Source organism: the organism of the source record quoted next, unplaced genomic scaffold (assembly GCF_019419815.1).
Source record: "Pyrus x bretschneideri cultivar Hongxiangsu unplaced genomic scaffold, Pyrus_bretschneideri_v1 Contig33, whole genome shotgun sequence".
NCBI classification, from domain to species: Eukaryota; Viridiplantae; Streptophyta; class Magnoliopsida; order Rosales; family Rosaceae; genus Pyrus; species Pyrus x bretschneideri.
Window position 1 is genome coordinate 4,935,873 of NW_025999646.1, and position 211,208 is coordinate 5,147,080.

At 37.2% G+C, this 211,208-nt stretch overlaps 23 protein-coding genes, 4 long non-coding RNA genes, 1 other non-coding gene and 7 pseudogenes across 82 annotated transcripts; 13 read left to right on the forward strand and 22 right to left on the reverse strand.

Moving 5' to 3' along the window:
* The first annotated feature begins 5,514 nt into the window (after positions 1 to 5,514).
* On the forward strand, positions 5,515 to 7,550 carry LOC103936815 (annotated as a pseudogene).
* Positions 7,551 to 7,642: 92 nt separating this feature from the next.
* On the reverse strand, positions 7,643 to 10,878 carry LOC125480474 (annotated as a pseudogene).
* A 738-nt stretch (positions 10,879 to 11,616) lies between these two features.
* Positions 11,617 to 14,672, reverse strand: LOC103936814 (inositol transporter 4). Its single transcript, XM_009346688.3, has 7 exons — positions 14,399 to 14,672; positions 14,041 to 14,209; positions 13,847 to 13,917; positions 13,394 to 13,729; positions 13,178 to 13,285; positions 12,412 to 13,014; positions 11,617 to 12,198 (listed from the first exon to the last, which is right to left on the reverse strand). The coding sequence occupies exons 2-7, from the start codon at positions 14,174 to 14,176 to the stop codon at positions 11,716 to 11,718; spliced, it is 1,737 nt and encodes a 578-aa protein (XP_009344963.1). The 5' UTR covers positions 14,177 to 14,209; positions 14,399 to 14,672; the 3' UTR covers positions 11,617 to 11,715.
* A 2,065-nt stretch (positions 14,673 to 16,737) lies between these two features.
* Positions 16,738 to 19,895, forward strand: LOC103963753 (ras-related protein RABA5a). Its single transcript, XM_009376603.3, has 6 exons — positions 16,738 to 16,927; positions 17,118 to 17,164; positions 17,871 to 17,930; positions 18,105 to 18,234; positions 18,337 to 18,795; positions 19,331 to 19,895. The coding sequence occupies exons 5-6, from the start codon at positions 18,456 to 18,458 to the stop codon at positions 19,666 to 19,668; spliced, it is 678 nt and encodes a 225-aa protein (XP_009374878.1). The 5' UTR covers positions 16,738 to 16,927; positions 17,118 to 17,164; positions 17,871 to 17,930; positions 18,105 to 18,234; positions 18,337 to 18,455; the 3' UTR covers positions 19,669 to 19,895.
* A 573-nt stretch (positions 19,896 to 20,468) lies between these two features.
* On the forward strand, positions 20,469 to 22,440 carry LOC103936812 (putative yippee-like protein Os10g0369500). The gene is made up of 3 exons (XM_009346684.3): positions 20,469 to 20,906; positions 21,235 to 21,343; positions 22,091 to 22,440. Exons 1-3 carry the CDS (start codon positions 20,764 to 20,766, stop codon positions 22,172 to 22,174), a joined length of 336 nt encoding a protein of 111 aa, XP_009344959.1. The 5' UTR covers positions 20,469 to 20,763; the 3' UTR covers positions 22,175 to 22,440.
* A 2,071-nt stretch (positions 22,441 to 24,511) lies between these two features.
* Positions 24,512 to 28,029, forward strand: LOC103936811 (pentatricopeptide repeat-containing protein At4g16470). Of its 6 annotated transcripts, XM_048590941.1 has the most exons (7): positions 24,512 to 24,968; positions 25,207 to 26,854; positions 26,980 to 27,065; positions 27,144 to 27,250; positions 27,345 to 27,536; positions 27,628 to 27,719; positions 27,832 to 27,875. In XM_048590941.1, the coding sequence occupies exons 1-2, from the start codon at positions 24,637 to 24,639 to the stop codon at positions 26,495 to 26,497; spliced, it is 1,623 nt and encodes a 540-aa protein (XP_048446898.1). In that variant the 5' UTR covers positions 24,512 to 24,636; the 3' UTR covers positions 26,498 to 26,854; positions 26,980 to 27,065; positions 27,144 to 27,250; positions 27,345 to 27,536; positions 27,628 to 27,719; positions 27,832 to 27,875. The 6 variants fall into 6 exon arrangements, with proteins under 6 accessions (XP_048446898.1, XP_048446897.1, XP_048446895.1 ...); XM_048590940.1 differs by having other exon boundaries at positions 25,207 to 27,065; positions 27,345 to 27,489; positions 27,832 to 27,880; XM_048590938.1 differs by having other exon boundaries at positions 25,207 to 27,065.
* Positions 28,030 to 28,731: 702 nt separating this feature from the next.
* Positions 28,732 to 28,821, reverse strand: LOC125480505. The gene has a single exon (XR_007260864.1). It is a non-coding gene; the product is annotated as a small nucleolar RNA SNORD96 family (small nucleolar RNA).
* Positions 28,822 to 30,027: 1,206 nt separating this feature from the next.
* LOC103936810 lies at positions 30,028 to 32,256 on the reverse strand. 2 transcript variants are annotated; one of them, XM_048591167.1, is made up of 6 exons: positions 31,982 to 32,256; positions 31,717 to 31,878; positions 31,501 to 31,623; positions 31,241 to 31,372; positions 31,011 to 31,112; positions 30,028 to 30,307 (listed from the first exon to the last, which is right to left on the reverse strand). In XM_048591167.1, coding segments are annotated over exons 1-5 (690 nt in total). In that variant the 5' UTR covers positions 32,253 to 32,256; the 3' UTR covers positions 30,028 to 30,307; positions 31,011 to 31,110. The 2 variants fall into 2 exon arrangements, with proteins under 2 accessions (XP_048447124.1, XP_048447123.1); XM_048591166.1 differs by having other exon boundaries at positions 31,222 to 31,372.
* Positions 32,257 to 33,243: 987 nt separating this feature from the next.
* Positions 33,244 to 36,424, reverse strand: LOC103936807 (scarecrow-like protein 13). Of its 2 annotated transcripts, none has more exons than XM_009346678.3 (2): positions 36,237 to 36,424; positions 33,244 to 35,236 (listed from the first exon to the last, which is right to left on the reverse strand). In XM_009346678.3, exon 2 carries the CDS (start codon positions 35,115 to 35,117, stop codon positions 33,489 to 33,491), a length of 1,629 nt encoding a protein of 542 aa, XP_009344953.2. In that variant the 5' UTR covers positions 35,118 to 35,236; positions 36,237 to 36,424; the 3' UTR covers positions 33,244 to 33,488. The 2 variants fall into 2 exon arrangements, with proteins under 2 accessions (XP_009344953.2, XP_009344952.2); XM_009346677.3 differs by lacking the exon at positions 36,237 to 36,424 and adding an exon at positions 35,485 to 36,173.
* A 3,757-nt stretch (positions 36,425 to 40,181) lies between these two features.
* On the reverse strand, positions 40,182 to 42,468 carry LOC103936806. 5 transcript variants are annotated; one of them, XM_048591439.1, is made up of 3 exons: positions 42,184 to 42,466; positions 41,965 to 42,092; positions 40,182 to 40,707 (listed from the first exon to the last, which is right to left on the reverse strand). In XM_048591439.1, the coding sequence occupies exons 1-3, from the start codon at positions 42,335 to 42,337 to the stop codon at positions 40,645 to 40,647; spliced, it is 345 nt and encodes a 114-aa protein (XP_048447396.1). In that variant the 5' UTR covers positions 42,338 to 42,466; the 3' UTR covers positions 40,182 to 40,644. The 5 variants fall into 5 exon arrangements, with proteins under 5 accessions (XP_048447396.1, XP_009344951.2, XP_048447397.1 ...); XM_009346676.3 differs by having other exon boundaries at positions 40,182 to 40,703; positions 42,184 to 42,465; XM_048591440.1 differs by having other exon boundaries at positions 40,182 to 40,783; positions 42,184 to 42,465.
* A 5,059-nt stretch (positions 42,469 to 47,527) lies between these two features.
* Positions 47,528 to 66,730, reverse strand: LOC103963746. Of its 2 annotated transcripts, XR_669766.2 has the most exons (6): positions 66,026 to 66,730; positions 65,448 to 65,666; positions 64,985 to 65,083; positions 64,661 to 64,762; positions 64,241 to 64,525; positions 47,528 to 47,540 (listed from the first exon to the last, which is right to left on the reverse strand). XR_669766.2 is itself a non-coding variant. In XM_009376596.3 (5 exons), the coding sequence occupies exons 1-5, from the start codon at positions 66,518 to 66,520 to the stop codon at positions 64,307 to 64,309; spliced, it is 1,134 nt and encodes a 377-aa protein (XP_009374871.1). In that variant the 5' UTR covers positions 66,521 to 66,730; the 3' UTR covers positions 64,136 to 64,306. The 2 variants fall into 2 exon arrangements, 1 of the variants encoding a protein (XP_009374871.1); XM_009376596.3 differs by lacking the exon at positions 47,528 to 47,540 and having other exon boundaries at positions 64,136 to 64,525.
* On the forward strand, positions 48,520 to 51,736 carry LOC103963779 (annotated as a pseudogene).
* LOC125480475 lies at positions 52,369 to 52,800 on the reverse strand. Its single transcript, XM_048591365.1, has one exon. It carries the CDS (start codon positions 52,798 to 52,800, stop codon positions 52,369 to 52,371), a length of 432 nt encoding a protein of 143 aa, XP_048447322.1.
* LOC103936805 lies at positions 57,110 to 59,030 on the reverse strand (annotated as a pseudogene).
* On the reverse strand, positions 60,974 to 62,494 carry LOC103963777 (PLASMODESMATA CALLOSE-BINDING PROTEIN 5). The gene is made up of 3 exons (XM_009376630.3): positions 62,337 to 62,494; positions 61,634 to 61,888; positions 60,974 to 61,361 (listed from the first exon to the last, which is right to left on the reverse strand). Exons 1-3 carry the CDS (start codon positions 62,401 to 62,403, stop codon positions 61,327 to 61,329), a joined length of 357 nt encoding a protein of 118 aa, XP_009374905.2. The 5' UTR covers positions 62,404 to 62,494; the 3' UTR covers positions 60,974 to 61,326.
* A 227-nt stretch (positions 66,731 to 66,957) lies between the features above and the next one.
* LOC103963745 (transcriptional adapter ADA2b) lies at positions 66,958 to 72,095 on the forward strand. The gene is given in 14 exon segments (XM_009376595.3): positions 66,958 to 67,387; positions 67,883 to 67,938; positions 68,191 to 68,366; positions 68,818 to 68,883; positions 68,988 to 69,113; positions 69,201 to 69,276; positions 69,646 to 69,709; positions 69,790 to 69,848; positions 69,948 to 70,061; positions 70,382 to 70,598; positions 70,951 to 71,161; positions 71,373 to 71,384; positions 71,386 to 71,646; positions 71,801 to 72,095. Coding segments are annotated over 14 exon segments (1,680 nt in total). The 5' UTR covers positions 66,958 to 67,337; the 3' UTR covers positions 71,993 to 72,095.
* A 269-nt stretch (positions 72,096 to 72,364) lies between these two features.
* On the reverse strand, positions 72,365 to 79,353 carry LOC103963744. Its single transcript, XM_009376593.3, has 7 exons — positions 78,798 to 79,353; positions 78,281 to 78,631; positions 75,096 to 75,175; positions 74,899 to 75,015; positions 73,942 to 74,757; positions 73,349 to 73,565; positions 72,365 to 73,182 (listed from the first exon to the last, which is right to left on the reverse strand). Exons 2-7 carry the CDS (start codon positions 78,570 to 78,572, stop codon positions 72,908 to 72,910), a joined length of 1,797 nt encoding a protein of 598 aa, XP_009374868.1. The 5' UTR covers positions 78,573 to 78,631; positions 78,798 to 79,353; the 3' UTR covers positions 72,365 to 72,907.
* Positions 79,354 to 84,183: 4,830 nt separating this feature from the next.
* Positions 84,184 to 87,237, reverse strand: LOC103963743 (putative protein FAR1-RELATED SEQUENCE 10). Its single transcript, XM_009376590.3, is given in 5 exon segments — positions 84,184 to 85,149; positions 85,233 to 85,676; positions 85,767 to 86,035; positions 86,038 to 86,896; positions 87,128 to 87,237. Coding segments are annotated over 4 exon segments (2,076 nt in total). The 5' UTR covers positions 86,789 to 86,896; positions 87,128 to 87,237; the 3' UTR covers positions 84,184 to 84,537.
* Positions 87,238 to 88,647: 1,410 nt separating this feature from the next.
* LOC103963776 (two-pore potassium channel 1-like) lies at positions 88,648 to 89,925 on the forward strand. The gene is made up of 2 exons (XM_009376629.3): positions 88,648 to 89,573; positions 89,683 to 89,925. The coding sequence occupies exons 1-2, from the start codon at positions 88,648 to 88,650 to the stop codon at positions 89,852 to 89,854; spliced, it is 1,098 nt and encodes a 365-aa protein (XP_009374904.1). The 3' UTR covers positions 89,855 to 89,925.
* Positions 89,926 to 92,122: 2,197 nt separating this feature from the next.
* On the reverse strand, positions 92,123 to 94,658 carry LOC103963742 (annotated as a pseudogene).
* Positions 94,659 to 97,654: 2,996 nt separating this feature from the next.
* LOC103963735 (protein PYRICULARIA ORYZAE RESISTANCE 21-like) lies at positions 97,655 to 99,157 on the reverse strand. Its single transcript, XM_009376587.3, has 3 exons — positions 98,959 to 99,157; positions 98,455 to 98,536; positions 97,655 to 98,317 (listed from the first exon to the last, which is right to left on the reverse strand). Exons 1-3 carry the CDS (start codon positions 98,974 to 98,976, stop codon positions 97,797 to 97,799), a joined length of 621 nt encoding a protein of 206 aa, XP_009374862.1. The 5' UTR covers positions 98,977 to 99,157; the 3' UTR covers positions 97,655 to 97,796.
* Positions 99,158 to 108,457: 9,300 nt separating this feature from the next.
* On the reverse strand, positions 108,458 to 109,961 carry LOC125480498. The gene is made up of 2 exons (XR_007260856.1): positions 109,136 to 109,961; positions 108,458 to 108,692 (listed from the first exon to the last, which is right to left on the reverse strand). It is a non-coding gene; the product is annotated as an uncharacterized LOC125480498 (long non-coding RNA).
* Positions 109,962 to 113,116: 3,155 nt separating this feature from the next.
* LOC103963775 lies at positions 113,117 to 115,609 on the reverse strand (annotated as a pseudogene).
* Positions 115,610 to 115,852: 243 nt separating this feature from the next.
* On the forward strand, positions 115,853 to 118,729 carry LOC103963736. The gene is made up of 3 exons (XR_007260859.1): positions 115,853 to 116,515; positions 118,053 to 118,333; positions 118,422 to 118,729. It is a non-coding gene; the product is annotated as an uncharacterized LOC103963736 (long non-coding RNA).
* A 3,037-nt stretch (positions 118,730 to 121,766) lies between these two features.
* LOC103963738 (heavy metal-associated isoprenylated plant protein 6-like) lies at positions 121,767 to 123,347 on the reverse strand. Its single transcript, XM_018651501.2, has 3 exons — positions 123,196 to 123,347; positions 122,695 to 122,776; positions 121,767 to 122,557 (listed from the first exon to the last, which is right to left on the reverse strand). Exons 1-3 carry the CDS (start codon positions 123,211 to 123,213, stop codon positions 122,043 to 122,045), a joined length of 615 nt encoding a protein of 204 aa, XP_018507017.2. The 5' UTR covers positions 123,214 to 123,347; the 3' UTR covers positions 121,767 to 122,042.
* Positions 123,348 to 124,960: 1,613 nt separating this feature from the next.
* LOC103963737 lies at positions 124,961 to 133,949 on the reverse strand. Of its 39 annotated transcripts, none has more exons than XR_007260676.1 (15): positions 133,810 to 133,949; positions 133,560 to 133,619; positions 133,283 to 133,344; positions 132,865 to 132,947; positions 132,060 to 132,498; positions 131,276 to 131,459; positions 131,089 to 131,164; positions 130,926 to 131,002; positions 130,250 to 130,338; positions 129,676 to 129,721; positions 128,284 to 128,338; positions 127,440 to 127,722; positions 125,909 to 126,005; positions 125,395 to 125,797; positions 124,961 to 125,260 (listed from the first exon to the last, which is right to left on the reverse strand). XR_007260676.1 is itself a non-coding variant. In XM_048590980.1 (5 exons), the coding sequence occupies exons 1-4, from the start codon at positions 127,583 to 127,585 to the stop codon at positions 125,786 to 125,788; spliced, it is 279 nt and encodes a 92-aa protein (XP_048446937.1). In that variant the 5' UTR covers positions 127,586 to 127,652; the 3' UTR covers positions 124,961 to 125,260; positions 125,395 to 125,785. The 39 variants fall into 39 exon arrangements, 3 of the variants coding, with proteins under 3 accessions (XP_048446937.1, XP_048446936.1, XP_048446935.1); XR_007260674.1 differs by having other exon boundaries at positions 133,805 to 133,938; XR_007260692.1 differs by lacking the exons at positions 133,283 to 133,344; positions 133,810 to 133,949 and having other exon boundaries at positions 132,060 to 132,110; positions 132,244 to 132,323; positions 132,397 to 132,498; positions 133,560 to 133,703.
* Positions 133,950 to 135,198: 1,249 nt separating this feature from the next.
* Positions 135,199 to 136,148, reverse strand: LOC125480476 (annotated as a pseudogene).
* A 7,696-nt stretch (positions 136,149 to 143,844) lies between these two features.
* On the reverse strand, positions 143,845 to 145,515 carry LOC108868407 (protein PYRICULARIA ORYZAE RESISTANCE 21-like). Its single transcript, XM_018651503.2, has 3 exons — positions 145,386 to 145,515; positions 144,909 to 144,990; positions 143,845 to 144,771 (listed from the first exon to the last, which is right to left on the reverse strand). Exons 1-3 carry the CDS (start codon positions 145,401 to 145,403, stop codon positions 144,038 to 144,040), a joined length of 834 nt encoding a protein of 277 aa, XP_018507019.2. The 5' UTR covers positions 145,404 to 145,515; the 3' UTR covers positions 143,845 to 144,037.
* Positions 145,516 to 148,362: 2,847 nt separating this feature from the next.
* Positions 148,363 to 150,953, forward strand: LOC108868409 (probable envelope ADP,ATP carrier protein, chloroplastic). Of its 2 annotated transcripts, none has more exons than XM_048590983.1 (4): positions 148,363 to 148,616; positions 149,791 to 149,960; positions 150,196 to 150,274; positions 150,445 to 150,953. In XM_048590983.1, the coding sequence occupies exons 2-4, from the start codon at positions 149,912 to 149,914 to the stop codon at positions 150,542 to 150,544; spliced, it is 228 nt and encodes a 75-aa protein (XP_048446940.1). In that variant the 5' UTR covers positions 148,363 to 148,616; positions 149,791 to 149,911; the 3' UTR covers positions 150,545 to 150,953. The 2 variants fall into 2 exon arrangements, with proteins under 2 accessions (XP_048446940.1, XP_048446939.1); XM_048590982.1 differs by lacking the exon at positions 148,363 to 148,616 and adding an exon at positions 149,654 to 149,702.
* A 10,779-nt stretch (positions 150,954 to 161,732) lies between these two features.
* LOC125480477 lies at positions 161,733 to 162,620 on the reverse strand (the record flags this gene model as incomplete). The annotated part of the gene is made up of 1 exon (XM_048591366.1): positions 161,733 to 162,620. A coding segment is annotated over one exon (654 nt), but the record flags the coding sequence as incomplete, so codon positions are not given.
* On the reverse strand, positions 162,616 to 163,422 carry LOC125480316 (protein PYRICULARIA ORYZAE RESISTANCE 21-like). Its single transcript, XM_048590981.1, has 3 exons — positions 163,273 to 163,422; positions 162,975 to 163,056; positions 162,616 to 162,838 (listed from the first exon to the last, which is right to left on the reverse strand). Exons 1-3 carry the CDS (start codon positions 163,288 to 163,290, stop codon positions 162,633 to 162,635), a joined length of 306 nt encoding a protein of 101 aa, XP_048446938.1. The 5' UTR covers positions 163,291 to 163,422; the 3' UTR covers positions 162,616 to 162,632.
* An 8,407-nt stretch (positions 163,423 to 171,829) lies between these two features.
* Positions 171,830 to 177,272, forward strand: LOC103963734 (heavy metal-associated isoprenylated plant protein 7-like). Its single transcript, XM_009376585.3, has 5 exons — positions 171,830 to 172,061; positions 172,323 to 172,470; positions 172,813 to 173,012; positions 176,099 to 176,189; positions 176,600 to 177,272. Exons 1-5 carry the CDS (start codon positions 172,053 to 172,055, stop codon positions 176,929 to 176,931), a joined length of 780 nt encoding a protein of 259 aa, XP_009374860.2. The 5' UTR covers positions 171,830 to 172,052; the 3' UTR covers positions 176,932 to 177,272.
* Positions 177,273 to 185,269: 7,997 nt separating this feature from the next.
* LOC125480502 lies at positions 185,270 to 187,146 on the forward strand. 2 transcript variants are annotated; one of them, XR_007260861.1, is made up of 3 exons: positions 185,270 to 185,603; positions 186,095 to 186,155; positions 186,949 to 187,146. It is a non-coding gene; the product is annotated as an uncharacterized LOC125480502 (long non-coding RNA). The 2 variants fall into 2 exon arrangements; XR_007260860.1 differs by lacking the exon at positions 186,949 to 187,146 and adding an exon at positions 186,455 to 186,849.
* A 6,675-nt stretch (positions 187,147 to 193,821) lies between these two features.
* LOC103963732 (oligopeptide transporter 3-like) lies at positions 193,822 to 197,888 on the forward strand. Its single transcript, XM_009376584.3, has 6 exons — positions 193,822 to 194,522; positions 195,171 to 195,268; positions 195,651 to 196,220; positions 196,345 to 196,600; positions 196,708 to 196,890; positions 197,011 to 197,888. Exons 1-6 carry the CDS (start codon positions 193,836 to 193,838, stop codon positions 197,623 to 197,625), a joined length of 2,409 nt encoding a protein of 802 aa, XP_009374859.2. The 5' UTR covers positions 193,822 to 193,835; the 3' UTR covers positions 197,626 to 197,888.
* Positions 197,889 to 201,742: 3,854 nt separating this feature from the next.
* On the forward strand, positions 201,743 to 203,545 carry LOC103963731. Of its 3 annotated transcripts, none has more exons than XR_669763.3 (4): positions 201,743 to 202,316; positions 202,508 to 202,534; positions 202,676 to 202,800; positions 203,064 to 203,545. It is a non-coding gene; the product is annotated as an uncharacterized LOC103963731 (long non-coding RNA). The 3 variants fall into 3 exon arrangements; XR_669762.3 differs by having other exon boundaries at positions 203,077 to 203,545; XR_007260847.1 differs by having other exon boundaries at positions 202,676 to 203,545.
* Positions 203,546 to 211,208: the final 7,663 nt, after the last annotated feature.

The following is a 211,208-nucleotide window of genomic DNA, read 5'->3' on the forward strand; positions in this document are numbered from 1 at the left end:
AGTATTTACTAAAGATCGATCGTATTCAAAACGTCTTCGTCTATATGCACACACAGACTAGACTTTTAATCGATTTTCATTTATGTTGAAGGGGAAATTAAGTATAATATACATATATATATATGTATAATATTTGTAGAAAATTATATATTCTTTTTAATTTCAAATCTGGTGTGCTGTTTTGAGATAATATATATATATATATATATATATATATATGTGTGTGTGTGTGTGTGTATTATACAGATATAAAACAGCTCGAAAACTCGCCGATCCGATGTGCATACCGTATATGCAAAATATTTTTATTTTGGTCAATCGTTTTATGCAAAATATAACCTCCTAATTACAGGCATATATATAGATATACATAAATACATATGTATGTACATATATAGGATCTGGTGTGAAATCGTACGCAAACAGTACAGACAAACACAAACCATAGTTTCGCATGCATGTAGACTGACTTGTCAGCTTCAAATGGATGAGGATGAAGCCTAGTTAACAGCCACATACAGTTTATTCATCACGGTTGACAACTTTGCATTTTAATTAATAATTTTGTGTGGACAAGATGAACAGAAAAACAATTGGCACACCAATGCACATTGCGTGGAATTGGACCCCATACCAATCAGCCATGCATGTCACAACCAGCTAGCTAGAGCTTTCAATTTGATGTTTGCCATCAAAATTCTATAAAATCCGAGAGTTAACTTCGAGGCCCAAATTTGTAAATATAAAATCTTAACCCTACAAAACTAATGCATGTTCAACTTGTCAAGTCTTTTATATCTATTAATTTTGCATCGGGGAATTAGAAACCTTGCTATGCGTTGAGTCATGCTTCCTATGACTGATTGATATAGATGGATTCTCGTAACTTTTTTTTGTAGTATCGGAACAAGTTTTTCACTGATTGAGTTTAAAGATTCACTTGCCTCACGTTAATCAATATGCGTAATTCACATATTAAGCTTAAACGACATCATGCGTAAAAAATGTGTTTAGAGTCTAAACATCTAATGAAACAATTCAAAAACATTATAATAATTCATATGGAGTTGAGTCACTCTTTATATAACAATTTAATTTCGTGTAGAACCTCGACTGCATTATTTACACCACTTTATTCTGTTCTAATTTCGATTCCACGTGCTTCTAGCTTGTGAGGAGTTTTCTTAATGCAGTATGACACCATGATCGCATCGTCGTTTCTATACTAGTTTTGTGGCAAAGTTTACTTATCTTTAACACATGTTTGCACAATAAAAGTGTTTACTTAATCAGGATTATTATTACGTCAATCGACCTGGCTTCCAATTCATGTGTTGTCGCTCTGAGTGCCGAGTATGATGAACCACAAACATCAAAATTCATTCGCGAAAAAGCGCATAAATTTGTTGCAAGTCTGCGCAGCCATCATTAGCCTCTTTAATCTTTAAACCCTGAAATTCTAATTAACTTAACAAAAATGCTATTCTTGTCACATTTTTATATCATATTTATACAATATATTTGTATAGAAATATAATATGAAAAATAAAATAAATATAACATTACCATTAGCTTGATTATAATTTTGAATAATCGTGCGTTATAAGTAATGTAAAGTAATGAAAATGATGATGGATTTTCAGTTTAATCTCCAAGTTACAAACATTTACAATATTACATAAAATTACTGGAAGTTCGTCATCATTCTAAAAGTTTTAGTCAAATGCGCGTTATCATGTAAAAGATACTGTGTAGTGAAGTGAGTTGCTCAACTAATTAAAACTTTTTACTTGATAACCTAGGATGGATAATCATCAAAACATTGTTTCTGTAAAAATACAGCATATTACAAAGTCCTAGACCAAAATGAATAAACAAATAAATACATCAAATTGTTGAGAAATTTTCAGGTGTGATCAAAATGCGGAGTAATACATCATATTTCACTATATAACTATAGATAAATTTTATGTTTCAAGAGTTCATCTAGTTTTATAATGAAATGCAGTATATAAGTACTTGTTTTAGGCACATAGAAAAATCTCTCTAGATTATTAGAATTCAATTAAACATTATTGTAACGTGGCAAGATTTGGTTGATCCACCCCAATAAGTTTGTGTAATATAATCTCTGAATATTTGTTCACCAAGAACAAACACCAGCTTTTGCAGATTTTCAAAAGGGCAGTTAGGGTGCTGAACAACTCACCATGTTGGATTAACATGAGTTTATAATGAATATTAATGAAACAAATAATATCTTATTATATTATTGTTCATAAAACATCTATATATATGCATTAACATGCATACATATGTTTGAGTAACGATTATAAAGTAAATTGTAGTAATGATCCCTTAACTTTAACTCAATCGGAGTAATGGTCCCTCAACTAAAAATCTATTATCATTGGTCGCCCAACTCATCAAAACGTGCAGCTATGGTCACTTAACTTTAACTCAATTGGAGCAAGTGTCCCGCACCTTTAACCCAATCATAGCAATGATCATTCCAACATAACTCATTTTGACAAAATTCTGACAAAACTGACGAAAATGATCATAGCTACACGTTTTGATGAGTTGAGGGATCTCAAATGTAGCAATGGTCCTTCCAACGTAACTTATTTTGACAAAGTTGACGAAAAGGACCGTAACTACATATTTTGTTAAATTAAGGGACCAATGGTAATGAATTTTTAGTTGAAGGACTATTGTTTCAATTTGATTAAAGTTGAAATACCATTATTACAATTTACTCTAGATTATAATATAGAGTACTTTTTGTTGAACGGCGTGGCTGCTGAAATATCAATGAAATTTATAAAAATAAATTGATTGGAGACATAGGAGATGGACAGTAGACCAGATCAGACATAAAGAAAAGTTTATTAGGTGCTGAAAAATACAAGACAATTAAGCTATATTTATATTAGTTTAGATTGATAATTAGGTGAACCAATTCTTTGTATCTGCGCATAGAAGATCGTAATCAGTAATATTATAAGTTTATATTGGTGAGCAATGTTTTCAATTTGGAATAGGATAGGCAATATTTGGCTCTAGTATCAGCTATTTCTCTTTATCAAATAATATTATTTTTCCTTTAGAAATCATCTCTTTTAGAATTTTAATTATTATATTTGTATACACATAAATGTTAACGCTTAAAATTGATGATGTCAACAAATATCAGAATTATAGTGTCCCGACCTTTAACGGGCTCGAGGTTTAAATATTAATTTTTTTACTTTTGGGTACATTAGCATGGTTAGCAGATAAGAGGAAGCTCACAAGATGGAGGAGGTGGAAAGGATCTCATAATCGTACATTGTGTGATCAGAAATCATTTAAAATTTAAATTTTAAAATTTAAATATAAAAAGTACCTAACGAAAACTAACTGCATGATGTACAATAAACATACATGATTACGAAATTTCTAAGATTCTTAAAAAAATGATCCGAGATCATCCTTTTCAGGAGGCGGTAGGCACCTTTTGAATAACGAATCCATTAGACTTTGTCTGGTGGACTACTAATTAGTAATTAGGACTTCACCAGTGATCAGCATAAATAAGTGGGCACTTTTGCCCATTTTCTTGGATAAACCAAACCCTAAACGTGGTTAATCCACTGATGGAGTCATGATTAGAGTACTAGGTCTTTCATCTCTGGCTCTGTGTTGGCCAGGCACGTGTGGCTGACGTGGTGGATTTTAGACACAATACCCTATGTAGTTGACTTTGGCCCACTTCTCTAGACCCTCCCATCTCCAACACCAAATAGCAAATACCACCGTCCTCGCACCTATACTACTCATCGTCCGGAGACTCGGACGGCTAGATCAGAACCATTACAGGATGATGCAGCTGGCAACACGTGCCCTTCCCTATTCCAACTGACTCTTGTCGTAGACTCCATCTTAGAATGTTTATACACATTACGGTGAGAGAAATTTACATGAAACTGAATAGTCAAAATAAGAATTCCTAAAATATGTTGTGCTTACCGTGTGCTCAATCCTTACAAAATACATAATCCTGCTATATGGTATTACAAGATTAATCGGAATACAATTATCTTAGCGTACTCGTTTTACATAACTCTTTCTCTTAATTTTCAGCAATTAAAAGGACGTGCGTGAAAAATTACTTCCATTTGTTCTGTTTTTTTCAACTGGACTCACAGATCTATGTGCCAATTCAAGTTTTGACCAAAAGGTTGAGGTTTCGAAAGTTGGCAAAAGGACGGCGTGGCACCTTTCAAAGGTCCCACCTAAGATGCACCCATCGCATCAAAAGGAGCCAACTGGATTTGTGCCCCTGCCCACGGTCACATCAGCCCCTCCCCTAATTCTAAATTTTTAGTTTCATGCCGTTGTTTGTGTCACGAAACGGTGTCGTTACCCTCTGACAAAATATGTGGTCTGCGACCATTTTGCATAGTAGGCTTTGCTTGTGACTCCGTCTCCCTTTAAACTCACACCAACCATATAAACAAAAGAAAAGTAATTAGAGAGTTATTGTCACATACATCAACAATATAAAAAAAAAATGCTTACGAATTATAAAAGGAATTGAAAATGCTTTGTTCAATGATTTTTTTTCTTCATGAGTCACTTAATTTGTATTAAAATTTGGAGTGCTTTTAATAGAAGTTCTTATGAGCATGAAGACTTACTCATTTTTAGACAGATTAAAATATGAGAAGTAATTTTCACACACAAAAATACAGATACGATGAATAAAAAAGTATCAAAGTTAGTTTTCAATCATTGCTCGCTCTGTAATTTCGCTCGATACATCTTATTTTATACATAATATTTTATTTTATCCAAATACAACTAGCATCAAGCTCAACAAAAATATTAAATCGTAGTTGTTATTTATGCAAATCAAACCTAAAGCCTTCATTTACAACTCAAAATGAATCACATTATACTGCTCCATACGTCTCTGACAAAATAGAAAAAAGGGCAATAGGCATGAATAATTAATTTTGGAGATTTAGTTGTAGAAATAATCAGTTTTTTATAACGACGAGATCTTGATCGTATATTAATGATTCAATGGTAACATAACAAATACGTAATGATAATATAATAACGACATAATAAATTATGATTATTAATGCAACCAAATATAAAATAAATAAATAAAATCATCCAGAAGAAAAAATGGCTCCACAAAACACATAGAGATATACCAGTGCTTTGAACATTGGTATATGTCATTTTATAAGTAGAAGAATATTTAGAAAGAAAAAAAAAATTCAAAAGTATATATATATAACGTAGCACTCTGTGTTCGACCAGTTATAAATCTCTCCATACGTACAAACATACAGTCGTATAAAGATGACATGTGACAGAGACACTTTAGAAATAAATAAATAAATCCCACCGCCCCTCAGCTTCAACCTTTTCTCTCCACTCTCTCCCCCTCCCTCCCTCTCTCCCTCCCAATTCCACACTTCACAACGCCATGAATTCCTTCTCTACTCCACACGAGCTCTAATACAAAACCCCAATTCAAAATTCCCCAAAAACTCAAATCACATCTGCAAATTTCTGAAATTTGTTGTAAAGCTCCGAGCTTTGAGAATGGTTTCTCTTGAAGATTCCCATTCGGTCTCCAACCACCACTTCCCGCCGCACACCCGCAACTTCTATTCTCCCTCCTCCACCAAAATCCACCTCCAAACTGGCCGCTCCATGCGCACCATCCGCTCGAGCATCTACCAAGAAGACCACTCCCGAACCTCCTTCGCCGCCGAAAGATCGCCTTTTGTCTCCGAGAACCTAACTGATTCGGTCGTCGACATGCGTCTCGGCGAGCTCGCCTTACGCACCCACAGCTCCGCCGCCAAGTCCGCCTCCTCCGACGAGGAGTACCTCCAGCTCTCCCAAGCCTTTAGCGATTTCTCTGCCTGCAGCAGTGACATCTCGGGAGAATTGCAACGACTCGCGAGCTTGCCGTCGCCGGAAAACGGGCCGACCTCCGAATCAGCCGAGGCTGCGCCGGAACCGGAGCCATGTCAGGGGTTTTTGCAGAGGGAGAACTTCTCGACCGAGATCATCGAAAACATTTCGCCGGAGGATCTTCAGCCGACAGTCAAGATCTGCGTCGACGGCCTCCAATCGCCGTCGCTTGCCGTGAAGCAATCTGCTGCGGCCAAGCTCAGGCTTTTAGCGAAGAACCGGGCCGACAATCGCGCCTTGATTGGCGAGTCCGGCGCCGTCCCTGCTCTAATTCCTCTGCTGCGGTGCAGCGATCCGTGGACGCAGGAGCACGCCTGTCACAGCGCTATTTAACCTCTCACTGCACGAATCGAACAAGGCAATAATCACCAATGCCGGAGCTATAAAGTCGTTAGTGTACGTCCTCAAGACCGGGACGGAGACCTCGAAGCAAAACGCCGCCTGTGCGCTGCTGAGCTTGGCGCTAATTGAAGAGAATAAAAGCTCAATCGGAGCATGCGGCGCGATTCCTCCCCTGGTTTCCCTGTTAATAAGTGGATCCATGAGGGGCAAAAAGGACGCCTTGACGACTCTGTACAAGCTCTGCTCGATAAAGCCCAACAAAGAGAGGGCGGTGAGCGCCGGAGCTGTGAAGCCGCTAGTGGCGCTGGTGGCGGAGCAGGGGACGGGCCTGGCGGAGAAGGCGATGGTGGTGCTAAGTAGCTTAGCAGGAGTTGAGGAGGGAAAGGAGGCTATTGTGGAGGAAGGCGGGCTGGCAGCGCTTGTGGAGGCGATTGAGGATGGGTCGGTGAAAGGAAAGGAGTTTGCGGTGTTGACACTGTTGCATCTGTGCACTGAGAGTGTGAGGAACAGAGGGTTGCTTGTGAGGGAAGGAGGGATTCCGCCGTTGGTTGCGCTTTCGCAGACGGGGACTGTTAAAGCTAAGCACAAGGTATCTTGATTATTTCATTAGTTGGATATTGGTGCGACAATCTTTACTTAAATTGGATTACATATGCATGTTTAAGTGTTAAATTGTTTATAATCGTATCGACGAAATGGTGCTAATATTGTTCAAATTGAAGATGGTTGATTTTGTAGACATTAGCCTATACCGAAACCCCATCAATTTTCATGCATTTGGTAATTCCAAGTCTGCATTTGGACGTTGCATGATGTTGATGTTCGATCATATTCTTAGTGGAGCTCGCTTGGTTGGTTTATAATGGGGGTTTGGTTGTTTTTGCAGGCTGAAACGCTTCTTGGGTACTTGAGAGAACCGAGACAAGAAGCGTCCTCTTCGGCTCTTTAGAGGAGCGAAGGGAGGTACTTTCACTACTTAGAGAAGAAGCTATACTATGTGTCTGTCTCATGTGGTTTGAGTAGCGTTCGGTTGCACTTGTATATAGGAAGTGTTGGTGTTTTCATGGTTTGTTGTAACTTTGTACAGTGTGGCTGAGAACTGGGAAGAAGAATATGATATTGTTGTAGGAAGAAGGGAGAGAGATTAGAGGAAGCTAGTATGCAAGAGACTACTGACTTCTTAGTAGTTTAGATGTATGAATTTAACTAGGTTTTTTGGTTGGGTATTTTCTTTCCTTCTTTTCCCTCCATTTTTCTACTATTGACTTGGTTTTTTGTAGGGGTGGAATACTTGTTTGCTTGTGGTGGTTTTGGGTCATTTGGATCCTTCTGTTTTGTTTGCGTAAACCCGAATTTTGCTAAAAGGGGTTTGACCGATTGTCTGGTTTTAGTATGAACTGTTTGCAAAAGTATCATCTCTGTTCTTTCCTTAATTGATTGTGTTCTGAGTTCTGTATGATGGAAATTCATACGTTGAACATGTTGGAGATTGTGGGAGGGTGGTACCTACATTAACTCCGACGCTAAAGGTGGCAGTTTCCAAACCAATCATGCGGCGCCATGTGGGAAAGTTAAAGCAGCACGAAGTGATGCGTAGGTTTGGGATACCGTTACCTTAGGCGTCTTTATTTCATACAAGTCTCTCTCCAACTTGTGGTGGTGTGATCTGGACCCTTTATCCGTTGTCCGGTGGATGATGATGATCGATGATCTTTATTCGTTGCGTAGTAGATAATGCAACTTTAATCCTTTATTCTCCACACCTTTGGTCAATTATCTCGGCTACCAAACAGCAAGCGATACAACGCCGTTTGGGAGCAGTATTTTAGTGGGAAATGCAATCTATTATAAAGTAGCAGGTGAGCTGCTGCGTGCTGCACCATCACCTCTCTCTCTGCCTCACCACCTCCTGTCCCAGTCCCACTGCATGCAATTCATCCAAGCCAAGGCCAAAATTGTGCTGCTGGTGCAGTGCACCGCAGCGTATATGTGTGGAATATACTCTTTTTTCTTTCTTTCAAAGAATGAGATTCTCTCCGGATCCTCTTTGTGAGGATCTAAAGATTCTCAAATCGTGTCCGTTCGGTTAGTTTTTGTTAGGTATTATTTATATTTAATTTTAAATAAAAATATTTAAAATGATTTCTAATCGTACGATGTACGATGAACAGACATAATTTAAGAATCTTTGGATCCGGAGATGATCCTCATTCTTTTTCAAATTGATGATATTATGTGGTTTGTCGATACGTAGTAAATAAATGATGCATTAGCTGGCGTAGGAGGAGCAGGTATTGTTTTTTGTCCCGCTGTTTGTTTGGATTGGATGGTTGCAATTTGCATTTCTTACTCGATTGCAAGGTCTGTCGGTGCGCACTTTCTGACAACCCTTTTTATGCGTCACAAGTTTTTACGGGTAGAAAAAGTGTTTGCTGTTATTTCTCAACCAGTATGCATCTAATATGGGAGGGCATAACTTATTCCTCAACCAGTATGCATCAAGGATGGGAGAAAATAACTTAGTTGCAATCGAGTTGTCATTGTGGTAGTTTCAAGTCATGCATTGTCGTGTATTTTAACTTTATTCTGCAACCGTGCTTGATTTGTATGTAATATTGCTACCTTAGGTCATGGTTTCACCCTTTGCAAAAAAAAAAAAAAAAAAAAACAAGGGATTTTAGTCGGTAGTGGGAGAATAAGAGCATTGGATGTGTGGACATACGAAAAATGATAAGATTAAGAACAAAGATATCCAATGTAAAGTAAGAGTGATCACAATGAAGATAAGATGAGAGAAGCTCGATTAAAGTGGTTTAGATACAACTCAAGATCTACATATGCTCCAGTTAAAAAATGTGACTATAGAACGAAGGGTCAGGGTAAAAAGGGTAAATGAAGACCTATGAATACTTAGAAAGACACTTTAAGAGAAGATATGAAGTACTTGAGCTAATGGAAAACTTGGCGTAAAATCGAGTACAGTGACATTCTATGATTTATATAGTTAAATTCACTTAGTGGGATAAGGCTTGGTTGTGTATGATGAAAGGAGAGGATGGGAATGCTTCTATAGAAAGTCCTTGTGCTTATAATTGTGATTATTAGAAGGACGTTGAAATTTTAATAAATACTTGAAAGGCTTAATGGAAAAGCATATATTGGTATTTTAGAAAGCAGTTCCAGGTGCTTTTTCAATCTGTAAATACTAACAAATGGAAACTACAGGAAACTAAAACATGATGGGACATATTATTAAGTAGATGACGTGACATCTACGTATCAATTATCACACACTGCGTTATCAAAATATAAGGTTCTGAAATATGGTCATTCCAAAGTAATTCCTCAGCAAATGTCTTAAACTTAACACGATCTAGACATATTATTCCTCAAGTTTAGCTTTGCCTTGGTGTCCTTGGGAACAAATAGCTTGGGTCTGAAGCCTTTCTGCAGCAACTTCTCAACCTCTTCAACCTGCATTCCTTTGGTTTCAGGGACTAGGAAGTAAATGAATATGAGTCCAATGAGAGAAAATCCGGCAAAGAGGAGAAATGTTCCGGCCGAACCCAGCGCTTTTGTGGGTGTCAAGTATGTTTCACTAACTATGAGATTGGACAGTTTGAAACTGCAGCGACACCTCCGCCAGTCCCTCTGTATCTCAGCGGGTATATCTCCAAGCTCATGATCCATGGTACGGTTCCCATTCCGGGTGCATACATTATAATGTACAATCCCAATAGAATCACTGCAAATATTCCAATTTTACTAGGGCAACCTTTGCTGTACCATGTCCTGTGTTCTCCACGACATGTTCTCTTTAACATAAGCAACATCAATACCAAGTTATATGCGACACTTTCCGTCGTAAAATCTTATGTTAGACTTTGAATTTGAACATTTGATTGGCGTTGTCTGTAATTGAGTCGGTGCATCTGTAGATTCACAATCTGACAACATAAGCATTTACGTCACTAATAGCGATCGTGTGACATATAAGCTAGCTATTATGATAATATCACCTCTATGTAGAGCCATCTTAGAGACTCTGGAAGTGAAAACATCAATATGAACTGAACAAGGGCTGGAACTCTGGCGACTCCAAGCATCCAACGCCAGGTTCCTTGAGCTTGGTGAAGGTGACATTGATAAGGTCTGACAAGAATTGTCCTCCCGCACATAACATTCCATTGCAGCTAACAAGAGCTCCTCTGATTTTCTGAGGAGAAGCCTCTGACTCTGATATGTAGAGGGGTGCCATCATAGAAGCCATTCCAACTCCCAAACCAACCATAACCATAGTTCTCCCAATTACGATCATCCACGGAGCTGGAGCCGTGCCCATAACTATTGCCCCAACGAAGAACACCACGTCCCCCGCCAAGTGTGTCATTCATCCATTCACCAACAGCAGCTTCAATGATGGCGCAGCAACTACCATGCTCACTATGGTCTCCTGCAGCCATGTTTTCTTGCCAACTTCGCGAAAGTCCTCCAAATGTATGGCAATGCGCCGGAGATCACACATGCAGCACCACACCACCACCAACAAAACATACAATTAATTAGCACAAAGAAAATTAGTCCCTTGAACAAAATTAATTGTTCGTGAGATACTATTAGTTACCTGTATCATATCCAAAAAGGAGGCCTCCGACGACAGCAGAGAGCGCGAGGTGCATAATGTACGGTGTCCTCCTTGTTGTCCTCCAACACTCTGTGAACTCGGTTTTACTAGAAGGCGGGGCTCCCCCGTTATCATTTTCTTCTTTTTTATCTCCACTGCATCACTATACCTACTGCATTTACTGGTTTATATGTTTCATTTCTATATGCATTCCAAGTGTTAATTATATAAGATGGCCATGTAGTTTTGGTAAATAATATGCAGACGCATGCAGCAAACCTATATCAGACAAACATGTATTTTTTTGGCAGTAAGATGCTCCTGATGTACAAACTAAGAACAAATACAAACTCGAGTAGGAATTTGCAAAACTAAGCGAACAAAACTGATGTACAAACTCCAGCGGGAATTTGCAGAAATAGGCTCGAAGAATAGCAGCTTTATAAAATGAGGGAAAAGAATGGGATTCGAACCCATGCCCTTTCGGACCAGTACCTGAAACTGGCGCCTTAGACCAACTCGGCCATCTTGACCCTGGTGTTTGAGTCTCAAGCAGCATAGTTTAATATACTCTGCGTCAAGTGCAAATTTTCCTTTTGTAAATATGTTTATTGTCTAATCATGAATTATATGAATTACTTGGAGCTGATCAGAACAAAAATAAAAAATAAGAAAACCAAAAATTTCCAAAGACTTGTACAGACTGACTTGCAACTAAAATATGTCTCTTTAGAACACCCACTAGTTTCAGAATTCATATAAGAAACTCAAGAAAGTTCAACATTTTTGCCAACTTCCTTGCTCTTTGGAGCAAATGGCTTGGGCCTAAACCCTTTCTGAAGCAACTTCTCAACCTCCTCAAACTGCATTCCTTTCGTTTCAGGAACCAGCATGTAAATCGCTACGAGTCCAATGACAGAAAACCCAGCAAAGAGGAGGAACGTGCCGGCAGAACCTAGAGCATGAGTCAAGGTCAGAAATGTCTCACTCACAATGAGATTGGCACTCCAATTCGCAACTGCAGCAATTCCTCCACATGTCCCTCTGTATTTCAGAGGGTATATCTCCGAGTTTACGATCCACGGCACGGTTCCCATTCCAGGTGCATAGACAATGATGTACAATCCCAACAGGATCACCGCAAAGAATCCGACTTTGCTTGGACAACCTTTGGTGTACCACACACGATGTTCTCCCCGACATGAGCTCCTGATTTCGTCATTGGAAGCCAAACAAGCGCCCGGGGCAAACTGACAATTGCAACAATAGGAAAACAAGTAAATTTATAAGGTCACTCTTACAATTATATGACAATGAAATCGGGAAGGGAAGAGAGGGAAGTGAATTCCGCACATCCCCTTCTTCCCCTGCAATTCTGACAGACATAAATAAATATGTGTGCACAAACGGGAAAAAAAGTGTGTGTGGATATCATTTCCCCAAAGTAAATGAGGTGTACTTACATTAACTTTATTAGCACAGAATCCACACTCTGCTTTCAAACATGTCATGCAGTTCCATGATCCAGGATTAGGAGCAGAAACATAAGCTGAACATGTAGAATTGCCACCAAAATGTGTGGATTCCAAGTTACTAATGCGTGGAGCATGAGATGCTGCCTGGAAAAACACCCCGGATAACACCACCAGGCAAGTGATGATCCCAATCATGGAGATAATCATCAGCCTTCTCCTTCCATATCTATCTATGAAGCACATGCTGATGACAGTGCCAACCACGTTGAGTCCTGAAGTGATCAGAGAGAGTGCCAACGCAGTCTGGTTGGATGCAAACCCAGCAAACTGAACAATAGTTGGGCTGTAGTACATGACAGTGTTGATACCGACAAACTGTTGAGCCACTTGGACAGTGATGCCTGCATAGAGTCCTCTTCGGACAACGGGGTTGTTGAGGGCACCCTTTAACCTTGCTAGCACACCTTCTCCAGCAGCTCCGTCCTCGGCCTTTTCAGCTTGGACGGATTCATGCAAGGCTTGCATTTCACGCTCAACTTCTTCGGCAGGATAAATTTTCTCTAAGATGGCCCTAGCCTCATCTGCCTTATTCTGGTTAGCAGAAAAATTAAATGCTTAGTATGGTATTATATATGTCACGGAAATTGAATGATCTTACCAAAAACTAATGGATGTAAAAATTTCAACATGTTGGAATAACTATGACCATGATCTACAAAAAACACAAGGACGCAAGACTTTGATTATAGATAACCTCTCTGTAGAGCCACCTGGGAGACTCTGGGAGTGACAACATCAATACAAATTGTACCAAAGCCGGAACTCCTGCTACGCCGAGCATCCAACGCCAGGTTCCTGGAGCCTGAAGCAAGTCAATGTACAACAACTCATTACGCCGAAATTTGGAGATAAGGTAATTGAAACCTTGAAAATGCTATTGAACTAAAGCCTCAAATGTATTAGTTGGTACCTTAGTGAAGGCAAGATTGATAAGGTATGACAAGAACTGTCCTCCAGTGATAAGAAAACCATTTGTACTGACAAGGGCTCCTCGGATTCTAGCAGGAGAGGCTTCTGAGATGTAGAGCGGCGAGGTCATGGAAGCCATTCCAACTCCCAAACCGACCAGAATTCTCCCAATTATGATCACCCACGGAGCTGGTGCAACAGCCATTACTATTGCTCCAATGAAGAACACAAAATCTGCTGCTAGGATTGATTTTTTCCGGCCTAGGGCATCGTTCATCCATCCGCCAATTGCAGCACCAATGATTGCCCCTGCAACTGCCATACTCACTATGGTTTCCTGCATATCAATGTCAATGAAACATAACAAAAATTTAGCTGACATATATATAAATATGAGCTTAATTAACCAGACTAATAGTAATTAACATGAGGAAAGAAATGTTGATTAACTCACTTGCAGCCATGTTTTCTTGTCGACTTCGTGAAAGTCCTCGCGAATGTACAGTAATGCACCAGAAATCACACCTAAAATACTCCAACAACAGATACTAGAAAATTAACAAATTGAATCGTGCATATGAATTTTTCCTTGGAATTAATTTAAAGTAATTTCTGGTTTTTAACTGTGATATGTATGATTTAATGTACCTGTATCGTATCCGAAAAGGAGGCCTCCAATGCCAGCAGAGAGAGCAAGACGCATAATGTACGGCGTCTTCCATGTTGTCCTCCAACACTCTGTGAACTCTGTCTTGCTAGCAGGCGGGTGTCCTCCTCCCTCCATATCATTCACTCCTTCTTCCTTGTGATCCTAACCCTGAAACGCATACGCCAGTTAACATAGCTGAATTACGCTTTCAATCACTGGCCAATCCTTTGAATTTTCTTGCAGCGAATTAATACCATAAAACAAACCAAGGAAACAGAACATATTCAATCCAAATACAAACTCTTTGGTGGTTCTTCAACACACAATCAAATAACAACAGAAGAAGGAAACCCTTACCGTATTAGTATCAGTATGCCTTACGGTGGAGCTCTTCCAGTTTGTTCTTCCTTCTGCCGGCTACTTTTGAATTTTGATGACTAAATTTTAATCTAACGGTCCACCACCGCTAGATTGACCTGTAGTTTGTTTGACAATGCAAATTTAAGAATTTGGTTTTGTTCTAAATGAAATAAATTCGTCCAAACACGTAACTGAAATAAATTAATTTTGTAAACTATTCCTTTATTTGTTTCGATTGAGAGTTTCTATGCAAATAGAACATAAGACATTTAAGGAAGAGTGAGAGTGTGGAGATTGGTGAGAGTAACTACTAGGAAAGGATTCCAAATGGATAAGGGAAAAAGAGCATGATAACGATAAGGATTAAATTTATAGATAAAATTTTGTAAATTAAATAATATATAAGTTAATGATTGAATTATTACTTAATCGTTAATAAACGTGTTTATTTTTTTAATATAAATTTTATCTAAAAGTTTAGTCTCTCTAATACATTTCCAGCACAAAGTTGTCAACATAATTCCAGCACAAAAATGGTGAGTCAAATTTTAAGGCGCGATTTAATTCGAGACAAAGAAAGAATGAAAGAATTTTTTTTTTTTTTTTCAATACAAACAAGGACTCAAAACACGACATCAGGTGTAAAGGTTATTAAGATAAAAATGCATATGGTTGGATTTTTAAAATAGATCACAAATTAGACTTCACAAAAACTGTATGTCAAAAACGTGTATTGAATCGTCACGTATACAAAGTAAATCAATTATTACTTATCTGTCGCAAATAAAGAAAAGGAAGGCACTATCGTATATTTGGACATTAGCATAAAGCATTAAAGTTAGGATAAAGACTTACTCCCAACTGATTATTGATTATAGAAATGTTAAATGTTATGTTATAATGTGAACATAAAAAAGGGGTTCATCTAACTAGGCATGAACTATCCTGACTTAGTAGAGAATGAATTTCTTACTCATATTTCATGTGGTATGCTCTGGGTTCGATTTTTCGATGTTGGTGTGGCTAGGAGGAGTTGAAATGACTTGTGAACCATTTCGAACCTCAAAACAATGAACTTTTGTGACAAAGACACTAGATAGTCTTCTTTTAGAATTTTTTTTTAAACTTTTATAAAAAAAAAAATATATATATATATCTAACCATGCATGCAGAACCAAGAACTACCGCAAGAACCATCACGGAAAGGCTCAATACTTGAGGAGCGAATTTCATGCCAATATTTTACATAGTATGTTCTAGGTTCAATTGCTTGTGTTGGTAAATCACTTGATAATAACTAAAAATAAGTTGAAATTTCCGTACGAGTCTTCCCAAACCTTAAAAAGATAAACTGTGCTGGCCTACCTTTAGGAAAAAAAATAATTTAATCCTACATTCAGTACCAAGAACTTCCAACAATACCCGCACGTAAACGTTGCCCAATCCTCATAGAATATATCATTACGATCGTGCGGTACGCGCAAGATTTGCAAAAAGAAGTTGCCAAGAACCAAAAAAAAGAGGGCAGGAGTACCTAGCTAGCTCTCAAGAGTCAAGACCCACCATATCGAATCGATAGTCTGGTTTGGTTGACATTCCATATATTTGTCAAGTTTACATGGCAAATCCATTTTAACAAGAAGCTACGTTTGCTACATTTGATGCGGTATAGTTTGTACCACTTATACATTTCAATAAATTACAACTACAACACTCGTAAAATTGAGTGCTACGTAGAATTGGATTCATAACCGCAAATATGACCAAAGAAAATTTCTTTCCTAGAGGTGGAGAGTCAGGCTAGCCCACCTTTAGGACACAGTCTGTTTAAATTCGATCTGACGTTAACATGGTTTAATACAAATTTTATATCAATTTAATATATGCATCTTTAATGTAGCGACAAGCCGCAACGAATTTTGATGTGCTTGAGGTGGAGATATTTTTCTATTTATCAGAAACATGAGTCAGTAAACCATCACGAGCTAGTCTAGTAGTTGGAGACGAATTATAGACTCGTACTTCACACAACATGTCTTAGGTTCGATCCCTGACTCTTTGTGAATCACATGATGATGGCCAAAAGAAGCTGAAATGTCTCTATAAATCTTCTCGACTTTGAAAGAGTAGATTGTCGTGGCAAAACCTCTTACCCAACATCCCCTCACTGTAGACGCTCTGTAGTTCAGTCTGCAGATTGGGCCTCAATCCAAAATAAACGTCATCCAAAAGATCTTTTTATCTTGGCCCAGCATTGAACTATTTAACTGTTTTACCGTTTCTGTTTTCAACTTTTCACGTTGGACTCCAACGCTTAGACGAAAGGCCTCATGTTTTTATTCATATTGCGAAATTACCTTAGATATCGTCGTCCTCGTCCCCCCTCTTATTTGTCCGATGTGTGCTTCTGACGCTCTCTCTGTGCCCTTTCGTCCTCTCACCTCTCTCCGCTGGCCGTCCCCCCTCCTATCACCGTCGTTCACCGCCGATATCCACCACTTATTGCCTTCCATTACACCATCCACGGTCACTCCCCCTCTCTCTCGCTCTCACAACCTTGTACATTTTGGATTTGTATTCCTTACGCGTTACAGCTCGTTTGGATCTCCAACTTTCGATTTCGTGCATTTTTGAAATTTTCGATTCATTGATTTATCATTTGGATTGTTTTGCGTATTGGGTTGATAGTGAAAAGTATTTTTATGGATTGTTGCAGTTCTGGATACGTCCAAGCTATTGATCCATTGCTGACCCCGCAATCTGGTAATGTCTGGATTTAAATTCAAATTTTCTCTGTTTCGTGCATATTATTACCGATAAATGTAATAATGTACTGTACAAGTTATTAGTTTTCAATTGAATTTTGGACCTGCTTGGTGTATATGACAAGTGATTGTTACTGGGTTTCCACAGTATGATATTCAATTGGGTAAATTTTTAATAGAGATTCAATCAGTCAAAGCTATGATTTTTTTTACCTCCCTTGACTTTTCACCTGTATTCGAATATTGGGTCTGAGTTATACAGTGATCGTGCTGTTTTTTAAATTGTGAAACTTTATTCTTACCCCAAAAGGAAAAAATCATGTAAAATTGCCCCTCTGAACTTAGGATTGTTTTCGAGCGAACAGGGATCAGATCATTCGATTTAGCTTGCTCAGAAAGTAGTTGATTAATGTGGTTTTAATTGGAGTCCCCATTTTGTATAATTGACTTTGAAGATTAACGTGATGGTACTAAGTAATTTACTTCATGGGTTGGGTCTTTTAGTGTTTAATGGCAATTATAAAGTTGATATTCTCAATCGTGCCGTTATGTGGACCTTTATGTTTGATCACACGATAATGTTTTGCATTGGGGGCTTCTTGAAATGTCAAATTTCATGTTGTTTCATCATCATTGCCTTGCTTCATGGTGCATTCTTTTATAAGAATAACTGAATAAGGTAAACCATTGACATTGATTTCTAGGCTTCAGAGGGAAAGCTGGAGTGGGAGGAGGCCAAAATTAATGTCAAAGAAGACATTGAGGTATTACTTTTAGCCTGTGTGAGGGTAAAATTCTTTGGAGAATGCGTACATATGTAGATTGCAGTCTCAAACACATTTCTAATAATCGTTACAGTGGAATAACTTGCCTCTAACATTTCAAATCCAGTTCATCGTTAGAAGTCTGTAATTCCTGATGCTTTCTTGATGCCGCAGGATTTGGCACTTTTTTTGTGCGGCTAGATTGTAATTTGAAAAGGAGAAAGCTTTCCAGATAGATTTACGCATGTAGAAAGCATCTAAGAGGAGGCATAGAGGCCACTATCTGTAATCCTACCTTAGCTTTGTAAGGAAGTCTCAGATTCTGTATTGCTGAAAAGCCTTTTTCCATTATATACCTTCCCTGCCTTACACATTTCACCCGCCAACTGTTTTTCTTTTTGTACAGAGGATCGTTTGAACAGGGAAAAGTAGATATTTTGTAGGTTATTAGTCCCTTAAAGATCGACCCTGGCTATTCATTATTAGAATGGTTCATTAGCGTAACAAATCTGTGGAGTTTGGGCAATGGCTTTTCATTCGGAAGAGGAAAAGACCGAGGATTATCTATTCAAGATTGTTTTAATTGGTGATTCAGCCGTTGGAAAATCCAATTTGCTTGCAAGATTTGCTAGAGATGAGTTCTACCCTAATTCGAAGTCAACTATAGGAGTAGAGTTCCAAACCCAAAAGATAGATATCAATGGTAAGGAGGTCAAAGCACAGATATGGGACACAGCTGGTCAAGAGCGGTTCAGGGCTGTCACATCTGCATATTACAGAGGTGCTGTTGGTGCTCTTCTGGTATATGATATCAGTAGACGCCAGACATTTGATAGTATTGGCAGATGGCTTAACGAACTCCACAGTAAGTTCTTTGACGGTATCTGTAGAATTTTTACTTATAATTTTTCTTTTCAAATATGTTTTTCTTCTGGGGCTGTTTTCTTGGTCAAGTGGAGACTTTTTGTCAACATTATGCAATATTTGGCTTGCCTTCTAAATAATCTCAATTAAGAATCGCACATGCTAATGTATGGTATGTATGAATTGTTAGCCTTTAAAATGTTTAAATTTTTAGAGGAAATGATGGTGATGCTTTATGCTGTAGGGATTTGGTTAGAGAAGTAATGACTTTCTTTACAAAAATAGGATGATGAATGTTTCATCCTCACCATTTATGGGCATCTGCTGAGAATATCCTTTTTATGCGTTCAAACTATATTTTACACTGTTACATTCTTTGTCAAATGCTCCATTTTAAATGATGTAGTGGCTTTTAATATTGATTCAATAGTCAATCTGTTCTTCCTGTACCCCTGTGGATTCAAAAGATTTCTTGCATTTGTACTTAATTAATGTGATGAACCGAGGATTGATCAGGTGGATATACTGTTGAACAGCTCACTCTGACATGAACGTAGTTACGATACTTGTTGGCAACAAGTCCGATCTCAAGGATGCCAGGGAGGTACCCACTTCTGAGGGTAAAGCCTTGGCAGAAGCACAGGGTTTGTTTTTCATGGAAACATCTGCTCTAGATTCGTCCAATGTCTCTGCCGCTTTTCAGATGGTCGTGAAAGAGATCTATAACATACTAAGCCGCAAAGTTATGATATCTCAGGAGCTCAAGAAACAGGACCCCAGTTGGGTAGGGAATGGGAAGACGGTGGTTTTACAAGACGGGAGCCAAGAAGCAGCTGCAGCAGAGCCTAAAAAAGGTGGGTGCTGTTCATCATAGGGATACACAACACATGAGGTGTGGATGGATCTTTTTGGCAGGTCCCGACAAGCCTCTTCTCTCTCTCTCTCTCTCTCTTTTTATTTTGTTCCCACTAACGTTCCTTGCGTTCACTCAATCGGTTGAAGATAAGAAATTGAGGTAGAAGATGTAAATCACCTGAAAGTTGGATTAGAAAGGCTTATACATTGTTCAAAATTCAGTATTCGATGCACTGCACTTAACCAGTTTCTTTGTTTTTTTTCATTTATTGGTTCCTTATTTTCAAGATAAGATGTTGTTCCTCTCCATCTGGCTTGCCTAGGTTTGTTTTCTTGTCCTAAAAGGCTCTTTTGGTGCCTAGAATTGAATTGGGTTGGATAATTCACCGTCCACAAGGTATGGAGTTCCCCTCAAAATAAAAAATCAGTAACTTCTTTCAACATACCCCGACTGTTATGAGTTATCCAATCTGATCCAAGACACCTTTTGACCCCTAAATTTTAATGTCCGTTTTTTCTTGTGACTCAATATTATAATAAGAGCAACCATTGATATACTTCTTTTTCATATTTTGGAAATATTGCAGTCAAATAAGGCCGTTGGCATAGTATGCTTGGGCGTAATTTAAACATGAAAATTTTGACCGTCATATCACGATCATTAAATTCGCAACAAACGATCTGATGGTCGAAATCCCGCATGGCGAATTTGGTGGTGTTATGTCAAATCTATTATACAGTTAATTAGGAAGACTACCGCCATGGTCCGTCCAAATTTGAGGCAAAAATCGTATTGTCCTAACTACCAGTCGATGATCTCAATCGACATGATGTTTTTGGGTGGACTCAAAAAAAAAATCGGATTGAAGGGAACCATCCCATCCCATGACACAGCCACTCATGAAAAATGTCCGATGACATAAATGCCCCTATATTACGACGTTCCCGGTCCATCTAATTTTTCACTTCCGAATCCCCACAAACACCAATTTACTCATTTTCTCCGACGGAAACGGATCAAATATATTTTGTTTGTGCGTTTCGATTGTGCAATCAATTTGGAAATTAGGGTTCACTCCGTAATATCAGAAGAGAAAAATTCATTCAAATAAGCATGGGGCGGCTGTTCATAGAGACGCTGAGTGGGCCCAGGATCTTCAGGTGCAGGTGTTGCAAGGTGGACTTTGCGTCCCACGACGACATCGTTTCCAAGGATTTTCAGGGCCGCCATGGCAGAGCCTATCTCTTCAGAAATGTGTAAGCCCCGAAATTCAAACCCTCATTTCCTGTAATATCACTCTAGGGTTTTTTATTTCGTTTCAAATTCTTGTTTCTTGAATTAAAGCATTCACAATTGACGATTATCACGGTATTAATTTTTGTGGAACCAATTGCGTAAATGTTATTTCATAATTTGAGTAATTTGGTAGTTAAAATCGTGTGCGTGAAAATGTCGAATTGATGTGCTCTTTCTTACCAAAGTGGTTAAGCTTGTGGTATGATATGATTTGGGCTTAATGCTTTTGATATGAACAAAGGAAAATTTCTTAGTTTTCTTGTGGTCGTTGATCATTTGCTTTTTCAGGGTAAATATAGCTCTTGGGCCTATTGAAGAGCGGCAACTCACGAGCGGATTGCATACGGTGAATGACATACATTGTAGCTCTTGTCTACAAATTCTGGGTTGGAAATATGTAAGTTTAATAAACTTCTCGCGCTTTTTAAGTTTCGTTACATGATAATGCATGAATAGTAGAACTTCATAGAAGGATAGAATCACAAGCATGATACATACCCATGTCTACTTATATTCATTGTAATTGAAAATGGTAGTACTATCCACACACCCTTTTTTCCCTCTCACACGCCTTTGTTAATTCTTGGCCGTTGATCTTCTTCAATTCATTCGATCCATCAGCCGAAAATTGAGAGGGGTGTGTGAGAGGTAAAAATGGGTGTGTGGATAGCACACCCATTTGAGAAATGCTATTCTTTTCAACACTCTCACAAGAAGTCAAGTGAGTATGGCTGATGCCTCAGAGTTGGAAAATATGTTGGGGGTTAATATCGTTTTCCAATGTAATATACTCCTATTAAATTAGCATCTTTGGCTTAGTGATGCTGCGGTTGGGACTTATTCATGCGTCCTCCCTCTCCATGAATTTTAAAGTGATCGGTTGCTGTTAGATTTGTAGGATCCGTGATTTACTTAATGAAACTGCCCCCATTTATTCAAAACTTTAGATTTCAGTTTGGTTCCTGGTGAGGCCCTCACCGTGGGGGTGGTCAGGTCTTTGAAGTATTGTCTAAATAATCAAGTTGTACTTTCTGATCATGTGGCCCAATCTTTATGTTTAGCAATCTCTTATGAAGTTAATGCTCTGGTTTAAACTAACTGCTTTTCATTTTCCACCCCCATGTATTGATGGTCATACTCGCAGGAGAAGGCTTATGAACCTAGTGAAAAGTATAAAGAAGGAATGTTCATCCTAGAGAAGGAACGAATGTTGAAGGAGGGCTGGTGATACTTGAACAGGGAACGTTTGCGATAAAAATACATCTCTTTGCAATACTAGACACTTTGAAGATTTTGTAACTAGAGATTGGTGATGCAGATTGCCTCTGGTGCAAATTTAGGATTAGACCTTTTTGATTCGAAGCACCGAACAACAATTATAGCGTTCTATTGGTGGGATCCCTTGCCTTATTCCAATAATCTCTTGGAATTATGTCATGATTTGGAGCATACTGCGGGTTTCATATGCTAATGATATTCAAGGATTTCATATTAGTTTCTTATGTGAAGGCATGATGTACTTACCGTATCAAGTCCATGAATTATGCTCTTCAAGGTGTTTTCAGTGCAGTCCAGGTCTTCTGCAACTATAGACCTAGAACCTCGGACAAATTTTACTAAATACTAGACTCGTTTATACCGGGTCTAGGAAATTGGAAAGGGATCTCTCCGGATCCCTTCCTCCTAATCCACGAAGTCCGAGGATCCGAAGCATTGAAATTTGATCCAACTGGTTAAAGTTATTATAACTTTTAAAGTGAGTCCCTATTTGTAGCTATTGGATCAAATTTCAATAGCCTAGATCTCCGAACTTGGTAGATTAGGAGGAAGGGATCCAGAGAGGATACCTTTCATAGGAAACTAGCCAATAAAAAACTTACGTTTTCAACTACATGATTGTTATGTACTCATGAAAACATGAAGGGGGCTATCCGTTTCCTGACCAACTGTTAGATCTCCAAAATGATTGAAGTTCCGTAGAACTCCCCTATCCTAAAGAAAGGGATAGGGGAGTAAAAGAGGTCAAAGAGGAAGTGCAAGGAAGAGCTCATGCTATGCATCACCTAAAAGAAAATGTGCCTTCAGCTATTGGATTTACTAATCTTTTATTTTCATTCTATGTTTCTATTAAACCGAGTCAAAACTCATCTCTGAATATCTAATCCAAATGTTTCTAGGAAGGATATAACTTCTAATGAACCCAATCAACCTAAATCTCTAATCCAAAATTTGGTTTGGGTATCTAGAGTTTGTGTTTGTATGGAGAAAGCTTTGAATGCAAATTTAGCTCTACAATTAACAAAATTAGTCATCAACCAAAGAGGTAAAGAGAATCAGGCTAAGTTTGTCCCCTAAGAAAGCTAGCATGTAGCCCCAAATAGTAATAAAGTATGAAGGGAAATAAAATATAGCGCTTGATTGAGATGAAAAAATTTTAGCCCTAAAATAGTTCTTAAAATATTAATGCTACGTTTGGAGGACTAAACGTAGTCATAGTAGTCCAACATTTAAAGTAGTAATGGTAGGGAGATCGACTATTTAGACCAAATTATATAAACTATATGAGGTGGTTCTTAATGATTGGAATGGTACTTCAGTCTTGAAGGACTAAATGTAGTCCTAGTAGTCCAACACTTACAAGTAGTAATGATAGGGAGATCGACTATTCAGACCAAATTCTGTAAACTATATGAGATGGTTCTTAATAGCATCGGATTATATATAAGAATGAGATTCTCTCATTTTCAAATTCCCTTATTTCCTCTCACTTTTCTCTTTTTCTTCTCATTATAAAAAAATTTAACACCTGATGTTGACATGATTTAATCGTAATTGTTTAAATAAAAGAGAATTGGAGGAGAGGAAATTTTAGGACGGAGAAAATGCTACCCCATACATATACGATTATACGTGAACGGAAACTTCGGTCGTTAAATAGTGCGCCAAAACGATGATATGACAAATTTGCTAAGAGCACTTCCATCGGAACACCATTAGGCCGGCACCCAGTCAAAAAAAGGGGCCGGAATTCAGTCAATCCGCTCCAGCTTGTTCAATTGTCTGGCACCCAGCCCAAGCTGGTTTCCAGGCCAGCCCAGAATTGACAGAGCTAGGGACCGGCCTATTAGCGTGCATTTTGTGGGAATGGTGCCGAGAAAACGCAAGACGACTGAGCAAGAAGAAAAGCAGTTGGTGGCGCCGACGAAATCAAGCTGGTGACCCGTAGCGCCAGCGAGGAAGAAGGTCAAGGGAGCTCAGAAGAAGAAAGGGCAGGCGAAGAAGGAAGAGGTGGAGGCGGAAGAAGCAGAAGGGGAAGCTGTGAAGGAAGAGGAGGACCATTGTAATAAAAAATAAAAAATAAGAGGACCATTTTAATAAAAAATAATAAAATTTTAATGAAATTGACTAGTCTATTTTTTGTTAGGGGTGGAGATGCTTTGGTCTATTACTGTTCATTAGGGTTTATTACTGTTCATTGAAGTGGATAAATAAGCTGAAACTTGCGCAAAGTCTTTAGGGGTGGAGTTGCTCTAAGGGTCCACGCACTTTATTGGTTCCCTGCCCTCCAAATAAGTCTTCCGGCAGTCCCAGTGCCGCGGTTTCTTTTTTTTCTCGAAGAAAATTGAAATAAGCAAAACCCTTAAACCCTCTCTCTCTCCCCGCAAAGACAAAGACCAAAGAGCAAAGTAGATGTTAGGTATTTCAGGATCAAGAATGAAGGCCCTCCTCATCTCCTCCGTCCCTCACATCTCAAAGACCATACCTTTATCTTTAGCCTCCTCCTCCAAGTCCTTCTCCTTCAGCCCTCCTACTCTTTTCCAGAACCCCAATATTCTCCTCCCAAAACCCAATATTTTTCTCCCCAAAAGCTCCATTTCTTCAGCTCAGAACATCCGATGTGTGCAAATGGATGCAGAATCTCACCAGCGCTTCGGTGAGATTCACGTCATCGTCGGCCCCATGTTCGCCGGAAAGACCACCACGCTTCTTCGTAAAGTTCAGTCCGAGAGAGGCGATGGCAGGTTTGACTCCCCCACTTATTCTGTTGCATCTTCTAGTTTCGAAGTTTGAAATTTTATGTTTAATATAAATAAAGATACGAAATTTCATTTGTGCTGCTGATGAGACTATTTGAGTGGGTGTTAAGATTTTGAATGTTTGGGTGGTCATGTAACGGGGTGAACATTCAGTTTCTGCGTCTTGTACTGTTGTCTCGGGTCTATTCATTGGAGTACATATATCACCAATAAGATATTCCAGCTTTCAGGTCAAGCCTCAAAAGCACATCCAACTGGATAAAACACTAAGGGGACTCTGCTATTCAGGAAGATTGGCAGAAGCCGTTGCGCTATTGTGCCGCACAGGGTTAGAGTTCAACCCCGCCACCTATGCTCTTCTATTGCAAGAATGCATATTTAGGAAAGAGTATAAGAAGGGGAAAAGAATCCATGCACATATGATTGTTGTGGGATTTGTTCTCAATGAATATTTGAAGACCAAGTTGTTGATTTTGTATGCAAAATCAGGGGATTTAAGGACTGCCCATATTCTGCTTGATATGTTGCTTGAGAAAAGCTTGGTTTCATGGAACTCAATAATTGCAGGGTATGTGCAAAAGGGGCTTGAAGATGTGGGGTTGAGTCTTTATAACAAGATGAGACAGAGGGGTTTGATCCCAGACCAGTATACCTTTGCATCGGTCTTCAGAGCGTGTGCATCTTTAGCAACACTGGAGCATGGGAAGCAAGCTCATGGTGTCATGATAAAGTGCCAAATTGGACAAAATGTTGTAGTCAGTAGTGCCCTAATGGATATGTACTTTAAATGTAGTGATATATCTGACGGGCATAGGGTATTTGATACATCTCAAAACAGGAATGCCATTACCTGGACTGCTTTGATATCTGGGTATGGTCAGCATGGAAGAGTTGTAGAGGTCTTGCATCTTTTTCATAGGATGAAGAGTGAAGGTTTCAGGCCAAACTATGTTACTTTTATCTCAGTTCTTTCTGCTTGCGGTCATGGAGCTTTAGTTGACGAGGCTTGGGAATACTTTTCTTCCATGACAAGAGATTATGGAATTCGGCCAAGAGCACAACATTATGCAGCCTTGGTAGACGTTTTAGGACGTGTTGGGCGGTTAGAAGAAGCCTATGAGTTTGTTTCAAACTCACCTTATAAGGAGCACTCAGTGATATGGGGTGCTTTTCTTTGGGCTTGTAGAATTCATGGAGATAGGGACTTGTTAAAGCTTGCAGCAAAGAAGTACTTCGCATTGGAACCAGAGAATGCTGGGAAGTATGTGGTCTTGTCAAATGCTTATGCCACTTTTGGGTTGTGGGATAATGTTGCTAAGGTTAGGGATATGATGAAGGAATCAGGGATAGTAAAGGAGCCCGCTTATAGCAAAATAGAGGTTCAAAAGGAGGTCCATTTCTTTCTTATGGGTGATACATATCACAAACAATCCAAACAGATTTATGAAATGGCTAAATTGGTTGATTTTTCTCTAAAGGGTTCAGCCTTATGCTTCTCAGTAAGGGGAAGCTAATTCATGTTAAGGAAAAGTGCTCGTTTCCTAGGAATCTCTCATTTTCTTGTCGTATGAAGAACTTGATATAAAAGAGCTTCATGAATCAATGATTGAGATGTATTCTCGGTCTTGTCTGAAAGATCAATTGAATATGCAGTGATGTACTCGCACAAAGTTATTTGAACAGTGTCAAAAGTTATAGAAATTGCACTTCATAGGAAGTTGAAAAGCATGTAAGAGAGACAACATTGTTTATATTCAGATTTCAGTACATGAACCCCATGCATGACACTGATACATGAAACTTGCGAGTGTCTTCTGGCTCTTGTCCTTTAGGTTCTCAGTGAGAAGAAGGAAACTGCACAGACGTCGATGGTATGACACATAATGTATCTGCCAAGTTTGTAGTAAATAGTTTCATAAATCTTCAGCTTAATGACTAGAAGCTGAGAGTTGATGTTATATACGGTGGTGATGAGTTGATCTTTGCAATCTTGTAGCTGTGTGAAATTTTGGTGGAATTTCATGACTGTTGGTATGCACAGCACATCCTAAGGGGAGAATCTATGGGCCAAGTATTATCACGGTCAGCTTCCCAATAAGTCTTTAATCACAAGATGTAAGCAAAAGAGGTAGAGATATTCACCCTATTGATGTTTTGCAGTGCTGGACTGAATGATATTGTACATTATCTATCTACTTGCAAGTTCCAAGTGTCCTGCTCGGATTTTCTTGAGATGTAATTGTTTCTCATTTTTTTGTAACCAGAGGGTGATCATTCCAAACCTTTGCTTGAAAAATATTACATATCATTGATTAATTTCTGTGTATCAGTCATTAATTCCTTTGTTTAACCTTTTGCCAGAAATGTTGCTATAATCAAATCGATCAAGGATACAAGATATGGATTGGATTCAATTGTGACGCATGATGGGGTCAAGTTCCCATGCTGGCCTTTAAAAGATCTGTCGTCGTTCAAACAAAAGTTTAGCCCTGAGGCATATGATCAGGTATCTTAGCGCCGGCATTTGATTGATAAGCAATTCATGTCATCTAGGTAACATCTTTTTGCCATGTATCATTCATATTATCTACTCATAAAGAATACACGGTGACAGCTAGATGTGATTGGTATCGATGAAGCTCAGTTCTTTGAAGACCTCTATGATTTCTGCTCTGAAGCTGCTGACCGTGATGGTAAAAAAGTAATCGTCGCCGGACTAGATGGTGACTATTTAAGGTAATTATTCGAATTGTCCACCAATTGAGGCTCTGTTGCGACTTTGCAAAGACCAGTTTTCGTTTGTCAATCGGAGAATGTTGTTCCCTTATAACTCTAAATTTGATGGCAGGAGGAAATTTGGTCCTGTGCTAGATATAATTCCCCTTGCTGATTCTGTAACCAAGTAACTGCTCGATGCGAACTTTGTGGGAAACGTGCTTTCTTTACACTAAGAAAGACGGAGGAGATGCAAACTGAACTGATTGGCGGGGCTGAAGTCTACATGCCTGTCTGCCGGCAACACTACGTTGGTGGACAGGTAGCCATAGAAGCTGCGAGAGCTGTGCTGGAGTCTCAAGTTCAGTGCGGGTCATATGCATAGTAACCTTTTCCAGTTAGTAGGAAGTAGATGATGTGTTTTAGGACCTCCTTACATGTCTTATTGGAAAGTTTACACTCTGATGACACACTGATCACAAATGTTGGTAGGATAACATGGTGTCGATTGAGAACGTATATATGTTCCTTGTGTGGCTGCTGAACTTCATCTCCTGCAGATGAAGCTCTGATGAAATTTAAGCTCAGACAATTTGATTCTTTCTTTTCTCATTTTTCACGTTTTTATGGGTTTCCCTTTTTTGTTTGATCCTTCAAGCTTGAGGAAATTTAGCTTGAGGAAATTTAAGCGAATGTCTGGTTCTCTGGTGCTTTTTTCAAAAATCCAAGGTACCCTTTTAGCGTAATGTCTTAAAACGCCAAATATTTCGACATCTAACAATAAAGTTGCAATCTTTGTTAAAACCCAACTACTCTGCAATTTTGTCAGTGATGAAGGGTCAGAGCCAGAGAATGGTTGGGAGAAGATTCTAAAGCCCTTCGACCTCAATGAACTTAGGAAGTCACTTGTTCAAATCACTCCAAAGAACTTAGGAAGTCACTTGTTCAAATCACTCCTTCGCAGGCAGGCAAAAGTGAACAAAAATTGACGATAGAAAAACGTAGAAATATGAAACTTTGAGAAAGAAGAAAATTGCCTCAGAATTGCAGATAGTCAGCAAGGCATAAAAGCCATTCAGTCCCGAAAGATGGTGTGTTTTATAACTGATTTCATCACCGGCAATTTTATTTTAAAAACAAATCAAAATAAAAATCACATATAAATTGGAAAAATGTAGGTCTCATGGCCAGTCCCAAATGGTAAAGACGGTGACACCGCTCCACAAGGCGATAGGATATGACACCACCGTCGACGGAGGAGCTCCCAGCCGAAACCGTGAGGACCGTCAACGTCGACGAACAATCGATATGCGACGTTAACTTTTGGAATGTACAGGCATCATCGGCTGCCTGCTCCGTTCAGTTAGGGACGGATCAATGTCCCCCGTCGCATCAAAATTCACAACAACAGCATCCAAATTTTGTAGAAAAATGGAAAAAAAAATGGATAAAAAAAATGGGACTAAACGAAATCAAGCAAGCTTTTGCTGATAAACCCTAGGACCTGCAAGCAAGAGAGGCGGAGACTAAAACCCTAGAAGAGCAGAAAATTAGAGAACTGATGATTTCTCTACATGGGGGGAAGAGTATTTATAGCGTCAGCACATGACATCACCACCGTCCGATGTGATCGCGCGGCTAAGAACGAGTGATACTAAATACGGCCGCCGACAAACGAAATTAGGGTTTTATCCTTTGTTTGGGCCGAGGTTTTTGGCACGTAGGCCCGGAGATTGAACATATTTGAGACTTGCCCCTAACGATACGAAGCCCAGTGCGTAACTGCATATGTTAATCAAGCCCAAGAGGAACGAACTCAACCAAAATTCGAAAGGATGTGATTTTGCGCACTGTTTTTCCTTTACACACTTTTAAACAGAATAACAAACAAAATGTATGCAAATTTTTCAACAACAGCATCGTCAACCGGCTATTAGATCAACCATGCACAGTAACTAGTCTATGGGGATCCCTTTGGCCTTCAACGCTGTTTGGGTCAAATTGAGCTCTGTTTTTAAAGAAAAACTTTCCCGCACATGGAATGATATTATGCAGTATCTGAAGCAATCATGTAGTGCAATATGGGAAAATTAATCCGATGTAGTATGTGATCGACTTCCAATTCCGGAACATGCAGTGCAAGATGAGAAATCCTTGTTCATACTTTGACCCAACGAGAAAACGTGACAAGGTGGCAATATATACGAAGGCAGAGAACAAATAGTTGTGTGCAACCTTAAAAAGCAAGGCTGAGAAAACAAATAGGGTTTGTAACCTGAAAAAACACATACTGAACAGTAAAACTTGATCAAAATATCAACAAGAAACCTGAATAAAAACCCCCGAAAGAACTTCTTATGAGTAAATCAGTATAAATTAATTCATTGACAATGCAGTCTACAAGTATCGTCCTATTTCAAGACCCTCATGAAATATGTTATCTTCCTTCTCTGATCAAAATCTGCCAGCAGCAGCGCAGCAAAACATAACTCTAGCTCGTGGATTTTCCGACTACGAGGAATTGTTTGAAGAGATCGGCGAGCCTTGCCAGCAAGTTTTCTGAATCCAACAAGCTTTCCTCATCCTGTTAGCTTTCTCTGTCGTACAATCTTGAAATATAAACGAAAAGTTAAAACAAACGATCAGTCCTGCATATTTTTCCTGACACTACTTTTTCTTGTTTCCTTAAAAGCATGTTAGACGAAACAAAAGACATAAAACTATAAGCTGGGAAGCCTGAAAAATAATGTAGCTTCAAAACTCTCTGAAGTTCGTTGCCATGGGCATGGATCTCCTAAACAACTCTAAATAGTTATACCATGCCGTGGGTGGCAAAGGCATTAGAATGGGATGATAAGGGTGAAAACTTGAATCGAGTTGCATGGCAAACGACAATCAACCATTACTATAAGCCATCAATCAACTAAAATCAAGGCTTAATTTCTATCGACTCCACTATTTACTGTGTGCTGATCATCAATGGCTTCCGGCATCTTCAAGTCCACTGCCTAGTTATCTCATGCTGACTGAGACAAATGTGTGTATTCGACTAAAGAAGGGGTAATCAATCTTAATGTCACGCTTAACTGACCCTTTCATTTTAAGTAATGAGAGGAGATAATAACAACTTGACGATGAAGTAACATAGCCTGTATATGTAGACCAATGATAACAGACACAGAATACATATTCCCGTGTTCTGTTGTGGAGAATTAAAGTCCATTTTATCTTCTAAACTTAAAAAGTTAATCTTTTATAGAGTACCAATAGACATGAATGCAAGAAAAAACAGATGAATAGTTTCCAACTTACTAGTCTTCACTAAAAATCTGTAGAGAAGAGCTGCGTAAAGTCCATTTATTGTGTGTGATTAAAGTTCACGTCCTGACATTAGTACGCAAGGGGGAGTTTATCCTGAAATGGGACAACAAAATCTCATTGACCACACCAATGAGGAATTCTCTGGTACAAAATCAACAACAACAACAACAACAACAGCAAAAAAGCGTACAAAAATACCAACCATTGCTTTATTTACGCACATTGAAAATGCAGCTGAGAATTACCATCCATGTTAGGTCCTTCTACGTCTCCTCTAACATCAATACTATGTCCAAATTTAGGCTTATCATCACCAATTGCTCTAATCTCTTCTGCAGACGGAATCTGTTCAACTGGACCAGAGGTGCAAGACTCAGTAACAATTACATGGACAAGGTAAACATTTAGTGTGTTCCTAACATGCATTAGGCTACTGAAAAATGAATGACTAACAGACTTTCATCTACTTTCTGTTTAGTACCTTTTGGGCCATTAACAGAAGCCTCATTCATAGAAGAATTTATTGATCGTGCAAGACGTTTAACTCGATTGAAACGCAGTCCATTTGGAAGCCTCCCGGAATCAAAATCGCCAATTCGGAAACCTATTTGATATTAAAAATTAAAGATCATAAACAATTAAGTTACTGCTTAACTAAAATTCTACATTGCAGTTAACATAACACTATCAAACTTACAAGAAGCATTACTATCACCCTTTCGAATCACGTCCGCTACAATTTGGTGATTACCAATAACCTCGCCGCCTAAATGATTCAACGACCGCGCAAGCCGCCTTATATGACTCAAACGCAACCGTTTTGAGAAATTAGACGATCTAGAAGCTGCAGCCTCCAAACCTGTTACCACATTTTAAATGCGACAAATTTTTTAGTATGGCTGTCGCACGGCCAGTAACTTTGAATATGCAAAATGGCAACGCAGTTACAAAAACACACTTACATTGGGAGTACTGCAGACGTTCCGTGGTCGGGTTTTCGAGCCGAGTAACTTCCCGGACGTAACTGTTCCCTTCTGATAATGCTGCATCATGTTCATTGCTTATTTGCTGTGATGGGAAATCCCCTGCTTTAGCATTTTCAGCTCTCAGTCGTCTAAGTTGATAGTTCCTACGACGACGAGCCAGATGTCGTTCTCTCTGTTCAATGGTCATAGACTGCCTCCTCTCCCTGTCCCTTACGCGACGTCGTTCCCGCTCTTGCTCTCTCTGCATTCTGCGCAACTCCGATCTATCCAACGACAACTCCTCCATTGCTGTTCAAAAGCCGTTGGTAACGGACTCCCCAATTCTTCAAGCAAGTTTTGCTACTTTATCTGAAATCCATACGACAACCAAATTTTCAGATTAATTTTTTACCCCTCAATTTTGTTTCCATAATTTTTCTTGGATCAATACAGAAAAACGAATAATATTATATAATATATGAATGAAAATTAAATTATAAACCTAAAATTAACATGCGATTAAACAAATTAAAATTTACCTTCAGTGAAATTAATATGCGTGCGAGGAAAGCATTGTGATTGATCACCTGGACTTTCATCGTGATCACAATTCAGTACGCAGCAACTTCTGCATCTGATTTATCATGGAATCGAATCGCAGTGCGGGTGTTTTTCTTTTCTTTTTATTTTTTTGACAAAATGTTTTTGGTTATTGCGGGGTTAATAACCGTATTTTCCGGCCGGGGAGTTACCAAGTGGTCGCTTTTACCGTGTAATCGGTATGATTAATTCATGTTTTGTTTAATTTAATTTCGTCTTTTACAAGTAAAATAAATTTATTGGCAAATGTGGTTTTAGTCAAATTAATTAAAACTATTTCATCTCTATACCCAAATTTGAATCACATTTCTCGTAGCACGGATCAGATAAGTTACGCCGTTACTCATTTTCACAAAATTTAGTGCTCGAAATCCCTTAAGCCTAATACAATCTCACGCATGGTGAGACTCGAGCCAAACACATTGGGTAACATAAATTTAGCCTAACTCCTAATACACACAAGCAGCCTCATCCTTTTGAAGAGTAAAAGCTTTGCTGGGAATTGCCTACCATCTCACTTGAGCTCGCACGGCTCCCGAGTTTACATACTGATGTTTAACTAGAAGCCTAGTAGATAAAAATTAAAAAGGCAATCTTCAAATAGTTTACACAAATGATGGCACTTTCTGTATGGTGAAAAGCCAAAAAAGATAACGCAATGCAACAAGCATGAGAAAGGTAAAATTACAGTAAAAGTGAGAGCTATTCGCTTTCTTTGCAAGGCCAACATTTTTACAACACCAAAGTTCGAGATTCACGTTTGTGCCTAAAACTAGGAACTCTTGCAAGAAAGCTCAAAAATCTAGATCCTACAAAAACTTACACAATCAGTCCTTGATGCTCTAAGCGTCATAAAACAATACGAGCACAGAAGTTTTACAGTGTTTTGCGGTCACCTTCCGGTTCACCTCCATGCGGAAGATGTTACCATAGCTCTTTGCTTCCAACCGAGGTAGAGAGCCCCGTCTGCTTCTTGAATTCTGAAGTTCTCGTTATATTCCTTCAACAGAATCCTGATAGCTGCCGTCACTTTAGGACTCAGAGGGTATTGAGTAAATCCATCCATCATTAGCCTTGATCTCCACTTCCCGAAAAGTTCATGGCGTTCCACCCTCTCGGCCCCTTCACAAGCAACCATGTTCACGATGTCTCTAGCCACACAGTGCGCCTCTGCGTTGATCCTCTGTTTGTCGTCTCTTGGCCGAGCCACATCAATTGATTCAAACATTGCTGTATAATAATCTACCATTTCACTAAACCTTGAGAAGAATGGGGAAGTGTTGGTGATGGATTCTTGTTCCACAAGTGTCATAACTTTGGGCGATAAACTCTTAACCAGCCTTAACAAACGATCTCTGTGATTCTCAGTGCTCACACTCTCATCGGGCATGTGGTGCAACACGTATGGAAAATTAACCGCTATAGCTTCCCCTGGTTGAATCCTGAGATTATGAAGTTCAACCTGAGAACCACACCTGGCTGCGGCATTAAACTCAAATGGCACATTGCATGACGCCGCAAGCTTTGAAAGCCTCTCCCCCACAATATGAAGTCCCCCGCCACGAGCATGGGCTGATTGAGTATCATCAACACCTGTGATCCGGATACATGGGGGGCCACCGGGCCGGCGAGCTAGATCTTGGATGAGGGGAACCCACTGACTGCCCTGTGCAATCTGAAAATCAATTATGTGGATTATTGGCTCATTCTCCAACGCTTCCCGAATGACTACATTTGCAGACACGTAAGCAAACTTCCAATATGGGCAGATATCATAGAGGACAGACATGTATGACATAAGTTGCGAGCTTGTAGGAACTTCACATTTTAGGGCTTTGTAGATTAAACTCCCCGATCTTTCCAACTTTGCTCTAAGACCTTCCAACATGTAAGCCCCCAATCTCTGCATTGGCTCCCCAGAGACTGACACCATTTGCCCCAAAACTTCCATCCAGCTTGTTGCAGTGTATAAATCGTCTTCGGATATCGCGTGTGCACAGTACAAGAGAACATCTTTTAGGTTTAACTTAGGTATCATTGTGGCTATTTGACTCTGGCTCCACCTTGCCATACCACTCTTGTGACAACAAAAGTGGCTATCAACAATATCCGAGTCGGGCCCTAGCAATGAAACTTCCACTTCCCTGAGCCTGTACTTGAACTCGTTGTCATCCTCAACTACGGAGCACCCACTTGTTGGTGATCCATAATTGTTGCCGGACGAATGGTGCTGATCAGACAAGCACGAGTGAGAACCTTGCGGTGAAAATGGACTCTTGTTAGACAAGCTACTAACAGCAGAAGGGGAATCACAGGTTACAAAGGCAGTGGCCGGAGATGATTCCAGGGTAAAAAACTGCTCCTCGCCATCCTTGCAGGTTTGAAAGGAAACATTGTTTCCTTGGCTACCAGTATCCGGAAACACACTGTTTTCCAAAATCTGGTACCCGTAGGCATCTATCTGCTGCACAGGCGGGTGGTACAGCTTGTGATGGATACTAGCCACACCTCGGTGTTGCTGAGATGTTTTCATCTAACGAAATGAAATGATTGACCCAACCCAGAGAATAATTCTCACCTTATGTTCCTAAAACTTGACTTGATCGCCCCTCTGTTAGATCTTTGGAAGAAAAGTCACCAGAACCGCCAAGTCTGCACATAGGAGATAAGTTTATGTTAACTAAACACCAAGAAAAGCAGAAGCTTGGTCACAAACAAAATATGTTCTTAAACGAAAGATTATGGGCAAGAGATGCGAGATTGATCACCAATCAGCACCTGACAACAACAAAATTGAATACCATAGAAGCAAAATATGATCCTTAAAACCACTACAACAACAAAACTCGCCCTTTTATTTAGATACTCGGAAGGTCGGAAGGTCGGAACTGAAAACTCACCTACCAAACACGTAACTCCGCCATAGATAAATCAGGCTTCTACATCTTTTCTCTACCCGAAAACAAAAAGCACTCAGCAGGTGAAACCTAACCAGCACAGCCCCACTATTCTAATTACCTACTAATTTCTCCTCCAACATCCCCAGACCAACAAACAGTAAAACGCGTAATTTCTGAGCACACGGTCGTCGAACCGCGTTTTTCAATTTAGTTAAAATTCATTTTTGCAATTATCTAATTCAACTTTTCCTTATTATCTTATAATTTGAAGTAAAATTAACTAATTAATTACTACAAAAAAGAAAGGTATTTTTTTTTTTTTTTTGGAGAACAAGATAATATATTATCCGGGCAGAGAGGAAAGGTACTTTAACAGCTAAAAAGTTATTAAATTCCCAAATCGTTTGATTTCTTCAAATGAATTGATCTCGGAACAACAAAAATGGCACTCAAATAAAATAATTTCACAAATTATTGAACATAAAACAATTCAGGCAGATAATAGCGACAAAAAACATGGTAAATTTTTTTAATTCCCATTTGCAGACGCCAAATTAGAATTCAATCAGTGAAACAAATCCACCTCTAAAAAATTCCAACAGAAACTCATGTTCTCATGAAGTAATCCAACAAAAGTTTAAATCTAGACCTTAAAATCCTCAGAAGAACAAACACCCAAGTCATAACAAACGTTCTTAATCCGAACCCATGATTCATAAACAAGAAATTTGTCGAAATTAATGAAAGCTTACCTTAATCACAAAGAAGACAAGTCTCAGCTGGATTAGTCAGCTCAGGTCAGCTGGGATTGGTGGGTCGGCAAAACCTTAACGAAAGGCCTTCAGATTCCTCTTGTTCAGGCGGCAGGCAGAGAGGAATCCTTCTGTCATGCTAGAACCATGTGCTGCGACTCTGTAGATTTTTTATAGTTGTGTCTGAGAAACAAAGGCCACTGCGTTTAGAGTTAATTACAAGATCACCCCTTTAAGTAGAACTTTTGGACGACCGTGTACATGTTTTGAGTTGTGGTACGAAATGACGAAATTAACCTTCTTCGCATGAACAACGTCGTCGCGACGTGTGGTCAGGGGTTGGGATGCCCGAGTGCAGGCAAGCGGAGTAGAAAACTAAGAAAGAGAGAACTATTGATGAACGGAGAATGGACTACCGTACTTTGTAGACTTTTAATTACAGTCAAAGCGTATTTAAGACAGGATTTAGGGCCTATATACACACACACATATCATGAACTTGGATTACTCTAATCTCATCTTATTAAGTTTTCATTTGATAAACTTAAATCATTGATCCAACGTGCGGTTTAATCGTCTTAAAATGAGCTAAGGAAATAATCATATATACTTGAGTCTTCTTCGTTTGGTCTTGTTAATTATGGGTTAACTATTCACGATTGGAAAACATCTCAAAGACTCAAACTTGACTGCTAATATCATTGTACATATTTAATACGAAACAAGATAAATAATTTGCAAGGATTTTCATCCATCATGAAAGTTGGAAGAAGACGAGAGAGAAAACTTTGAATTTTTCTACCATGCACTGGAGCATGGTATGCATAAGAGTTTTGAACCGTTAATTCTTTAAATTTTTTAACCAAATAAAAGAACAAATATTGATTCTCTATTGTTTATATATAGGGTCACTACTCGGCTTTTTGGTTCTATATATGTTATGATGATTAAGAAACAATCTAGTTGGAGACAATTTTCGGATGAAATAAATAAACAACTCTCTTATTAATTGAGACAAGTGGGCTTTACTATATATATTATCCAAAGGAGTCAAATGTATTAGGTTATTTGAGTCCAAATACTTGTCTAATATTTGTTATTTTGTTTATGTGTGTAAGAGGTTTGTGCAAGCTATATAAGCTTAATTGAAATAACATGTATTGTTGTAAAATAAATTAACTTTTAACATGTACACTTCGTAAAAATAGACTAATTAACTGCTATCTCGTAAATCAAAATACAAATTAAGCAACAAGTATATTCATTCTCTGAATGCTAATAATAATATACATGACTAATTTTATACAACGTAAAATGTTTATGAAAAATTACCGTACTGTATAAGAATATAATATATTGATGTGATATTTTGTAGAATCTTATGCAATTAAAGAAGCAAAGGCTAACAGTATTAACTAAAAACGGTAAGCCGCTCATCGATGAGAGTTAAGTGAGACAAAAACCATGGGCGGTTTCAGTCGATTCGCGTCCACTTGGAAGTTGCATGGTATGGTTTGGAGACTTTCGGGGTTGGGACCCTCGGGACAGAACGGTCAAATGTCATTCTCGTAAATATAGTGGGAGAAGAAGGGCCATGTTATAAGCAGGGCTTTTGCCTGGAAGGTTGCCACGCCCCACATTCTTCGAACTTTCCCATTTGGTGCCCTTTGCTCAGTATTTTGTTTCTGTTTAAAGCTTTCAACCAACGTTTTTTAACTGCAAATTAAAAAATGATTAAAATGTATCAGCGTCTTGAACTCCACTCCAACGAACAAAAGATCTGCTGTTATTCGGAGCCCGGTGCTGAACATGTTAGCCTCCAAAACCCTAATTATAATTTATCAAGAAAAGATTAAAAACATAATTAGGTTTGGATTTTCTTAATGCGTGCAGGTGGTACTGAAACTAGCCAATCAGACAGATAAACCATTTTTAAAGTTAAGTCTAATTAATTAAGAAAAAAAGACAAAAGCGAGTACTCGTCAAGATAATGGTTTTTATTGATCCCAATTGATGAAACCAATATGATTAGGATTAGGAATCTCTTTAAGACTACGTACCTTATGGGAGTTGCATAAAATATTCAGAGTCCACATTTTTCGCGAAATACTCTGAGGATATGTCGGTGTACGAGTCCACATATTATACGTTATAAATATAACATTATTATCTCCTTACATATTATAGTATATAAGCCTCACGTAATCACATCTAAACAAATGGAAAGATAATGTCCATGAGGATAAACCTTGCATCTCTTTATGATGAAATGGCAAGGGACGATGCACTGTCGACAAAGAAGCCTTGCTATGGGAATAGATGTACTCATAGTCTTTTGTCAGGCGAACAAATAACAAAACCACAATCAAAACAAAACAAATTCCTTGGATGTATGATTCTTCAACCACAAGAGACTACACCTAACTAGCAAGAAAGATAAGCTCATAAGGCCTAAACCTTACAAGCCAGACCTACACCGTCAAGACACACAAGGTAAACACGTACCATTACCTGAAAACTTTGCAACGACACAAAAACATGACTGTGAATCAATCAAACCATTGGAACGACCTCATATATAAGAGAAAGATCGCAAACCCCTTTGATGGTCTTGTAATTGTGGGAAAAAACTCTGCTTAAGTCACCTCCAACAAACGTTGAGCTTCTTCTGCATAATCCTTACCAAGTGCACAAGCCACAAAATCATCACCTCATATTTGAAGAACAATTATCGTTCTAAGATTCGAGGTTAAGCTATAAGTCATAATTGCTACAAAAGCTCTCCTTCTTACAATGAGAGAGTGACCCACAACCACAAACACAAAGACTCTCATTGACAAAGCGAGTGAGTGACCACTACTAAAAACAAACAAAAAAAGAAAGAGAAGGAAGGAATTAAGAAGGATGGCCATTGACCCCAACATCAAGGGCTGGAGTCGGCGGGGGTAGGTTTTTTCCTCTCTCGCTGCTAGGGTTTTCTTTTATGACATTTCATTTCTTGTTTCAGCCTAATACTGGTACATAATTCCAATGGTAATGAAATGAAATCCATCTTAACGTATCGGATAGCAACACTGAAATTTTTTTGCTCGGGTATAAATTAATGAATGAGTTGATGGGGGGACCAGTCATTGCATGGCACGTGAAGATTTGGACTTTGCGTTGTAAGATTAGGATGGATTGTCCTTCCTAATTGCCATGGCCTTTCTTTAACACGCCTTAAGATATGTCCTTTTTTTTTTGTCTAAACCACGTGGAAAAATGTTGGTGTATATTCTTTCTCCTTTTGCATGTTGTTGTTTATTTATGTCTATTAATTTTTTTTTTTTTCCGGTTGATTCAATTTAAAGATTAAAAATAAGCAACACCATATGCATGTATGATTAAAAAAAAAAAAAAAAAAAAAAAAGCATCGGTGTATAAAATGTGTCAGTTAACACGAGTGATGAGATTCACTTTTAACTGCTATAAATCATAAGAAGGGGATAAACTTACTAGGAACAGTATGCCAAACATTTGTAAGGTCCTCTAATATTTCTCTTATCTCTCTTAGCTAGCTAGCTTGCTCATGCCTTCACTAATATTATAAGAGTTGTGCTAACATTAATCGTCACATAAAATGTAAATGCGAGTAATACATATTCATGGAAGCCACTGTTAAGAGACGTTAAATATGACATACATGATATGAGTGTCGATTAAGATTTTGTCCTAATCTCAAAGTGATCGTAACACATAAAAGGAAGCTTCCAAAAAGATAGAAGGAAAATGTAAATATTTGATATTTAATTAGGAAATACCTTTTGTAATTTGTATGGAAGTGGGTGGAGGAGTTTCTGTTTACCTACTCCGACCATGACTTTGCTTGGTGCGGGTGCTCGTGGGAAGTGGGATGAGATCAACATTCTTCTTTAATCACAATTTTATAAAAATAAGACAGCGACATATAAAATGAAATAATGATTAATTAATTAACACTTGCATAATTTACAGCATTTATGCTTGAAGCCTTGAAGGTAGTTGAATGAAGAATCGGTAAGTGCCGCCCACCGGATCCAACGTGTTACGCGGGTCCACACTCCAACCGCGTTTCAAAACACTATTGAATTGAGATATTGGCGTTCCAACGTGGGTCCTTTATTATTTACTCAATGGAAAACGATCAACCGTCCGATAGTAACATTGAAGTCGCTCAGTCTTTGTTCCAACTGTTCATGGATCCCTCCAGACTTTGATGACTCCTGCGGCTGCTGCTGCTGGTGAGATTAGTGGATATGGAAAAGAAAAATTGGATATGGAGATGGAGACGGGGGACGAAGGACGACGGGAGACCACGACAAACACTCTTGTAACGGAGGTTAGGTTTCTCCGAGACCATTAAAGAGAAAGGTTGCCAGAGAACTCAAAATCACGGCATCTTCAGGTTATCAACTTGATGACTCGGAACCCTAAGGTGCTGCTGCAGACCTAGCTGAATGCAACCAAGGTGCATCAACATTTGCATGGAGCAGTTCGGGTCCAAATCATATCAGAGCCAAGATTAAAACCTACACACATTTCTACTTAAATTTACAAAGCCAATGGTGGATATAAATATTTGTGCTTTTAACTTTACAATTACAAAGCCTAATCTCCACCATGGATATGGACTTTGTATAAAGTCAGCCATACATAATCACTTTGCATACATCCAAACCAAATAACTACAGGTGAATAATCAAAGAGAGAAGACATGTTAGTATGGGCTTGTGCATGCTACAAGTTATACAAACAGAACACATACAAGCCTAGGTTAAAAAAATAACAATCGAATAGCAATATCTGCATTAGAAACGACGCCTTAACTGGTTATCATCTTCAAGCACTTCACATGACATTTCCTTATACCAAACATCAGCCTCCCAAATTAAAGCTCATTATCTATTCTCTGTCCAGATCAGGAAATCATGCAGCAAACGTGTGAAGGGAACAATCAGTCTGTAACGCTCCCAGCCTAGTGCTTAGCTTCTTTTCCTACCCTTACGTGCACCTTCTGCTCCTACTCTATAACCCTCAGCTGTTTTGCAAAACCATCCTCCACCTGTTTCCGTCTCCTCTTGAACTAGACATAGGCTCAAAAGTTTCAAAAACTCAATAAGCAAAATCACGTAACTAGCACTGTCAAAGTCTGACTGATCTCCAGTGAATATGATGTTTTCCTTAATGGAAGTTTTGTCCTTCTCACATGCCAATCACAAAAGCATATCAAGAAACAGACTTTCTTACTATAAGACCTTTAAAGGTTCTATTCTAGCTTGACAATCATCACCAATTCAAGGATATCATCAATGGAAAAAAGCGTAAATGATCATTCTCCCGAACTGGAAGCTATTCTTCTTAATCAACAATTACATAAAAGCAAAACATAGCTCTGGAAACAACATGTTAAGCGTGATCCAATACGATAAAATTCCGCATACTTCCAACTCAGAGAGCTAACATCCAATTAATTGGACTACATTGTGTAGCATCATATCAACAACAGCAGCATTTTATTATCAGTTGTATGACATTTCAAAACACACTTAAACGACAGCATTGGCACCAGATTCAAAAAACCGCAACTTTTAATTTCCGATTAAGCAGCACATGAATGAATTCAGCACAAAAAGGAACAGTCTGATTATTAGAGAGAAACCCTAGAAATGTGAACACTGAATGTGCATTTTCATTTCTTGTAACGAGCTACCTCATCGTCGTTGGGGAAAAAGCCCATGAGGCGTCCCGCCGAGTTCTGGTAAGCGTACATGAATCCGCCCATTACCCCAATCAAACCTCCTGTAACCATTGACGGCCCTCTAATCCCGGGCTTAATCCCTATCAAATTCACACAAATTAAAATTCAATTAATCAAGATTACTGCTTTAATTGAAGAAAGCGAGAAAATCGGAAAGGGATATAGGGTTACCGGAGAGGTAGCCGACCGTAACGGAGACGCCGGTGATGGTGGCGAAACGGAAGTAATCGAGGGTGCTGAAGTTGCCGACGACTGTGGTGAACGGAGGGTTCCGATCTATGACCGGGTACTCGGGTTTCGTTGACGCTGTGATGTCTGTGTTCATCTTCTTTTCTCCAACTTCTACTTCGGAAGCAACGCTGTAGCACTCTTCAGAATCGGGTTATGTTGAGCTCGGTAGCTCAGGTCTCGCTCGCCCACTAACACTCGGTGCGACGCAGACGATGACGACTATCTGTGTGGATATTTGAAGTGTGGGTGGGGTGGGCCTTTTCATTATTTTGGGCTATCATTTATAAATACTTTTTGAGCCCAAATCTGTAAACCCATCGCCATGAATTTTTTTTTTTTTTTTGTACAAGAACTATTGTCACATGATGCTATTTTTTTCCTTCATGTATTATACTAGAAATTATATGTCTCGCTTTTTGGGTATTATTAATAAAATATAAAAACAAATCCATATTTTATAACTTGAGTTGAGTATGTAACATTAGTTTGTGTACCTCTACGAATTACTCGCCTATGAACAAGTGACATGAAAATCACAATTGGAACCAAACCAAGTTTACATTATAGTACGTTATAAATTGGTTGCGCCCGAAGGTCCACGTAAAACCTTTTGAGTATAAAAGCGATGATACTGAACGGAAAATTTCAAGTACAACTCAAATCGTCAAAGATGACATGTTAAATAATGTTAAGAGGAATTCTATTTGACCATACTGCATATGTATTTCACTAAGCATTGTTGAGATTAAGAGCTAGTGAGGCACACTTCAACTTGTTCATTCTAGCTTTTTAGAAGACATGAAAATAAATTCGTGAACATATACTAAAATAATCGCTTGAAAAATATGACGTGATTGAAATTTTTAATCAAGATTACTCTGTAAGAAACCCTTGAGAAAGGCTTAGGTTCAGAAGACGAATCACTTTATTCGTCCGACCTAGATCTGGAAAATATCCATGACCGACTACTCCTGATTTGAGACCACCACTACCCATGTTTTGACCCCCTACCTCCTCTCATACCTTCTGAATTGGAGGTGGTGTACCAAGGACCTATCCTAACATAACATGATATGAAGGAATTAACAGATTATTTAAAGAAAAAAAGTAAAGCAGATTAATTGAATTACTACTCATAACTAATTTAATCATACTTGTTTTTAAAAACTAATTTATTAGACTAATCAAACAGTAACAAAATTCAATTGTACTTTTTCAAAGAAAAAAAAACTAGTTTAGACTAATAAGATAGTAACATAACCAAATCATCACTAATATTACAGTTTAGTACTATTCTTTCCCTATTGGTGAAGAATTCTTATTTACCTCTAACAGAAATATAAAATAAGAAATAAAATTGTAAATATAGTTTATGCATCTGAAGCTTGTATTTCCCCATCCAAGATGTCCGGATATTTTTTCTGCACAAAAAATTCCAAACATTGATAACAAAAAAATCAGTATATATATATATTAAAGACTTGTAATTGTTTATGTTAAAATAAATGTAATACACTTTATTAACATATATTTAACATCGAGTAATTATAGGTAAATATACCAACTTTTGAGATTAAATTTGCAAGTTATATGACGTGTTAGCAATAGGAAATAAACGTTTCAATCAACACTTACATAACAATTCAATTATCAACAACCAAGTTGTTGATTTACAAAATTAAAAAATTTGGTTCAAAAAGTTAATATCCCTAACATTATCCTTACTTTTGCATGTCCACGCCTTGAAATATGACACAGACGCTCACAATAATGTCAAGTGTATATTCCTTATGTATAACCTAATTTATATAGATTTTATATGTGTAACGTACCTGGAACTGGAGCAGACATCCTTCTATCATCTCCAAGTATCCATTGAGGACTTCAGATTCATCTTCTTCTGCAATCTTGATCATGACTTTCGCGCAAACCAAGGCAGTAACGATTTCCTGTATTTCTGGGTTTATCTTTTCCAATTCTTTCAGGATCCCTTTAAGGATCCCTTTAATTTTGTCAAGTGCACGAACCCTATCGAGTATGGTGGTGAGAATGATTCTAAGAATGGCGGCTGTCACCGAAACGAGAATATCGGCTGTCGCGGACACTATTGTGTCTGCTGTTAAACCAAGCCAATATCTAACCGGCCGTGTCACGGAACTAAACTTTGTTGTTGGTGGCATGGCCGATGATATGGAAGAGTCTCTTTCAAACTCATCAGCAACGGGATGGATAACGTGAACCCAGTTACTGAATGAATCCTCCGTGTCCAATAATGCTTCTTTGCCGTCACCACTCACATGATCTGCATGGCCGTGGCGCTCCTTCAAGTCCAGTTTTCCAAGAATTCCAGTAGAAGCAGCCAAATGCTTCAAGTCCAGTTTTCCAAGAATTCCAGTAGAAGCAGCCAAATGCTTCAAATAAGATGCATAAGTTTCCTCAGGACTCAAATTATTTATCAGAGCCACCTCTTCCTTTATAGATTCTGCAATCTCTTCGAATAGATATTCTAATTTTTGGAGCGTACTTTTATTTCTTTCCATCCTGCGCGCTTCGTTCCGTGCGACAGGCAAATTAAGGAGAGAGAGAGAGGAAGAAAAAAGATAGACGAGAGATGAGAAGAGGATCGATATTATATAAGAAGATTAATTCAAAGGAAGTGAACAAGTTGAATCCACGTAGAGTTTGGTTTTTGATCGAGTACTTGGGTTAGTGTGGGATTAAGACACCTAATGGCAATATATTTCTTGTTTAAATGGATTGGGTTGAGTTGATTTGGGTTAGTTAGAATGTGGGCAGGCAAAGCCTCAACCCAGATAGATTTAGTTTTGTTTTATAAAGTCGAACTAAATGTCGGTGGGCTTGGGCCAACCCAATTAAACGTCAGTGGGTTTGGACAAACTCAAACCCAATTAGAAAATTGCATTAAATTTCACGTATTAAAATACAAGTCATGCCAACGCAGCTTTAAAGTTTTAAGTTTAAGAAACCATTGTCCGGGGCGCCAAAGCAAGTTTTAGGGAAAAAACTTAAAAGCAACGCTAATACACATAATAATGATGATGATAATAATAATAATTGAACAAGACTTGCTTGGCTCTGGCGAGAGTGTGAAGGTGCAACATTTAGCTTTACTTCTCTGCGCGATTTAGAATTAAGGATTTGAGGGAAGAAGTGGTGATGGCGTCGTGGATGATCCATCAGTATCAGCAGGCTGCAAGCTGACTAAACATGAGTGCTAACTAAAGTTGGGGAATGATAACATGAAATAACTTTCCAGACTGTATTTTATTGCATGATCAAATACTGGTACGTGCAGTTTAGTGACTCTGATTCATAACTCAATTGAGCAAAACGAAGACATACCATTGCTATTACAAGACTGATTCATCATAACCCCAATATATATGCTTGCAAGATTTATCTATTGCTATTACAAGACCAAGTTCTTCATAATGCTGGACACTGACAGCACTATAACGTTCCTTTTGTAAATAATAAATAATTGATCTTTAAGGACCGTGAACCTTTATTTGTGACTTACCCACATAATACTAAATAATAAATAACAAAAGTAATAACATTCCTTTTGTAAATAATAAATAATTGATCTTGGTCTAAAGCCATTGAGAATTACTTTTGTTATATTAGTATTATGCGTATCATGTATAAGTCATTGATAATCACTTTTGTTATTGACTACTTATTATGTGAAAAATATTGACGATTACTATATTGTTTTTGTGATAGTGTTGAAAAATGTTGAACAATTTAGCATAGGGCTCTTCAAAAAAGCCCATTTTGAACAAAAGCACTTTTGATGGCCCAAAAGAAATAGAAAAAGATAGAAATACGACACACCATACCAAATAAAGATTTACGATCCTTCAAAAGCTATTATAAGTACGCTACACCATACCAAATATTTAGAAATATGCCGGGCAGCTAAGTCACTTATAATAGCTCTTGAAGGACTGTGAATCTTTATTTGGTATGATGTGATGTACTTACGTCTTTCTTCATTTTTTTTGGGCCATCAAAAGTGCTTTTGTTCAAATGGACTTTTTGAAGGATCCTAAGTTAAGTTATTCAATATTTTTCAACACTATCATGAAAACAAAATGGTAACAGTCAATATTTTTCACATAATAAGTAGTCAATAACAAAAGTATGATAAGTAGTCAATAATATTGTCAATGACTTTTACATGATAAAGATACGCATAATACTCACACTTGCTTTTAAAGCTTGTGAATGTTAAATATAAATAAGAAAATAAATGAAACTACAACTACAGTAGGGATTTACCAAAAACACTGTGATTCCCTTTGAAAACGAGTTATAAACAATCACTGTATTAAAGAACATCAGTTGGTCTCTTCAAACTCTCTCTGTTTCTTTACGTCGGAAATGGAAAACAAGGAAGAATGGGAAATCATATCAAAAATTTGAAGTCATGTTTCAAGAATTGGAAGAAAAAGTCCTTCAAGTAGGTCAACTACTTGAAGAAAATGAAGAAGACGATCAGGGATGGATAGTTGCAGATAACCAGGTAGCAAATCAACATTTCTGTCGGTTTGTCGGAACAATTTTACATAAGATGGACGAAAAAGATGTGGTGAACTCATCAAGAGCATGATTGCTGAATTCAAGATTTTTAACCCAGAAGCAGGAAGGAAGCTTCATGAAGTTACGTTACGGACCTATATGCATAAAATGGGATTCAAGGATATCGCTCGGCCACTCACCCTTCTTGTTGTGACGAGGTTTTTTTTACCTCTGTTCAGCGGTTCCTAACGTAACTTCAAGAAGCTTCTTGCTTGCTTCTGGGTTAAAAATTTAGAATTAACAATCATGCTGTTGATAAGTTCGCCGCATCTTTTTCGTCTATTTTCTATAATATTGTTCTGACGACTGACCAGAAATGTTGATGAAATCTGAATCAGTGGAGGTAGCTTCGGAATTTCTTGGTACCCTATTCATGCAATTTGCTGGTTCCAAATCAGATGACGAGTGAGGAGAGATGAAGAAGATGAAGGATGATGACAATAAGTCCCAATAACATGCCGTGATAGGTAGTTTTAAGTGGGTGGATTTGGCATGGTGGGCTGGAAAATAAATTATTGGGCCTAACCCAATATATAATAGCTTTCGACTTTACCTAATAACTTTCCACGAATTGAATTATATCTAATTATCCCTAAACAGAAATATAAAAATTAAATGAAATGTTCGGTATGTGTTAAAATATTATTGAAAAAAAATCAAAAGGATGATCCGCTTATCGCAATACTTCCCAGCTTTGGGTAAAAGAAAGCACCGCCTTTGACGGTCTGACCTATTCACCATTTTTCCCTTCTCTGCTATTTCAAAATAAACTTCCAAAACCGCTGATTAAATTGTCTCCTCGACCAAGTCCTTCGTCAAGCCAGAGGTAAATTCCTCTTTTTTTTTTTTTTTTTTTTTCTTTCTTTTTTCGGTAAATAAAGAAGTAAAAATTGAAATTTTTTTAAAAAATAACTAAAATTGAGATCCTATATATAAACTCTTTTAAGGTTACGATAATTACAATTAAAAGTAAAGCTAAAAGTACTAATATACCCTTGATAAAAGATTTTTAAGAAAAACCAAAAAGCAAACGGGCGCTTCAAATTCAAAACCAAGTTTACACTAGTCTCCAAGTTCCAACCTCTTCAAACCTAACAAAAACCCATAGAAATTAAAAACAGTATAGGAGTTGGAAATTTTTCAAAATTTACAAACCTTTGGTGTGAATTATCCTCGAGCACGAATAAGTCTTTGGATCATAACCCAACTACCATTCCAATCCCAAAACACCATTAATTAAACAAAATGCACTCAGATTTTTGGGAAAATTCAAGAGATAGGGTACCTGCTGTGGTTTGGGGATGAAATGGCGTCGTTGTTGGCTGAAGAGGAAATTCTGGGCAGGAAGGTGCTACTGTTGTTATTGCAACTTGTCCTTGTGTTTGATGAATGAATAACAAGAAAGGAGCTTATGCCTCCTTTGCAGTGTGAGTACAAAGCAACACAGCAACAACATTTGATATGAAAGAAAAGCCCGAGACTCTGTAGAGTATATTAGTACTTTCACATCAACTTTTGGTTAATAATTATCATAAATTTAAAAAGGTGACTATAATTCTATATGGGGTTCAAACTTTGGTTATTTATCCAAATTTCCCTAAAAATTGCTGCTTTTACTGATTGTTTTATCTGGTTCAGCTCCTCCATTTTTTACCTGTGCATTTACGCTTTATTGGAGCTGAATTAGTAATGTTTAAGCGTTTTGGTAATTTTTTTGGTGTGAAGGTTTCAACTTCTAGCAAGCAAGTGAAAACAGAACCAGTTAAAATTTCACCCAAAGATTGCTAGGCATGCAGGTAAATCATCTTTCATACACATGCTTATTAGGTTTCTTATTTTGTGATGCTACGAAGTTCAAGTTTTAATCTTTTATTTAAATTTCATTTTTCTTTCGAATTGGTGTGTCGACTTGCTGTTTTGCCCACGTTTTACTATCAATATATGCGTGCAACGATATTACCCTCTCAAATTTCCACAGAAAATTAATTGCGGGCATATAATTGGTATATTGATCTGTTGTGCAAAGCTGGGTACTGTAAAGATAGAATAGCCGGCTTAAACTTTCTGAACTACCAGCTAGATAACCGAGTTAGGATTCATATGACCCCATGCAGAAGGGATAATATCTATGCTTTTGGGTTCTTTGCAGTGGTTGTGTAACATCAGCGGAGACAGTTATGCTGGAGAAGCAAAGTTTGGATGAGTTTCTTCGTAATCTTGACAAAGGAAAAGCTGTCATTGTCTCCCTATCTCCCCAATCAAGAGCGTCCCTTGCCGTTAATTTGGAATTTCACCACTTCAGGTGAGCTAGATTATTTCAACTTGTTTCTAATAGAATCCCAGTAACTTTTCAGTATTGATGTATTCAATAAGATAGTCGAGCACACCTTTTGTCATTGGATTTTAACGTCGGAAGTTAATTTCAATTTTCCAGGTCTGTAGGAAGCTCACAACTTTTTTTAAGTCCTTGGGTGTAAAGGCTGTATTGGACACAAGTTGCAGTCGAGATTTAACAATTGTTGAATCTTGTAACGAGTTCATCACAAGGTACAAACAAAGCCGGTCATCTGATGGTGGAAGGTGTCAATCTTCGTTGCCCATGATTTCATCAGCATGTCCAGGTGTATATATCTTAGCCTATAATAGTTTGGTACTAATTTGCAGCAGGGTTTTTATTTGGTTAAATATAATAGTTTGGTACTTATTTGCAGCAGGGTTTAACATTTTGGTTTTTTTTTATTAAAGAAATTTGGCAAATTGTTTTTACGATGCACTATAAAATAGCTACGTTTATTGCAGGTTGGATATGCTATGCTGAAAAACAACTTGGATCCTATGTTCTGCCTTATATTTCATCAATGAAGAGTCCCCAGCAAACAATTGGAGTTATTGTTTAAAAAAACTCATGTATGCCAAAAAATGGGTCTAAGGTATGTTTTGTGTCCCTTGTTTCTTTTTCTGGCCGATAATTGTGATGTGAATAATTTCTGCTGTGCACTTGTCAATTGATAATTCATAACAGTTTTAATCATTGCTGTTCGATAATGTGTATGTATGATTTATGAAATTTCGGTTGTTGACATAGCGTGCTTTGTAGGACCATTCTATATCAGTGATGAAATTCTTGTGTGTAATTACTTGTTATGCATGTCAAAATATTTTTGTTCCTCCCTCTTTTTTTTCCCCAAGATTATTGTATACCATTTGATAGCACATCTATTGGAAGACGTAGATCCTATTTTTCTTAGAAACTTATCGAGTACAATGGAAATTAACAAATTTCTGCAAGATCCTAGCTTATGTTAGCACCATTTTCTGTTAACGTTTATGACATACCCAATGTTCTTGGATCATAGGCAGACTTGTTCAGTCCATCTCTGATTATTGTTCTGCCTTGGGCTTATTTAGTGTTGAAAATTTTAGGTATATAACTTTCTGTGGGTGAACTTGAACGATTATACTGTTTACATATCCCTGAATGATTTCACTTGACAGGACAGCTGATGTTTACCATGTAACTGTGATGCCTTGTTATGATATAAAGCTTGAGGCTCCACGTGATGACTTCGTTTTTGAAGTTGATCAATCTGAAAATAATGAGAATGAAGGTCTAAGGGTTACAGAGGTAGACTCGGTGTTGACATCCGGGGAAGTTTTCGAACTGATACAGGTGAGAAATACTAATTACCATCTCTGCTTTAGTGGTTACAACTTGAGATTTCCAAATAGTGCTAACTTGATATCCACTCTTTGCTTTCTTTCTTTGTTTTGGTGGTTGCAGTTGAAAGGAGTAGATTTCAAAGGCTTAGAAGAGTCCCCTCTAGATAACATGTAAGAGCTGTAAAAGTTTCAATAAGGGCTCCTTCTATCTGCTTTGATTATTCTAAGAAATACGTTGTTCTGCCAGGTTGACAAATTTTAATGAAGGGAGTCTTTTTGGTGTCCATGGAAGCTCAGGGGGTTATGCGGAGACAATATTCAGCTATGCTGCTGAAGTGCTCTTTGGAAGAGAAGTCAAGGGCCCTATTGATTTCAAAACAGTTAAAAATTCAGCCTTCCAGGAAGTGACTTTGGAAGTAAATCACGTTTTTCTTTTAGTTCTGCTCACACATTTGTAGCGTAGCTTTTTTGTAATTGTAACTCAAGCTTCGTCAATTTTGCATCCGTATTGTACTTGTAGTGCGTATCGTTGGAAAATCTTGGGGCTAATTCCTTGTATTAGCATTTTCTGTTCATTTTTATGTAGAGTATTGATGGCCTCTCGTTTAGGTGGATGGGAAGACTATATTGAAATTTTCACTGTGTTGGCTTCCGGAACCTGCAAAACGTTGTCAGGAAAATCAAAATTGGAAATTTCGATTATCCTTTTCTAGAGATCATGGCATGCCCTTCCAGTATTTTTGGTGGTTGGAAAATTTTCTACTTTTTAATCCTTCAAATAGATATGTGTTTTAATACGTTGACTATCCATTACGTGGATTTGGGATTTTGGAAGTAATACTAACTGGAACTAAACAGGTTGCTTAAATGGTGGAGGACAGATTAAGCCACAGCCTGAACAATCCGGAAAGGAGTTGATTCAGTTATTACTAGCAGCTTATATGGAAAACGTAAGAGTTGGACTTATCGTCAGTTATTTTGTTATTTATCGTTGGCCTGGGGAATAGTGATGTTTTTTTTTTGGCTTGGAATGCTAATCCTTTAATATTATACAGGTCTTGGTAGCTGATCCCCTTGGAAATCCTTTGGTGCAAAACTTATACGACGAGTGGCTCGAGCATCCTGGCTCAGAGAAAGCTAAGCTACTCTTTCATAGAGAGTACCACCGTTTCGTGAAAAGCCTAACTTCTCAATTGCACAATTGGTAAATGCCACCTTCCGAACGCCAGTTTCCTCCACAACATGCGAACATCCCGTGACGGTCCATTTGAGTACAGTTGCTCGTCATCTTCTGGGAGTCGTCAAATTTTTTATGTAGAGAACTAATATTTTGTTCCAGTTTTTCCCTAACTAATGTGTATAGGAAACATACCTTAATAGAAAAAATCAATTACATGCGGTTGTAAGAAACCATATAATTTTTTCATATTGATTTAAGTACACATATATCTTGCTTCCCATTGTGTATCCATTTTTTATCCGCGCTCACTTTGTTTGGGAAATAATTTCTGCAATTCTTGTCTTTTTGGACACCTGTTCTTTTTCTCTTTCTGCACATGCTTCTTTTTTATTTAGTTTGTTCAATTCAAAGGTTTAAATAAACACGAGTATGCAAAACAGAAAATTGATGTGTGGAATCACTTTCGTGAATTTCTTCCCCCATTTTGATATCATGTAATCATTAGTATGTACGAGCATGTGAAATACATCAAAATCCAAGTTCAAAGAATGTTGATATATGGTGCATGAAGAAAATACGCACTATGCAACCGTAGAAGCGTAGTTAGCAGTATTCCTAATACAGTAAGTCATCTAATAGTAATACTACGGTTACTAATACTGGAGGAAGTATAAGTTGGTTTACAGATGAAGAGAAGTATCTACATCAGAGCCAGAATTAGGAATCGAGTCTTCAAATTTGTTTGAACAGATTTTTAACGAGGTGTCGTCTGTAAAAGTTGGCCATAAGTTGATCAAAAGCAGCGTCTCAGTTTTCCTTTGCGGACAGTCCACATGCTTGCTCTGCAATGTCGGCCACAGGGACAGAGAACCTCCGGATGCTGACGTCCTGCGACCATGGACAATATGATCAAAGTGGAAAAGATTTAGCATGGTGGGATTTCTATCCATCGCCGTGAACTGCTTTGGTTCGGAGTCAGTGGAGAGAGCTAGCATTCTCGAAATCTCTCTCTCCTCTCTCATGGCCTTCACTTTCTGCAGCTCTCTAAACCTTTCTTGCAGTAGAGCTATGGAGGAATGAACGACAGTCGTTTCGTGGCTTTCCCTATCCATTTGATCAGAAAAGAGGTATACTTTAGGTTCAGAATTAGGGTTGTGGGAAGTGGCCTCTAAGCTTTTATGTGTGTGTGTGTGTGTAGGATTTGAGGATCGTTACAGGCATGATGCATGCATGTTTTATAAGATTGCGTGCTTCAGTTAAGTAATCTAATAAGTGGATTAAGTTGATGGGGTGAAATTTTAAAGTGATTTGAGTAATTTAGGAATGAGATTAGGCAGCCAAGCAGCAAAGTCCAAAAAGAAAAGGAATTTCGTTTGTTTACTTTAACTAGTGTATGTCGGGGGAGAGGAAAAGGCATTGCTAAAGGAGAAAAGGGTATGGAGAAAATTCCAATGAGAGTGACATAGAAACAAACAAGCACATGGAAGGGAGGTGTTTGGAGGAATAATAGGTTGGATGATAGCCTGTCAACTGAAAGCCCTTTTTAGGTTTAGCCCTTGAAGATGATGGAACTTTTTTATTGTTTTGGTGGCTCTTTGTTCCTTCTTTACATTATCAAATTCCTTGTCCTATATATGTTAGGTGGGACTTGAGTCCTTCCTTATAGATAACTCACAGTTTAATATGTACACATAAATTATTTTTTTTGGTTTTAACAACTTACGTTATATTATGTGAAACTTTAATTTGCAGTTGAAGAGAAATCACCATGTTCATATGAAAAATCACACAGTATATATATATATATATGTATGTATATTTCATTTATATAGAGACAAACGTACCAACATTCTTCTCTCGATATATGTTCTGTGTTGGAGTATTTGGAATGGAATGGCATGCAGAAACGAAAGCTGCGGCTGCTAAAGGAGGTGGACTGGATTGGATGGTTCTTTTATGCAGCACAAAGGGTCCCCTAGCTGGCTCGCTCTATTGTTTATTTCCAAATTTCGAAGCCCCAAACTCCAAGTCTCCAAAGATCGAAAGATGATGAAAAATAAACATTAATTAATCTAGACAAGGCGTGCAATTAAAGTTTCTATACTCTATACTTATCCATTTGCATTGTGTTTGGGTAAATGGCATGCACATGCAAATAAGAAGGGTTGCAAGCAAATGTGTGACTCGGAATAAACTTAAATAAGAACCCAACTGAGGATCATAATTTTTTTCTGTTCAAAAACAAATATAATGATCATAACTAAGGGTGTCAATTTGATTCTCGTTTAGAGGGCTGCAATTGTTATTGTTGGTGTAAAGGTTTACTCGATCCAAGCCAAGTAGGATGTAAAGAGAATCTCATATTAGAGAAATACAATAATTTAATATTTAAATATAAGTGGTTCACTCTTAATTGCACCGAAATTTTTTAAGATGAAACTGTACACCTAAAGTTCATTTTGCTTTGATGCCACCTCCACCCAACCTGAGGTATTGGGTCTTTGGCATTTTAGTTATTGAAGAAAATTTGGCAATTGCAATTGAAACAAAAAGTTCAAAAGAAAAAAAAAAAAAAACAAAGGGGGTATTATTTTCTTTCTGATGACAGATAGCCTTTGATATATAACTAGATCGAATGATCTCAAGTAGAAACTTCCTTATGTGTTTCGGGTTTGAAACTTTTTTTTATTTTATTTTATAATTTTGTAATAAGTTTTGAATCCTTTTTCTCTTCACTTAATAATAATAACTTTTTTTAAGTATAGTTGGATCGAATGTGTTCATATATGCCATTACCAAGTGCTATAGGCATGCCAAGTGCATATATATGCAGTCACATTAGTCTTGTGATGGACAGGCTAGCTTCACTTCCATTCCATGGGTGATGTTAAATTTGGTATTACACCGAATAATGAACAAAATTTACCGTGCATGAATGCATTGTTAACACACTTGACACCAAGATAATTGTTATATTCTAATCCGTATCAGGCCATGCTATTGGGATTTATTGTGATTATCTTTCATCTTCTTCATCTCTTTTGCTGTGATCCTCCATTGGGGTTCGTCTTGAGTAAGAAAATGGTCTATTGAAACACCCTTCTCTCCCCAGTCACATTGGTACGTTGTTCACAACTTCTTTTTACCTAAAGCTTAGGTTTATTAGAGCTAATGAACCTACATCATATGTATATACTATAGTGTTATAGCCCCAGGTTTATTGAACATATGACACATGTTGATTAGCAGAGACTTACACCAGATATTGCTTATACCAGCAAGATGGGTTTACTAAACCAATGGACCTACAACGCAGGTTTATTAAAACCAATGAAGCCTTGGATAATATCGTCCCAATGGCATGATTACATCAGAACAAGTATGAGCCCGTTTACTACAGATGAAGGGAAGTATCCACATCACTGACATCAGAGTTACAATCGGAATCTTCGAATTGATTCGAACAACTAGTAGTAGTACTGTCTAACGAATTAGGGTTTTCTGCTGTGACTGAGGGCAATAAGTTGATCAACAGCGGGGTCTCATTGATGCTCCTACATATGTAGTAGTCCTCCTCATGCTTGCTCATTAATAGTGGCCACAAGAACGGAGAAACTCTGCCGGATGGTGATGATGACCGATGATCGTCATGTGGAAGGGCAAGATGATGATGATCTGGGTGGTGGTGGTGGAAGAACAACCTTGCCCTTGCCTGCTAGTAATGCATGCTGGTGGGATTGCTATCGACCATCATCAACTGCTTATTATGCTTTGGTTCAGCTAGCATTCTCAATCTATCTCTCTCCTCCCTCATTGCCTTCACTCTCTGCAGCTCTCTAAACCTTTTCTGCAATAGAGCAACCGAGGAGGAATGAATGGTGCCTTTGGCATCATGGCTTTCTCTCTCCATTATTTTCACTGTTAGACAGTATATAGGAGCTAGGCTTCGTGTTCGTCTATACATAGGACAGTGACAACATATATGTATCTATAAATCTGCTTCATATAAGTTATAAGCAGTTTTTTTTATTAATAAGTGGAGTGATGATTGGGATCGAGTCGTTCGATGAAATTCTGAGTGATTTGAAAAGAAATGAGGATCGGCAGAGAAGCAACAAAGTCCAGAAGGAAAATGGTCGTGTGATCAAATCTAAGGGAGTTAGTTGGTCTGTGGGTTTATTTTATTAGTGTATGAGGAAAGAGACAGATAGGCATCTGCATTGCTAAAGAAGAAAAGGGGGTTTGGAGAAAAGTCCATGGGAAAATGTTAAAACTAGCAAATGGAAGGGTGTGTTTGGAGGAATAAATTGCTTTTCCTTTGCTCTTTTGTTCAATGATTCACTCCTGGCCTCTGTTGGGAAGAATGTAGGGGCGGTGTGAACAATAATGCATGACAGAGACAAATACACCAACGTGTATAACATTTCTCTCTCTATATATGAGGATGTATATATGTTTTGTTTTGGAGCCTTTGGAATGGAATGGCATGCAGAAAAGAGAAGGCTGCGGATACAAGAGGAAGTAGTGGATTATTGGACGCTTCTTTATATTTTGCAGCAGCACAACTGCATAAGAAGAAATTGATCATTAATCAGAATTGAAATTACTTCGATTCATGACTTCCTCTCACATTATTTGAAATTGATTAAAGCATGGGAAATCATAAATCATAAATCATAACAAGTCTAATACCGTTTGAAGGGCCAAGTGTTTTTCCCAAATAAGCAACTTCTTGTGTATCAATAATTTAATTGAAAATTCTAAATTAACTAGTTAGTTCTATGAAGTCGAGAATAATATTAGTGATGTTAATTGTGGATCATGGTGTGCCTAAAAATTGTTTACCACCCGTCTCCGTTGCTTCTTGACCTTTTCATTTGTTCACCAAAAATTGAAAAAGAAAAATATATCAAACAATTCCTTTGCTTTGGGCTTTTTATGACGAGGGGAGAGCAAATGATAGCAGCAGCAGCTCCAATATAAGAAAAGTCCATCATTAATCATAACTTCTTCTTGTTTTTGGTTCCTTGTAGATTAGTGAATTTTAATTTTTGTAATTTTATAGGAATTGGGGAGCTGTCTCTAATCTCTATGGTGACATCACTCCGTGGTTGGGGACAAATTCAAGATCTGTATTTCACATGATACATCTTGTGTTCGATTCCTGACGCTAGTGAAACGCATAATGGTGTCCAAATTGAGGCTGAAATTCCTCTATGAATCTTCCCGGCTCACGGAAGGTGGAATGCGGTGGTGAAGCAACCAGCTAGTTCCTTTTTAAAAAATAAAAATAAAAATCTCTACGGTGACTGAAGAAGGTCTAGGTCTCTAGGGGTTAACTTGGGAATTAGAGGTCTAAGGAATCTGTAACCTCTCAGTTACAAGATCAAAGGATGAAAAGGAAGGGTGCTTCGTTTTCAATATTTTAAACCTTGCAAATACTAATAAGCCTCCAAAACCGGAGTATAATTCAATTTCATCAACAAAAACAATTGCATGTACAAGAGCCTGGCTAGCTCTCAATTTTATTGCAAAATTCAAAGGAGACTAGTTCTTTTAGTTACATGCAACTGGTTGGTTTCGGACTCTTGGTGGTTCCTACTCACAGAGCTGCCCGGCCTACCAACTGCTGGCAGAGGCGGTCTTGTTTTTGTTGCCACCGTACAAGCGGAAGAGATTGAAAGCAGACACACAAGAGAGCAGCACTGTGCTTAGACTGACTAATAGAGCGCTGGCAATTCCTCCCCAACTTGGTTGCAGAACTCGTCATACATGTTGCATATCTTCATCCATTGCAGCTCTGGCTGCCCCAACTTGGCCAACACCGCCGACTGTGCGGCAGCACCTACTGCTGCCACACACACACATACCATCACCTACGTACACAAAAAAAATCTTGACACATTTTTTTACACATTAATTTAGTACAAAATTCTGATTAATTAAGAGGAGGTGAGGATTTTTACTGATTCTGACTGTCTATTATAATTGCAAGGTTAATGCACAATCACAAACTAGGTATAGTATAGCACATATATCTTTGTCGGAAATGGAACTAATGAAGGTGTCCCAAATCAATCACGAGAGGATATTGTCTTGAAATACTGCCATAAGAGCATCTGGCCATTGAAGAGAAGTTCTTCACCTTCCACAAGAGTGGGTATAAATTACTCCTCCAAGTCAATAGCTAACTGAATGCACTTAAAGATGCGAAAACTACCAATAAATAATAATAATAATCAGTAGTACTAAATAAAGGGAGCTACTTAATAGATACCACCAGTGACATATCAGCTTAAGTGAGCTGATGTGTTGTCTTAAGATAGTTTAAAGCTGATGTGTTGTCTTAAGATAGTTTAAGTGGTGTAAATATAAGTTTGCTTTATGTAATGAGCTATATATACTATCCTGAAGGGATAAGGTCTGTAATGTTCGTTCTTCACATAAATAAGAAAATCAGTCTTCCTCTCTTAGCTTTTATCTTCAAGCTTTCTCTGTTACATTCATGGTGGTTTATGGTTTCGATCACTACTTATTTGTATATAAAAAAAAGGAGCTACTTACTAATTAGGAATTTAATTGATGCAATTAATCAATTATGTTTACCTGATCCCCAGAGAAAATGATCCAAGCACATTGCCCCTAACCATGCTCACAACACAACGAATCACTTGCACCAAAGAGCAGGCAGCAACCATCCCATTCGCCACCACCAAAAACCTACATTACAAAACGATTTAGGTAAAATTAAATCGACTCAAATGGCTAGGAAAAGGAAGAAAATTGTCAAATAGGGTAGTGATTTTCGCACGCCACTGCTTAGTTCTGGTGATCAAGTTGAATAAATCAAAGAAAATCAAAAAACAAAAATAAGAGGTGGGCGGAAATTATTTTCCTCTCCAACATAATATGACCATTTGCGATAAAGAGAATAGGAGGAAGGTTTGAGATGTACGTACACAAGAGCCTTCATGTCTATAAATTTAGCTTTTTCTGGACGGTGAAGATCTCTTTGACCTCAGTATCAGTTCCCACAAGAGCAGCAGCAACAACTCCTAGACCGCAGATCAAGCACCTCAAAACCAACTCTGCCACCCTCACCTTCCGATCATTCACTTTTAAATTGGTGCTGTGATACACCGGAACATTTCCAGGACTCGCACCAACAGCTAAGTAGCTCATTCTTCTTCCCCAAAAATTTGCACTGCTAACAGCCTAAAAGTGCTTTGGGAAGAATCACTTAAAACAGAGCAAGAAGAAGAAAGACTCAAACCCACATAACACCTCACTCGGACCCAGAAAATATGAACTATCATATCATCACTCACCCACCTAACATGAACTTCCCACTACTGTGGTGATATATAGGAAGGCTTCTATTTTTGTATTAATATTATTTATGTGCAGCCTTTTTCTTTTATAAATTCCAAATATTTTGTGATTGGGGGTCTTTGCTGCCAGCATGCAAAGGCCCGCCAATTGGTGAAAGGGGCCTGCCAAGTGGTGAAAGACTAGTAGACCTAGGAATAAAGGGCACCTCACCATCCACTTAGTTACGGACATAATGGAGCCTTAGTTTTAATTGTGTAACGTGTTATTAAATTCACGTGAGACGGTGAGTATAATATATCCCCAAAGACTCGTCTAATTCGTAAGAAAGATTACACAAAGACCTTTAGTTGTGTTATTAAGCAATAAACGAGGTGGATTATGGATTAATCTATGTTTCTTTCTTGAAATGTGGCCTGTGATATGGATTTTGTGATGATACTGGAATGGAGAAGGCTTGAGAGTTGGAGAGATCAGGGATGGAGTGGTTGTTGACATGACCTTCTAGGGCTCTGGCAAAAGCCAGCCACACATATATGTCTGAAAGTGACGATGCACCCCATCTTCTTTTAATGCCACGCTAATTAAGATGAAAAAGAAGACTAGAAGAGGCTAAGATGATCATGTTGTTTCATTGTTCAACGTGTTCAATCGGCTAGCTAGCTTTCACGCATATAGATGACAGAAATATTTTATGGTCCTATGGACGCGACTAACTTCATGTGAATTGGCACCAGCTACCCATCACTGTGTCAGTTTTAAGAACGTTGCTCTGCCTATAAACATGACTCACAACCCATGTATCTGGGTCCCCAACTTGATACTAATGAGTTATACTGCTCCAAGATCAAGCAACGCAACACGGGAGGGAGGAGAAAAACTTATCTTCAATACCAGTGGGGAGCCAGAATCTTAGCCTAGGAGGAGCCAAATTGTCTCAATCTGAAACGCTTTCTTGATCTTACAAAAATTACTTTGTCGTGTGGTGTGCAATTGACTGACTTCGTTTGGGCCTGGTATGGTGTCGTCCTCATCATCATCTTCCTTAAACTTAAATCCCAAGCCTCCTTGAATTTCTTATTCACTCCCTCCACTAATCCCCGAACCAAAGTCCTCCACAAAGTTCACGAGCAACAGATTGTCTGAACTCCATAGGAGTCGCCAACCTTAATTAAATCAAACCCGACGAAAGAAATTAAAGTAAAATCGTCGGATTGGGGTCCTGAGCCTACAAAAAACCTTGAAAATCAAAAGCATAATACAACATATTTTTTTTCGTGAAAAAAATGTCAAAATGGACCTAAGACCATCCTAATCACTTCATAGCTCCGCCGTGTTCAATAGGCAATATCCAAATCTAAAGAGAAACACGTGGGGTTACTGGTAGGAGGGAGAAAGACAATAGGAGGGAGGGAGAAGGGATTTTCGTAGAGCAAAAAATAATCAATAAAATTAAGGTTGAAAAGGAAAAATTTACCCTTGAGGCACAACGGGATTTCCACGCACATGCAACGGACAATAACGGCTCAATTAAGGAAGAGTCAAATGTGATCAAAATGGTATTTATTCAAATCTCTCTCATCACTCCTCATCAAATCCTTATTCAAAATGTAACTCCCAATTTTCCTATTTAATTTAGGATTAATTGCCATGTTAATTGCAAAATATTATTAATAAGCTAAGCCATTATAAATAGCTCTATTCTCCCACTAAAAAGCTAAGTCATTTGGTACCCACAAACTCCTAAACACATTATTCTCATAATTCTAATTTTGTTAACGGAGATTCTTTGGCCAAAGCTCCCCTATTCATCGTGGGAGCATGAGCCTTTTGACCTTAATCTTAGATATTATTATTTTACAGATACATTTTCATCAAAGAAGAAGACGATGGAAATTTGCATTCACAATCTTTACGTGGTTTGACATACAAGACCTAGAATTTACCACATTGGAAGGCCACAAACAGGTTGACCTTTATTTATTTATTTATAATCTTTTTGTGAAGAAATGGTTATAGGTCACTTTGCTAAAACCGGCCCAAATATTTGTTTTCATTCGAAAACCAGATACTGGGGCCTGTATACCTAAGACTTGGGCCTACTCTCTGAATCCAAAGCCTACTAACTAGTTTAAGCATAGCCCATTCAAAATTTGCTAAGAGTCAATGCATCGATCACAACACTGTTTGGAAAAATAATCTAAGACACCTCTCATTGAACAGAAACTAAAATTTTCATTGGATCTGTCTGTATGTGATACCACTTGCAAATCTTAACAACTTTTACCCCAAATCTTCACACGCTTTCCTCAAGGAAGATACTCAAACTTGCACAAATTATGACCTGCAATCAAAGGAGAAAAAAGAAAGAATTATGGTATCTGTTAAATATCAAACAAACTAATGAATAATGACTCGTCAAAAGATCGATCCGAGCATAAGATTAGGCCAATTGCTCAGAGCAATGTGTTTGTCCTATTGTACTTTAATTCGAATGTTCCTCCCCATAAATTAGAATAGTTTGAAATAAAATATTGTCGATATAAGCGACAGAAACGAGTGCATGCTAATTAAGAGAGTTTGGAGCTCAAAGATGAAATTAGGTATGATTATTACTTGGATCAAGGGCCGTGACCAATGCAGCAGAATTGAAGTAGCAAGTTCCTCCTTGCTTCTTAAATCTTTGGTAGTAATAGTTGAAGACATAAGAGGCGTGGTCCTGCATGGTATTAGGTAAGTAGCAGTCTTGGTTTTCTTGTATCTTGCTGCAGTCGGCTCCTCCCACTTCACAAGCCCACTTCATCGCCATTTGCAGATCCTCATCGGGTGTCTGCTCATCTGCTATGCACCATTCCGGATCTAGCTGCCCATCTAATTTCATTTCACAATAAACCAATTTGACTACTACTTAATTGGCAATTATTACTAGTAAACAACAAGAATTATGACAGATGACATGTTCATCTTAAATACCAATGATATTTTCTCAACCCGTCTTGTCTTTCTTAAAGAAAAAGTTTCTCCAATATATATCAAACTACTTCTTAAGGGAATCGCATTCGACTGTTCACGTAACATTACTGAACCAGATTGACAACGTGTAGCTAGAACATTTCGACATTCATATAGACATCGATATTACATATCAACACAATATCGATAATAATTAAAGTTTATAATATGAATGACATATCGAGTATCTCACTGTATGAACAGCGAAACAAGATCTACCTTACGAAATTTCTCATAAACACACATTCATGCAAGGCCAACATAAGAAAAACTTTAACAGATAATGATGAGGTTAACTGAATATTACCAGATCTTTGTGGAGTTAGAGACAAAAATAACAGAGCTAGCAGAATGCTAAGGAAAATAGAAGACATGATTATTCAACGGAAGCTGTTCTGTTCCAAGAGCTTTTAAGTCCACACTTGTAACTGGGATTTCAAAGATCTCCACCGACAACCAGACAGCCCAGCACTACCTATATTTATGGAGAAACTTTGACAAAACAATATTCTCATCTTTTAAAAAAGTTGAAGTAACATGCTATATACGTTCCTTCTCCTCCACGAAATAAGGGATCAATCTAAGCTAAGCATTACTTTCTCTACAATGCGTAATAAGCCCTCATCTTTTAGTTTTGAGTCGTATGCTAATTTAATCTAAACTACGACACGAACAATTTTAACATACGTGCAGTGCAGAAGGGGCCATATTAATTTGACAAACCTGCTCAAGTCTTTAATTCTGAGAAATTTAAGTAACAAAAAACAAAAACTGAAAAAGAAGAAAATAATTGAAGGTGGGATCGATATGAAACTAGCGACTTGGTCTTATTACAGCAGCTATCTTAGTAGCGACAGCCTGCCGAGAGGATTGGAAGAGGGGTACCGATTGTATCATTTTCTATTTGTTTATTTTCTTTTATTTTCTTTTCTCATTGATTTTTTTTCTCTTCCTGCGTTACTTTATTTAGATTCTAATACCTAAACATTTAGATTTATATCCTTCGTCCATTGGCCCGCCTCATTTTTTGTGCCTCGCTTCCGAGTGCTGCCCGCCTTGTTTTGCATGCCGTATTTTCCGTGTGCCAAGCCAGCCTTTGTATGAGTGACATATCCCCCTCGTTTTGCATACCTCATTTTTTGTGACTAGAGCCCGTCTTGCTTTGTGCGCCAGAAGCCAGCCACATTTTATGTGAGTGAAGCCTACCTCGTTCTGCATGTGCGAAGTCCGCCACGTTTTCCATGCGTGGAGATCACCTCTGTTTGCATCCACCAACCAGGACTTTAGTGAGATTTTGTACGTGAAAGTTAAGAAAAATGCTAAAAGACATTTGAATGTGATCCTAATGTTTATTAGGTCTCGAAACTTTTTTTTTTTTTTTTTTTTTTTAAGTTGAAAAATAGAAAAATCAATATAAACTAGTAGTCCCCCCCCAAAAAAACAAAAAAAAAAAAGGAAAAAAAAAGAGATTTGTAGGTGTCGAACATCCTGGGAATTTCCTAAATTAAGTTTATTAAACATGTGGTGCGACTAGAATGACTCAAAATTTAGGTTATATTGAATCTTGTTAAAATCCCCAAATTTCATTAGAAAACTATGGGTTATAACTCACAATTTTTGTGAGAAAATTGAAATTTTTAGTTTTAAAAAATATTTTGCGTCAGAGTTGAAAAAAACATTATAAATCCTTTAGATGTGATCCCACCGTTTTGTGAACGAATGTACTCCTATTGTTGGTTATTGTTCATTCACTAAGGTACCGTTTGGTACGTGGGACGGGACGGAACAAAGTGGGACAAGGCGTTCCGTCCCACGTTTGGTGTGCCTAAAACGGGTGGAACGAGCTATTCCACGAGACGAGTTTTGGGTGAAATTTCGTTCCACCTCACCCCCCCTAGAACGACTCGTTCCACATCCGTGGAACACAAAATTATAATCTCTCCGTCTCCTTCTTCTTCCTCCTTGTTTCCATCCGAGGGCATCTTTGCTCCCGCTCCGTTCCGTTCCGTCTTGTCCTGTCCCGTCCCATCCCATTCCGTTCCGTCCCATCCCGTCTGCATACCAAACGATACCTAAGGCATGCTAAAGAAATCATAATTTAATCGATTGAAAGAATGGACAGCTTATTATATAACAGAAAAAGGGATCCACAAAGCATTCAGTTCTTCATTATTCATGCTCTTCAAGTGCAGCATGTGCAAACTTTTCTACAGCAACAAAAGATGGAAAAATAACAGAAGGAAACAGATGACTTATAGAAACCATATGACCTTTGATCTAGATAAATTTACGATGAATTTGTTTTCCACAAGTTCGTTTGGCATCACCCGATCTCCGATTTCCTTGAGCTAATCTGCTTTCTGTTTCGGACTTCTGGCAACAATCAGAACTTTTGGACAACTTCCTGGAACAAGAGTTAAATCCAAACTCCATATTGTTTTCGGATAAGCTTTCATCATGTCGATATGGAGAGTCATAGCCCATCTCGTCAAATTCCTGCAAAAGATCAACCCTAATTCAAACATTTATGATTTGCAACCAACCTTGAAAAGCATGTAGGGTTTCTGAGTCATTCAAGAAAGGACTAGAACCAAAGGAACACGTGATATGTAAACTGAAATATAACGTCACCTTGGACTTTGTTTTTGCATATGGGGTCAAGCAAGGATTTAAATCCTTCAGGAAAAGGTCATCTGGACTACCAGGGCTGGCCAGATCACCAGAGATGAGCTCCTATTTGAATGAACAGATTATTATTGGAGAGCGAATAGGAAATGAAATCTAAGATCAAGTCGTGATTGACAACAATGACAGGAGCCATTTGTAAAATGACTTGGAACCATCAAAAAGTTGCTACTGATTTCTGTTACTTAAAACCAAATGCAAATGAAATTGCTACTTTATCGACTGCAGTAAACAAAAGAAAGACTACTAGCATATGGTGTGCGGTCTTACAAGAGAATTAGAGAATTCTTTGTCATCATATGTTGGGGTTCTTGGAGAAGTGTCACCGCGTTGAAAACACGCCCTAACTGAACCCTTGTCAGCCTTCACCTGCTCAATCAAATTAATCAATATATAACATTTGTAAGACACCAGCATTTATTTCCTTTGAATTCAATATGCATAATATTCCACATAGAATAGAACATGATGTTCCTTCTAACAGACGAACATGCACCACTTACACAAGCAACTATTCAGCACCCAGAAAAGGTGAAAAAGGCCAGGAAGTTATTAACCAACTCCAAGTGAATAACCCAACCACGATTATCAAACCAACTACCTATGAACTAAACAACAGCCGAACAAGACAGAATCCAAGACAATTTAGCCAAACTGAATCCTACCAGTAGAATTGCATTATACGCATGAAAAGACTAATTAAAAACTGGAAAGGGTGATTGGAAATAAATACCTCAGCAAGATCCTCCGCAAGGCACTGAAGCTGACCAGTAAGAGAAGTGACCTGCCTTTGAAGATTTGGGATTACTTGTTTTGCTTGCTTCAGCTCTGACCCCTGCTTCTCCAACAGCTCTTGAAGCTGAGAATTCATAACATCCGGGAACAAAATCGCGCTCTTCAACGATTTGATTTCTTCCCTTTGCTTCAAACACAAATCCTTCAGTTTATCCACCTGCACTTTCCAAACAACCTCACTGCCTCATTATCGAAAAATCGCACCAAAATACACTAATTTATCACAATAAATCAGAACATTACTGCTGAATTGTTCAAAAAGTTTCGAAATTTGCCATCCTAATTAGTTAATTCCTAAATTTCCAAATATCGCACTCCAATCTTATAGCTGTAAAGTGAAAACCTGTCAAATTTTCAGAATATCTTAATTTACTGACAAATGATATCAAGGAATTAAGCTTTAAACATTTGAACTTGGAGAGACTAATTTCTACTTCATAAAAACATAGATTGAACTCAGAAAAACTGCAAAACTTTTTGAAATTTGGAACGGAATTAGTGGGTGAAAAAACTCACTTCTCTGTTCTTTTCTTGAATCATTAATTTAAGCTCGGTAATCTCAACTTCTTGCTCCTTATTCGAATTCAAGAGCTCTCTCTCACTCCTCAACACCATAGCCAGCGTTCTGGTGTTCCCTTTGACCTCAGTCAAGGCCTTCACCTCCTTCTTCTTATCCGACGACGCCGTACCCGCTTCTTTCCCAAACAGCTTCCTACCAAGCGCCGCGAAATTCGAACCCGACCCGTTTTTAGCCGGCTTTTTCAACCCGCCGGCGATCAGATCCGACGGAATAACCAATCCCGTCGGGTTAATCGGCTTGGGCTTGGACGTCGACCGCTTTTCCATGAACTTTTTCACCATCGTGGAGATGTTGGGATCCGAGGGCTTGGATTTGACGACGGCGCGTGAGGAAGCGGGGTGCTTGAGCTCTCTGGAAGACGAGGGGTCGGAGAAGTGCGAGGAGGTTGAGGAGCGGGCATCGTACGAGCTGTACCGCGACGAGGGCTTCATTGTGAGCTAAAAACTTACTCAGCTCTTCTGCTCTGGTAGGGTTTATGAGGAAGGTGGAGGGACCGAGCAACTGCTACTGCTGCCGTTTGGATGAGTTTATGAAAGAAGATGATGAAAGAAGCGGAGTGACACGTGGTGCTGTCAGCATCGGGTGTTTTACCGCTGTCTAAATTCAAATTTTTTTGCGGTACCCGCGCCGTCCGGCTTCGTTTTGTTTATTGTGTAAAGCCCCTCGATCCGTGTCTGTATTACGGAAATGCCACTACATGCCTACAAGACGATGGCGAAATGGGCAAGCTCAGCAAACCTAACTCCTCACAGACCCAGTTACAACGTACGAAAGCTCGGCCCAAATCAAGTCCATTTCAATATCCACTGGTTTTTCCTTTCAGACCAAAATAAAAACTCATTCTTTTCTTGTCTGGCGAACACCATTTTCTCGCCAACCAAACACAAACCAAGCGAATAACCCAAATAAAAATCCCAAAATCGGATTTTACCTATAAACTACTGCACTACACTCATAGTCAAAACCAGGCATTGTTTGCAGCCTCTGAAAGCTTTGAGCTTTTTGTGACACACAAAAACCTGAAAACCCAAATCTTCACAGAGGAGGGAATATCTCACGAGTGTCTGAATTTCTGAATTGACCCATTGATCCTAGTTCGGAAAACTAGCAGACCCAGTTTACAGCTTCGAATTTTGGGGCTTGAAGAAGGCTTCTTGGATATATACGTGCGTTTGAAGTTTGAACAGGGACAGTTAAAGCAGGTGGTGGTGCTACTCGCGAGCTCTCGCAGCTTCAGGAATCAACGATATGGGTCGTTCTCGTGGAAACTTTCACTCTGATGAGGACCCCACTCAAAGGTTTTAGTTGGTTTTGAGTTGGTTTTGAATTAAAGTTTTATTATTTTTTGTTGTACATTATTAGTTGAAGTTGCATTTGACCTTTACGTGGTTAGGGATTTTGACTGGTGTTTGGGAAAATTTGGCATTTGGAGTACGTTTTGGAGCTTGGTTTTGTTAAAAACATCTAAAAGTTGTTAAATTGTTATACAAGAGAACGACTGACTGTTTGGTCAACTGGAAAATTTGTGAACTTGCCTGGAATTTTAGTCAATCCCAGATGACTTGTAGGGTTTGTATTTTCCCGGAAAATGTAGGGAAGCCCAAGTAGCAAGTTATAATTTTGCAAATGTTTTGATTTTATTTTTCGCATTGTTTCTGCTCATCAGGCTGCCTGTGCCCTATGACAGAATTCTTTACTCAATATCCGGTTTGCTACTTGGATTCTACTCATGTTTCATTATCTTTTCAAGACGTTTATTAAGTTTCTCTGCTTACCAACTTTTGATCAAGCAGATCAAGGAGAAAAAAGAATGCATCCAGTGGAGAAAATTTGGAGTCTTCAGCTGCAGGTACTTTCCCCACTATTGTGTAGTTATAAATTGAATCCGTTTAAAAGTGAGATGTTACAAATGGTTTGTAATTTGCTGTTTCAACTTCTTGTTATAGTGGTATTAAGATGTTATAATCAGCCAACAGAGAATCACTGTCTCCTCTTTGTCAAATGACATTCTTTATTTCATTTGTTATAATCATCCAAAAATAGTTTTCTTTTCTTTGTTCATTCGTTATTTCATTTCAAATTTTTGAAATTTTGGGTGCAGGTCAGGGAACAAGTGAAGGAAAAAGGGCTTACCACTGCAATTATTGCAATAAAGACATCACAGGGAAGGTCCGAATCAAGTGTTGTATGTGCCCTGATTTTGACCTATGTATAGAGTGTTTTTCTGTTGGAGCGGAGGTGACATCCCATAAAAGCAACCACTCTTACAGGGTTATGGTTAGTATTAAGATTTCAGTATCTTTTTTCTTGTATCTTGTTAAGTAGAGTTCTCCGTGGTTTTTAATTATTTGATGAGCAATGTGAATGAAGTGTCTTGTAAATTAGAAATGAGTGTATCCCTGTTTAAGAAACTAACAGCTAGAGAGTTAGACTTCCTTTTCTACGAAGTTGAGAACTTGAGAGGAATATTGTCATCTAAGACTTTATCTTTTGACTTACTCTTTATGTTCTTATATGTAACTGAAACTCTGTTTGTAAAATGCTTTTCTAATGGTAAAAACAATGTCCAGTCGGGCGTTTATTTTTTAACTTATTTCATTATATATTTAATTTTTCTCACAACAGGGTTGTTAGTCTAGTTTTTATCCAGTTATGATGCAAATAATAGTGACAAAGAAATGCATCCCTCACTGCACTTACGCTTACTTTTGCATTTCCCTTTCAACAGGATAATTTATCTTTCCCACTTATTTGTCCAGACTGGAATGCAGATGATGAAATACTGCTTCTGGAGGTATTTTGATTTGTTTTTAATCCTTCAAATGAAGTTGCTAGAGATCCTTTTCTATTTGACTTGTATCTAATTTCAGTCTTTGTTGTTTACATTCCTTATTGTAGGCAACTGAAATGTATGGATTGGGGAACTGGGCTGAAGTTGCGGAGCATGTTGGGACGAAGAGTAAAGAGCAATGTATAGAACACTACACAAATGTTTATTTGAACTCGCCGTACTTTCCTCTTCCGGTATAATGAAATTTTAAACAAGTCGGCTCTCTTTTGAGTTTTAACTTTTCACAAAAGTAATCAAGTTGTGGAATATATTTGTTCAAGGACATGTCTCATGTAGTTGGAAAAAATAGAAAGGAGCTTCTTGCTATGGCTAAAGGGCATGGCGAGGACAAGAAAGGTTAGTGATGATTACTTCTTCTCTATGTTTTGGTATTTTTGTTTCCTTCCATTCTGAACCAGTAGCATGTTCGTTAAAAAATTGTTTTCGTATTGCTGGATTTATGCATATAGGGTGGCTGATGTTACGCAAATGGTTCTCACATTTAATGATAAATCTCATGGAAGACACAGATTAGTTGAATTTCCCGCATTCGGCTTTTATATATTTCTCTTCTACTAAAATAGGAAAAAACATTTAAATTCTGGTGAATTAGGAGGTACATACTTGAAGTTTATGTGTGCCTTCTGGTTGTTTTGGTCTTATATTTTTTTCATTTTATAGTTGGTGTTAGTTTTTCTTATTATCAAATACTTGTGACTGTTATAGGATTTCCTACGCTGGGGGATCATAGTGTGAAGGAGGAATCTCCATTTTCTCCTTCAAGAATCAAGTATGGTCATCATCCCAATAGATTTTAGACTATTAGTACACATGATACATTTTTAATGGGAATTTTCTTAATTTATTCAGAGTGGAAGACACGCACAAGGGTGGCTCTTCTGGCCATTTAATGTCTAGCATCAACTCTGGTCAGATAAGATCTATCCTTGACTCCCTGTTAACGATTTATCAAATGAAGATGACCTTGGACGAATCTCAGGTTTATTCCTTGCTTTCCTGTTATTCAGATGTAGAATCTGGACTTCGCTCTAGTGGTGCAAATGTTGCAGCAGCGGCTGGTAACAAGAAACCATCCAACATGGCCCAGGTTAAAGATGGTCCCAGTGTCATTAAACTGGAAGGTGATACAAAGTTTCCACCAATAAATTGGTTTTATGCCCTAACATAATTTGAAACAAGTTTAAACACTAAGGCTAAGAAATGATGGTTGTACTCTGTCTGTTTGCATGTGTGCTCAGTTTATTCTCAGGTAAATCACATGACTGATGTTCTCTAAGATGGAATCATGTGACACAAGAATAATTTTTCTTCTGTATCGCTAACGTCTACTCATCTTCTATCTGTATATGATTATTAAGTTAAAAGTATTGGTGCGGGGTCCATAATTCTATATGGTAGAGATGAATTTCTGAATCTTACTTGTTTCTATTGTTTCTGGCAGATCCTCAAGCAGAAAGGAAAGGAAAGAACCCAAGTACTTTGGGGAGTAAGGATCCTTCTTTAGTTGAGATGAGTGGCTATAATGCCAAAAGGCAGGAGTTCGATACTGAATACGATAACGATTCTGAGCAGCTATTGGCTGACATGGAGTTTAAGGATACTGACACTAATGATGAGCGTGAGCTGAAGTTAAAAGTGTTGCGAATCTATGCAAAGAGGTAGTCACTTGCTAAGTTGATTTTGGTGCATATTTATATTTTATACTCAGATTAGTATATCATATCCATTTATTTCATAGAACTTGACGTAGCATAACGCAGAACAATTTTTATCAATGTGAAAAAAAGAATATGAAATTTAATCATTAATGCAATCGATGAAGATTTCTGTTTTGTGTGTTATTTTTGGCTCAACTGCTTTTTGCTTTTTGTATTTTTGATGTACATTGAGTAGAAGTTGAGTTTACTCAGCAATATAACACGACCCATTGCCTGAAGTTGAGATTTGACGCAGGAATTATTACGTAAAGCTGTTGATGTTTTTACCTTCACGGGGATAATTTGTTTGCAGACTTGATGAGAGGAAGCGTAGAAAGGATTTCATACTAGAAAGAAATTTATTATATCCTAATCCTTTTGAGAAGGACCTATCGCCTGAAGAAAAGGCAATATGTCGACGCTATGATGTCTTCATGGGTTTCCATTCCAAGGAAGAGCATGACGAATTACTTCAGACAGTTATTTCGGAGCATCGCACTTTGAAAAGAATTCAAGAACTTAAGGTATGATACTTGGCAGAGAACAAACTGCTCTTGGATATTAATCCATTTTCAGTTACCAATTAGAATGTATTGTCCATTTTCATGGACAAGAGCCATATCTTTCCTTTCACCATTAAATCTATAAACACTTGTTTTGTAGAAGACGCTCAAAAACACATGGGTACGGCTTTATTAAGTCCTTTCTCACGAATCTTGTAATACAATCTTGCAGGAAGCCAGAGCATGCTGGTTGCCGTACATCGGTGGAGGCAGATAGATATCTTTTACAGAAACGAAGAAGGGAAGCTGAAGAAAATGCTCGCAGAGCAAAGGAAAGTGGGCAAGTTGGTCCAAGCAGTCAGGGAGGTCCAAATTTGTTCATGTCCTTGGAGTCTGTTGGCATTGGCAAGGACTCAAATTCGAGGCCAGCTGGACAGGCCACTTCAGGCTCTGCCAGCGATTTGGATACATTGGGATTTTATGGATCAGATCTACTGTCTGAAGCTGTAAGTATTTATTTACCAACTCATTAGTTTGTCAATAAGCAAGCACAATTAACTGCTGCGCGCTCCTAATACTGATGGGGTGTGTTCTTTTGTACTCGTTATGTTTGTTCAAAGCCTTTTTCTGAAACAATCTACATTTTTTGTCCCATGGCAGGAGAAACGTCTCTGCAGCGAGATTAGATTGCCACCACCCGTTTTCCTTAAGATGCAAGAAGTTATATCAATTGAAATCTTCAGTGGCAGAGTCAGTAAAAGATCAGATGTCCATCACATGTTCAAGATTGAACCTAATAAGATCGACAGGGTTTATGACATGCTTGTGAAAAAGGGCGTTGCTCAGCCTTGATAGTCGACGCTGTTGCAGGCTTGGTGTTGTTTTTGTTGTAAATTATTTTCATATGCATCAATTTTGTTCCAGAGAAATAACAAATTTGCAAATGCTTCTGCTATACCTCTTTTCTAAATCTCCCGATTTTCTTAACTACCCTCTTTTCTTAATAACAAATTTACAAATCTGCAAATGCTTCTGCTTTCCTTCTTTTACTTACTGGTCACGTGATCTTTCACTGGCCTGCTATGTTCGTAATCATGTCACAAGGGTTACAATCATAGAACATAGCGGTCGCGTGAAAGATCAAATGATTAACAGCTATGTTTGTTATCATGTTACGAAAGGTTACAAAAATAGAACATAGTGGTTGTGCAAAAGATCAAACGATTAACAGTTAAGTGCGTCTACCTAAGTTAAAGAAGTCTTAATCTTTATAATCTTTACAATTAGTTCCGAAGACAGAAAACTATGACTCAAAAGATACTATTAAGATACATATATAGGGAATTTTTCAGAAGTTGCTACACAAGGCATGTGTGCAAAAAGTACTCACCAATTACTCCTGCGAGTTAATAGCCCAACACCTGATCGCCATTGGATCACATTTACTTGGAGCACTTGTTCATATCCAAAAAAAAACTAAAAATCTATCAGATATAAAGCTGTACAGCTTGCAATTCTCATGACGTTAGAAACTTAATAGTTCTTTTCCCTTTTTCCCCTGTGCCGACGGTTCGTCTTATCTACAAGAACCATGTACCTAAACCTTCCAAGATCCTATCAGCAAGGTCAAAATTCTCGACCTCAGCCACGTGCAGCCACTTCTGTGGCTTCTAGTGCTTCACATTTCTCAGTTTTGTTGCAAGCACATTCATCACCGCCATTGCCATCGCTTGAATTGTTAATCTCGTCTTCATTACTGGTACAAGGTCACTTCCGCATATTCATTCTCGTCACCTTTCCCAACTCCTCATGCAGTGGGGCTAAATCTGGTGATTCCTGTTTCTCTTCAACAGCTTCAAGTTTAGAAGAAGCTTTTGCCATAGAGCTTGAAGAGACTGATAAGAGCTTCATGCTAGAACTGATATTTTCAGATACGTATGAGAATACATCAGGCTTTGCCTTCACATCAACCCATCTGTTCTCAACCCAGTCTCTGGAAGCCCTCACATCCTTTCTCTGGAAACTCATAAGCTTCTTCTCACCTAGGATACATTGAAAGAAACATCACTCACCCCAATACCTCATCGGAAAACCAGATAAAACATTTTACCAGTTTCGATAAGTTCAAGTCAACCAAACAAAGCACTCTGTGAAAGGTGAAAACATAATTTGAATCAAATAAAAGCAGCTTTCCATCTGAGAGCATACCAGGGAAGTAGACTTGTATACTATCAGTCCCAGAAATGTTAACTCCAGTAACAACACCTTCCCACCAGCCATCACACCACCACGCATCAACTGCTACTCCAACCTCAAAACAACCCTCTGTAGAATCATTGAGACGACAGGGTCGGATTGTCAGGCGGCCTGAGCATCGCATGCCTAGTTTATCAGGAGCAGCAACTTTGAAGGCAGGGACCCATTCCTACACATTAAAAAACATGTGAAGAACTAAGATTCTAAATTCATTCAGCGATTAGTTTACACAAACAAGCCAATTACCAAAATGATTTAAAAAAAAAAAAAAAAAAAAACATTTCTTGCAAATGTGCACACTAGAACACAATGTTGACTTATAGGCAATCTGTTTTATATTAATTCGACTCATGGAGATCATGCACTCAAATCACGAATAGATGAATAGCAACCAAGCTATACAGTAATATTTACAACAAAGCCTTATCCCACTAAGTGGGTCGGCTGCTATATAGTAATACTAAAACAATGTTTTCCCATGCTCCCTTCGTTCTAATATGAGCCAGAAAAGAATTCAAAACAAAGATCTCTAGAAGACTGCTTACCTCCAGATTGCCAGATCCATCCACATCTTGCAAATCATCATATTGAACTTTGAGAATCTTTTGAGATGTTTGCAAGACCTGACACCTAAACCAACATCCTCGTATGCCACTATCCTGACAGAGCAACTCTATCTTTTCATCAACTTTAAAAGAAACTGGGCGTACGGGCTCCGATCCAGCAATCTTAACTCCCATGGTTTTCCTTGATAATTTTAGTTTCAACTTTGGATATGTTGGAACGCAATTTGGTAAATGATTCCCAGTGACCAAATTTTTAACACCAGAATGTCCCTGATTCCCCTTGCGGGTTCTGTTTCTCTTAAGGCTCACCCTCAGAGGATCATCAGGTGCTAACTCTACCTCATCTTCATCACATAATTTATGGTACTTGGCTTTGGCTTTTTGCTTGGAGATGTGGACATCTAGAGAAGACAGAATTGCTTGATTAGAATATCCGCGCAATTTAGCAAGACTGAAGGGCTTAACCTTGTAGTCCCCAAGTTGCCGACAGCACATAAGGATTCCAGAGGAAGATTTATGAGCTACAACAGCCAAGCATTTTTCGTAGTGCTTAGGAGTCAGAACAGTTGCAGGACCACCAACACACTCAACATTGATCACCTGAACATAAGGTGTGATAAAAACTTCTTTGGGGTGTGGATTCAGATCAGGGATTACACCCGTGACTTCCCAAGTGTGGTGAAACCAACGCACTTTAAGCTTTTTCTGCCCTTTCTTGTCTTCATACATGTCTTCCACGTAACCTAGGTAGTGGCTTTCTTCTTCCAAAGCCAATATAAAGACAAAGGAATGGACCTGAAAATCAGGGTCACAATAATAAACATTACACAGCTTATCAATGCAAATTAAGAAGATGCTACTTAAGGAAAGAAAGAGTACCACTAATGTAGAAATTATAAGTTGTACAACAAAAGAAGTAAATCATTTGATGCTTACAGAAATGGTAGCTCCATTCCTGTGAAATGCAGGGAAATGCTTGAGCTGTTTGGCACAAATCCAGGCAATACCAGACCATTCAATGTCTGAATTGTGAACTTTCAATTTCCTTGGAACCTTGAAAAGAAAGAGAGAACTTAGTAAAATATATCTATGAACCCAAAATACAGAATTAGCAAATAACTCTATGTGAATACCATCTGATCAGGCATATAAGTTTGGCGAGCACCGAGTCCAGTAATTGGCAATGGTTGTGTTGTTTCATCTGTTGGTGAATCTGTTATAGGATGAGTAGGTTTGCTTTAAATTATACTTCAAGTCAAATGAGCATTAGTAGAGTAAAAAGTGACAAAAGACCATACATGAATATAGAGGCATGATGCAAGAACTGATTTTGGGGATTTGAAAACTCAACAGTTAAAAAAATGCTTATCAACAAGTGACAAAATAGCACCATGGTATGCCTTCCAATCTTGACTAGTCAGCATAAAAATGGATGAGAAAGAAAGGTACACAAGCAGCCAGCCTTCTGAACTTTATTTAATGATTCAATGAACAAGGTGAACAAAATGTTGATTTGACAATATTGATTGATTAAACCTTACAAAACCCTGTAACCACAAAAAAGCCTTAGAAAACCCAAAATGTGATAAATCATTATTCAAATCTATTAATGTCCAAATAACTTAATGCTTCCAATTAACGTTATGGCTTTAGATGAAAACTTTCTTACAATAACAGAGGTTGAATGGAATGGAAAGGTGTGCCATTTCTCAAATCAACAATTTCAGATGTTACTCAAAACAGGAAAAGTTCAAATTAAATATGCATGTCTATTGCTACCCACTTACCATGCTGTATGATACATTACACTCGGTACATAGTCTACGTTGAACAGAAGCAAGGACTCCATAGCCAGATTCTGAATTCCTAGGGGTGTAAACAAATAGACTACTTACAGGAACTAAAATCTTCCCAAATTTCACAGGTGAGAAAGCAAAGCTCACGAAATTAGGATTTTAAGATTCACCATCCATGCCCCTTCCCCCCCAACAAAAAAACCCACGAAACAAAAAAAGAAAGAGAAAGTAAATAATTCGCATCAGGCTATAATTCCAAATTGTTCAGCAAGCACTCAAATCGTGGTTCCAAAAGGTACACGGAAGATAGTGCAAAACACTAAGAAAAAGAAATTAATAGGCATAATTTAAGGTCGGATACCCATTCTATCATTTGAGGTTGAAAATCCAGTTGACGAACTCATACTAGCTCTCTCTCTCTCTCTCTCTCTCTCTCTCTCCCCCTCGCTTCCTTAGGTGCAGCGAATTTGTGAAGATTGAAGAAGTAGAAGGCAAGGATGTTTAATGTGACATGAGAACAAGCTGGCAGAGAGAGCTTATAAAGAATGACGATAGTGAGACACGTATAGCCAACCTCGCCTTTTTGGAAAGATGCTGAAGTATAATTGGCTTTACATATTTCTTTACAAAAAATTGGATTTTGGTTTATGAAAGGAAACCAAATTAATGTAGGCAATCTCCTCTAACAATAAATCACTAACGTATAGACTTAAGTTACTGACTTTTTTTTCGGATTCCAAATCCAAAATAATTTTCATTTTTAAAAGAAAGGTGAGAGGAATACTCCCTCCATTCTCATGACAGAAAATATTTAAAGGTAAAAGAAGGTAAAATTTCTCTAATGCAAATAATTGTCAACTAATAGAAAGGAATTAAGTATCAGCCCAGATATCTTCTGATTACATTACATTCCTAATGAAAAACTTACTTTGATTTGATTAAGAATGGTTTACTTGGTTCCAGAACTATCAACTATACCATGTGGAGAAGCATGAGCTTAGAATGACATTCCTAAAGAAAACCTTATCAGTGACAAAACACAATACTGTGGTATTCTAGAACAGGTCATAGTAAGAAATTCAAGGGCACGTTCAAGCATGCCTCCTGACCCCTAAATAGATAAATAATGTAAAAGAAATTACCTCGCCAGAGCCAAGACAAAATATATGCTATATATAAAATTGGAAATGTCTTTTGCCATATATAAAGTCGTCATGTTATAAAACATCTGTTGGGGACAGAAATACCGTACATATTATCACTGTTATGTGTTATCTCAAAGAATAAGTTTCTTTCCTTCTTTCTTCCGATACTCTAGCTATCCGTTCTATGGAAAGAACATGAGCATAGAACTACATACTAAGGAAAAACTGCACAGGCAAAATACAATGCTTTGGTACACTAAAATAGGTTACTAACAAAATTCAAAGGCAGGTTCAAGTAAGTCCCCCACTCGGCCACACCCAATTAGAAAATGAAATGCCCCTCTAAGGCAAAGGCAATATAACTCTTTATCATACATAAAAGTACAAATTCCGTGCAACTGTAGTTGGACAAACATATCCTCATTAAGACTAAATTTGTTTTGGGAAAACAAAATATCTTTATTTGTCCTTTTTTGCCTCCTTTCTGTACTCTTGCCTTCTGTAATACGTATATTTTATTTTCTCTCGAAATATAAGTAACACCATGCCATTAACATAATTAAAGCCGACTACCACAGCAATTTACTTAAGACCATATATCCGTAATTCATAAATTATTTATTCATTAAAACAACTCCATAGATTTAAACAGTTGGAAAACCTCACATACCATTAACATAAGAATTCACCGTCTACATGTTTAAATGTTCTGAAATAAAATCATTCTACTCTATATTTCACATACAAAGCACATATACGCACACTCATGCACATGCATGCTCACTTACACTACAGAATCCAACGTACAAATTAAAGAACATGGTTTCATTACTTTCAAAACCTCCTATACTAGTATAAATGGAACTGTGTCTTCTTTCAAAAGTGCAATTCTAGGGGAGGACCTTAGACAAATATCATCTCAATTTGCGGTCCCAAATATTATGATAATCAGTTTACAAAATTGAAAACTCAAGATTCTAAATGAGAAGATAAAAGATGCAATGTTGGAGAGACCTACTACTGCTTGCCCTGAGAAATTTACAGCAATGCAACAAAAAGATGACACAATTCAACCTCACAAATATCTCCAATTTGACCTTTTCATAAGGTATCACTACCCCTTAGTAATGTATAAGTATAACCATGTATATGAAATTTGTTATTCTAAACATGGTATGTCAAGGGCTACTCTTCTTTCGTATTGAAATTCTAATCTAAACAGTATATTGAGGCAATGCTTATGACAACCTGTATTCAAAAGTTTAATTCGACTCACAGATCACAACAGAGGACGATATTATTCATCATACTCAGTCAATGCCACTCAAAAAGTTCTATAAAAGGAACCTGAAAAGTGCAATGGATAACATAACATACCTGAAACCTCCGACCAGCAACGCCTCGAGACCAAGGAAGTAAGCCATTCTACAACTTCTCTTCTTGCTCTCCATTTGGTACATACATTAATGAATCCCTTGGACTCGTAAGTCTTCACAAACTCATCCGAAAGAACATACAGCATGTGCCTTATACTCCTCTCAGTCCCTATAACAGCGAGCACTAATTCCCCGGATGCCTCCTTCAAGTAGTAATGGACCACACGGCTACCGCGCTCTTGACACAGAGTGTGCTCCTCCCACGACACAAAACTATGAGTATTCATCATCATCTCTATTATCTAGAGAGCCCCAAATTCACAGAACAAGAAGCCCCCTTTTATCACATTTCCTGAAAAATCAAAACTTAACAAGAAATAAGCGTTTTGGTACTCAAATAACCAACCCAATGGCCACAAAACTCTGACTTAGAACCTGGGTTTCATAGAAACTCGATCCCATTGAAGAAAATCCACATTAAATTTCATAAAAATGTTAAATAAATAAAATAAACCTACCGTTGCTAGTATACTCATGGGGCGGAAGTTCCAGGAGCCAAACAGCCTCCAAAAGAAAGAAAAAAAAAACTGCCCAAAACTGGAAATGAAGAGAGAGAGCTAGGGTTGCTGTAAAACCTAGACCAAATTCAAAAAGAGGAACTGGGTCTGTCACTCTCAGCTGGTTTCAGTGGCGGCGGCTTTCGACACAGGAGATTGAAATGCCATTGACGGCGAGGACGACGAAGAAACCCAAAAAACTGAAAAGCGAGAAGCAAACAAAAGGTGGGGTTTTTCAGTGGGCTGAAACTTGAAAGCAGAGCAGAAAAGGAGTGAGCTTTGGTGAAAAGGGCACGGAGGAGAGATAGAGAGGGAAGGAGGAAGGAGAGATTGGGAAAGAAGGCTATGGAGGTTGAGAGGAGGAAGTGAGTGACCTAATGTTTAGAGAGGGAGAGAAAGGGGGACAGCAGCCGCAGGGCATGAGTCAGGGGTTTGCAGAGCTTGGAGACCAAGGCAGCCCATGACATCCGGTGAGGGGGAAATGGGAGGAGCCAAACAGGGAGAGAGGGGTACGGTGGGAATTGTGGGATTTGCGTGAGGTTATTCTTGTACGTTTAACCTGCGGTCTTCTTTCGACACGTGGTAGCTAGTACGCTCCACGTCATCTACGACTACCATTGACTTGGGTAAGTGGCTTAAGCTGACGAAGAAAACTTTTAATTTTCGTAAAATATTTAGGATTCATCCAAGAAATGCAATTAAGGTTATAATTCAGGTATTGTTCTAACGTAGCCCAAGAGTTCTCTTGATTGGAATACGGGTACGAATTAAGGGTAACAATAATGTATACACAAGTCTAGGGTTTGGGGTTTAGGATTTAAATAAAGGAATAATGTATATACAAGTTAAAAAATAACGAATTTGCAATTATTGTTATCATTGAAATACGATTGAAATACTCAAGAAAAAAATGAACATGTCTACACTCAACTCCCAATTCCGCCTCCTAAAACACCCCACCAAGTATCTGCATATCCATCCTCAAACCCTAATTCATTTCTCATCCCCATCTCCCTACCAAAACACCCTCAACCTCCAACCATATTATCATCTCTCCCTTCCGAAGCCACAAACAATATTCCTCTACCAACGCGAGAAGCCGCTACAAAATCCAAGTTATGTAGTGTAACGCTCGTCCGGCAAGAGTCCGTCAACGATACTGCCACCCCAAGAAACTCCACCGGAAACAACTTGTCAAGGTTTTGGGTAATGGGAGCTGTTTCCGTGGGAGTTGCGGCGTGAAGGCCAGATAGCGAGTCTATAATTAAAAATCAAGTCATATGTTTGATCATGTTTGAACAGTGAAAGGACGAAATTCCTAAGCACATCAAAAGGAGAGCGGCAACCCAAGATACAACGGGAGACCTCTACAAGCTTGGACCCCAAAGCTGCAAAAAAAAAAAAACAATAAAAAACTCTAATCTCTAACAGCAAAGGCCACACTGTAGATGTCGTCACATCCTTGGAGGAAGCCAAACTCTGAACTGAGAAAGTAGACATCAGATGCAAGTCCCCTTCACAAACCCCTACAAATATATATACAAACAAAGTAATATATTGGTAGAGAGTGAGGCTAAGGGCTATGTAAAATACCAACACTTGGCCTCGATGGGATCCATCATGCCAATTTGGGAGGGAAAGTGAGGGGGGGAAGTGGATCTGATATCCAATTTCTGATCGGATCCTGCCAATCCAAGCACATTGTGGGATGGGGATGAAGTATAACAGCTAGGGAGGAAGGAGAAAGGAAAATTAAAAGACATAAAACAGTAAAAGCAAGCAAAAAACGCCGGATAAGGGGCATGAAGCCCAAATCTGAGACAAGCTTAGGGGATACTTGAGACCTGTTTCAAGAAAAACTGAGATAAAACTCAAGGGCGAATAGAGAATGAAAACGAAAGAAGGAGACTAGAAAGGGGGAAGGAATATGATAACCTGTGATATTCTCCTTAATTGTCAATCCTAAACTTAAAATTCGAAACCATCAGCGTACTGAAATTTGATAAGGTAAACTGATAAGACAAAACACCCTTGAGTCATTTTTCAAATTTAAACCATTTGGTATAGCTTGCTTTTCTTAAATCATCAACTTATCACACAAAATCGTGATGATCCCCTCAAATTATAGCTTGTTTTTGTTGTCCTTGGTTTTCTTTTGAGAGCAGATAACAGAAGGAGTAGGATCACAGTTTATGAAAATAATGGTTTTATTTATTTTTTGCTTAAAAACGTACATCTCTTATATGTACTGGTGACCTTGTACAGTGCTGCTGCTACTGTTCTTAATTATACGATCTCTCCTAATTTTATTAAATGTTCTACAATAATAAGCATTTCTTTACCCTCATGCATCATATGCACCATGCATAAGGATATGGTCACGTTATATCATGGCAGTCAGTCTTACATGATATATATACACCTGCGTAAAATGTTAGTGGTTATCAATTTTTTAGCTTTTATTTGGGTCCTGTATAGGAGTAATATTGGTGGCAGCTAGAAACTTCAGAGAACTACTTTTTTATTTAAGGTGAATATCTTCCTTCTTTAACTTTGATGTTTTCACTTTTCAGAAGGGTTTCCTGCAGCTGCAGGGCAAAGGGAATTTTGATTTTGATTGATTTGGGTTCCCCATTTTCCCCCATGCATGTATTTTAACCAAGGCCATTTTTGTAAATTAACTCGGAGCCGATGAACTGTAGCAAGTTTTAGGACTACTACTATAAGTAGCAAATAGAGAGGGCGATACTTGATATTCGCTCAGCAAAGCAGCTCAAATTACTTGGAACAGCCTAATTCTGAAACACACAAAAACCAAGGCCATTCATTCCCTTGTAACCCTAGCTTCGTCACTCACAATATTTGTAAGCAATCACACATACATATGGATCATCAAAGTAGTGAGGATCAGAAGCGCCAAGCTTTTGACAAATTCATCGACAATAAGTACTACGCCAAGTTGTTTATGACGAGGAATTTGAAGTTTGTAGTCTCAGTGTCTTTGTTGTCCTTGTTTCTTTTTGTAACATCATCAGGTTCTTGTGTACTTCCCGATCCCTTCAATCAGTTCAACGCCTATTTCTCCACATTGCTTTTGTCAATCTTTACCCACACCCTTGAGAGGAAGTACATATTTCTTATTTGTAATGGAATCCTTGCTTTTCTTGCAAAAACTTCGACTAATTCTTGCTGTTGCAGTTGCAATGATGAATCCGATGAGCTTATGTCCGACCTTGGTGGAAAGTCTTCAACATCATCATCAGTTAATTCTAACTTATCTGAGATTGGGTCGTCTCTCGGCCAGGATGGCATCGCTTATGTGGCTGACAAAGGAGAAGAAGAACCAACGTTGACTTCAGAAGAAGAAGAAGAAGAAGAGGTTGGACAACTACAAGATCTAGAAAAACAACAAAATGGTTCTTTATATACAGAGAACCATGAAGAAATGCAGCCTGAAGCTTTCGTTGAAGAAGAAGAAGAAGAAGAAGTGAGTGAGTCTTTGATGAAGCAAGGAGAAGAAGAAAAGGAAACACAAGAGCTAGCAACATATTCTGACGTTGGAGACGATCAGTACGGCTTAACGAGCAGTACAGATGAATTGAACAAGAAAATCGAAGAGTTCATAAGAAAAATGAAGGAGGAAATCAGGATTGAAGCCCAACGCCAACCCATTATTGCCACTTAATTAAGGGGATCTTAGATTTTTGTCCAAAAGCTTAAGCTGCATCTGTGAGGCATGTTTTCTCTAGTTTGTAAACTGATTGTATCATCATCATCATCAGTATGTCTCCTCTTCAATCATCATCATCACTATGTCTCCTCTACAATTGTAGCTAGACTAGATAGCACTAGAACCTCCCTTTTATGTTGTTATTTCCATCATATATATTATTTTCTTGTTAATTAATTATGATCATATATATTATTTTCTTGTTAATTAATTACGAGTCTTATAAGCCTGTACCAAGTTAACTTAGTTTTTAAGTTCAAATCTCTTTCCTCGTATTTATGTATGATGAGTAATATGATATATAAGAGTATGTTAGGCTCAAGTTTTTATACCCTAAACCTAAAGTAGCAAAAAAATTCGAGACTAACGACGTTCCTAGTACATCAAATGCAATTCGTGCTATCACCGCTCAATTTCAAAAGGATTTAATTAAGTTGCTGACAATGAAGCACCAGAATATTCCACTATAAACTAAAACTACATTAAATAATAGTTTGACTGCATTGTTTAAACAAGTTAATCCACTCTAAACACCAGCGCTACCCACGTACACGGAAAGAATTCACTAAAGGACTAATTAATTAAGCTTACCTACTCCTCTATCACTACTAACAGTGAAATGAAAATCAGTATCAAGTGGAAAAACAGTGAAATGACAATTAGGCAAATTATTAGGATACTAATCAATGGATTGGAGGACCATCACATCACTGTTTTTCCATTTCATGTCAAATTGGTTTTGGCCTTTTTGTCATCTACTAGTTTTGTGGAGCGCGAGGACCGACCATTCGATGCGCTTCTTCAACTTTTGTGGCTACAAATAATCAAATATGCAACTTTCACTTTCATTCTTGATTTCTATATACACTGTTAAGATTACTAATATCACCGACGCTTTGGACTCTCTCGATCTCTCTTCTTTCCCTTGTCTTTCCCTGTAGGGTAGTCTGCTGTACTAGGGCCCCCTGTCCAAATGTTGATCGATGAAATTGGTTGGCGTCATCGTGCCAATTCAATGAATTATTACCTAATTACCTTCATAAAAAAAAATATGCTTTTTTGGAGAGAGATACTATTTCCCCAATTGAGGAATATGAGTCGAAACAATAACAAGAATATTTCTAGTAGAACATCTTTCATAATTTCTGGAGAGAGAGTTTACCAATAGACCAAGGGATAAGTAATTCCCAACGATTACTGTCTTATTTGTCAAAGAAAAATAGAATATGTCTACCAAATTTACAATCATCACTTATGAATGAAGGGAAAGATCTAGAACTAGATGGGGCAAGTAATGGATAAGAATGTCCGTCCACATCACTCGTGCAATCTCTCACAAGAAAGGGATTCCCTGTATTGGAGGTGTGATCAGTGTGGAGCTGGTCGGTAACCAAATACGGGGGATCTCCTTTACTGCGAGACGAGGACAAGATGTGAGTGGCAATTACCAAACATATGTGGCCTGCCATCAGTTCCAGTACTATCTACCGCAAAATATTAGTACAAGCAAATAGCTTGGTCGCACACTTTAGGCACCCACCATAAGCAGATTCAAATGCGCATTGTAAACCTAAGGCTTGCTAAGTCATCCAAAAAGAAGGGGCAAGAGCACACAAATTAAGAGGAAGAAACCATGCTTCCCTATTCAGATCTTGCTAAAGTAATACAGAGAGTACATCACCTTAGGTAAGATCCTCTCTCCACATCCTGTGTGTGTTGTGAATCTTGTCATATTATACATCAGCAAGTTACAAAGTTTATTTTCAAGGTACTTCTGAATTCTGATTATCCCTTCTCAACACGTTAACAGTTTCCCGCTTGAAACAAGAAAAACCGAATGCAAAGTAATATTGTACCATCGCCTTACCTTGGGATCATAGCTTTTTTAACTCTGAATGTACTCTCAATTCCACAAAGTATGTTGCAGTTGCATTTGTTACCAATACAATACACATGATCAACTGCTTTAAATTAGCCAGTAGGGGAAAATGTCAGATCCATAGCTACTCCTCCACATTCTGGCATATTTCTAACCTCATTGAGAATCCTTGTGAGTTGGGTTGTCAATTCCCTGCGAACATAATCAGAACGCTCCTTTGTAATTGATGACTCTGTAAACAGGGTTTCAGTAAGGCATTGATAATCTTGAATCCATTCGTCATCACTAGTCCGGGCAATGTGGTCATTGTAAAAATCAAGAGAGCCTTCTTTCCGCCATCTGTTTAAACAGTATTTGTCAGGAAGCTGAAAGTAGTTCTTTACTACATATATACGCAGAGAATGTCTGCATAACAATCCTGAAGATTCAAACTCCTTACAGGAACAGTGAATCTGTTCCTCTTCTGGTATCCATATCACAAGACGCTCTCCATCAATCTTCTTAAAGTGCTGCACAAGATATGACCCATTGGCCATTTCAGACACTGCATATTGCATGGCGAGTACAAGTTCCTGCTGCAAAGCATTGAAGGCAAATGGCGTCAAAATACTCCTCGCATGCTCCTCCATGGGAATGGTTGTTTTAATATGCATATACTGCATATCTCGATGGGCCTGACTTTGAAAATTGGCAGAAATACCAACCTGCAAGCGTTCAAGCATAAGAAACCATATCAATTTAAGAACTATAAGCATATACCAAAGGCAAAAGTTACCAACCAATATACCTGCTCAAAAAAGCTACGCAAACATGTTTGTGCACTGAAAACTCCTTTCAAAAATGCATCTACAGACTTTGAATATGTTGTCGTTGCCATACAAGCAAGAAAGTAACCCCTAATATAGGATTGAGCCCAGGAATCCCGGACTGAATAAAGTAAAGCAATATGTTTATCAGTAGTAAGCCCAAACATTGAAATCATTTGATTCCACTGAAGCTCAAAATCCTCTGTACTCTCCAGCCGATATAACACATCAAACTCAGATTTAAATTCTACATAGCGTGGTCCAAGTGAAACAGAGAACCAGCTAGATACCTTGGGAAGAATATTCCAAAGGGAAATGACATGCTTAGTGCCTGGTAATTCACTTCTTATTGCATCTCTAAGCCCAGGATCAAGATCAGTTAGAATTGTTTGTGGGAATCTCCCTCTCATGAAACGAACAAAAGTCTATATGAAAGAAGAAAAAATCATTGTAAGTGGACAGATACAAAGACACAGCTAATAAAAATGAATAAAGTAGGTGTATTGGATGGTAACCTGTAAAGCCCACGAGAAGGAACGAGGTGTTTCATCTTGTAAAAGAACACAACCAAAGAAAATAGTCCTTCCATGATTATCAATGCCAAGCCATGCTCCAAAAAGCATGCCATATGTGATTGATTGATATGAAGTGTCAAAATAAACTGCATCACCAAACATAGTGTATGCATGGACTGAATCACCATACGACCATGCAATGTGTTCAACCTTATCATTCTCATCAACTGTAAAATCATAAACGAAATCTTCGTCTGCTTCTTTTGTTCCTTGCATGCCTCAAGAAGTTCCAATGTATCGTTCTCCCGTTTTTCAGTGAGCAAAGCATCATTTTCTTGAACAACCTTCTTACGGTTTTGGACAAAATTTCTAACATCCCGCTCTAAGAAGGGTAACTGTCCACCTTGAATCCCCTTTTCCAACTCCAACACCTTCACTATACGATGTATGGGGAACCCAGCTTTAGAAAGTAACAGTATCCGCTCTTGATCCGCCTCATGGATTTTACGATAGGCAGGAAGAAGCCGCACTTGGTCATCTTCCAAAAGCTCATGGTTATGGACATTACTGAATTGCACGACAAACCATTGAGAAAACCCATCAACAACCTCCTTGGACAAATACATTTTTGCATCGCATCCACACCGAACTGACTTCCTATCCCTGTGGTGTTCCCCTGTAGGCTTCTTCTTCATGGGTGCAAACCCCGAACGATAACAAACGAAGTCACGCTTATAAATACCCAACTGTGGGCTAAGTCGGGAGCGCTCTTTCCTAATTGAGAAACCGTTTTTCCTAGCGAAATTGCCATAATACTCAAACGCATCATCGTCACTCTTAAACACCATTCCAACATAGGGGGAAACCATAGCCTCTGATGTCGTACTATCATTCTTAACCAATTGGGATGCTATGGATGATGCCTCTTCAGAGTCTCCCTCATATGTCACATAGCATTTCCAATCCCCACAGGGGCATTGCTGCCGCCGAATCCATATGTTTTTCGATGGGATAGACGTCATTGATTAGTATTACACTTCAAAATCAACTCCCACTCCAAGACTCGACCTTTAGCTACTCTAATAATCTTTCTTGACCAAGAAAGATAGCTCGCAGTATAAACACAAATCCTTTAACAAAATAAAAAATTGAAAGAAATAAGAAATGGGTTGCTAATTGTTCAGAATGCAAAGAAAAACAATCTATGCAACAAAATGGCAGAGAGAGCGGAAAGGGGGTTTAACATAACAGATTGGAGAAAGAAAATCAGACCCGGAAAACAAAAAAGATAACATTTTTGAGAAATATATCGAATAGAATAAAAGAGCAAGGACGGAAGGGGACGATGAAGAAGGACGCACCAGTGAAAGAATGACTACGAGTGAGGGAGGATGTGCTTAAACCCTTGTTCCGTCTTCAGCTTCTTCCCCCTCCGCATCCGACTGGACTGACCGAGTGTCCCTGTCCTTTTACCTTTTATCTCTTTCCCCTCTGATACAAGTAAAATTAAATGGGTCGGGCCTGTTAATGGGTAGTGTTATGTTAGCCCACACTGTTGGGCATACTCTGAATTCGACAGCATTTGTTTTCTAATGGAATGAGATTCTCTTCCCTCTTTTTTTTCCTTCCCTTTCCTCCACTCCTATTTGAACGGTCACGGTTAAATCACGTTAATTTTTTATAGCAATAGAAAGACAAAATAAGAGAATATGAGAAGAGGGGATGGAAGGAGATGGAAAGAGAAGGGGAGAGAATCCTAGCCCTTTTTTGACAACTTCTGTAACAGTTAAAATGCATTTTTTTGAGCGTTAATATTATTTTGTAAAAAATATTTAGAAAAAAGTGCTCTATGACGTTTTTGTAGTGTCAATAATAACCTCTCTTTACCTTTTTAGCTTTGCATAACCATCATCTTTCTTTGTGCTAGAGATCCCACAATTAGGAGTCCTAGTTAAATGTGGAAAAGGCGACATGCTCAACGTAACCTTCGGAAATTGAGTGATGAGAATTATGCTTACAAGAGTTTATAAGAACAGAGAATCGCTCTTTGGAAATCTCATTGCTTACGAAAAGTTTGAACCAACTAGTGCAAGTAAATTGACATCTTCTTATGGTATACATCACCTTGTTAAATCATATTTTCCCACAAGGTTGCATAAGAAGGAGCATGTATTAAGGCCATGCTTGGGCTTAAAGCAAGGTTAAGATTGACCGACCTTAAGCGCATGAAATAGGAAGGTTGGGAGGAACATATACTTTTGCACTTGATGAGATGTGAAAAGGTGAGAGTCAAACATGCGGTGCGTCCAAGTGGATTTCAAATGCCACAAATAAGTTGCTTAGCGGTGTAAATCTACCCAGTTGGAAGCACCAGAGTGATTTTTGGTTGCTTCTTTATCACTCCCCAGCCAAAATAGAAAATAATAGTAATGTTCCTTGCATTTCCCTTTGCTTGGTAATTGATAATTGGTAATTGGTAATTTGGTATGATATGCAGAGCATCAGCATGCATTTATTTTCTCAGTTTCTACTTTCTGCAGGGTATCCCATCGGTCCGCTTGTCTTTGATTGAGGAAACTACTGGATTAAGATCTTGAGGTTGCCAAGATACTTTTAATCCCTTTTTTCTTCTGTTCAGTGTTATTTAGGTAAGGTAGCAAGTCATTGAATTTTTTTCCTTTTTAATGCAGAAAGTCATTTGATTTTAACAACCATGAGAATTTCATTGAATTTTGAAATGGACATTTTGTTTGATCACTGTCCTTCTGTGTTTCAATTCTCATTAAATAATTTGGTTTGGAAAAAAATTATGTCGTTTTCAATCCCGTACTGCAGGTCCTTTGCTTTAGCAGATGAATCTTAACGTAATGCTTTAAATCTGATGGCTACCGATTTTAGCGACGATGTTAAAGAAGCCTTACTTTCTGAAAAGAAAGATCATTCTCAACTCAATAATGAAACAAATGTCGTCCACAGAAGAAGAAATCGCCTTTATAGCATTAGCACTACCCCATGTCCATCATTCAAGAACCGCCTACAACAAAATGAAGCGGAATCTCAATGTCCTGTAGATTCTGATCCGCTCTATGTAAAACCACAATTCAGTCTAACGCAAGTACTTTTGTTGTTGATTGCGTACATTGGTGGAGGCACATTTTGCTTTTTCCTGATGAGGCATCAGATAAAGGGTAAGAAAACAAATGCGATTCTGGACTCCATGTACTTGTGTATAGTCACAATGAGCACTGTTGGTTACGGGGACCTTGTGCCAAATAGCATGTTGGCAAAGCTAGTTGCATGCGTTTATGTGTTCATTGGCATGGCCCTTGTTGGCATAATTCTTGGCAAGGCAGCAGATTACCTTGTAGAGAAGCAGGAAATCCTTTTGGTTAGAGCTATACATTTTCGCGAAAAATTTGGGCCACAGGAGCTTCTTAAGGAGGTTGAGACCGAAAAAGTCAAGTTCAAATGTATTACTGTCGGAATCCTTCTTTTGATTCTTATTATAGTAGGTACTGTCTTCTTATGTCTAGTTGAGAATCTGGAAGTTACAGATGCTCTCTATTGCGTTTGTTCCACTATAACTACACTAGGCTATGGGGACGAGAGTTTCTCAACGGGAGCTGGTCGTATTTTCGCTGTTTTTTGGATACTGAGCAGCACCATTTGTTTAGCACAGTTCTTTCTCTACCTTGCTGAACTATACACTGAAAGAAGGCAAAGATCACTTGTGAAGTGGGTTCTTACGAGGAGATTAACACCCTCGGATCTTGAGGAAGCAGATCTTGATCATGATAAAGTCGTTAGGTATGAATATAAATTACAATCCTCGTGCATGCTTTGTCTTATTGTTTGTAAATAATTAAGATATATCAGTTCTCATGCGTCTGGCTTGTTGGATTCATTTATGTATCAGTGCGGCAGAGTTTATCGTATATAAGCTAAAGGAGATGGGGAAGATCAACCAGGAAGATATTGCACTGGTGATGGAAACGTTCAACAAACTTGACATTGATCATTCAGGAACTTTGACGGCATCTGATTTAATATCAATACCATCTCAACAAACAACTTTAAGTTTAAGTTGATACGTCTGACATTGGCAAGAACTATATGACAACTCCGAAATTCACATGCCTATAGACGACATTGGAGTCGGAAGGAGCCTTTCCTTCTTTCATTCATTATTTTGATTTCTATGTAATTTCTACTTATCTCTCAATTGCACTAGGGTTTCATCATTTTTCAAATAACTCATCCGAGCTGCAAGACAACATTAAACATCACGAGGAAAAAGTAAATCTCAACGGAACATACCAGTCGTACTACTAAAATCGAAGTCGAGGGAAAAGTTGTGCACACATCCTCCCCCTCCACCCTATTCTCTGAATCAAAAATGAAGAATGGATTCTATCCCATTTTTAACAGACAATTCCACGCTAGTTGTATAACTTAATTACGCAGGACCGATTTCGACGCGGTTTAACATAAACATCCAATGAAACAAAGATATACAAAGAAAGTCAAGGTTACCATGTCTCCATTCAAATTTGTTTGCTCACACAACTAATCATAAATCGTAGCCTAGTATTAGATAAATTCCGTAACATACGCATTATCATGTCTAGATAATTTAAGCATCGAATTCACTTCTACAAGCATACAAATTCAATCCTAAATAAAACACCAGCCCAAGCTAGCATTTGAACTCTTTTATTCATTGCAAAATGAGAGTCCGTACAAAGCAAGCTCGGAATCGTTGGATGACATATCTTCATTTTTTTCAAGCATTCTACAGTAGTTTAGGTTTGATCCGTATATATACTCTTGGTACCCTTCATTTTTTTCAGGCATTCTACAGTAGTTTAGGTTTGATCCGTATATATACTCTTGGTACCCTTACTTATCGGTTGTACGAGTCTTACGTCCGCACAAACGTATATGACCAAAAACACAAATTTTGGGTCTGTGGGACTGAGTGTATTGTACGTGCCATGCACCAGTTTCAAGAGACAAGATGGGACTGGGCATCTTGGCATTTGTAACATCGGCACATATGAAACAACATAAATACAACAGACACATACAAGAAACTAGTTTTCCCGATCACATTTACCTGGAAAATCTGTTATACTATTCTTTAAACAGTACAAATACCATGACGCCAGAGGGAAGATAAAAACCCAAAATCGTATCATTCAAAAATGGTGCACCTCTGGAATGATGGCCAAACAAGGCTGCCATTTTGGAGGCTCTAACCCAAACCTCCCTGACAATCGAACACCATTTTCTTTTGACCGGGGCTTGTTCGCACTCTTCAACAACAACTCCAACTCTTCCCTAGTCACCACGATCTTAATCTTTTTTCTTTTGTATCCTTCTTGGCGGACTAGTTTTGAAGGAACCAGGGGCTTTCCGAGGAGAATTGCAAGGTCTGGCACGACATGGTAAACCTTAACGGGGTCTAGCTTGGGGTTGGGTGCCAATGGCATATGCGATTGCTTGGACTGGTGTTGAGGCTTTGAATTTGCGTTGTCCACCCTTACGGATTACTACTTTAATCTTCCCGTGGGGCGGGTGGGACATAAAATTTATGCAGTTTCCCATTGTTTGGTTTGACTTTGCACAGAGAAATGCAAATGATGGATTAGGAATTTCGGGCTCTCGTCGAATTTATAGTGTGTGGCTTTGATCAATTTCACGTGGGAGGAAGTTTGACGTGCAAGCCATGACACTGCTTCTTTAGTCATGATATATTATCTAAGTACCTCCAAATCAATGGTCTGCGGAGATTGTTCATTGCACCACAGTCACAACATGAAGTTTATGTAGTATCCAATGTCAACTCCAAAAAAAATATTGAACTTAACTATATGTTTTTTGTCTTCGTTAAATAAATGTCAATGAGGCCTCAAATCGAATTACACAGGAAGCCTGAGTCACTAGCCACAATATAATAGCTTCGGCTCTCAATTTCAACCAAAAGAGATGAAGAAGACTAAATGTCTACATGATTCTATCACAAGCAAATAACATCCCCCGTATCTCGAGAATTATAATAGCGGAAATAAACCTCAGAAAGTAAGCACCTAAGGTCGCTTCAGTCTGTGACGGCGCCAATTGGCCTTTCCTATAGCTTGGATGGAAACAGAAGTTACAACAATACACTTGTTTTGTAACTCCTGTCATTCTCATGTTGCAATAAGGAATTTTCAAAACTTTCGTAGCATACAAAAGGAAACTGGACTTTTTCACTAATTCGATTTCTTAAAACTCATTCAGCTATGATCTAACCGATGATGTTACTCAAATCACATCACACATATAGACGCATTACTACCGAGTACGATGCAAGATTTCTAAGAACTTCACTAACTTTATAAGACCAATGAAAGAAGATTTCACAGTTGAATTCTAATTGTACAAAACTGTTCTCTACGCCTAGAGAGAATTCCAAAAACATATAAATAGAGAACTGAGAAGCAGCAAATACCAGTTTCACATTACATTTTCAGCGTGATGAGCTTTTTCAGTAAACTAAACAGCCCAACATCTAAGCAGTAACTAACTCAGATGAAATTCTAGATTCTAACCATGACTTGACTGCAACCTTTGTTGTCAAAAACCAGCCAGCCTTGTCTGAGGCCTCATGGAAGGGAGCATTCAATTCATTCAAATGCGACTCAAATACACTCGCCAGACCTTTCTCTGAATACTTATGTTTCCCATGTCCAGTATTAATTCCAAGCAACGGCTGAAGCTCCTCACCAGATTCCAATACCCGAGACAGGTCATTGATCCAAATATGTAATGCAGTCAGAGCTGCCCCAAGAGAGAGGCCCTTGAGATACAGAGACCACTGGGTCTGAGACCTTGACTGTAAGCCTATGTATATCTGAAGTGTGATCCCCAAGTCTAGTAGCTCGCAGGCTCTCTCCAAGAGATTGAGGTTCACACAAAGATTAATCAGGCAATTGCAGTAAGCCTTCTTTACATCCGAACCAATCTGAGTTAAAAAGTTGTGATGCTTCGTTCTTGAACTTTTCACTACTGTCTTGCTTTTCCACCAAAAGTCTTACCACATACCCTAGTTTTTCATCAGCCCTCTCAATGCAGTTCGCAAGCTTGCAAAGTTCTTCCTTTGGTGTTTGAGTCATCACATTCAGGAGACAACCACAGAAACGCTCATCTGGTGTTATACCCAATTCTAGGAGTTGATTGAATATCCTGACAACGTCATCAGTGCGTTTTGCCTTACCGTAGCATTGGATGAATGATGTCAAAATAAAGATATTTGGCTCAAAACCAGCTTTCAAAGTCTCATTCAATGTTGCTTCTGCTTCTGTGACTTTCCCGCTACAGGAATATATGGTAATCATGGATGAAAAGGTCCAACTGTCAGGCTTCAGTGTTTCAGAACTCTTCATTTCTTCAAAAATCTCAACAGCTTCATCGGTGTAACCAACATCAGCACACGTAGCTAAAAGGGTGTTATAGAGAATTACATTTAACTCCAGTCCCTTTTCCTTCATCTCTTTATAAACATTAAGAGCATCATCACTGTAGCGAGCTCTACCATAGGCCCTTAAAAGAGTTGCATAGGTTACCCAATTTGGTGAAAGCTCCTTGCTGATCATCTCTCGGTAAATTTTCTTGGCCTGCCAAGGCCTCCTAGCTCTTCCCATAGCATCCAACAAAGTGTTATAAATAACCAAGTTTGGCTTAGCCCCTATAGCTTTCATTTCCTCATAAACATTCAAGCACCCATCAAAATTCCCCGATTGCCCGTGAATTTTGATCAATGTAGAAAACGCCACTGGATCAATGCGCCACTTCTCAGTCCTGGCCCGGTCATACAAACTGAAAGCAATTTCAACCTTACCAGCACGTCCATAGGCGTCAATCATAGCCGAATAGGTAACATCATCCGGATTACACCCAAAACCGGGCATCTTCTCAAACCACTCCACAGCCTTATCAGGCAAAGAACACATCCTAGAGCAACTAATCATAGTCGAAAAGGTAACATTATCGGGTTTAACACCTCTCTGGAGTATTTCGTCGAACAGCTTCTCTGCTCTGTCCATATCCTTACCCTTCCTGCACACTTTCAAAGTCACATTATACAAAATCACCTCCCGCTTCGGTTTCAACCTGTGCTGAAAGTAGTTAAGCGCAAGCAAAGCATTTTCCGGATTGTCCATGTTAGTCAGAACCACCACAGCGTCTTGTTCCAAAATATTATCCCCTAAACCTCTTATAGCTTCGAAAACATCACTTTCAATCGGGGTGCAAGAGTTCAAATACTCAGCTACTTTCACCAAAGAAGGGTACCTGGAATTGTAGGACTTGTGCCGCAGCTGTGAAGCTCTGGGGCTGCTGGGATTGACCCAGATATAGCTTTTCGACAAAGACCCGGAATTTCCATCTGGGCTCTGAATATTTCCAATTTCTGGAGCTTGGGAGTTCTGGGCTTCTTCTGCAACTGCGTCTTGCAAAGAAACATGGTGTATTTGCAGAGAGGTTCTTGACTGAAATTGCAGTGAAGGAAAACTGAGTCTGTGGGTGTTAATTGCAGAGCTTCGGAGTCGGAAATCAATCGGGGAAGAAGAAGAAGAAGAAGGGAGAGAGCGGGAGGGAGTTTGGGGGTTGCGGAAGAGAAAAGAGGGTGAAGAGCACAAGTGAGGAGCCATTTTCCTAACCCTGTGGGGGATTATGAAAGGTGCTTTTCTTTTGCTTTGCATTCACAGAGGCAAATTTGTCAGCCTGCAGCGTGGACAAATATCTTTTTGAACTTGTATCAGGCCTGGAGGTGATTTTACGGGTTCGGAAGATGTTCGAAGCCCAACTTGAATTTCCAAGAGCTTTACGATTAGATAAAAAGTTGAATAAAATAGGCATTGTTTTGTATTAAGGAAAGTGTTATGATTAAGCTTTTTCATAGCAGTTTTATCATCGTTTTGTAGATCCAAATGTTCAAAAGCTTACGTGTAGGAAAGATGATTTTAATATAAAGAAATCACAAACGAAAACAAAATTGTGAGTGTTAACACTCACAAAATTTGTAGAAAATGCAACAATTTATGTTATATAAGGTGTTCAAAAGCATTCTTATCGTAATAGAAAAGCAAGAATAAAATCAACTGCACCGTCCAAATCTTCATAATGTCCCATAAGAATTTTAAGATTCGTACAGTTTGGAAAATTTGACACGAATATAGGTTATATGTAGTTCTTAAAAAAAATCTCAAAATCGACAAAAAAATTGTAAATATTAGCTCACAAGTTTTGAGAAAAAAAAAATTAAATTAATTATTGAGCATAAGAATATCTTGTAGAGACAGAAAAATGTTACGAGCCGTTAGGAAATGGTGGGTTTTGTAGAAACGGTATCAGCCGGAATACAAACATGGTGTTGGATTAGAGACGTGGGGTTTTGGCTTTTGCTTATTTTTGTATAAACATGTCAATCAATTCTTGAACAAATAAAAGGAGAATAGAATGAAAAGCAGGCCTAGGAGTAGTTCTTCATTATGGAAACACATTATTGCACACGTATCTAGGTTGTTGCTGCTCTCTCTCTCTCTCTCTCTCTCTCTCTCTCTCTCTCTCTCGTTGACATTTGGAGGGACCAAGGGGTCAAGGATTTGTTTAGTTTAAAGTAATGTTAGAGAAACTAAATTTGTAAACAAAATTTGCAAATTAAATGATGTATCACTAATAAGAAATTAGCACATTTATAAATGCTTAATAATCCAAGCATCAATTTTGATGTCATTTAGTTTACAAAATTTTGTTTACAAATTTAGTTTCCATAGCATTGCTCTTTAGTTTATGGTAGAATCTAACGATGTGGGGACTGAAAATAAGGATAAAGTTAAGCATTGTTAAACGAGGAATGGTAGCTAAATTTCATTCTTTAGTTTACTCATATGAGACCTAGGAGGCCAAGGGTTTGCTTCTGGGTGGGAAATTTACATGAATTGGAACACACTATCCTAACCAACTGGTGTAACTCATATAAATCCCGGGAAGCCAATAGATTGCTTCTGGGTGGGTTTTTATTTTGGAAAATTAATGAAAAGGGTTTCAAAACTTTGAGTTTTAACCAAAAGCCACCTATTAAATTTATTTAATGATAAGGACAGAAGAGAGAGAGAAAAAAAAAATAAATAAAAAAACCTAACACTGATCGGCGGGTTGGAAGTTGAGAAATGGAGAAAGCATTGAAAATCTACACGGAAGTTATGAGATTGGTGAAGAGGTTGAAGAAAATCCCTCTTGGCAGATCGAAAAAGTAATAGGGAAAGAGGGGTGCTAAATCCAGAAGATTCGCGAAGAGACCAATGCCAATATCAAAATCGCCAATGCCATTGCTGTGTGTAGCACTCTCTTGGTTTTGTTTCATTAGGGTTTTGTCGGTTGGGTTTTTCAATCGATTTTGTTGCTTTTTTTTTGTAGAGACACAAGGAACGTGTGATTATAATAAGCTCAAAGGATAGTGATGATTCGAGTAGTGATGCTGAGAAAGCAATGCAATAGATAGCTGGGTTGATTTTGAAGGTGATCAATGGATGTTACTTTGTGTTTTATGGGTTGGCATGGTGAAGTTTGAATTGTCAAGTCGTTGGGTTCGAATGCTTTTTCATGTTAGTGAATTTGTAACGAAAAATGAATAATTATGTCAATTTACAGTCACTGTAGTATTTACTTTAATTTGATAGTGCATTTAGTGTTGTGTTTGTAGGGCACAACATTTGCATTTGGTGGAGGAGAAAAGGAAGCTGCTGATGGGTGAACAATAGAAGAAAATTAAGTAATTGGTGTAGAAAGTTAAAAAATTGAAGAGATATAGAGAAAATTTGATGAGTATCAAAGAAAATTAGAAGAAGAAAATGTGTTTGGAATGTGAGAATGTGCCAAGAAAATTCAAGAAGAGGAGAGAGAATAATGTAGTACCGTTAAGTTTCATAAACAGTGTAGTAAGTTTCATAAACAGTGTCGTAAGTTTTCATAAACAATGTAGTAAGTTTCATGAACAGTGTCGTAAGTTTCATAAAAACAATGTAACAGTTTCATAAACAGTGTACTAGTGTAGTGTAGTAGTTCTATAAATAGTGTAGTACCGTTAAGTTTCATAAACAGTGTAGAAAGTTTCATAAACAGTTTGTGTGAGGATGCGTGGGTCCGCGTGTCAGCTTTTTTATAATTTTTTTTTATATTAAAATTATGTCATTTTCATTAAAATTTAAATTCTTTTGTCTTTTTATTAAAATTTAAGGGTTTTCATTAAAATTTAAGTCTTTTTAATTAAATAAAATTATAAAATAGTTTTTTTATTAAAATAAACATAATACAAGCTCTTTGCATGAAAAGTTCCCTTTTTGTTTTTGGTAAAGAAAGAAAAAAAACGTAGTTTAGATTAGAGCATGCGAGTTGAATCTGGTAGGAGAGAAAAAAGGTTAGCTTTTGGAAAGGTAAATATAGAAAAATAATAATGAGTTTTTTTAAAGGAAATAATTTTTATTTTTTTTTTGTTAATAGAATTCATGTTACACTTAATAAATGAGAAAGATAAGTGAAAAATGCAAATGAGGAAGGTAGCTAGATTCTTCTGTTCACACCTCCTCAATTCCACTCTTGACCAATCTCTTATTGGTAGTTGATGAAAATCAACTTGCAAAATAGGAAATAACTAATAAAAACGAATGTGCACTGCGCAGGACAAAGAAGGGAATGTGGAAGGGAAACTTTAATTGCATTCAAAATTGTAGCAGGCACCAACTTCTTCATCTTCATCTTCACGATGGGATGTATCTATTTCTCTCTGTAGTCTATATTAACGATATAATGAACAGATTAACGTGATAGTGACTTGACAACTACCAAGATCAACAACCAACTTTATTATTCACTTAACAATATATGCCATATGGCACTCCTATAATATTAATATCAAACAACAAACACTGCTCAAATATTATCCCGAGATTGAAGAAGGTTTCACGATCCAATAAGATGATCGATGATTTACATGACTGTGCAAACTGAGGGATTTTCTTCACAATACCCCCTGCTGCAACCGCCGTAACTGTCATACACAGGCCTCCCATAGTAACCATCATACTGGATGCACGGGGGTGGCCCTCGGCCATAACCACTGTAACACGGCCCACCTGCATGCCCATGGTAACAATCCGTACAACACGTTCGGACAGGCGGTGGGTACCATGGCACACAAGGAACCAGATGCACAGGAGGAGGACAAGGCTTAGGTTTTTCAGGCTCTTTGGGTTTCTCAGCCGGTTTAGGTTTTTCAGGCTCTTTGGGTTTTTCAGGCTCTTTGGGTTTCTCATCCGGTTTAGGTTTTTCGGGCTCTTTGGGTTTCTCAACTTGCGGTGGCTTGGGCTTCTCTGGCTCTTTGATCTCGATGCTTTTTATGGCACATCCACCTTTGCAGCAAATCTTGTCCCTTATCTTTTCTGGACTACAGCATACCACTTTGATCACCACTTGGTTTTGCTTCTCGTAGTATATCTGGTCTCGTATTTCTCTTGTTCACAAACACACATTAATGTACTCAGTTGACATTTAATCTAAATTGATCTTAATTTCCCAGAAAGGAAGAACTTTAACTTTGATTTTTCATCAAATAATTATAGACGAATCAAGGAGAAGAGAGACTCACGAGGGAATTTACAAAGAACTTTTTTGACCTTCTTGTAGCATTTGTGACACTGAAGATCCACCTTCAGCACCATAATCGTAACCTGAATTGCCCATATTAATATTAATAGAAAAAATATGTACATTAACCAAATATTGAGAATAATGAATCTTCAGAAAATATATAAATGATACAGAAGATTGTTGTGCAAAAGTGTAGACAAAAAGAAGTGGAACAGTGCTGCTGGACAATCAGGGTTCTGACTGACTGACAGGGAAGAATCATCGTGAAGGTATGTGGCAAAATCAGTAACAGAGAGAGAAAGAGAGGCAAAAAACAAAATAGCACAGAGGAGGGGACTTGGATTCTTATTAGGATATAAATAAAAGAATAGGAACAACAAAACTTAAACAAGAGCTTAAAGCCTTCTAGTTTTAGCCGTACGAAATCATCATTTTGGTTATCTGCTTATCCTCGGAAGAAGAAAAAATGAAGAGAACACAAACTATACCAAATATTGCGTACCTTTTCCTTTTCCCCCATTGTAGTGAGTAGTGGATGCTCTCAGGCTCAGATCTAAATGATAACTTCTCAACTAAAATGATTGAATGGGACGACTGCTCTCACGAAACGGACTCATATATATATATATACACAAAAATATATTAAAATAGGAATACAATTCGGTGGAACAAAGCAAAGAGAAAGAGAAGGAAAGCAATATTTGATTGAAGTGGTTTATTAAAAAAAAATCATGACAAAGTGCTTGCTAAGAAAGGAAAAGGAGATTCTTTTCTTGGGGATCTCATGATTGTGACCATTCATTGTATATCATACGATCAGTTTTCGTTAGATATTATTTATATTTAATTTTAATTTTTAAATTTAAAATAATTTCTGACCACACGATGTACGATAAACTGTCACGATTACGGGATCCCTAGAATCCCCAAGCGATGATCCTTTTCCGTTAAGAAAGAGTGAAAAAAAAAGAGAGCGCACAATAGTTCGTACATAGGGCCAATGGGATGTGAAGACGTTGATATTGGAAGGTTGATTTCATGATATGGTGGACAACCACATGCAAGTGATGAGAAATTTTATTTTTTTAAATTATTAATTTTTTTTAACACAAGTAACTCATATTTTTATAATAATACATATTGTACCACTCTATATTTTAGACATATTAAAAAATCTCACGCTATAATGATTGAGGATTGTCGTTATACGAAGTGACTTTCTGATGACCCCTAAAGTTGCAATTTCTTGCATATGCTGTGCTGGATTTGATTCACCCACCTCACCTTCCTTACTTTCCAACTTCCTGCTAATATTATTATAAGTAAATGATTAATTATCAAAATAAAATTACATCCGAAGTTAATTATAATTATTAAAGTTCACATAAAGTTTGGTGGAGTGGAGAGCTGCCAATATTATTTCAAGATGGTCAAATTAATGGAGAAAAAAACTATATTGTAAGGTCGATAGTTTGGTCAAGTGCAATTATGGATCATGCACCCCCACGCTGCACATGGAAACTCTTCCAGTTGTCCCTACATCTTAAGTAACAACAGGTGCCAACCAACTTTGACTAGCTACTTGAAGTTTGGTTTGTTAATCCAAACCGATGAAGAAACGTCTAGTAATTACGGCAACGACTTCGATGCAATGGATACGTCATCATTTTAGAACCACACGTACATACATGATGCAATCATATATATGTGGAATTTGGCGTAGAAAAAAAGAATTTGATAAACCCTATTATCAAAATTCATAAAGCGTGGGCTCCATATGACAAATGTGTGGCTACTGCCTCGAAAGCCGTTCCAACTTCCAAGTGTCCCAATTTCATAAAGGTGGGTTGGCTCTCACGATCAATCCGACTTGATCTTTTCTTCTTGGTTAAGGTTTTAGTGGTCCATTTACTAAGTGCATCACAGATCATTCACTTAATCATCTTTTTGGCTCGCACGATATGTTTCGTTTTGATACAACCGACATGGGAAATGAGGATGAGATTAGTGGACATTAGGTGCAACGATATTTAAATTAATTAGTCCTTCACTTAATCATCTTTTTGGCTCGCACGATATGTTTCGTTTTGATACAACCGACATGGGAAATGAGGATGAGATTAGTGGACATTAGGTGCAACGATATTTAAATTAATTAGTCCTTCACTTAATCATCTTTTTGGGGCAATGAGGTTTCAAGACTTGAAAGTAGTACACCACACACCCTAACAATGGTCAAAAGTAGTGTGCTGGTGTATCATGTTGCCTAGCTAGCTACTTATTCATATTTTGTGGTTGCGAACTGGCTTCTGGGATTGTGACAACACAAAAAATGATGAATTCTCAGGCAACACGCATGTGTGCCGATCAACTTAAGGTTCAAAATCGTGAAAATATGATATACGTATTATGTATACCGGTTCAATTAATCGTTTTTACTTTATACAAGACCAACGTGCGTTGTCTTGTTATTTGATCGACTAAAAATTGTTATGCTAATATATATTTGTGACCTCAGCTTATCAAGAAATATGATTTAATAATAATAGTTTTGTTCTCCTTTGGCTCTCTTGATTTGATTCTATACATTAAAAATTGATTTCACTTTCCTGCCTGCTTCCTGCTTCTGCATGCATACAATATTGCTAAGCTTTGCATTTTGTGTTGAAAAGTCTAGTGGGTATTGAATGCCCACATAGAAACTGCAGACTTTGGGTGGGTTTTCAATGCCCGTGCAGTTAATCTTGACTTGGGAGATAAAGGAAGTTATATTGTCAAAGATGTGTGCTTGGAGTTGCTCTATAAATAGAGCACTCCGTATGCTTTGAATATTGAGCAGAAAAAGAAAGAGAGGAAGAGGAGAAAAGAGAATACATAGAGTTATCTTTGTACTCCTATTATTCCAAATTATAATGAAAGCATCACTGCTGCCCGAGGACGTACTCCAGTCACACTGACTGTAGAGGAACCTCGTAAATTTTGTGTCTTTTTATTTATTCCACTGTACACACATAATCGATTTTACAACACGTTATCAGCACGAGAAGCTCTTATGTCAGTGGAAAGCACAACGCCATAAATCCGATGAAGCACTATCCACCTCTCACCTCCATCATCTAAAATCTCACAGAATAAAAGGTATGTCCATTTTTCGTCTTTCCCACTGCGCCAGAAGCGCCCCACTGAATTCCGATGAGAATTGAAATTTACGACCTGAAGTCGTCACGAGATGAGAAAACTCGTACTTGACAACTGGTTTCCAGAGATCCAGAAGAATCTCATCAGACTTGGAAACCCAGATCACGTTGTTTTCAACGAATCTTGAGAACTCCCATGAATACTTGGTTGTTTGAGATGGTGATGGCAAGAATGAATCCACACAGGCCTCCCTCTCTTGTGCCTCCGTCAACCCCACTGTCATCTATGTCTCTGTAGGGAAGTTCTTGCTTAACGATGACATGTTCCCTGGGTCATGCAAGAACAACGCCAGTCTCTAGTAGTTTTTTTTGGATTGAATTGAATTTGGGCAACCTCCATAACTACCCAGCTGGCCCTGCGTTTCGAGACTGGCAGAGACAGAGAAGGAAGGATAGAAAATGGGGATTGATAGAATGACAAGGCACATGTGAAGAAGAAAAAAAAAAGATGTTGACTGCAACATAAGAAAAATATATATATATAAAATGATTTGAATAGTGCATGACACCATTTAGTCAAAATGATATAAATGGTTTCTGTTGGTGCATAGCACCATGCTACAGAAATAAGAAAAGTAAAGTTTGAATAAGTGCTGACAAAAGAAAGAAAAACAATAAATAAAATGAGGTATGATACTTCTTGTTATTTATGTGAATTGGTGTTGGTTTAAAACTCTTTCACAAGTTCTATTTACTTTAAAGTAATTTATTTATCATGGACGGTTTTACCACCTACTGCTTTAAGTTTTGATTTATGTGAATGGTGCTGAATTAAAGCCCCTGTCACAAGCTTTATTTACTTAAATGCAATTTATTCATTATGGCTGGAATTACCGCCTATTGCTTTAATTTATTTATTGTACTTCTTTTTGTTACTATGAGTACATACTGGACCCGAAGTTCCTTGATCAGATCAGAACCTGCAGTTTCTTGATCCTCATCATATAAAAATGATTGGACCTGAAGTTCCATCAAACAAAAAGATCGGGCATAAAGTCCCTTGATCCTCAAGATTAGGACATAAAGTTCCTTAATAAGTATCTTAAGTTTGAAGTGCCGCAGTGCCTCAACTTAATTGCAATAAAAGTCATAAGAGTCTCGGTCTGTAAGACTATTAAATAAGGACCAGAAGTTCCTTATGTCCATACTCAAAAATGGTTTAGCAGAAGCATTTATTAAGCGGATGAAATAGATTACCCGCGCTCTGCTCACGAAAATAAAATTGCCCGTTTTTACATGGGTACATGTCATTTTACATGATGCATTATTGATTTGGTTGAGACCTGTTGACAACCATCAATACTTCTCAGTACAACTCGTGTTTGGGAACCAGCCAAACATTATATATTTACGAGTTTTTGGTTGTGTTATCTATGTGCCTATTGCACTGCCACAACATACTGAAATGAAGCATCATTGCGGATTAGGCATTGATGTTAAACATCATCTATCATTCAATATTTAAAACCCTTGATTGGGGATACATTTACCGCGTGGTTTGCGGACTGTCATTTTGATAAGACAGTTTTCCTGCCGTTAGGGGGAGAAAATAACTTTGTTTCAGAAGAACGATGAGCAAATATCATTCCAGAAGAATGATGAGAAAAAACCGTTCCAGAAAAACGAAGAGAATTTGTCGTATTTTGATTCATGAAGCAATCAATATACAAGCAAAGTGAGAATAATTGAATGATGCAACGATATGCAAATCAAATGCCAGATGCATTTAATGATGCAACGAAAATGATAAAATCACATATACTTGCTGCAAGTGTGCCTACAAGAATTAATGTCCCTATTGGACAAAATAATAGGGCAGCAAATGATTTATCTGTTACACGCTTGAAGCGTGGCAGATCCTCAGACTCAGAAGGTTCAGTCCTTCGAAAGAAGAAGAATATGGCACTACTGAACTATTGCATAACTGTCACATGCCAAATGCATAACAGTTGCCGCAAGGATACTTGTCCCGAAAAGGTTAATCCGCGGATATGGGAATATTGATGTCTCATGCATGAAGCATGATAGACGTATAAGTTCCAATGACTCAACTCCCGAAGTGGAGATTAAAATCCAAGCTCTATAACGCTCAAAAGGAGGTTATGATCCGTATTCTCTAAATTATAACTATCCTGGAAGAGATAGTGTAATGCCCTTGAAGAGGCAATGGATATCCCAAAAGAAATGAAAAGCTTTTATGCATGCGCATGTACATGAGAATATGGGATCACAAATTGATGATAACCAATGGTAATTTTGGTTCTTACAAGTAGCTACTAAATTCATCAATGAGCTGTGGTGATATTGAGTCCCGTTCTTTTTCCATCAACGAAATTATGGGCCAAAATGGAAATAGGCAATTCCATTACAATTTTGTAAGAACGTGGAAAAATAGACTTATATACTTGGATACAATACAAATAGCCAAAAGATGTTGAACCTAGAAGGTTACATATGGGCATTTGTAATACTGTGAAATACACTCACATGATATGACACAAGGTTGTAAAGGAGTTCATATGAATGGAGAATTATATACAAAGGGTTATGAGTCGCCCACATCATATCTCCATGAGTAAATCCCTCAAATATACATGGAAGCGAATTGCTCTGTATAAATTCTAAAGGAAAATGTGTCATGAAATGTAGAAAATCCCTGAAGGATTCAAATTGCTTGAAGAAAACCCTATAAGGGTAAAGCATAAAATATGTACTCAATACCAATGGATGGTATAAATTGCCTTAGTGAGTATTTTCATTATGGTATTGTTGCAACATACTAAAATCTCTTGCAAGAGTTGATGATATTAAATTGGGACTCCTGAAGAGTCAAGAAAGATTATAAAGTGTTGAGAGAAATATTGTCTCGAACTGCAGAATCGAACAATATGCCAACACGAATCTTATCCATGATATTTATGACATTAAAGAATCGTATGGATTGAAGATTATGAGTTGAATACTCAAATGATTTAGACACTAAGAATAATCATTTATCTTCGCAAGAGTAAAGATAAATTGATATTTGGTCCAGAAGTACCACATCTTAGTGAAATATATGCTTTATTGTATTTAACACAATACACTGAATGAAATAAAGCTTATATATTAATATCTCCGAGAAATTACATACACATGAGTTAAAACAAACAAACAGAAGGGAACCTTCACAAATGTTACTCATGTGAAGCCTCAGTACTCGGAAGTACCCTAGAAGGGGAAAACACCAGAAGTTGATTATTTGGAGTCTCAATACTTGGTGGAACTCCAGACAGCTAAGACAATGGATGTCTTTGGAATAAAGACTCGAACCCCCGATTGTCATTTTGAGTCCGACCTTCGGATTCCAGTAGCTGGTCGAGCTTTCTTTTCATGCTCGTAGAGTAATTATTTGCTAGCATGTGTAACACTCTATTCTCATGCTTGAGCCCTCTAATCTCTTGTTTAAGACTTGCCACCTCAGCCATTAATGATTCAACTTGGTGAGTTCGAGCAAGTAGGCGCTGTCCCATATTGGATACAGAACCCGCACATTGAACACTGAGAGCCAATGAGTCTTGGACGGCCGCCTCATCAGACCGGTTTGAAAGGATTCTGTTGTCCTTTGGAGTGAGAAGATTTCTGGCTACCACTGTAGCAGTTATGTTATTCTTCATCACAGAGTCCCCAACCGTAAGAGGACCATTAGAAGTTGAGAAGGACGGGCGCCATATGTTATCCTGATGCTGCTCGTCTGTATCAATCCTGAGACTCAAATCTAAACAAATGTTAGATGGGCAAGCCATTTTCAGAAATGATGAAGGAAGTCAAATAAAATCTCAGAAGTGCAAGAAAGGGAAATTTCTGCAGGCAACAATTTTTTTGAGTGTTTCTCAACAAAATTGATCTCTCTATAATAGGAGGGGCAACAGGACCACTTATTCAAAAATTGAAGAGACACCGATTTTCGAATCTCAAAAGCTGGATTTCCCTGTATGACGTCTGTCAACATTTCTCAGACGCAATCTCAGCTCTTGGATATCACGTGCAACTTTGTCAAAGATTTCTGATAAAGTTGAAAACGCGTGAATCTTACTGTTCTAATTACACCACAGTTGCTGACAAGAGTAAAGGCACAGCTTTACTACCTGCTATTGGAAAATCAATATATATGTCAACCTTTGTCCTCCACGGCAAGGCAGAACTGAAAAATATCTAACTCTTCCTCATCTCCGAGAATGCATCTTTCACAAAGTATGTCGAAATACTCAGTTTCCCCCCTCTCTGAGAATACCTCTACAAACAAGTCACACCAGAGCAAGAGTATCTCATATCATCAGGGACGAGAGCAAGAGTATCTCATATCATGCAATCTCCCTGTCCTTTCCTTTGTCCTTGTTCTTACCTGCCAAGACAAGGATAAAGAAAGCAATATGTCGGAATCTCCACTCAAACTTGCGCTGCCACCAAGAAGTGATGGTCCATTCAAATACAAGGTTTGCATTCCACTCCTGTATCAGATGACAAATACTACAAGAGAAGATGCCAAACCTGCATAAGGAAAATATCATTTCTGCAAGGAGAGCAAGTAAGGCAAGTGAAAATGATATATTGAAGCATGTGGAGACAACCACAACAAACACATGTCAGTTCATCCTCGACAAAGCCTAAGATCACTTGTCACATGAAGCTCCTCATGATCCAATTTCATTCAAGATCAAGCCTGGACGGCTTTTGAAGAAATCACAAGTCCGATTCAAGATCAAGTGTCCACCACCCTTGAATCAAATTCAGCTCCAGATAAAATAGGTAAATTCAGATCTTTGGAGGAAGTCTAGCAGAAAGGCCCTCCAACCCAGTTCAAGAACAAGTCTGTGGAAAGTTAACAACAAGTGAAACACCTCTTTCGGCAACTATCACCGCTAAAAGACTAAAGCAGCAGGATCAATGATCAGCTTAAATAATTTGAAATCAGGGGGAGATACTCATCAAGGGGGAGCATCCAAAAATAGATCAAGATCTTAACGAGACAACTCATGTTGATATGTGGGCATCCAAGGGGGAGTGTTGAAAAGTCTAGTGGGTATTGAATGCCCACATAGAAACTGCAGACTTTGGGTGGGTTTTCAATGCCCGTGCAGTTAATCTTGACTTGGGAGATAAAGGAAGTTATATTGTCAAAGATGTGTGCTTGGAGTTGCTCTATAAATAGAGCACTCCGTATGCTTTGAATATTGAGCAGAAAAAGAAAGAGAGGAAGAGGAGAAAAGAGAATACATAGAGTTATCTTTGTACTCCTATTATTCCAAATTATAATGAAAGCATCACTGCTGCCCGAGGACGTACTCCAGTCACACTGACTGTAGAGGAACCTCGTAAATTTTGTGTCTTTTTATTTATTCCACTGTACACACATAATCGATTTTACAACATTTTGGACATATTGAATGTTTTATAACTCTTTTGTCTTTGAATTACGTTGTTTTGTGGATGCGCGGGATCGGTGGTTAGATATCGCTGTCATGCAAATAGTACAAACGTAAATACAAAGATTAGGCAGAGGTAACTTGTGTACTTTCTGGTGCCGCTCTATGCTGTGCGCAGGTGTGCTCATCGCCTGCGCGTAACGTGTTGGAGATGAAATCCCAGCCTTCCACCTCGAAGGCCTTAAAACCAACGGATGTGATGAGTGTTAAATCCCTTGTAGGCAACCCGTGCGCAGGGTAGAAATTCTACCGACGAACTTATGACTGGTTTGGTATTGTTATGCTTTGAAAAAAAAGCTGTTTTTGCTGTGCTGTGAGAATAAATGGCTGTGAAATAAAGCAACAGAGTGTTTGGTAAACTTTTTTGTAAAAGTGCTTTTGGGAAAAAAAAAAAAAAAAAAACAGTATGACAATGTTTGGTAAACTTTTATGTAAAACAGCTGTGACCGTGTGAAATGACAAAAAATGGTAAAATACTAGATCTGCTATTAATTTAATTTTCTTAACAAATAAAGATGAATTACTAAATATACTTTATTTTTAAAAGAAAAATATTTATAAACTTTATCTTAAATATTAATTAGTATGACAAACTACTTCAATTGAAATATTTTAGATTGAATAGCTCGGATTCATTAGTACAATATTGTTAATGTACTTGAAAGTAGTCTAATTAGATGCATTCATCAAACTTGCCGTTATTCTATTTCTTAATGCCTCTATCTCATGTGATTCTTCAACTTCATAATTTTGGTATTATTCATCATCATCATCACTATTATTGCTCTCTTCACAAAAGTCTCTAGGGTCATCAAAATGACGATCACGTTCAGAATACCTCCGTATGTAGTTATGAAAACCATTGTAGCAAAAAATCTTCACTTGCTTATTGAACGGGTGAAGAGCCATTGTAGCAATTCACAAAACAATCAAACAATCAACAGCAACTCACAGAACAATCATAATGCTAGGAGCCTTAGGAGCTCTTTTCTCCCTCCCTAGCTTTAGGAGCTCGTTGTAGAATCTTTATTTTAGGAGGTAGATAGGGAGTGACGGGGTGAATTTTTCCAAATCGTCCCTAAATTTTAACTAGGAGCTCATTTAGGGAGCCCATTGTAGATGCTCTTAAAACTGAATCAAAAGTTCCTGGCATATTTGATGCTTATAACTGTTGCCCTTAGTTCTCTAATGTGCGTGTCTGCGACTTTGCGTGTATATATGTGCCTCTTATGATAAGTTGATGACCCATGATTACATAAATAAGCTTGACTGGTTATTTTTTTCTCTGTGAAGGGCGCTTTGGCAACAATAAAGTTGGATAAAGACACAAAGAAGGCTCTTTTCTCTGTGAAAGGCTCTTTTAAAAGGCTCTTTTAATAGGCTCTATCCTGTACAAAGTGACTACACACACAAACAGATTATTAATGCATGCAGATGATTACTTGTACAGTTACATCCCATGATATCGTTTTCCCAGATTCAATGAATCAGTCAGTAGGAGCTAAGAGGAAGTCGCGAGAGTATATTGGCAACGATATCCATTGAAAGGTCTGGCATGTCTACTTCACTTGACACTGAGTTTGTCAACAAAAATATGAGTCAACAAAATGTAAGTAACTTTAATCAGCACTGGCACAAAACAAGTAAAATATGAGTCAACAAAAATAGAAAGAATAAAAAATGGAGTCTTGAAAATCTGAAAGGGGAAATTAGGCAAATCCTAGAAATGGGCATTAAGAACTTCAAGGTCATGGCAATGAATCAGTAGGAGCAATGCAAACCCTAATTTTTTCCCCAATTTTTTTTTATCTCTCAATTTTTCTTGTTTCCTCCACAAACCCTATTTTTTCCCCGAATTTTTTCCCCAATTGTTTCCTCCATCCCCAGTTTTTTTTTCCTGACACCCATACAGTCAGCAAACACCTCTTCCCACCCCTCTTTCACTCTCACTCTCCCCATTCCCAAATTTAAAAATTTAAACAAATAAATAACGAAATTTTAGACAAGAGAAGCTTACCAGAGGAAGGAGTGAAGGCGACGGCGGTGTGTGAGAGAGTCTGAAAGGGTTTTGATAGAGAGGGCATGCGAGGGATCTGAAAGTGTGAGGAAAAACCAGGGCGAAGGCAGGAGAAAAGGGAGGGCAAGGTTGGTAAATTGAAAATTTCATTAAAAAGGTTACTGTAGCTCCGTGTTTTCAACCAGAAGTTGTTTTCTAAAGCTGCTTTTTGCAGCTTATTTATTTTAGCTTTTTTCATCTGAATTTTGAAATAAAGTTGTTTTGAAGTGTTTGCCATACATCAAAAACACCTCCAACTTATTTTGACAACTATTTTTTTAAAATCACCTCAATTCCAAGAGCAGCTTCAATATACCCACCACAGGCCTAAGTTTGTAGATAAAAATCACCAAGAAGAATTTGAGCTGATTCTGAAATATCGGAGCCCAAACTTAGAGTAGATTTTAAAATGGATTTGAGATTTTTCGTCACCAGACTTCACCCAGCAAAGTTGGCCACGAATACAGTACACCCACACACGCCCACCTAGGAAGTCCCTTGATCTTAACGCACAAAACCCTTTGGAAAATTGACCTTTTGATAAGCATCCTGGCTCAGAAAATGATAAAACCATGCGACCAATAACCATATTTTATTGTCTTAGTGCACCGTACAAGGGATTAATCAGTGGTGTCTATACATAACACATGAAAGTTAATATATTCCCGCTCATCTGTCTCATTTGTAGAAGAGATGTAAACGTTTCTATTCAACTTTTAATAAATTTCTCTTCCCATTGAGTAGAGAAATGTAAAGAGTGAGGTTCTTTACATTTTGATCCCGTTAAAATTTGAATGGTGTTGTTGTGTCCCATATATTGGTCCCATTGAGTAAAGAAATGTCTACATGATTCTATCACAAGCAAATAACATGCCCTGTGTCTCGAGAATTATGATAGCGGAAATAAGCCTTAGAAAGTAAGCATCTAAGGTCACTTCAGTCTATGACGGTCAGGACCGACCCTGAGGGTAGCCAAGTAAGGCGATCGCCTAATTCCCCCGACTTCTACGGGCCCCCAATTTTATTTTTTTTATATGTATGTATTAGTATATAAATACTTTTAAAGTAAGATGGATAACACAAAAAACTTGGTGGCGTAGTGGAAAAGAAGACATTTATTTGGTTCCCGTCTCTTGTTCGAAACATGATGAAGATTCCCCAAACAAGTATTGTTTTTCCAAATATAATTAGAAAGCCTAATCTAATAACAATTTAGATTATGTAAACTCAATTAGTACATTTGCATCTAAAAATGCAAGACATGTATTATCTAATGTTTTTATATCTTTCTTGTAGTATTAATTTTTAGGGTAAATCTCAGTTTACTACCCTCATGTTTCGTGGTTTTAAACATTTAGTACATCAAGTTTATTTTTCGTCCCAGAGTCATACCTAAAGTGTTAATTTTGGGACAGTCTCATACATCCGTTAGTCAAACTGTTAAGTCTACCGTTAACTGATGACGTGGCTTCTATGTGGACAATGACTGGTGACACACCCCGACCAAAATCAAGGTGTGCTGGCCGTCACGCCTTGATTTTGGTCGGGGTGTGTTAGTTTGGTATCAGAGACAATCCTTGGCCGGATGTGTATTGACGAGGACGTCGGGCCCCTAAGGGGGATGAATTGTGACATCCCACATTGCCCAGGGGAGTGGATCCTATAAGCCTTATATGTATATTCTCATCTCTACTTAACATGAGGCCTTTTGGGAACTCACTGGCTTCGGGTTCCATCAAAACTCTGAAGTTAAGCGAGTTTGGGTGAGAGCAATCCCAGGATGGATGACCCACTAGGAAGTTCTCGTATGAGTTCCTAGAAACAAAATCGTGAGGATGTGGTCAGGGCCCAAGGCGGACAATATCGTGCTACAATGGAGTCGAGCCCGGGATGTGACAACTGGACACCACATGTCATTAAAAATATTAAAATATTAAAATAATTAATTAAAAAAACTATATAAAAAAATAAAAATAAAAATAAACACGAAAAAAACCCAGAACCCCCTTCTCTGCAAATCAAAACAACAAAATATTCCGATCAAATCATCCCCAAAACCTAATCTTTCAATTCAATCCCCACTCTCAAACCCTAAAGTTCACTTCTTTCAGATCAAACGGAAAACCCCAATTCAATTAGTTTTCAAAGTTTCAGTAAAATTCAAACTGAAAGACGATGTTGAACTCAAACCACCACCAACCCCCATCTCCATCACTCCCCCTTCGTCTTCCCCACCCGACATCCCTCCATGCCCTCCACCCCTCCATCCCTGTGAAACCCTCATAACCACCACTGTGAACCCCTCACTTCACCATCCTCCATTTGAGAAAAATATAAAGGTTTTATCTTATTCGTGGGTTTCTTCCAGGCAATAGGTGGTATGCGGCAGTTTCAGAGAAATGCCTCCAGCCAGTTTTCAGCATCGGCGTCTCTCGGGTTAAGTGGGGATGGCAATTTGGGTCCCCCGATTCCACTAGTGGTAGCGGCGTTTCGAGTAGACGAATGGAACCCTGTCAATCGCACATGGCAGTAACTTCGACCTGGGTCAGATGACGGCAGCTCGCCTTGATTGTAGATTCGAGGGTTCGTTTGACTATATGGACCTGGAATTTAAGGAATGGACGCTCAGACGTCTCTGATTTGATAAAAAGGTAAAGACTCAAAGATGGTTATGACTTGTGAGATCCAAGATTGAGGGTTTTCGTTGGTTTTGAAGAAATCAGGGAAATCAGAGACGTTGTTTTGGTTTTCTGCAAAATGGAGGATGTAGCTGTTAGGGTTTTCTAGTAAAAGACGAATAGGGAGGTTTTGGGTTCAAGCAAGTCGCCGTCACCACTGCCCACTCCCTTTCCACTCTCGAGACCTCGTATCCGCCGTCTGCCGGTGCTTTCGGCCGAGATCTGACCGCCTGCATTACGTCGACCCTCAATTTCCACACCAAGGGTTGTTCTGTTGTTTTGATTTGCAGAGAAGAGAAGGAAGAGAGGGAATTTTGGGGGAAGGGAAGGGGATGGGTTTTTGGGGAAGGAGAAAAAGCTTGATGGTTGGGGTGGGTTTCAGGGAAGAGGAAGGGTGTCGGTGGGTGAGGGGTGGTGGGGATGGAAAGGTAGTGGGGTGGAGGGGGTTCAGGGTTTATTTTTTTTATTTTATATAATTTTTTTAATTAATTATTTTAATATTTGTAATGACACATGACGTCTGGTCATTTTCCACATAGGCCCCACGCCATCAGTTAACGACAGACTTAACAGTTTGACTAACGAATGTATGAGATTGTTCAAAATTAACATTTTAGGTATGACTCTGAGATGAAAAAAATTGATGTACTCAATGTTGAAAACCACGAAACATGAGGGTAGTAAACTGATATTTACCATTATATTAGTATTTGATGTAGAAATACATTTTTTTTTATGTATTAACGATTTATTTCTTCTACGTATCAATGTACAAAGAGTCGGAGGTTTGATGATTCTAGAACCCCACTTTTAAAGCTTGCCTAGAGCCTTCAAATTCTTAGGGCCGGCCCTGGTGATGGTGCCAATTGGCCTTTCCAATAGCTTGAATGGAAACAGAAGTTACAACAATACACTTGTTTTGTACCTCCTGTCATTCTCATGTTGGACCGACTCCCAAATGGTTTTGATCATAAGGAATTTTGCAAAACTTTCGTAGCATACGAAAGGAAACTGGACTTTTTCACTTCTTCGATTTCTTAAAACTCATTCAGCTATGATCTAACCGATGATGTTATTCAAATCACATCATCGACCTTGTTCCCATCTGATGTCCTATCCTACATGTATTGATTATAAATTTAAAAAGAGAGAGGGCGGTCCTAGAGAGAGAGAGGGGGACAACAGGAACAATGGGGAAGGGTCCCTTCTCTTTCAAGCGCATTACTACTGAGTACGATGCAATATTTCTAAGAACTTCACTAACTTCGTAAGACGAATGAAGGAAGATTTCATAGTTGAATTCTAATGGTACAAAGCTGTTCTCTACGCCCAGAGAGAATTCCAAAAACATATAAATAGAGAACTGAGAAGCAGCAAATACCAGTTTCACATTACATTTTCAGTGTGATGAGCTTTGTCGGTAAACCAAACAGCCCAACATCTAAGCAGTAACTAACTCAGATGAACTTCTAGACTCTAACCATGACTTGACTGCAACTTTTGTTGTCAAAAACCAGCCAGCCTTGTCTGAGGCCTCATGGAATGGAGCATTCAATTCCTTCACATGCGACTCAAATACACTTGCCAGCCCTTTCTCTGAATACTTATGTTTCCCATGTCCAGTATTAATTCCAAGCAACGGCAGAAGCTCCTCACCGGATTCCAATACCCGAGATAGGTCATTGATCCAAACATGTAACGCAGTCAGAGCTGCCCCAAGAAAGAGGCCCTTGAGATACAAAGACCACTAGGTCTGAGAACTTGACTGTAAGCCTATATATATCTGAAGTGTGATCCCCAAGTCTAGTAGCTCACAGGCTCTCTCCAAGAGATTGAGGTTCACACAAAGATCAATCAGGCAATTGCAGCAAGCCTTCTTTACATCCGAACCAATCGAGTTAAAAAGTTGTGATGCTTCGTTCTTGAACTTTTCACTACTTTCTTTCTTCTCCACTAAAAGTCTTACCACATACCCTAGTTTTTCATCAGCCCTCTCAATGCAATTCACAAGCTTGCAAAGTTCTTCCTTTGGTGTTTGAGTCATCACATTCAGGAGACAACCACAGAAACATTCATCTGGTGTTATACCTAATTCTAGGAGTTGATTGAATATTTTGACAACGTCATCAGTGCGTTTTGCCTTACCGTAGCATTGGATGAGTGATGTCAAAATAAAGATATTTGGCTCGAAACCAGCTTCCAACATTTCATTCAATGTTGCTTCTGCCTCTATGACTTTCCAGGCTACAGGAATATATGGTAATCATGGACGAAAAGGTCCAACTGTCAGGCTTCAGTGTTTCAGAACTCTTCATTTCTTCAAAAATCTCAACGGCTTCATCGGTGTAACCAACATCAGCACACATAGCTAAAAGGGTGTTATAGAGAATTACTTTTGACTCCAATCCCTTTTCCTTCATCTCTTTATAAACATTAAGAGCATCATCACAGTAACGAGCTCTACCATAGGCCCTTAAAAGAGTTGCATAGGTTACCCAATTTGGTGAAAGCTCCTTGCTTATCATCTCTCGGTAAATTTTCTTGGCCTGCCAAGGCCTCCTAGCTCTTCCCATAGCATCCAACAAAGTGTTATAAATCACCAAGTTTGGCTTAGCCCCTATAGCTTTCAGTTCCTCATAAACATTCAAGCACCCATCAAAATTCCCCGATTGCCCGTGAATTTGGATCAACGTAGAAAACGTCACTGGATCAATGCGCCACTTCTCAGTCCTGGCCCGGTCATACAAACTGAAAGCCATTTCAACCTCCGCACGTCCATAGGCGTCAATCATAGCCGAATAGGTAACATCATCCGGATTACACCCAAAACCGGGCATCTTCTCAAACCACTCCACAGCCTTATCAAGCAAAGAACACATCCCAGAGCAACTAATCATAGTCGAAAAGGTAACATTATCGGGGTTAACACCTCTCTGGAGTATTTCGTCGAACAGCTTCTCTGCTCTCTCCATATCCTTACCCTTCCTACACACTTTCAAAGTCACATTATACGAAATCACCTCCCGCTTCAGTTTCAACCTCTGCTGAAAGTAGTTAAGCGCAAGCAAAGCATTTTCCGGATTGTTCATGCCATTCAGAACCACCACAGCGTTTTGTTCCAAAATATTATCCCCTAGACCTTTTAAAGCTTCGAAAACATCACTTTCAATCGGAGTGCAAGAGTTCAAATACTCGGCTACTTTCACCAAAGAAGCTTACCTGGAATAGTAGGACTTGTGCCGCAGCTGTGAAAAAAGTTAACCAATGAAATTATGGAGAAACATGCACGAACCTTTGAAGTAAAAAATCAGCTATATCTGGAAAGCCTTTTTACTGAATTCTTTGACAATCTAACACAACTCAAATACTAAGCTGAAAAGAAAGAAAAAACATTCACCATGTGGACTAAGTTTTAAACACAAACCAAATACAAAGTTACATTTATGCTATTGCAACATGCTATTACGACGGAATTCTCATGTAAAACCATACGACACAGAAAATAGAATGAATGTACAGAAGTGAAACACTAATATAAACTAATAATGTCTAAATTACTTTTATAAACTCTCTATAATAGAGATATCCAGTCCAGTTTGTTAGATATTTTGGTCCCACGGTATTGCACTATCTTTCATATGACTAACAAAAAATAAGCAAAATTGAAGAGGTATGATAAGCAGAAAACAGAAGGCTGGATGGGAATAGGTACTCCTTTTACTGTTTGTTTTGTTGAAGGATTAATTACATTTACCATTTCACACATCACTCAATTTATCCATATAAAATCACTTCTTGGTATAGAAGCACCACATTGTAACTTATCCAACTCATGAAAACAACTGCGATTGCGTTTGGGACTGCTTAAATTTTTTTAAAAGCTGGGATGAAAAAAAGTTGTTGTCTGAATTGTGTTTGATAACTCAGAAAAAAAAAAAGCACTTGTTTTTAAAGTTGCTACCAGAAACAGCTGAAAAGTGGAAGCAGACTATTTGCTGCTTTCAAAAAACAGCTTTATATTATGAAAACACGGGTGAACAGTATCATTTAATGAAAATTTTCAAATGGTCATCCTACCCTCTCATGTCTCACTTCTCACTTCTCTTCCTTACTCTGGCATCTCACTTCACTCCCTCCCGTCCACTCATTCACTCCCAACTTGTCGCCCCAAAACTCAATCTCCAACCTGAAACTTCCTTCCTCCCAGTGATCTCTGTCGTTCTCCAGCTCGATCTCTCTTGTTATCTTTTCTGGGTTCTGTTGTTTTTTTATGAATTTCAGGTTTCTTTGCTTTTTTTATGGAAAATGTGTTAACTTTTCTGGGTTTTTTTTTTTTTTGGGTTAATAGCTTTTTCTGGGTTTAAAAAGCTTGTTTTAGACATTTAATTTATGGGTTTTGTTGCTTTGTTTGTTAAGCATGAAGCTTTATTCCCAGAGTCTTTCTTTTAAGTTTTTCCTGTTTCAATTTTTTCTGTAGATCTATTTGAATCTGGGGTTCATATATCTATGGGTTTCATTAATATATTGGTTCTGTAATTTACTATAATTTAAGGACACTTCTGATTGCATTTTCTTGATTGTTTGGGAATTGGTTTTAGATTCCGGAGCCACTTACAGGGAAAGTTTGGAAACTAGAAGATTTTGAATCACATCCTGCTTACTGGTGAGTTCTTGCTTTGTGTTTTTCTTCAATGATGTTTGGATGGTTATATTTTGCTGATTTTAATCTGTCATATTATATATGTCATGTATTGGATATTGGCAATTAGTTAGAGTGGATTTTTAGATTAATTAACATGAATGATGGGTTCTTAAATAACAAATCTTGAACGAATATTCAACTACAAGAGGAGTGCCTTCGTGAACATGTATGCATGTGGTGCATGATTGTCATCAGGTTGTGCTGTAAGGTGGTGTGTTAAGGGTTGCATTCTTATAATGGATTAATAAACTAACCTCTAATTAAAAAAAAAAGAAGATGAAGAAATGTTTAGGTCACATGATTGAAACTTGATACAGAGATGCTTCAACTTTTCTAATTCTAGACTTCTAATGTGAAGGCCTTCACTAGTACAATACCCAGTTAGAATAGGACGACTTTAATCTGTAAGCACAATACTCAGTTAGAATAAACATCATCTTACCATGCAAAATAAAAGCAAAAGAGTTACCATTGTAAAATCCACCAGCTGAATGTGCAGCAGAGGGATCTTCATAGACTAAACATGCGTCGCCTTTGTTTTTTCCAAACTCGTTTGTGTATATTTTGATATTATATGGCCATTGATCGTTATAGCCACGTTTCTCCTTGATTCTTCCCACCTTAACAATAACTTAGCATTAAGTAACCAAATAAATGTATACCAATTTGTGGAGCTGACAAAGCAATTTAACTTGTTCCTACAATTGCTAGAGAAATGAAAACTAAAATGTATTTTAACTGAGTCCAGTATTTTAAAATGTATCATATTTTAATATGTTTCTCCCCATATATAACTTTGTATGTTTCTGCCCAGATATAGCTTTCATAATTTGTTAATGCGAACTGACCCAAATACACATATCCTACTCTTACTCATCCCACTTCCTTCACCACGGGGCTAACCCCAGTGGCTTGTCATGAGTTCCAATTTTTGTTTTACTCTTCGTCGTTGTTTTACAAGTACAGAACAAGGCTGCTACAACTATATGTTATGTTTTTGTCTTTTACGTTCACTTGTACAACGTTTGCACTTGATATACATCGTCTTCTTATAGTAATAGAAAGGTGAGGCACAAATAGGTGTCTAAGAGAATGAAGATATGAACCCAATATTTAATCTTTTGTTTTATCAAGCAACACGATCTTAATGCTTAGAATAAAATAGAAGCGTCGTCATTCTGTATTTGCTACAACTGGTAAATGATGTGCATGGTATTACCATTGGTATGGGCTGTGGCACTCAAAGTATTGCCATTTGTAAATGATATGCATGGTATTGCCATTGCTACAGCTGGTAAATGATATGCATGGTATTGCCATTTGTAGCTAAAAATTCGTGGATTTTTAGATTAATTGACATGAATGATGCATCCAATACAACCGAGCTTTTAGTTGAATATTTGTTCAAGTGTCTTTCCTTGTCCAGTTGTTTTAGCTGTTTGATCATCTATGATTATGTTCATAAGCTGTGAAGCTGATTGCAATTGGCTTTTTGTAGATTTGGTGAACAACTTGGGTACAATTGCAAGGTCAGGAACCAAAGAGTTCATAGAAGCATTGCAAGCCGGAGATGATGTGAGCATGATTGGGCAGTTTGGTGTTGGTTTCTACTCTGCCTATCTTGCTGCCAAGAAGGTTATTGTGACCACCAAGCACAACGACGATGAGCAATACATCTGGGAGTCACAGGCTGATGGTTCCTTCACTGTCACAAGGGATGTCAGCGACGAACAGCTTGGCAGTGACACCAAGATTACCCTCTTCCCCAAGGAGGATCAGGTAAAGAACCAAGCTAATTGATTAAGTATTTCCTTTATATGATTAAAGAGAAAAATTGGGTACTAATTTTTTGTTGGGTTGTGATCAGTTGGAGTATTAGGAAGAGAGGAGGATCAAGGACCTTGTGAAGAAGCACTTTGAGTTCATCAACTATCTAATCTATCTCTGGACTGAGAAGATTACTGAGAAAGAAATCAGCGACGATGAAGAAGAGGAAACGAAGAAGGAAGAGGAAGGAGATGTTGAGGAGGTTGATAAGGACAAGGATAAGAAATCAAAGAAGAAAAATATCAAGTTGAAGGATCACATGAGATAGAGGCATTAAGAAATAGAATAGCGGCAAGTTTGATGAATGCATCTAATTAGACTACCTTCAAGTACATTAACAATATTGTACTAATGAATTCTAGCTATTCAGTCTAAAATATTTCAATTGAAGTAGTTTGTCAGTACTAATTAATATTTAAGATAAAGTTTATAAATATTTTTCTTTTAAAAATAAAGTATATTTAGTAATTCACCTTATTTGTTAAGAAAATTAAATTAATAGCACATCTAGTATTATACCATTTTTGATCATTTTACACAATCACGGATGTTTTACATAAAAGTTTACCAAACACTATCATACTGCTTTTTTTTTTCAAAAAGCACTTTTACAAAAATGTTTACCAAACACTCTGCTGCTTATTCTCACAGCACAATAGAAGCAACTTTTTTTCAAAGCCCAGCAATACCAAACCAGCCCTACGTTAGGTTAAAGAAATTCCCTCAACAACGGAAAGATTTAGAGAGCGAGAAAAGAGAGAAGCGGTGAGTATGAGGAGAGGATTTGGTTTTGGTGGGTTTAGTGGAGGATGAGAGGAGAGGATAAGGTCGTGATTCAACTTGCAAACACATAGGGAAAAGATTGAGCGAGTTTAAAAATATACAATTTCGATTTTCCCTTGAAAATTTGAACGATCTGGATTTCTAAATGATGATTGTATGCATATATGAGCCATAAGGGAACCAAATTAAAAAAATTATTTGGAGATGAAAAGCTTAATGTAAACCCTAATAAAAATAATGGGGAAGTTACTATACCAAATGGAGTGAAAAACAACAGAAACATCGGGAAGCCACTCGATGCACAAAGATAACACGGTGATCAAAGACACATGGACACAAGGGGCATAACAGTCTTTTTACTGTAGAGAAGCCGGTAGAAAATGCTAAGAAGATTTAGGGCATTTTCGTCTGCGCACTGTCTGTAAACAGTGCACGTTGGTTTGGGTTTTAACATAAGAATAAATACTTGTTAAAAAAATTCTCAAAATTGACAAAAAAACTGTAAATATTAGCTCACAAATTTTGAGAAAAAAATTAAAGTAATTATTGAGCTTAAGAATATGTTGTAGAGACAGAAAAATGTTACTAGCCGTTAGAGCATCTCCAAAGGAGATGCCAAATTGTCCACATAAGCTATAATAGTAAAAAAAAAAAAAAAAAAAGACAGTCACTAATTGTTTCCAACCGAAATGCCAAATTTTATGTGGCATGACATGGAATGGCAGCAAAGGGGCTTGCTGTCAAATTTGATAGCAGTTTCAATTTTTTTTACTAATTATTAAATGTCTTTTATTAATATTTTAATGTCATTTTAGTATTTGATATTTCAATGCAATGTTTCAATACCAATGCAATCTGTAAATAATATTATAGCCGTTAGTGCAGATTACCAATCCAATGTTTAATTTCTTTACTGTTAGTTCATTGAATTTAAAGTATAAGACAGAAATTAAGAAAAAAAAATAATGTAATAAAATAATAGTTTAATTTGACATATCGGGTGGAGAGTAAAACATGAAAATATGTCAAAATGCCTGTCACATCCCAGACCAGCTTCGCTGTAGCACAATATTATCCACTTTGGGCCCTGGCCATGCCCTTACGATTTTGTTTTTGGGAATTCACACGAGAACTTCCCAGTGGGTCACCCATCTGGGATTGTTGTGGCTCTGGCGTATCACGATATTGTCTGCTTTGGCCACGCCCTCACTGTTTTGTTTCTAGGAACTCACGCGAGAACTTCCCAGTGGGTCACCCATTCGGGGAATGCTCTCACCCGAACTCACTTAACTTCGGAGTCCTGATGGAATCCGAAGCCAGTAAGTCCCCAAAAGGCCTCAGTGCTATAGGAGGTGGGCATGTACATATAAGGCACATCACCACCTCTCTGTTGGTCGATGTGGGATGTTAGAATGCCACATAAGTTGTCAAATTTAAATTTTAAATTCAAAATTTGACATCTCTTTTGGAGATGATCTAAGGAAATTATGGGTTTTGTAGCAACGGTATCAGCCGGAATACAAACATGGTGTTGGATAGGACACGTAGGGTTTTGGCTTTTGCTTATTTTTGTACAAACATATCAATCAATTCTCGAACAAACAAAGGGAACATGGAATGAAAAGCAGGTCTAGGAGTAGTTCTTCTTTCTGGGAACACATTATTACACACGTATCTAGGTTGTTGTTGTTGCTGCTCTCTCTCTCTTGTCGACATTTGGAGGGGGCGAGGGATCAAGGATTTGTTTAGTTTAGAGTAATGTAAGGAAATTAAATTTGTAAATAAAATTTGCAAATTAAATGATGTGTCATTAACACTTAAGTAATAATCCAATCATCAACTTTCATATCGTTTAGTTTACAAAATTTTATTTACAAATTTAGTCTCCATAACTACTCTCTAGTTTATGGTAGAATCTAACGATGTGGGGACTGAAAATAATGATATAGTTGAGCATTGTTAGACGAGGAATGGTAGCTAAATTTCATTCTTTAGTTTACTTATATGAGCCCTGGGAGGGCAAGGCTTTGCTTCTGGGTTGGAAATTTACATGGATTGGAACACACTATCCCGACCAACTAGTGTAACTCATATAAGTTTCGGAAAGCCAAGAGATTGCTTCTGGGTGGGTTTTTGTTTTTGGTAATGCAAGAAGAAAAAAAATAGTTTAGATTAGAACATGTTGTGGTAGGAGAGAAAAAAGGTTAGCTTTTGGAAATAAAGGTAAATATAGAAAAATAATAATGAGTTTTTTAAAAGAAATAAAAATTTTGTTTGTGTTAATAGAATTCATGTTACACTTAATAAATGAGACTGGAAATGTATTAACCAGAGTAGCTAGATTCTTCTATTCACACCTCCTCAATTCCACTCTTGACTAATCGCTTATTAGTAGTTGATGAAAATCAGCTTGTGAAATGGGAAATAACTAAAAAGAACGCACGTGCACTGTGCAGGACAAACAACAAGGGAATGTGGAATGGAAACTTTTGAAAATTGTAGCAGGCACCAACTTCATCTTCATCTTCATCTTCATGATGGGATGTATCTCTTTCTCTCTATAGTCTATATTACTGATTTAATGAACAGATTAACGCGATTGTGACTTAACAACCACCAACTTTATTATTCACTTAACAATATATATGATCATTAACGAAACATTTCTGATACTGTTCATTTTTAACGAAAAATCATATTTTTATCTTTTTTCTAATACTATTTACTACACATTTATTTTTCATTTTTCATTAAAATTAAAGTTTTTTTTAGATTTTTCGTTAGTTTTCTTACCATATTAATAGCAGCCAACAAACACTACCAAAATATTATCCCGAGATTGAAGAAGGTGTCACTGTCCAACAAGATGATCGATGATTTACATGACTGTGCAAGCTGAGGGATTTTCTTCATTGAAATACTCAGGGCGGGTAACACAATACCCCATGCTGCCACCGCCGTAACTGTCATACACAGGCCTTCCATAATAACCATCATACTGGATATACGGGGCTGGCCCCCCGCCATAACCATTGTAGCACGGCCCACCCGCATGCCCCTGGTAACAATCCATACAACACGGTCGGACATGCAGTGAGTGCCCTGGCACAACATGATCTTTAGACTTGCTGTCATCTTTTTTATTGACTTCATCTTTTTTCTTGCCGTCATCTTTAGGGTTGCCGTCATCTTTTTTCTTGCCGTCATCTTTTTTCTTCCCGTCATCATTTTTCTTCCCGTCATCTGTTTTCTTCTCGAGCTCTTTGATCTCGATGCTTTTGATGGCACTCCCACCTTTGCAGCAAATCTTGTCCCTTATCTTTTCTGGACTGCAGCATACCACTTTGATCACCACTTGGTTTTGCTTCTCGTCGTATATCTCGTCTCGTATTTCTCTTGTTCACAAACACACATTAATTTACTCAGTTTACATTTAATCTAAATTAATCTTATTTTCTCAAAAAGTAAGAACTATAACTTTAGCTTTTTATCAAATAATTATAGACAAATCAAGGAGAAGAGAGACTCACGAGGGAATTTACAAAGAACTTTTTTGACCTTCTTGTAGCATTTGTGACACTGAAGATCCACCTTCAGCACCATAATCGTAACCTGAATTACCCATTTTTAATATTAAAAAAAATATGTACATTAACCAAAATTGACAAGAATGAATCTTCAGAAAATATATAAATAATACAGAAGATCGTTGTGCAAAAGTGTCGACAAAAAGAAGTGGAACAGTGCTGCTGGACAATCAGGGTTCTGACTGACTGACAGGGAAGAATCATGGTGAATCAGTAACAGAGAGAGAGAGAGAGAGAGAGAGAGAGAGAGAGGCAAAAAACAACAAAATAGCACAAAGGAGGGGACTTGGATTCTTATTAGGATATAAATAAAAGAATAGGAACCACAAAACACAAGAACTTAAAGCCTTTTAGTTTTAGCCATACAAATCATCATTTGGGTTATCTGCTTATCCTTGGAAAAAGAAAATGAAGAGAACACAAACTATACCAAATATTACGTACCTTTTCCTTTTCCCCCATTGCAGTGAGTAGTGGATGCTCACAGGCTCAGATCTGGACGACAACTTCTCAACTAAAATGATTGAATGGGACGACTGCTCTCACGAAACCTACTTTTATAATTATATATACATATTTATACAAAAATATATAAAAATAGGAATACAGTTCGGTGGAACAAAGCAGAGAGAGAGAGAGAGAGAGAGAGAGAGAGAGAGAGAGAGAGAGAGCAATATTTGATTAAAGTGGCTTATTCAAAAAAATTATGACAAATTGCTTGTCAAGAAAGAGTGAAAAAGAGAGAGAGAGAGAGAGAGAGCACAATTGTTCGTACATAGTGCCAATGGGCTGCGACCACGTTGATATTGGAAGGTTGATTTCATGCTACGGTGGACAAAAGTTTAATTGTAGCGGTAATACGAGTGGTACATCACGTGTAAATGGTGAGAAGTTTTATTTTTTTAAGTTATTAATTTTTTTTAACACAAGTAGCTCATCATTTTTATAATAACAACTGATATACCACTCTGTATTCTGAACACACTGAAAGATCTCGCTCTAATGATTGAGGGTTGTCGTTATACGACTTTCTTATGATAGCTAAAAGTTTCAATTTCTTGCACATGCGTGTGCTAGAGAGATTTTTCAGTGTGACCGTCATACGGGGTGGTACATCACGTGTCGCAATATAAATGGTAAGATATGTGTTAAAAAGTTAATAATTTAAAAAATAAAATTTCCCACCACTTACATAAAAACATATGGTGTACTATTTGTATTTTCGTGATAACTAAAATTTTCTCCATGTGCTGGCTTTGATTTACCCACCTCACCTTCCATACTTTCCAACTTCGTGCTAATATTATTTTAAGTAAATGATTAATTATGAGTCCATAATCAAAATAAAATTGCCTCCTAAGTTAATTATAATTATTAAAGTTCACATAGAATTTGGTGGAGAGGAGAGCTGCCAATATTATTTCAAGATGGTCAAATTAATGGAGGAAAAAACTATATTGTAAGGTCGATAGTTTGGTCAAGTTCAATTATGGATCCTGCACCCCCACATGGCACATGGAAATTCTTCCAGTTGTCCCTAAATCTTAAGTAACAGGTGCCAACCAACTTTGACTAGCTACTTGAAGTTTGGTTTGTTAATCCAAACCGGTGAAGAAACGTCTAGTAATTAGGATAACGACTTCGATGCAATTGATATGTCATCATTTTAGAACCATACGTACATACATGACGCGTCATATATACGTGGAATTTGGCGTAGAAAAAAAGAATGTGATAAACCCTAGTATCTGCAATGTACTGGAGAGAGAATGGACGATCAAATTTCAAAAAGCGTGGGCTCCAGATGACAAAGGTGTGGCTACTGCCTCAGAAAACCGTTCCAAGTGTCCCAATTTCATACAGGTGGGTTGGCTCTCACGATCAATCCGATTTGATCTTTTCTTCTTGTTTAGGGGTTTAGTAGTCCATTTTTTAAGTGCATCACAGCTCATTCATTTGTACGTAAGACTTGATATGTTTCGTGTTGATACAACCGACATGGAAATGAGGATGAGATTAGTGGATATTTGGTGCAACGATATTTAAATTAATTAGTTGTTTACTTAATTATCTTTTTGGTGCAATGAGGTTCCGGGACTAGAAAGTAGTGCACTACACACCCTAACAATGGTCAAAAGTAGTGTGCTGGTGTATCATGTTGCCCAGCTAGCTAACAATGGTCAAAAGTAATCAATAAATCTTACAGAAGTGTAATAATTCAGTCATGAGCTTCGAATCATTGACATTTCAATTGTAAGGATTCATAATTTAAATTTTAAGATAGTATTAATGGTTTACAAAATTACAAAGGTACAAAGCCATTAACAATTCTGTAACTCAAACTCTTCATACCTAGACTCTGCTCACTACAATCTCTATTTTAATCTTCGCGGCAAAGTTCTCTTCATATCTCATTACTTCACTCTTCTTTCTTCTTCCTTACCAAAATGATTTTCTTCATGTACTATCTGATCTATTCAGCTATTCTCCTCAGACAACAAATTGATATCTGGGAAGAAAGAAGAAAACATGCATCAATAAAATTTCGAATTTTTAACCACCTCTAATTCATAATTAATCTAAGTAAATACACAGCAACCACAACAATAAGAACTTTCAAATAGAAAAGTATCTATTAACTACCATGCAGAGGATCTTCCTAGATCCACCTTCCCACAGCCCTATGTCCCCCATATTGGTACCAACTGAAGCATATACAGAGAACAATCAACAGTCAATCATAAGCAGCAAGCATCTAGGGAAAAACTGTAGAGCCGAAGGTATACAAATAAATATAAGGAGCTACTTAAAAAATACAACCCAAGAAGCAGAGTCTGCTGTGAAGGATGAAAATCCATGCTCATGGGAATTGAGCCCTGATTCAAAGTCCGTGTGACATTCTTACGCAAGTCATCAGGTGCATTCAAAGCTTGCCCTGGACATGTTACTGGCCACATGTTAACAGGGAGATTAATCCAAATCCCTGATTTCCTGGTATTCCTGTACAAACTGATTATGGCCTGATTTTTTTAAATCATTCCATAAGCTGCAACCACAACACAACCACAGCTATAAGAACTTTCATGAGCTGAATCTAAGCTTGCAAAAAGCATTCCATGAGCTGCAAAACACAAATGCAACTGACTACTATGCATACCTTTGAATTTTTCAGATGTTTCTTCAGATACAGTTCATTGGAATCCAGTGTAGGTGGTGATGCTAAAAGCATACATGTTCTTTGCTTCTTCCAATTTCTACATAAACACAAATTAACAGATTAATCTCCCAATTACAATACGTAGCATGAAATAACAAAAACAGCCAATATAATCTGGTGCGTTAAATGCTTTGCCCTCCCTCATTTTATACATCGTGGGAAAATATCAAACCCAAACAGAAGTCCTCTGAAACTCTGATTTCAATATAATCAAACACAAACAAAATACCAACTCAACTCTGATTATAAAAAAACTAAGCGAAAATTAGGTTCACATCCTTTTTTTTTTTTCACTCCATTGATTAAAATCCTATTCATTTTGAATTTTTGATCAAGGTCCTTGGGTATTAATAACATCATTAATTATTTGAATAATAAAATATTTATTTTTTTAAATATATTCCTTTAGTGTTAAAAATGTTACAATTAGTATATTTATATTTATGGCTAAATTTTTTATCATATATTTTCATTTTTAGTTTGTACCTATTTTTAATTTGCAAATATTTTTTAATTTGTACCAATTTTCTTTTCATTTTTAATTTGTACCCATATATTAGTTTCTTTTTGTGCCTATATTTTTAAAGTTTTATTTGTGTTTGTACCCATGTGTATACCGTCACGTGACATTGTATATTTAATCAATGATAGAAAAATTAAATATGGTATATTTATGTTTTTATGCCTAAAATTTGTATCATATATTTATATTTTTAGTTTGTACCCACTTTTAATTTGCAACATTTTTTTTTTAATTTGTAGTATTTTCTTTTTAGTTTTATTTTGTACCCATGTATTAATTTCTTTTAGCGCCTATATTTTTAAAAATTCATTTGTACTCATAATTTTTAATCTTTTATTTGTACCCTAATTTATTTATAATGTACCCATTCTTCTTTATTAATGTACCACTTTGTTATATGTGAAATGTACCAATTGTTTTGTAACATGTACCAATTTTTTAACATTATGGATACATTCTTTTGCCATTTATTATTTCTTATTTTTACATAGTTTTTATCCATTTATTCAATCAAAATGTTTGAATTTTTTTATTGTAACCATTTCTAATAGTATTATAACGAGGGATTTTAAATTTATAGGATTATAAATCTCATAAAATATCAAACAATTAATGTCAAAACTATAAAAATATAAATATTAATAGTAATATAATGAGGTGTACAAAGTCAAGAGACCTTGATCAAACTTTGAATACTATTAAGGTTTTAATTAAAGAATGTTAAGGATTAGGGACCCCCGAATTTTAAATTACTTACCTTGAGAACAGAGGGTTTTGCAACCTACAAACAAACATCCAAATTTTGAAAAACCTACGAACCCAAAATCACAAAAACACCAAAACTAAAACACGGAATCACATTTTCTCAGCTACCGAGCAAAAAATTACGAATCCAAAACTAAAATATAAAAAAAATCCCAAAAACTTAGTGCTGCATGAAGTCCGTACCTTGGATTTTGAGGAAAGGAATATGGGTTTCGACGGATCGGCAACGTTTGAGAGCGAGAGAGACTGAACACTTGAGAGTGAGAGAGGCGAGTTTGAGAACGGCGGAAGCGGAAATTTGAGAAAGAGGGAACGGATGGAAAAGCCATGAAGATGCACTGGAAGTGGAAGGTCCAGCGATATGATGAACGGATTGCAGAGCACAGTTTTTCCTTTTTGGATTTCGTTTCTGAGGAAGGAGTCGGGAGACTTCTATTGGCAATCCAGGGTCAAAACCGTCATTTTACTGTGTAATTGACAAAAAAAGTAAGACTTAAAGAACAACTGAAGGGCAAAATTGGAACAACACTGGCGAAGGAACAGTGAAAAGGACACAAAGGGAATTAAATAGAAAGTTAGGCATTTCGTATATATATCTAATGCTCGCGCGTTGCTGCGGGATTACAAATTGCAGGAATAATTATGTTTGATCGACTACCAAAGTTTAATCTAACATAATCAGCTGATTTTTTATTTTCAGCTATATGAACACATGTTGGAAAGAAAAAATAATAATAATTAGAGTATGTATAAACATAATTACTTGGTGAATTACTAAATCATGAGAAAATGAAGGGTTTGCAATTAGATGCAACCAAACCCATTAGGCCAAAATGCTAAAACAATACTAAAAAAATACGAACCAGAGTTTTTAAATTTGATAAAATAAAAAAAACAATTAACATCAGAAACAATGAACACATTCGAGTATATTTTGTAAATATGATGTTCTCCTGAAGTCTTAACTAAGACAACATTTTCAACTGCAAACAAACTCAATCAATGAATACCAAAGGATAGAAAAAACCTTGCAATCCTTGTCTGCAACTTTGGAGGTGATGTAGTTGTGTCAGCTGCAAAAACTGGAATGCATCAAACAAAATAAATAGCAAACTTAGTTATAAGCCTTGAGCTTTATCCAAGCTAAACAACAGTCAAAATTTAGGCACTCTAAAAAATGACAGAAAAATTAATGAGAGTAACATAATTTACACCAATAAACTACCATTGAATTTTAAGTTTGGAATGACTTTTCCCCATATTCTCCAAATCATTAAAACAATCTTATTTACATCATGTGAAAATCTATTTACAACCCTAAAAAGTGTTTTAACTACAGCATAACAAAAGCGTTTTGCAAGAATCTTAGTAGGAATTAACTAATTGAACTAATAAATGTATCTCTAAGTTTCCAAAAGTGTTTAAATTGAAACTAACATATCGATGTGCACTATAAAATTGATTAATTTAACCAGAACAATCTCAGCAAAGCAAACATTTTTATATCCTCCAGAAATTTATCTGTTCTGTTACCTACCAAAGCTAATTTGTTCCAAAAGATTGAAAGCAAATGGTTTTCAACTTTGAAATCCCACAACATAAGTAGATTAAAGAAAGAGTTTCTCCAAAATCACAATAACAAAATTTGAACAGAATCTATTTATAAATCCAAATTACACTTTTAAAAACTTCGGCCGTTGCTGTTGTTTGTTTCATTTTGGTTTGGTTCGGTTTCGGTTCGGTTTCGATCCACATCGAATATTTCATTCATTTAATTGGAGGTTCGTACATAATTAGGTCAATTAATTTCATCTTATGAAGTCACTTTTGGGATTATGAATGTGAAGGTATTTTGATTAAATTTTAATTGCACTCTTGCAGTGGTTGCAAAGAGAAACAAAAGAGCTCTCTATCAAACTCTTGACAAACTGATCATATTTCTAAGACCCTGTCAAGAATCACTTAGTTGAGAACTCCATTGCTCAAATAAGAATATAAATTACGTACTTATCGGTTTCAAACAATTATAGTCATATAAATTCTTTTTCTTGCTCAATGTAGTTTTTTTTTTTTTTTTTTTTTAACTTCAAAAAACTTGAAAATGAAGGGCAATCATATTGCCTGTAAAGCAACTATCTGAATGTTCATATGATTTTCTATCTTTATGCAATAGGATGTCCACGTATTATCATGAGTGTCTTGGGTGAACCACCATTCTAGACCAACCAAAGCATCAATTTATTATATTAACGTTTCATAACCATCAATTATCATGATATTATCAAATTGACTTAACCTCCATTTGGATAATATTATCATGATTCAGCAACATCCCTAAACTTTCAAAAACCCAAATAGAAACAAAAGCATTGGTGTAAAATAACTATCTAACTGAAGAAATCAAAACAAAAGTATATACCTCAAAATGTCAAGCAGCCAAATTCTTCCTCCAACGACCCAAAATTCTGAAAATTCCATGAAAAAGGTAAACCCATTAGCAATTCATAGATTTTATAATAGCTAAAAAATGGGACAATGGTAAAGACGTGGTGAGAACCATCCCTCTTTTTGCTTATGTATTTGAAAAGATATTTTATAAGCAGTTTATAGAGTCATTTTGATCATGTTGCATGTAAATTCCTTTCCACAGAGTTTAAAAAATATGGCAGTTTATGGTATCAGTTGAATAACATGGTTGAAAAATTTAAAACGGATACATTCAATTTTTATATCAAACTATAACATATAGCTAAAGATGTCGGGTCTATATACCCATATCAATCATGTGCTAATTAAAAGTTTATCGATGTAAATAGATGATTTCAATCATGTGATAACATAGTTTGCTTCAACCTAAATGCATGTGCGTGCAGATGTTTGTTAATGCATCTCTAAGTAGATGGTTAATCAATTCAAAAGACTATTCTGTCAATTTGCTACTGAACTTTATGATCACTGTCACTGAAATTATTTTAATTAGCCAATTTACTCACTCTCCGTTAAATTTCTATACACTCCATCCATGTCAGTGTTAAAATTTTGCAGTAGCTCCAATTACTTGTGCAAAATGCCCAAAAATTTTCTGCATACAAAAGATTCAAGTGTTAGACAATTGGTATGAGATAACCACGATGAAGTGTAAAGAAGAAAGTCAATTGGCAGATCCATAAAATAGCATGGTCAAAATCAGCAAGATTGTTAAAGTTATTGGCTGAGTTGAGTGTAATTGTACATGTAAAGTGAATGATTTCATGTGCAACTGTTTTTCAGAGAGGTTTAAGTAATCAGGCTTTAGAAAAATATTATTCCAAAAATTTCAACAAACATAATCAATTTGGTGATTAGCAATAGCCTGCATTGATAGAAACAGAAACTTGAATTCCAATGTCATGATGATTCAGTTCCCATATGCAATTGTGATTCTTATATCATCTATACTGCAAAATTTGATCAAAATAAGATGATTATTAATCCAGCCAGTTTCTTCACTCCTATACCGGAAGATCAAAATACCCACATCAGCACTACATAAGTCCTCTAATTCATATGGAAAACTTGTATTTAACCAACGTACTCTTTTCAAATGGAATTTGGTGTATAAAAAAAATGAGAAAATCAAAAAACTTTGCAGCAGAAATATAAAAAATAAAAAATAAAAAAAAAACTTACCATGTATTAAGACTTTAATTCCAATTGCCAATTCAAAATCCCTAGCTTTTGATCCATCATGGTCATACTCATAAAACCTTGACCATGAAACCAAAATCATTACTTTGACAAATAAATATAACCAGCAACAAAAACAACTAAATTTTCAAATGCCAAAACTTACCAGCTGAGTTACTGAACACCACCATATCGGGTCTACCTCATCTCTCTTCCTCTTATGCTCCAACGCAGTTGAAATCCTGACCATTTCCACCCATCAAAACATAGAAATAATTAGATTTCATTTTTGGGTTTACGGAATCAATCAAACTAAAAAGGATACAACAAAGCAAAGATTCTTTGGTTCTCACACATTGTCCCTGTCGAATCTTCCCACGAAAAGCCGGCTTTTGTGGCATGGTGCTCTTTTCTTCCACACTATTGGAATATCATCTCATACTTGGCTTGCAAATTATTCTTCTCCATCTCCTTTGCATGCATCTTTTCCTCCAGTTTAGTATAGAACTGCCCAAAGTAATTGTAAACGTTACTTTGCTAACAAAGTTAGCACACAGCAAAGGAAAAAATCAGAAAGATGCAAATGCGGAAACAACCACCCAAAAATTCAATATCCAATTTCCCTTCTGATGCTATTTTTAAGAAAACTATCATCTCCCTCAACAGATTTATTCATGAGATAATTTAAAAAGTAAAATAACTTTCACCATTAACTGTGAATATCCTCATAGGGTAACGATTCTCAAAATTAATCCCTACCTACCTCCCATCCAGGATTAAACTTAGTTTTCCAAAAACAAATTATACTGATTGATTAGTATTTAGGAGCAATATGGGCATATGCAATAAAACACTCATAATTTGTGAGTTTTATGTAAATGATCCATTAATTTTCTATCTTAACAGTTAAAACATAAGAAAAGCTAAAATATATTTACTCAGATTGATCAAATTGCTTAGTCTAATTCCCAAACTATGTAATGTAGAACATGATCATCTTTATACAATTATCATGGAACAAACCACAACCAAATTGGTGGATTTTAATTTAAAAACAAAGGTCAAACATATGGTAAAAATTAAACTAGGTATGGACATTGCATTAAAAACAAAAAACAAAAAGAATGGATCACTTACCGTCCAGTTGATATTGGACTCTCTCATTACACTAATAAGGCCTTCTTCGTACTACAGAGATAATAAACAAAGCTTAAGTCAACTAAACTTGAGGCAAAATAAGAAATAAATCATAATTATAAAAATAAAAAATAAAAAAATAGTCGATAAAAATTTGATCAAAGTGAACAGAAGATGATCTTACAATGCCATACCTTATGATCAATGATAATTTGATACAGTGCTGCATGTGGAAATTCCTCAGCCATCTACTGAAGACTGAATCTGTGAAAAAATAAGCTACAAAAGAATAGTAAACCGAGCATAAGTTGAAAAAGAAAACTTGGTTGCAAATTACCAGATAGTTAAAAGTAAACTCATAACCAGGCAGTCTGCAAATGAACTGACTTTTCTCAATTGATTGAAGGCATAGTCTAGTGTCTGATTGATGATAGATAGTCTGCATTGACATCATAATCAGACTACAAATTCAAATTCAAAACACAAAAGGCAAATTAAACACAGAATTCAGAATTCACAACGCAAAATGATGCTTTGCAAAACCGATGTGTTATAACCCCACAATATTGACATATAATCTGTATTTGCGTGTAATCACAACATACCAAAAGGAGTAAATACTAAAGAAAATCTCCACAAACATATCCAAGAAAAGCTGTTTTTTTCTTTCTTTCTCAATTTCCTTCCCCAGTTATTTTTATTATCAATTCAATAGAAAACAAATCTTCTCAAAAGAAAAGAAGGTGGACAGTGCAGTGGATAAGATATCAACTCATCTAAGAAAACTATAATTGAATTCACTTACCGAGTCCATCAACTGATATCGCAAAACTACTTATCCATGAGTTCTAAAGAAATTGACACCCGTAATGATGCCCAGAAGTGTACCTGATGCAGAATAAACCAGGCTTGGAAAATAAGAAACCCAATCAGTTTCTTATGTTTTAAGATGTAAAAGAATTCACATGTTTATAACTATTGTTGTATGAAAAATAAGCATGTTCAAAATATAATTAATGGGATTACAAACTAATGAATGATACTAATATGGCAGACTCAGATATCCAAGCTTGTGATTTTAATGAAAAATTAAGCTGGTTCACTGTCTGTTTAGGGAGCAGTCCAACTCATAGAGTTTGCTAACAAACAGCGACTAACATTTTTCTAAATTATAATGCTTTTGTATTGTATAAAACTACAATTGAAGGGAGCATGACTGAGACCTGAATTGGTTCCTCTGCTTAGCCCAAATTTTTTTCAAGATTTACGGACAAAACCACAAATTCTAGCAAACCAAATAACAAACAGAGACAGAATCAGGAAGCAGCAGAGGCAGGAAACCATACCCAAAATAACTCATAATTTCCAGTGACTAAAATCCAACTGAAACAGAAGATAGCAAACTAAACATATAAAGATGCTTCCAAATTCGTTGATTAAAAATAAAGCTAACATCTCATTACAGCTTTGCAATCCACCACCTCACCAGCTAAATCTTACCCTCAAGTGCCGAGAAATGGTGCAGTGGCCAAGTTGTCCTTGTCTCTGTATAAACGAAACCTGCAAAACAAACGAATCAACCAAAAAAACCAAATCATAAATCTCAAAAAGGCCAATGAACAAAACCCATAACACAATCTAGGTTAAAAAATTCACACAAACAAAGATTTAACTTTTGATATTTTTATATGAAACAAAATCTAACCCGCAGTTTTGAACCAAAGAAAACTGAAAAGTTGAACAACCTTACACTGATTCGGTGCTTTCTGAGCAAACCAAGAGCCGAGAACGACAAAAAGCGGGATTTGAGAGCGACAGAACACAAATTCGCGACCAACGGAAGCAAGGGTTTGAAAGGGAAAGAAAGTGAGGTCTACAAGTGATAGAAATGCGGAGACTAATATGGGAAGCAAAAGTAAAAGTGGGAAGAATATAGGGGAAACGCAACAGCCTACGATGATCAACACGTGGGCTGGGCAAATGAATTGGAGTCACGCGTGGCCTAGAAGGGCAATGCAGTCATTTAACTGTGCAACAAAGAGAAAAAAGCCTGCTGGAAAACCAAACGGAGGGCATTTTTACCACTCCACGGTCCGTAAACAGTACACTGGTGTTTGAGTTTTAGTATAGAAATAATATAATTTGAGATTTTTCGTCTCCAGACGAATACAGTACACACCCACCCACGCCCACCAAGGAAATCCCTTAATCTTAACGCGCACAACACCCTTTGGGAAATTGACATTTTGAGAAAAACATTTTGAAAAGCTTCCCGGCTCAGAAAATGATAAAACCATGCAACCAATAACCATATTTTATTGTCTTAGTGCACTGTATAAGGGATTAAGCAGCGGTGTCTATACGTAACACATGAAAGTTAATATATTCCTGCTCATCTATCTCATTTGTAGAAGAGATGTAAACGTTTATATTCGACTTTTAATAGATTTCTCTTTCCATTGAGTAGAGAAACTTAAAGATGAGGTTCTTTACATTTTGATCCCGTTAAAATTTGAATGGTGTTGTTGTGTCCCATATATTGGTCCCATTGAGCAGAGAAATGTCTGCATGATTCTATCACAAGCAAATAACGTGTCATATATCTCGAAAATTATGATAACGGAAATAAGCCTCAGAAAGTAAGCATTTAAGGTCACTTCAGTCTGTGATGGTCAGGGCCGGCCCTGAGGGTAGCTGGGTAAGGTGATCACCTAATGCCCCCGACTTATAAGGGCACCCAATTTTTTTTATATGTATGTATTAGTATATAAATACTTTTAAAGTAAGATGGATAACACAAAAAACTTGGTGGCGTAGTGGAAAAGAAGGCATTTATTTGGTTACCATCTCTTGTTCGAAACATGATGAAGACTCCCCAAACAAGTATTGTTTTTCCAAATATAATTAGAAAGCCTAATCTAATAACAATTTAGATTATGTAAACTCAATTAGTACATTTGCATCTAAAAATCGAAACATGTATTATCTAATGTTTATATATCTTTCTTGTTTCAGTATTAATTTTTAAAAAGAGAGAGAGAGAGAGGGGGACAATAGGAAAAATGGGGCCGGTCCCTTCTCTTTCAAGCGCATTACTACTGACTACGATTCAAGATTTCTAAGAACTTCACTAACTTCGTAAGACTAATGAAAGAAGATTTCATAGTTGAATTCTAATGGTACAAAGCTGTTCTCTACGCCCAGAGAGAATTCCAAAAACATATAAATAGAGAACTGAGAAGCAGCAAATACCAGTTTCACATTACATTTTCAGTGTGATGAGCTTTGTCAGTAAACTAAACAGCCCAACATCTAAGCAGTAACTAACTCAGATGAACTTCTAGACTCTAACCATGACTTGACTGCAACTTTTGTTGTCAAAAACCAGCCAGCCTTGTCTGAGGCCTCATGGAATGGAGCATTCAATTCCTTCAAATGCGACTCAAATACACTCGCCAGACCTTTCTCTGAATACTTATGTTTCCCATGTCCAGTATTAATTCCAAGCAACGGCAAAAGCTCCTCACCAGATTCCAATACCCGAGATAGGTCATTGATCCAAACATGTAATGCAGTCAGAGCTGCCCCAAGAGAGAGGCCCTTGGGATACAAAGACCACTAGGTCTGAGAACTTGACTGTAAGCCTATATATATCTGAAGTGTGATCCCCAAGTCTAGTAGCTCACAGGCTCTCTCCAAGAGATTGAGGTTCACACAAAGATCAATCAGGCACTTGCAGTAAGCCTTCTTTACATCCGAACCAATCGAGTTAAAAAGTTGTGATGCTTCGTTCTTGAAGTTTTCACTACTTTCCTGCTTCTCCACTAGAAGTCTTACCACATACCCTAGTTTTTCATCAGCCCTCTCAATGCAATTCACGAGCTTGCAAAGTTCTTCCTTTGGTGTTTGAGTCATCACATTCAGGAGACAACCACAGAAACATTCATCTGGTGTTATACCCAATTCTAGGAGTTGATTGAATATCTTGACAACGTCATCAGTGCGTTTTGCCTTACCGTAGCATTGGATGAGTGATGTCAAAATAAAGATGTTTGGCTCCAAACCAGCTTCTAAAATGTGACCACACATTAGACTTCTTAATTGCATTCATCATATGTATATGGGGATGGGAAGGGAAAAAAAACCTTTGCAAATGCTACTGCACCGCCCAGCAATACTGAATATTTCAGATAGCCACATTGTCTGTTTAAAGATACCAACACGAAAAGAATGAAAAATACCTTAACAAATGCAATGCATATTCAGAAATATGTAAAGTTCCCAAAAAAACATTATATTTCAGAAAATTGTGTTCAAATTTCAAAGTTGATAACAAAGGCAGCACTAAAACATAACAATTTAGAACAGAAAAGGAAATGTAACTAAAAAAAGTTAACTGATGAAATTATGGAGAAACATGCACGAACCTTGGAAGTAAAAAAATCAAGCTGTATCTAAAAAGCCTTTTTGCTGAATTCTTTAACAATCTAACACGACTCAAAACACTAAGTTGAAAAGAAAGAGAAAACATTCACCAAGTGGACTAAGTTTTAAACACAAACCAAATACAAAGTTGCATTTACACCATTGCAACATGCTATCATTACGGAATTCTCATGTAAAACCATACAACACAGAAAATAGAGTGAATGTACAAAAGTGAAACACTAATATAAACTAATAATGTCTAAATTACTTTTACAAACTCTCTATAATAGAGATATCCAGTTCAGTTTGTTAGATATTTTGGTCCCAAGGTATTGCACAATCTTTCATATGACTAATGAAAAATGAGCAAAATTGAAAAGGTATGACAAGTAGAAAACAGAAGGCTAGATGGGAATGGGTACTCCTTTTATTGTTTGTTTTGTTGAAGGATTAATTACATTTACCATTTCACACATCACTCAATGTATCCATATAAAATCACTTCTTGATATAGAAGCACTGCATCGTAACTTATCTAACTCATGAAAACAACTACGTTCAGTTAAAGAAATTCCCTAGACTGTATCTTAAGCGACTTCTTAACTTTGTCAGCCATACCAATCTAATAAAAAATCCATATTTCATTCAATCCTTCTTAATTCTAACTCCAAGTATTTCAGCATGCAGATTATAGAAAAATCATAACATAACATATAAATGAATTAAAAAACAACGAAATTCAAACATACAAACTAAGTTTTATGCAATGATATAAAATGTGCTTATTATAGAAAAATCATAACATAACATATAAATGAATTAAAAAACAATGTTTAGAAAACTCATAACATAACATATAAATGAATTAAAAAACAATGAATTTCAAATATACAAACTAAGTTTTATGCAATGGTATAAAATGTGCTTTAGCACCACTCCTAATCCTAACCTTAATTTTCAGAACACCAAGATTCCTAACACCAATTGACAATCCAACCATGAATTTCCAAAACTTTCTCAAATCCTGATCTTGAGCATGCATTAAATCCTATCTAAAACTTGAATTCGTTTTTACACAAAAAAAAAAAAATAGAAAAAAGACACAGAAACATTGAGAAGGCCTAATTTCCTAAACTGGCTCTTGCTTTGTCGCTCTTCAGCAAAAAATAAAAATGGGAAGAAGCCGCTGACTCACCTCCCCAAAATCTTCCTAACAATATAGAAATAACACCCACTTCAACACGTGCAATGTCACCTCACAATGTGATTCTAACATCCTCTTTCGGGGATCACCATATATGAAATAAATAAAATACTTTAATAAGAGGTGTAACAATTTGAAAATTTATAGGTGCTTTATCAGCATTTGTACCTGATATTTTCAATATAAAATTCACATTTGTCTCAATTTTTTCATTGGCCACCATTTTTCCTTCCAAAGGTTGGTGCTGCAATAATGTATTCCAAAACATATTGCAATCTGACAATTAGCGTTGTGAGAATATTAAAACTCTTAGAAATTTTTGATAAATACATATTGTATATTGGTGCATATTTTTCACGGATATCTAGATTATTACCTGTGAGAATGTCGTTCTTAACTAAACGAAACCACAGTTGGGAATAATTGAGAAAACAAAAATGGTATCATGGAATGTGTGGATGAACATCTGACAAATGCTTAGAACAGTTTTTCATGCATGTTTATTAATGAAAAATTAGATTAAGTCAGCGAAAATCCCCACCATTGTTGTTGCTATGACAGCCACTATCCCGCCATTGTTGTCGTTGCCACCTCCCCTACTATGTCCTTTTTTAACTATGACTTAAACTAAGCAAAAAAATTTAAGAGTTCAATATTGCCACTTTGCCGGCATTAGGATCTTCTTTTCCCATTATACAAAATCAGAAGGTTAGGAACAAAAAAAAGAAAGGGTAAAAACATGGTGATCTTATTTTGAGGTACCTTATGAGCTTTTTTAATCATTATTTGTTGGCATTTTCGTTATGGTACTTTGCAATTTTTTATTCAATAGCAGGAACGTCTATTCCTTCGATCAATTCAAATGCTACAAAATGATTTTGCTCTTTATCAGACTAACTTTTGACAAAGAAATGAGTGTATAGGCAACAGCTAAGCTGAAAACTTACTCATGTCCTCCACTTCCTCCAAGTAATCGTTGTATTCTCTCAAGGAAGAAAAGCCCTCTTCTCATTTATTGAATCTACACAGCAAATCATCTCTGTCGAAGATGCATAATAGAATGTTATTTATGTATTGGGTAGTAGCACATATTACAGTGCTTTTAAAGTAGATTTTAAGAAATGAGCACTAACGGTCAGTTCTAATACTTAACATACCAAAAAATTCCATAATATCAAAATCTAAAAGCTTATTTCACAAAATTTATGATATCCAGATCAAGTTTCTTGATAAAACTAAGAATAACTCCACAAATTATAGAGCTGTAACAAAATTCAAAATCCTAGATCAAATTTCTTGATAAACATTATAAACCCCAATTGCGACAATATACCGAATTCCGAAAAACAGAGAGTACAAATACATCAATTTTCGCTCTTAAATTCGAGGGAGGACAAAATTAGGATTAGAGTTTCACGGTCTTTGTGATGACTCGTCCCTAATTTTCCATGTAATTTCCTTCCCGAGTATGTAAAATGACAATTATGCCTTGTTGGCAAAGTGGAACCTGACGTGGACGTTGTTATTCAGCTTTTAATTTATTTTTCTTATTATTGTAGTTAAATAGTACTCGTTGTTACGAATGCAGGAGTGCGAGTTAGACCCGAATCGGATTTGTAACGGAGAAGTTACGCTTAGTTAAAGTACGTTAGCAACAGGTAAAATTGTACACGTGTGTGTATGTGCGCCAAAATTATTTAGTGTTGGGAATGTTGTTTTAGATAGGCTGAGATAGATTTTGTGTACCTTTAAACTGTACAAAATCTGAAGCCTTCCCGTTTTAAAAACCAGTCCCATGACCTGTTCTCACCTACCAATCAATTTCTTCCCTCACTTTCCTCAGCTAATCAGACAACATCTCTCCCTCTTGTCCAATCAGAAAAACCCTATCTCTTCTTCTCATTCTTTCTCACGCCAAGCCTCTATCTTCTCTCTGCAACACAAACACTATCACTAAACATCATAGATCGGACTTCAAATCACCAACATCGTACTCCTCTCGTCCCCACAAGTCTATTCGTACGAGCCGATTAAAAAATGACCGAGTTTTGAGCTTCCAACTCGGATCCCCGACTTGAGAGTAAGTTCTCTGGCGACTTTTCGTTCGAGTTACAAGGTTTTGGAAGGTTTGGAAGCAACCACACAACTCCTTGAGGTCCCTAGCCTAAGTTTGAAGACAAGCTAACGTGTAGAAATGCAACTTTGGGACGATGGAGTTAGGGCCGAGAGTTTCGAGGCATTTTTAGTCCATTTATGTCCACTTTTTGGACTTTCAAGAGTAACAAACTTGTTATTCTCTTCCTAAGCTTCATTTTAAAATATGTCGAAAATGGTTGAGAAATGAGGAAGATATGAAGTTTTAAAGTTTTTACAAAAATCCGGCTAGCTTTTCCAGATTCCGACAAACCAGATGGTGGCGGCGAATGGCGACAACGATAATTGGAAAATTGGAGAAGAAGGAGAATATTCCGTTATTGACACCGTTTAGGTAACTCCATTAAACTTAACGAAATATTCTGTCAAATTTGACAGAATATTCCACTAGGATCTGCCACAGCATGCAGGCACATGACCTATGTGTGGTGGCGCATGAGGGCGCGTCCTGCTTTGTGGCGGCGCATGGTCGACGTGTACGGGTCTGTGACATCGCATAGAATGTTTTTGTATATTTAAACCCTCTATTTGAGCAAACTATAAGGGGTTTTCCTAGCCTTTTTGTGTATGTTTTAATTAATTAATTACTATAGTTGTTTCACATATATGAGAGAATTATCCCGAGGTTGTACGAGGTCAAGCAAAGCTAGGAGGCTATGACCGACTATGTATCAGTGAGTGGGCATTTATTTATTTATATATATATATATTATATAAAGTTTTATACCTTCCATAAATGCTTTTGGATTAATATGGCCTATCATGCCATGTTTTATATCATTTTAAAAGTGTTATTGTGTTGTTGAGATTTATAAATTGTTATGACATGTTCATATACATTTTACCTGCTCATCAAGCATCCTTGCACCGGTGTAGTGCTCGCCCAGGGTTAGGCTTAATGTGTATGTTCACATCACACTACACATTCACTTTGGATCCATTGTAGGTGCCAGTCCTGTCCTAGGTTGCAATAGGCAACTAAGACTCGTATGTGATGCGCCTAGCACCAGTCTTCATGTGATTGTAGTGTTAGAGCGTATATTATGATTACACCCAGTTTTATTCATGTCATAATTTCTCTGCATGAACTCGTGTGTTAGCATAGATTGATGAGCACTTAATTTTCTTATGCTACGATTGAGATATTATGATTTGTGTGTTTCTTGTTTTACGGCAAGGGATTAGTACGTTCAGAAAGTAAATTTGTTTCATAAACCTTTGTTTTTGCCCACTCACACCTTCTGTTTTTCGCCCCTCCAGGACTTCGCTGAATCCTCTGTGGCACACGAGGGATCTTTGGCGATTTTGACATCCTCCCAAATAAATGTAGGAACTTATTTCCAGTTGTGTAATAAATATCTTAACTAGAGTTGACTGCTCTACTTATGTAGTATTGTCACCTATGCTCTGACTACTTATGTTTTATGGGTTCTTCTTCCCACTACTGTGCACTATCATTATTAGCTTAAATAAATTCTAGCTTCGGTTTAAATTTATCCATATTTTACACATCGCTAACCTTTTGGCCACATCACTTTCGGATGTCGGTCAGCATGCCTCAACTCCGATCGCTAACCTTTTACCTAAGCTAGATATATTTTTCTTTTTCCAAAGAGGTAGCCCCTATTTTGCGATTGCTGAGCGTCCTTCACGGTAGTGATAGCAAAAAAACTCAAATAATTCCAAACCTCAACAAATCACAAAAGGACAAACACAAACACTCAAATAAAAAATTCATCAATTTGTTTATACTCAATCCGCTATTCCTATTTCATTTCGAATTCTCTGAAGAAAAAAAGTACATAAATCCATAAAAAAAATAATAATAAAAAAATTTACCCAAATGAAAAAAAAAGAGAAGAAAAAAGAAATAGAAGCTTTCAACATAGAGATTACCTCAACAACAGAAAGATTCAGAGAGCAAGACAAGAGAGAAGCGGTGAGTATGAGGGGAGGATTTGGTTTTGGTGGGTTTAGCGGAGGATGAGAGGAAAAGGTCATGATTCAACTTGCAAAACACTCAGGGAAAAAAAGGAGGGAGTTTAAAGATATACGATTTCGATTCTCCCTTTAAAATTTGAACGATCTGGATTTCCAAACGATGATTGTATGCACATCCAAGCCATAAGGGAACCAAATTAAAAAAATTATTTGGAGATGAAAAGCCTAATGTAAACCCTAATAACAATAATGGGGAAGCTACTAGACCAAATGGAGTGAAAAAAAACAGAAACATCGGGAAGCCACTTGACGCACGAAGAAAACAAGGCGATGGGAGACGCGTGGACACAAGGGGGCATAACTATCTTTTTACTGTAGAGATGCTGGTAGAAAACGCTAAGAAAGATTTTTTTTGGAGGGCATTTTCGTTTGCGCACTGTTTGTGAACAGTGCATGTTGGTTTGAGTTTTAACATAAGAACAATATACTTCTTTAAAAAATTCTCAAAATCGACAAAAAACCGTAAATATTAGCTCATTGAGAAAAAAAAAATTCAATTAATTATTAAGTATAAGAATATGTTGTAGAGACAGAAAACTGTTACAAGCTGTTAGGAAATGGTGGGTTTTGTAGAAACGGTATCATCCTGGAATACAAACACGGTGTTGGATTCACGTGGGGTTTTGGCTTTTGCTTATTTTTGTATAAACATATCAATCAATTCTCGAACAAACAAAAGGAGCATGGAATGAAAAGCAGGCATGGGAGTAGTTCTTCTTTCTGGGAACACATTATTACACACGTATCTAGGTTGTTGTTGTTGCTGCTGCTCTCTCTCTTGTCGACATTTGGAGGGGGCGAGGGATCAAGGATTTGTTTAGTTTAGAGTAATGTTAGGAAACTAAATTTGTAAATAAAATTTACAAATTAAATTATGTGTCATTAACACTTAAGTAATAATCCAATTATCAACTTTCATGTTATTTAGTTTACAAAATTTTGTTTACAAATTTAGTCTCCCTAGCTACTCTTTAGTTTATGGTAGAATTTAAATTTCATTCTTTAGTTTACTCATATGAGCCCTGGGACTCCAAGGGTTTGCTTATTGGTTGGAAATTTACGTGGATTGGAACATAATATCTTGACCAACTAGTGTAACTCATATAAGTTCCAAAAAGCCAAGAGATTGCTTCTGGGTGGGTTTTTGTTTTTGGTAATGAAAGAAGAAAAAACATAGTTTAGATTAGAACACGCAGTGGTAGGAGAGAAAAAATGTTAGCTTTTGGAAATAAAAGTAAATATAGAAAAATAATAATGAGTTTCTTAAAAGAAATGAAATTTTTGTTTGTGTTAGTAGAATTCATGTTACACTTAATAAATGAGAAAGATAAGTGAAAAATGCAAATGAGGCTCAATTCCACTCTTGACCAATCGCTTATTAATCGTTGATGAAAATCAACTTGCAAAATAGGAAATAACTAATAAGAACGCACGTGCACTGTGCAGGTCAAAGAATGGAATGTGGAATGTAAACTTTTATTGCATTGAAAATTGTAGCAGGCATCAAGTTCATCTTCATCTTCATGATGGGATGTATGTAACATTCCACATCGTTCAGGGAAGTGGATGATGTAAGCCTTATATGTATATTCCCATCCTTACCTAGCACGAGGCTTTTTAGAAGCTCACTGACTTCGGGTTTCATGGGAACTCCGAAGTTAAGCGAGTAGAGCGCGAAAGCAATCCCATGATGGGTGCACGAAAGCAATTCCATGATGGGTGACCCACTAGGAAGTTCTCGTATGAGTTCCCAAAAACATAACCGTGAGGACGTGGTCGGGGTCTAAAACGAACAATATCGTGCTGCGGTGGTAGAGCGGGCCCGAAATGTGGTGGACCCCAGGTTGGGATGTGACAATGTATCTCTTTCTCTCTATAGTCCATATTAATAATTTAATGAACAGATTGACGTGATTGTGATTTGATAATGTTTATGTGACTTGACAACCACCAACTCATTATTCACTTAACAATATATATGCCCCTCCCATAATAATATAGAGTTTAAACGAAACACTCTTAATATTGTTCATATTTAACGAAAAATTATATTTTTATATTTTCCTACACCTTTATTTATCATTTTTTATTAAAACTAAAGTTTTTTTCAACTTTAGCAACCAACATACACTGCTAAAATATTATCCCGAGATTGAAGAAGGTGTCATGGTCCAACAAGATGATCGATGATTTACATGACTGTGCAAGCTGAGGGATTTTCTTCACTGAAATAGTTAGTGTGGGTAACACAATACCCCCTGCTGTCACCACTGTAATTGTCATACACAGGCCTCCCATAGTAACCATCATACCGGATGTACAGGGCTGGCCGCTCGACATAACCACTGTAGCACGGCTGCCCACCACAACGATTGTAGCATGGCCGCCCACCACAACGACAGTAGCATTGCCGCCCACCACAACGACAGTAGCATTGCTGCCCGCCACAACCACTGTAGCATGGTCTACCTGCATGCCCCAGGTAACAATCCATACAACATGCGGGGACAAGCGGTGGGTACCCTATCACAACAGGATATTTAGGCTTGCCATTATCTTGTTCATCACCATTAACTATGTCAGGCATGCCGTTATCTTTTTTAGGCCCGTCTTGACCTTTAGGCTTGCTTTTAACTATTTTAATCTTGCCGTTATCTTTTTCATCATCTGTGGGCTTGCCGCTGACTATTTTAATCTTGCCGTTATCTTTTTCATCATCTTTGGGCTTGCCGCTAACTATTTTAATCTTGCCGTTATCTTTTTCGCTAGCTTTGGTTGGCTTGGGCTCGTGCTCTTTGAACTCGATGCATTTGATGGCACACCCACCTTTGCAACAAATCTTGTCCCTTATCTTTTCTGGACTGCAGCTTACCACTTTGATCTCCACTTGGTTTTCCTTCTCGTCATATTTCTGGTCTCGTATTTCTTTTGTTCACACACACACATTAATTTACTCAGTTTACATTTAATCTAAATTAATCTTATTTTCTCAAAAAGAAAGAACTGTAACTTTGGCTTTTCATCAAATAACTATAAACGAATCAAGAAGAAGAGAGACTCACGAGGGAATTTACAAAGAACTTTTTTGACCTTCTTGTAGCATTTGTGACACTGAAGATCTACCTTCAGGACCATAATCGTAACCTGAATTACCCATTTTTAATATTAATAGAAAAAATATGTACATTAACCAAAGATTGACAAGAATGAATCTTCAGAAAATATATAAATAATACAGAAGCTTGTTGTGCAAAAGTGTAGACAAAAAGAAGTGGAACAGTGCTAATCATGGTGAAGGTATGTGGCAAAATCAGTAACAAAAAGAGAGAGAGAGAGAGAGAGAGGCAACAAACAACAAAATTGCACAAGAGGAGGGGACTTGGATTCTCATTAGGATATAAATAAAAGATTAGGAATCACAAAACTTAAACAAGAGCTTAAAGCCTTTTAGTTTTAGCCATACCAATCATCATTTGGGTTATCTGCTTATAATTGGAAGAAAAAAATGAAGAGAACAAACTATACCAAATATTACGTACCTTTTCCATTTCCCCCATTGCAGTGAGTATATAAAAAAAGGAATACAATTCGGTGGAACAAAGTAAAGAGAAAGAGAGGAGAGAGCAATATCTATCTGTCTATCTATCTATCTATCTATTTATAAACTCAGCACAAAAGGTGAATAGTATTTTTGGTGTCATCAAGTTTCAATAAAAATGTTCTCAAAACAAAAAACTTCAAAGGCATTCCAAAATAATGCAGGGGTATTTTCGTCACTTTAACAATATTTTTTTAATAATTAATTTTTTTTGTACTTGTTTTTAATTAGTACATCACAATATGCTAACAATAATGTGATTCAATCAACTCTTCATTCAATACTATTTTCTATATTTTTAAACACATTCAAAACATCTTAAGAGGCGTGTAATACCGGTTATAAAAAAGGTCTTTTGTAAGCAGATAATAATGTGATTAAATTAGTTATCAAATGAATTTTTTTTTTTAACAAACGATATTATCTACATTAAGGGGGAGGGGGTGGGCTTAGCCCCACAATGGGCTAGTAATAATGTGATTCAATCAATTGTTTATTAAATTTTATTTTATTTATTCTTAATGTAAATTTTATAAAGACCGATTAAGTTGAATAGTGTTTTTGTGTCACCAAGCTTCAACAAAATAATTTGGAAAATGCCCCCAAGACAAAAACCTTCAAAAACATCCCAAAATAATGCAGGAGTATTTCATTTTAACAATGCTTTTTTAATAATTAATTTTTTTTTGTACTTTTTTTTAAAGGAAAACTAATAAAAATGACTTGAAAACTTTGAGTTTTAACGATAAGAACAAAATAAAGGGTAAAGTGAATAATACCAGGATTGACTTTTTAGTGTAAAAATGTGGTTTTTCATTAAAGTGAACAATATCGGAAGCTTACACGTGGTGTACCACCCGTGTTCTCGTAACAAGAAAAAATTTCTTGTATAAGTGGTGAGAAGTTTTATTTTATCAGTTATTAATTTTTTAACTCAAGTAACTCATTATTTTTACAATAACACGTATTATATTACTTTATATTCTAAATATACTGAAAAATTTCTCACTAAAATAACTGAGTGTTGTAAGACGATCGCCAAAAGTTGCAATTTCTTGCATGTGCATATGCTGGCTTTAATTCACCCACGTCACCTTCCATACTTTCCAACTTCCTGCCAATATTATTTTAAATAAATGATTAATTATGATTCCATTATTAAAATAAAATTACATCCTAAGTTAAATATAATTGTTAAAGTTCACATAGAGTTTGTTGGATGGGAGGGCTGCCAATATTATTTCAAGATCGTCAAATTAATTGAGAAAAAACTATATTGTAAAGTCAATAGTTTGGTCAAGTGCAATTATGGATCATAAGTAACACGTGGCACTCATCTTTGACTAGCTGCATGAAGTTTGGTTCCGTGAAGTCACGTCTAGTACTTAGGATAACGACTTCGATGCAATCGATACGTCATCATTTTAAAATTAGGGGTTTCGATTTATCGGCATTCGTACATACATAACGCATCACATATGTGGAATTTAGTGTGGATGATCAAAATGCAAAAAACGTGGGCTCCATATGACAAAAGTTAACATATTCCCGCTCAGACACTAATAAAATCATGCAACCAATAATCATATTTTATTGTCTTCGTGCACCGTACAAGGGATTAATCAGCTGTGTCCATACATATATAACACATGAAAGTTAACATATTTCCGCTTATCTATCTTATTTGTAGAAGAGATGTAAACGTTTCTATTCGATTTTTAATAGATTTCTCTTCCCATTGAGTAGAGAAACATAAAGAGTGAGGTTCTGTACATTTTGATCCCGTTAAAATCTGAATGGTGTTGTTGTGTCCCATATATTGGTCCCATTTGAAAAGAAGAAGTTGATATTGCAATTCAATTCGGCTAAAGGGAAAAAATTTCATAGAGAGCAAAAATATATTTCCCGACACGAGTCCAACTCAAACCCCAATGTTGCTAGTGGTGGCTAGATATATTCTTCTCTTTCCAAAGAGGTAGCGCCCATTTCGCGATTGCCGTGCATCCTTCACAGTAGTAACAGCAAAAAAACTCAAATAATTCCAAACCTCAACAAATCACAAAATGACCAACACAAACACTCAAATAAAAATTTCATCAATTTGTTTATACTCAATCCGCTATTCTTATTTCATTTCAAATTCTCTGAAGAAAAAAAAAATTAAATCCATAAAAAAAAGAAAAAGAAAAAGAAAAAAGAAACAGAAGCTTTCAACAGAGAGATTACCTCAACAACGAAAAGATTCAGAGAGCGAGAAAAAAGAGAAGCAGTGAGTCTAAGGAGAGGATTTGGTTTTGGTAGGTTTAGCGGAGGATGAAAGGAAAAGGTCGTGATTCAACTTGCAAACCACGCAGGGAAAAGATTGAGAGAGTTTAAGGGCCTGTTTGGGATTGAGGTGCTTAAAAAAAAAGCTACTATGAAAAAAAGCTATGAAAATTTTTGGTGTTTGGTAAACTTTGAAAATCAGCTTTTTTTTCAAAGTTGAGGGTGAAAAAAAGCCCAAAACCAAGAGATGACAAGAAGCTGCAATTTGCAGCTTCCAAAAGCAGCTTATTTTCACCCACACACGGGTGAACAGTGTCCAGGTTTAATGAAATATACCATAACCCAAAACTGCCCTCGGCTTTTCCTTCACCGACGCTCTCGCCTTTCTCCAAAACGCTCTCGCCTTCCCTTCACCAAAACGCTCTCGCTCTTCACCTCAGAGCTCTCTCGCATAACCCGAACCTCAGGCTCTTTCTCGTTCTCTCGTTCTCTCGTTCCGTTGTTCCAAAAACTACCGATCTCGTTGTCCAGGTTTCTCCAGGTAAGCTTCTCATTTATTTGTTTGGATTTTTCAAATTAGGGATGGGGAGATTAGGGAAAGAGGGGTGGGAAGAGCAAAGGGATGAGGGTATGGGTGTCGGGAAAAACAATTGGGGATGGAGGGTGGGGAAAAATTAATTGGGGAAGGGTGATATGGTTTGTGGAAAAAATTAATTGGGAAAAAATTAATTGGGGAAAAAATTAGGGTTTGTGGAGGAAACAAAAAAGGTCTGCTTCTGATTCTGATTTGGGTATATGTCAGGGCTAATTTGCTTTGAAGAAGGTCTGCTTCTGATTTGCTTTGAAGAAGGGCTAATTTGCTTTGAAGAAGGTCTGCTTCAGAGGGTTTATATTCTCCAAAATTCTGGTTTGTTTTCTTTGTTTCCTAATTGCTTTATATTATGGTTAAGGTTGTTTAAGGAAAATATTGAGTTGGGCAATTCCAACATCTTGTCCTAGTTTATTTTGTCAAGGGCGTGAGTTTTTTGGCTGAGGACATATGAGAGAAGGAGAGGTAGAGTGACGGCTGTGTTTTGGGTGGTTGGGTTCGGAAGAAACTGGAGGACCCTTTGACAAATTTAGGGGAGAGGGGGTGGACATTTTGTAACATAAAGTTCTCTACTGGGATATTATGGGGGATTGGAATATTTGTTTGTGTCAAAACAGAAAAAGGTTAGGATGGACTTGTTTGGAGACAATATGATCAGTTTGAATGAACTCTCATGTAGCTTTATTAAGATGGTCATTTTATTTTTATAATTTGAGAGTGAAATATTTCTGGTCCTGTTTTCTTTTGATAGTTTAGGAAAAATATGTTTTGACCCTTTTCCTCTTTGTATAGCTGTATTATGTGGTGCTTGTGAGGGAAAGGAATGCTAGAAGTTTAGAACCTTTGAGGATACTTTGCAGCAGTTTTTGGCCATTTTTGTTTTGTCTGTTTTTCAAATGGATGTCAGTACATACTTTAGAGTTGTACAGTATAAGTGCATAGACTCGTGTATAGATTTTAGATCTTACTTTGCCCCCTCTTCACCTTCTCCCTTCTTCCTTCTTAATGCGCACCTCTTTCCTATACCTTTCTTTCTCTGACCTGTTCGTCCATTTAGCCAATTACTGGATAAATTAAAAGTAGCAACTTATCTTGTTTCCTAGTCTTAAAGAGGTTTAATTAATCTCTGCCAAGTGATTGAAAAAGTCTCACATCAGAATGACAAGCTCTCCTCTCTTTTTTTTTGGGTCATGCTATTGGTTCATTGTCCAAGTTATTACACTGGCTGCTATTACTATTAATAGGTTGGCCTGGAGTAATCTCATCTTAGTCTTTTACCATGTCCGTCTCGAGCGTAGTTCTAGGAGTAACAATTGCAAGTTTCAAACTTTAGAAATAAAAAAATCCTAAAACAAGTATCATTTAAAATGAGTATATTGCTGTGAACTTTTGCATTTTTGACTTGTGAGTCCACTCGTACCTCATTCTTTGTCACAATAAGGATAATACAATAATGTATTCTATGTTAGTTATAGTTGTCTTTGGATTGCAGGGTGAAGAAGTCTCTACCGGAGGATTTTCAAAAGAAAGCTGAAGCATCTCTATTAACGGGTTTGGTATCAGCTTCCCTTGCCACACTCACATGTTATCCTTTGGACACTGTGAGAAGACAGATGCAAATGAAGGGCACACCTTACAAGTCGGTTTTGGATGCCATTCCAGGTAGTGTTAAATATTTTTACCATCTGGCACTGAGATACAAGTGACGCATGGTGTTAAATATTTTCACACATGTTCTCTCTATTAACGGGTTTGTGTGTGTGTGTGTGGGATTCAAGTTATGGTATATAAGAAAATTTTATTATCTTGTTCTTCGCTTCCGTCTCTGTTTGTAATGAAGTTACATTTTTAGGTCCATAGTCAAAGTCATTGATCTGAGTTGATGTTGCTTGTGCAGGTATTGTGGAGCGTGATGGACTTGTAGGCTTATATAGGGGTTTCTTGCCTAATGCTTTGAAAACTTTACCGAACAGCAGGTTCCATGCACATCCTGTCTATTTTTTTCCTCGTGCATTATGTTAAAAGTATGCGTCGAATGATCTCATTCCTAAGCGCAGTTTTGGTTATTGTTCCATGCTTGGGGATCTATCGATGCTTCAAGCCTTGTACTGTATTAGCTGATGAAATCTCCTTCTTTCAACTGCAGCATTAGGCTCACTACTTACGACATGGTCAAGCGTCTCATTTCAACCAGCCAAAAAGAGTTTCAGAGAATTGTGGAGGAAAATCGCAGTAAACACCGTTAAAAGGCTGTCAGTTGAACAGTCCAACATTTTGTGCTGCTGTATTGTATTTGGCTCACCAAACTACGCGAGTACTAGGAGGCTTAACCTTCACCGAATTTTGTTCCCGACATCATGTGGGACTTGTATTGTGAGGACTGAGCTGCCCAGTGAATGCTTTGTCCCGAGGTTCTATTTTTGTAGGACAATCATTAGTGAGGACTGAGCTGCCCAGTGAATGCTTTGTCCCGAGGTTCTATTTTTGTAGGACAATCATTAGTTCTAGTTCTAGTTAGGTTGCCTATTTTTTGTGGAATTTTGTATTCCACCTGGCTATGCAGTGAGTTTGAGATTATGTTAGGTAGAAATCCTTGTTGTAATGTAATCGCTACAGGTAATGGAAGCTGTTCTGATTGTAATTTTCATGTAGTAATTCTTTTATTGGCTCAGTTATATTAGAATTGAACACACGATATTATAACATGTACTAATGAATCCTAGCTATTCACTCTAAAATATTTCTATTAAAGTAGTTTGTCATACTAATTAATATTTAAGATAAAGTTTATAAATATTTTTCTTCTAAAAATAAAATATATTTAGTAATTCACTTTTATTTGTTAAGAAAATTAAATTAATAGCACATCTAGTAATATACCCTTTTTGGTCATTTCACACAGTCACAGCTGTTTTACAAAAAAGTTTACCAAACACTATGATACTGCTTTTTGTTTCCAAAAGCACTTTTACAAAAAAGTTTACCAAACACTTTGCTGGCTTTATTTCACAGCCGCTTATTCTCACAGCACAGCCACTTATTCTCACAGCAGCTTTTTTTCAAAGCACAGCAATACCAAACCAGCCCTAAAGATATACAATTTTGATTTTCCCTTGAAAATTTGAACGATATGGATTTCCAAACGATGATTGTATGCATATCCGTGAAGGAATATTTGTGAAAAACATGTTCATTTAAGCAACATCAATAGCATGCAATTAACATATTAAAGGCGGAATCATGCTTGTATGCACTTAAAACAAAACATTTACCCATGAAATTCAAAGCCTAGTAGATAGGTGAATCAAGACTCAACTCAAAACAAAGTGAGTTGAGAAATCAATACCTTTGTAGATTCCTCTTTGCATAAGCAAAGGCTAATCACCCAAAGAGAGGGCCTTCATTCCTTGCATCTTAGATCCATGGATTTGAATGGATGAAAAGGATTCTCCAAGTTCCCAAAATTGAGAACCTCTAAGTCTCCACACCAAGGTAAGATTGGAGAAGAAATGAGTGACCTTGAGGAAGTAAGATTGCTAGATGTTTTCCTCAAGGGTGGCTGAAATTTTAGAGAGAAAAGAGAGCTTGTGTTCTCATCCTTTCCCCCAAAATAACCCTTAGAAAACCCTTAGGATGAAATGGCTATAAAGATGTCTTTATACCACCTCACAATGGAGTGGCAAACTTGCAATTAAGCCAAGTTCACTACCCTCCTCTAAATGGCCGGCCTATGGGGATTATTTGGGCTATTTGGGCCTTTGTGAATCATTATTCATTAAGTTGTCATACAACTTAAGTCAATGGGCTTGACGTTCGAAGCCCATTGGGCCTTAAGGTCCAAAACTATCCCGAGGTCTTCAACGAACTTATTCGTTTGATTAATAATCATATTAATTAATCTTTGCCATAAATAATTAAACCATTTAATTATTCTTACTCATCTCCGTTGAATCTTCAAACTCTACCTTACACGGTGTACGATCCATTAGGTTCTTTTTAGCGAGGCAGTGGGCGATTCAAACTCTTTCAAATCGATTGTGAATTGAAACTTACTTTCAATTCTCCCGTTAATGATAATACACTTTTAGGGCTTCCACAAACCATGAGTGACACCTAGCAGCATATCATGGTTACCCAAGCTAATCAGAAGAGGTGGAGAACCTATTCAGTTTAGGATTACAAATGCAATACGGTCTTTCTCTAATACAATACTCTTGACCACATTGTTTGGATTGATAGTTTATTCATGTCTACTATCCAATGTGAATCTTGTGCTTATATGATTACCTTGAATGTGATCTGGAACGCATTCCAACATCTCATTCATACTCTGGCCAGAGATTCCAAATCATATCATAGAGTATTCTCCCTCAAACAGTTTGAAGGTTAGAGATCCCTTGTTGCGCATTCACTTGCCTCCATGGCTAAGTGGCTTAACCCCAACGATGCCGTGGACACCCTGATAGAGTGACGTTGACATAATCAAAGATTAAGGACCTAACCACAAGACAACTGTGATGCCTCAGGTCAAAAGACTAATTTGCATTATCCCAACCATGAGTTCTCATGTGACATGAATATGAGAACTCTTCGTTGATCGTGTTCAGTGAACTCATTCTCTATTGAGCACCTACGTACTTGTCTTGATGTCACACACACCAATGACTCGAGACTAGTCACTCTCCCTGAGAGAAGACATAGCACGTACTGATCTTAACGGACTGTCAATGCCCAATTGACAATCCTATGATCAGGAACGTTTAGGATGTGTCAACGAAAGAATGGTCTCATGAATCTAACTTCTTTAGATCGCATTCTTCCAATCACATATTCCTTGGACTTATCGTTTAAGCATATAACATTTATATTAGACGGCTCAAACAATAATGTTTGCCCTTTAAACTACATTAGTTTGAAATGTCCGTAAAGTATCATCATATGATTGGTTTTAGGGCACATTTCCAACAATCTCCCACTTGCACTAGAGCCAATCAGCTTAGTCATCATTGATGATACCTCTTCTGTAATTCATTTCATAAATGGCTGAGTAGTAGGCCTAAGCAATGGATATCTATATGTTATCCATAGAAGCAACTTTGAGAATAACGACGTCACCATTATACATGATTCTCAATCATGTGGTTCAGTCTCTCATTTGAGTTCGGACCTTGATGAGACCTTGATTCCCTGGCTTGAGCTATCGCCCCATTAGTGTCATACACTTTCTGGTTGGAACCGAATGAAGAGTTCATGAATGAACTTTCCCATCCAAACAACAATGTTGTAAGCTTCTATATGGCAATATATTTTGCATACATGATGGAACACATTAAAGTCATTTACTTTTAACGTTTCCACCCAAATATCTCTTTAGTCATAATAAAGAGATATCTCTTTATCATTTCATTCATAATGAAGGGATATTCTATGATGGATTAGATTCATAATCTAATACATTTACGCTTCCATTACGTTACTCTAATTCTTCCTCATTCTTGAGGAATCCATCCTTAATATTTCTTAAATACCTAAGGATTCACTTGACAGTTGCCATGGTTCTGATCCTGGGCTTGCACTGATATCATCTTGTACCGTTCTAGGTACGACTTATATCAATGTTTTCATACAATATGAAATACATAAATCACCTTTCTGCGTATGCATAAAGGATTCTATTTACGCATTATTTCTTTGGGAGTCAAAGGGTACATTCCCTTTGAGAAGAACAACTTCCTAGTCTCACTAGAATTGTCATTCTAATTGAAGTTTATCATCATATGAGAAACTTCCTAGCATCTCTTGTCTATTTTAGGGATTGATATAATCCAATTATATCTTGAAATCTATCATTATAGATTTCCATCCCATGTATATAGACTATGTCTCCCATATACATTCTATCATTATAGAATGTTTAAAGTCATAACTTTAACGATGAAGAATTCCTTTCATTTTCAAAATTAATATATATCATGTATATATATATTCTAATTTAGGAATATGATCAACTCCCACTAATCTTTTGTAAACCTAGTAAACAAAAGATTCATTTACATCTTTATGAGAAATCAAACAATTGATCTTTTCTCATAAGACACTTATAGCTCCCACTAGCTTGCTAAGATCCATGATGGATGGATCTTCTTACAACTAACATGTCTTAGAAGTATATCATATATATATGGGTAATTGATAATGTCCAACGAACTAAATCTTATTTATGTTCATTCTCTTCCTAATGGAGAAATTCATTATCTTATGATGCTACTTTCCTTGATATTTTTCAAGGAAATTAATCTAAAGTGTTACTTTTTCCTTGGATCAAATCTAAGGATGTAAATACTTTAGACGTCTTACTCATCTACTTACATTTCTTGAATTCTTTGAAACCTTTTGCAAAGTATTCGGACTTATGTTTATTCAAAATAAACTATAGTCCAACCGAGAGTGATCTTCGGTGAATGTCATACAACATGAGTAGTATTATGTTGTGGACAAGTGCCACTAACATCTAAGTGAATTAACCTCAACAATTTTGTGATTCTTTCTTCTTTCCAAAAGAATAAAGATTCGAACATTTCGCCTCTATGCAATTTTTAACAAGAAGGTCTTGGATCCGGATCTAACGATCCAAAGCATCCATCTATGACCAACTCGTAACTTATGTTTTAGAGGTATCACAACTCAGTTGGGATTAGTCACTACCTTGCAACCTTTTGGGTTTTAAGCATCATCGTATTCTAAACAGTTAAACTACCACATCATCTCTACTATAGAGACAACCAATTAAATTATAATAATCTAATTTATTGATTAATAAAGAACAATGTTTTTGTCAAACAAAACATTTATCCATCTCTACTATAGTGACGGATTTAAGTTCCTTAAAATTGGAATGTAAAGACAATCTTTAGTATTTTCCAATTTCTTTGGTAGTTCATATGAGGAAGTAAGTACAATCCGCTTTCGCAGAGATCTATATTTTATTCACTTTCCGAATGTGAAGTACTTTCTCTTCTCTCATTTAATCTTCTACTTCTTATTAACACACTTTTACAACAATTGTAAAACATAGTTACTAATACGGAATCATGCATTCAAGTAGAAGAACCAACTGTTGTGAACTTTTCAAGAACATTTTACAACACCTTCGAAAGGTGTGTTCTTGATACTTGCAAGACATTTCTTGCAAATACCCCTTCCAATGTCCATCCTTTCATAAAGAAAGTTTGTTCCCTTGGAGTTACTTTGCTTTCTTCATTTGACTTCCCTTTTGACTACAATAGTCATGGTCCCTAAACTCCCACTATCTCTCTTGAAACTCATTTCAAATGTGTTATACACATCAAACGATTTGGAGAGCGTGCGGTTATTGTTCATTATATAGTTTACAATAAACTTAGTGAACCATTAGGATAGGGACACAAAGGTGAAGTCCTTGCCTAGTTTCCGTCTCGTTAAGTGGTTTAACACTTCAACACTCAATGATTCAAAATCATCATAAGTCCATATAAATGGACTATTTTTGTCAACCAACCATTATGTTCTAAACATAATAACAAACTTTCAAGAGTTGTTCAAGGCAACTCTCATTTCTTCATACAACAATTTGTAAGTGAAGAATCATGGCACATAAAGTGTCCATGCCCTTGTGCTTACTTCTCAAGTTCTTTATTCGTGTAACAAAGAGACAAGCACTAAAGTTTGTGTTGATTAAGGGTTGTTCAAAGCAACTCTTATTTCTTCATACAACATTTGTATTTGAAGAATTATGACATTAAAAGTGTTGTCCTTCTCATGTTAGACTTATCTAACATATTCTTCCAATGATACATTATCAATAGGAAGATTGTGAGGATGAGACTACTTAGTTACATCTACAAGCCATTAAAGACAATCTATGGGATTGTAGAACTAAGTCCGGAAATTAAAGCGTTTGGTTTTTCTTTGTCAAGTTTTGGATAGCGTTTGCAAATATATTGGTAAACAAATACATAACGAATATAAATTGATTGATTTTAAGCTATTTGATTCGGGTCTTTAAATCAATTAGCACCACCCACTATTTTTGGCAAATTCCATATCCCTCATCGGAATTCGAGAGTTTTGGAGGAAACTCTTAGTAGGGTATGGGAGGCTCACTATTACCAAGCCCACCTCACGATTATACGATGTTGGTTAGCAAAAATAATGATGAGAGAATAACGCTTTACTCATTTACAACGTTTGTAATTACCCATCTAGTTTGGCCTCTAGAGAATGAATGCCTCAGAATTTTATCATGTTGGCACCATTGCACTTAGTTAAGTTATTCCCACCATGCTTAGTTTATGTAGAGGTTCAAGCACAACCTCAGAATTATATCATGTTGGCCATACTCGTTGTCTACACTCACCTCATCATATGCGTATAGACTCCTCCTGAATGTAAGCATGCACTTTGTACTCCCCCATTATAGGGTGAAGCCGGTGTACAAGTCACAAACGATTGGAGCCTACCACGGTGGAAGGCCACGAAGAGATATTCAAAGCATCTCTCGCTTATCAACTTAATATTGATTTGGTTGAGGGTTTTAGGTCTCATCACATATAAACATACATTTTAATCCAATTAAAACATTTTGGTCCTATTACAACTATTGGTCCATTTGATTGATTTAGTTGTATATAATACTCCCACTAAGCTTTTAAAACGGTTTTTAAAGCAAGAGTATATGATACTACTAACATAAGGTTTGCATTCATTTATGGACTATATAGTTGCCTTAGGGCCTTAGGATGACTATGAACCTTTGATTCGATTCAACACGAGCCTAGTGTTGAATCTCGGTCTAGGGATGGAGATTGATTTTAGTTACGCGTTTAATCACATTAAGGCGTGTTGTCTTATTGGGCGTTGGACCCAACTACTCCAATTTCATGCATATCGAATAAAACAAGAAATGAGTACTTCAAAGTAAATAAGAGCTTATGCTCTTTTACAACAATTGATCAAATCAAATTACAACCAAAATTTAATCTACACATTCCCATGGTTCAAACAAATTTGAAACGGCCTTTCACATAGCTCAATTATCGTAGGCTAAGGTTCATAATCACCCTTTCTTTAATTAATTAACGCTTTAACTAATTAAACTTGAATGCAACATTTTCATTTGGTTTTTGTATCCATAGAATTGATTTAAATGGAACTAAATATAATGAAAATCCAATTCTCATTAAAGAGACAAAACAATTTTTGTTCTCATTCTATTTGGGCCATTTTGCAAAAAACACAAACTTTTGGGTCAAAATACAAATACACAAAAGTATCAAAACTTTATTTAATTGCACAAAAGCACCCCACTAGAGGGGTGGCCGGCCATAGGATAGTAACATAGAGATTTTTGATAAAAAGAATTTTGTAAGTGGATTTTGGTGGGTGAGATTAAAGATGGTGGGGATGGTTTGAAAAGAAAATATACCTTTGATATAATTAAAAACATTTAATTATTTCTTACCAACAAACATCATCCATCAACTAATATTCAAAATTATATCTTTGACATAATCATCACCCATTAACTAATAATCAAAATTATATCTTTGACATAATCATCACCCATCAACTAATAATCAAAACTTTATGTAAAACATAAAACTTTTGAATCAAAACTTCAAAACTTTTTGTTCTTGATAAGAACTTCAAGAAATATGAAGAACATACATGAAAACTCATAATAGCTCCATGGATGTTTTCTTTCATCAAAAACTCAAATTTTCACAACTCAAAAGAGGGTTAATATCCTAGGGTACTTAGGGGTTCCAAAAAGCACTTTAAAACCATTTTAACAAGCCTAACATGAACCCAAAAAATCACCCTTTGGATTTGGCCGAATTTCCCAAAACACTTGGCACCAACTTTTAGTTCCATTATTCATGCTCATATGAACTACATCTACAACATTTGAGATGGCAAATTTTCTAACAAAATTTACATTCAAAGAAGCAAGAATAAAGCTTGTAACAATTACAACATTCAAATCACAAACTATGAACTACAAAACCCAAAAGGATTCACCAACTACTAGACTTAGGCTCTTGATACCACTTGAAGGAATATTTGTGAAAAACATGTTCATTTAAGCAACATCAATAGCATGCAATTAACATATTAAAGGCGGAATCATGCTTGTATGCACTTAAAACAAAACATTTACCCATGAAATTCAAAGCCTAGTAGATAGGTGAATCAAGACTCAACTCAAAACAAAGTGAGTTGAGAAATCAATACCTTTGTAGATTCCTCTTTGCATAAGCAAAGGCTAATCACCCAAAGAGAGGGCCTTCATTCCTTGCATCTTAGATCCATGGATTTGAATGGATGAAAAGGATTCTCCAAGTTCCCAAAATTGAGAACCTCTAAGTCTCCACACCAAGGTAAGATTGGAGAAGAAATGAGTGACCTTGAGGAAGTAAGATTGCTAGATGTTTTCCTCAAGGGTGGCTGAAATTTTAGAGAGAAAAGAGAGCTTGTGTTCTCATCCTTTCCCCCAAAATAACCCTTAGAAAACCCTTAGGATGAAATGGCTATAAAGATGTCTTTATACCACCTCACAATGGAGTGGCAAACTTGCAATTAAGCCAAGTTCACTACCCTCCTCTAAATGGCCGGCCTATGGGGATTATTTGGGCTATTTGGGCCTTTGTGAATCATTATTCATTAAGTTGTCATACAACTTAAGTCAATGGGCTTGACGTTCGAAGCCCATTGGGCCTTAAGGTCCAAAACTATCCCGAGGTCTTCAACGAACTTATTCGTTTGATTAATAATCATATTAATTAATCTTTGCCATAAATAATTAAACCATTTAATTATTCTTACTCATCTCCGTTGAATCTTCAAACTCTACCTTACACGGTGTACGATCCATTAGGTTCTTTTTAGCGAGGCAGTGGGCGATTCAAACTCTTTCAAATCGATTGTGAATTGAAACTTACTTTCAATTCTCCCGTTAATGATAATACACTTTTAGGGCTTCCACAAACCATGAGTGACACCTAGCAGCATATCATGGTTACCCAAGCTAATCAGAAGAGGTGGAGAACCTATTCAGTTTAGGATTACAAATGCAATACGGTCTTTCTCTAATACAATACTCTTGACCACATTGTTTGGATTGATAGTTTATTCATGTCTACTATCCAATGTGAATCTTGTGCTTATATGATTACCTTGAATGTGATCTGGAACGCATTCCAACATCTCATTCATACTCTGGCCAGAGATTCCAAATCATATCATAGAGTATTCTCCCTCAAACAGTTTGAAGGTTAGAGATCCCTTGTTGCGCATTCACTTGCCTCCATGGCTAAGTGGCTTAACCCCAACGATGCCGTGGACACCCTGATAGAGTGACGTTGACATAATCAAAGATTAAGGACCTAACCACAAGACAACTGTGATGCCTCAGGTCAAAAGACTAATTTGCATTATCCCAACCATGAGTTCTCATGTGACATGAATATGAGAACTCTTCGTTGATCGTGTTCAGTGAACTCATTCTCTATTGAGCACCTACGTACTTGTCTTGATGTCACACACACCAATGACTCGAGACTAGTCACTCTCCCTGAGAGAAGACATAGCACGTACTGATCTTAACGGACTGTCAATGCCCAATTGACAATCCTATGATCAGGAACGTTTAGGATGTGTCAACGAAAGAATGGTCTCATGAATCTAACTTCTTTAGATCGCATTCTTCCAATCACATATTCCTTGGACTTATCGTTTAAGCATATAACATTTATATTAGACGGCTCAAACAATAATGTTTGCCCTTTAAACTACATTAGTTTGAAATGTCCGTAAAGTATCATCATATGATTGGTTTTAGGGCACATTTCCAACAATCCGAGCCATAAGGGAACCAAATTTAAAAAATTATTTGGAGATGAAAAGCCGAATGTACACCCTAATAAAAATAATGGGGAAGCTACTCGACCAAATTGAGTGAAAAACAACAAAAACATCGAGAAGACACTAGATGCACGAAGAGAACACGGCGATGGGAGACATGTGGACACAAAGGGCATAACCATCTTTTTACTGTAGAGAAGCTGGTAGAAAACGCTAAGAACGAACTTTTTTGGAGGGCATTTTCGTCTGCACACTGTCCGTGAACAATGCACGTTGGATTGGATTTTAACATAAGAATAATATACTTATTATAAAAAATTCTCAAACTCAACAAAAAACCGTAAATATTAGCTCACAAATTTTGAGAAAAAAAAATTAAATTAATTATTGAGCATAAGAATTTGTTGTAGAGGCAGAAAAATGTTACGAGCCGTTAGAAAATGGAGGGTTTTGTAGAAACGGTATCAGCCAGAATACAAACATGGTGTTGGATTAGACACGTGGGGTTTTAGCTTTTGCTTATTTTTGTATAAACATATCAATTAATTCTCGAACAAACAAAAGCAGGAATGAAAAGCAGGCCTAGGAGTAGTTCTTTTTTTTGGGAACACATTATTACACACGTATCTAGGTTATTGCTGCTGCTCTCTCTCTCTCTCTCTCTTGTCGACATTTGGAGGGGGCGAGGGATCAAGGATTTGTTTAGTTTAGGGTAATGTTAGGAAACTAAATTTGTAAATAAAATTTACAAATTAAATGATGTGTTATTAACACTTAAGTAATAATCCAATCATCAACTTTCATATCATTTAGTTTACAAATTTAATCTCTCTAACTACTCTTTAGTTTATGGTAGAATCTAACAATGTGGGGACTGAAAATAATAAAATAGTTGAGCATTGTTAGACGAGCAATGGTAGCTAAATTTCATTCTTTAGTTTACTCATATAAGCCCTGGAAGGCCAAGGGTTTGCTTCTGGGTTGGAAACTTATGTGGATTGAAACACACTATCCTGATCAACTAGTGTAACTCATATAAGTTATGAGAAACCAAGAGATTGCTTTTGGGTGGGTTTTTGTTTTTGGTAATGAAAGAAGAAAAAAATAGTTTAGATTAGAACATGCTGTGGTAGGAGAGAACAAAAGGTTAGATTTTGGAATAAAGGTAAATATAGAAAAATAATAATGAGTTTTTAAAAAGAAATAAAAATTTTGTTTGTGTTAATAGAATTCATGTTACACTTAATAAATGAGAAGGATAAGTGAAAAATGCAAATGAGGAAGGTAGCTAGATTCCTTTGTTCACATATCATGATGAAAATCAACTTGCGAAATAGGAAATAACTAATAACGCACGTGCACTGTGCAGTACAAAGAAGGGAACGTGGAATGAAAACTTATATCGCATTGAAAATTATAGCAAGCACCAACTTCATCTTCATCTTCAAGATGGAATGTATCTCTTTCTCTCTATAGTCTATATTAATGATTTAAAGAACATATTAACGTGATTGTGACTTGACAATGTTCATGTGACTTGACAACCACCAACTTTATTATTCACTTAACAATATACATGGCCCTCCTATAATTATAGGAAGTTTTAATGAAAAACCACCTTTATTTGTCATTTTACATTAAAACTAAAGTTTTTTTTTTTTTTTTTTCATTCGTTTTCCTATAATATTAATATCAACCAACAAACACTGCTGAAATATTATCCCGTGATTGAAGTAGGTGTCATGGTCCAACAAGATGATCGATGATTTACATGACTGTGCAAGCTGAGGGATTTTCTTCACAATACCCCCTGCTGCCACCGCCATAACTGTCATACACAGGCCTCCCATAGTAACCAACATAATGGATGTACGGGACTGGTCCCCCGCCATAGCCATTGTAGCACAGCCGCTCGCCACAACCACTATAGCACGGCCCATCTGCATGCCCCTGGTAACAATCCATACAACATGTGCGGACATGCATTGGGTACCCTAGCACAGCAGGATCTTTAGGCTTGCAGTCATTTTTTTTCTTGCAGCCATAACCACTATAGCACAACCCACCTGCATGCCCCTGGCAACAATCCATACAACATACTCGGACTGGCGGTGGGCACCCTGGCACAACAGGATCTTTAGGCTTGCAGTCATCTTTTTTCTTGCCACCATAACCACTGCAGCACGACCCACCTGCATGCCCCTGGCAACAATCCATACAACACGCTCGGACAGGCGGTGGGCACACTGGCACAACATGATCTTTAGGTGGTGGGCACACTGGCACAACATGATCTTTAGGCTTATCGTCACATTTAGGTTTGTCGTCACATTTAGGCTTACAGTCACATTTAGGCTTGCCGTCACCTTTAAGCTTGCCGTCACATTTAGGCTTGCCGTCACATTTAGGTTTGTCGTCACATTACGCTTACAGTCACATTAAGCTCGCAGACACCTTTAGGGTTGTGCTTGTCATCTGTGGGCTTGCATCATTGGGCTTCTCGGGCTCTTTGATCTTGATGCATTTGATGGCATTCCCGCCTTTGCAGCAAATCTTGTCCCTAATCTTTTCTGGATTGCAGCATACCACTTTGATCACCACGTGGTTTTGCTTCTCGTCGTATATTTGGTCTCGTATTTCTTTTGTTCACAAACACATATTAATTTACTCAGTTTACATTTAATCTAAATTAATCTTATCTTCCCAAAAATAAAGAACTTTAACTTTTATTTTCATCAAATAACTATAGATGAATCAAGGAAAAGAGAGACTCACGAGGGAATTTACAAAGAACTTTTTTGACCTTCTTGTAGCATTTGTGACACTGAAGATCCACCTTCAGCTCCATAGTCCTAACCTGAATTATCCATTTTTAATATTAATAGAAACAATATGTACATTAACGAACGATTGACAAGAATGAATCTTTAGACAATATATTAATAATACAGAAGATTGTTGTGCAAAAGTGTAGACAAAACGAAGTGGAACAGTGCTAATCATGGTGAAGGTACGTGGCAAAATCGGTAACAAAGAGAGAGAGAGAGCGAGAGAGAGCGAGCGAGGTGCGTGCCTTTTCCTTTTCCCCCATTGCAGTAGTGGATGCTCTCAGGCTCGGATCTGAACGAGAACTTCTGAACTAAAATGATTGAATGGGACGACTGCTCTCACGAAACCGACTTTTATAATAAGAAAGTTTTATCGAAACATTCCTGATACTATTTATTTTTAACAAAAAAATCATATTTTCATATTTTTCTGATACTATTTACTACACCTTTATTTATCATTTTTTATTAAAATTATAAAAAAAATTGAACTTTTCATTAATTTTCTTTTATAATTATATATACATATTTATACCAAAATATATAAAAATAGGAATACAATTCGGTGGAACAAAGCAAAGAGAAAGAGAGAAGAGAGCAATATCTATCTATCTATCTATCTATATTGAAGCCACACAAAAGGTGAATAATGTTTTTGGGGTCATTAAGCTTCAACCAAAATATTTGGACAAAAATGCCCCCAAGATAAAAAAAACTTCAAAGGCATCCCAAAATAATACATTAAATAATGCAAGGGTATTTTCATCATTTTAACAGTAGTTTTTAATAATTAATTTTTTTTGTACTTTTTTTTTAAATTGGTACCTCCTAATAGGCTAACAATAATTTGATTCAATCAACTGTTCATTCAAGATATCTTAAAAGGCGTGTAATGCCAGTTATAAAAAAGACATTTGGCACGTAGATAATAATGTGATTAAATTAGTTATCAAATGATTTTTTTTCACCACTTATAATATGACAAATTACCTTAAAAAAAATTATGACAAATTGCTTGTTAAGGAAGAGTGAAAAAGAGACAGAGCACACAATAGTTCGTACATAGGGTGGTACACAACGTATCACTATAAAAATGGTGAGATATGTATGTTAAATAGTTAATAACTTCAAAAATACAAATTTTCACCACTTATATAGATACATGTGATGTACTATCCGTATTCTGATAACAAGAAAAAATTTCTCGTGTAAGTGGTATGAGGTTTTATTTTGTAAATTGTTAATTTTTTAACTCAAATAACTCATTATTTTTACAATAGCACGTGATATATTACTTTATATTCTAAATGTAGTGAAAATTTTCTCGCTATAATAATTGAGTGTTGTGGTTACGATGATTGTGACTTTCTAACTGTGACATCCCACATCGTCCAGGGGAGTGATCCTTATATGTATATTCCCATCCTTACCTAGCACGAGGCATTTTGGGAGCTCACTGGCTTCGGGTTCCATTGGAACTCCGAAGTTAAACGAGTAGCGCGCGAGAGCACTCCCAGGATGGATGACCCATCGGGAAGTTCTCGTGTGAGTTCCCAAAAACAAAACCGTGAGGGCGTGGTGGGGGCCCAAAGCGGACAATATCGTGCTACGGTGGTGGAGCGGGCCCGGGAAGTCGTCCCACCCGGGCCGGGATGTGACAATTTGGTATCAGAGCCTAACCTTGGTCGTGGTGTGCCGACGAGGACGTCGGGCCCCTAAGGGGGGTGGATTGTGACATCCCACATCGCCTAGGGGAGTGTTCCTTATATGTATATTCCCATCCTTACCTAGCACGAGGCATTTTGGGAGCTCACTGGCTTCAGGTTCCATTGGAACTCCGAAGTTAAGCGAGTAGCGCGCGAGAGCACTCCCAGGATGGGTGACCCATCGGGAAGTTCTCGTGTGAGTTCCCAAAAACACAACCGTGAGGGTGTGGTCGGGGCCCAAAGCGGACAATATCGTGCTACGGTGGTGGAGCGGGCCCGGGAAGTCGTCCCACCCGGGCCGGGATGTGACACTAACGATCCGCAAAAGTTGCAATTTCTTGCAGATGCATATGCTGGCTGTAATTCACCCACCTCACCTTCCATACTTTCCAACTTCCTGCCAATATTATTCTAAGTAAATGATTAATTATGATTCCATTATTAAAATAAAATTACATCCTAAGTTAAATATAATTGTTAAAGTTCACATAGAGTTTGTTGGACAGGAGGGCTGCCAATATTATTTCAAGATCGTCAAATTAATTGAGAAAAAAAACTTTATTGTAAGGTCAATAGTTTGGTCAAGTGCAATTATGGATCATAAGTAACAAGTGACACCCATCTTTGACTAGCTATATGAAGTTTGTTTGTTAATCCAAACTTATGGAGACACACCTAGTACTTAGGATAACGACTTCGATGCAATTGACAGGTCATCATTTTAGAACTAGGGGTTTCGATTTACCGGCATACGTACATACATGACGCATCACATATGTGGAATTTGGCGTGGATGATCAAAATTCAAAATGCGTGGGCTCCATATGACTAAAGTTAACATATTCCCACTCAGACACATAAAGAGTGAGGTTTTGTACATTTTGATCCCGTTAAAATCTGAATGGCGTTGTTGTGTCCCATATATTGGTCCCATTTGAAAAGAAGAAGTTGATATTGCAATTCAATTCAGCTGAAGGAAAAAGTTTCATAGAGAGCAAAAATATATTTCTCGACACGAGTCCAACTCAAACCCCAAGGTTTCTGGTGGTGGCTAAGCTAGTAAACAACTTATATGAATTTCGTTTCATTTTTACTCCGATTCTAGAACATTTAAGTAAACAACTTCAACAGGAATCCAATTCTGACTCCTCCTCAATCTAATTCCTCCTCAATTCAATTCCTCATCAATCCAATTCCTCTATTTTGATTATGATTACGTAAACGCGCCATAAGGGAAAGGAGTGGACTTAGCCTCACAATGGGCTAGCAATCAGTTGTTTATTAAATATTATTTTTCTAATCTTAATGTAAATTCAATAAAATGTAGATGGAAATTGAAATACCATTTTTAATAATGTGGATTCAGCTGCTTTGATTAGTTTATGAGGAGTTTCTTCTAGTATGGTCTTATATTATTCATTTAGTTCAAATTTTTGACATTTTTTTTTTCATAAAAAAATTATGAAAACAATTCATGTATATAAACACATTCAAAACGTGAATATTGTTTTTGGTGTCACCAAGCTTCAACAAAAAATATTGGACAAAAATGCCCCTACGACAAAAAAACTTCAAAGGTATACCAAAATAATGCATCAAATAATGCAGGGGTATTTTCGTCATTTTAGTTTTTTTTTAATAATTAAATTTTTTTTGTACTTTTTTTAATTAGTATCCTCACAATAGGCTAGCAATAATGTGATTAAAACAGTTGTTCATTCAATATTATTTTATGTATTTTTAAACAAGTTCAAAACATCTTAAGAAGCGTGTAATGCCAGTTATAAAAAAGGTCTTTTGCCCGTAAATAATAATGTGATTAAATTAGTTATCAAATGATTTTTTTTCACTACACAAATTACCTTAAAAAAATTATGACAAATTGCTTGTTAAGGAAGAGTGAAAAAGAGACAGAGCGCACAATAGTTCGTACATAGGGCCAATGGGATGCGAACACGTTGATATTGGAAGGTTGATTTCATGGGACAAGGATCCTCTCCTAATCTAAGGATGAGGATCCTCATAACCAAGGGATGTGGGCCTTTGGATGAAAATCCAACTGCTACAAATAGGGGGGTCCCTTTAAAGTTATAATAATTATAACCGTTGGATGAAAATCCAACGGCCCACATCCGTTAGTCATGAGGATCCTCATCCTTAGATTAGGAGAGTATCCTAATCCGATTTCATGCTATGGTGGACAAAAGATTGTACCCATAATACAAAGTACACCACGTGTAAGCACGAGAAATTTTTTAGTGTAATCGGAATACGAAGTGGTATACAACGTATAACTATAAAAATAGTGAGATATGTATGTTAAAAAGTTAATAACTTCAAAAGTACAATTTTTCACCACTTATATAGATACATGTGGTGTACCATCCGTATTTTGATAACAAGAAAAAATTTCTCGTGTAAGTGGTATGAGGTTTTATTTTGTAAATTGTTAATTTTTTAACTCAAATAACTCATTATTTTTACAATAGCACGTGATATATTACTTTGTATTCTAAATGTAGTGAAAATTTTCTCGCTATAATAATTGAGTGTTGTGGTTACGATGATTGTGACTTTCTAACGATCGGCAAAAGTTGCAATTTCTTGCAGATGCATATGCTGGCTGTAATTCACCCACCTCACCTTCCATACTTTCCAACTTCCTGCCAATATTATTTTAAGTAAATGATTAATTATGATTCCATTATTAAAATAAAATTACATCCTAAGTTAAATATAATTGTTAAAGTTCACATAGAGTTTGTTGGATAGGAGGGCTGCCAATATTATTTCAAGATCGTCAAATTAATTGAGAAAAAAAACTATATTGTAAGGTCAATAGTTTGGTCAAGTGCAATTATGGATCATAAGTAACAAGTGACACCCATCTTTGACTAGCTATATGAAGTTTTGTTTGTTAATCCGTACTTATGGAGACACATCTAGTACTTAGGATAACGACTTCGATTCAATTGATAGGTCATCATTTTAGAACTAGGGGTTTCGATTTACCAGCATACGTACATACATGATGCATCACATATGTGGAATTTAGCGTGGATGATCAAAGCATGGGCTCCAGATGACAAAAGTTAACATATTCCCACTCAGACACTGATTCATAAAACCATGCAACCAATAACCATATTTTATTGTCAGTGCACTGTACAAGGGATTGATCAGCTGTGTCCATACATATATAACACATGAAAGTTAACATATTTCCGCTCGTCTATCTTATTTGTAGAAGAGATGTAAATGTTTCTATTCGATGTTTAATAGATTTCTCTTTCCATTGAGTAGAGAAATATAAAGAGTGAAGTTCTTTACATTTTGATCCCTTTAAAATCTGAATGGTGTTGTTGTGTCCCATATATTGGTCCCATTTGAAAAGAAGAAGTTGCTATTGCAATTCAATTCGGCAAAGGATTGTCTATCCTCCCACTTTCGGTGCCCTCCCGTACCCTCCTGTTTGTGTGGTCACGGTTAAGCCACGTCAACATTTTATATTACTATTCATTTTTATCTTATTATTTCTATAAAAAAATAATATAAAATGTTGACGTAGCTTAATTAACCATGAGCACATAAAACAGAAGGATATCGAAAATAGAAGGGCAGACAATCCTTGTCCATTCAATTCAGCAGCTGAAGGGAAAAAGTTTCACAGAGAGCAAAAATATATATCCCTACACGAGTCCAACTCAAACCCCAAGGTTGCTAGTGGTGGCTACGCTAGGCAACTAGGCAACTGAGTGAGCCTACCAAAGTGTATAGTCTCGCCTACTATCACAGATATCATACATGAGAAGTAGAATTATCACAAGCTGCAAAGGACCACTAGGCAACTTAATGCCCTTTTAAATTTCGTTTTCTGTTGGCACATTTCATCTATCAAGTTGCGACCACTTTCACCACTTTCCAACATATGAAATGCATGTGTCGTGGAATTATCACAAGCTTTTGCTTTCAGGATTCTAATTAGATATCCGAATCACCTTTTGATCCATATAATGCTCAGCTGCTTTCGCCTTCCCTTTTTTCTTCTTCCCCTTCCTTGTGCGTGCGTGTAGCATATACCTAAACTCATTTGGGCTATATATTCGTGTGAATCACATAATGCCATAAATAGAAAATTTTAATTAGTTGGTAATTGTGTGAGTTGAGTCTTGAGTGCTTACTTTGATCAGCTGGTTAGTCTAATACCTGCTTTGGTTTTGTTTTTGGTAAATAGGCAGCTGTTAGGGTTTGCAAACAGACTTTGGCAAACAAACGATTTCCCAACTGTTAGTTTGCATGTTTAAATGGATTATATACTGAATCACTGATACAAAAGTATTCTAACGTGTATTTATTCATTTCATTCATATAGAATTGGTTAAATACAGTGAGTGCATGGGATTCTTTGATGGTTGATTGGGTGCCAAGTGCCAACTTGGTTACATGAAGACAGGCCTTCCCTCTCCAAATACCAATCTCCTTTTCTTTCTTTCTTTTCTTCTGGTTAATTTATTAATAATTACATAATTTTTTAGGAAAATTAATAAAAAAAATTCGAAAATTTTGTGTTTTAATGATAAAGATAAAATAAAAGGTAAAGTGAATAGTACCAAGATTGACTTTTTAGTGTAAAAATATGATTTTTCTTTAAAATAAACAGTACCGTGAATTTTTCGTTAAAACTCCCAATTTTTTGATCGAATACTCCTAATTTCATGATCATTTCATGGAGAAACACATGACGATAATGTTTATCATCACAATTCACAAGAGACGAGGAAAGACTTAGAAAGAGTCACACGTGCTGATGGCCTTCCATGAGATGGGTCCCGCTGGATTCCACCACCTCTTTCCGGATGCTGATGGCCTTCCCGGGTTCCCACTTCCCAGCCCGACCCTGATGTTGATCTGGGCTTTTTGTCCACATGATAATCACATGGGTGCTTGGAATCCCTGGGGACCGCTTGGGCTCCATCTTATATTTCTGGCTAGATATGCACTTAAATATACAGCACCTGCCAAGTGAGTGAGAAAGAGGAGCTGTCGGCTGTGACAGCCTTATTTTCCTCCCCCACATAGTCGTTTTTCTTATTCTTTATCTTTTTCTTGTGCTGATCGATCGAGAGAACATAATGCTTTTTTTCTTTTGTCTTTCTTCAATATAATCTAGTCATCTTTCGAAACATAATAATCAATCTCAATTATTCATCTAAAACTACTATTTTCTCGTGAAAGCAGAGAAAAACTAAGTTGATTCCTGAATAGTGAATACATTTCATATAGTGTGCTTTAAACTCCAATGAATGTGTATGTATATCATTGGTAAGTGATTTTGCACTTTCTTTTTTTTTCCTCACACTTCATTTTCTAGATTTTAGATTGAATTCAAAGGATAATAAAACAACTATACGAGAGTGTGAAAATTATCGAAGTCCAATTATTGTTGACTACGTAAAGGCAAAGAGACAAACTAAGTTGATTATTGGCTGACAATTGATTCGGAAAACTTTTTGTTTGATTGCAAAACTGAAGTTAGGAGCTTTTAGACCATCTTCAACTTTTGGGTTAAAATTTAAAATTTTTAATTTAGAAAATTTAGGTTTCAATTTAGAAAAAAGTTTTCTCCTCCAACTCTTCAGGATTAAATTTTTAACCGGAAATTATTGAAAAATAAATTTAGGATAATTTTTTTCTTAAAGTAACTTTTCCAAAAAAAAAAAAAATGTAGACTATCCTAACTTAATTTTGTAACCGACACCATTAAACTTAAAACACTCTGAAGGAATTTGAAACACATAAAAAAATTTAATTACTTTAGCTATTAGATTTAAATTTGGATCATTAATTTTTTTTTTACCATTAAATTTGATCATATTAAATCTTAACTGTTGATTTCAATGAATTTATAATTAAAAAGGTAAAACAAAAATTACATATATATGGTGGGCCAGTCCCACTAACTTAGAGGGAATCCTGGGCTAAATTTGCCCTAGAGATGAATTTTTGGTTAAAAATCATATTTGACCTAAGAGTTAAAGTAAGTTGGGATAAATTTAGAACCTAAAATTTAAGTTTTACTCTAAGAGTTAAAGATTGTCCTAGGTTGTCTAGAATAGGATCCTCTCCAGATCCTTTTTATGGGGATCTAGAGAATCAATCAATCGAGTACGTTCATTGTACATCGTGCGGTTAGAAATCATTTTAAATATAAAATAAACTATAAATAACATTTAGAGAAAACTAATTGCACGATGTATAATAAACGGATACGATTAATTGATTTTCAAATCCGTACAAAGAAGATCAGAAGACAATCTTGGTCCAGCTAATCCTTCGCCTTTAGTGACGCAAGACAACGTATGTTTATACATATAATCATTAGTCACACTGCTTTGACCCAGGAATTAATCTTGGTCGGCGAGGAGGAGGCAAGGCAAGGGACGGTGGAGTAGTCGTTAATCGATAATCGTTAATCTTGGTCCAGGTCTGCTAAAGAGGGCAATTGAATGATTGAATTTATACCAAACGAATGAATAAAAAGAGGTATATTACTACGTAAACATTTAACCAAAAGATAATCCTTCCACTCTTGCTTCGTCACCATCTTTTCACCTTTTCTCTGGGTAAAATGATTTTTGTCCCTACCCTGCCCTTAATACCAACAGTACTATGAATGACCATGCAGGTCGTTTCGAAGGAAAACGGGGGCAATTTGTGAGAAGCTGAGTCAGCATTAAACAAATCCACGTCAGACACGTAGAATTCTCACTTAACTTAAAAGGGTAATGCTATTCTTACCACAATTTTGTATCATATTTCTTTACCATCTTAGGTGACAGATGAGTTGAACAAGTTACATCATTTAATTTCAATCTTTTTATTAATTAAAACACTTAAATAATATTAGATAGCAGAAGAAGACTCTTCCTATACCACAATTATCTTTTAATTAACAATCTTTTTATTAATTATTAATTAACATTTTAAAATTAAATATTAATTAATTTAGATGATGCGACTGTTCATATCAGATGCCACCTAAAATGGTGTACAATTGCGATACAAAAATATATTAAGAATAACATTATTACTAACTTAAAATGTTCTTCTGCTTCCATCCCCACACCCCAGGAAAGGAGAGAGAGAAGAGAGTGACCAAGAGCCAGAGGAAAGGAGTGAGATTAAAAAAAATAAAAGAGAGTGAATTTATATACTCTCTCTACTCTTTCATCACTATTTGTTTCCAGATTGCACGACGTACTTACATCCATCTTCATTCAAACTTCTGAAGAAAAGTGCTTTCAGAATCAGCAAAAACAATGGGCGAAGTAAGCATTTGGGCGACACTTTGTTTTATTTACTAGCTTTCTGTATATATTTATGTTGTTTGAACAGTGCTGTGTTTTTTCAGATCTTGGTCTAGTATTTCAAACCATGTTCAATATTCTTCTTGTTGGTTTCTTGTGTATTTATACCTTAATTTGTTTGGGTAGAACAAGGATTAGCTTCATGTATATATTAAGTGGCATTTTATGAGTTTTCCTGATTGATTTTTGTATTGATATATTTTGTGTGGAAACATATTAAAGGAGAAGAAAGAGGAAGAGAAGAAGGAAGAAAGCAAAGATGAAAAGAAGGAAGAAAAGAAAGAAGAGCCTCCGGAGATTGTACTCAAGGTCGATATGCATTGTGAAGCTTGCGCAAGGAAAGTTGCTCGAGCCTTGAAGGGTTTTGAAGGTAAACTTGTTATTTTCCTTATTATTAATATTATTACTTCCGTCTTTAATTTTTGAATTCTGACCACCTCTTCCTCATCAGTTTTTTGAATTGTATACGAATAAAACAAATTGAGTTAGGAAAATACATATAATTGAGTTTAAAAGTGCTTTTTATTTAGAGTAGTTCATGTTAGTTAGCACGTTTTTCTTGAAGAAAATACTTTTAAAGTGTGTTTCTTTTCGTTCATATTTAATCACAAAGCAATTAAAAGGGTAGGAGGAGGGTTTAATTAGTGTAAGTAGTTTGAATTTTGAGCATTTGAATGTAAATAATCTGTGGTGGACGGTGGGTGCACTGCAGGAGTGGAGGATGTAACGACAGACAGCAAGGCGAGTAAGGTGGTGGTGAAAGGGAAGGCGGCAGACCCCATAAGGGTCTGCGAAAGATTACAACAGAAGAGCGGCAAAAAAGTAGAGCTCATTTCACCTTTGCCTAAACCTCCCGAGGAGAAGGAGGAAGAACAAGTTAAGGAAGCCGACAAGGAAGCGAAAACAGAGGAGGTAATTATTTCAAAACCGACTTTCACAGTTTCACTCGCCTGTTTTTTTTTTCACGCACCGGGTCTCCACTCACCATAAGATTATCATTAATATAATTACTAGTGAGACATTAACATAATCATGAAATAATCGTATATATTTTAAACTACCCTCTGCGGCTTTACTCACGCCACTCCACGACACCAGGAGGGTCTCCCCTGCCAGTCTCCACTACTTTTGAATCGTGTTCTCCTGATACTGATTACGAAGCAACTTAAGTTTAAGTTGAACTAATTAATTATTGAGAATGTTAAAGAGACCCTTCTCAAACTGCAACTTTTTATAGATTTTCTGTCATTTCATGTTTTTTGTACAATGTTTTGTATTGTTGGCATGAAAATTATGCTAAGAACATAACGTAGCGAAGAGTTGAACTTTTAAAGAATTGCATTTCTCTTCATTATTTTAGGATAAGAATCCTCTCTGAATCCTTTATTAAGGATATTAAGAATCCTCACATCTTATTAGTTTATTACACTGTGCGATAAATTTTAATTAATTACTGTTTGTGTTTAATTTTAAATAAAATAATTTTAAATAATTTATAAACGGATATAATGTATGTGAGGATTGGGATTCAAATTCATTATTTAACGGTAAGGTATGGTCCTATGCGTGGAGGGATGGGGTCGGCAAATCACAGTTCCCTAGCTAAGCTAAAATAGTGAATATCGTGTTTGAGTACTGACATGAAAGTTACTATTCAAAGTCAGGAAAATGACACCCCCACCTCCACTCCACAATCCACATGCACATATCACGAGAACACTACTCACCTTTTTTTTTTTTGGGACAAAGACCACTACTCACCGTTAGGAGAAAGATTTGCGATGCATGTAACGCTGTGACGAGATTTGCGTCAATAATTCAATTATGTTTTCCAAGTCTTTTTGAAATGGCTTTTATAGTATTTAGCACGACATTTCACGGTCATGCACGTAATATGAAAGTTGTTTTTCCATAGCTGTTGAAGGTTGGGGAAATTAAAACCAAAAAAACTATATGCTTATATCCTTAAATTGGAGCGTGTTGTTTATGTATTTAACCAAAATTCTATACGCATGTACTTTCACGTCACTAAATAGGTATTTTTTTCGTAACTTTCCTATTTTACCAAAGAAAAAATTAAAAATGGGATACAAACGCTACCAGACTCTCCGAGCTGTATGGTGCATACTTACATAGGATACAGTGCAATTGGTACGGTACATGCTGCAATCCCAATTTAATGAAATTTATTGTTAAATACATGCACAAAATTATTATATTGGATAAAGTACAAAAAAACTATTTCAACTATTGGTGTCACGATACTTGGATATATCATTTTTTAAAATTAATAATGTTATACCTTATCTTTAGAATTTGATCTAATGTTATATCTTATGTTAATTGACCGATTACTTTTCAGTTAAATGATGACGTGGCTTGATCTGATTCTTTTTTCTATTAAAAAATTAATAAATATTATTAAAAACTAAAAAAAATCATTTAATAATTTTTAAATATTAAAATAATAAAAAAAAGTTAAAAAAAAAAAAAAAAAAAAACCTTTTGTTCGTACCTTTTCCCCCCTCTTCTCTCTCTTCTCCCCCATCTTCATCTTCTTCACCCTTCCGGTCCTTTTCCCGCAACCCAGAAAAAAAGGAGGAAGAAGAACCAAAAAAAAAAAAAAAAAAAAAAAGGAAACCGAATCTGCAACCCAGAAGAAGAAGGAGGAAGAAGAAGAGGAAGAAGGAAAAAAAAAAAAAAAAACCCGAATGTGCAACCCAGAAGAAGAAGAAAAAACCTGAATCTGCAAAAGAAGGAGGAAGGAGGAGGAAAAAAAAAAAACTCAGATCCCGTTGAGGTGGAATCGGGAACCTTTGTGACCTCTTTTTTTCTCTTCCTCCTCCTTCTTCCTCTTCTTCTTCGGGAGGGGGGGGTGTACAGAGGTTTTTTTTTTTTTTTTTTTGCCCTTTTAATATTTAAAAAATATTAAATAATTTCTTTTTAGTTTTTAATAATATTTTATTAATTTTTTAATAAAAAGTGAGATCCAGATCAATCATTTAACTGAAAACTAAACAGTCAAATAACAGAAGGTATAACATTTGACTAAATTCTAAAAATGAGGTATGACATTGTCAATTTTAAAATATGAGGTATAAAAATATCGTGACATCAATAATTAATGTAGTTTTTTTGTACTTTATACTATTATATTTGGAGGCCCATTCCTGCCCTGCTATTAAGTCTTCAGGCTATGTATGATATAACAAATAAACTAAAAGAAATATGTGCTCCTCCACTCCCACAAGGGCCACACAGAATCAATACACATCTTCATACTGCATATGCAATATGTAGCATGCCATTGCCATGGTCGAGGCTGGTTGTCCTGTGTTTATACCGTGTTGCGTATTAGTATGTAATGAACCCCACTTTTTCACTTTGGGAGTTAGGTTTGTTGGCATCCCATGTCCACCTTTACTCTTGTCCCGGATTGACATTGGAACCTTGGACCTTGGACTCTAGTAGATCAACTTTACCAATGAAATAAACAAATCTACGTACGGCTACAGAAGTAAACGTAGTTAGGGCATCTCCGATGCGTGGACTCAAATTTTAAATCTATATTATCTATATATTTGGGCGCCTTAAATTGAGGGATATACGTATTTTGATTTTCTACTTCAATGGAATGTGTGCATTACAGCATTAGAGATGCTTGGAGTCAAAACTCAAATCCTATTTTCTTAGTTGAATACAATTTTTCCTTTTAAAATAGGCTCCACCAAGGACCCAAATCTCATATTGAAACCCAAATTTGAGTCTCACTTTCCTCAAAACCTAAATATGAGTTCATGTTCGTTGGAGATGTTTTTGCCTTACATCTCAAATATGAGATTTGAGTTCTTGCATCGGAGATAATGCTTAACCATTTAGTATAACCCAATCTTCTGCTAAAGAATCAATTATTTGATGCAGATATATATTCATATTATTCACAATTGTATCTCTGACAAGTGACATATTATTTATACAATTCAACGATCTTTTGTCAGCCTCCTGCTGTTGTTTCAGTGGTATTGCAAGTTCGGATGCACTGCGATGTATGCGCCCAAGGTCTACAGAAGCGAATTCGAAAGATCCAAGGTACTTGTATCATCATACATCACTCATTATAATCTTTCATTTTCCAAGCTCATGATATTTGCTTTAGTTCAATATATAAGTCTTCTTTACCGCAGGCATTACGGATAGGATATATATGTTGAGATTGAAACCCATATTGATGAGAGAAGGGACCATCTATAGACTTATAAGAGTTTGGGTTACTTCTCATGTTTCCAATTGGTTTTATGGTGGAACCTCAACTTTCTTCGTGTATAACAAATAGTTGTATTCAAATGAAAAAACGGATCACTCATTGTGTTCCTTACATGTTAAGGATTTAATCTGGGGTATGCATGGATTTTAAGGGCCGTCTAAATTGTTGAATCGTATTTTCTATTTGTGCCCGATCAACATGAAAGATTTTTTAGGGTGCTTTTTAAACATTGTAGGTGTGGAGTCAGTGGAAACAGACGTAGGCAACAACAAGGTTGTAGTAAAAGGCGTGATGGACCCGGCGAAGCTTGCGGAGGATGTGTATAAAAAAACCAGGAAGCACGTTTCTGTTGTGAAGGAGGATGAGAAAAAAGAAGAAAAGAAAGAAGACGAGAACAAGAAGGAAGGAGAAAAGAAAGAAGGGGAGGAAGACAAGCAGGGAGAGGACAATAAGGTCGATATAAAGCGAAGCGATTATTGGCCAACAAAGTACTACTCAGAATATTCATCGTATCCCCACCATCAGATTTTCAGCGATGAAAACCCTAATGCATGCTCTGTTATGTGACTGTTATATGTGCAGGCGGTAAGACGCCTTCATGCATGCCTATATATATATATATATATATATATGCAACTTAAGAAATGTTACTCTTACCACATTTTTCATATCATATTTGTATCATTGTTCTAATAAAGATGTGACCCATATATCTTTGTGACTTTATCTTTATTAGAAAGTATCAATATAGTATGGAAAATGTGATAAGTGTAATATCAATCAGCAATTTTCTATGTACATGTAGTAATTAATACGACTATTAATGATTGCAACTTATCTATTAATTAATAGTGTATGCATGCCATCTTGGGCATCAATCCTATATATGTAAGTTTACGTTGGTCGAAGTTTGGATTATTTAGTCATGTAATAAGGAGTTACTTAACCTAATTGTGAATTTTGGGGTGTGTACTCAAGCGACATACAAGTCATTAAGGAAGCTATATTGTAAAAATATTATAATCATAGGGTAATGTTAGAGAGACGAAGCTATATTGTAAAAATGTGAAAGTATATTAAAACTGAAACCTAAAACTAATTAATAAGAGTGTTCACTGCAGTAAAAGTAAGAATATTATAATTATTGGATAATATTAGAGAGATCAAATTTTTTAAACTAAATTTGCAAACTAAATGATGTGATTGTAAATTATTGAATTATTAACTAAGTGTCAATTAACGTGTTTGTCTCTTGTTGATGACATATCATGTGGTTTACAAATTTAGTTGTAGATGATTAGATTATCCTAAGTAGGATAATACTACACATTACAATTTAGAAATATATTCTCACATGAAACATGCTAGTTTAATGAGACAAGATGAAAATTGGACATCAGGATGAACCAAAGAATGAAAGCTTACGTTATATTGGATTTATCTTGCAAAAGAACTAATAATTAGATGGTGATCTTAACAATAGAATACAAACCTGGATGGATGAATCGCATATTGTTTGATTGTCATATGCCACTAAAGCTAAAGGAACAATTTTATAGGACGGCAATAAGACCAACAATTCTTTATGATACGGAATGTGGGGCAGTCAAAAAGCAACACCTACAAAACTAAGTATCCTGAAATGCAAATACTTTGTTAGATGTGTAAGCACACAAAAAAGTATAGTATTACGAACGATGATATTCGAGGTAAAGTATGAGTGACCGCCATTGAAGATAAGATGAGAGAAAATTGGTCAAGGTGGTTTGGACATGTGAACCGAAGACCAACAGATACTCCGATTAGATGTGACTTTGAGAAACAGGATAGCCATGAAAAAAGGGATAGAAGAAGACCTAAGAAGACTTGAAAATCAACTTAAAGAAATACTTAAAACTAATGGAAGATATGGCGTAAAACTCAATGCAGTAGCGTTTTATGATCCATATAACTAATACACGTTATAAACTTGTTGAGACTTTGTTAATCCGTAAATGCTAAACGTCCAAGTTTCAAGTTATTTTGATTCAATCAAATGAACCCTACATTACATATTGAGAATCTTGATATTATATATATATATATATTTTTTTTTCTTGGAAACATGAGAATCTTGATATTAAGGTAGAAATTAACTCAAATCAATTGAACCGAATGCTCTGTTATTCCTTCTGTTCTTATATATAACGCACGTCCAGAAGATCACAAGCCGTACCCATTGCAACTAATTGCAATGGAATGCTGTCCTGTAACCCCCTTTGACTTTTGACTCGTGACTTGGGAGTAGGTTCATAAGTCACCGTGTTTGACCTCGTTTTGCTAAATGTTAGAAGTGCCTGCTTAATTTTTTCACTTTCAATCTTCGATGAAGGGCAATAATTTGAGAGATTTTTCAGTATAGTTGAAATATGAGATGGTACATTATATGTTATTATATAAATAGTAAAATACGTGTATTAAAAAAGTTAATAACTTAAAAAATAAATTTTTTTATCATTTATATAAAAAACACATAATGTACCACTATGATAACAATAAAGGTGAGTGCCGTATGAACCTCAGCTGCTAATTTTGGTCAGCACTAATGGCGTGTTTACGACGTCGCGGTCCACTTGTGACTCTGGGATCTTCCACTCTTGGAGTCTCCCGTCTTTGTAAATCAACGGTTCGGAGTCTTCCGTCTGTAGTACGCCCTCCCTGCTGAAAAAGCTTGCGGGTCCCAGATCGACTTGGTCCTTGCACAAGTCCACTGCAGGCCCCGCCATGACCGCCACCCACCACGTATGAATGAAAGGGAAGGCTCTTTTATGCATGGGGAATGACTCATCTTCCATTCTTCTTTCTTCTGATGTGAAGCTTCTGAGAAATTTTTGATTATTATATGAATATTGGTGGTATATCACGTGTTTTTATGTAAATGATATAAATTTTTATTTTTTAAGTTATTAACTTTTTAACCTACATATCTCATCATTTGTATAATAATATTTGGTATATTAACTCGTGTGTATCGATCATACCGAAAATCTCTTGAAGCTCCCAACCAAAAGCAGCAACTACTAAATAAAACGTAACAGAAGGGTATTATGTCTTAGACTCTGTTGTAAGAAAGTTTTGAAAGATTGGACCGTGTGTGTCTAGTCTTTTCATACACATACAAATTAAACTATTTCACCTTTATATGTATCATGTCTCATCTACTAACTTGTGGCCCGTCCAACTCAATGTGTTTGTTTCCTCACGGAACACCCTCTCCTACTTCTTGACATCTAACCCCCTTAGTCCTCATATTTTTATGGATTTGGATCCTCTCCGGATCCCGTTCCTGAGGATCCCAGGAATCAAGACACAAGGATCGTTCATCAAAGATCTTGCAGCCACAATTAAATGTTTTTTATATTTTTTAAAAGTAAAACAATCTCGTTTTGCGTAAAAAAAAATTAATTATAATCGCACGATTTTTAATGAACGGTTCTTGTGCCTTAATTTTTGGGATTCCTAGAAAGAGGATCTAGAGAGTATCCAAATCCTATTTTCACTTTTAATTAATACTCAATTCTGACAGATCAGGTATAAAGCCAAGGTGGCTTTTGGTCGGCACAAGACCATCTTGTGCAAGACGTTCGAGCGCACGTGGTAAAGTTGCAGTGACCAACCAATATTTCCACTCTTCCCCGATGAATTACATCTCACACACTGGTGTTACTATCTTACTCAGACATTAAAATTATACATAAATAAATTTAATATGCACTTTAATGTCAACCAATTTTTTCGTGTTACTAAAAATATACTTAGCTACTCAATGTTTTAAAGAAAGTCATTTTATAATAATAATTTTTATAAGAAATTAAATATGTAATACAATATTTTGGTGAATAGTGTCTTGGATGCTTTCAAGTTCAAGACTTTCTTTTTTCTAAATTACAGTAATAGTTTTGAGTTAGAAAACACATGTGGATGATCATATAATTAATTTTTGGGAAGAGAGAAAGAGTCAGAGAGAGTAAGAAAACGTAGTCTATGTGAGTTGGGGAGAGAGGGAGAGGAGGGGAGAGAGGGAGAGGAGAGGAGAGAGAGCTGTGATGTGATATTATAGAGAGAAGGGAAATGTTGTGTGTGAATTTCTTAGTGACAGTGTGAGGAAGATGGGGTCGATATAAGGGGATGAGAAAGGAGAAGGAAAAGAAACAGATTTAACTGAAGAAAACTAAATTAATTTGATTTTCTTTTGCCTTAAGTAAATAAGACTACATTTTTGTGGTTATGATCAATTTGTTGGGATAGTGATGGCGAAATAGTAGAGTTTTAAAAATAAATGTGTATGAAAAGTCTTCCTGACCAATTCAACCCCAAAAATTCTTTTAGACTATATCATGATGCAATCTACTACTCAATTATGTTGTAGCATTTTCAATTATAAACAATATGGTGTGAAGTGTACAATCAATAACGCCCTACTCCCAAACTACTTATTTTCAGGGATAATTATCCATAACAACCCAATTAACTCTAATTTAACTAACTAATTCACAAAACTAAAACTTGTCTTTACCAATTTCCTTCGCATTACTCAATTTCCCAAGCAAGGCTTTTGTCTTAAATATTTTATGGCTGCATCTAACGTCTCGTTAGACTCCCTACGTACCTTAAATAGGGATCAAGCCATTCGTAGTTCATATAGGTACTTCAAGCATTCACAATAATTATATGAATGTAATATACCTAATCAATTTAAAAGTGTCGATAGAACTCTCAATAATATGCACAATAAAAAGGAAAAGATCCACTCACCTGGAGTCCATGCTATACTTCTCTAGCACGCGCATCGAGGCGTCCTGAATGATCGGTCCCTGTGGCCAATTATCAAATCACATCTCATAACTCTTATCCGTAGAATACGCAATTCACATAAAACACAACCTCAACGACATTCTGAAATAGTTTGATACCCATTGACCACAAGTCAACCGTCGATCAAAGATCGACGGTAGGGTTTACAACCCTATATAACTTGACCCGGAAGATCTGCATATCAGATTTTCAATCCACAACTTCCAACGATCCACAATATGTTTCTAGAATAACATATTAAAATTTCATTACGATCCAACGGTCAGATCTCCGCCAATTGCCTAAAACAAGTGGCCGTGAACATTTATTTTACTAACTTACAAATCCAATTCAGGAAGATCCGTAAGTCGGATTCCTGATCCGTAAATTCCTATGATCTTTAAATATTACGTATTATAATGTATCCAATTTTGGTGACGATCCAACGGTCGGATCATCAATTCACATTTTTATCAAGTAACGTATCATAACGAATTTAGGTTCCAACGATCAACCTACGTCATTCAAATGACAAAACTGAATTCAAAACATTTGACATAGCCTAAAAATAGCATTGGCGGCTCACTGGCCACTCGCCGTCGCACGCGCCGCCGCGGGTGGCGGTCGGCCGCCCCGACTCGCCTGAAAATCCAACTATTTCCAAAAATTCTCAAACTTCTCAGAAATGAAGATCTCAGTGAGTAGAGCAACTTTCATACCTGCCACGAAGTCCAAAAGTGGACGGAAGATGGTCAATTTTGCCCACGAAGCCGGCGGGTGCCTAAAACTTCCTGACGTCGATTCGTCGTCTACGGTGGTCCAACGGGGTCAAGGTTGGTTGGGTTTTTCTCCTGGGATGATGGGCTACAAAGCCCAAGTGGTGGCATCGGCCATTGCTTTGCCGATTTGCCGGAAAATCGAGAAGGGTGGCCGGAGCACCATTGATTTTCGTCAACTTTCGTGGCCTCAAACCTCCACATCCCATGGTTAATCAAGGTGGTTCTTGGGTGGGTTTTGTAGAGGGGAATGAGAGCTTCAAGATGGTGGTGGTGGCATCGAAAAACTTCACCGGAGTTGGCCGGAATCGGCCTTGGAAAATGGACCCGCGGTGGGTGCGGGTGGACGGGAACCACTTCCTTTTTATTTTATTTTATTTTTTTTTCTTTTCTCCCTCCATTTCTGATTGGGCTTCCCCCATTAATTTAAATAAACACTAACCTTGAATAACCAATTTCGAACGTCCGTAACTATACCGTTATAATCCGGACTCGCAAACGGCTTTCGCCTATACGTTCGTACCAATGAGTACTACGAGAATATGCTAAAAGAATAAGTCCCACATCTTTCAAGTCGATGGTCAACGGAACTCAAAGTCCTTGCCTCTAGGACAATTTCGTAAATTCACGCTTTTAAAATAAAATAAAAACGTAAAATTTGGAACGGGTTATCACATAACATCACTGTAAAAAAATCTCTATTGCGTTTAAATTCGGATTACAATTCTTCTGCATTGAGTTGCTTTTCGTTTATCAAATTGACTAGCCATTCTATATATTTGTAAGTGGTTTTTCCTCTATCTATATTCAGACTATAATTTGAGCTCTATCCTGTGTTGCATGATAAAGGGTATGTATGAAATTTCTGTATTCTCAATTTTCCCTTTGTTCCTATTTTTTAATTACATGATACATTGAGATTATAATTTGAGGTGCTTATTGTGTTGGATAAAAAATGGAGTGCGTTTTATTAATGAAATTTTGTATTATGGCTTTTCTCTTTGTTCCTATCCATTTATATTAATTTAAGAAATCTTGAAACAATGGAATTCAGTCATTTTACAGGTTCAGCTTAACCTGTGATTATATACTCACGTTTTCATTAAACTGAAAGTTTTAAGTTTATTATTTTATTTTTCTGATTTACCTTCTTTTTTTATCAATTTGTTTTATTTTGTTGGAAAATTAGACCTTTATTTATTTGCTTAGTGTAAGTTTTCTATTAAGGTTTAAATATGATTGTTGAAATTAGTTGAAAAATTAGACTTTTATTTATTTTCTCAGGAACACATATGAATGATCATGGTTAATTTTTGGGTTTAATTGAGTTATTTCAGTATTTACCTTGCTTCAATTTTTTTTTTTTTTTAAAGCCCATACATTAGTGAGGGATGAAAATGACTAGAATGGTAGTTGTTACAATGTGTTTGGCAATATGATAGAAGGTGCTCTAGCTTTATTTGATAGCTTGGTTACTATAGCTTCAAACATTGCTGAAAAACCCAAAAAAAAAGGGGATGGCTTCATAAATTTGTATAGGCGAAAAAGGAAAGCATTTTGGCTTTAGAGGCTTTTGTTTCTGTGTTTAGATCTTAGGTATAACTAGATAATTTTGTTGTCTTTCATTTGGAGGAAATAATGATTTTTGAGGGTTTTGTCTACAAGCTTTAAAGTTTAATAGTGGTTGCAATTTGAAAAAATCTCTGCTCCATCTCAGCCGCTATAGTAATTTTGGATGCCGAAGTAGCTTTCAGTTATCAACGTTTCAAGCAATTGAGTGTGTTTGTAAGTCTTTTTTGCTTTCTTAAAATTGTGTGAAAGATTACATTTATTCCTTTTGTTTGACAAGTGTTTGGTTGCTGTCAATACTATGGCTTTAAATTTTATATCGAATCATTCTTTTCACATATTTCTTTGCTTAAGTTATAATCTAGAGCAACTTTTACATTACAGTTTTATAGCTGGATAGTATATTATTACAAAAATATAATATCTTTTATCAATGTTATCTGTGCAGTGTAAGTTTTTTCTTCTTTCATCTATGTGTATGTTACTTTTTTATCTGAGAACTTAGTATTAATTTTAAATTATACATGTTTAACTCAAATATTCTTCATCTTTGCAGTTTCCTATCAATGTGCATAAGATAATTCAAAAGTCATACTTTTGCTGAAAACTTATATACAAAATAAATTTTGCTTATGTGGTTGCACGGTACATTGATCCATAATTTTGTAACTCCAATTCCAAGTGTTTAAGGTAAGCAGTTTAAAATTTTGAATTATTTAGTTTTAAATTCTAGATTCTTTTTTTTTTCTTTTTGTTTTCTTTTTTCTTTTTTTCTAACCACATTTTAAAGTCTGGGTGATCCAATTTCTTAAACTAGAACAAAAAAATAAGATCCAATTCCTATTAATTCTCAATTGTCATTAATCTCAGTTTCTTAATTCTTTAGGGTTTAGAACACCCATACCAAAAACACTAGCTTCACTCGTAATAATAGACTTTATCTTTTATATCCAGCATAAAATAGATAATCATGCATGATAATGGATTACAAATTGTCTTTTATTTGTTATATTAAAATTTAGTTTCTACTCTTTCGTACTGCATGTAGCTCAATTTTTCCATCCGTGTCAACTAATTATTATATATTATTTATTAACTGCCATAAAATGTTTTTTTAACACTTTGTTTTCCAATTTTAGGACGAAAAAAGAAAAAGGTAGCTAATTCAACAACAAACTTATAACGTTCAGAAATACGTTTTCAAGCAAAGAAGGCATGAATATTCAAAGGTACGTAAAATTAATTAATACTCTATTAATTTTGTTTTATTGACGTTTTACATTTATTTACAATTTTTACTAAGCTTTCTCTTCAGAAGTGTGATAACCTGTCCCTAATTTTACAATTTTATTAATTTTTAAAAAGTGAATTGACGGAAATACCCTTGAGAAGAGGATAGTTGACTTTTGTTGACCATCATTTAATGGGATGTACGACCCATTCCTTAAACGTATTTGGGTAGTACTCGACAAGATGAACACGTGAGCCCAAACATAATTAGATTTGGAGATACGGTGAAGATTTTACGAACTTACGAACGTGAAGGGCAATTTGGTAACTTCAAGTTGGGAGATATTTTTTTGTGTGTGTGCGTGTGTGTGTGTGTGTGTGTGTTGTTTTGTAAGCTGTCGGGGCCCACACTCCATTTCTCCCATGCTCCTGTGTCCCCTCCATTTTTTTTTGGGACTTTCTCCTTCCTCCTCATTTATCATCCCTCATCTCTCATTTTCACTTTCTCTCTCTCGTCCTTCCCTCTCAGTACGACAGCCAACAAAACCCTTTGACGATCCTTACCACACCAGACCACCATGGCATGTCCCTCTCTGTCTCTCTTTTGTTCTACATCCCTCCTTCAAACTCTCTAAAAACTCTCTCTGCACTCTTCGTGCACAGTAGCACCACACCACCACTACCCAACTACTCAGGCGAACCAGACTATGAAATCATCATTGTGCCTTGTCCTTCCTTATCTATGTAAAGCTCAAATCGTGAAGGCAACCCAATCATGGAATTTACTTTGTACAGTGGCTGTGGCATTGTTCATCCTTTTTCCCGACCATGGTAAGCCTTAAGACCTTCACATCTTTCATATTCCAAAGCCTTATATTCTTCTTTTCACCGTAGTGGCACTTTCGGATCACTTTTTCGGCTAGCTCCGATTATAGCATAGCCTCAAATGGGTATAGATCAATTCCCTATATTCATAGCTTTAAATGGGTGCTTGAATCATTGAATTTGGTTAAGAACCAAGCTCGAAATGAGCTCTGTAAGTCGGCGGTTCAACCTGCAAAACGCAGGCCCTCGCGAGGAATGCGAGTACAATCATACTCGAACGCGGGTGGGCGCCTGGCTGCCTGTGCAGCCACATTGTGGCAGCGCTTGGAAGAACTCGAGGTCCTTTATTAGGTTTCTCGACGTACCGGACCGGAATTCGCCCTCCGTTTTTTGAAATTCGACCGTTTTAAAATAGTTTCTTTATTAGCCATACTTGGTACGAAAACGCGTTTATGTATTAATACGTTACTTATTTACATAAATGATTTCATTTCTAGGCAAAATGCATCGCAAGGACTCTCGATGCTACGAGGCTGGTTCAACTCGACAACATGATCTGTGAGTGGGTCTTTTCTTTCATATAGTGTGTGTGTGTGTATATGTTGGTTAGTTTCCACATATATACTTATCAATGAATTTTCTAAATGATTGCCATAATTAAATTAACGTTTATAAGAAATGTCTTATTGTTGGAAAATTATGAAATAATCCTACAAGATGCACATGTAAGCTTAATATAAGGGGATACCTTAATTATATTTATGTTCATGAATAATGTGATGTTGACTAGAATTATCGAATCACTGTGGCATGATTATATTTGTGTTATTTGCTTATCGTTGCTGCACCGGTGTTAGTACTTGCCCAGGCTAGGGCCAAGCTTCACGTGGATGTTCACATTGCACAGCATGCTCACCTTGGATCCATTGTAGGTGCCAGTCCTGTCGAACAGGTTGCAATAGGCAACTCCGACTCGTATGTGATGCGCTTAGTGCCAGTCTTCAGGTGATTGTAGTACTAAAGCGTTTATTATGATTACACCCAGTAACGTTCATGTTAGATTACTTCTGCATGAACTCGTGTGTTAGCACGTGTCAATAAGCACTCGATGTGATATGTTTATTTATGCAAGCATATGTGATTATAGACATCATGTGCTTACTTATGAAATATTGTGCCGTATCGAATTCTTGAGATTTTGTATGCTACGTTAAGTAATTTCTTACCATACGTAGTACGTATATTTTGGAAAGTATACTTGTTTTATGGTGAGGGGTTATTATTATTTTGGAAAAGGTTTTTATAAAACTTTATTTTTAGACCCACTCACCTTTGTTTTTCGCCTCTCCAGGTTTAGCAGCTGAACTTTTGTTTCAACAAGGATTCTTGGCAAATATGGTATTGGAGACTACCTCCGATGCTATAATTCTCAATCCACTTTACTGTACTTTACTTACGCTCTGACATCACGTGTGATATGAGTTCATTCCCGCTTACCAGTGCGCTCTTATACTTAGGCACTTTAAGGTTTAAATTGATTCACATTTTCCACATCACTACACTTTATGGCTTCGTCACCTTTCAGGTGTTGGCTAGCATAGCTCAATTCGGAGTCCTAGTGGACATTCCGGATCGGGGTATGTAAAAAAGAATTAGCTATTACTAATATATATAAACTATCTTCTCTTCGCATAATCTAAATACATGGCAAATTACCTGCTTGCATATTAAAACGTTAAATTGAATATCCAAAAGTATCAAACTAGACATTTACACTAGAGATATACCCGCTCCACATATTTTAACCTAATATGTTCTTTCACATATTAAAAAATATGGATAGGTTTATCTTTAGGGGAAAGATATCTGTTTATACTTTTGAATATTCAATTTAACCTTTCACCAGACAAACAAATAATTAGTCATGTATTCACATTAAGTTAGAAGAAGAAAGTATCTATATAAATTCGTAATAGTTAAATTCCTCTGAAGAGAAAAGATAGAAATGATGATTCTTACTCCAGATAATCAAAATTGAGTTTACCAATTTACATAAACCTGATCCGTCTTACAACGCTATTTAATTTTATTTTAAAAATGATAATATTCATAAATAAACTGCTATTTAATCATAACATGATTTACAAGAGTTTTATAACTCTCATATAACGCGAGACATTATCAAAATTCTTAACCTAGGTTTGTATCCAATTTCACTTACTCTTTATTTCTTAATGCATTTGTTTGTATAAATTAATACAACATTAGTCAAAACTTAACAATTTACAAATTATGCTCAATCTATTTTTAATAATTTTTTAGTTGTTATTACCAACAAATTTTCTTATTCCACAGCAACGCGTGGGCATCACTTCCTAGTACATATCTAATTACAAGTAGAAAGTTTTGTTCATCAATCACAAATTATTTCGAGTTTGAAGTATTGTTGGATTAAAGAAATTTTTTATTGTGACGGGAATACGGGTGGTACACCACATGTTTTTATAGAAGTAATGAAAAATTTTATTTTTAAGTTATTAATTTTTTAGCACACATATTCTATTATTTGTATGATAACACATGATATACTATCTTGATACCGATTGCATTGAAAATTTGTCGTTGGATTAATGTGACAACTGATCAAAATGTATTGGCTGGCGTACACCCGCGTCAATGCACTATTTGACTAAAAAAATTCTAACGCCAGAGGATGGTCCAACATTTGCCACGTGGATGCCATTGTATTTGTCTTCGAACTAGAACAAACACAATGACAAAACAAGTCCTTATCTGTGAAGGATACAACGAGGATTATTTTCTTGGGAATCCAAAAGATTCTGAAATCATATTTATTTATCATATATTATGCGGTTAGAAATTATTTTAAATTTAAAATTTTTAAAAATAAATATAAATAGTACCTAACAAAAATTAACCGTACGATGTACGATAAACGAACACGATTATGAGATCCTTAGAAAAAGGATCTGGCGAGGATCATTTTCCTTTATCCTGCGTGGCAATATAGAGACTTTTATGTGGGTCCCATCGAACCCATGTGGTAAGAACGATACATTTAAGTGGGCCCACAAGCGCTGTAAAATAAAAAAAAATATTATTGTGACTGGAACACGAGTGGTACATACATATCCCACCATTTGAACATTATCACACATATCTCACCATTTGTACATTAACACGGAATGTATCACCCATTATTCCGATTACATTGGACAAAAATAAATAAAATTACATAAAATTGACTTGAATTACGGTTATTTTATTCAAAATACCATACGAAAGAAGACAGAATCTTAAAACGAGGCCAATAATATTTATGTGAAAACTGTATTTAGCCAGAATAAATCCTTTCATTGATAGAATGCTCAATATATACAATACCTTTCCTTGTACAACAAGAAGACCTAGAAACTAGGAATACGATAACAGAAAGTATCAATTACAAATCAATTAAATAAAACATTCCTATCTAGTTACATTGACTTTCTAACACTCCCCCTCAAGTTGGAGAGTGGATGTCAAGAACTCCCAACTTGCCCAACATGGATGAAAATTTTTCTTTGCCTAAGGCCTTTGTAAATATGTCTGCCAATTGTTGAGAATAACTGACATATCGAGTAGCTATAGAGCCGTCTAAAATCTTGTCCTGAACGAAATGGCAATCCATCTCTATGTGGTGTGTTCTCTCATGAAAGACAGGATTAGCAGCAATATGCAATGCTGCCTGGTTATCACAAGACATAATGGTAGGTCCTGAAATGGGTACATTCAAATCTGTTAACAAATAACGTAACCAAATGAGCTCGCAACATGTTCCAGCCATAGCCCTATATTCGGCTTCAGCACTAGAAAGTGAGACCGTTTTCTGCCTCTTAGTCCTCCACAAAATCAACGAATTCCCCAAGAATATACAATACCTAGTCGTAGAACGTCGAGTTATCGGACAACCAGCTCAATCCGAATCACAAAAGGCTCTCAAAGTTAACTTATTATCTGACTGAAAATATAAGCCCTGACCTGGTGCAGACTTCAAATACCGCACAATTCGAAGTGCTGCATCCATATGTAGTTGACGCGGTTGATGCATAAAACGGCTGAGTACATGCACGGAGTATGTGATGTCTGGTCTAGTAACGGTAAGATAAATCAACCGTCCAACCAATCTTTGATACAAAGATGGGTCTTTGAGTAATTCACCTTTATCTGAAAGTTTGTTTTCCTCCATTGGATATCCTACTGGTTTTGCACCCAAAAGGCCGCAATCCTTGATTATTTCAAGGGCATACTTTCTTTGTGAAATACATAGTCCTCTTTTTGAACGAGAAACTTCAATACCTAGAAAATATTTCAGATTGCTAAGATCCTTAATACGAAAGCGAGTATGAAGAAACTGTTTGAGAGCATTAATGGTATCTAAATTGTTGCCCGTAATAATAATATCATCAACGTAAATCAACAAAGCTGTGAAGGATGTACCGTTCGTTTGGGTGAAGAGAGAATAATCTACTTTGGACTGAGTAAAACCAGCGGCAAGGATAGCTTCTGTGAATTTTGCAAACCACTGTCGAGAGGCTTGCTTGAGACCATATAAGGACTTGTTGAGGCAGCATACAAGGTTCTCCCCCTGACGTCGAAGACCAGGAGGAAGGGACATGTAAATTTCTTCCTGAAGGTCGCCATGAAGAAAGGCATTATGAACATCAAATTGTTGAAGAGACCACCCTTGACCAGCGGCAAGAGCAAGTCGACAGCGAACTGTGATCATTTTGGCGGTGGGAGAGAAAGTGTCATGATAATCAATCCCCTCGGCTTGAGTGAATCCTTTGGCCACTAAACGAGCTTTGTAACGCTCGATAGAACCATCAGCATTATGCTTGATCTTGTAGACCCACCGACAATCAATGGGACGCTTGCCAGGAGGAAGCGGAGTAAGAGTCCAGGTATTGTTGGAAGAAAGTGCCTCAAGTTCTGAATCCATAGCTGCGCGCCAATGAGGGTCTTGAAGAGACTCTGCAAAAGAAGAAGGTTCTACACTTCGACTAATGTGAGCAACAAAAGAAAGATGCAATGGTGAATATCTGTGATAGGAAATAGAATTACAAATGGGATAACGAGTACCTTTGGTGGAACCGGATGACGGAGGCGACGAAGATTGGAGTAGGGGCAAGCATCACCTGCGAGCAAACGTAGTCACGGAGACAAACATTGGGCTTCTTGATGTGTGGAAAAACGGGTGGGTTGAGTAAAAATAGGAAGGTCAGGGGTGGGGTCCGTGGGGGGGGGTCCGTGAAGGGATGAAAGGTAGGAGGATGTGAGGATGAGTCAGGCGGTGGGGATGGGTCAAGCGGTGTGGAAGTGTAGGGGACAATATCTAGTGGAGTAGTGGTGGAATGGTCAAGGGTGATGGGATCAAGTGGGATGGGTAAAGGTGTAGAATGAGGTAAATCGGATAAGGGAGAGGAGGGTGCAGCGGTGGTGGATGGATCAAAAGGAAATGTGTCTTCAAGAAAAATAACATCCCGATTGGTGAAAATTTTATGTGTCTCAAGATCATAAAGCTTATAAGCCTTTTGACCTGGGGGATAACCAAGAAAAACACATCGATGAGCCCTCGGAGAGAACTTGGAGGAATGATGGACAGACGTGGCATAGGCAAGACAACCAAAAACACGCATATAGGAATAAGAAGGTGGTTTGTGGTATAGTATCTCAAATGGTGATTTTCTAGAAAGTAATGGTGTAGGGAGACGGTTTATGAGATAAGTGGCGGTGAGAATACACTCCCCCCAAAACTTAACTGGTAAATGAGACTGAAAACGCAAAGCTCGGGCAGTTTCTAGGATGTGGCGATGCTTGCGTTCTACAACACCATTTTGTTGTGGTGTGTAAACACAAGAGTGTTGATAAATGATCCCATTGTCAGAGAAGAAATCCCGCATGGAATAAAATTCACCCCCATTATCGACTCTAATTTGTTTGATTTTGGTGTGAAATTGAGTTTCAATATAAGCAAAAAAATTTTGAGGGTAGGTTGTGTCTCATGTTTGTGTCGCATTAAGAAAACCTAGGTGAAACGAGAAAAATCATCAATGATAGTTAAGAAATAATGAGCACCAGTAAGGGAGGCAGTCTTATGAGGACCCCAAATGTCACAATGCAAAAGTTCAAAAAAACTAGAAGTTGAAATGGAGCTACAACTAAAAGGTTGGCGAGTTTGTTTAGCCAACGGACAAACATGACAACGATGACTTGAATCAAAAGGGAAATTTAAGGTTTTATTTGCTAAATATTGTAGACGCCCAAGAGAAGGATGCCCCAGACGGCGGTGCCAAAGGTTAGCAGAAACGGTAATGAGGTGACAGGAGGGTCGGCTTTGCAGAGAGGAAGTAGAAGCCAACGCCACACGGTAATAGAGATTGCCCCGTCGCTTACCAACACCAATCATCACCTTCGAAATCAGGTCTTGTAAAATGCACCAAGAGGGAAAAAAAGTCACTGAACAATGTAACCCATCTGTAATTTTTCCAACAGATAATAAATCAACTTGGAAAGAAGGCACGCATAGAATATCTTTCAATTGTAGTAAATCACTTAATTGAATATTGCCAATCGAAGTAATAGAAGCCTTCTCTCCGCTAGGCAGTGAGACAGGCGGCATAGAGGTATTGTTAATGGAATTTGTCAATAAACTAGATGAGCAAGTGATGTGATCCGTTGCTCCGCTGTCGATGATCCATCGACCGGGAACAAGCGGAGACAAACCTGAGGGCGGTGGAGAAGTGAGAGCGGCATGGGCTTGTGGTGCTTCATTCGCAACTTGTGGTTTGTCATTCTTGGAAGTCAAGGCAGAAAAGATGTCTGCATATTGTTTCTCGGACAGGTTGGGCACAGCAGCTTGAAGATCCTTGATGGTGGGAGTAGAAGCAACGTGATGAGCAGAAGAACTTCCACGAGAGAAGCCGCTACCACCACCATTTTGTTTGGAGTTGCGTGTCTTGTTGGGATTGTGACGGGGATGATCCGGTGGATAACCATTCTTCTGCCAACAAGTCTTAACGGTATGATACTTAGCGTCGCAGTAAGAGCAGTGAAGAGGAGGTCGACTGTTGCTGCTGGTCTGCGACTGTTGCTGCTGCTTCTTGGAAGATTGCTGCTGATGGCGAACCGTCATGGCTGCTGGTTCAGTTAGATTGCGGGATCCAGTGCCTAACTCCCGTTGTTTTTCTTCTTGGATGATCGAGGAATACGCTTGTCGGTAGGAGGGAAGTGGATTCATCAATAGGATTTGTCCACGAATAACACTGTAAGACTCATTCAATCCCATGAGGAACTGCATAAGTCTATTGGTTTCATGTTGTGCGCCACAAGTGCAGATTGTTGAAGAACTATAGGATGCTAACTCATCCCAAAGACCCTTCAATTTTGTGTAATAAACAGCCGCAGATTGTTGGCCTTGGGTGAGAGAGGCAATCTCTCTTTGAAGCTGAAAAATTCGTGGAGCATTGCTTTGAGAAAATCTTTCCTGAAGATCTTCCCAAACTTCATAGGCTGTCTTCAAGTAAAGAATTGAATCTGAAATATCAGATTCAATGGAATTGATGATCCATGCAAGTAGCATGTTATTGCACCTCTGCCATGCGGCGTAAGCATCGGGTTACTTTGTTTCAGATGGCATGTTCACCTTGCCGTTAATAAAACCAATTTTGTTCTTGGCACCTAAAGAAATCTCCATAGCTCGGCACCAAGTGTTGTAGTTGTCCCCAGTCAATTTTTTGGAGACTAAAATCAAACCAGGATGATCTGAAGGATGAAGAAAATAAGGGTCGGCAAAACTCTCGCCGTCGCCCTTCTTGATAATGGTGTTGTCGCTGTCAGCCATGGAGAAGGAGGACAACGAACGAAAAAAAGGTTCTGGTGGTTTCGGCGGAGAAAAGAGCTAGGGTTTGGAACCTGCTCTGATACCATGTGAAAACTGTATTTAGCCAGAATAAATCATTTCATTGATAGAATGCTCAATATATACAATACCTTTCCTTGTACAACAAGAAGACCTAGAAACTAGGAATACGATAACAGAAAGTATCAATTACAAATCAATTAAATAAAACATTCCTATCTAGTTACATTGACTTTCTAACAATTTAAGGCCACAAATGTCATAAAAGAAGACAGAATCTTGTAACCATCTATTATCTATCTTCTGTCTTATGAAATATGAGTGCATTAACTACTTCGTGGTCTTACTCTCTGAGTCTCGACACTTTAAATTCCAAGCAACCACCACAAAAACAGACGGACACATACTTAGTCGACTCTGAAAGGGAGAACAGAGGGGGAGAGAGAGCTTTCAACTTTGTTTCAATGGCGTCCAATAACCAAAGGGACTCAGAGAAGGCGCGTAACGGCACTAACAGCGCCGGCGACGATTACCCACATCACGATTTTCCAGAATCGGACGGTCACAAGCGATGCAAAATAGAAGAGGTGGCGCTGGTGGTGCCGGAGACCGACGACCCGACGATGCCGGTGATGACATTCAGGGCGTTGTTCTTGGGGCTGACGTCGTGCACTCTCCTAATCTTCCTCAACACCTTCTTCAGCTTCCGCACTCAGCCGCTGGCAATCTCCGCCATCCTCATGCAGATTATTACGCTGCCCATCGGAAAGTTCATGGCCTCCGCCCTCCCCAGCCGCCAGCACAGCCTCCGCGGGTGGCGGTTCAGCCTCAACCCCGGGCCCTTCAACATAAAGGAGCATGTTATTGTTACCATTTTTGCGAATTGTGGGATTTCTTACGGTGGGGGTGATGCCTACTCGATTGGCGCCATCACCATTATGAAGGCCTATTACAAGCAGAGCTTGAGTTTTATCCTTAGCCTCGTCATCGTCCTTACCACTCAGGTTCCACGACCACTATTCTATTTTTCAATATTTATTCTTTATATTTAATTATCGCTTTCTGAATTTTATATTTGTAGGGTAGAGATTTTGGAAAATTATGATTTTTCCTCGCATAGATTATAGGTACTTTAACGAAAAGTTTTCGGTATTGTTCATTTTAACGAAAAATTACATTTTTACACTAAAAAGTGAATCCTGGTACTATTTACTTTACTCTTTATTTTATCATTATCGTTAAAATTCAAAATTTTCAAACATTTTTCATTAGTTTTCTTTAGATTTTATTGTCTAATTACTACTTTCTCTTCAAAGAGAATGGATAATATTTGTATCCACCCTATGCATCTTTGTTATTAGCGTATTTTCAACTTATGAAAATTTTAATCATCATTTTAAAATCGTCTCTATAAGACTCAATTACATAAAATTATTTAGTTGTCTATATGTATCAAATATATAGCCTTTTAAATTCAGAAAAAGTTCATTACCTGATCTAAAAAGGAAAAATAAATTATGTTTGTGGACGGAGGCTAGAAAAGAAAATCAAGAAGCCAAATTGTTGGACTTTTTCTCCAATTTGATGTGATTTTACTTTGAATTAATGTTGTGAATAAAGTTTAATTTCTGGGTTTTGGTGATTTGTTGCAGATAATTGGGTATGGATGGGCTGGGATTTTCAGGAGGTACTTGGTCGACCCGGTGGAAATGTGGTGGCCTTCCAACGTTGCTCAGGTTTCTCTGTTTAGGTAAAGACTTGGTTTTTGTCATGTGTCGTTCTTAATCAATGTTTCCTTTGGTTGTTGTTGAGAATAAAAATTCAAGATAAAGTTGAATTCTTTGTTCCTCACTGAACTAGGATAACTAAGCTCACTGGTGAAAACTCAAAACAACATAGTATTCATTCCTCCAATCTTAGCCAACCAAAGGAAGTGTAATAATTTCAGTGAAATCATAAGCCATGTGTTGTTGCATGTTCAATGGTTGAGATTCCTGAGAAGAACGTTTCTTCATGCTCTGTCTCTTGACAGATTGGGAATAATATTCGTCTCGACTTAAAACGCTACAATTTTGATCACATCAATAACTTTGTTGCTGTTTCTGTTTTGCTGTTGTGTGACTTACCCACAGAGCACTCCATGAAAAAGAACATAAAGAGAAGGGCCTTACCCAGTTGCAGTTTTTTCTCATTGCCATGACAGCAAGCTTTCTCTACTATGCACTCCCCGGCTATCTCTTCCCCATCTTGACGTTCTTCTCATGGGTCTGCTGGGCTTGGCCACACAGTATCACAGCTCAGCAGATCGGATCAAGTTACAATGGACTTGGTGTTGGTGCCTTCAACTTCGATTGGGCTGGGATTTCTGCTTATCGTGGCAGCCCCCTCGTCACGCCATGGACTTCCATTCTCAACGTTGGGGTTGGATTTGTCATCTTCATCTACATCATTGTCCCTCTTTGTTACTGGAAGTTTAACACTTTCGATGCTCAAAAGTTCCCTATATTTTCCAACAAGCTGTTCACTTCTACTGGGCATAAATACGAAACTACCAAGATCTTAACACCCCAGCTTGATCTTAATATTGATGCCTATAATAGTTACGGCAAGCTTTATCTTAGCCCCCTTTTCGCCTTGTCCATTGGATCGGGATTTGCAAGATTTTCAGCAACCCTAGTTCATGTGGCACTGTTTCACGGAAGGTACTTTCAATTCTTAAATGACATAGCTTCTCTTAGTGTCTACACAACGTTAGCGTCTGCACAGCAATTACATAAAAATATATTTGACTAAACTGACAAACTGATCCTTTATTCCTTTTCATAGAGCTATTTTGCAGCAAAGCAAATCGGCAATGAAGAACGCGAAAATGGATATTCATGAGAAATTGATGAAAAATTACAAACAAGTGCCTGAGTGGTGGTTCCTTGTTTTGTTAGCTGTGAGCGTCGTCCTGTCCCTGGTGATGTCTTTTGTATGGAAAGAAACTGTGCAGCTGCCATGGTGGGGTTTGTTGTTTGCCTTTGTCTTGTCTTTCATCGTTACCCTCCCTGTTGGAGTCATTCAAGCTACCACTAACCAAGTAATTTTTCGATTTCTTAAATGTTCCCCACCTTTGTTCTGGCATGTACTAACAAACTGTGAAATATCATTCTAACCTCTCTAACCATTGGTGTGGCTTCTGTGCAGCAACCTGGATTTGATATCATAGCACAATTCATGATTGGGTATATTCTACCAGGAAAACCAATTGCAAACTTGCTTTTCAAAATCTATGGACGAATCAGCACTGTCCACGCTCTTTCTTTCCTGTCTGACCTCAAACTTGGGCACTATATGAAGATTCCACCTCGGTGCATGTACACTGCTCAGGTATTTGATTCAGCACAGAAACCTATGCTTAACCTTTCTGTTTTTGTTCCTAAAGGTAATTATTCCCGGTTTGACACTTGTGTTTTTTTGAAACTGACATTTCATGATGTTTGTTCCCAGCTGGTGGGAACTCTAGTTGCCGGTATTGTGAACCTCGCAGTTGCATGGTGGATGCTGGAAAACATCGAGAGCATATGCGATGTTGAATCCCACAATCCAAACAGCCCGTGGACTTGTCCTAAATACAGAGTCACCTTCGATGCTTCTGTTATATGGGGTCTGATTGGACCAAGGCGACTGTTTGGACCCAGAGGATTGTATAGGAACTTGGTGTGGCTATTCCTTGTTGGAGCTTTGTTGCCGTTTCCAATTTGTGCAATGAGCAAAATCTTCCCAGACAAGAAATGGATTCCATTGATCAACATGCCAGTCATCACTTATGGCTTTGCGGGGATGCCGCCTGCAACTCCCACCAATATAGCAAGCTGGCTTATCACCGGAGGTATCTTCAACTACTTCGTGTTCAAATACCACAAGCGTTGGTGGCAGAAATACAACTACGTCCTGTCTGCAGCTTTGGATGCGGGGACAGCTTTCATGGGTGTCCTCCTATTCTTCGCCTTGCAGAATCCGAAGCACGAATTGAAATGGTGGGGGACTGAACTCGATCATTGTCCTCTGGCGACATGCCCCATTGCACCAGGTATTCACGTTGAAGGATGTCCAGTTTTTTAAATAGCCATGAAATCGTGGAACAAAGAGATATTTGAAGAATAAAAGCTAAGGAGGAGGGCTATCGTCGTAGTTATGGAGGAAGGGAAGATGGTGTGCTCTTAGCAAATGGGAGGATTTCAGGGTTGGGAGTTTTCTAGTTTTTAATGCTTTACAGTATAACCGGAAATGTATCATTCAGATGAAATGTATGGGTGTTCTTGTTAATTATCTTAGAATCAATTTAATATGAATGAATGGGTATAATTTTACGTTTCTGTGCTGAATCCCATTCTTCAATTTTTTTTAATTTTACACAATATTGTTACTGAAGAAATTAGATTCTAAATGACGGACAACTTGAATAGTACATATAAAAGGAAAGCTTATATATATGGACTATGGACTACGGACTAGGGGAATATCAGTTGCATGAATAAGAGAAATATCATCAACACAATATAACCGATATTCCCTAGTCCACACGGTCTACTATCATCATTGAATAGTTAACGGAAATCAAAATCATGAAAAGTAAGATTTACATAAACAGAATTAAGTTTAGACTGGAACAAAAAACACAAACAATATTAAGCTAAAAAAGGATATTTAAATGCTTTAATAAATTCGGATGAATTGGTTCCTGAATGATGATATTATAATAAACATCAAACAATCCCTTATTCAATCCTACAAGAAGGTTATACTACATTCAGGTTGGGATTATAAACAGTTATGAGCGACTGGATACAGTGCAATTGGGCATGGACCATTTGTGGTCCACGGGTACATGCTGCAACCCCAGTCTAATGAAATGTATTGTTATATACATACACATAATTTTTCAAGGCACGTACCTTTAGATATGCCCTGCTATAAGTCTTTAGGGTATGTATGATTTAACAAAGAAATAAAAGAAATATGTTCTCCTCCACTCCCACAAAGAGCCCCAGAATCAATACACATCTTCATACTGCATGTGCAATATGTAGCATGCCATTGCCATGGAGGAGGCTGGTTGTCGTGTGTTTTACTGTGTTGTGTATCAGTATGTAATGTACCCCACTTTCTCACTTTGGGAGTTACGTTTTTGGCATCACATGTCCCCCTCTTGTCCCTCATTGACAGTGGAACCTTGGACCCTAGCAGATCAACTTTACCAACGAAATAAACAAATGTAAAATATATACATATATATACCTGTATTCAAGAAACCAAAGATGTATGTACAAAGTCCACAAGTCGACGGCTACGGAAGACAACCTAGTTAGAGCATCTCCGATGCAAATGACTCAAAGTTAAACCTATTTTTTCATATTGAATGAACTTTTTCTTATTGGCATATGTTCCACTAAGGACTCAAATCTCATATTGAAACCAAAATTTAACTCTCACTTTTCACAAAATCCAACTATGAATTTTAAGTTTTATATGCATTGGAGAGTTTTGCCTTATTTTGAACTCAAATACGAGATTTGATTCATTGCATCGAAGATAATGCAACCAATTAATAAAACCCGATCTTCTGCTAAAAGAATCAATTATTTGATGCAGATGTATATTCATAATACACACAATTGTATGTCTGACAAGTCACAAATGATTTATAGAGCTCAACATTAACAAAATAAAAAAAAGAAATTATACGTGTTTCTGAATGCCATTCTCTTGTATAAATCACAAGAAATCAAAAAGAGACATTAACATTGGTTTCTTTCTCTCTCTATAATTTTTGCCATATTTTTGTGTTTTTGCAAATGAAATTTACTTTTACAGAATCAAATAATTTTTAAATTCATTTTCATTATTTTGTTAGATGAAGGCTTCCAATCTATCCCATTGATTCTCCCCTTCACTGCAAGACACTGCCGAAAGTCTTAGTCTCTTAGGTATATTACCACCAATTGTCTGATTGAGTTTTCTTATGGTAATCCCATAAGAACAACTCCATCTCATATTGTTTATAATGGTAAATTCAAGGGTCGCAATGTATCTTTCGTCCTACTAATTAGGATGGATCATAAGGATGGTTGGATAAAAGATTCAAAATCTTTTCTTTATGATCATTTTCTGAGGGTTTACTGGACCTAATGGCAGACTGTTGTGGACTGAGAGAGTGAGCACTCAGTGACTATTTTACTGGAAAAGAATTGCATGAGTCTAGGAATAAACATGTATCCATTCTACTATTATTCCTATTGTCAGGATTGTCTGTGATTTTAAATCAAAAGGAAAACATTTTCACATTAGTGTCGATAGTTTGTATTGGACGGGAACCCGTGTAGTTGTTATATTTCGTGGGTTAGGAGGAGACCCTGGTTCAGTGGATGATGATTGTGGCTTAGAGAAAACACCAATGTCTGTTTTTGGAGGTTCCTTCCCTGATTGTTTGGTGAATTTCTTTACGTGCATTCGTGAAAAAATTTAAGTTTTCGTATTTTTGAAGTTTTTATTTGCTTTTCATTTGGATTGTTAAAATTGTGTCTACTTAATCAGTACCAATACTGCCCGCTTGATTACTTGCTTCAAAACCAATATGCTTTTATGAGTTCCGAAGTAAGAGTTTGTTGGAGGACCTATGTTGTTAGATATGTATTGGAGGGACCTAGTAGAAAGTCAAACATGAAGGAGCTACATAGACATTGGAGAATTCATGGAAAACGAACTCATGAGAGAAAAGTTGTCATTCCACAATGGCGGAATGCATTGCATTACACAATGGAGAAAGGTTGTCATTTTCAGAATGCCATTCTATTGTACAAAGGAATGTAATGCAGTTCTCCATTGTGGAATAACAACTTTTCTCTTACGAGTTCGTCTTCCATGAATTCTCCAACGTTTATGTAGCTCCTTCATGTTTGACTTTCTACTAGGTCCTTCTAATACGTGTCTAACAACATACGACCTCCAGCAAACTCCCACTTTCGAAACTCATAAGAGCGTATTGGTTTTGAAGCAAGTAATCAAGCAAATAGTAATCGTACTAATTAAGTAGACACAATTTTAACAATCCAAATCAAAAGTAAATAAAAACTTCAAAAATACAAAAACTTACTTTTTTCACGAATGCACGTAAAGAAATCCACCAAACAACCAGGGAGGAACCTCCAAAAAGAGATATCGGCATTTTCTCCAAGCCAACATCATCATCCACTGAACCAGGGTCTCCTCCTAACCTACGAAATATAACAACTACCCGGTTCTCGTCCAATACAAACCATCGACACCAAAGTTAAAATGTTTTCTTTTTGATTTAAAATCACAGACAATCCTAACAATATCCCTGACAATAGGAATAATGGTAGAATGGATGACATGTTTATTCCGAGACTCATGCAATTCTTTTCCAGCAAGATAGTGACTGAGTGTTCACTCTCTCAGTGCACAACAGTCTGCCATTAGGTCCAGAAAAGTCACAGTAAACCCTCAGAGAATGATAATAAAGAAAAGATTTTGAATCTTTTATCCAACCATTCTTATGATCCATCCTACTTAGTAGGACGAAAGATACATTGCAACCCTTATAAATAGTATGAGATGGAGTTTTTCTTGTGGGGTTACTATAAGAAAATTCAATCAGACAATTGGTGGTAATATACCTAATAGACTGAGACTTTCGGCAGTGTCTTGCAGTAAAGGGAAGAATCGATGGGACAGATTGAAAGCCTTCATCTAACAAAATAATGAGAATAAATTTAAAAATTATTTGATTATGTAAAAGTATATTTCATTTTCAAAAACAAAACCAAAAAATGACAAAAATAATAGGGAAAGAGAAACCAAAAAATTAATACCTTTAAGTGCCTTGTTATACCCAGAAGCTAAACTTGGTGCTGGTTCTGGTTGCCTTCGGAGGGAGAGGGTGATGAAGAGAATGAAAAGTATGGGATGAAATTTTGGGCAATGAAAGAAGTTGGATTAGGGGCTGTGTAGTTTTAGAAACAATGTGGCTACGATGGTGGCCAGGACCGTTGCTATTTACCAGCAACCTCCACATATAAAACCCTAAGGGTGTGTTTGTTTACCTTCACTAAGTCTCACTAGACTGGACTGGACTAATAATTAGTCTAAGCCCATGTTTGTTAGCAACAAGGACAACGTTTAATGGTATTAACCAGGGACTCGCGTCGACTGAAACCTTCGCTAGAAGGTCTTAGCGAGAACCCTCCAGAACGAGCGGACTGCTAGTCCTGCTCTCTCCCTTCTCTTTCGCACCTTCGCCCCTTCGCCCTTTCGTCTTCTTCTTCCTCGTCGCACCTTCACCCTTTCGTCTTCTGCTCCCTTGTGGGTTTCCAGCCACGTACTCTGCGTTCGCCACCAAAAGCCTACTCAAGTGGGCGAATAAGCACTGCGTTCGCCGCCAAAGGCCCCCCTCAACGACCCATTCTCCAACCCCAACAACCTATTAATTAGTTTTGTGTTAATGGTGTTTGATGAATTTATGTCAATTTAGGTTAAATTTTGTTAATTTGGATGAATCTCGTTAATGGGGTTTAATAAATTTATGTTAATTTGGATAAATCTTATTGGATATTAAAATTCCATTATTGTTCTTTATTTATTTTTTATTTTTTTTTTGTCTGCAGATTCTTGAAGCAGTAGAGAAAAATGGGAGTTTCAATTTTTTTGGAATCATCGGTTTTGGCATTGGAAGTCTGAGGGGTTTCTTGTTGGGTTTCTATGTTTTCGTCATTTCAGAGCATGAGGAAGTGAGGGTAAATCTTTTATTATTTTTCAGTGGAAATTATCCCTCTGTTTTTTGTTGTTGCTCATGGTGTTTGCTCAATCGATTGGGTACTTTTGTGTTTAGAGATTTTGGATTAAGCAATTGGTTGAACTTGACGGTCTTGCATGTAATTGATTGCATTCAGTATCACCTACATCTTATGAACCGCTGATTTTGCAGGGACACTGTTCTGCAGCTCTGTGAGAGGTACAATTGCTTGTGTATGATTCTTAGAATTGATGCTCTGTATGTAATTTAGAATCTTAGAATTGATTTAAATTTGAATGATGTAGGTAGATGTGAAGTGGGTTAATTTAATGGTTGAATTGGTGGCGGTGTTGGGTGCAGGTAGGGGTGGACATGGTGGCAGAGCTGGTTGGAGTTACATTGGGTTCAAAGGGAAGGAATGTGGTGCTGCAAAATAAGTATGGACCTCCAAGATTGTCAATGACGGTGAAACTCTCCTCAAATAGGTAATTGGTTCCACATTTGAATTAGCCAATTGCTGTTTTAGTATTTTAGAATCTTCGAATTGATTTAAATTTTAATACCGACATAAATTGAGTTGTCCTTGGTGGCATTAGTTTAACTTTAGTGTTAATAAACAACACTCAAAATGTTATCTACCAAATTATCGTTCATGGCTCATGTGTTCTAGTTGACATTTGTATCTAGAAGTCTGCATGAGCATCTCTTTATGGTTCCCCTTGTATTGCACACTGACTGCCCACAAAAGTTTGATCTTCCAGCTCCATTTGTATTGCACACTGCGGGACCATAGACAATTGTTGCATTCTATTTATGATGATGCAATCTGTGCATTTGGAGCGATGTAATCTGTGCATTTGGAAGGCTTTGCTGCATGTATAGTAGTGACAAATACAACATTAAACTAGACCTTGTATCTGTGGCAAAGGCTCTTCTTCTGAATATATGCCAATTAGCATTCTTGTGAGCCCAGAAGTTTCAGATGTCATATCCTCTCAGAGCATCAAGCTTGGTTCTTTTTCTCATGGGATTACATATTATGGACACCCCGTAGCCTGTGCGGTTGCAATTGAAACACTCAAGATCTACATAATTAGTTGAAGGGCATTGAAGAATATGTGAATGAACTCAAGTTTAAGCACAAGTAGTTGCAACTTGTATATGTATTGATAGCTCATGATGGTGAAAAAAATATGTAGACTTTCATGTAAAAGCAAAATCCTTTCCCCATTTTGTTTGTGAGATGAATGATATTTTCAATAAAGCATCTTTTATCTCTTTAAAAAAAATGTTTTTTAGACAAGAAAGTGGAAGTTTTCATAATTAAATATAAAAAATAAAAAAAAAATTTAGTCCTGGCTAGTCCGGTACTGCACCAAACGTTTCACAATTTTAGTACTACTTAGTCCAAGCCAAGCCAATCCAGCTTAGTCCCTGAAGTTAGTCCAGTCCAAGATAGTCCGGTGCAACAAACGCACCCTAAGTTCCTCGCCAATTCCGCCTCTTTGTTTTCTTAGTCCATTGTTAGATTCCGCCCCTCGTTTTCTCTGCCTGTCCCTTGTTAAATCCCTCTTTTTTTTTTTTTTAGGTAAATTACACTTTACCACTACAAATTTGAACAGATTTGAACAGATTTGAACAAATTTGAGGCCTATTACAAATACAACCTCATACATCATCCGTTACATTTTGACGTGGCAGCCATATTTATGCTAATTTTTTTATTTTTTTTATTTTTATGAATTTAAAATATAATAATTTACTATATTATAAAAAAATAAAAATAAAAATTCCCTGAAACCCATTCCCCTTCCCATGTTGCTGCTATCTCTTCTCTCCGATGGCCTCTTCTCTTCCTTTCCATCACCCCTCGAATCCACAAGTCCCCATCTCTCTCTCTCTCTCTCTCTCTCTCTCTCTCTCTCTCTCTCTCTCTCTCTCTCTCTTATTTTTCAAAATTTTCTATGTTAATAATTTTGACGTATATGTGAAGAAGTAGTTTAGAGGTTCCAACAATGTGTGCTCCCCAAAACCCAGAAAATATTTCCCCACAAAAGACACAGAAAAAGGCGTTCGCTTTCAACCCATCAAAGCAAAAGCAACCACGGAGGCTCCTCCATTTTCTCTCTTTCAGCCTCCCAAAGATGAGGACTCTCCCTCTGAGGTAATCTACCCATTCTCCCACTACTTTATGTTCCAGTGCTTTATGTTCATAAGAATCAGAACAGCATAATAAAAAATAAAAATAATAAAAACCTGAAACCCATCACTTTTCCCTCTTCACCTTCGACAACATACTGCAGCCACCACAAAGCCTCTAGCTTCAGCAATCCCCGAGTTCAACAACACATTAAAGCCCCATGAAGCCCCGAAACCAACGACTTTGCTGTAGCCCCGTGCTTTTCTTCTGCAATCCGAGATGAACACGACCTTTGCGGTTTTTGGATCTGAAGTCACCAGCGAGAAAACTTTCGTTGTTCACCAGCCGAAGATGAACACAAACCCATAAACCCAGAAAAAGCAATTGTTCTTATGTTAGGAACATCCCAGAAATTTTCCAAAGGAGATTTCAAAAAATGTAACCTTTTTACTTTTTTGATTAGGGTTGAGTGCAGGTTAATAATTTGTGAACTTGTATATTGTATTGATAATCATATTGTCACACAAGGCAGGACTTTTATACAAAGCTGATAAGCTATTCTAAGTAAACAGAACCTATAATCAAGCTAATTATATTTACATCCTACAATCACTCTATCACAAGAGTTGACAATTCCAGAAGCTATAATCACTCTCAATCAGATCACGTGATTTTCTTTCCTTTAACACTCCCCTTCAAGTTGGAGTGTGAATGTCAATCACACCCAACTTGCCTAGATGTGCGGAAAATAGGTGCACATAATGGCTTGGTAAACAAGTCTGCAACCTGCTCCCTTGTCCTAACATAGGAAGTTTTGATTTCTCCTTTTTGAACTTGCTCTCGGACTGTGTGGCAATCGATCTCGATATGCTTTGTACGTTCATGATACACTGGATTTGCGGCTATGTGTAAGGCGGCTTGGTTCTCACAAAATAATCTTGCCGGCTGAGGATGGTTAACACGCAAATCTTCGAATAAATATCTCAACCAACTTAATTCACAAGTGGCTGCAGCCATGGACCGATACTCCGCTTCTGCGGATGAACGGGCTACTGTAACTTGTTTCTTGCTTTTCCAAGACACTAGTGACTTTCTAAGAAAAATATAGTAACCAGTCACTGATCAACGTGTAATGAGGCAACGAGCCCAATCTGCGTCACAGTAACCAGTTAAATGTAATTCACTTTGGGAATAAAACATTAAACCTTGCCCAGGAGCTCCTTTGAGGTATCGAAGAAGTCGATACGCAGCATCAAGATGGTGTTGTTGTGGATTTTGCATAAACTGACTCAATGTGTTGACAATGTATGCTATTTCCGGTCTTGTGATGGTCAAATAAATCAATTTTCCAATTAAGCGCCTATACCTTGCAGGTTCATGAAGTGAAGTGCTTCCTGCGGGTGTAAGCACCAAATCGGCCTCCATTGGAACTTTCATAAGTTTAGCACCAAGTAAACCAGGCTCTTCCAATATGTCCAGTGTATATTTTCATTGGCATATTGTGACTCCAGCTTTCGAACGTGTGACCTCAACTCCAAGGAAATATTTCAAAAGTCCAAGATCTTTAATTCGAAATCGACTGCTAAGGAAAGCCTTTAGGTTCTTGATTTCTGTCTCTTTGTTGCCTGTAATCACCATATCATCAACATATAACAATACAATAATGAGCGAAGTACCCTTGACTTGAGTGAACAGAGAGTAATCTGCCTTAGATTGGCAGAAACCAATGTCACAGATTGCCAAAGAAAATTCTTGAAACCAACTTCTGGACGCCTGTTTAAGACCATACAAAAATTTGTGGAGTCGACACACAACATTCTCCCCCTGTCGATGACAACCCAGAGGAGGCAACATGTATACCTCTTCTTGAAGTGTGCCATGAAGAAAGGCGTTTTTTACGTCCATTTGATGTAAGGGCCAATTGCGGACAGCAGCCACAGTTAATAAGCAACGCACGGTAATGAGTTTGGCCACTGGTGCTGAAGGTCTCTTTGTAGTCGATACCTTCATGTTGGGTGAAGCCTTTGGCCACGAAACGCGCTTTGTAGCGTTCAAGAGTCCCGTCGGAGTGGTACTTGAGCTTGAAAACCCATTTGCAACTAATGGGTCGTTGTCCGGGTGGTAGTGGAACAAAACTCCATGTTTTGTTGTCTTCGAAAGCTGTGAGTTCGGCTTGCATTGTCGTAACCCAGTAGAGATTCTGATAAGCCTGTTCATAGGTAGCAGGCCCCACCAAGTGTGAAATATGAGAAACAAAGCGTTGATACGCAAGAGACAAGCAGGAATAGGAAACATACTGATGTAGTGGATATCTCGTGCTGGACATAGATTGCGAGATGAGAGCCGTGGGTGTGAGCAAGGTTGAATGATGAGCCACATAGTCCTTGAAATGAGCAGGGGGTTTGGTGGGATGAGTAGAGTGACGAGGGGATGCGGATAGGGAAGGTTCAGGCGGTGTGTGACTGTCGGTGGTGGCAGGTAGGAATGGGAAGGCTCAAGTTAAGTGAGGAAGGCTCGAGTGTGGTGGAGATCATGGGTGGTGGAAGTGGTGAGGAAGTCGCAAGGTTGGTCTGGGAAATAGGAACCTGATTGGGTGGTGAATCAAGCACCGTGGGAATTGAGTCAAAAGTGGAGGTGATGTGGGTATTGGTATTTGTGCTGTGTGTTGGGTGGATAATGGGAGTAACAGGAATGTCATTTTGGTCAATGGTGGGTAAGGTTGTGTAAGGAAATATATGTTCATGAAAGATGACATCTTGTGAGGTGAAGATTTTGTGTGTGACAAGATCATATACCTTATAACCTTTTTGGCCAAATGGATAACCAAGGAAAATACAACGACGAGCACAGACGCCAAACTTAGTGATGGGTGTGAGATTGGTGGCATAACTAAGGCATCCAAAAACCCGTAAGTGGGTATAAGTAGGTGGTGCGTTGTGCAAAAGTTCGTACGGAGACTTATGGGAGAGCAAGGGTGTAGGTAAACGATTTATGAGATAACAAGCAGTTTGGATACTTTCCCCCCAAAATTTTAAAGGTAAGTTGGCTTGAAATCTAAGAGCACGACCAATATTTAAAAGGTGCCTATGTTTACGTTTAACTATCCCATTTTGTTGTGATGTGTAAGGACAAGAATGTTGGAAGGAGGTGCCACACGAGTCTAGGTAAGGACGCATGGAAAGAAATTCACTTCCATTATCCGTATGAAGGGCTTTAATGGTACATTGAAATTGGGTTTTGACCCAAGAGAAAAAAGGACTTTAATAATGTTTGGGTGTCGGATTTGAAATTCATAAGATATACCCAAGTAAAACGAGTGAAATCATCCACAATAGTGAGAAAATATCATGCCCCAGAGTGTGTTTGGTGTCTGTGAGGGCCCCAAATGTCGTAATGAATTAAATCAAATGGTGCAGAAGTTTTAATTTCACTATTATGAAAAGGGTAAACGAGTTTGCTTTGCTGAGGGGCAAACTTCACAAATGTGTTTGGAATCAAACATTATTTCAGTATTATTCTTGGCCAATGAAAGTAAAGGTGTGGATGATGGGTGCCCAAGGCGCCGATGCCACAGGTTGGTGGTATGATGAATGTGGTTGGCAAGGTAAGGATTTTGTTTCGATGTAAGGTAGTAGAGCCCATCAAAATGCTTACCCAGGCCAATCACCCTCTTCGTATCCATGTCCTGCACAACACAAAAATAAGGATAGAACATCACTATACATCGCAAAGCTTTTGTCAATTTACTAACAGACAACAAATTGACGTGGAACTTTGGTACATAAAGAACTTTATCAAGAGATAACTCATGTGACAATTTTATAGAACCAATCTTTTTTATTTCCGCTTGTCCCCCATTTGGTAAGCCAACATAGTCATGCTGAGCATCCATGATATTGTGTGTTGGTGGTGAATGAGATATATGATCAGCTGCTCCGCTATCAACAATCCAATATAGAGTCGAATGTGGGTTTGTTTGTGCTATATTGCATTTAGGCGAGAAAATACCTGTTGCATTTGCAAGTGGCTGTCCATTACAATTACGGAGCATGGCGATGATTTGATTATATTCCTCGGTAATGAATGTAGGACCATCAGAAGCTTTGGTCTTGGTGGTTGTTGCAGGATTGATAACCTCGGCATTGTTGGCTGCTCTCTTATTCTTGGGCTTCACATTTTTTCCATGCCATTTGTGTCCTTCTGAGAACCCAATAATGTAATAGCAATGATCCACCAAGTGTCCATCTCCATCGCAGTAAGTACATTTGAGTGACTTACGTGAAAACGTGTTGGAAGTCTTGCTATGAGATGACGACGCATCGGTTCGCTGAACCTGCATCGCATGGGAGTTTGTCCCCATATCACGGCGACTGGCCACATCCATCTGTCGTTCATGTTGGAGAATGAGGTCATGGACTCGGCGTGTATCAGGTAATGGGCTCATCATCAGAATTGAGCCTCGTACAGTTGCATATGAGTCATTTAATCCCATCGGAAATTGCATAACTCTCTCTTTTTCTTCCCGTTCAGCAAGTCCTTTCAAGCCTGTGCAAGTGCAATCGAATGGGTCATGATAGGACGCTAACTCGTCCCATAAAGCTTTCATCTTCGTGTAATAAGTAGAAACGGAGAGCTGCCCTTGACGATTCTCGACAATTTCTTGTTGAATCTGGTAGATCCTCGAGTCACTACTTTGGGAGAATCTATCTCTGAGGTCGTTCCAAACTGCGGTAGCAGTTTCAATGTACATGATGCTGCCGGCTATGTCGAAGTGGACTGAATTCACAATCCACAATGTAACCATGTCATTGCATCTTTTCCAAGCTGTATACTTTGCGTCCAGGGGTGATGGAGCCTTGATGGTTCCATCAATGAACCCAATCTTGTTCTTTGCGCTGAGACCCATGTGCATGGCACGGCTCTATTGCCCATAGTTGTTTCCATCAAGAGTTTTGGAAACCAGAACAAGTCCAGTGTGATCTAAAGGATGTATGGTGTACAAGTCTGAGAACTCCATGAGATTTTCATCTGGTTTCTTGTTTTCAGGTTTGGTTGGTTCTGTCATGGTATTGTCAATGATATTTGTGGGAGAGCTGTAAAGATTATGGAAAGGCTATGGTGGTTATGGTATTTGTGGTGGCGGAAGCGTGAAAAAGTCACCAGGATTGGTGCTCTGATGCCATAATAATTTGTGAACTTGTATATTGTATTGATAATCATATTGGCACACAAGGCAGAACCTTTATACAAAGTTGATAAGCTATTCTAAGTAAACAAAACCTATAATCAAGCTAATTATATTTACATCCTACAATCACTCTATCACAAGAGTTGACAATTCCAGAAGCTATAATCACTCTCAATCAGATCACGTGATTTTCTTTCCTTTAACACAAGTTGATCTGGGAAGAGAAAAGGGAGGGGAGGTGAAGAGAGTGAAGGAGATGGAGACGTGGGTCGGGGAGGTGAAGAGGGAAGAGTGGATCGGAGAAGACATAGGATTTAGGGTTTAGGTTGCGGGTTGCGGGGAAGGGAAGGGGATTGGATTTTAGGTTTTTTTATTTTTATTTTTAATTGAGTAAATTATTATATTTTAAATTCAAAAAAAAAAATTTGCCACATGGCACAAATTGACGTCAGCTCTCAACGGATTAATGAATGGAAAATGTAACGAATATATTATATTAAAATAAAATAGTATTTGAAGTATGAAAATGAAATATTTTGAATATGTTGTATAAGATTATAATAGATCTCAAACATGAGGTTGTAAAGTGTAATTTATCTTCTTCTTTACTTTTGTTTTCTTTGTTTGCAGGAGAATGGGTCTGCTTTTGGACCGGGCTGGGCTCAGAGGGGGCTTGTTTCTGGAATTGGCCAACCCCAAAGATATCAAACGTCCAATGAAACCTACATGGTAGATTTGTAATCATCTAAACACCAACTAGATTAGCAAAGTCGATTATATAAAATGTGAAAGAGAAAGAAAAAAATTGTTTCTGGAATTGGCCAGCCCCAAAATATCAAACATTTAATGGAAACCTACATGGTAGATTCGTAATCATCTAAACACCTATAGATTAGCAAATTCGATTATATAAAATGTGAAAGAAAAAGAAAAAAATTGTTTATGGAATTGGCCAGCCCTAAAATAGCAAATATTAGATTCGTAATCATCTAAACACCAAATAGATTAGCAGAGCCGATTATATAAAATGTGAAAAGAGAAGATTAGCAAAATCGATTATATAAAATGTGAAAGAGAAGAAGAAAGAAAAGAGAATAACATAAGTAAAACACATAAAACGCATATACCACATATACCTATAAACAAATCCAAATAGTTTTGGATCTAATTGAAGGATTGAACAAATCCAAATAATTCTGGATCTAATTGAAGGATTGAAAAAGCCATATACCTAAAAACAAATCCAAATAATTTTGGATCTAATTGAAGGATTGAAAAAGCAAATGCATACAAATTGAACAAAAAATACATTGAACACCCGTATGAGAGGTGTAGTCATACGCATAAAACACAACTACCTATAAAAAAAATCCAAATAATTTTGGATCTAATTGAAGGATTGAAAAAGCAAATGCATACAAATTGAACAAAAAAAAAAAAAAACATTGAAAAACCGTAACAAATACAAACAGATTAACACAGTCAATTACTTACAATTTGAAAAGAAAAGATAATAAAATTAAATCATGAAATTAGTACTAGCCAAATTTGATACAATAAATTCA

Coding starts and splice junctions, on each gene's coding strand:
- LOC103936814 (XM_009346688.3), bottom strand. CDS start 14,176: ATGGAGGGAGGAGGACACCCGCCTGCTAGCAAGACAGAGTTCACAGAG. Junction 13,730..13,846: donor ACAAGAAAACATGGCTGCAA/GTGAGTTAATCA, acceptor ATTGATATGCAG/GAAACCATAGTGAGTATGGC. Junction 13,286..13,393: donor TCAATCTTGCCTTCACTAAG/GTACCAACTAAT, acceptor GACTTGCTTCAG/GCTCCAGGAACCTGGCGTTG.
- LOC103963753 (XM_009376603.3), top strand. CDS start 18,456: ATGGCTTTTCATTCGGAAGAGGAAAAGACCGAGGATTATCTATTCAAG. Junction 18,796..19,330: donor ATGGCTTAACGAACTCCACA/GTAAGTTCTTTG, acceptor ACTGTTGAACAG/CTCACTCTGACATGAACGTA.
- LOC103936812 (XM_009346684.3), top strand. CDS start 20,764: ATGGGGCGGCTGTTCATAGAGACGCTGAGTGGGCCCAGGATCTTCAGG. Junction 20,907..21,234: donor GCCTATCTCTTCAGAAATGT/GTAAGCCCCGAA, acceptor TTGCTTTTTCAG/GGTAAATATAGCTCTTGGGC. Junction 21,344..22,090: donor AAATTCTGGGTTGGAAATAT/GTAAGTTTAATA, acceptor TCATACTCGCAG/GAGAAGGCTTATGAACCTAG.
- LOC103936811 (XM_048590940.1), top strand. CDS start 24,637: ATGTTAGGTATTTCAGGATCAAGAATGAAGGCCCTCCTCATCTCCTCC. Junction 24,969..25,206: donor TCCGAGAGAGGCGATGGCAG/GTTTGACTCCCC, acceptor AAGATATTCCAG/CTTTCAGGTCAAGCCTCAAA.
- LOC103936810 (XM_048591166.1), bottom strand. CDS start 32,252: ATGCAGAGAGAGCAAGAGCGGGAACGACGTCGCGTAAGGGACAGGGAG. Junction 31,879..31,981: donor ACGTCTGCAGTACTCCCAAT/GTAAGTGTGTTT, acceptor ATGTGGTAACAG/GTTTGGAGGCTGCAGCTTCT. Junction 31,624..31,716: donor GGGTGATAGTAATGCTTCTT/GTAAGTTTGATA, acceptor AATATCAAATAG/GTTTCCGAATTGGCGATTTT.
- LOC103936807 (XM_009346678.3), bottom strand. CDS start 35,117: ATGAAAACATCTCAGCAACACCGAGGTGTGGCTAGTATCCATCACAAG.
- LOC103936806 (XM_048591437.1), bottom strand. CDS start 42,337: ATGAACACAGACATCACAGCGTCAACGAAACCCGAGTACCCGGTCATA. Junction 42,093..42,183: donor TACGGTCGGCTACCTCTCCG/GTAACCCTATAT, acceptor TGAATTTGATAG/GGATTAAGCCCGGGATTAGA. Junction 41,453..41,964: donor TTTTCCCCAACGACGATGAG/GTAGCTCGTTAC, acceptor GCATGTGAGAAG/GACAAAACTTCCATTAAGGA.
- LOC125480475 (XM_048591365.1), bottom strand. CDS start 52,800: ATGGATAGGGAAAGCCACGAAACGACTGTCGTTCATTCCTCCATAGCT.
- LOC103963777 (XM_009376630.3), bottom strand. CDS start 62,403: ATGTCTTCTATTTTCCTTAGCATTCTGCTAGCTCTGTTATTTTTGTCT. Junction 61,889..62,336: donor TCTAACTCCACAAAGATCTG/GTAATATTCAGT, acceptor AAATGAAATTAG/ATGGGCAGCTAGATCCGGAA. Junction 61,362..61,633: donor GGTCACGGCCCTTGATCCAA/GTAATAATCATA, acceptor CTTTGATTGCAG/GTCATAATTTGTGCAAGTTT.
- LOC103963746 (XM_009376596.3), bottom strand. CDS start 66,520: ATGAAGCCCTCGTCGCGGTACAGCTCGTACGATGCCCGCTCCTCAACC. Junction 65,667..66,025: donor TTCAAGAAAAGAACAGAGAA/GTGAGTTTTTTC, acceptor TGGAAAGTGCAG/GTGGATAAACTGAAGGATTT. Junction 65,084..65,447: donor TTGCGGAGGATCTTGCTGAG/GTATTTATTTCC, acceptor TTGATTGAGCAG/GTGAAGGCTGACAAGGGTTC.
- LOC103963744 (XM_009376593.3), bottom strand. CDS start 78,572: ATGATGATGAATACTCATAGTTTTGTGTCGTGGGAGGAGCACACTCTG. Junction 74,758..74,898: donor GGAATGGAGCTACCATTTCT/GTAAGCATCAAA, acceptor CCTGATTTTCAG/GTCCATTCCTTTGTCTTTAT. Junction 73,566..73,941: donor ATGGATCTGGCAATCTGGAG/GTAAGCAGTCTT, acceptor TTTAATGTGTAG/GAATGGGTCCCTGCCTTCAA.
- LOC103963776 (XM_009376629.3), top strand. CDS start 88,648: ATGGCTACCGATTTTAGCGACGATGTTAAAGAAGCCTTACTTTCTGAA. Junction 89,574..89,682: donor GATCATGATAAAGTCGTTAG/GTATGAATATAA, acceptor TTTATGTATCAG/TGCGGCAGAGTTTATCGTAT.
- LOC103963735 (XM_009376587.3), bottom strand. Junction 98,318..98,454: donor AGTTCTTTGTAAATTCCCTC/GTGAGTCTCTCT, acceptor TGTGAACAAGAG/AAATACGAGACCAGATATAC.
- LOC103963738 (XM_018651501.2), bottom strand. Junction 122,558..122,694: donor AGTTCTTTGTAAATTCCCTC/GTGAGTCTCTCT, acceptor TGTGAACAAGAG/AAATACGAGACGAGATATAC.
- LOC103963737 (XM_048590978.1), bottom strand. CDS start 127,585: ATGGCTTTTCCATCCGTTCCCTCTTTCTCAAATTTCCGCTTCCGCCGT. Junction 127,303..127,439: donor TCCTTTCCTCAAAATCCAAG/GTACGGACTTCA, acceptor TTGGGTTCGTAG/GTTTTTCAAAATTTGGATGT. Junction 126,006..127,248: donor CAAAACCCTCTGTTCTCAAG/GTAAGTAATTTA, acceptor GTGTTTATGTAG/AAATTGGAAGAAGCAAAGAA.
- LOC108868407 (XM_018651503.2), bottom strand. Junction 144,772..144,908: donor AGTTCTTTGTAAATTCCCTC/GTGAGTCTCTCT, acceptor TGTGAACAAAAG/AAATACGAGACCAGAAATAT.
- LOC108868409 (XM_048590983.1), top strand. CDS start 149,912: ATGCAAATGAAGGGCACACCTTACAAGTCGGTTTTGGATGCCATTCCA. Junction 149,961..150,195: donor GGTTTTGGATGCCATTCCAG/GTAGTGTTAAAT, acceptor TTGCTTGTGCAG/GTATTGTGGAGCGTGATGGA. Junction 150,275..150,444: donor AAAACTTTACCGAACAGCAG/GTTCCATGCACA, acceptor TTTCAACTGCAG/CATTAGGCTCACTACTTACG.
- LOC125480316 (XM_048590981.1), bottom strand. Junction 162,839..162,974: donor AGTTCTTTGTAAATTCCCTC/GTGAGTCTCTCT, acceptor TGTGAACAAAAG/AAATACGAGACCAAATATAC.
- LOC103963734 (XM_009376585.3), top strand. Junction 172,471..172,812: donor AGCCTTGAAGGGTTTTGAAG/GTAAACTTGTTA, acceptor GGTGCACTGCAG/GAGTGGAGGATGTAACGACA. Junction 176,190..176,599: donor GCGAATTCGAAAGATCCAAG/GTACTTGTATCA, acceptor TAAACATTGTAG/GTGTGGAGTCAGTGGAAACA.
- LOC103963732 (XM_009376584.3), top strand. CDS start 193,836: ATGAGTGCATTAACTACTTCGTGGTCTTACTCTCTGAGTCTCGACACT. Junction 195,269..195,650: donor GCTCAGGTTTCTCTGTTTAG/GTAAAGACTTGG, acceptor ACTTACCCACAG/AGCACTCCATGAAAAAGAAC. Junction 196,601..196,707: donor TTCAAGCTACCACTAACCAA/GTAATTTTTCGA, acceptor GCTTCTGTGCAG/CAACCTGGATTTGATATCAT.